The sequence below is a fragment of the Bubalus bubalis genome, chromosome 21, assembly GCF_019923935.1.
Source record: "Bubalus bubalis isolate 160015118507 breed Murrah chromosome 21, NDDB_SH_1, whole genome shotgun sequence".
NCBI classification, from domain to species: domain Eukaryota; kingdom Metazoa; phylum Chordata; class Mammalia; order Artiodactyla; family Bovidae; genus Bubalus; species Bubalus bubalis.
Window position 1 is genome coordinate 31,188,469 of NC_059177.1, and position 288,358 is coordinate 31,476,826.

At 38.6% G+C, this 288,358-nt stretch overlaps 1 protein-coding gene, 2 long non-coding RNA genes and 1 pseudogene across 3 annotated transcripts; 2 read left to right on the forward strand and 2 right to left on the reverse strand.

Annotated features, from left to right (window-relative positions):
* Positions 1-28,956: 28,956 nt before the first annotated feature.
* Positions 28,957-141,663, forward strand: MDFIC2 (MyoD family inhibitor domain containing 2). Its single transcript, XM_044933713.2, has 5 exons — positions 28,957-29,446; positions 30,022-30,109; positions 97,298-97,336; positions 130,023-130,244; positions 138,955-141,663. The coding sequence occupies exons 1-5, from the start codon at positions 29,366-29,368 to the stop codon at positions 139,212-139,214; spliced, it is 690 nt and encodes a 229-aa protein (XP_044789648.1). The 5' UTR covers positions 28,957-29,365; the 3' UTR covers positions 139,215-141,663.
* A 38,169-nt stretch (positions 141,664-179,832) lies between these two features.
* Positions 179,833-183,789, reverse strand: LOC123331034. Its single transcript, XR_006547472.2, has 2 exons — positions 183,477-183,789; positions 179,833-179,993 (listed from the first exon to the last, which is right to left on the reverse strand). It is a non-coding gene; the product is annotated as an uncharacterized LOC123331034 (long non-coding RNA).
* A 53,873-nt stretch (positions 183,790-237,662) lies between these two features.
* On the forward strand, positions 237,663-242,650 carry LOC123465268 (annotated as a pseudogene).
* Positions 242,651-272,172: 29,522 nt separating this feature from the next.
* Positions 272,173-279,156, reverse strand: LOC123465260. The gene is made up of 3 exons (XR_006640438.1): positions 278,756-279,156; positions 277,026-277,098; positions 272,173-275,378 (listed from the first exon to the last, which is right to left on the reverse strand). It is a non-coding gene; the product is annotated as an uncharacterized LOC123465260 (long non-coding RNA).
* Positions 279,157-288,358: the final 9,202 nt, after the last annotated feature.

The window sequence follows — 288,358 nt, forward strand, 5'->3', positions numbered from 1 at the left end:
ACTCTGTGCCTCAGTACCATGGACATCTGTACTGTCCAATAAAGGGAAAGTCTGTCGTCCCACATGGAGGAAGAAAAGTTTGCATAATAATAATAGCCACCAACATTTATACAGTATTTACCATGTTCTAGTTCAATAATTATTGAATCCCACCATGACATTATGAGATTGCCATTGTTTTTAACCCCCACTTAAAAGATGAGGAAAGTGCAAAACAGAGTTGTTGAATAACTTAGCCCAAAGTAAGAAAACTAGTAAGTGGCAAAGCCTCATCATTGGTGCTATATTAAGAATCCTTACTAATTCGCAAATGTTTCACTCTGAGAGCAGACAAAAAACACAGCATGGCAGAAAAAAAAACAACAGAAGATATGAAAGGTAAGGAGGCAGGAAGGGAAAGGAGAAGATGAAAAAGAAGAAAGAGGGAGGGAAGAGAGACAGCATATATTCAAAATAAAATTAGAAATTCACAAAATTCAGAAATGTTCTGTGATTGGACTGATTCCAATAATATCAGGGTCAAGCTGAAATCCTATCAATTTTTTTAGCATATGGAGAAAGGTATATTAGGAAAGCAAGAGTGAAAAGGTGATATACAAAACCAATTTGTTATAATCTCCCGGATTGTAAATAGGTGAGGGAAAACAATTCAACAAAAAGGAAAGATATCCACTGAATATACAGATCTTGTAGTTGTTTCGTCACTCGGTCATGTCCGACTCTTTGCAACCCTATGATTGCATGGACTGCAGCACGCCATGTTTCCCTTCCCTGTCCTTCACCATCTCCGGAAGCTTGCTCAAACTCATGTCCATTGAGTCAGTGATGCCATCCAACCATCTTGTCCTCTGTCATCCCCTTCTCCTCCTACCTTCATTCTTTCCCAGAATCAGGGTCTTTTCTAATGAGTCAGATCTTGGCATCAAGTGGCCAAAGTACTGGAGCTTCAGCTTCAGCATCAGTCTTTCCACTGAATATTTAGAGTTGATTTCCTTTAGGATTGACTGGCTTGATCCCCTTGCAGTCTGAGCTACTCTTAAGAGTCTTCTCCAACACCACACTTCAAAAGCATCAATTCTTTGGCACTCAGCTAGTAAACCAAAGTGATTTATCTCATCTTTTTGGTCTATCCAGGCCACGAAAAGGAAGCAACAGTAGCCTGGTCTCTGTGGAGATAGGAGCTGAAAGCTAGGGTAGATGGTTATGTGTTCTTGACAGATCTGTAGTTATTTTTGTTAAAGTTAAGTACTCACTACTGATTTCTTCATTCACTGATCTACTTCCTCCTAAAGAGTCTCACTACTCAAATTATGGTTTGTAGAACAGCAGCATATTCATTGTTCAGGACCTTGCTAGAAATACAGACTCTCAGGTCTGTTCCAGACCTCCTGAATTAAAAATTACGTTTCACCAGGATGCCCAGGTGATTCTGTAGGCATAAGAAACATCAGGGCCTGAGGAGGAACAGGTCACAAGACAGGCAAGGTTTTTTTCCACCCTTTTAAACACTATATTCCCAGAGTTTAGTTCAGGTCTACACATAATAAATGCTCATCACACTTTTTGAAAATGCATACACCATGGCTACTATTAATAACACCTCATGTCTGAAAACTAATTGTGACTTCCTCCTAGACTACCTATCTCAGTGAGATAACTACTACACTATGGAAGTGCCATTACCTCAGCTCTTAGTGAGCTCTTCCTTGCTAAAATCCTACAGTTATTGAATGTACATCTCAGCTGGCACTAATTAATATCATGCCATGTTTTGTTGGCTACATTTCCATATGCATATGCCACTCTCCGTGTGACATCCCTCCAACTAGAGCAAAACCTCCCTGATTATTTATACTTAGTCTGTTAAATAGCTGGTTATATTCAAAACTATCTAGAACATAGATATTTATGTAGGACAGCCTATAAAGCAAACTAAAAAGACTTGTATACTGTAGGGTATAGACATAAAGTATGAGCCTAGATACTAAGTGGACCTGAGGTCAGCTCTGTTCCTCAGCATTACTTCCACTGCTCCTCAGCATTACATATTTAAGCCTTCTGAGCTTCAGGTTTTTATCTTGAGAATGGAGATACTGGCACATTTCTGAAGGCAGTGCTTGCTTACATACATACAGCTGCTGCTATAACTCATCAGCTACCCCTACTCTTATACTTGTGGAGCCCTTATTTCAAGATATACAACAATACAGAATGGTTACAACACCATTAACCAAGCCAGAACATGAAATATTTTTGGTTTGGTCATGTGTAGACAAGAAGGAAAAATCAGAAACTGCTATATTGTCTGATTACCTATTTTTCCTAGAGGGTTTAAGTTAGTAGTTCAGACAAAACTTCCTTTACTTGGACAGAGACATGATTTACAAACTAATGTACCTACCCATTCTCTCTAAGTACTGAATATTTGCTTTTATAAACATGCATTTACAAAAATTAAAGGTTGACATCATGCAGGTGCAATGTTAGCCACTCACATATGATTTCTTGGAAGGGAAGTATCATGCATAGAAGGAGAGAGAGTAGAATGTGAAATGAGCAAACTGCAAAGGAAAGAAGTATCTCAAAATTTATCTCCATAGAATAAGACTGCAATACTACTCTAATAAAATATTTTAATATATTTTTCCCTCTAACAGCCTCAATTAGTTAGAGACTCTTTGGAGTTGATTATTTCCTCTTTTGAAATGTAAATGAACACTTGAAAGTTCAGCCCTATTCAATCTTCCTGCAGTAACTTTTATCAGATCCACACCTAGTTGAGATACACACATACTGAAAACACTGGAATAGAAAAGGAAATAGACTCAGACAGAGTTCTTTCCGTGTATCTTAACATAGAGGAAACTCATTTTGGGGAGGTCGTTTCTTTATTGTGTGGGATTCTCCTTCCACAACAGGATGTTCAATATCCTAACTCCTGTCCTTGATATGCCAGTGATGTTCCCCAGTCATTATGGCCGCCCAAAGAACTCCTTTTGAGAGCCACTGCTTGCTTCACCAAGAGAAACAAGTGCCATCAAAAATTAACCTTTTCTATTTTACAGTGTTGCCTTGCTGAATTTGCAGCAACTTGTGTCCCACAGAAACATCTCCTCTACACGTAAACAGTTGAATTAAGATATAAATGAAGTGTATGATTAGCTCTGAGCCTGACTTTCCTCCATTTCACTCAAGGCTAACCTGGTTTCAGCTTTCAACATCTTATGCCTTCTGTTCATTATCTCAAGCCTTTTTTGCATTCACATATTCATCTTCTAACTCAGCACCAAAAGGAAAATAGAATGGAGAGAGGAGGAGAAACAGTCCCTCCACAACCTCTTTTCTTTGTCATGGTGCCATGCACTGTGCTTTTCCTATGCCAGCATGCATCTTCTGCCACCAGCCTTTCTCTAGTGATTCAAGATCTCCTGAAAAGGGCTGGAAGGAGTTACACTGCAAATCAGCAAATCAGCAAGGAGTTACACTTCTTCATTGCTTTCTTATGATCACACTCCCTGTATGCATTTAATCTTGACTGTCTAAATGGGACTTTAAGTTACGTTAGCACTTAGAAATGTTGAGAGTCAACGGTTAAATAACTGAGCTTATCAGAATGGATTCCACCATTTCTCAAAGTGTGTTTCATAACCACTGGTTGCAGGGCTATGTTAAGAGAAGCTACTCAGAAAATGAGTCTATGGTCATATAAGTTTGGAGAAGGATGGACTGAATGAATTATTTCATTATATGGATTTATAGAGCCTTTACTGTGTGAAGTGGTAGGATCTTAGTACACTGGTGAGGAATAAGTTTGGTGTTTTCCAAATGTACTTGGCTACAAAGTCGATTTTCCTACCTATTTGTTCAGTTGCTAAGTTGTATCCAGCTCTTTGTGATCCTGTGGACTGCAGCATACCAGGCTTCCCTGTCCTTCACTATCTCCCAGAGTTTTCTCAAATTCATTCCCATTGAGTTGGTGATACTATCTAACCATCTCACCATCTGCCACCTTCTTCTCCTTTGCCTTCCATCTTTCCTAGCATCAGGGTCTTTTTAAATGAGTTGGTTCTTTGCATTAGGTGGCCAAAGTATCAGTCCTTCCAATGAATATCCAGGGTTGATTTCCTTTAGGATTGACTGGTTTGATCTCCTTGCAGTCCAGGGGACTTTCAAGAGTCTTCTCCAGGACCACAATTCAAAAGCATCAATTCTCCAGCACTCAGCTTTCTTTATGGTCCAACTCTCACATCCATTCATGACCATTGGAGAAATTATAGCTTTGACTATACAGACCTTTGTTGGCACAGTGAGGTCTCTGCATTTTAAAAAGCCGTTTAGGTATGCCGTGGCTTTCTTTCCAAGGAGCAAGTATCTTTTCCTACCTATTACTGAAGCAATAAACAAAAACTAGTAATTCCAGTCTTCAAGCCACTTAAGCTATGGGAATACAGACTTTCAGGGCTGCTGATCCAGCCCTCAGTTAATGCACTGCAGGACTGCAAGTGCACGGTTTCGTTTATGTGGTGAATGGGAATGGAGCACTTAATCAGAGTTCAATCAGAGAAGCAGAACCACTGAGAGGCTTATATAGTTAACGTATGTGTTACAGGGGTTTGACCTTAAATAATTTGTGGTGTTGATTAGTCTCTATAAAGCTGTTGTTTTGCTTCTGATGCTGGAGTTTCAAGTTGGCAGAGCAGGTTATCAGGAAGACAAAAAGGTATGTAAAGAAGAGGATTAAAAAGGATAAACTGATATCCTTGAGTTTGTGCTGGAACCCATGAGTTTGGATTGGAAACTGTGTTGGTCTTCACTATCTCCAACCCTAAAGAAGCAGATATCCTGCAGGAGAAGTTGGTGTCCTTCATCATGGTGTTAAATACACCATCAACCCAGGAGAAACTGGAGGAGGATTAGGGGAAGATGTAAAGTTGTGGACTGGCTGTTCCCCACATCAAGAAAGTGAACCAGCAGATAAGTAACAATACACAGAACTACAAAACTGGTTACCTGAACCTTCTTAAGTTAAAAACAATACAGCTGCTGCTTTACTTATGTCTTTCAAAATCTACAACAAAAATTTTTTTTGTAGCTCACCATAATTGGAAATATACATGGAAAAGAATTCTGGGAAACACAGTTCAGACTAGCTAAGTTGACATATCATGCACCTTGAAATCTTATAGTGTACAATCTTCACAACCACAGTCTAGCCTGATGGCATTAACCAAGCAACCGTAGTAACTTGCCTACTGTGATACGGGCTGCAGAGAGGATGTACATGGCGATGTAGGTGAATACCCCAGGTGACATCATACAATCACATCAGAGTAATGGGCAGTTGAAAGAAATAAGCTGGCGGTGTTGAAAACTTCCCTTTCTATGATATTAATTTAAGACCAATAAAGCCTGCATGGAAATCCCAATTCTGCCACTTATTATTGTCAAAGGAAAAATTCATAATGCTTTTGCTTCTTTCCATCTTTTATAATAACAAAAATCTTTGGGATTTTCTTAAAATATTTTTCTTGACTTCAACCAAGATTTATGAGAGAAAAGATAGTTTTCCTGTTTCTTTTTCTTGTGTCCTATGGATCTTAGAGGAGATTTATAATTCACAAAAAAAAAAAAAAACCTGCTAATTTTTTTAATTTATTACAAAAAAAGAAAATTATATTTTCAATCCAATTTGTGGAAGGAGAATTTTTCCTTTTATCATCTATACCTTATTCCTTTCCTATATTCAACCATTACTTTTTAAATCTCTGTCCACTAAAATTTTCTCATCTCTTCTCCAAGAAATTCATTTTTCCCCTTAGAATTTGTACAACGTTAACAATTGTATTCTTAGCTCACTGTGGCTTACCTATGTAGATCCTGTGTGGTTTTAACTTTATTAAGTTCATAATTTAGGAATATACTGATATTCTTTTCCAATTAGTCTCTACAGCTCTTCAAAGAATTATTTTATCTCAGAAACATCAAATAAAACAGCTTACAATTTTTTATTTGCTTTATAGTTCTTTAAAGGATACAAAGACATCATTTGTGAATAGTTGATCAAATGTTAGAATTTCTCTTTGAATCCAAAAAGTCCTATTAAACTGAAATTGTATTTGAAGTTCAATTTATTTAAATGTCCTGCTTTAAGACTGACCCATGAGAGGTGGTCTGGAGAAAAGACTGATCAAGATAACATATATTTTTTTCCTTTCTCTCCAAGGAGCAAAAAGAAAAAAAAAAAAAAAAAGCATTCCTCACTGATGTAGGTAGAAAACCAGGTACTGTATGAAAGAAATCACAGTTGTCCATCCTACTTGGCTACGTAGATCTCAGAACTAAAAAAGCCAAGACAAAGTCAAGAAGATGACAAAGAACTTGATAATGAGCAGACTCAAATAGGAGCAAATGACTGCATATAGTCAAAAAATGCCTCTCATCCAAAAGAGAAAGATATTTCCAGATATTAACATTTTACAGTAGATTTTATTGTACTGATTGAAGACAACTTTGTTTTAGCATTGCCATACCTCCATCAATTATATCTATTAGTTTACAGAATTATTTAAAGTAAATATTAAGAATTTACCAAAAGGTACTATAATGTAAGAATCCAATAAATCAATCCCTTCACATTAATAAATAATTCTAAAGTAATTTATAATACAAACTCAGTAAGCAACATTCTATATGGCTGAAATAACTATCATTCAAATATTTCAAAATGTTGAGGTTTCTAGTGAGAAAACAAAGTTGCCATTTCTGTAATTTATTTTTAAAATAAATTGTACCAAATGTTCTAACTGTATGAAAAGTTCAATTACCTTTTTAAAGCATAATAGCGCACATTTCTGAGAAGGTATTATGCCTCTTCATTTCTACAATACAATTTTGAGAGGTTAAGGGACAGCATCTGGTCTTCTTGTCTTGAATTTTATAAGCCATCTTTTTTCTCTTTAGAGGATTTTCCAACAGATATTAATTAAGCAAAAATCTCATAGTAATCAAATATAAAGACAGGCATTGTTAACTCCATTTGGATGTGAACTAGTCCCTTACAGGTAAAGTTTTATATTCCAGGATGAAATTAATTTGCAAGCTAACGAATACTATTTTTAAAACTGTATTTTCTCATCACAGTTTTATTTAGAGTTTTTCTCTCCCCCTCCCCTTTGTTCTAATTCGACACATACTAACCAAACACAAAGTAAGATCAGAGTTGTGTATAAGGGTTTACAACAACTTTATTTGTAATCGTTGAAATGGGACAGTACTCAAACACCCATCAACAGGTGAATGGATAAACAAACCGTGGCGTGTCCATACAATGAAATGCAATAACGTGCACCAGGGACACAACAATATGGATGAATCTTAAGATCATTGTGCTGAACTTAGAAATTTAGCAAAAGAAACAAAAACTACATACTGCATGATTCCATTCAGATTTAATTCCAGGAAATGCAAATTAAGCTATAGAGAATACAAAAAAAAGGGTTAATGCTTGTCTGATAATGAGGGTGGAGAGCAGGCTGGTTTACAAAGGGATGAGAAAACTTTCTCTAAAACTAAATGGGGATGTTTGTTATCTTGAGTGTATGATTATTTAATGGGTACACACACACACACACACATATAAACTGCTCAAAGCATGTCTTAAATATGTGTCTCTATGTCAACTATACCTCAATAAAGTTGAAAAACAAATCATCCATAATAAACATGATTTCTACATCTTCATTTGAGTGTTAACTATATGTTCAGGCACTTTTCTAAATTCTTTACATTCATTAATATGTGTGTGTATGTGTGTGTATGTATGTGTGTGTATGCTAAGTTGCTTCAGTCATGTCCTACTCTTTGCAACTCCACGGACTGTCGCCCACCAGGCTCCTGTGTCCATGGGATTCTCCAGGCCAGAATACTGGAGTGAGTTGCCATGCCCTCCTCCAGGGGATCTTCTCGCTCCAGGGATTGAACCCATGTCTCTTATGTCTCCTGCATTTGGCCAGTTCTTTTACCACTAGTGCCACCCGTACATTATTAACATGTAACCATCCTCAAATAACTCCAAAGTGGGTACCATAATTACTATTTCCATTTTAAAGATGAAGAAACTGTAAAAAATAAGTTGCCCACTTTGCTGTCTCCAACTGCCCAATTTCTCTACATTCTTACAATGCAAACAAGCCACTCTAGCTGACTTAAGATACTTAACCCTAATGACTGGAATTCACTTTCAAATTTTGGGAGAGAATATTGGATTTCTCAGCTTGAATCACCTATTTCTGATATTATCTATTATGGTCAATGAATAGAGTGTGGCATCCACCTCTGTGAATGACGGTAGTCATTCTCTAAGAAGAAAGCAATTCTAAATAGACTTATAAATACCACTTCTAGATGTTGACTGTATTGGTGAATTTGTCTTTAGAGATCTCAGGAGAGTAGAGGAGATGGAAGTACGTATAAGGCAAGGATATGTGTTCAGATCAACAAAACATATGGTGATTTTACTTCTCCATATCTGATATTAACTTAGCATTTGTGACTACATTCTACTGCTGGTGGAAAACAAACTTACCATTTCTTTTTTTTTTTTTTTAATTTTATTTTATTTTTAAACTTTACAATATTGTATTAGCTCCGCCAAACATCGAAATGAATCCGCCACAGGTACACCCGTGCTCCCCATCCTGAACCCCCCTCCCTCCCCCCTCCCCACACCCTCCCCCTGGGTCCTCCCAGTGCACCAGCCCCAACCATTTCAAGTTAATTCAGTCTCTTCCAGCTTCAAAGAGAGGCTTTCAGGCTGTTGACAATCCCTCCTTGATTTCACCCTGGATAGCAAATCTAATACATGATATTCCTCCATCATTGCTGGTCTTCACTTTGAGAGAACACTTCCTGATGGCCTTTGGGAATCATCTGTTTCCCCACTATTTCTTCTCCCAAATTCAATAGCCCCTCCATTGCCTCTAGTTTGGATCGTCTACTATGCAGCAACCACTAATGGCATCTCTTACTGGAACAAAGAGCCTTATTTCTGTTCAATGGCCCTCAGCATTTCTCTGAAATTTGGAGGAAGTTTGGAATTCTCCTCATGTGTTTTCAGAATATACTGTATTATGGAAATACTCAAATATTTTCATCAAGTCTTTTTGTCTGCTCTTGATAATTAGATGTCATGTTGGATGCAGAGATTTTTCTCTAGGTCTTGAAACCTATCAAGGTACTTCTAGGAATGGGGGCAAAGATCTATTCTGCCTTAGTAGTCTCCAGATTATCCAGGGATCCTATTGTTCCAATCTCTCAAAATTATCTAAAACAATGCACCAAGTTCCTATTTAATGAACATCCAGCATCTAAACCATAGTCACACATCTTCAAATTCCCTTCCTACTCACTTGTCAAAATTTAATTTGGTGGGGTGATTAGCTCAAACATTACTTTTAAGCAATTTTATAGTCTTACCTAACATGATTTATGGTTTAAATGTGATCTCAGTTCTTTGGTACTCATCATAAAAAGGACCTGCTTTCAAAACAACTGATTCTTCTATGAGCTGAAAATATAAGGAAATTTGAGGAAATGCAAATCTCAGAAAGGAACCATCCTTTTTTCTTTGCTCATCTGCCCTGCACTCAGTCAGTCAGTCAGTCAGTTCAGTCGCTCAGCCATGTCTGACTCTTTGCGACCCCAAGAATCGCAGCATGCCAGGCCTCCCTGTCCATCACCAACTCCCGGAGTTCACTCAGACTCACGTCCATCGAGTCAGTGATGCCATCCAGCCATCTCATCCTCTGTCGTCCCCTTCTCCTCCTGCCCCCAATCCCTCCCAGCATCAGAGTCTTTTCCAATGAGTCAACTCTTCGCATGAGGTGGCCAAAGTACTGGAGTTTCAGCTTTAGCATCAGTCCTTCCAAAGAACACCCAGGACTGATCTTCTTTAGAATGGACTAGTTGGATCTTCTTGCAGTCCAAGGGACTCTCAAGAGTCTTCTCCAACACCACAGTTCAAAAGCATCAATTCTTCAGCACTCAGCCTTCTTCACAGTCCAATTCTCACATCCATACATGACCACAGGAAAAACCATAGCCTTGACTAAACGGACCTTTGTTGGCAAAGTAATGTCTCTGCTTTGGAATATGCTATCTAGCTTGGTCATAACTTTTCTTCCAAAGAGTAAGCATCTTTTAATTTCATGGCTGCAGTCACCAACTGCAGTGATTTTGGAGCCCCAAAAAATAAAGTCTGAAACTGTTTCCCCATCTATTTGCCATGAAGTGATGGGACCAGATGCCACGATCTTCGTTTTCTGAATGCTGAGCTTTAAGCCAACTTTTTCACTCTCCACTTTCATTTTCATCAAGAAGCTTTTTAGTTCCTCTTCACTTTCTGCCATAAGGGTGGCGTCATCTGCATATCTGAGGTTATAAGACTCTATTTTTAAAGCAAATTTCATATATTTTAAAAATAATTTTTGTGATTTTTTTTTTTAATATTGTATTTTTAAGAGTCTAACCTCTACTCCAGGTTTTTAATCTTTGCTTTTTGGTATTTGTTATCAATTTTGTACCTTTAAGAATCCAACCTTCAGTACCCATTTTTACTTAGAAGTGTGATTACTGGCTTGATTGCCCTCTGCCCCTTTTGACTCTCCTTTTTTTCTCCTAGGTCACCTCTATCTCCTCCCTCCCCCTTCTCTTCTCTACCCAACTCTGTGAACCTCTTTGGGTATTCCAAGCTGTGGAGAACACTTAGGGAACTGATTACTGGCTAGATCTGTCTCTCTCCTTTTGACCACCCCCCTCTTTTCCTCCTGGTCACCTCTATCTCCTTCCTCCCTCTCCTCTTCTCTATATAACTCCATGAACCTCTCTGAGTGTTCCAGTCTGTGGAGAGCAAATAGGAATTTGATTACTGGCTAGAGTGCTCTCTCCCCTTTTGATCCCCCTTCTCCTCCTCCTGGTCACCTTTATCTCCCTCCTCCCTCTTCTCTTCTCCATGTAACTCAGCGAACCTTTCTGGGTGTTCCTCAATGTGGAGAATCTTTTCTCCATTAACCTAGATGTTTTATCATCAGTGCTGTATGGATGGAGAAGTCGTGAGGCTACTCTAAGAATAAGACTGAAAACCAGAGGCAGGAGGCTTAAATCCAAAATCTGAGAACACCAGTGAACTCCTGACTCCAGGGAACATTAATCGATAACAGCTCATCCAAAAGCCTCCATACATACACTGAAACCAAGCTCCACCCAAGAACCAACAAGTTCCAGAGCAAGACATACCATGCAAACTCTCCAGCAACACAAGAACATAGCCCTGAGCTTTAATATACAGGCTGTCCAAAGCCACACCAAACCCATAAAAATCTCAAAACTCACTACTGCACACTTCATTGCACTCCAGAGAGAAGAAATCCAGCTCCACCCACCAGAACACCAACACAAGCTTCCCTAACCAGAAAACCTTGACAAGCCACTCGTCCAACCCCACCCACAGGAAGGAACCTCCACAATAAAGAGGAACCACAGACTGCCAGAATACAGAAAGGCAATCTAAACAAGATGAAAAGGCAGAGAAATACTCAGCAGATAAAGGAACATGATAAATGCCCACCAAACCAAACAAAAGAGGAGGAGATAGGGAATCTACCTGAAAAAGAAATCAGAATAATGATTGTAAAAAGGATCCAAAATCTTGAAAACAAAATGGAGTTACAGATAAATAGCCTGGAGACAAGAATTGAGAAGATGCAAGAAATGTTTAACAAGGACCTAGAAGAAATAAAAAAGAATCAATCAATAATGAATAAGGCAATAAATGAGATCAAAAACATTCTGGAGGGAACCAACAGTAGAATAACTGAGGCAGAAGAGAGGATAAGTGAGATGGAATATAAAATGGTGGAAATAAATGACACAGAGGGGGAAAAAAATTAAAAAGAAATGAGGACAACCTCAGAGAACTCTGGGACAATGTCAAATGCCCCAACATTTAAATCATAGGAGTCCCAGAAGAAGACAAAAAGAAAGGCCATAAGAAAATACTTGAGGAGATAATAGTTGAAAACTTCCCTAAAATGGGGAAGGAAATAATCACCCAAGTCCAAGAAACCCAGAGAGTCCCAAACAGGATAAACCCAAGGTGAAACAGCCCAAGACACATATTAATCAAATTAACAAAGATCAAACACAAAGTACAAATATTAAAAGCAGCAAGGGAAAAACAACAAATAACACACAAGGGGATTCCCATAAGGATAACAGCTGATCTTTCAATAGAAATTCTTCAAGCCAGAAGGGAATGACAGGACATACTTAAAGTGATGAAAGAGAAAAACCTACAACCCAGATTACTGTACCCAGCAAGGATCTCATTCAAATATGAAGGAGAAATCAAGAGCTTTACAGACAAGCAAAAGTTCAGAGAATTCAGCACCACCAAGCCAGCTCTTCAACAAATGCTAAATGATCTTCTCTAAACAGGAAACACAGAAAAGGTATATAAACTCCAACCCAAAACAACAAAGTAAATGGCAATGGGATCATACTTATCAATAATTACCTTAAATGTAAATGGGTTGAATGCCCCAACCAAAAGACAAAGACTGGCTGAATGGATACAAAAACAAGACCCTTATATATGCTGTCTACAAGAGACCCACCTCAAAACAAGGGACACATACAGACTGAAAGTGAAGGGCTGTAAAAGATATTTCACCCAAATGGAGACCAAAAGAAAGCAGGAGTAGCAATACTCATATCAGATAAAATAGACTTTGAAATAAAGGCTGTGAAAAGAGACAAAGAAGGACACTGCTTAATGATCAAAAGATCAATCAAGTGGAAGATATAACTATTATAAATATATATGCACCCAACATAGGAGCACCACAATATGTAAGGCAAATGCTAACAAGTATGAAAGGGGAAATGAATAATAACACAATAATAGTGGGAGACTTTAATACCCCACTCACACCTATGGATAGATTAGCTAAACAGAAAATTAGCAAGGAAACACAAACGTTAAATGATACAATAGACCAATTATACCTAATTGATACCTATAGGACATTTCACCCCAAAACAATGAATTTCACCTTTTTCTCAAGTGCACACGGAACCTTCTCCAGGATAGAACACATCCTGGGTCATAAATCCAGCCTTGGTAAATTTTAAAAATTGAAATCATCTAAGCATCTTTTCTGATCACAATGTAGTAAGATTATATATCAACTACAGGAAAAAAAAAAACCTATTAAAAATTCCAACATATGGAGGCTAAACAACACACTTCTGAATAACCAACAAACTACAGAAGAAATAAAAAAAGAAATCAAAATCTGCATAGAAACAAATGAAAATGAAAACACAACAACTCAAAACCTATGGGACTCAGTAAAAGCAGAGCTAAGGGGAAGGTTCATAGCAATACAAGCTTACCTCAAGAAACAAGAAAAAAGCCAAATAAATAACCTAACCCTACACCTAAAGCAACTAGAAAAGGAAGAAATAAAGGACCCCAGGGTTAGTAGAAGGAAAGAAATCATAAAATTTAGGGCAAAAATAAATGCAAAAGAAACAAAAGAGACGATAGCAAAAATCAATAAAGCCAAACACTGGTTCTTTGAGAAGATCAATAAAATTGACAAACTATTAGCCAGACTCATCAAGAAACAAAGGGAGAAGAATCAAATCAACAAAATTAGAAACGAAAATGGAGAAATCACAAAAGACAACACAGAAATACAAAGGATCATAAGAGACTACTATTAGCAACTATATGCCAATAAAATGGACAACTTGGAAGAAATGGACAAATTCTTAGAAAAGTTTAACTTTCCAAAACTGAACCAGGAAGAAATAGAAACTCTTAACAGACCCATCACAAGCATGGAAATCAAAACTGTAATCAGAAATCTTCCAGCAAACAAAAGCCCAGAACCAGATGGCTTCACAGCTGAATTCTACCAAAATTTTACAGAAGAGCTCTAAATTGAGTAGGATATCCTATTATCCTACTCAAACTCTTCCATAAAACTGCAGAGGAAAGAAAACTTCCAAACTCATTCTATGAGGCCACCATCACCCTAATATCAAAACCTGACAAAGATGCCACAAAAAAAGAAAACTACAGGCTAATATCACTGATGAACATAGATGCAAAAATCCTTAACAAAATCCTAGCAAACAGAATCCAACAACATATTAAAAAGATCATCCATCATGACCAAGTGGGCTTTATCCCAGGGATGCAAGGATTCTTTAATATCTGGAAATCAATCAATGTAATATACCACATTAACAAATTGAAAAATAAAAACCATATGATTATCTCAACAGATGCAGAGAAAGCCTTTGATAAAATTCAACATCTGTTTATGATAAAAACCCTCCAGAAAGTAGGCATAGAAGGACCATACCTCAACATAATAAAAGCTATATATGACAAACCCACAGCAAACATTATCCTCTATAGTGAAAAATTGACAGCATTTCCCCTAAAGTCAGGAACAAGACAAGGGTGCCCACTCTCACCACTACTATTAAATACAGTTTTGGAAGTTTTAGCCACAGCAATCAGAGAAGAAAAAGAAATAAAAGAAATCCAGATTGGAAAAGAAGTAAAACTCTCACTGTTTGCAGATGACATGATCCTCTACATAGAAGACCCTAAAGACTCCACCAGAAAATTACTAGAGTTAATCAACGAATATAGTAAAGTTGTAGGATATAAAATTAACACACAGAAATCCCTTGCATTCCTATACACTAACAATGAGAAAACAGAGAAATTAAGGAAACAATTCCATTCACCATTGCAACGAAAAAAATAAAATACTTAGGAATAAATCTACCTAAAGAAACAAAAGACCTATATGTAGAAAACTATAAAACACTGATGAAAAAATAAAAGATGACACAAATAGATGGAGAAATATACCATGTTCATGGATTAGAAGACTCAATATAGTGAAAATGAGTAAACTACCCAAAGCAATCTATAGAGTCAATGCAATCCCTATCAAGCTACCAATGGTATTTTTCACAGAACTAGAACAAATAATTTCACAATTTGTATGGAAATACAAAAAACTTCAAACAGCCAAAGAAATCTTGAGAAAGAAGAATAGACCTGGAGGAATCAACCTGCCTGACTTCAGGCTATCCTACAAAGCCACAGTCATCAAGACATGGTACTGGCACATCAAGTATGGTACCGGCACAAAGACAGAAATATAGATCAATGGAACAAACTAGAAAGCCCAGATATCAATCCACGCACCTATGAACACCTTATCTTCGACAAAGGAGGCAAGAATATACAATGAAGAAAAGACAATCCTTTTAACAAGTGGTGCTGGGAAAACTGATCAACCACTTGTAAAGAAAGAAATTAGAACACTTTCTAACACCATACACAAAAACACTCTCTGACATAAATCACAGCAAGATCATCTATGACCCACCTCCCAGAGTAATGGAATCGAAGCAAAAATAAACAAATGGGACCTAATTAAACTTAAAAGATTTTGCACAACGAAGAGAACTATAAGCAAGGTGAAAAGACAGCCTTCAGAATGGGAGAAAATAACAGCAAATGAAGCAACTGACAAAGAATTAATCTCAAAAATATACAAGCAGCTCCTGAAGCTCAATTCCAGAAAAATAAATGACCCAATCAAAATAATGGGCCAAAGAACTAAACAGACCTTTCTCCAAAGAAGACATATAGATGGCTAACAAACACATGAAAAGATGCTCAACATCACTCATTATCAGAGAAATGCAAATTAAAACCACAATGAGGTACCATCTCATACCATCTCAGAATGGCTGCTATCAATAAATGCTGGAGAGGGTGTGGAGAAAAGGGAACCCTCTTGCACTGTTGGTGGGAGTGCAAACTAGTACAGCCACTATGGAGAACAGTGTGGAGATTCCTTTAAAAACTGTATATAGAACTGCCATATGACCCAGCAATCCCACTTCTGGGGGCACACACTGAGGAAACAAGAACTGAAAGAGGCACATGTACCCCAATGTTCATCGCAGCACTGTTTACAATAGCCAGGACATGGAAGCAACCTAGATGTCCATCGGCAGATGAATGGATAAGAAAGCGGTGGTACATATACACAATGAAATATTACTCAGCCATTAAAAAAAATACATTTGAATCAGTTCTAATGAGGTAGAATAAACTGGAGCTTATTATACAGAGTGAAGTAAGTCAAAAAGGAAAACACCAATAGAGTATACTAATGCATATATATGGAATCTAGAAAGATGGTAACAATGACCGTATACGCAAGACAGCAAAAGAGACACAGATGTATAGAATAGTCTTTTGGCGTCTTTAAGAGAAGGCGAGGGTGGGATGATTTGAGAGAATAGCATTGAAATATGTATATTATCATATGCGAAACAGATCGCCAGTCCAGGTTCGACTAGGGGGGTTCAGGATGAGGAACACATGTACACCCATGGTTGATTTATGTCAATGTATGGCAAAAACCACCACAATATTGTGAAATAATTTAGTTCAGTTCAGTTCAGTCGCTCAGTCGTGTCCGACTCTTTGTGACCCCATGAATCGCAGCATCCCTGTCCATCACCAACTCCCAGAGTTCACCCAGACTCACATCCATAGAGTCAGTGATGCCATCCAGCCATCTCATCCTCTGTCGTCCCCTTCTCCTCTTGCCCCCAATCCCTCCCAGCATCAGAGTCTTTTCCAATAAGTCAACTCTTCGCATGTAGCCTTCAATTAAAATAAATAAATTTTTAAAAACAAGAAACAAATGATCATGAAGACAAAAAAATAAATAAATAAAATAAAATAAATTCATAAAAAAAAGAAAGAATGGCCCCAAATGTTCCAAACTTGGTAGTACATGTGTGTGTGTGTGTGTGTGTGTGTGTATTTGTGTGTGTGCAAGCACTTGCAAAATCCAGAATCTCGGCAAAATTTAAGCAGAGCAGAAAAAAAACTTTTTAAAAAACTATGCCTAAACACATCATAGACAAGATGCTGAAAAAAAAAAAAAAAAGAAATTAAAGGGATTGGAGAGACGGAAAGGGTATGATAGATATAGGGGAACAATAATAGGAAGAATATCAAAATTAAAATAAAGGCATGAAGGAAGGGAGAGATAGGTGGAGGGAAGGAGTGGGGAAGGAAGAAAGGAAACGAGCAAACAAGAACTATATACTCAAGATAAATATCCTTCACACGGGAGAGGGAACTCAAGACATTTTCAGATAACCAAAAACTCAGAATTTGTCACCAGCAGACTCAAACATCAATAAGTAGTTTTAAAAAAATTCTTTAGGCTGAAGAAGAATGAAATCAAATGAAAATTCAAGTTTACTAGAAGGAGTTGAAGAAAACCAGAAATGGCAACTATATGGGTAAACATTTTAAAAAATATCTTTTTTTCTCCTTCTAATTTATTTCAAAGACAGTTGACTATTTAAATATACACATGCACACATACACATACACGTGAACACTGCCTGTCAGAGTATAACATTTGTAGATGCACAGGATATTAAAAAAAAAGTGCAAAAGTGAGAGTGTATTAATGGAATTATATAGTTATAATGTCAAGGCTGTATATCATCACCCTGCTTATTTAACTTAATATGTAGAGAACATCATGAGAAACACTGGGCTGGAAGAAGCACAAGCTGGAATCAAGATTGCCGGGAGAAATATCAATTACCTCAGATATGCAGATGACACCACCCTTATGGCAGAAAGTGAAGAGGAACTAAAAAGCCTGTTGATGAAAGTGAAAGAGACGGAAAAACTTGGTTTAAAGCTCATCATTCAGAAAACTAAGATCACGGCATCTGGTCTCATCACTTCATGGGAAATAGATGGGGAAAGAGTGGAAACAGTGTCAGACTTTATTTTGGGGGGCTCCAAAATCACTGCAGATGGTGATTGCAGCCATGAAATTAAAAGATGCTTACTCCTTGGAAGGAAGGTTATGACCAACCTAGACAGCTGGGAGGGATTGTGGGCAAGAGGAGAAGGGGACGACAGAGGATGAGATGGCTGGATGGCATCACTGACTCGATGGACGTGAGTTTGAGTGAACTCTGGGAGTTGGTGATGGACAGGGAGGCCTGGCGTGCTGCGATTCATGGGGTCACAAAGAGTCGGACACGACTGAACGACTCATCTGATCTGATCTGAGACAGCATATTGAAAAGCAGAGACATTACTTTGCCAACAAAGGTCTGTCTAGTCAAGGCTATGGTTTTTCCAGTAGTCATGTATGGATGTGAGAGTTGGACTGTGAAGAAAGCTGAGCGCCGAAGAATTGATGCTTTTGAACTGTGGTGTTGGAGAAGATTCTTGAGAGTCCCTTGGACTGCAAGGAGATGCAACCAGTCCATCCTAAAGGAGATCAGTCCTGGGTGTTCATTGGAAGGAACAATGCTAAAGCTGAAACTCCAGTACTTTGGCCACCTGATGCGAAGAGTTGACTCGTTGGAAAAGACTCTGATGCTGGGAGGGATTGAGGGCAGGAGGAGAAGGGGGCGACAGAGGATGAGATGGCTGGATGGCATCACTAACTCGATGGACGTGAGTTTGAGTGAACTCTGGGAGTTGGTGATGGACAGGGAGGCCTGGCGTGCTGCGATTCATGGGGTCACGAAGAGTTGGACACGACTGAATGACTGAACTAAACTGAACTGAAAGTTACTACATTTGATGTGAAGTGGAACAATATTTACATTAACTGGACAGTAGTAAGTTAAAGGATATATACCATAATCCCAAGGAGATAAAAATCTTCATAACCTACTAGCAAGTGTCATTCACATGTTTTTTCTTACATGTTTTCTCAGTCCCAATCAAGGTCTATGTAAGTAAAAGAAACTCTATAAGGTATAAAAATAATTAAGTCAAGGTAAAAAGCTTTTTTTTTTTTAATGGTTTGGCATGAAACATAAATAAAACTTAATGCATTTTATATCCCAAGTGTCATTTCCTAAACCTAAACTTTTCATAAGATCTAACATCTAATAAATCCTTGAATTGGTATGTCTTGTGGTATTAACTGTAACTTTCAACTGAGAAAGATTGTGTTACAAATAGGGATATTCTTCTTGTTTTATTTGCCTTTGCCTTTGATACTTTGGACCAATGTTTATTTATTCCACATGTATTTTTGTTCCAACACCACAGAATCTCAAAGAGAATTTTAAAATGTAAAATGTGATGGCATATAATGGTCATTAGAATGGCTACTACAAATGTTAATTAACTGTTCTAAATAATATAGAGATTCCACTCTACAGCAGAAAACATACTTTCAAAGGAGTAGTACACATCCTATACCATTTTCATTTTCACCAATCTTTCAGAAAGATGTACTCTACAAGAGCCCTTAAATTCAATAATCTAAGCTGGTGACTTCTCTACACATTGATTAATATCAAATCGTGCACTATACATATAATACCACTGTTATAAAAGCAATGGCAAGAGACAGTGTAATGATTTTGTAGACAACCACAAAAGACTAATATGACAGCATATAATTATTTGTTTGTTAAACAAGGCTCTAGCTTCACACACTCAATTTTATTTTAAAAGAAAAAAGCAGATGAAACGCATGATTATCTGGCAGATATTTGTTTGTCAAAGATCCATATGCTGGATACTCTGCCCTTAAAGATTCTATCTCTGGATCAGATTTTGACTGGGAACTAGAAATTATGCTGCATGAGTCAAAATAAAAGGAAAGGAATAACAAAATAAAAGTACATTCGAACTATATCCTTTTAGAAAAGAAAACCAAAAAAGAATTTAACAAGAAAACATGAGCCTGGAGACTGCATTCCTGGGTCTGAATTGTTTAGTTCATTATTTGAAATGAGCACAAGAAACACAATTTGGACAGGGGATTCTTTCAAAAACGTGCTTATTCTTCTTGGAGCTTTGTCAGACCAGTCTGACTTTAGATGCTGGCCAGTCATGTCTGAGCATCCTTTTGGACCATCTATTCCAAGTCTGCTCTACCTGGAATCCACTAGACTTAACTCTTTTTTACTTCCTATCATTAACTGTGGTTTATCTTATTCATCCTAAGGCCCGGTCTAGCTCAAAAGACTAAACCCAGTCCAAACTAGACTCCATCATCCAGATGGAGAATTATGTGGGCCAAGTACTTCTCTAGGTGGGTGAATGAATGATTTAGAGATTGCCATCAATATGGAATGCCTGTAAGTTCCATTCAATGAGGACACTCATGGCTTATAGTTGATTCAGGATAAAGTTATCATACAATTGCGTTCATTTCACATGCTAGTAAGGTTATGCTCAAAATCTTTCAAGCTAGGCTTCAGCAGTAATGAACTGAGAACTTTCAGATGCAAAATTTGGGTTAAGAAGATGCAGAGGAACCAGAAATCAAATTGTCAGCCTTGACTGGATCATAAAGAAAGCAAGGGAATTCCAGAAAAACATCTACTTCTGTTTCATTGACCATGTGAATGCCTTTGACTGTGTGGATCACAAAAAACTATGAAAAATTCTTAAAGAGATTGAAATATCAGACCACCTTATCTGTCTCCTGAGAAACTTACATGTGGGTCAAGAAGCAAAGGTTATTAATATAACTGGACATGGAACAACTGACTGGTTCAAACCTGGGAAAGGAGTATGACAAGGCTGTATATTGACATCCTGTTTATTTAACTTATATGCAGAGCACATCATGCGAAATGCCAGGCGAGGTGAATCACAAGCTGGAATTAAGATTGCTGGGAGAAATATCAACAACCTTAGATATGCAAATGATATCACTTTAATGGCAGAAAGTAAAGAGGAACTAAAGAGCTTCCTGATGAGAATTAGAGAGAATGAATAGCTGGCTTAAAACTCAGCATTTAAAAAACTAAGATCATGGCATCTGGTGTCATCACTTCATGGCAAATAGAAGGGGAAAAAGTGGAAACAGTAAGATTTTCTTTTCATGGGCTCCAAAATCATTGCAGACAGTGACTGCAGCCATGAAATCAAAAGACGCTTGCTCCTTGGAAGAAAAGGTGTGACAAACTTAAACAGCATATTAAAAAGCAGAAGCATCATATTGCCAACAAAGGTCCACATAGTCAAAACTATGGTTTCTCCAGTAGTCATGTACCAATGTGAGAATTGGACCATTAAGAAGGCTGAAAGAAAAGAAAGAAAGTGAAGCCGTTCAGTTATGTCCGACTCTTTGTGACCCCATGGACTATATCCTGCCAGGCTCCTCTGTCCATGAAATTCTCTAGGCAAGAGTACTGGAGTGGGTTGCCATTTGTTTCTCCAGGGTATCTTCCCAACCCAGGGATCGAACCCACGTCTCATGCATTGCAGGCAGACTCTTTACCATCTGAGCCACCAGGGAAGCCTTTAGGAAGGCTGAATGCCCAAGAATTGATGCTTTCAAATTGTGGGCTGGAGAAGACTCTTGAGAGTCCCTTGGACTTCAAGGAGATTAAAACCAGTCAATCCTAAAGGAAATCAACCCTGGATATTCATTGGAAGGACTGATACTTAGGCCACCTAATGCAAAGAACCAACTCATTTGAAAAGACCCTAATGTTGGGAAAGATAGAAGGCAAAAGGAGAAGGTGGCAGATAGTGAGATGGTTAGATAGCATCACCAACTCCATGGACATGAATTTGAGCAAACTCTGGGAGACAGTGAAGGACAGAGAAGGCTGGCATGCTGCAGTCCATGGGGTTGCAAAGGGTCAGACATGACTTGGCTGAACAACAACAACAGGATAAAGTACTTGATGCTTACTTTTATCGTCTTTTCTGATGAAATAGGTGGAAAAAATCAAATATCATGTTTATTAATGTCTATATTGTTGTTTGTTGTGGTTTAGTTGCTAGGTTGTGTCCAGCTCTTTTGTGACCCCATGGACTGTAGCTTGCCAAATTCCTCTATCCATGGGACAGAGACAAGAATTTTGGAATGGGTTGCCATTTCCTTCCTCAGAATATCTTCCTGACTCATGGATCAAACCTGCATCTCCTGCATTGGTAGGTGGATTCTTTACAACTGAGCCACTAGGGAAGTCCATTAATGTCTCTATAGTTTGCATTAAAAATTATTGCTAATACAAAGACAAGAAAAAAATGAGTTGTCTGGTTTCAAAATATGGTACTATTCAAAGTAAAAAAAAAAAAATCCCATATAGAAAATTTAAGTAATGTCATCCAGTCTTCAAAAAAAAAAAAAGCCAAATTCAAAGAGCAAAAGTGAAGTTAGAGGGTGGCAAAAGGCTAAGGAGAGAAAAATAATGAAATGGAACGAGAGAAACATTTTAACTGTTAGGACATGATTAAAATATATCAGTCAAAATTGGATAGTATTTCCAAATGAGAAATGAATTTTAGCTTGTTAATAATTCCCTCCTCAGAACTATTTATACAAAGGAGTTTAAAGTTTGCAACTCACTTAACAAATACAAATAACTATATCACAGTAACTGCAAAAGTAAAACAAGAGGAAAATATGTATAAATCAAGAATAATCCAAGAATAAATCACAATCAGGAATAATCCATGGGTTTCCCTGGTGTCTCAGCTGGTAAAGAATCTGCCTGCAATGTGGGAGACCTGGATTCAATCTCTGAGTTGGGAAAATCCCCTGGAGAAGGGAACGGCTACCCACTCCAGTATTGTGGCCTGGAGAATTCCATATACCATATAGTCCATGGGGTCACAAAGAGCTGGACATAACTGAGTGACTTTCACTTTTACTTCAGGAATAATCCATAAACTCTAAAGTAAAAATGTGGGCAAAGATTTGAATTAAGTGTCTCTCTAGGGATAGATGATTGGAAACTAGGATAGTTGAACATAAAATATATAAAAACAATCACAGAATGTGAAGTAAGGGTTCATCATGACACACAAGTAGGAGTAGGGTCTCTCAGAAACTGCACAGAAGAAGAGGTTATGTGATTTGTAAACTCACAGAGATCTAAAGCCACGGTGCATCTTAAAAATGGTTTCCATTGAGAAGTAACATGAATAATCACAGAGTCTAATATTAAAATACAACTGAAAACAAACTAGGACGAATAATATGATCAGCAGTGTTTGGGGTTCAACCAGTCTCTCCTGATTATTTCGTCTCATCTGGACAGCATTTGCACCTTGATTTCTTTAGCTCAGATGATGTCTCTGTTCACTGTTTTAAGATCACTGTCACTGCTATTTACCAAATATCTTTCTGACCCCACTAATAGCTAAAACTTAGATAATTTGCTTTTCCAAAGGTCAATGCCAAAATATTAAGGGCATTAGATTTGGTCTCCAAATTTATGATGAAGAGACATAAAACATTTTAACTAGGGAAAAGAGACAACCAAAGGAACTTTTAATAAGGTCCGCTTTGGGACAAGGAAAACACCCTTGTTTTTTGATATCGTGGTTTTGTTTATCCAACCATTATTTATCTGTAGGTGATCTGGGAAATAGACTCCTGGAGGGCACAAACAGAACCTTGTGCACCAGGACCTAGGAGAAAGGAGCAGTGACCCCACAAGAGACTGACCCAGACTTGCCTGTGAGTGTCCAGGAACTCCAGCAGAGGCGTGGGTCGGTGGTGGCCTCCTGCAGGGTTGGGGGCACTGAGTGTAGCAGTACATGCTACTTTTTGAAAGAGGTCGCCATTATCTTCATTACTTCCACCATAGTTTGGCCGCAGGTAAATAGCAGGGTTAGAACAGGACAGGGAACAACTGACTGGTTCCAAATAGGAATAGGAGTTCGTCAAGGCTGTATATTGTCACCCTGCTTATTTAACTTATATGCAGAGTACATCATGAGAAACGCTGGGCTAGAAGAAACACAAGCTGGAATCAAGATTGCTGGGAGAAATATCAATAACCTCAGACATGCAGATGACACCACCCTTTTGGCAGAAAGTGAAGAGGAACTAAAAAGCCTCTTGATGAAAGTGAAAGAGGAGAGTAAAAAAATTGGCTTAAAGCTCAACATTCAGAAAACTAAGATCATGGCATCGGGTCCCATCACTTCATGGCAAATAGGTGGGGAAACAGTGGAAACAGTGGCTGACTTTATTTTGGGAGGCTCCAAAATCACTGCAGATGGTGACTGCAGCCATGAAATTAAAAGGCGCTTACTCCTTGGAAGAAAAGTTATGACCAAACTAGGTAGCATATTCAAAAGCAGAGACATTACTTTGCCAATAAAGGTGTGTCTAGTCAAGGCTATGGTTTTTCCAGTGCTCATATATGGATGTGAGAGTTGGACTGTGAAGAAAGCTGAGCGCCGAAGAATTGATGCTTTTGAACTGTGGTGTTGGAGAAGACTCTTGAGAGTCCTTTGGACTGCAAAGAGATGCAACCAGTCCATCCTAAAGGAGATCATGGGTGTTCATTGGAAGGACTGAATATGAAGCTGAAACTCCAATACTTTGGCCGCCTCATGTGAAGAGTTGACTCATTGGAAAAGACTCTGATGCTGGGAGGGATTGGGGGCAGGAGGAGAAGGGGACGACAGAGGATGAGATGGCTGGATGGCATCACCGACTCGGTGAACAGGAGTATGGGTGGTAAACTCCAGGAGTTGTTGATGGACAGGAAGGCCTGGCGTGCTGCAATTCATGGGGTCGCAAAGAGTTGGACACGACTGAGCGACTGAACTGAACTGAACTGAAGTAGCAGGGAGGGAACACAGCTCCACCCATCAACAGAAAATTGGATTAAAGATTTACTGAGCATGGCCCTGCCCATCAGAACAAAACCCTTTCCCCCTCTGTCAGTCTCTCCCATCAGGAAGATTCCATAAGCCTCTGATCCTTCTCCATCAGAGGGTAGACAGACTGAAAACCACAATCACAGAAAACCAACCAATCTAATTCTAGTAATGGAAACCAGAATTACAGAAAACTAACCGATCTGATCACATGGACCACAGCCTTGTCTATCTAGTGAAACTATGAGCCATGCCATGTAGAGCCACCCAAGACAGATGAGTCATAGTGGAGAGTTCTGACAAAATGTGGTCCACTGGAGAAAGGAATGGCAAACCACTTCAGTATTCTTGCCTTGAGAATCCGGTGAACAGTATGAAAAGGCAAAAACATAGGACACTGAAAGAGGAACTAACCAGGTCAGTAGGTGCCCAATATGCTACTGGAGATCAGTGGAGAAATAGCTCCAGAAAGAATGAAGGGATGGAGCCAAAGCAAAAACAACACCCAGCTGTGGATGTGACTGGTGATGGAAGTAAAGTCTGATGCTGTAAAGAGCAATACTGCATAGGAACCAGGAATGTTAGGTCCATGAATCAAGGCAAATTGGAAGTGGTCAAACAGGAGATGGCAAGAGTCAATGTTGACATTTTAGGAATCAGCAAACTAAAATGGACTGGAATAGGTGACTTTAACTCAGGTTACCATTTATCTACTATGGTGGGAAACAATCCCTTAGAAGAAATGGAGTAGCCATCATAGTCAACAAAAAAGTCTGAAATGAAGTACTTGGATGCAATCTCAAAAACAACAGAATGATCTCTGTTAATTCCCAAGGCAAACCATTCAATATCACAGTAATCCAAGTCTACACCCCAACCAGTAATGCTGAAAAAGCTGATGTTGAATGGTCCTATGAAAACCTACAAGACCTTCTAGAACTAACACCCCCAAAAGATGTCCTTTCCATTATAGGGGACTGCAATGTAAAACTAGGAAGTCAAGAAACACCTGGAGTAACAGGAAAGTTTGGCCTTGGAGTGTAGAATGAAGCAGGGCAAAGGCTAATAGAGTTTTGCCAAGAGAATGTACTGGTCATAGCAAAGACCCTCTTCCAACAACACAAGAGAAGACTCTCCACATGAACATCACCAGATGGTCAACACTGAAATCAGACTGATTATATTCTTTGCAGCCAAAGATGGAGAAGCTCTACAGTCAGCAAAAACGAGACCAGGAGCTGACTGGGGCTCAGATCATGAACTCCTTATTGCCAAATTCAGACTGAAATTGAAGAAAGTGGGGAAAACAACTAGACCATTCAGGTATGACCTAAATCAAATCCCTTATGATTATACAGTGGAAGTGAGAAATAGATTTAAGGGACTAGATCTGATAGAAAGAGTGCCTGATAAACTATGGACGGAGATTCATGACATTGTACAGGAGACAGGGATCAAGACCATTCCCAAGAAAAAGAAATGCAAAAAACCAAAATGGTTGTCTGAGGAAGCCTAAAAAATACCTGTGAAAAGAAGAGAAGTGAAAAACAAAGGAGAAAAGGAAAGATATACCCATTTGAATGCAGAGTTCCAAAGAATAGCCAGGAGAGATAAGAAAGCCTTCCTCAGTGATCAATGCAAAGAATGAGAGGAAAACAATAGAATGGGAAAGACTAGAGATCTCTTCATGAAAATTAGAGATTCCAAGGGAAAATTTCACTCAAAGATGGGCTCAATAAAGGACAGAAATGGTACGGACCTAACAGAAGCAGAAGATATTAAGAAGAGGTGGCAAGAATACACAGAAGAACTGTACAAAAAAGATCTTCATGACCCAGATAATCACAATGATGTGATCACTGACCTAGAGCCAGACATCCTGGAATGTGAAGTCAAGTGGGCCTTAGAAAGCATCACTACGAACAAAGCTAGTGGAGGTGATGGAATTCCAGTGGAGCTATTTCAAATCCTGAAAGATGATGCTGTGAAAGTGCTGCACTCAACATGCCAGCAAATTTGGAAAACTCAGCAGTGGCCACAGGACTGGAAAAGGCCAGTTTTTATTCCAATCCCAAAGAAAGGCAATGCCAAAGAATGCTCAAACTACCGCACAATTGCACTCATCTCACACGTTAGTAAAGTAATGCTCAAAATTCTCCAAGCCAGACTTCAACAATGTCTTAACCATGAACTTCCTGATGTTCAAGCTGGTTTTAGAAAAGGCAGAGGAACCAGAGATCAAATTGCCAACATCCATCCACTGGATCATCAAAAATGCTAGAGAGTTCCAGAAAAACATCTGTTTCTGCTTTATTGACTATGCCAAAGCCTTTGACTGTGTGGATCACAACAAAATGTGGAAAATTCTGAAAGAGATGGGAATACCAGACCACCTGACCTTCCTCTCAAGAAATCTGTACACAGGTCAGGAAGCAGCAGTTAGAACTGGACATGGAACAACAGACTGTTTCCAAACTGGAAAAGGAATATGTCAAGGCTGTATACTATTACCTTGCTTATTTAACTTCTATGCAGAGTACATCATGTGAAATGCTGGGCTTGTTGAAGCACAAGCTGGAATCAAGATTGCTGGGAGAAATATCAGTAACCTCAGATATGCAGATAAAACCACGCTTGTAGCAGAAAGTGAAGAACTAAAGAGCCACTTGATGAAAGTGAAAGAGGAGAGTGAAAAAGTTGGCTTAAAACTCAACATTCAGAAAACTAAGATCATGGCATCTGGTCCCATCACTTCATGGGAAATAGACGGGGAAACAGTGGAAACAGTGGCAGACTTTATTTTTCTGGGCTCCAAAATCACTGCAGATGGTGACTGAAGCCATGAAATTAAAAGATGCTTACTCCTTGGAAGACAAGTTATGACCAATCTAGACAGCAGAGACATTACTTTGCCAACAAAGGTCCATCTAGTCAAGGCTATGGTTTTTCCAGTAATCATGTATGGATGTGAGAGTTGGACTATAAAGAAAGCTGAGTGCCGAAGAATTGATGCTTTTGAACTGTGGTGTTGGAAAAGACTATTAAGAGCCCCTTGGACTCCAAGGAGATCCAACCAGTCAATCCTTAAGGAAATCAGTCCTGAATATTCATTGGAAGGACAGATGTTGAAGCTGAAACTGCAATACTTTGGCCACCTGATGTGAAGAACTGGCTCATTGGAAAAGGCCCTGATGCTGAGAAAAATTGAAGGTGGGAGGAGAAGGGGACAACAGAGGATGAGATGGCTGGATGACATTGCCAACTCAATGAACATGAGTTTGAGTAAACCCTGGGAGTTGGTGATGGACAGGGAGGCCTGGCATGCTGCAGTCCATGGGGTTGCAAAGAGTTGGGCAGGAGTGAACTGAACTGAACTGATCATGTCAGAAGTGGGGGTATGGTGAGGGGGGAAGTATTATGGGTTATAATCTTATCAGGAAAATAAAGCTAGTTTACCTAAGACCACAATGGATATGTGTATGCCAGAAGTCCCAAGAGAAGGGAATGATCATTTCTAGATGAGTGAGATTAAGAAGACTTCAATGTGGAGGTGAAGATGGGACTCCGAGGCAACATTCTGAAATGTTAGTAACAGAAGCAGGTAAGTTCAAGGAACCGCAGCACTACCATTAGGTTAAAGTGGAAAGAAGGTTAGGCACCCTGGGGAAATCTTAAAACTTGAAGCCATAGGGTGAGAATAATGTTATAGATTCTGACCAGTCAAGGTTTTTATTGGCTGTTACAGGAATCTGAAGTTTATCTTTGCTCCCAGTTTTATTGTTTTTAAAAACTATGTTGATCAGTCCATTTTCATATGAAATTGAGAGCAAAATAGAAGAAATGAAGTTGGGGAAAACAGGTGAAATGGACACAAGACAATCAGATAACAGTTTCCAGGTTAAAGACACTGGAGGAAGCAAACCACTTAGGGTCAAAAAAGAATGATTTTTTTTTTTCATAATGGAAAAAAAAGCATTTAGGAATGTTGGATGATTTATTATCATTCATACCTAAGTGTTATGCTTTTTGTTGTTCAACTTCTGTTGAAAACAGTATCTTTGCCTAAGAATCTAATGACAAATCCTCTTTGGAATGTGATTTCAAATTCTTTTTGGATTATCTGCAGACTCTCAAAAGAACTTGAAATGTTTTCTTGTTACCTATAAAATGTTAGAAACACTTGCCTTTCAAAACAGCAGCTGCAGGGTGAACATCTAGAAAATAAACCCAGAGAGGCTTCTCTTCTTCGTTCTGTAACCCAAATAGTCTACATATATTTTTCAATCTCTTTTTTCCTACACCTTTTAATATTAATCATAAGTTATGAATGGCGGGTGTGGAAGGAAGGGGACTGGAGAAACCCCATCCATTTGAAAAGAGTTCATTCTTTTTACCCTATTTTGCAGAGTGTCATTTTAAATAAGTGCTAGCCAGGAGAAGGTTTTTATTGTTTTGAACCACAGGCTTTATATTACCTTAAAAAAAAAACCTCTCAGCCGCAAGTTGGATGCTTCTGGCAGCAATACAAATCTAGCACCACCCAGGGAGGGAGCGTATTTCCTTCTTCGCTCACTTCTGGCAGGGCAGAGGAATGCTGGACACCGAGAGATGACAAGAGAGGCTGTCCAGAGCATTGCCACGCTGCTTCCCCATCCCTCGCCTTGGGCCTCCTCCCCTGGGAACACACAGGTAAGGACATAGAGGTGCTGATGCAAGTGGAGCATCCTAGCTCACTGTGACCAAGGCTGGGAGGAAGTCGAGTGCAATGGACTGAGGATGCCTACTGGGTCTCAATACCTCGGGAAGCTCAATGTGGCCTGGCGGAGGTCATAAGGTTCTCATTTCATCCACCACACTGCTGAAAAGGTCCTTCTGTGTTTCTTAGCCTTTCTATCTTTGTGTATTTCTCTGAAGCATGCTTTTCTCTAGACTATTAAGAAAAACATTGAAACAGCACTGAATGTTTGGATTTTGACAAATTGGAGGCTAGTTGTTCATCTGTTTTTCTTTTGTATTCAGAAATCAGAGCTTACAGCAATCTTGACTGCTGACAGTGAAATATCTTCTGAAGTTTCATTTTCCATGTAGTGTTGTAAAATACTACACGTGGATAAAATATAAAATTTAACATCAGACAGGGAGCTGAAAAACTACAGAGATAAAATGTTCCTATAATATGGCAGTCGTCTCTAAATATAAGGTTCCATGTTATAAATTTGGGTTCTTAATGAATTTTTTATATCATCAATTCTGTTTCCACTTAGATGTCAGAAACTGAGCTGGAAAAGATAAAAGTCAGAACAGCTAAGCATTTTGAAAATGACAAAAATAACATTTCTTGGTTGAAAGAAGGTAAGTTCTCTTACTGTTGATTTTCTATCAATGTGAAAATTGTGCTTTTGTTTATAAGCAAAAAAGAGTGGGCAGAATGGGGAAAACTGCCCTGCAGTTCAAATGATATTAATACTTCTGATTTTCTGTTTCTTTTTTTTTTTTTTTTTTTGGCCTAAGTGGTAGATTGAGGGTGTTTAGTATTGAAATGCCTTTTGTATTTCTTAGGCTGCAGGACACTCATGATTTTATGGGTAGGGGAATATACACTTCCAATTCAGATACACGTTAACTATATGGTTCTTGTTGTGCTAAAGAATTTTCTTCTTTGTACCCAGGAAGATGAAATCATTTGAGGACAAGTATTTTTTAAATAATAATCACAGAAAGGAGTGCAGGCTATAGGAAGTCATGTCTACAAATAGAATTGTCATTCACTGCAATTACAGAGCCACCTTCCCAGGGGAGAGTGCTGTCGGCCACAAGCACTATGTGCGTAAGACGCCTGCTTGAAATACACACACAAATCGATAAGTCCTCCTAGGAGGAGTACAAATTTGTGCACTTTCAAAAACACGTATAAACTCATGATTATTTACTAGAAGGCTTTATTTCATAATCTTTTCTTTTTATGAATACCTTTAATGTTTCTTAAAGGAAACTGATTTTATATTTTATTTAAATAGATAGGTTGTCTCTTTTACACCATTTCCTGAATCTATTCAATTGTAAAAAGATGGCTCTTAAGTAGTTGCCATTCCTCAAAACTGTTTTCTAAGGTCACAGGAGACTTTAATATATATGTCAAGTAAGTTCTATAACATCAAACATCATCATCATTATTACATCAAACTCAATGACAACGTGCATTAGTGATTATGCTGAATCATCAAAACAACCTTATAAAGCACTAATTACTCCTAACATTCAGGTGAGAAAACAGAATCTCAAAGAGTTTAAGTAAATTACCTAAAATTACAAAATTAGGAAGTGACAGAGCTGGGATTTGATCCCAGACCGTGTGACTCCACAGCATATAAATTTAACTACCACCTTTCACTGTGTTTCAAAGAAAAGATGTTTAAGTCACTTGTCAGGACATGATTTGTGCTCAAAAACTTTCCTAAAGTGTTTAAATCAACACCTTCACTTTCACATATACATCTTCCATCCACTCTTGTTCTTAATTGCTCTTTAGCACTGCTGTCATTTTTCAACTGTTCACTTTTTTTAAAAAGATTATCCTCCTGCCCCAGGGCCCCATAATCAAATTTAATAGCTGGGACTCATCTCTAGTGAAGACTTCATTTCAGGATAAAAGTGGGTACAGACATGAAGTATTTTCAGAATCATTTCCTTCCAAAAGCCACAGAGCTAAGAAATCCTTTTTTTTTTTTTTTAATTAAACAATCTTTTAAATGCAAACTTTAAAAAAAAAAAAACAGAAGTAAAAAAACAAAAAGTGAACTCAGGCTAAAGATTCCTCCGTGTTTTTGTTGGGAAGATCAAACCAACCAAGACAGAGGAGTTCTTTACTGCTACTTATAGGGAAGTTTATCTTGTTTTGCTTCAGCTGCTCCATGCTATAGATGTATCATAGAGAAATAATGACAAAATTGATAGAGCAGTCAATTGCTTCCTGAAAATTTTTGTTTTTAAAAAACTGTCTCCATTAAGTACAATGTAAGATTGAATTATTGTATTCTACAAAATCTAATTTCCCAGGTGACCTGTTTTATCCCATTTGGACACAATTTAAGCTACACTCAAATTATGTTTACTGTATTTCATTAATTGTGAATTATCAGGAGGAGTTAGTTTTTGAACATAAATGTCTTTTCATTTATTGTTAAGAAAAAGTTTATATGTTGGCTTATTAAAAAAGAAATAGACTGGTGCGGTGGCAATAGTAGAGGATTTGAAGTCAGGCAGGTGAAGTTTTAAATTTTCTGCTCAGTTGTTTGCTAGCTGGTCACTATACTCTTATTTAACCTCTCTGAGCTTCGGATTCCTTAGCCAAGGAGTATAATATCTACCTTGTGAAATTATGGGGAAGATAGGCCATTATTTTGTGTCTTTTATCCCCTCTTTAAAGCATGGTTCAAAATCAGATAATTATTTTTTGAGATTCTGGTTTGTAGTTTGAACGATGAGCACCACGATAAGTGCTATATGTTTTTATAGTAATGTCAACAGAAAGGACCTCTATAAAGAGGCGACAAGGCAGTTTATCTGGGATCTTAGAATTGCAGTTTGGGGGATCACAGATTTGGGAGGAAACCAGAATAGTGTCTGATCGGAGAAAATGGGCAGAGGGGTTATGGGGAAGAGAGGAAGATCGTGCAGGCTACACAAGCTGGTGACTGAAGATCTGGACAGGAGAGTAAATCTGTTCCACACATGACTTGGCTATCGAGCTTACTTATCCTTTACTGGGGGCAGGTGGGATTTCCTTAGTCCAGAAAAAAACCAGTTCTCAGCATTATTCTTTCCTTCTGGCAACTCAGCCAACTATTCAGTTGCTTTATTTTTCCATGTTCAAAGTTCAGCATGGGCAGCAAACATGGAGTTCCTTCTTGCATGCCTCAGTCATTCCTGCCATTGATTCTCTCACAGCATTTCATGTAAATTCCTTCCTTTTGTCCCTGTAACCATTTGGTGTGCTGTAGTTTTGGTCCATTTTCCAGATTAAAAGACAGAGGCTCAGAGAAACTAGATCTTTTTTTTTCGTCACACAAAAAAATGTTTTTATTTATTTAGCTTCTTAACAGACTCACATAACAGAAACTGAAAAATTCGTGTTAATGTTTAGTCTCTAAGTCATGTCCAACTCTTTGGCAACCCCATGGACTGTAGCCCACCAGGCTCCTCAGTCCATGGGATTTCCCAGGCAAGAATACTGGAGTGGGTAGCCATTTCCTAGTCTTTCCCATTCTATTGTTTTCCTCTATTTCTTTGAATTGATCACTGAGGAAGGCTTTCTTATCTCTCCTTGCTATTCTTTGGAAATCTGCATTCAGATGCTTATATCTTTCCTTTTCACCTTTGCTTTTTGCTTCTCTTCTTTTTACAGCTGTTTGTAAGGACTCCTCAGACAAGCATTTTGTCCTTTTACATTTTTTTTTCCTCGGGGATGGTCTTGATTCCTCCCTCCTGTACAGTGGCACGAACCTCCATCCAGAGTTCTTCAGACACTCTGTCTATCAGATCTAATCCCTTGAATCTATTTCTCATTTCCACTGTATAAATCAAATCATAAGGGATTTGATTTAGGTCATAACTGAATGATCTAGTGGTTTTCCCCACTTTCTTCAATTTCAGTCTGAATTTGGCAATAAGGATGATCTGAGCCCCAGTCAGCTCCTGGTCTTGTTTTTGCTGACTGTATAGAGCTTCTCCATCTTTGGCTGCAAAGAATATAATCAATCTGATTTTGGTCATTGACCATCTGGTGATGTCCATGCGTAGAGTCTTCTCTTGTGTTGTTGGAAGAGGGTGTTTGTTATGACCAGTGCGTTCTCTTGGTAAAACTCTATTAGCCATTGCCCTGCTTCATTCTATACTCCAAGGCCAAATTTGCCTGTTACTCCAGGTACTTCTTGACTTCCTACTTTTGCATTCCAGTCCCCTATAATGAAGAGGACATCTTTTTTGGATGTTAGTTCTAGAAGGTCTTATAGGTCTTCATAGGACCATTCAACATCAGCTTCTTCAGCATTACTGGTTGGAACATAGACCTGGATTACTGTGATATTGAATGGTTTGCCTTGGAAACCAGAAGAGATCATTCTGTCTTTTTTGAGATTGCACCCAAGTTCTGCACTTTGGACTCTTTTGTTGACTATCATGGCTACTCCATTTTTTCTAAGGGATTGTTTCCCACTGTAGTAGATAAATGGTCACCTGAGTTAAATTCACCCATTCCAGTCCATTTTAGTTCACTGATCCGTAAAATGTGAATGTTCACTCTTGCCGTCTCCTGTTTGACCACTTCCAATTTTCCTCGATTCATGGACCTAACATTTCAGGTTCCTATGCAGTATTGTTCTTTACAGCATCAGACTTTACTTCCATCACCAGCACATCCACAGCTGGGCATTGTTTTCATTTTGGCTCAGCCTCTTCACTCTTTCTGGAGCTATTTCTCCACTGATCTCCAGTGGCATATTGGGCACCTACCAACCTGGGGAGTTCATCTTTCAGTGTCATATCTATTTGCTTTTTCAAACTGTTCATGAGGTTCTCAAGGCAAAGATACTAAAGTGGTTTGCCATTCCCTTCTCCAGGGGACCACGTTTTGTCAGAACTCTCCACCTTGACATGTCTGTCTTGGGTGGCCCTACACGACATGGCTCATAGTTTCATTGAGTTAGACAAGGCTGTGATCCAAATGATCAGTTTGGATGGTTTTCTGTAATTGTGGTTTCCATTCTATCTGCCCTCTGATGGCTCCTTAGATGGCTCCTTAGAGGCTTGTGGAAGCTTCCCGATAGGAGGGACTGGCTGTGGGGGACTCTGGGCCTTGCTCTGATGGGCAGGGCCAAACTCAGTAAATATTTAATCCAATTTTCTGTTGTTGGGTGGGGCTGTGTTCCCTCCCTGTAGTTTGACCAGAGGCCAAACTATGCTAGTGGTAATGCTGGTAACGGTGACCTCCTTCAAAAGGACTTAGGCCAAGACTGTTGTGCTCAGTGGCCCTGACCCCACGGAAGGCACTGTTGACCCACACCTCTGCCGGAGACTCCTGGACGCCCATAGGCACGTCTGGCTCAGTCTCTTATGGGGTCACTGCTCCTTTCTCCTGGGTCCTGGCACACACAAGATTTTGTTTGTGTCCTCCAAGAGTCTGCTTCCCTAGTCCTATGTAAGTTCTGTAATCAAATCCCACTGGCCTTCAAAGTCAAATTCCCTGGGGGTTCTCAGTCCCTTTGCTGGTTCCCCAGGTTGGGAAATCTGTTGTGGGTCCTAGAACTTTAAGAACAGTGCGAGAACTTCTTTGGTATAATTATTCTCCAGTTTGTAGTATGTCTGCTTGGTGGCTCTGTTCACACACTGCACCTTCCAGGTCTGCTGCAGCCTGAGTGCCTGTCCCCATGGCAGGCCACTGCTAACTCATGCCTCTACAGGAGACACTCAAACACTCAAAGGCAGGTTTGGCTCAGTCTCTTGTGAGGTCCCTGGGTCCTCATGTGCACAAGTTTTTGTTTGAGCTCTCCCCATCTCTGCTGGGTATAGGGTTTGATTCTAAACATGATTTTGCCCCTCCTACCATCTACTGGGACTTCTCTTTTGTCCTTGGATGTGGGTATCTTTTTTGGTGGAACCTAACATTCTCCTGTTGATGGTTGTTCAGCGGTTACTTGCAATTTTGGGGTTTTCACAGGAAAAGATGAGCACACGTCCTTCTACTCTGCCATATTTTAGGGCCATTTGTAATTTATCAAAACCCCCTCCCCCTTAAAAAAGAAAAATAAATAAAGTAATCCTTCAGTATCCACCAGGGGATTGGATCCAGTACCCCCTGTGGATACCAACTCCAAAGATGTTCAAGTCTCATATCAGATGGTGTGGGGGTCAGCCCTCTGTATCTGCAGATTCAGAACCCATGGATAGGGAGGGATGACTGTAGAGATCTGAAAGTTGTTCAAAACCTTCTTTATGAATAACAAATTAATTGCTTCTCCTATCACAGTGTCTCTTGCCTCCCTCTGCAACTCCAGCTGAATACTCTCCATGGCTAAAATATAGGGAATCACAGCACTGCCTGATTAGGGTTGGAGCAAATGCTCACTGGGTTTATCTACATAAACCAGTTACCACAGCACCTGACCTTGGAGTGAGCGTGGAACCAAGAAGAGTCAGCATCATCACTTCCAACCTAAGTACTGATACTCTAACTTTTCATCTTCAAATACTCATTCGGTGTATCCAATTTGATTTACGTTTATTAAGGCATAAGCATAATAGTGCACATTTTAATTAAAAAAAAAAAAAAAAAAAGAAAGGAGGAAAGAAAGAAACACAGTCCTGCACTCAAGAATTTTACCTAATTGTCCTGCTTCGGCCTGAAAGGTGAAAAAGTTCTTTGGTTTCTACTTATCTCAAAGGGTTGGTTGAAGCAACATCCAGAGCTTTTTACTAACAACTAGGGTAAATAGTGTTTAAGAAACACATCAATAAACCTGAAAATGTATTCAGAGTAAAACTAACTGAATCTAGTTTCATGTTCTATCAAACTACCAGGCAATCTTGTATCATTACTGCCTTTGAACTCCTAAATCCTCAAATTTTAGATTGATCAAATTTCTGACTCCCAACTTAAGGAATTCAGCCGGATATAGATGGTGAGAGGATATAAATGTTTAAGAGCAAGTAACATGAAGTAACACACTCAAGGATCATACTCGAAGAAAACCTGTTTTAAGACAACCAGAAAAACAAAATATGATTGTGAAATATGCACCCAGGCAAGATGAGCTGTGCTGTGTAACTGTGGGCCAAGATGGTCTTGAAAGCCAGTTTTGAAGATGGCCATGAGCTATTTGCACAGGGGGAGAGAAGGAGTTAATGCCGGGAGCAAAAGCATCAGAGGCTGCATGATGCGATGCCCGCTTTGGTGCCAGGGAAATGGGCATGTTGGCTAGTTATCTGTGTATGGGTTAACACAAGAAAGGGAGGACAAAAAGACTGAGTGCCAAGTATAAGTAGTTGGAGATGGCTTTTTAAGTTGTCAGTGCAGGCAGGTCTGAGGTCAGGGACCAATATACTGAACTGTGATTTGGGCATATACGTCTGTAACTAGAGTGCAAACTGGCATGGGACAGGCAGAGGAAAGTTGAAGGCAAGATGGATGATGATGGCTAAGACAGCCATGCACTCAACAGCCTAGACAAGAGGGCCATACGACTGGCATAAAAGTCATAACAAGGAGAAGAAGAAAATAGGCCCAAATGTGAAAAATGTTATGAAGGAAAAATTGATATAACATAGAAATTGGCGGTGGGGGGGAGGGGAATTACAGGTGGAATAAGATGGCATGTAATACCCCATTAAGCCAGGGAGCATTCTGGGTAACCATTTCAGTGCTTGCTCCTTACATCATTTGATACGGAAGAGAAACAGCGAAATGAAGGGATGGGAGCCTTTAAATTGTTGCCATTTGCAGTTTAAAATCACAGCATCGCCAGTGTTTGAACTGCACACAATTTCCTAGAGTGGATCCTGATTTTTCAGGAGAAACTGGATTTCTATATGACATTGCCTGAATTCTAAAGGTTAACTAATAACAATGAACAGCAATAGTTGCAAGAAAATACCATGCAGGACAAATAAACCAGATTCTGTGAGTCTAGCTCAGCTCAAGGGCTACCAGTTTGTAACTTCTGTCCTAAAAGCTTGTCTCTCTCAACAAAATCTATTACAATTTCCTGAAAACTGGTTTTCCATAAATATTAGTCTCTCTATATATGTATATATATATACATACACACACACACACACACACACACACACACACACATATACACACACACAAAGTCAAAACAAAGCTTTGACCCAAAAATGTAAAATTAAGAACATTGAAATAAAGCTGTTTGTCTTTCAGAAGACTAGCTCTCCGTGATTGGTTTAGTGAAGCAGTCTCTTTATGGGTGTAATAAATAGAAGAATAAAATTATCCCAAGTTACAAATGTGTCCTCAACATACAAGGCAGAGTTTTATACTTCTGACCTGATGCTGACTCAGTCCCACAGCTGCTACACCGGGTGGTGCCACACAGGGAAAGTTCATATTACAGAAAATACTTGATTTTTTTTTTTTTTAATGGCAAGGGTGGAGGAGGAGGGCAATGAATAAGTTTGGCTTTCACTTTCCAAAAATGCCAGGAAGAAAAGATATGAAAGTTCTGTAGTCATTCTGAACAAACTATAGACCCTTTTCTATAAGCAATCACATAGTGACTATAATCTTTGATGATTTCAAAATAATTATTTAGATATATTTTCAAGAAAATGTCCCTAAACTTTAGTATCAATGTAGAGAAGTCAGGTCACCAAAGAGCTGGCAACTTGAATACAGGGTTTATCATTTAATCAGAGTTCATGAACATTAGAGACCAATAATTCTAGTTATTGGAAAATATCCAAGAAATTAAAAAAGCCATGTTCCACAAATTCCCTTCTCAATATATCCAAAACCTGAAGTCCATAACACAAGAATCCCATCTCATTTCTGTTAAGGTCTGTTTGCAAATGAGATGGAGAAAGTACAAGTCTTACATGTACTGACATTCATAAATTCACTAAACTTCCCTTAACTCTAAGTGAAGACAATTCACTTCATTTGCTCAAAAATAATTTCAGATCATGAGCATTAAGACAATTCCAAAATGCATTTTTACACAATTCAGCAAGCATTTGAAGAGGCTCCTCTTGAACTTGCAGATAATATATTAGGCAAAGAAACAAAGATGTCAAAAAATGAAAATGCCACAGGTTCTGCCCTCAAGGAATTCATGTTGTTTTTGAACTGTGGTGTTGGAGAAGACTCTTGAGAGTCCCTTGGACTGCAAGGAGATTCAACCAGTCCATTCTAAAGGATATCAGCCCTGGGTGTTCTTTGGAAGGAATGATCCAAAAGCTGAAACTCCAGTACTTTGGCCACTTGATGCGAAGAGTTGACTCACTGGAAAAGACTCTGATGCTGGGAGGGATTGGGGGCAGGAGGAGAAGGGGACGACAGAGGATGAGATGGCTGGATGGCATCACTGACTCGATGGACGTGAGTCTGAGTGAACTCCGGGAGTTGGTGATGGACAGGGAGGCCTGGCGTGCTGTGATTCATGGGGTTGCAAAGAGTCGGACACGACTGAGAGACTGAACTGAACTGAACTGAATGTCTATTTTACATTGTTAATGTGCACCAATAGTGTATCTTGATTTCCTTTTATTATGCGCACACAGGAAATAGAATCATTAGCTCTTATTTCGGTAGTCTCCATGGACTTGTGAACATGTGTTACCTAATAACCAAAACACAAGTAAGGAGAAGGTAACAATCAAAGAGAATGTTGTTTTGTTTTTAACCAGAGGTGAAAGGAGAAATTAGATGTGAAAATATGCCCTTAAAGAAGTAAACAAGCACAAGATCATTTCACAGGGTAATTATTTTGAAGTGTTAAAACAAGATGATATGAGAGAGACTGGTGTGGGGAACTATCTTTCAGAAGCAGCTGTCAGAGAAGTTTTGAATGAAAGATTATTGACCTGAAATTTAAATAACAAGAAGAAGCCAGCTGCCCAAAAGTCTGGGAAGAGCATTCCAACAGGGAAAAGAGCCTGTGTAATGAATGACAGTATGGTTCAGAATGACTGGATGAGAAGGAAGAAAGGGAAGGAAGAATAAAGGAAATAAGGGAGGGAGGGAGTAAGGAAGGGAAGGGAAGTGGGGGGAAACATGTTCAAGTCATAAATAATGTTGAACATTTGCTGGCCATAGGCAGGAATTTAGATGTTTTTCCCTAATCTGTATTAGGAGTCACTGGAGATTCTAAGTAGGGGATAAAAGCAACTATTTATACTGGATGTGGTAAAGAATATATGCAGAAATAAAACAGAAGACCCTGCAATTGACCAAGCAAAAGATGATAAATGGGACAGGCGAAAACTGTGAAGGTGAAAGAGGTAGAATAGTATTCAGGACCTATTTTGGAGATAGAACTAATGAACTGGCTGGTGCTCTGGTGTGAGGCAACAGAAAGGAGGCAAAATTAACTCCTGGCTTGAGACACTGCATGATGATAATGATGCATGAAGATTACGAGAAAAAGTGGCTGGAGATGGAGGAATCAGAAGATTTGGGTGGGTCCCATTAAATGTGAAATGGTGACATCCCATGAAGATTATAAATTGGGCAATAGGATACATGAGATCAGCTGTCTACTTTAAGTAACGCTGACAGGGAAGTTGGCTAGAGATTTTGCTTTAAGCCTGAAGATTGAGAAAGCATCTGCTGGTGGCAGAATACAGGAAATGAAATATCATTTCAAGTAGAAGGGCTAAGGTGGGAAAGAACGTGTCATATTCCAAAAAGTGAATGAAAATAAGAGGGGCTAAAGCATCTTGACCCAAAGGAAGGTTGGCATTTGATGAGCATGGGGAGTTTGCCCAGGAATGGAGCCTTGAAGCTTGTGTAGACCTTGGTCAGCATCTTGGATTCCAATAAACTGTCTACCCTGGAAATGCCTACTAGAGACATATTTTAACTTGTATTAAAATATATCCCACTGCATTTTATCCTCAAATGAAAGTTATGTAAAGGACTATCAAAAAGGGAGAAGCGGGTGCAGAGGATGAGGTGGTTAGATGGCATCACCAACTCAATGGACATGAATGTGAGCGAATTCCAGGACAGAGGAGCCTGGCATGCTACAGACCATGGAGGTCACAAAGAGTTAGACATGACTTAGCTGAAAAACAACAACAAACCAAAGGATAATGTACTACTTTCAAAATATCACAACTATAAAATGAGGCTGTCATAGTTTGTATTAATCAGGGTTCTCCAGAGAATCAGAACCAATAGGAAATAAAAATAAGATGGGCAGATGGAACATAGATCAGTGGATAGATAGGTAGAACATGGATGGACGGATGGGTAGACAGATAATAGAGGATTTATTGTGGGGGACTGGCTTACACACTTATGGAGGCTGGGTCATCCCATGGTCTGCTCAGGAGGCTCAAGCAGTAGTGTAGCTCCAGGCCAAAGCCCCAACTTCTGAAAGCCAGTGGTATAAACCCTGGTGCAAGTAACAAGTTCTGAGAACCAGAAGAGCTGATATCCAAGGGCAGGAAATGGATGTCCTAGCTCCAATGCAGACAGCAAATCTGCTTTCCCTCTTTATTTTCATTCTATTTAGCCCTTAACTCACTCTGGAAAGATATTCTCTTTAATCAGACTATCAGTTCAAGTGCTAATCTAGTCCCTCAAACAACCACATGGACATGCCCAGAAATAGCATTTTACCAGCTCCCTGGGTATTCCTTAGCCCCTCCAAGTTGGCACATAAAATTAATCATCACATAGTTTTTGAGAGGAAAGTAACAGATACTTTTTCTAGCTAAATTAATGAAAAGAGGAATTTATTGGAAGTCTGAGAGTTGCTCTGCAGTCTACAAGGAAAATTCAGGTCAGGGTGGGCAGGGAGTAATCTAACTCTGGTGACGCAGATGGCAAGATTTAACTCCTAAAACATAAGCTTCACACACTTTTCCTGCCCTTTCCTCCCTCCATATTCAAGACTTCAAATCTCAAGGCAGAAAGCTCAAGAGATTTGGCTGTGAGTCCCCATCCTGGCGAGGCAAGGAAGGGTACTTTGACTGACAGCACCACAAGGCTACACATGATGGGGGAGAGATGCTTCTTCAGAGGAAATTCAGGGCTCTGACACCAGAATGGAAGAAGGACAAATGCTATGTGGCTTCCAAATAAAGTGCACTCTAAGGGTTGGTACCCACTATCAAATTTTCAGTGCTTTGCTCCATAAGGGATAATATTTTTTTAAGAGCCTGACATGGGCTGTTGTTGCAACACTGAACATTTCAGGAAGAACAGTACTTACTTTAAATGTATTGGCCTTCTACTTAAAGTTCAAATGTCAGAATCATTTTGATTCTCTGATAACCTTATTTTATGTGGAGAATGTTCAGTAAAAGATGAGATCTTCTGTGTTCTCATAGGTCAACAAATTAAATTCCCGTGGCATATCCTACAGCTGACGGTTGAAATTTCTCTCCAACTAAGCCTATAAAGTAGTAAGTTCATTTCTTATAAAATGATGATGTTGATCCCAATGGAATGGAAGGCCTGGAAGATGCCATGTCAGCCATGAGACTATAACCAGATGAATTAATCAGTGCAAAGTCCCTATAAGTTGTTAAACAGCAGATTTAAAGACTCCTTTTCAATGATGATAGAACAGTACATCAAATCCAGAATGATCTTAGCTCACCATTATTAATTGCAGTTTTATGAACTAGGAGTGAAGCCATCTGTAGAGACTGGGAACCAATCTTTCCTGTCTCAACAGGAAAAGAAAATTGTAGCTAACTAGAAACTTCAAGAGATTTACTCCTTTCAACTGAGATTTTCAGGACACTCATTCATTTTCCTCTCTGTCACAACAGCTGTTGGTGTGACTCACTTAATCAACATTAGTATAAAGAGCAATCTCACAGAGAGAGAGGAAATAAAAAAAAAAAGGACCCTTATGTTCTATGGCTCACGAATAAGGACATTCCATTTCTTGTAAATTCCACAAAGAGATACTTTATTTTTATACGATTATGGCCCATTTCTTTCAGCTTAGGAACAGCATTTAGAGGGAATATACTCTCTAATAAAATGCACCTGCGCTAGGTGTGCACCAGACCATTAGTAAAAAAAAAAAAAAAAAAAAAATCGGAATGTGAAGCGAGCAAATGAAGACATCAGTCTACAGGCATAAATCACTTCGACCATTTTAGCCATTATGTAAGCCTGTCAAAAAGTAAATGTGAAGCAAAGGCAAAAAGCAAGGGCCATGACAGTAGTTCTGCCAGTGTATAACTTCAGAAAAGACAGACCAACTCCTAGAGGCATAGGATTAAATAAGACATCAGGCAGTTTCTCCCTTTGAGCCGAACTTCCACACGAGTCTAGATCTGAAAAGAAAGAGCTACATTGCAGAAGCTAAGAAAGGTACTTGATGATGTCTCATCCCAAAGAATAGACAAAAGGAGAGGAAAATCTGCACTTTAGCTCTTTCATTTGTCATTTGTTTCTTTCTTATATTTAGAATATTCAGCATTATAGACAGGAAACCAAATTTCTCTAACAGTTACTGAAAGATCTATGTAAATACTAAAACATTCTGAACTGAAATTTCACTAAAATATATAAAGTTTCTACAAATAAACTGTTCTGAATAATAAAAAATAATTTATCAAAAATTATATTCTATCCACCTTCAAATAAACAAGATTCCACTCTATGTATTTGTCTTCAAACTAATTTCTTAGACCACTACATGAAAATGCAGACTGATAAGACAAAATGATTCATACCATAAAAGAGGCATTTGTTTTACAAAATAATATACAATTAAGTAAGCCAAATCAACAAATGTTTTGATTTCCTGTAAGGCACAAACTTGTGCAAATAATATACCAGGACTTCTGTGCCCAAGGAACTTAAAATTCAGTTGGGGAAATAAAATATCAACATATCCCATTTGCCATTAGGATTCAGACCAGACAAAAGCAAGCTTTTCAGCTGTATTTGACACATAGTGTAATGTGCATAACCAATTTGGAGGCAGTTTTTCAGTATCAGATCCCTCATACAGCAAACCAAACGGGTACATAGAATTCCTTAAACAGATACAGATTTCTCTTAAAATTAAAAAAGAGCTGTTTGGTTTCCTTTATTTTTAATGTATATAGCAGATTTGGTCTAAAACAACTGTACTAAAAATCCCCTTGAAAACAGAAAGATTCATTTGAAAATATTAACTTCTTACCTATGTCCCTTAAAAGAAAAGACCTTTTGTGTAAATATTCCTTAATGTATTAGCCAGCCTTTTTTCTTCAAAAAAAGGGGCGAGGAAAGAAAAAGAAAACAACTGATAGCCTTATTTTAAAAAGAGCAAAACGATAACATGAAAAGACACAGATACTTAATAGTAGTAAGGAACTTCACTTAAGTCTCCAAGGGAAATTCTAACATGAATGATTAGTGAAGAGGGAAAACTGCACTACGGACTTAAAAAAAATAATAACAACTGGAAGGTATAGCATATTCATAGGTCATGAACATACTGGTGTTTCCAATATACTGCTATTAAAACTCTAAATTCTGTAAGCTAACAACCATTCATTAAGAACCTACTCTCAGGTCTCCAGATTCTAGGGCAAATTACCAAGTCTGAGTTCTAAACTCAATTCATCATTTGCTCTCTAGTAGTAGAATGTAGGTTTTGCTTCAGTTTCTTAAGGACATCAGTCTCATCTTGAAGTCCCCTAGCAACTAGGAGAAATAACTTGTTTTCGTCACTCCACAGGTTAACAATGCTAATTAGAGATCAAATTTCATTTGGGACTGGTGCACTGGGACGACCCAGAGGGATGGTATGGGGAGGGAGGAGGGAGGAGGGTTCAGGATGGGGAGCACATGTATACCTGTGGCAGATTCGTTTTGATGTTTGGCAAAACTAATACAGTGTTTCAGGTTTAAAAATAAAATTAAAAAAAAATGCAAAAAAAAAAAAAAGATAACTCTGAAGGGGGAAAAGTGACATGGTTAAAAATAAATAATTATATATTACATATATAATATATGTTCATATATCTAACATATCTATATATTTATGAAACAAAATATTTTATTCCATTCTCTCTGCCTTTCTAACACAATACACTTCTTGACTATCTTCTCTAAGACTGTAACAGAGTATTTTATTATGAGACATAAATAACACTCCACGTATTTACAATCAATGTATATTTGATATACCAGTGTGTGTGTGTGTGTGTGTGTGTGTGTGTGTATGATAAGGGAGAGGTGGTAGAAAAGGAAACTATCATAAGTAAACAGATAAAGCAAAAATGTTAAGTATTAGATTGTTAATTGCTCAAGGACAAAGGTGTATTACTTCTTACTTCTATAACTGGGAATCCAGATAGCCCCTAAAACATAGCAGATGCTCAAAAAATGATATGAATAAATGAATGAATAGATAAATATATTCCAAAGATGATATGATATTCATAAGTAGGAAAGAACATATCTAGAATTCAGAGAAACTGGGGATGTGGCTGGGTTATGCATCATAAGTAAAGTTTTAATAGGAAGTAGCATTACAAGCTGATGGAATATGATGGTCCAAAGTGGAGTCAGAGAAGTCTGAGTTGTTCAGAGAACAGTAGCTAAGTTTGGCTGGGTCAAGGGTATGTGTGTGACAGGAAGAAATAAGCACTGGCTCTATCATGAAAGACTTTGAATGCTAGACTGAAGAGCATAAACAGAAAGTTCTGGGGCAAAAAGAAGCTATCAAATACATCTGGGATAGGGGTTGGGAAAGGGGACAGGATTTAAAGATGGGAGAAAACTCTGTGCTTTAGAAATATTTGTGATTTGAGGACATTAATGTAAATAGACTGAAGGGTAGAAAGAGAGGTGAAGGGTGGAATAGAGAGACTAGTTAGAAGCTTGTTGCAACCGCAGATGAGAAAGAATGATTTCTAAATTGAGTTACTGGTTGCCAGAACAATGGAAACAGAGACTGACGAGGAAGAGAGTGGTAGACCCAACACTTTCGCTATGGACTAGATGTTAGAGCATAAGAGACAGAGTGGTTGTCAGAGATACTAGAAATCCTCAGGATTTAAACTGAAATGTGCATGTGTGTGTGTGTCTGTGTCCTTATGTAAGTAATCTGTTTGTTTCAGAAAAATTAGAAAACACAAATGGCAAAAAATTACTCCAAATCTTAACATCCAGAGGTAGCCACTGTACATCTTTATTTTTCTCTTTTATATGTGCACCACACAATATTTGATAAATATAATGAAATCTGATTATGTAATATAGTTAATACTGTATTTTCTTATTCATAAATGAACATCAATACCTTTCCAGGTTGATAAATATACATTTACAGCATCGTGCCAATGGCTGTATGTATTGTATGCTGTGCTGTGCTACGCTCACTTCGTCATGTCCAGCTCTCTGTGACCCCATAGACTGTAGCCCGCCAGGCTCCTCGGTCCATGAGATTCTTCAGGCAAAAATAGTAGAGTGGGCTGCCATTTCCTCTTCCAAGGGATCTTCCTGACCCAAGGATTGAACCCATGCCTTTTGCATCTTTTGAATTAGCAGGTGGATTATTTATCACTGAGCCACCTGGGAAGCCTGGCTATACACACAGTGCTCCATTATTGAAGTAATAATATATACATCAACATTTCCTTGCTTTCAGATATTTAGGTTATTTCCTCTTTTTTTGTTTTTTTTGCTTTGAAATCTCAAAAGAATACAATATCTATTGGGATTTCCTTTTACATGGACTAACCAGAAGCACCTTGTATAGTCCTCAAACCTTACCTTTGGCTGTCAGGGAACACTATATAATATACTGCATATCAGTGCTTCACTTTATGTTCATAACAGCCATGCACAGAAGAGTGTAAAGGTCAGAGAAGTTTTTAAAATGTTCACAGATAACAGTCCCAGATCTCAAGCTTAACATGCTGATCCCTATTCCAGTGCTTTTTCCATCACAGACTCTGCTGTCAAATACACTTGAAGGTAGATAATCAATAATCCCTCACCATCACTCATTAAAAGGACAATTAAAACTAAAGGAAACTGAAAAGTTTGGGGAAGTCTTGTGGGTAATGTATCTTTAAACCTCTAATTCATTTAGTTGGATTCTCTACATACCTGTCTTCAGCACAGACATGGTGATTTAAGTGGGAAAGAGGACTTAGTTATGACTTTAGACAAAGATTCAGAAGCCGACTTATCTACAGATTGCAATGATTAAATAGTTCAGAATGAAGCACAACACTGTAATATTGCCACATTCACATTTAAGAGATAAAAGTTGGGAGTTCAGCTCACATAATATCCAGCCATTTAAGACACAAGAGAGTTAATCATTTTAATATCTTCCCATTGATGTTGGCTAACCAAATAAAAAACATTGCTGATGGAGGAGGGAAGTGGAAATCTCACTTTGTTTGCTGATCCTTGTGAAACAAACACTTGAAAAATAAAACATATCATATCAAAGTTGGGGGGGAGGGAATAACTCCAGTTGCAGAATCAACCATGATCAGATTAAGAAATAGCAATATATTTTTGCATGGCTAATAAACAGATCAAAAACCTGCAAAACTAAGGATGTTTGGATTCCAAATCTAACTCTAATTTTCAAATATCCCTATCTGGTCTTACCATCTCTCCAGCAAGAAAATTACATTAAACATAGCCCTGCTTTCTCATATTCAGCAAGTAGCATTCCACTGTCAATCTTAGATGTGACCTTAATTTTTCTTCTTGTAGTTAGAATTTTTCAAAAATTGTCCCCTTATATCTTTATATAGTAGTAAATGATTTTAGCAAAAATAAAAGACACCATTCTGTACTAAAAGCCTGAAGCCAGAAACAAACATAATGTATTTCAGATAGATATTATGGATACTTCATCCATTGTCTTTTTCATTTGCAAATTCAATTTGATTATACTTTGGTGATCAGAAGCCTGCTAGTTTACAATAATAATATTTTTTAGTTAAAATAATAAAGCTAACTTTTTAGGTAATCAAACAGCACTTGACAAACTACCTGAATTCCTACCATCTGTCCCACAAAAAGAAAACAACAACAATAACAAAATGCTTAAGGAACAATTTTAATTTCTCACTTCACATAGTAAAGGAAACTAGGAAGTTTCATGCAACTCAAAGAATTCTGATTATATAAATACACTTCCTGCTCCACAAGGCACCTAGACATAAGAAATGAAAACCATTCTTGTTTCTGTCTAACCAATTGAAACTATGGCAATTATATGAAATTGGCATTAGTAATAAGAGAAGCTAATTGAATAACTTGGGGTTAAGCAGAAGTAGAGTCTAATTACAGCCCTCTAGTGGCTCAGATACCTTAACTGTTAATTTTCACCAAGTCATCTAGTCTTTGTGATCTGAGGCGATTTTCATACAACCTCTATCTAAACCTTGTAGGCTCTTTGGTTCTTTTGCTTTGTTTTTGTAAGGACTTATTTTACAATAACCAACTACTCAGAGGGAAACAAAATATCTGCACAATTATTAAGACTGTACAATATTAAATTCAACAAGGAGAGAATTGCACTTAAATGTAAATTTAGTTTGTTCTCTTTTTTAAACCTAAGCAGAGATCAGGGCGGAGAAGGCAATGGCACCCCACTCCAGGACTCTTGCCTGGAAAATCCCATGGACAGAGGAGCCTGGTAGGCTGCAGTCCATGGGGTCGCGAAGAGTCAGACACGACTGAGCGACTTCACTTTCACTTTTCACTTTCATGCATTGGAGAAGGAAATGGCAACCCACTCCAGTGTTCTTGCCTGGAGAATCCCAGGGGCGGGGGAGCCTGCTGGGCTGCCATCTATGGGGTTGCACAGAGTCGGACACGACTGAAGCAACTTAGCAGTAGCAGAGATCAGGGGAAAATAGCCTTGTATCATTTCAGATTTTCATAAGGAATAATATATATACTAATTAGTCAATCAGAAATCACTGGCACAACCATGATATACTGGGGGTGGGGGTAGGGGGGTATCTAATCAAAGCCTGGCAATAGGCTGGACCAGAGAAGCAGATCATAGTATACTTATTACCTATGTGAAAGAAGTTACTTAAAGGGTAATGAGAAAATATTAAATGGCCTTTAACACAGAAATACAATTATTAGATTTGCTTTTTTTTTTTTTAAGACCACTATGGTGTTTTGTTTTGTTTTTTAATTGGAAGATAATTGGTTTACAATGTTGTGCTGGTTTCTGCCATACAGCAATGCAAATCAGGTATAGGTATACATATATGCCCTCCCTCTTGAACCTCCCTCCCACCCTATCCCCCATTCCAGCCGCCAAGGTTGTCACAGAGCTCCCTGGGTTACACAGCAGCTTCCTACTAGCTATCTATTTTACACACACTGGTATGTATAAGTCATTGGTACTCTGGCAGCAGTGTGGATGTGAGAGGCTTCATAGTAGCTCACGTAGAGATGTTTTAAATGATATTATGAATGAGAAAATAAATTTTGATAATTTGCTGAAAATTACAATTGTCGGGACTTCCTGGTAACTTGGTCCTGCATATGAAGGAGAGAAAGGTCAAGGACAGTATCCAAGTTGCTGGGTCAATTACCAAGGTCCTTGCTCAGTTGGAAACACAGGAACTGTGGTGTGTATTTCACTTGGTGTGAGTTACATAACTAAATGTTTTTCTTTTTAAAATTACCTTATTTGGAGAAGTATGTCCACCAATGTCAGGGTGTTAGAAGTGTTGGGTTCTATTAATAGAAATGGAAGTTGAGTATTTCTTAGACTGCAGACACTAAAATGGAGTGCATCACATTTTCAAGTAGTTTCTGGATGCTAAAGTTAATAGGGAGGAAGCAGTATATTTAGAGTTCTTTCAGTTACTAAGTTGGAGAGATAACAAGTGGAAGATCTGGAGAAGGAAAAGAAGCACAGGGTTTAAATGAAGCTCCTTGGATTCATATATTTTAAACTTCAAGTTTATAGGCATTGGAAGAGGAATCTAAGGTTGTGCTGTGCTTAGTCACTCAGTCATGTCTGACTCTTTGCAACCCCATGGACTGTAGCCCACCAGGCTCCTCTGTCCATGGGATTCTCCAAGCAAGAATATTGGAGTGGGTTGCCATGCCCTCCTCCAGGAGATCTTCCCAACCCAGGGATTGAATTCAGTTCTCCCACATTGCAGGCGGATTCTTTACTATCTGAACCACAAGGGAAGCCCAATCTAAGGTTAGTAATGGGTATACAAAATTTATTTATTTTCTCTTCACGTTAATACAAAGTAAAGAAAGTATCTTGATAAGTAAAGCTTTCACCCTTTCCCCATCAGTAAAAATGCTGCTACTCAGAATGAATGATAAGATGTAAAAGAGATCTAGAATTCTGTTGATGTATTCAACAAGTTGACTCACACATTAGACATAGTCATACTGGGGTAAATAGAGGTTATGAGGTTTGCAAATCAAGCCTGTGTCTATTTTTACACCTAATTTAACTTTGTTATTTCCATCAAGATGAAAGAATATAATGAGCAAGTATGGGAAGCAAAGAGGAAATAAATGTGGGGCAAGTGTTTTTACCAAATCATACTTAGTTTCATTAATTAAAGCCTGTATCAACAGCAAAGACACAACACTTTCGCCTCAGATAGTCAATATGAATCAAAGGACGCCATGATCAAAAATACAGAACTTTAAAAACATTTCCATTGCATAATTTATACCTTTGGGGATGATGCCATCAACAGTAAAGTCTTTGGAACCACAGTGACCTGTATTTAAAATCAGGTTCTACTCCTAATTAAATGGTGAATTTAGGCAAATCAGTTAACATCACTGAGTTTCAGTTACCAAAGCTATAAATCAAAAATAATAAAGGCTGTTGCAGCAGATACAGTAGATGGCCTGCCCAATATCCATTTTACATCTCCTCTTAAGGAACCTCAATTTTGTTCAGAACCAACCTATTTCAGCTTGTTTCTAGCTTGAGCTTCATCCAACCCAGCATTCCGCATGATGTTCTCTGTATATAAGTTAAATAAGCAGGGTGACAATATACAGCATTGACATACAAGCTGAAATCAAGATTACAAGGGAAATATCAACCTCAGATATGCAGATGATACTACTCTAATGGCAGAAAGTAAAGAGGGACTAAATAGCCTCTTGATGAGGATGAAAGAAGAAAGTGAAAAAGCTGGCTTAAAACTTGACATTCAAAAAACTAAGATCATGGCATCCAGTCCCATCACTTCAAGGGTAATAGATGGGAAAAAGGGGAAACTGGCAGATTTTATTTTCCTGGGCTCCAAAATCACTGCTGATGGTTACTGCAGCCATGAAATGAAAAGACGCTTGCTCTTTGGAAGAAAAGCTATTTGCCAACAAAGGTCCATATGGTCAAAACTATGGTTTTTCCAGTAGTCATGTATGGATATGAGACTTGGACCATAAAAAAGGTTGAGTGGCAAAGAACTGATGCTTTTAAATTGTGATGCTGGAGAAGACTCTTGAGAGTCCCTTGGACAGCAAGGAGATCAAACCAGTCAATCCTAAAGGAAATCAGTCCTAACTATTCACTGGAAGGACTGATGCTGAGACTGAAATTCTAATATTTTAGCCACTCTATGCAAAAAGCTGACTCATTGGAGAAGACTCTCATGCTAAGAAAGATCAAAGGCAAAAGCAGAAGAGGGTGACAGAGGATGAGATGGTTGGATGGCATCACCGACTCGATGGACATGAGTTAAAGCAAACTCCGGGAAATAGTGAAGGGCAGGGAAGCCTAGCGTGCTGCAGTCCATGGGGTCTCAAAAGAGCTGGAGACCACTTAGCAACTGAATAACACCACCACCTGTTTCAGCACAGCCATGCATTTCCAGGGAGGCTAGCTCTGTCAACAGTCCCTGAAGTGAAATGAATTCTGACTGGTTTAACTCTAACACTAACACTAACCAATCATGGTGATCCTGTTTTCCCTTGCCAGGAACAGTTTTAGACAATAGTGTGTGAACTAATTCAGGACAATGAGACATTAATCTGCTGGAGACTTCTGGTATAGGTTTTTGTCTTGTTTTATTTTGTGTAAGGAAAACTGAGTTGATTGCTTTGTTTATTTATTCATTTTTATTTAGATTTATTTGGATCCTAAGAAATCTTACGAGAAAAATTCTTCTTCCTTTTGGATTCCGTCAAGTCTTTATGTGATGCGTGAAAGTGGGAAGCCACCTCATAATCATAAAGGAAAGTCAGACTAATTATAAAGCTGCACATCCGACCTAAATTAACACAGGGGGAAAAAAAGGAAACAAAAATCTGTGTTCTTATGTGGGTTGTCTGAGCCACTGATTTAATCAACCCTTGAGCCAGTCTATTTCTAAAACTGACATATAAGAAATAAATTATCTTAGATTTTAGGCAAGTTTGAGTTGGAATTGTCTGTTACTTTCAGCTTATGGCTACTTTGCAGAATGAATAATAAATGAAAGTACTGAATACCCAATAATAACTACTATTACGCTTTAAACTTTTTTCTCGTAATCACCTTTTAAGCCTCTTTCTCTCTTTTCCTAACCCTTTTGAAAGCAACAGGGAATGTGTGGTTTCTTAGTCCTTCCTATATTCCCCAACATGCCTACAACAGTGTTTGTCAACAAAAAGGGCTTATAAATATTGTGAAATAGAATAGAATCAAATGAAATGGAATTGAATCAAAGCATTTTCATTCATTGTACTACAAAGGTCTATTAACCAACTAGAGCGGACAGATTTTGTTAGCAAAAAAGGGTATGTTTTATAAAGACTAGTATGAGGAAAATCAGTGTACATTTTATTCTAAAGAATGATATCTTTTTCACTCTAAAGAGAAATATAAATTTCCATGAACCAAGTTTTAAATGCTAGAACAATACCTGTTCTGAACCAGTGACATTTCTAAAGCACTGAAAAAGAAACTCAGATGAGAAAACTTAGAACATGAAAATGTCTTTATGAAAGCAAGCTGTACTTGCTTTCAGTTATCAGTTGATTAACTTACCAATTTTAATACAAATTGATAAATATTAAAAATCCATTCAACCGTTGCCCAAAGTACCATCCTTGATCTTATATTCATATTCCTGAGTGACAGCTTATGCTTTTAATGTTTCTCTACACCGTCTTTCATCAGACAACTCCACTTTTTTTTCTGGCTCTAAGAGTCTCTTTAGGCCTCAATGTGTAACACAAAAATTAAGTAATAAAATAAAAAACAGTACAGTTAATTGTACCAATTAGCAAATATAAGCAGGTTCATAAGCAGGCCTTTTTCCTCCCCCTCTCTTTTCAGTAAGAGTCAGATATTCATTCATCTTTTTTTTCTTTCTTAAGCCTGTCTGGATGAAATTAGTATCATGAAAACTGTTATTTCTAGTAGAATCAAGTATTGCATTGAAAAGAGAAAATAGGAAGAAAAGGAAGAGGCCTATCAGGAAAATCTTATTTGGGGACAAATACCAAGCTAACATCATTTTATATCACTGTAACACCCAACTAAACTTTTCACTAACTCTAACAAAACTTTAGAGTTCCTTTTAATCATAAATAAAGGTGATATCATAATAATTTGTATTGGCAACAACTGTGACTATAAGAAAAACAGAAATCATGGATAGTTTCACACCTTAAAGTTGTTACCAATATTTCAAAATGTTATTTTTATTTCATCATTAGTTATCCAATTTCTGGATCTTCTTGAGTTTATTGGGCTTCCCAGGCGGCATTAGTGGTCACGAATCCTTCTGCCAAAGCAGGAGACATAAAAGATGCAGGTTCAATCCCTGGATTGGGAAGATCTCCTGAAGGACGAAATGGCATCCAACTCTAGTATTCTTGCCAGGAAAATCTCACGGTCAGAGGAGCCTGGTGGGCTACAGTCCATAGGGTTGCAAAGAGTCAGACACAACTGAGCATCTGAGCACAGCACATTGAGTTTATTTGATGAAGAGGCACATATATTACTTAATCAACAATTTTAAAATATTTTGATAACTATATGTAGCTGGTTTCCTCATAACCCCATGGATTTTATTTTATGCATTTAAAACATGATTCTGGAAAATAGTTATTAGCCTTCACCAAGCTTCCATGGCTTCAAAAAACAATATTAAGGACACCTGAACTAAGGAAATGCAAATAAGCAGAACATGTTCAGAAATCTAAAAAGTAAGGAGAGAGGCAGAGTCTAAGTCAGCTAAGACTGAACCTCTGCCCCTCCCATTATACAATATGCTATATCTTTCTTAACAACGAAAATCAAAGTCGACTACACTTCCTACAAACAGCTTTTACTTCTGCAAAAAAGATAAATTCTTAAGTTTTCATAAATCAATTATCCATATATTTCTCCTGTTGGATAATTTTAAGCCAAAAATATTCTAAGCTTATTTTGGAAAAGTTGATTATATTCAACTTATACCCACCAGAGTAGTTCTACCATCAAAAGAAAATTTTGCATACAATTTCTACCTTTTAATTGCAATTCCAGTGTGTGACTATGAAATGGAAAATAATTATTTTTTATCTATAATTTATCTGCAAATTATAGATAACACATGTATATATATATATATATATACACACACAGATATAGATGCCATATACACATCATCAAATATGTGGTTTTTGATGTCTACACATCATTAAAGAGAACATTTCATAAGCTAAAGTACTGAAAATGAATTTTGATTTTATTAATATCAAATTTTAAGGTGGTATAAAAGTGCTGTTGCTCAAAGAGAAGACAATCCATCCCAATACAAGAATCCATATATTAAAAAAATATGTAAAAATACATAACAATGTGAAACCCTCCTACACATAAAAGAAATCACAAGTCTATGAACTTGCTTTACTCAATGTCTCTCAAATTAAAGGAGCCAGACAAATAGAGCTAGAATTTCATCTATGCAATTGCTTCCAGATTCTCCTTTATAATTGTTAAGTGATTAACAGTAAAATAATAGCAATTGCATTTACTAGGTGTTGGGCACACTGATTGAAGCTATAGCTATAAAAGAAACAGGGCAAGCCCGATAACTACACTCAGAGATTCTGGTCTGGTAAAGCAGGTATTATATAACATAAATAATCAGGTAAACATAATCGCTAATATTATGAAGGAAAATTGTAGGGTGTATTCTCTCACTTAATTCTTAACAACAACGATGTGAGATAGGTCATATTTTAATTTCATGAAAAGAAGCTTAAATTCAGAGACATGGAATAATATCCCATGTCGTAAGGGGGCCACAGAGGTACGAGTATAACAGAAGTAGAAACATACAAACTTAATTGTAGAGTATTAGCCGACTCTTTGGAAAAGACCCTGATGCTGGGAGAGATTGAAAACAAAAGGAGTAGAGGGAGACAGAGGATGAGATGGTTAGATAGTATCACTAACTCGCTAGACATGACTTTGAATAAGCTCCTGGAGATGGTGAAGGACAGGGAAGCCTGGAGTGCTGCAGTCCATGGGGTCAGAGAGAGACTTGGCACCTAAACAACAACAGCAATGTTTAACTTCCTGAGGGAAGAGAATGATTATTTATTCAGCTCTGAAACCATCACGCCTTGTATATGATAGATAAAACTTAACAAATGAATGATGAAAAATAAATCATTGAACAAAACTTAAGTAAGAGATAGAGAATGGGAGAATACAAACTTATATTTCTATGTTATGCCAAGAAGCCAAAGACAAGATCTGTAGACTATATGTTTTGGAAGAAGGCTAAGTTCACCTTTCGTTAAAACAAAAAGGTACTATTCTAATGAGTGATGTTTGTAATGGAGGAAGTCATGAATGCCTGGGGACAGAGGTATACAAGAAATCTCTGCAACTCCCTCTTATTTTTGTTTTACCTAAAAACACTCTAAAATATTGTCTTAACACAGACATAGAGAACAAACCTATGGACACCAAGAGGGTGGGGGGGCAGGATGAAATAGGAGATTCATCAAAAGGTGAATGGATAAAGAAGCTGTAGTACATGTTTACAAAGGAATGTTATTCAGCCATAAAAAGGAACTCATTTAAGTCAGTCCTAGTGAGGAGGATGAAACTAGACACTGTTATACAGAGTACAGTAAGTCAGAAGGAGAAAAACAAATGTGCATATTAATGCATATATATGGAATCCAGAAAATGGTACTCATGAACCTATTTGCAGGGCAGGAGTACAGACACGGATATATACAGAGAATGGACTTTGGACACAGTGGGGAGGTAGAGGGTGGGATGAATTGAGAGAGTAGCATTGAAACATTCTAGGCAAGAGTACTGGAGTGGGTTGCCATTTCCTTCTCCAGGGAATCTTCCCGACCCAGGGATCGAACCCAGGTCTCCCGCATTGTGGATAGACGCTTTACCATCTGAGCCACCAGGGAAGTCCAATATATACATTATCGAATGTAAAATAAATCCCTAATGGGAATCATCTATACATAACACAGGGAGCTCAACCCAGTGCTCCGTGACAACCTAGAGGGGTAGGGGATGGCGGGGACAGGGTAGGGGTATTGTTGCTTGGCAGAAATCAACACAATATAGTAAAACAATTATCATTCAATTAAAAATAAATTTTAAAAATGAGTAACTAGGCAAGGGAAATAGTATGTATCATTTAACACCTGATGGAGAAGGCAATGGCACCCTACTCCAGTACTCTTGCCTGGAAAATCCCATGTATGGAGAAGCCTGGTAGGCTGCAGTCCATGGGGTCGCTAACAGTCGGACACGACTGAGCGACTTCACTTTCACTTTTCACTTTCATGCATTGGAGAAGGAAATGGCAACCCACTCCAGTGTTCTTGCCTGGAGAATCCCAGGGACGGGGGAGCCTGGTGGGCTGCCGTCTCTGGGGTCGCACAGAGTCGGACACGACTGAAGCGACTTAGGAGCAGCAGCAGCAGCAGAGCATCTATTATAAAGGTAAAAATACACTGATCTTGAGCTCTTTGGTTTCTAACTGGTTGTCAGTGACTCCTAGGAAGGCTGTGCTGAAGAGGATTCTGAATGAGGTAATGGTAGCAGCTAAGTACCAGAGGGGAGAATGAAAGGATGTTTGCCAAAGATTTGCCATTCTTGGCTACTGATGTTGCAATACCATGCTAAGGGAACTGTCCTTCCTCAGGAGAATCTCAGAGTGTAGTGGGAGATAAGGTTAAGGAACAATAAAAAGGGCTTCCCTGGTGGCCCAGTGGTTAAGAACCTGCCTGTCAATGCAGGAGACACAGGTTCCATCCCTGCTCCTGGAAGATCTCACATGCCATGTGGCAATTAAGCTTATGTACAATGACTGAGCCTGCAGCCTAGAGTCTGTGAGCCCAACTGAGCCCGTGCACCCTAGATTCCATGCTCTGCAACAAGAATAACCACCACAATGAGAAGCCCAAGTACCTCAACCAAGAGTATCCCCCGTTAGCAACAACTAGAGAAAGCCCATGCATAGCAACAAAGGCCCCGTGCAGGCAAAAATAAATTTAAAAAGAGATTTAAGACAGAGAGAGAGGGAGATAAAGCACAGAACACTGTGGTAAGTGCAGGAACAGATCTGTGTTTAAGATGTTAGGTCACTCCAGAGAAGGGACACAGGCGTTCTGTTTGGAGTTACTAGTGAACCTGATTGATTGGTGATAATAACAGTAACAGTGGGGTACGTGGCAAGCTTACAATTTGTCCAGCACTGAATACTTACAGGTCGTAATTTACCAAATTCTCTCAAAGTTCATATAAGAGAGCTGTTATTACTATCCATACACACATACAAAAAAGAGAAACAGTTAAGAAAACTGAGGTGGACAATGTTAATTACATTAATTGGCCCCAGATTAACACACGATAGGTGGGAAAGCAGAGTGCAAACCTTAGATAGTTCAGAACCCAAGATGTTACCCATTAAAGTATGTGATAAACACTTTTCTTAAAAAACACTGGGTGTGTTTTCTCCAGAGAGAAGTAAAATTACTTAAAGAATGTTCTTTTCCTTAGTAAGGAACAAGGTTCCTTACTTTGGAACCACAGTGGTTTAAGTTTAACCTACAGAACACAGTCAGTGAAACTCCAAACACATGAATCAGCTATACCAAACCATTCACTCCTGATATTTGTTGCTGTTCAAAGAAGTATCTTTCTGTTTTTGCTTTTGCTTTCAGATAGGTTAATAGAGTTTTGTGAGAAATATATGAAGAGTAAAATATCAGTTTTGATAGTTTACCATTTGGAATCAAGTTAATCTCAACTCGATAAAATTGTAGGGCAGGACTATGGAAATAAACCACAGGGATTAACAAATACAATATCTTGGCTTCTTCACTTTTCCTGGTGGTTAATGTTTATTAAGTCTGTCTACTGAGATTAAAAAACTATAAATTAAACACATGACCATAGCTTTCGTGGAACTTTAACTAGAATGAGGTAACAGTTTTAAGAGTCACACTCATGAAAACCAGTCTAATTGGCCTTTAAATCCAAGCTTTATTCAGGATTTTAAAAAGTTACTAGCCAGTATCTCTGTCACCCAAAGACAGTAAAGCCCTTTGTATGAGCGTGGGAAGACTACAGATCAGGGATCAGAAGCAGAGTTAATTATCTTGTAATAATGGTGCAAGATTATTAACAGCATGTATATTAAGTACTTGATTTTTGACATTTTACACATTCTTTTAAAAAAGATATTATTTACTCACCACCCAGATTGAACAGATGTTAACATTTGGCTATCTTTGCCTCAGATTCATTTTCTTAAAAAAGAAAAAAAAAAAAAAAAAAAAAAGAGTGCCCCATACTTTTTATTCTCTCTTATTTTATATGAAATCAGGATTCTAACTTGAATTTCCTCTGTAAATGTGACATTCAATTCCTTTTGTTAGGGTCACAGGTATGGAAGGTCGAACACAAGCATCTATCCCTTTCATCTGTGCAAACACCGCGGAGATGGGACAGACGATCATGCCCACTGTCCAGAGGAGGCAGCCAGCTCTAGGAGAGGCTGAGACTGGCCAACTAGTGAGGGCACTTGAACTGAGCTCTGCCTGTGCAGTCAGCAAAAAAAGACCAGGAGCCGACTGTGGCTCAGATCATGAACTCCTTATTGCCAAATTCAGACTGAAATTGAAGAAAGTAGGGAAAACCATTAGACCATTCATGTATGACCTAAATTAAATCCCTTATGATTATACAGTGAAAGTGAGAAATAGATTTAAGGGACTAGATCTGATAGAGTGTCTGATGAACTATGGACACAGGTTCGTGACACTGTACAGGAGACAGCAATCAAGACCATCCCCATGGAAAAGAAATGCAAAAAAGCAAAATGGCTGTCTGGGGAGGCCTTACAAATAGCTGGGAAAAGAAGAGAAGTGAAAAGCAAAGGAGAAAAGGAAAGATATAAGCATCTGAATGCAGAGTTCCAAAGAATAACAAGGAGAGATAAGAAAGCCTTCCTCAGCGATCAATGCAAAAAAAATAGAGGAAAACAACAGAATGGGAAAGACTAGAGATCTCTTCAAGAAAATTAGAGATACTGAGGGAACATTTCATGCAAAGATGGGCTCGATAGAGGACAGAAATGGTATGGACCTAACAGAAGCAGAAGATATTAAGAAGAGGTGGCAAGAATACACAGAACTGTACAAAAAAGATCTTCACGACCCAGAAAATCACGATGGTGTGATCACTGACCTAGAGCCAGACATCCTGGAATGTGAAGTCAAGTGGGCCTTAGAAAGCATCACTATGAACAAAGCTAGTGGAGGTGATGGAATTCCAGCGGAGCTATTTCAAATCTTGGAAGATGATGCTGTGAAAGTGCTGCACTCAATATGTCAGCAAATTTGGAAAACTCAGCAGTGGCCACAGGACTGGAAAAGGTCAGTTTTCATTCCAATCCCAAAGAAAGGCAATGCCAAAGAATGCCCAAACTACCGCACAATTGCATTCATCTCACATCTTAGTAAAGTAATGCTCAAAATTCTCCAAGCCAGGCTTCAGCAATATGTGAACCATGAACTTCCAGATGTTCAAGCTGGTTTTAGAAAAGGCAGAGGAACCAGAGATCAAATTGCCAACATCTGCTGGATCATGGAAAAAGCAAGAGAGTTCCAGAAAAACATCTGTTTCTGCTTTTTTGACTATGCCAAAGCCTTTGACTGTGTGGATCATAATAAACTGTGGAAAATTCTGAAAGAGATGGGAATACCAGACCACCTGACCTGCCTCTTGAGAAACCTATATGCAGGTCAGGAAGCAACAGTTAGAACTGGACATGGAACAACAGACTGGTTCCAAATAGGAAAAGGAGTATGTCAAGGCTGTATATTGTCACCCTGCTTATTTAACTTCTATGCAGAGTACATCATGAGAAACGCTGGGCTGGAAGAAACACAAGCTGGAATCAAGATTGCCGGGAGAAAGATCAATAACCTCAGATATGCAGATGACACCACCCTTATGGCAGAAAGTGAAGAGGAACTAAAAGGCCTCTTGATGAAAGTGAAAGAGGAGAGTGAAAAAGTTGGCTTAAAGCTCAACATTCAGAAAACGAAGATCATGGCATCTGGCCCCATCACTTCATGGCAAATAGATGGGGAAACAATGGAAACAGTGTCAGACTTTAGTTTTGGGGGCTCCAAAATCACTGCAGATGATGATTGCAGCCATGAAATTAAAAGATGCTTACTCCTTGGAAGGAAAGTTATGATCAACTTAGGTAGCATATTAAAAAGCAGAGACATTACTTGGCCAACAAAGGTCCGTCTAGTCAAGGCTATGGTTTTTCCAGTGGTCATGTATGGATGTGAGAGTTGGACTGTGAAGAAAGCTGAGCACCGAAGAACTGATGCTTTTGAACTGTGGTGTTGGAGAAGATTCTTGAGAGTCCCTTGGACTGCAAGGAGATCCAACCAGTCCATTCTAAAGGAGATAAGCCCTGGGATTTCTTTGGAAGGACTGCTGCTAAAGCTGAAACTCCAGTACTTTGGCCACCACATGCCAATAGTTGACCCATTGGAAAAGACTCTGATGCTGGGAGGGATTGGGGGCAGGAGGAGAAGGGGACGAAAGAGGATGAGATGGCTGGATGGCATCACCAACCTGATTGACATGAGTTTGAGTAAACTCCTGGAGTTGGTGATGGACAGGGAGTCCTGGCATGCTGCGATTCATGGGGTCGCAAAGAGTCGGACATGACTGAGTGACTAAACGAACTGAACTGAACTGCCTGTCTTCAAAGTTTCTATTCTTTGTGTATATCTATAGCCCCCAGTGGGCTTCCCAGTGGCTCAGCAGTAAAGAATCTGCCTACAATGTGGGAGCTGCAGGAGACATGAGTTTGATCCCTGCATCAGGAAGATCCCCTGGAAGAGGACACAGCAATACACTCCAGTATTCTTGCCTGGAGAATCCCATGGACAGAGGAGCCTGGCAGGTGGTGGTCTATTGGGTCACCAAGAGACAGACACAACTGAAGCGACTTTGTACAGCACATAGCCCCCAGGGATAATAATGACATCCATCAGTCATCAGATGGAATGGAAGTAACCATTCCATCCCTGCTACTGCTAAGTCACTTCAGTCATGTCCGACTCTGTGCGACCCCACAGATGGCAGCCCACCAGGCTCCCCCATCCCTGGGATTCCCCAGGCAAGAACACTGGAGTAGGTTGCCATTTCCTTCTCCAATGCTTCTGCGAACTGCAGGCCTATTTATACTGCCATTATTGAGCATTTACTATGCACCAAGAACAGTGCATTAAAGATGCAGACCAACCAAAAAGGAATCAGAGTACTGCTGATGTTACAAGACTTTCTCAAACCTATTCCAGTGTCTTCCTTAGTAGTAAAGCTGGGATCACAGGCACCTCCTGCCATAAGACCACTTATGATCCCAACCATCTAGTGCTCTTCTCTTTGCCCAGAGAAATGGATTCTATTGCTTGATTGTTAATCACTCAAAATAACACTGGTAGAGAGAATTCTACTGAGGTTCCCAAACCATGAGCCTCAAAAGCTTTGATGATCAGGATATATTCAACTGGTTCTTCCATCTCTTGCTCCATTCTGTCTGGTTACCAGAATTCAGTCTTGTCAACAAGCCTGTCTTGAACACCCAATTGTTACAAGTCTCATTTTCTAATTCCACTCTCCTTCTCTATTTCATATTGGTGAGATAATGTTGGCAGATTCATTTATTTTACAAATATTTACTGAACACTTCCATTTCCCAGACACTATTCTAGGCACTGTGGAAAGAACAAACAAAATAGTCACGATATTTGCATTTTAGTGGAGAATGGCAGACAACAAGCAAACAAGTACATGGTATTTCTGGTGACAAAAGGGCTAAGGAGTAGAAGTAGATAGGGTATAAACAGGGTAGTCGGTGAAGGTCTCTCTGATTAGGGAACATCCCAGCAGGGATGTATAGGGAAAGAACTTTCATCATGGTGAAGAACAAGTGCAAAGGCCCTGAATCAAGAGAATTCTTGACGTGTTCAAGGCCAATGAAGTAGGATAAGCCAGGCTGAGTGCTAAAATCTAAGGTCAGAGAGGAACAGAGATCAGATAACGGAAACCTTTAAATTTTGTAATCATTAGTATGCATAAGTAACATGACCTGATTTACAAAATTTGGGGGGTTGGGAGTGGACATGTGGACATTTCGGAATTTGGTGGGAAGACATAACAGATCGTATGGGGTTGGACACATCTTCTTGAATGCTGTTTCTATCCAAAAGGGCTTCTGCCCAAGCAGCGACTTGCCATGGGTGATACATAGGACGTTCAAGCAGATCAAGGAGCCACACACAGTGAAATCACCCCAAGTGCTTTATAAAACTTGAGTCCATGAGCCCAATTCAGACATGATGAACCAGAATTTGTCTGACCAGGGCTAAAGCAACTGCCTTTCAAACAAGGTACCCTAGTGACTTACACTTGCAACAATTTTGGAAAGCTACTGAGTCAGGGAAAGCTTTGCAAAGAAGATGATTCTTCAAATGAGTTCCAAAGACAAGACAGGAATAACTTGAGAGGGAGGGGCAGAGAGCAATGGTGGCAAGGATTCTTCAGGAAGAGGAAAATTATGGACAAGTACCTAGAGACATAAAATGTTACCTGACATTTAGAGCCCTATATGCAATTTGACATAATCAAAGCAATCTTTTTTAACTTTTACCCTGTGCCAGGCATATATGTGACCTCATTTTATGAACCCAATCACCGTGAAAGGGACTTTAAGGAAAATGAGAACTAGAAAAACTAAGGGATCTATTCAAGATTACTTAACTAGTAAATGGTAAAGGCAGAACTGAAGGAAATGAAGTTTAACTCTGAAGCATGTGATCTTAGCCATTAAAACTGGAGAGGGTCAAACAAAGTGTGAGATGTAACTGAACAGATCAGGAGGTCCTTGAGTGCCTTTGTATAAGCCAAAGGGTTTGAAGGTTGACACAAAATCTATGTGGGGCTGCCTTGAAGAAGTTCATGTATGGGAATGATGTGATCAGATATATAAGTTTTGGCATGTGACTTCTGGCAGCAAGAACATAGGCAAGAAGTAGTGATGGCTGGAATCAAGTTAACAGCAAAGGTAGCGCCTCCACTCTACTGCTCTAGAAAGTAGAGCTTAAGGCAAGGGTACAATTTTGATGGCTCATCTGAGAGGCACATACCTATGGTGCTGAAGGTAAGTAAATAAGGCAAGTGTAGCAGAATGAATAATGACCACCCAAAGACACCAGATCTTTGTCCCTGTAAACTGTAAATATTACCCTTTAAGGAAAAAAGACCATGTGCAAATGTCATTAAGGATAATGACAGTGAAGCCTGGCGTGCTGCAGTCCATGGGGTCTCAAAGAGTCAGACAACTGAGCGACTGAACAACAATGATTGGCCATTAGAGATTATTGTGGATTACCTGAGTGGGCCCTAAACTCAATTGTAAGTGTCTTTATAAGAGACAGGCAGAGGGAGGGGTGACACACACAGAAGACAATAGATGATACAACCTTGGAGACAGAGATGGGAGTGAAGCAGTCACAAGTTAAGGGAAACTGTCATTCATTAGATGCTGAAAGAGGCCCTAAAGCCTCCCAGAGAGAGGCGAGCCCTGCTGACCTAACTGTGTTCGAGTGAAACTGATTTCAGATTTCTGGCCTCAAGAACTCGGAAATAATAAATGTCTGTTGTTTTAAGCCATGAAGGTTTTGATTTGTTATAGCAGCTCTAAGAAATTAATCCAGAAAGCAAGGAAAGAAAGGATATGCAAAGCACTGTGACACAATGTATGATGCCTTACTATGCTGGTTAGCACTTCAGAAGAGGTGGGTTGGCTTGAAACCCAAGGGACTTCTGGAGAAATATACAAGGAGAAACAATACTTCAGAGCAGCCAATGAAGGACAAAGAGTAAGGGATTTATCTGCCTGAATGCATAATCCAGCCCTTAGCAACTATTCAAAAAATCCCAATCCACATCCTATGGTGTGGAAAAAAGAAGAAAAAGAGCTGGTTATGTAAATAGGACCCAGCATGTGGTGCAAGAGACCCATGCAAATTTGAGCCTTCAACTCTGATTCATTTGAATTGGGAGCTCACCAGGGGTGCCAGTAAAGTTGATGGTAGGTTACATGTTTGGCAAGAAGAACATTGTTAAAGGAACTTAGAAGGTGTACAAAATTTGCAGGTAATAGGGAGGTAAAGATGAAATTATATATTCAGGGATGTGTTGGAGATTGTCAAGAGGACCTTTTGACTAGTTCACTGTATTGAATTGTAGTTAATCAAATGAGCATCGGAGTCAAAGAGACCTAGTTTTAAATCTTAGTTCCACCACCTACTCTATGTGTGATCAAGGATAATTTGATCTCTCAAATTCTCAGTTTCTTCCCATCTGTAAGATGGAGAGAAACCTATCACTTTGCAAGGTTCTAGTGAAGCAACATGTGTAAAGCATTCATTACAGTGTTTGGCAGATAGCACTTGGTAAATAAAAAACCAGAATGGTACTCATTTCTGTCATTATTACATAGGGTGAGTGAGACAGAGGAAAGACTGTAGGAAGACATTCAGGAGTCTGGCTTGGGCAACAGAATATTTGGGAGGAAAGAAATCTTGAGAACGTAGAAAATGAGAGGCTGATAGGCAGCTACATAGAGATGGATCTTTCTGGAGCAGCTTCACTGTTTTATGTGACCACCCAGACCACTAAGAAGAGAGGAAAGGAACTATTCATTGAGTCCCAGCTATGTGCCAGGCACTATTTCACTTCTTTACATGTTATTTCACTTGTCTTCAGGACAATCTTTTGATTTAAGGTGTTTTGCTATACTCACCGAGAGAGAAATCTGAGGCATAGAAATCTGAGGCATAGGGAACATGAGTTATTTTACCCAGGCCATTCATTTATAAAAAAAAGTAGAGACAGAGATGTCAACCTAAATTCCTCTGATCCCAAAACTGGTGTTCTCACCACCTCCCCATGGCCCATGGTAGTCTCTTGCACATGTTCAAGTGTACTTAGAAAACATATTCCCAAGCCAAGTATATTTTTTCTTGAATTTCTTACACATGTAGCATATAAAGGCACTCATATTTATTAAAACAGTATTGCAACTGATGATATCAGCTGTTGACAACAACACAGAGCAGCTAGCATTCTCATACACTATTAAAGGATGTCCAAACTGCAGCCAGTCAGGAAAACTGCTAAGCTATATTTACCTAAAGCCAAAAATGTGCCCATTCTACAATATAGCCCATTCTACAAGATAGGAATTCTATTACCAAGTTTATTTATACTCAATAGAACTGAGTAGGGTTTATGCCCACCAAAATAATGTATGAGAGTGTTCAGAGCAACTTTATTCAAAAGAGCCAGTCGGAATAGCCAAGTCACCCAACCATAATATGGGTAAATAAATTGTGGTGTAGTCCTACGATGGAATACTACACAGCTGTAAAAAGGAGGAACTGCTGTTGTTACACATAAAAATGTGAATGAATTGGTGGTACACATTTCATCTTTCCAGAAATAATGGTTAACAAATAAAGTTAGGTATGAAGAACATACATCAAGTAATCCTATTTATAGGTAAAACAAACAAAAGCAATCTATGGTGATAGAAGCCCAAATGAGTACTCACTCTTGGGGCAAAGGTCTGAATTAGAGTGGGTCATGAGGGAGATGTCTAGGGTGCTAACAGTGTTCTTTATCTTGATGGACAGTGGTCACATGACTGTACATTAAAAAACTAAAACCATCTGTATACTTAAGATTTGTCAACTTCATTCTATGTAAGTTATATCTCAATAAAATTTTAAAATCCTGTTGCTGTTGTGGTTCAGTTGCTAAATCATGTCCAACGCTTTGCAAACCCGTGAACTGCAGCACACCAGGCTTCCGTGTCCTTCAGCATCTCCCAGAGTTCGCTCAAATTCACATCCTTTACAGTCAGTGATGCCAGCTCATGCTCTGCCATCTCCTCCTCCTTTGCCTTCAATTCTTCCCAGCATCAGGGTCTTTTCCAATGAGTCACCTCTTTGCATCAGATGGTCAAAGTATTGGAGCTTCAGCATCAGCACTTCCAATGAGTATTCAGGGTTGATTTCCTTTAGGATGGACTGCTTTGAACTCCTTGCAGTCCAAGGCACTCTTAAGAGTCTTCTCCAGCACACAGTTTGAAAGCATCCACTCTTCAGCACTTAGCCTTCTTTATGATCCAACTCTCATGCCTGTATCTGATACTGGAAGGACCACATCTTTGACTATACAGAACTTTGTCAGCAAAGTGATGTCTTTGCTTTTTTAGGAAGCCAGTGAAATCTAGCTGGCAGGCCTTCAATCATCAACCCCTGATCAAAACCAGTTCCATCTTAGTCAAGTCTATGCTAACCTTTCATCCCTACACCTGGCACACAGTAGCATTCAACAAGCATTTATGTAATAAGTGAGCACATGCCTAGGATATTAAGCAAGTTCCCACCCACCCTTAAGTACATCCCTCTCTGTTCCTCAAGTAACCACAGACTATGGTGGCATCAGACTCCATAGCTCAGAAGGTGGAGGAACCATCCCCATACCTGGTCATACTTTCTTAAGAAGAAATAAACCATAAAACCAAGCAGCAGTTTTGCAGTATGACACAGCAGTATTGCTTGCATTAGGCCAATTTTCCACTTATGACAGCCGTAATAGCACTAAAAGCCAATAAAAGCGGTCTGTTCGTTCAGAGATCAGCTTTATGGCTTACTCTAAATATTATCAAGTGACTCAAGAGGCGTCATTATAGTGTCTAAAAAGCCTTCGTACCTTGTAAGCAAACAGTGTGACTCTGACAAATAATCATTAGCGTGCCTGTGTGAGGCCAGAACTGAGGGAAAAAAATCAAATAACTGATATTTCCATTTACATAAGTCATTAGGATAATTTTGGTTAGTTTCAGAATAAACAAAATGGATTGCGTATGTAAAATGATATACTATTGCTTTCAACAATCCCAGTTATTTTTTAAAATCTTATTTCCAGGCAGCTGAAGACACAGGCTTCTTAGATTGTTGAAGCCTTCTCAGGCCTTATAAGTAGAGAACTAAAGTTTGAAACAACTACTGAGGGCTCAGTCAATTACACAGACTTCGCCAATATTTCTTATGTCTCAATTAAAGTACATCTCAATATCTCTGATTGCATTAAATTTCAGATTTAATAATTACTCATGCTTGCTTGTTTATAAAGACAAGGACAAAATTTTTCTTATTTTCTTAAGTAAAAATAAATAAATCCAGTATCCTCTTCTGAAACTCACTTTACTTACCTGGCTTTCATATATCATACATATACATATATAATAAATGTATATATACATAATATATGCATATATACATACATTATATATATATATATATATATATATATATATATATATATATGATGGGCTTCCCTGGTAGTTTAGCTGGTAAAGAATCCAACTGCAATGCAGGTGACTCTGGTTGATTCCTGGGTTGGGAAGATCCGCTGGAGAAGGGATAGGCTACCCACTGCAGTATTCTTGGGCTTCTCTGGTGGCTCGGCTGGTAAAGAATCCGCCTGCAAGGTGGGAGATCTGTGTTCGATTCCTGGGTTGGGAAGATCCCCAGGAGAAGGGAATGACCACCCACTCCAGTATTCTGGCCTGGAGAATTCCATGTGTATCAGATCAGATCAGATCAGTCGCTCAGTCGTGTCCGACTTTTTGCGACCCCATGAATCGCAGCACGCCAGGCCTCCCTGTCCATCACCAACTCCCGGAGTTCACTCAGACTCACGTCCATCAAGTCAGTGATGCCATCCAGCCATCTCATCCTCTGTCGTCCCCTTCTCCTCTTGCCCCCAATCCCTCCCAGCATCAGAGTCTTTTCCAATGAGTCAACTCTTTGCATGAGGTGGCCAAAGTACTGGAGTTTCAGCTTTAGCAGCAGTCCTTCTAAAAAAATCCCAGGGCTGATCTCCTTTAGAACGGACTGGTTGGATCTCCTTGCAGTCCAAGGGACTCTCAAGAGTCTTTTCCAACACCACAGTTCAAAAGCATCAATTCTTCGGCGCTCAGCCTTCTTCACAGTCCAACTCTCACATCCATACATGACCACAGGAAAAACCATAGCCTTGACTAGACGAACCTTTGTTGGCAAAGTAGTCTCTGCCTTTGAATATGCTATCTAGGTTGGTCGTAAATATGCATATATATAGCATATAAAATACACACATGCATACACATCTGCATATCTTATGCTAAAGACTGCTCTAAGTACTTCACAAATATAAACTGATTTCATCCTTGTAACAACCCTATGAGGTAATCTCTGACTGACAGATGAGGATACTGAGGTATGGGAGGTGGGACAAGGGACTTGCCCAAGGTCACAAAGCTAACCAAATGCAAGGCCAGGGTTTAAACACAGGCTGTACCATTCTGCAGCTTTTATTTTTAATAATTATGAATACTATCAATATTTGGAAATGTAATATATAAAATAGGGAATAATTCTTTAAAATCAACTTTTTCTGTAAGTTAAAATTTCTAACACTGATAAAATTATAAGATCAGTGAGAATGATGTGGAGGCGTGTCTGATAACTATAGGAATTTTTGTTTGGAAGTTATGAGTGACAGCCACAGACTTATATCACCCTGAAGAGAGAGTTTATTTTTGCAATTTGCTTTGGAAGACAAAGCACTAAGAATCTTTATTATAAGACAAATGATAATAGCTTTTATTCTCCCTTTTTATGTAATTTATATTTCAAAACTGGCAAAAGTCTTCAACAAAACTAATCCAGAGCTTATAGAAGGAATAGTAAAAAAAAAAAAAAAAGATTGGGTTTTAAAGTTAAATCACTAGCAAAATCTAATAATTATTATAACGTTTCTTAATGCATATTGAATTTGAAGGTTCCTAAGTCCTGTACTCAGTTTAACATTATTTCCAGAAATTACTTTGTAAATGTATCTTATAATACCAAGTTGATGAACAATGTCATTGAAAAATTATATATATCAGTGCTCACTTCTGTCAGATACTCACTCTATTTTTCAAAAGTTTATTTTGTTGAATCTGATGACTCTAAACCTTGTTTCATTTTCATCAATCATAATTTACCTGCAATCAAAAGCACCAAAATATTATAATCTGAATCACCTAATTGAACTCCCTGAGATGAAAATAACCAGCTCTCTCTCTCTCTCAGTACACACACACACACACACACACACACAGCTATTTCTTCATTTTAATTATAATATGTATACCAAAACCTCTTGCTCTGAAAAGGTCAATGAATTTTGGTATCAAAAAGCAAATTCTAGACCTCTGTACATCTGATTACTAAGCAACTATAAAAAAAGCTATTCTTTAAAAAAACTATGATCAATTTGTAATGCCCACCACTGGCACAACACAAGGAGAATGGCAACATATGTGTACTAAGTATTCCTGAGCCTCGCCTTTTTCCCCTCTGACACTAGCAAAATACTATTACTACCAAAAATAAGACCTCTTCCTCCTTTTGTAGAAAAAAAAGATCCTCATAACACAGACTTTACACAAGAATTGACTTTTTCCCAATTATATGATATTGTTGTATTATCTGGAGTTTACTGTTTTAGAGAGGATTTTTCTGGAGCATCTCCCAGGTGATAGCAATCATCCTAAAAATACTCCTGCAGAGAAACAATTCTGTGATCTCATCCTGAAGCTTTTAAGACTTCCCTTCGGATTAAAGGTTTTAGCATCTCATTTTTTTAAGGAGAAAAAAGAGGTGATGAGTACTATATAAACACATATTTTCTTGAGAGTAATCTTCAGAGGAATTGTGGAGTCAAGTAAGTTTTAATGAACTCGCTGGGCTTAGCATGCTTGTTATTCTACCTCTGGGACACGCATTCACATCTGCATGAAACCTCATGCATACCTTTCATGTCTCACTGATCACTGGGGTAAATCTCAGATTTGGCAGTCCCCTTAGGATCTTATTCATCTTCCTTTTACAGATAACCTTTCTCAGACAAAACTTAGGTCTCTGGCTGGACTTTCTTTGGCAACAGGTAGTCAGGAGTGTGAGAGAGAATATATGAAGCTAGAAAGAGGAGCGAGAATGTTATGTGATCGGGACTGACGTTTTAGGGCAACAGTTAAAAGGCACAAGGCCAGGAAGTGTCTTGGGGGAGTCTGTGCAGAATGTTACCTGCTGGCTGTCTCCTTACTCGTTTACTTCAGTGACCTCCTCTGATCTCTTTTCCATTTCCTTTCCTTCCCAAAATCTTGCTGAAAGAACATTCTAACCCAGTGACCCAGGAAACATTTTCATTGAGAACTTGACTGAAAGATGGAAGAATTTAGAGGAAGGATAAATAGGGTTTTGGTATTTCAGCATTTTCAGTCAGTAAAGAATCTGCCGGCAATGCAGGAGAACCAGGTTAGATTCCTGGGTCGGGAAGTTCCCCTGGTGAAGGGAATGGCAATCAGTACTCTTGCCTTGAAAATTCCATGGACAGAGGAGTTTGGCAGGCTACAGTTGATGGGGTCACAGAACAGACATGACTGAGTGACTAACACTATCAGTATCACTATATAAACTCACAATGTGCCAGGAAGCATTTTTACATATGTTACATGTTGAACATATACATGCCATACAACCCAGCAATTCCACCCCTAGATATTTAACCAAGAGAAGAAATGAAGACCGACGCCCACGGAAAGGCCTGCATGTGAGGGTTCATAGTAACTTTCTTCATATTAGCTCTAAACAGGAAATATCCAAGCATCAATCAGAGGAGGATAAAAGAATTATGGTTTATTCATATTAATATGATGAACTATACACCTTAGCATTACAAATGAATGACCTCAGCAAAGTGGATGAATCTCAGAAACATTATGCTGAGCAAAAGAAAACAGACACAAAAGAGTACACACTGCATGGCTCCACTTACACGAAATCTGAGGAAAGGCAAATTTAATCTACAGGAACAGAGAACAGATTAGTGCATGGCTGGTAGGTGCCATGGTAACTGAAAAGGGAGAGAAGGAAATTTAGGGGGATGATAGGCACTTCCCACGGAGAAGGCGATGGCACCCCACTCCAGTACTCTTGCCTGAAAATCCTGTAGACAGAGGAGCCTGGTGGGCTGCAGGCCATGGGGTCACAAAGAGTCAGACACAACTGAGCGACTTCACTTTCACTTTTCACTTTCACGCATTGGAGAAGGGAATGGCAACCCACTCCAGTGTTCTTGCCTGGAGAATCCCAGGGACGGGGGAGCCTGGAGGGCTGCCGTCTCTGGGGTCACACAGAGTTGGACACGACTGAAGCGACTTAGTAGCAGCAGCAGCAGGGGCTTCCCAGGTGGCACAGCAGTAAAGAATTTGCCTGCCAATGCAGGAGATGTAGTTTGATCCCTGGGTTGGGACAATCCCCTGGAGTAGGAAATGGCAACCTACTCTAATATTCTTGACTGAAAAATTGCATCAGAGGATCCTGGCGAGCTATCGTCCATGGGGTCGCAGAGAGTTGGACACAACTAAGCGACCAAGCATGTGCACATATGCGGGCATGCACACACACACACACACACACACACACACACACACGCATGCACAGAAACGTTCTGCATCCTGATCATGGTGATGATTTCATTTGCCAAGACCCCACCGTATACTCAGGTGCATTGTATGTAAATTACACTTCCATAAAGTTGACCAAAATAAATGTGCTGAACAGCCCTTTGTTTGTGATGTAGACTGTCCTTATTCCTTAAAAAAAAAAAGTGAACCATCACAATTTTAACTATTAATCATTCAGGACTAGCATGCCATTCCTTTGTGCCTTTTGATAGGATCTTCACTGCAACTCAGCCTTGGCAAGTGTGATTCAAGAGGCTGAGATTCCAGGGGCACCCTTGCCCGCAACTTTCTCTGTGAGGCCTTCCTGGATGGATCAGTTACTTACACAGGTTTCAGTTTTCCCATCTGTAATATGAAGGTAATAGACCAGGCCAGAACTTGCAAAATGGTGGCCTGTGGATGGGTAACATTCGGGCAAATTTGCAAGTCTCAGTCTATTGTAATTCATGCAGTGTGATTCTTATGAAATATTTGAATTAAGTAGCAATACTGAAAAAATCTGAAAATTTTTCATAGAAATTTCAAATTTCTAGCATCTTTGAAAAGCAAAAATCTGATAACACAATCTGCATCTCAAATGGCACCAATTAGCTGGAAATGATAAATCACAACTCCGTTTAGCCATGCATAATACTCTCCAGTTGCCCTTGCCTTCTCCCAGGCCTTTTTTAGTTTACATACCTGCCTGTCTCCTGGTCATGTTGAGTTTGGAAATTCTAAACTAGATTAATGATGAATAAGTGGGAACCTTGAGATGTAAAGAACTTTCCAGCTCTTTAGGAATAAAATCTTAACATATTTAAAAATCAGTCCTGCAAAGCCACTCACTCAGATATGCACAAAGAGAAAACATTCGTAAGTTGTGAAGTTCCAGGCAGCCTTTTGCAAACACTGGAGTAGGACTAAGGAAGCAGCCATATATGTAATAGAGAGAGTTCCAATAATTAAAATAGTCCAGGACCTAGACTACAATAATCAGCCACTAATCTACCAGGGAATGAAACATTTAGCCCTGAAACAGATGCTGCATTTATATGGGATTGCTCTGAGTTTTTCTTTTTTGTTTTTTCAACTTATAATTTGGGGTTCAGAATTATATATTCTTTGTAAAATTATGTTGAAAGCTGTTCTTATTTAACTTCTCTGCTTTTAAATATTTTACAAAGTTCTGGAAATAATTGTATCTTAGAAATTGGAAAGGAATCATCTGTAAAATCAACTGATAGTTGAGACTTCAACCACTTTTTCCAAAGTTCTTAGTCTATTCTGCTTGTCTGTGTATTCCAAATTTTAAAGTAATCTAAAATTTCTAATTTATTTGCATAACTGTATGGTTTGCATTACAATATTTCTCAGAACTTTGTGTTCTCAGTGTCTTTCCCTCTCTGGAGGAAAAATAAACTCTGATTTATTTATCTTTGCATTCTCATCCAATTTTTATTTTTCATTCAATGTGTTTTCCTTTTCTTCTCTTTTAATGACTTAGGATCATTTTCTTTTTAAATTTTCTTGAGTTGAATACTTATTTCAGTAACTGTCACTTAAAAATAGTAATTTTCCTTAAGTTTATATTTGACTTATGCTTTAAATTTGGATATTTAGTATCATAGCCTTTGTTTTTGAAACACAATATAATTGTGCTTTGATTTCTTTTCTGATCTAATAAAAGTTTGGAGAATAATGTTTAAATTTCCTATTACCTAGACAGTTCTTTATAATTGCTGTTCTTTAAATTTCTAATTTTAGGTAACCATAGTAAAAAACAATCTGTACATTCTTACAGGTCATATTTTATTATAGTGATCTAAAAGAAAGGCGATGACAAGGAATGTTCAAACTACTATACAACCGTGCTCATTTCACATGCTAGCAAAGTAATGCTCAAAATCTTTCAGGCTAGGCTTTAGCAGTACATAAACCAAAAATTTCCAGATGTACAAGCTGGGTTTAAAAAAGGCAGAGGAACCAGAGATCAAATTGGCAACATTTGTAGGGCCATAGAGAAAGGAAAGGAATTCCAGAAAAATATCTATTTCTGCTTCATTGACTATGCTAAAGCCTTTGACTGTGTGGATCATAACAAACTGGAAAATTCTTAAAGAGATGGGAATACCAGACCACCTTACCCTGTCTCCTGAGAAACCTTTTTGTGGGACAAGAAGCAACAGTTATTAATAGAACAGAACATGGAGCAACTGACTGGTTCAAAATTGGAAAAGGAGTATGACAAGGCTGTATACTGTCACCCTGCTTATTTAATTTATATGCAGAGTACATCATGTGAAATGCTGGACCAGATGAATCACAAGCTGGAATCAACATTGCCGGGAGAAATCCACTCTAAAGGCAGAAAGTGAAGAGGAACTAAAGAGCCTCTTGAGAATGAAAGGGGAGAGTGAAAAAGCTGGCCTAAAACTCAACATCATGGCATCTGGTCCCATCACTTCATGGCAAAAAGAAGGGGAAAAAGTGGAAGCAGTGACAGAATTTTTTTTTTTTCCTGGGCTTCAAAATCACTTCAGACAGTGACTATAGCCATGAAGTTAAAAGATGCTGGCTCCTTGGAAGAAAACCTGTGACCAACCTCAGTTCAGTTCAGTTCAGTTCAGTCGCTCAGTCGTGTCCGACTCTTTGCAACCCCATGAATCGCAGCACGCCAGGCCTCCCTGTCCATCACCAACTCCCGGAGTTCACTGAGACTCACGTCCATCACGTCAGTGATGCCATCCAGCCATCTCATCCTCTGTCGTCCCCTTCTCCTCCTGCCCCCAATCCCTCCCAGCATCAGAGTCTTTTCCAATGAGTCAACTCTTCACATGAGGTGGCCAAATTACTGGAGTTTCAGCTTTAGCATCATTCCTTCCAAAGAAATCCCAGGGCTGATTTCCTTCAGAATGGACTGGTTGGATCTCCTTGCAGTCCAAGGGACTCTCAAGAGTCTTCTCCAACACCACAGTTCAAAAGCATCAATTCTTCGGTGCTCAGCTTTCTTCACAGTCCAACTCTCACATCCATACATGACCACTGGAAAAACCATAGCCTTGACTAGATGGACCTTTGTTGGCAAAGTAATGTCTCTGCTTTTCTAGACAGCATATTAAAAAGGAGAGACATCACTTTGCCCACAAAGGTCCATATAGTCAAAGCTATGGTTTTTCCCGTAGTCATGTATGGATGTAAGTTGAACCATAGGAAGGCTAAGCACCAAAGAACTGATGCTTTTGAATTGTGGTGTTGGAGAAGTCTCTTGAGAGTCCCTTGGACAGCAACAAGATCAAACTAGTCAATCCTAAAGTAAATCAACCCTGAATATTAAGGACTGAAATATGGAAGGACTGAAAGCTCCAATACTTTGGCCACCTGATGCAAAAGCTGACTCATTGGAAAATACCCTGATTTGGGGTAAGACTGAAGGCAAAAGGAGGAGGAGGAGGGGTCAGAGAATGCAATAGTAAGATAGCATCACCAACTCAATGGACGTGAATCTGAGCAAACTCTGGGAGGTAGTGAAGGACATGGGAGCCTGGCATGCTGCAGTCTACAGAGTGTCAAAGAGTCAGACACAACTTATGGACTGAACAACAACAAACATTTTTTGCTTCAGGGAATTTATTGGTATTTTCTTATGACCCAGCATATGACAGGGAACCAATTTTTAATTTTTGTAAATATTGAATGTCAATTTTCAAATAAATATTCCACAAATATTTTAAAAGAATATGTATTTTCTGCTATAATTTCACCTTGTAAGCCAAGAAATCCCAAATATTACTAATTACTTAGAAGCTAGGAAGAAGCAAGGAAGGAGCCCTACTACAGAGTCCAGAGGGAGCACAGCTCTGCCAACACCTTCCATAACTGTAAGACAATCGATTTCTATTATTTTGTGCCATCTAATTTATGGTACTTTGTGATGGCAGCAACAAGACACTAATACAGGGGAGACTACTGGTGCAGTCTATACACTTCAGACTTGCAGCGTCCAAAACGATTGGAAAAAAGTTGAAAGTGAATCTGGAGGAATAATTAGATACTTACACATCTACAGCAGAAGAGTAATCTAGAAAGCCCTGCTCAGTGCTTACTTCTGAGATGCCCATGAATGGAGCAGTTGTGTCCCTGCTCTTCAAGTGCTTCTAAGCTTGTTCAACACAATTTAGGCTCAAGTGCAAGACCTGGCTGATTACTTTCTCTAGACTGAATAAGACCAGTTTTCTTGACAGATTATGTGAAATGCTAACCCTTACTCTCTCTAGTCTGCTTCTAGCATTGACTATGAATAGAGAGTATTCTGGGAAATGGCTAGAACCAGGGCCATAGAGCAGAAGGACAAAGGGTAAATGATAAAGAATCTTGTCTTCTATCCTGAGACATCTGGAATATAAAATAAGAACCACTGGGAGACACTGGATAAAGTAGGGCCTGACCTGATAGGTACATTATTTTGATTTAGTTAATTAACACTAACATCAAGATTTTTCTCTTTTATATCTCTGGTACCTTCCTTTACCTTTTTAGTTGTTTCTAAACTTTACACTTAAATTTTAAAAACAGGTTCACTGTTAGCATATGTTCAAAAAAATTTTAAGAAAAAAAATCAGCCACACCCCTCACACACTGTCAGCATTTTTGCATGCTTCCTTCCAGTTTTATATTTTATTGGATAAATAACATTTTATTGTCTGGTTCTATGTCCCTATTGACAGCTATTTATATAATTTTAAAGTTTTCATTATTTAAAACATGCTTCAATGCACACTCATACATAAAGCTTTGACTGTGTAGTTTCTTTTCAGGTTTTATGAATTTCCAGTAGTGTGAGAGCTATGTTAGAGCATATGAATATTTTAAAAGATTGTGCCAATCAGAACTCCCCATGTGCAAATGGCAGACATTCAGAGCATACTAACTTAAAAGTGAGACTCAACTGCTCTTAAGACTGAATAGTCTAGAGACTGATCTACAGTTATGACTGCAACCAGAGTCTATGAGCATCTGTGTATGTGCGTGTTCTCAAATGAAGTTCTTTTCAAATAAATATACTGCAATTATTTTCTCCATATGTAATCTGCCTTTTAAATTGCTTACAGTGTCTATCAAAGAGCAGATAATTTTAATTTTGATAAGCCCAATTTATTCATTTTTTATGGTTCGTGCTTTTGAGATCCTAGGAAATCTATCCTAACATTCAAGTTGCAAAAACTTTCTCTTATGACGAATTCTAGAAAATGACAGTTTTTGCATTTACATTTAGATCTATAATCCATTTCAAGTTAATTTTTTTGTGTATGAGGTGAGGTGAAATTTGGGATTTGTCTCTATGAATACCCAGATGTTCTACTAACAATTAGTTGAAAAGACTACTTCCCCTATTGAATTACCCAGTCTCCTTTGTCAAAAATTTATTGGCTTGTAGATTTCAGTATACAGGCTGTATGCATACATCCTTAAATTTACTACTCCAGTATTCCATGGTTTTTGATGCTATTGTAAGTGGGATTTTCTTCAAATTCCTTTTCCAGTTCCTAAACCTAATTCCTTAAAGCTCATGGTCCCAAAGGAGATTTTTCCCTGTTGACTCTTTTCAAGAAATTCCCCAAGAAGTCTACTCTTAACTGCCCTGAGTGACCAAATGCAACAGGTTTTAAGAGATAAGGAAGATTTTGCCAAGGAAAGTCCTTTCCAATACTGAGTGGGGGTGGAGGGAAAAGGGAGGGGCATTAGGAAGACAAAAAGCGTAATTAACCAAGTCCTATACAATAATCACACCTATATTATCAAATTACCTTCTAGAAAAGTTGTGCTGGTTGACCCGTCCATAAACACTGTATGCTCTAACATTGATTTTCACCATCATATCTCTGAATTTTATAATACTGACCAGATATTCTTCCCATCGCTGGCTGTGTGCTCCTCTAATTTGCTTAGTCACAAAGTCTGGCTTTTCCGTGGGCTTCACAGTGGGGACAAATTTTAATCCATTTCCCAAGGAACTGAAAGCATCTGCTAAATGCCAAGTATGTATCTAGAGAAGTTCATCTAAGTCTCTAGTTGCCTATGAACATAGGGAAAATAGCCTCTATCTACTTTGAATTGTAGTATTAGTGTGTTAAAACATGTTTAGAAGCTCTCAACTTGGAAGTAATGATTAGTAGGGGAAAATCTCTTAGAATAAACTAGAGGACAAATAATAATCATTTGACCCTTTCCATTGCTTCCCCTTACTCTGCAAAAGGAGAGACATATCTCATAACTTTAGACTCTACTGAATAATGCATTATTTATTTTACTGATGGAACAGAAAGTGGCATAGGTTTTCCAATGTTATATTAATTTCATTAAAGTCAATAGGATTCCAGCACTAAGAAGAGTTAATTAAACAATGGGGTCCTGAGACCCGCAAGGAGCTAGCATACCACCCTAAATTAGAACTGGGATTACAAGCTTTTAATAGTTACAGTTTACGGTCAGCATTCTATTTTAAAGAAACTTTAGAGATTTGTTTATACACTGGATCATCATAGGGAAGGTTGATAAGAAGGCCAAACCATGTCTCTCAAGTAATGAGCACATTTCTGTGTGACTCAGAGAACTTGTGACAGAGATACTTGTTATCTTGATTTCCAGAAAGCAGCTTTAATTTGCCAGCAACAAACAGCTTATATGTAATTGTTTTAACATTTCCATCTTAATTACAAGGACCCACTTCAAACAGTTTTTAGGAAACATGGGGAAACTACTAGATAAAATTCTTTTACCTTGTTGGGTCTCACCTCATCACCTAGAACTCTGAACTTTCATTTTTATTTGTACTGTAAAAGATTTCCAGGTGGTATTATTACCTGTGTTTGGTTAAATTTTATGAGGAGAGAAGGGGGAGAGAAGGTTCTGATTTTAACTCACATATTTAAAATGATCAATTCTCCATGTAAGTAAGACTTTTTTCCCCCCCCTCAAAATGTTCAGGATCCACAATTTGCACATAACCAAGGAGCTAAAGCATTTCCCAAAGTGACAGAGGCTTCTGTCAACTGGTGTATGTTTTCTCCCCAGTTCTCAGTGTTCAGAGAGTACCTAAGGCATAGTTGAAGAACGGGCAGTGTATTTACTCCTGAGTCACAGAAGCAACACATTCCATATTCGCTTGTTATGAACCAAGTGTCAAGGATGGTTAAGAATCATCTATGATTCTTTTATTTGCGTGCCTATGATGCCCATAAAGTCACAAAGTACTTTTCATAGTTTTGTTATACACACACAAAAAATGCATCATACATTAGTACAATTCTGTTCTTTATTCTATAGCTTACTAACATTTTTGTTTGTTTGTTTGTTTTTACTTGTTTGGTAATGCTATGCCTCAAAATAACTTCCCTGATATCAAAGAAGCAGCATGGTTACATCAGTTTACTCTTTTGTTAATTGAACTATTTACTTTTAATTGCTCCATAACTTTCACTTGCACTTCTTCTCAATTTGCTTCCCCGTTCATTCCAAAAATTATTACAGTCCTGCCGGACTTCCACAGGGGATTGATTTCACAACCCCTGCAGATACCAAAGTTTGCCAATGCTAAGTGAAAAGTGTTAGTCACTCAGTCGTGTCTGACTCTTCATGAACCCATAGACTGTAGCCCGCCAGGCTCCTCTTATCTATGGAATTCTCCAGGCAAGAATACCCGGGTGGAGGGCCATTCCCTTCTCCCAGGGATCTTCCTGACCCAGGGATCAAACTCAGGTCTCCTGCATTGTAGGTGGATTTTTTTTTTTCCCCCAACCTGAGCTTTTATTGAGCTTATGCAATATGGCATAGCATTTCCATACAACCTATGTGCATCCTCTCATATACTTTAAACCATGTCTATATTACCAGTAACACCTAATACAATGTAAACACTATATGAATAGCTGCTAATGCAGTATAAATGCTATATAACTCAAGTTTGGCTTTTTGGAACTTTCTGGAATTTTTTTTCCCCAAATAGTTCCAACTCATGGTTGTTTGAAGCCGAAAATGTAAAGCTCATAAAATCAGAGGTCTGTTTTACAAAAGTATAGGAAACAAGCTAAATGCCATAGTTCTATTACTAGTCAAATACAGGGGAATACTATAAAATTATTAAAGAACATGTTAAAGTAGCAAAAGGGAAAAATAAACATCACTGTATATAATAAGCTTTTATTTTTAAAATAAAAATGGGAAGTGCAATATATGCATAACTCATGTACACAGAAACATAAGAAACTGCCCACAGTTTAACTACCATGCACAGGGAGGTGACTGGATATCGCCACTGATAGAGTGATTAAGTGATGAAAGGACTTCTAATTTCATTTTATAATTGCAAGGAAAAGACTACCTTTTCTATCCCAGTGATAAACTTAAGTAATGAACTTCTTGGAAATTACTGATTTCATAGAAGAAAATTGCTTTCCACATTTTGGTTTGTAAGTGCAACTACCTTTGCCAGCTCACCATTGGGGAAAATAGACTTGTATTTAGTGTTCCAAAGCTGTAGTCCAATGTTTATTGGAAGGAAATCCCCAAGGGAGTTTATTTTTGTTTTATATCTTTTGTATCTAATGTGGATTATATTATTTCAGATCATACTCACATCTGTTTATAATAATGTAAAAAAAAACTTGTATAAAACAAAATAATAATTGCAGATAGAATAAAAATAAGCAATTTCAGAGTGTTTAGAGCTGAGATTTTTTTTTTAAAGATTCTTTTAAGTAGTCTTAAAATATGACTTTAATTTATCCATTAAATTCAACAGAAGTCGAAAACAGACATTACAGCTGTTAAAATTATGCAATTGACCCTAATGTTTTTTCATTATTATTTAACATACAATATTTTATGTGTCATTGGAACTAGGTTTTATTATGTACAATTACCAAAAAAATTAATGTTCTGAAAAAAATATTAAAAATATAAACATGCCTACTAAATTCCTGCTGCTGCTGCTGCTAAGTCGCTTCAGTCGTGTCTGACTCTGTGTGATCCCATAGATGGCAGCCCACCAGGCTCCCCCGTCCCTGGGATTCTCCAGGCAAGAACACTGGAGTGGGTTGCCATTTCCTTCTCCAATGCATCAAAATGAAAGTGAAGTCACTCAGTCGTGTCCGACTCTTAGTGATCACATGGACTGCAGCCCACCAGGCTCCTCCGTCCATGGGATTTTCCAGGCAAGAGTACTGGAGTGGGGTGCCATTGCCTTCTCCGAAATTCCTGCTATACAGATTCAAACTATATAGATTCATAATTAATCTTACATCTGCATTTCTTAACCTTTCTCTTAACTGGACTAACTCAGTTTTACCAATGAGCAAAACAGAAAAGTTCTTGGATTTTGTTTTGCTTTTAGATGTGACTGCACATTTTAATATATTTAAATATTTTTATTTCATGGAGTAGAATATTTCCTTTTAGGTTTATTCAAAGCAAAAATTTCAAACTTCTCTAAAATAGGTTATGCCACAGTTTTGTTGGCTGTTTTGTGTTACCTTGTTTTTCTGCTATTTTTTTTCCCTCTTTACCACCTAACACCACCTAAATTTTTTTTTTTCACTTAATTTTTTATGGTCTGTTTAATGACCAGAATATCAATGCCATGAAGATTTCTGTTTGTTTTGTTTACTATTGTATCTGTAGGATCTAGAATAGTTTTTGGAACATAGTAGGTGGTCAAAGACAGTGCAGTGCCCTGCATGACAAAATTAGAGCCAAATACCCACTAAAAAGAGCCTCTTGATGAAAGTGAAAGATGAAAGTGAAAAAGTTGGCTTAAAACTCAACATTCAGAAAACTAAGGTCATGGCATCTGGTCCCATCACTTCATGGCAAATAGATGGGGAAACAGTGGAAACAGTAAAATAAAGGATGACTTTATTTTTCTGGGCTCCAAGATTGCTGCAGATGGTGACTGCAACCATGAAATTAAAAGACGCTTACTCCTTGGAAGGAAAGTTATGACTAGCCTAGACAGCATATTAAAAAGCAGAGACATTACTTTGCCAACAAAGGTCCGTCTAGTCAAGGCTATGGTTTTTCCAGTAGTCAGGTATGGATGTGAGAGTTGGATTATAAAGAAAGCTGAGAGCCAAAGAATTGAGGCTTTTGAACTGTGGTATTGGAGAAGACTCTTGAGAGTCCCTTGTACTGCAAGGAGATCCAACCAGTCCATCCTAAAGGAGATCAGTCCTGGGTGTTCATTGGAAGGACTGATGGTGAAGCTGAAACTCCAATATTTTGGCCACCTGATGCAAAGAGTTGACTTATTTGAAAAGACTGTGATGCTGGGAGGGATTGGGGGCAGGAGGAGAAGGGGACGACAGAGGATGAGGTGGTTGGATGGCATCACTGACTCGATGAATATGAGTCTGAGTGAACTCCGGGAGATGGTGATAGACAGGGAGGCCTGGCGTGCTGCAATTCATGGGGTCGCAAAGAGTCGGACACGACTGAGCGACTGAACTGAACTGAACCCGCCTCCTATAAATAGGGTACATGTTATCCACTTTGCCAAGCATGTCCCATTTCTATCATCTGGCCCACTTAACTGATTTATGTTTTTCGCCTGGTTTTACTTAACTTTTGAGATTATAACTCTAGAATCATGCTTCTAACCTATTAATCTCTAATCTACTTTAATCCATTTGACAGCTATTACTACAACAATTTATACCCTCAGTTAAGGCTCATTCTTCCTCTATCACTCATTTTAAAAAAGGTCATTAAAAAAAAGTGAATATGTTAGTCGCTCAGTCATGTCCAACTCTTTGCAATCCCATAGACTATAGCCTGCCAGGCTCCTCTGTCATGGACTTCTCCAGGCAAGAATACTACACTGATGCAAATGAAGCAGTCCTTGTGAAAGGTTTATGAACCACTAGTAAGCGCCACCATACTCCAGTGGAAGTTACAGCATATACTGCTTAAATTTAAACTAAGACTTTACATACATTTAAACCTACATGGTATGTTGGGTAAGAATTACACTCAGAGTCTGTGTAGCTCCATTTCAAAAACTATTTCAAGTTTTCAAAAATCTCCCATTTTATTCTCTTTCACTAAGAAATCAGTTTGGGCACTGATCAATTACACATGACTCATAAATGTATTGAAATGTTTCAATCTGTACAGAGCCTGAAGTCAGCTTCAAAAGTGGCATAGAACCAAAAAAGAACAGAGTAGATGTTTTCCTGTACATCAGCACCTGACACCTCTGCAGATGCTGTTTTGAAGACTCTGGTTAAGGAACTATAACCAGGCAGAGTGGCTCAGTCAGACAATGCTATAATAATGTTATATAACAATGCCAGTGAGCATTTATTTCTTGCTTGCATATCTGTGCAACAACTACAGTTTGGCTAATGTGGGCTGGGTACAGGAGGGCTTAGCTCAAAGCTGGGTCCAGATCTACCCACATGTTCTCATTTGTCTTGGAAAATCAACTATTTAGTCATGTTAATCTCAAAGTAAAAGGCATGAGTTCACATTTGCAATCACAGTGCTCATATTCCATCCCTTATATTGGTCAAGTCAACTCACAGTACTAGACTCTCCATAAAGAAGGAGTCTGTAAACTCCATCACCCATCATGAGCCAGAGCAAGGGTGTACAGGTAAAATGCTGTTTTAGGGAAGTGAAAATTTCAGACCAATAAACCACTCTAATATACACCCACTATTACATGAAAGTAGACAGTGACAGTTTATCTATAATCTTAGACCTTTGTATAAACAGTTAGGTAAAATAAAATTTCAGATGGTGCCTTTATTATGGCAAAGATGAACTACCAACATAGAATATTAAGGCTCAAGACTGTGATAAATGACTTTACCTTCTGGACATTAAGTTCTAAGAACTCAGATGTTAGAATTGAAACTACAAAGGACTGGCATCTCAAAATCCTGAGACAGCAATAACCACAGAGGTTATTGTGGTGACCACTGAGGAGTCACTTTGTCTCCAAAGATGTGGGCAGAAACCACCTTTCTGCAATTTCTCTAATGGCATTACAATTAACCACAGGCTTGTTGTGGAATAAGGGTCCACTGGGTATTAGAAGTAAGCTTAATGAATACAATTCAATAGTGTACAGCACGTTCTCTCGGTCTCTCTGAAAAGGTATTTAAATGGTGATTTCACACAATATCACTTTTAATCAAATCACATTGAGACATGTCATTATTTTATAGTTTATCTTTCTCTAAACAGATTAAATTCTACTGAAGATCACTTTTTCAGCCAAACAAGCTATGTATCTTTGGTGAATCCTTATTATTTGACAATATGCCCATTAAACCTGGCTTCCCCTGAAAAGAATTGTGTGCTGAAGAGGAAATACATATGTTCTTGTCTATAAATCCAAAGGGAACACAGTATTTTCTTGGTTCCATATTGCAAGATGCTTCCAGGACAAACGAAGGATTGCCAGTGGAAACTCTGGATATGAGTTTGTGAAGTGTCCTGGGGAAGCTGGAAATTTTTATAAAATAAAAACATACAGTAATTTGAAATTACACACATACACAGAATAAACCTGGCCAAACTGGCTGCTCGAAGACTGTTTTTCCACCCAAATAGTTTAATGGTTTTTCTTTTAAGTATTAGTTGAAAATATTTACCTATGAGCTCAAAGGAATGTCCTAGAATTGACTGAATTTGGATGGAAAACATTCTGAGTTTTTAAAACAATCATTCATTATGAAGAAAAATACAGAATGCTTTTTGGTCAATAACAATTAAATCTGAAACACAGAACGTGGCATCTTCTCAATTACCTAAAAGAATGTCATTGAAAACAATAAAACCACAAGTAATTGAAAAATTATGTACTAAGAATAAAATAAATACAATGAGAGATTTAGGGCATCAGATACACGAGATGAGAAGAATTAAGGGGACCAACTCAAGAAGTTACGAGAAAATGTTAAAACTCCAAATCCCTCAAAATATTTATGGAACAGAGAAGAATAACTAGCAACAGATTGAAAAAGAAATCCCTTGGCTTTAACCACTAAATAGAAAAAGGGACACAAAATTTGCACAACCTGACCATTTCTTTGTTTAAAAACAATACTTTAACAAACAACTCAAAGGCAGAAGTTCTTTCTTGATTTTTGACCAAAATAGCTCAACATCAGTTGGACTAGTGGATCTAATTATGTGCTAAAACTTAGACCACTTTGCTCACTGCTCACTTTTTTTGCCAGAAAATTCCCTCGCCCCTTCAAGAATGTTTTTTTATTAGCATTAGCAAATAAAGGAATTTTAGTTCTTTATTTTATGACCACTGGCATCGGCAGTTAACAATTTGAAATCACTACCGTATCTTAGCAACTTTAATCTTAACAAAATAAATACAGTAAGGAGCAAACAGGCTTCATGCCACATGAGAGTCTCATCACCATCCAGAAAAGGCAAAAGAGGAAATCAACAAAAGATGACTCTCAACGTGCTGGTCCTCTGGAATTGGCAGCTCTCCAGTGGCCCAAAACACTATATTTTTTCCCCTTTTCATAGCAGGGGCACATACAAGGCTGTATCTTAGGGAAAAATTCACTGTGATCTAATGGGGGCAGTCATGAAAGAGGGAAGGGAAAAAGATGATTCATCTGAAAAGAAGGATATGAAGGGAAAATTTGAAATTCAATTATTTTCTGTTCCTTTTTCTCCTGGGACTTGGGGATCACAGCAATGGTTGCATTTCCCAAATTGGATCCAGGCCAACACTTACACTAGTATAGCATAAGCTCCTTTCATTAGACACGAATGCTCCAAATTATGGCTGAAAATAAGAAAGAGGGCACTTACTAGGTATTGAATGAATGAATGAATCAATACATTTCTGAACTTTCAAGCCAGTTAGAAAATATTAAAGACACAAAACTCTTGAAACTACTTCATACTCCTGCAGAGATTACTTGAAGTATCTCTGACATACAATTAAATCCTTGTTCAACTTGGTCCAAACACAAGCATCCCTCTGAAGTCAATCCTAGGCTGTGCAATTTAAAGGAGAGATCAGAGACCTTGTGGTTAGACAGACTTAAGTGGGGACCTCCACACCATCACTTTCTAGCTCTGTGAATTTACAATATTACATTTAACACCTCTGAGTTTTAGGGTAATCTTCAGCCAAATGGGATAAAATTCCATAGGGGGGAAAAGATGGTTGTGAAATTGTCAACTGGAATACTGAAACTAAAGCTGCCTAATCCATTTCCTTTTAACATGATTTACCATCAGTAAATTTGACTCACTTTCCTTCTCTTGATATCCTTTCCTTTGAGTTATAGAGGCCACCATCAGCAAACACATCACATATGGCAGCCTCCTCATTGCAATCCTGTTTGATGTTAACCAGGTTTATCACCACTCTTCAGAATGTGCACCTCTTGAGTTCTTTGGCTTATTAAGTTCTGAATTACAAATGGACATCTTGGTTAAGCCTTGACTATCTCTTATCTGAAGAGATTCCCAAGTGGCTCAGTAGTAAAGAATCTGTTTTCAATGCAGAAGACATGGGTTCACTTCCTGTGTCAGGAAGATCCTCTGGAGAAAGAAATGACAATTTACTTCAATATACATCCCGAGGAAATACCCTGGACAGAGGGACCTGACGGGCTACTGTCCACAGGGTCACAAAAGAGTCGGACACAACTTAGTGACTAAACAACAAGAAATCTCTTACCTGAACTAATAATTGGAAGAGCCCAAACCGTGCTCTAACCTTGTCTCTTCCAATCTACTGCGAGCATTCTCTTTCGAAATTTGACCATATTTTTGCTCCTTCAAATTCTCTTTTCCATGATATTATGGGGCCTCCAACTTCTGAGTTATGTCTATTTCTCAAGTCCCATTTCCTGGAATTCCTGCTATGCTCTAGTCAAACCAGTCTGCTTCTAATGCTACTTCAGACTCAATATGATTGTTGAGATTGTTGCACTCCCTACATAAAATGTCTTTTCCATTTTTTTTGGCCAGTTGATAATTGCATCAGAATCCAACTCAACCATTATCTCCCCAGTGAAGACATTCCTGCAGTTGCTTTACAAGGGCAATAACATTCTACGTTGGACCATGTCTGTACAATACACTCTGTCTTTATAGCACTTAATTATAGTGCATAGTAATTATTCACTTTCTATCTCTCTCATTAGATCATGAGTCAAAGTGTCCTGAGGTCAGAGATTCTGGTTTAGCATTGGCACAGTGCCTACATGGAGCAGATAGTAAATGTTAGTTTAGGTCCTCTACCACTCTCTTCCTTATCCTTCAAATAATATAAAAATGGATTAAATTGATCTGTTTGGACTTTTATTTTGATGAAGTTAACTGAAAATTCTACCTTATTTGTTAAGGTAATGTCTAACCTAATCTAAAAGAAGAGTAAGCATCTCTTTTTCACAGAAAATAAATAGAAACTTAATTTAAGAAACAAAAAGGTGGTATTATCTTTGTCCTTGATGAACTTCCAGCTTCTGGTTTCTTGATGACCATAATCCTGTTTTGTATGGTTGTTACCTTGAATCTTTTTTAAGGCCCTAGCTTACTCTGCTTCTTGCTCGTCTCCCCTACATCTCTCTCATGTTATACCTCCTTGGCAAATGATCACAGCATGTTTACAAGAGGAACAAAATCAATGACAATGATGATGGGAATAAAAAGATTTACCTTTTGCTATTAAAGAGTCATTAAATTCTGAGTTTTGAAACAGATATAATGTTATATATCAAAATTCTAATGCAATGTAGTTGCTGCTTGGTTCTGTGGTTCAGTGAAAGGTTAGTACAATGCCTAAGATAAAAATTCTATAAAGTCCTCTAAGAAAATTCTTAACTCACTTGTATAATAGATCTCTCTCTCTCTCTCTCTCTCTCTCTCTCTCTCTCTTTAGTTGCTAAATCATGTCTGACTCTTGCGACCCCATGGACTGTAGCCTGCCAGGCTCCTCTGTCCTTGGGATTCTCAGGCAAGAATACTGGAGTGGGTTGCCATTTCCTTCTCCAGGTGTATAACAGATAATATACATTAAATAATAAAGACTACACATGAAGTGCTCAAGAATATAGTTGAATAGCTGAAGTTAAATATTTCTACAACTTACTTGGTGGCCTTAAAAAATAACTTCACTAATTCTCCCCATCACCAGGAAAGTTACCCCCAATCATCCAGACCTAATCTAGTTCTATCCTTATAAGAAATATTTTCTATACCCTACTGCTAAGATGGTATGACACACCACCCTGTGCATGCTGAAGAATATCTCAAAATGGAAATTCAGCTATAGAGGGAATATTATCAACATGTCTGAAAATGGAGGGAAATGACAAAAAGTTGGAAGGAAAGAGAAAATCAATTCAATGGTGAGGGAATAAATTCATTCAAGCAGCATAGCTTAGACTCCTACCATTTCCCTGTATCTGGTACCCAAACAATACATTTTTAAAAAACTATCTATCCTTCATGGCAGCCATGGAGACAGACACCAACTATGATATGACCTGAGCCTTATATTGTTAAATACTCTGTGCAGGACTTATAATCATAAAATTTTGAGCAGAGAGTCATGTCTAAACATAATATTATATATTGCTATTCTTTGAGGAGAAAAGAGACTTAAAAATTTTAAGATGGTAAGGCTGTTGTAAGGATAACAAAAAGTTAAAGTTCTATTGGTTTTTCTCTAAAACTTTCTTTACCCCAATTATAATCTATTTTCTAAACAGTACACAAAGTCTTGCTTTTATGGTGAAGACTGCCAGATTAAATACAGTTAAATTTAAACTTCAGCTAAATGATGCATATTTTTTTAGTATTAAGTATGTTCCACATATTGCATGGGACCTACTTCTCCTAAAACTTATGCATCATTTATCAGAAATGCAAATGTCACTAAGCATCCTGTATTTTTATTTGGTATTTTTAAACTTAATATGGTGGTGGTGGTGCAGTTTCCTAGGTGGTGCAGTTGGTAAAAGAATCTGGTAAAGAATCTGCCTGTCAGTGCAGGAGACATGAGAGATGTGGGTTTGACCCCTGGGTGGAGAAGATCCCCTGAAGGAGGAAATGGCAACCCACTCCAGTATTCTTGCCTGGAGAATTCCATAGACAGAGGAGCTAGCGGGCTATAGTCCATGGGATTACAAAGAGTTGGGCATGACTAAGCGCACGTACATACAACCCTGTTTATAGGAGTGCCTATCCAATCATCAGCCTCCCCACTTTGAGTTCACTTTATGTGGTTTTAATGAATGCAATGGATCAAACACTGACTGATACAAAGCAGTCTATTCAGCCTCATGTTTACCACAACACTGTTTGTCAAGGCCTGTAGACTTGGACAGCTAAGTTCCCAGCTCACTTTTCTAAACTACTTTGGTTAACAAAATGTGACCTTTCTATCCTCCTCTTCTCCTGAAGAAAACAGAAATTTTCTAAAGGGATAAAAATATCCAAAATTAAAAATGACTATGAACTATTCCAGAATCTTGAGGCTGTCAATACTTGATGCTTTTAAATAGTTGTCATGGTTCACCCTAGACGCATCTGCATATTTCTGTGGTTTTTTTCATGGTGTGTAGTGAACTTTGATATCTTTGGGGAATAAAAGAACTCTCTATCTGTCTATCTACACATATATATTTAACAATGCAAGTTACTGTTATATAAATGTAGGCTGTTGTCAATTTCAGTTCCCTGCCATATCAAAAGAACAAAGCAGGCAGGAAGAGCAAGAGGATGATCTAATATGCCTACGCTAATAACAAACTCAGTGTCCTAAATTGGCGATGGCAGCCCTCTTCTGCGGAGATTGTTTTTAACACCATCAGTAGACATTTTAAAAAATTGGATGGTGACAGGAAGAGTACATTTTAAATTGTCAACCTTCATGATGTCCTTTTGAAGAATAGCAATTACATAACTCAGGGAGCTTTATTTTGCATTTGAAAAAAATACATATATCTAAAGGAGTCTGCAGAGTTGTGCAAGACTCCATATCCTGAATTCTTTGTAGAAAATAAAGCTCCTTATTTTTTCCTATAATCTCTCTCTCTTTTTTTTTTTTACTCACTTCCTAGTTAAGGTGGGTATCAATATTAAGTAAGCAGTATAGAATTAAAACTGCTTTGGATTTAAATTATTAACAAATTCATTTAAAAAGACTTTTACCATATGCTACTTCTTAACCATATTTAAAGTCCAGTTTTAAATTTTCTAAGGGTGGCATACTTTTTTTTCCATCTCTATGGCATTAAAAAGTTTACTTATAGTATTCTAGTATTTTGTTAAAGTTTTAAATTGTTTCCTCTCGGGCAATGAGAGAAGGAAATGTTATAAAAGAATAAGTTTTTATCACACAGAAGTCATTTGGTCTTTTTCTGCTAATTCTCATCTTTTAAAAAAAATAATTTTAGAAAAAAAACTCTTTAAAAAATGCAGACAATGCCAAGAGAAATGCATTTCAAGTACCCTAAATAGTTAATGTATTTTCTAAATGAATGATTTAAAATAGCTATTAAAGGAGAGGAAATGAGCTTAGGTTTCTAGTAATGACTTCTCCTCTTCAAAATGAAATCTGTAAATCCCTGATTGCAATTCCAAATCCCCAAAGGACCAGCAGTTCTGGGACCAGGGCTCACTGGCTTTATGTCTAATAGCACCAGATAAGTAGTATGATTTTTATATATGTAATTTGGGAGAATTTTCAGAATTTATAGTCCTGGAGACAATTTATGAATGAATTTCCTTTTTAAAGTACATTATTCTAAAAATCAACTTTTCCATCCCGATTGTAAGCAGAGCACATAGGAATGTGGGAGGCATGGATATATACACAGAGAGACATATATATATATATTTATATATGCATGCACACACATGCATGAAATATAAGTACCATTTTATTCATAAGAGCATAATGATTCGGCCTGTGATTGTTAATAAAAATGCATTTCTAACCATCAAATTTGAGTCTATTATTCTAAGTTAATTGCATTTGCCCTAAAGAGACTTACAGCTGGCTGTCAGCCTGTTTGTGTCAGTTTCATTTTATTCATCAGTCAATCTTATCTCCTCTTCTTTTTATATTCCATATATTGATCAAACAGATTTGTTAGCATCCCTCCACAGCTTTCACATCATCAAAAAATTAAAAAATAACCTTGATTTTATCATCAAATACATTTGATGACTTCATTCATTTGTGGGCTATCTTCACTGCTATTTCAGCAGCAAATAGATACCCTGTGGACAGGCCCATAAGACTGCCATTAAATATAACAGATCTAACCCACTCAAAGAGGCACTGAGAAAAAGTCAAACAGGAGAAAGTTTACACGGTAGTGGTCTGCGGCACCTCCGCTTTTCTGTTGGAATAGAGATACACATCGCCGTAAACATTAGTTCTTTACTGGAGTGTACTATGCAGTAAAAAGCATCTTGTTAAAATTCATCCTCAGAGTAGAATGTACTATGAGGTGGTGAAGTGGATTAAAGAAATAAATGGGCACCATGTTCCCAATGGAGCCAAAGAAAACCAGTGGGTGAAACAGAAGAGCAGGGAGGTTAGAGTAGAAACGTAGTTAAGGTGAAAATCTGTGAAGAATTAGAATTTTACTTATGTGAGTCAAGTTGCTTAGAGGGGAGATAAAAGGCATCACAGGGTGAGGAGATAATTAGCTGATCAGAAGCAAAGCAGTTTAAAAGGTGACCCTTACCTCCTCTGTTACTCAGTCTAAGAAACTATAGACAATTATTACAGTATTTTCTCCAGGGATGTGTGATACAGTTTCTCCACGTATCCTCTAAGACACAAAGCTCTCTCAGCATTGTCATTGCGTTGCCTGAGTTCAGTGCTTTTTATGGAAATTCCTTACATCACGCCAGCCTTGTCTTTCAACCTTGCTTTAGATCAGTGATTCTCAAATGGGGTGATTTCACGCCCCCCAGGGGACATCAGGAATAAATACCTGCGGATGCTGGGGGAAGGTGTTACTAACATCTGGTGAGTAGAGGCCAGTGATGCTGCTATACACCCCGCAATGGACAAGACAGCACCCACCACAAAGAACTATCCAGCCCCAGAGGACAACAGTGCCAAAGTTAAGAAACCCGGCTTCAGATGGCGGACTGAAATACAGTTAAAGCTACAGAACAAATACTACATCACAGTTCAGCAGCAGGGCAGTGAGGAGGATTTAGCAACTAACTCTGAGAAGCAGAGAGCAGTCCAGCTATTGCACACAGAATTTCACACTCACCTATTAAATAATACAATTCATTACCCAGACCCCATGAACGGTGGAGCAAAATACAACCCCGATGTTAAGGAGAACAAAGAAAAATGAAAATCATTGCTTGATAGAAGATATTTCAAAGACTTCCAAGACAAACCAACTGAAAAATCCCCAATAAAAAGACTCAGCAAGAAAACTGTGTCACAGCCCCTAATCCTCAACAGACCTTAACAAGATGTTCAGGAGCCAAAGACTCATGTCTGCAGAAGACAAAAGACAGAGGAGACAATATAGTCTAGAGAAGGATTATCGTTAAGAGGCAGGAGAAAGATAAAATGGATTCCTCCACCTTACAGTTAGAACTCCTAAAGAGAATAAACAGAAATGGACTCAAAACCATGTTACAGTAACTGTTAAGTCTTTCTGCTCTTGGGAAATTAATATTTAGGTTAGACTCGGGGCAATATTTTTAAAACGTTTTTTTGATGAGTGCTTTTACCCCACCTGACTAGACACCCCTGCCTGGCACAGATGGCCAAGACATTTGCTTTTTTAAATACTCCATATTTCCACAGCCACCCACCAGACAAAAATTAGATTACCAATGCTTGTGTAAACTTTCCAAGCTCTGACACAATAAGATTCCAGGAAATGTACATGCACAGCTAAAAGAAGCATTATACATAATGCACTGTAATTCCAACAGACAAGTTGCTATCTTCGATAGATATACACATTTTCCATGCCAAACACATGAACGTCAATACATTTTTCTCAAGTTAAAATGGAAACCATTTAACAGATATAATGGGCACAATGAATTTCATTTTGCATTACTAATGCAGCAGAGGAGGAGGGAAGCTTTGGCAAGGACTGCAGTAAGACCAAGAAAAACAGGAAACAACTTAGAAGCTAACATGGCTGTACAAGCTATTGCCCCAAAATGCAGTCATGGAACCCAAGGGCAACTGAGACTTCATAGTCTCAAAACTCTTAAGTTCATGTAAACACATTTTCGACTTATGGGGAAAAAAGTAAAAAATGGACAAAAGAGTGGTTGCATTTTTGGAAAAAGGTCAAGAGAGTGTTACCATGTTTGTTTGTTTTTTAACCACCATTCCTGAAGAGATGTTATCACGACCAACTTGAATTTAGGGGAGATAAATTGGAAGTGAAGCAATTAAATGATGTGTTGTGTCAAAGGGAGTTAGAAAAGTAATCCAGGAGCCTAAATCCCTAACTTCTGCTTTTACCACTGGAAATACGTATCCCCCATGACTCCTGGTCATCATTGTTAAAAAAAAATGCAACACCAAAAACAGCATTTATTTCATTGGCCCTTACCTTTAAGTCTTTTGGCACCTAACATAGTTTATTTCGGTCACTGCACACCAAAGAATTTTTTTGGTGCCACCTACTAGATTTAAATAGTAAATTCTGAAGCTTTAGACAAATGCTATTATTTAGACAAATGCTATTTAGACAAAGCCATTTAAAATAAAGGTTTTGAGCACAGGGTTACTGCAGTCAGGCAGCCCTCACTTCCAACCTTGTGTCGCCAACACAATTTCATGGCTGAGTGAATTTGAGAAAATTGTTACCAGAGTTTCAGTTTCTCTATCTGTAAAATGGGTGTATAATAGGCCTTATATGAATATTTTTTGGGGGGTGTCAGACAGTGAAAGTCACTCAGTCGTGTCCGATTCTTTGTGACTCCAAATTCTCCAGGCCAGAATACTGGAGTGGATAGCCTATCCCTTCTCCAGCGGATCTTTCCGGCCCAGGAATCAAACCGGGGTCCCCTGCATTGCAGGCAGGTTCTTTACCAACTGAGCTTCCGCCTACGGTAATGGACAGGGAAGCCTGGCCTGCCGCAGTCCATGGGGTCACAGAGAGTCGGACATGACTGAGCGACTGAACTGAACCAATGCAGGAGATGCAGGTTCAATCCGTGGGTTGGGAAGATATCCTGGAGAAAGAAATGGCAAGCTACTCCAGTATTCTTGCCTGGGAAATCCCATGGACAGATGAGCTTGGTGGGCTACAGTCCATGGGGTTGCAAAAGAGTCAGACACAATTTAGGGACTAAACAACAACAAAGTCTAGCAGCAGGAGGGATGCTTTCCAGGCTTCAAGTCTATGCTGCCACAGCTTCCAGGCTCTGTGAACTAGGATATAATCTTAGTTCAATCCCCTCTAAAATGAGGATAATAAGAGTAATATCTAAAATAATAATATATATAATTATATAATAATACCAATAATATCTAGGATTGTTACAAGGATGAAAATGAGATAAAAATAGTAGACTTAACAATTTCTAATCTAAAGCACATTGCATTTTATCCACACATGTTTCCATCATATTTACAAAGAGGATTTAACATCTTTAGTATTAGGCTCCAAAATAGTTGATGAAAGTGTCTCAGAATATAAATGGAAAGAAACCAATTGGAGAAAAAAACATAAGACATTCTTCATTATGTTTATCATGAGTTCCATCAAGGACTTGCATTTCTTTGATTTTCTTTTTCTCTTAGAAAATAAAAAGCACATCTCAACGCAGTGAAGCTTTAAAAGTGGATATATGACAATATTTGAAAAGATTTGACCTAGCAATTCTTTAGAAAAGCTCCTACTTCCAGAAATTGATGACTTTTTTGGCTAATGTGCGGATGTGGTACTTCATGTAATGACAGAAGCCGGTACCACCACCGTCAGTCCCGTGGCTGAAAACGATGTGCCAGCAAATTGGTTACGAGGTGTAAAAAATGGTGGACACAAAAAGTGAAGAATATCTTTGACTGTGAAAGGTCAAGATGACTTAGTAAGCTATTAACTTGGCTCATTTTTCAAATGATGAATCAACTTTTATGAGAAATATTCAGTGTTTTCAAACTGCTTATCAAGATCCTAATTCTGTCATCATAAAGACCTATATAACTCAAAATTTTAGAATACCACTTAATATGTTAATTGTTAAATTACAGTGATGTGAACTGGAATATGAAGATAACTCAAACTTTCAACTTGTTTCTGTCTTCTGATACAGAATAAACTTTTCCAAATAAGGGGCTTCTAAGGTGCACAATGTTTAGCCAGATAAAAAATAAAACAGATTGGTATGATAGTCAGCAATAGAAAGAGAAACAAATTAAGTACTTATAATTAAAGCTTGAGGAATGAAAGAATTCACACTTTCTCAGAGCTATTATTTCAGACAGTCTGGTGTCAGAATTAAAAGCCAACCAGTGCATCTGTTTATATTGCCAAGGATTTTCACAGTAAGAAGGGCTAGGAAACACATATTTTTTAATTAGGGTCCAAATCCCAAAGAACACCAAAAAAATAGTATGTCAAAAATAAATGTTCTTGTGATTTGTATTGTCCAATGTCCAAACAAAGACAAAAAATTATGTTTCTTACTTCTCCTTCACAAACACAAGTGAAAGAAAAAAAAAAGTAATTCTGTTGCTTTGGCCACAGACTCCTTTTTTTTGTTGTTATTCTGCTTGCTTCTGGCTTAGCTACTGCTTTTCTTTCCCAGGATGCAATAATATAGGAAAAGCTGATTAAGGAAGGTTTCATTCACAGGAAGGTTCACCAAGATGGCTCAGTTACCAAGCCTTAAAAGCTGAATTACAGTGACATCCTAAAATGACCATTTTACACTTTAAAGTACATCTCCTATCTGAAAACTGTGAGTTAACTCTTTGCTTATCTTGAGCTCTGAATTAAAGGAAAGTCCTCTTTAAAATACACACTGATGGACTGAGCACCATAGTACTCAAATCTTCCATTAGCTTAGTTTTACTTCTCACCAGCAAAATTTCAGGTTATTTCCTGCAATTTCAAAGATCACTCTTTGGTCGGTAGAAAAAAATATATTAAAAAGTAGTATTCTAGATACAAAAGTGAACAGACTTCTTTCCCTCATCTATTTATTCAACAGATAGTAACTGACCATCTATTATTTGTCATATGCTGGGTTCGTTGTTGGGAAAGACATCAGTGCATATAGCATATAATCACAACACAGGGCGTTACGATCTCTAATAGGAGTAGTATAGAGTTCTGAGAAGTGTGTACCAGCAGAAGTAGACTAGGATAGATTTGAAAGGTGATCGGCCCTCATATCTTTTATTTGACAGAGGAGGAAGCCTAAGATCTAGAAAGACCGAACTTCGTAACCACAGAGCTTTCCAGTGGAAAATATATATATCATGGAACTAGAATTAATGTCTCCAAATTCAAATCTCAAATTCCCTATAGGCAATATACTTCTCTCCAGAACATAATTTCCCCCCAAACAATAATGCCAAACCATGAATGTCAAAGCAGTTGACTAAAAGCTAGAAATGTGCTTTGAGACCTAAGAGTCAACATTCTTCCTAACTGTATGACATTCCAGATGGCGGACAGGGAGGGCTCAGAGGTCAGACCCAATTGGATCCTAAGCTTAAATCGACCACATCTAACCAGCCAATGGCCTTCAGCAAAGCACCTAATCTAAAAATCACCTTGATTTTTTAAAAATCTTCTAAGTCAGGATCAGAGTATTTACATGAAATGTAAATGAAATGTCATGAAAGGGTTGAATTGAATAGAAACTCAATATACATACATTTTTGTCCCCTCTTCTCACTCAAGTAAATTGAATAAAACTGATGAAATACCAGGTCACCAAAAACCACATCTCAGTTTATTTCTTACCAGACACTTCAGCACAAAACCCGGCCTCCAATTTCTACTCTGTGAATGTTTTAGGAGTTAGAAAGCAGAGACTAAATAAGTGAATTTACAGAATTTCATCAGCACACATCCTGTAAAAAAGAGATGGGAAGGAAACAGAATCAGATAAATATTTAAAGTTATTTAAACCTCCTACATAATGTTGCGAGCCTCTTTCCATTATGGAAACCCAAGTAGCATAGGTAAAGGGAACTTATAGATTCTCATATCTAGGATCTCCAAAATTAGATGAGTTTCAGGAGTAAGTGAATCCAGGCACTCAAATGACAAAGTCAATGCCCAGCTTTGATGGTTATTTGGCTCCCTGTTTTAGTTTTATTCTCAGATTTTTATACAAGGCAAGAAAGATAACTTTTTTCAGTTATCTTCAACCTCACAAAAGAGGAGAGAACTCTCACTTTCAGGGAACAACCTGACTGGTACTACCTGATTCTTAGAGCTATCCCACAAAACACCACCATGGCTGGGTTTTACAGGATGTGGGTTACCATGTCTCTGCACGGAAGAGGGATGGACAAGACCATTCCACTCAAACTATGGGGAACAGGTCTTCTTTTGGAAAGTGGGGTTCTCTTCCCTGAAAAAAAAAAGGTAAACGGATCCCGGAAAGACAAAAGAATTGGATATTCATGCAAATAATTATTTTTAATTTCCTTTCTTTTAGGATTATCCAGTTCAATTCAAAGTCCTCTGGAAGACCCTGGTAGGTTCATTTGATTTCTTTGTAATAGCTTCCTGTACTAGATAACGGGCACTTTGGGTGTAATGTGTTAAGGGAAGGACTCCATCTTTGTCAGTGTCCACAGTATAGTGGCCACAGCACTGGCATACACAGCATCACACACCTGCATTATTCAACGTACACCACAATCATTTTTTTTTCCTTGAAGGTGCTTATAAGCCTATCTCTACATACATGTTATATAACAAAAGTTGAAAAATCATGTTCTCATTTATACATTACGCTGATTCAGAGTCTTCCTATTTAAGACCCTGTGTTTAGCTTTAAGAGATGAAAAAAAGCTCAGTCTCTGTCCTTGAAGGATTGAGCAACTTCTCTAAGAAATCACTTTAAGCTAGAATTAGCCAAGAGGACCCCATGTATAACTAACATTTGAGCTGGGTTTGGGGGGATAAGTAGAAGTTTCACTGTTAGACATGTACAAAGAAGCCAAGACAGAAAATGTGAAATGTGATTTCTCATTTAGTTAAAAGATGACACAGATAAATGGGGAATAAATAGCAAGGGGGCTTTTAAACATTCAGCAATGAAAGTCTGCCTAATATGTCATGGTGCTCCTGTAGGAGGCTATACTGGGCCACAGTCCTCTAGGAAGAGGTTGGGCTAAATGAACAAGACATATTAATGAGGGAAGAAAAAGCCAGCATCACATTAACAAATGCAGTATGGCCCATTTACATTAAGTAAGCATCAGACATGTATATGTTCATCAATTTAGATGAAAAATCTAGAAAAGAGTTATCCCCAACCGAAAATAGGAACCACCTCCATAAAGAGTAGTAAGAATGAAGCAGCAGGGGTGAAGTGAGAATTTTGCTTTTCTTTTACACTTCCATATCACTTGAGCTCTTTTTTTTCCACAATAAAATTGTAACTATGTGTTGCTTGCTTAAAGTATAAATATTATTTATATAAAAGGGAGTTTTGATTAAAATAAGGGTCAAAAAAAAAACACTGGCAGGATAAGAAGTGTGGACTTGAAAGAATTACAGTTCTTGTTAGTTTTGGTTGTCATTAGGGCAGGTAGCTAAAAACCCGAGCTATACATTAGGAAGAATAACATTTGGTAGATGGGAATATCATTAAGCCAATCAACAGATAGGCAGGTAGAACTCTTTGGAAGTCATTACATAGATAAACACATATTTTTTGTAAATGCATATATAAATTAAACAAATATATATACTTTATACTTGAAATATACACATATTTATATACTTGAAACATATACATATTTATATACTTTGAATATATATATTATATATTTGAATATATATATATTATATATATATATATTTGGGGGGCGTGTATAGCACACACTATGCAGGATCTTACTTTCTCGGCCAGGGATTGAACTCATGTTCCTTGCATTGGAAGTGTGAAGTCTTAACTACCAAACCACCAGTGAAATCCCACAAATATATTTTATATAGCAGGCTCTTCCAAATATATATAATGAATATATTAAAATGAATAATGAGGGTTAGGGAGAGAGAAGACAGACTAGTTCTTTTCTGAATATAGTGATTTTAAGATATGCAAGAAATGCCTTTTGGGATGCTTGCTTGGGAAATGTCTTAAAGACAACATATCTGGATATGGAGGGCACAACAAGAAGAGTCTGATTTCAGTTTAGATGTGGCAGTTATCTACATGAAGAAGAGAGGTGGAGTAATAAATGATATGAAAGGTCATCAGGAAATAAATGAGGTCAGCAAGGAAAAGAGTGAATACAGCCTAAAGCAAGGCTTTGAGAAAGATCATCCATTAAGAGAAACAATGTACTGGCTCATTCATTCACCCTTTTTTTCAAGGATCCTGAGCCTAACACTGTAAGTTTCAAGTATGGAATACAGTGGTGGAAAAATGGCCTAGTGACTGCCCACAGGCAGCTTCTATCCACTGCAATGCAAACACCCACTAACATTAACTGAGCACTTAATGACTTCGCAATGGCACTGAAGTATCATATCAATCTTTAGAGCAGTGTTGTCTTATCTCCATTCTATGGATGAAGAAATGAGGCTTGGTGAGGTGGCCAATTTGTACTAAGTCATGCAACTATGAAGTGGCAGGGACTTGATTTGATGACCAATTGGTCTGCTTCCACAACCCATACACCTGTGTAACACTGTGAAGTGGCCAGCCAAGGGGTCGTAGAAGAAATATCAGAATGGCGGGGTGGGGGGGTGGGCGGGGGACAACAGCAGCATTCTCTGCTAAAAAAGACAGGGTCAGAGTCATGGGACTGACTAGCCATGTTATCAAGAAGGGAGGAAACTGATGAAAGATCATTAATTTGATTATTATAAAGTCATGTATTCATTTATTTTTTCACTCAACCAATATGCATTAAGCAGCTAGCATGTATTACCATAAGAGCTTTGGAAGATCAGTTTTACTTGGTAGGCATAGAAGCCAATTGTGAAGGATCAAGGAATGAGTAGATAGTAAAATCGCTTGTGCTAAGGACGCCTCTGAGTAATTGGGTGATGGAAAAATTAGCTTAAGAAGGCTTTTCAGGCTATAGCGTACCTAAGTCAGCCTGCAGAGGCAGGACAGAGTCCGTAGAGAGACTGAAAATACAGGGAAAGGGGATCATGGTGAATAAAGATGCATCCTGTGGACAGCGGAAGATAAGGAGATGCAAACTCCTGATACAAAGGTCATGTTGAAAAGGAGAAGGACCCATTTTCCTCTCCTAGGGGAAAAAAGGAAATATAAAGTAAAGGATAAATGTTGCTGCAAAATGCAATAGTAGGACACTGTACCAATAAGATTTTATTTGCATATGTTTGGACAGCGGTTCTCAACCCTGGCTACATACTAGAATCATCTTGGCAGTTGTTACAAACTGTGATGTTTTAGACTGAACTCCAGACCAATTAAATCAGAAAAAAATGTGAGGTTTCTTCAGGCTGAGGATATCCAAGGCTGTAAAGAGGACTTGGCAAGGTGTGACTAGGTGGGCAGAGAGGGGAGGCATTACTTGAGCAAAATCTGAAAAGCTAGGAACCAATAAAGAAATTAATTTGCCAAAATAAAGTAAGGAAGAACTGCTGGGGTGGGGGCTGCAGAACAGAAACCCTGCTATGTGTGTAGATCACAAAGGATCCCTATAAATTTTCAAATTACTGCAAAGCAGACACATGCGCATCCCATTACATACAACCGTAACCTGTACTAAGCACAGGTCATACCAGTACTACTCTCTTTTGTATTTCCAATTTCCATCAAAGTCCCTAGCATGCAGTAGATACTCAACAAACATTAGGTAAATGAATGACTTAATAAACAAATGTGTAACTCAGATGGCAGCACAACCCTCTCTTCAAGTGTCTAGAGTCCTTGAGAAAAGCAAAATTGTCTCATATTCAATCCCAACTCGCTCACTGCAAATACCTTCCATGTCTCAGATCTACATGGGGTCTAATAGATTTTTACTAAAGTTTAAAGTAAGAAAACAAAGGGGAGAAGGGCTTTATCAGCAAAACTTACAAGCAATTTAAAATTTGCTATTTGTTGTTGTTCAGTCGCTCACTTGTGTCTGACTCTTTGCAACCCCATGGACTGCAGCACACCAGGCTTCCCTGTCCTTCACCATCTCCTGGAGTTTGTTCAAACTCATGTCCATAGAGTAAATGATGCTATCCAACCATCTCATCTTCTGTTGTCCCCTTCTCCTCCTGCCTTCAATCTTTCCCAGCATCAGGGTCTTTTCTAATGAGTTGGCTCTTCGCATCAGGTGGCCAAAGTACTGCAGCTTCAGCTTTCTGAAGATCAGTCCGTCCAATGAGTGTTCAGGACTGATTTCCTTTAGGATTGACTGGCTTGATCTCCTTGCAGTCCAAGGGCCTCTCAAGAGTTTTCTCCAACACCACAGTTCAAAAGCATCAATTCTTCAGCATTCAGCCTTCTTTATGGTCCAACTCTCACATCTATACATGACTACTGGAAAAACCTTAGCTTCAACTATACAAACAGCCATATTGTTAACTACGTCACTTGGCCATTCTCACTGGCCACTGTTCCATGGTGAGTCCTTACCTCCTGCCACCTTGCTGCACTTTTATTTCCTTCAAGCTTTACCAGTACCATCCAAATCACAAATTTAACCTGTTCTTATTTAGCACAGTTTAACTATGACTATCTCCTACACCACTTTGAGGGGAACTCACTTTTAATATCCAAACTTTCCTAGAATTTTTTTTTCACCAAACCAAATGGTAAATATTAACCCTATCCTTTTTAGGGCCCCAAAGTTTTATGGCCAATTATGATTTTAAATGGCCATTTCCTTCTTCTTTTCATATAAGAGAATGAATCATCTGGAGAAGACAAATGGAAAACCTCCAACCCAATAATGAATGAGGCCCAATGAGAGAATAAATGTTTGTTATTGGAAGTCCATAAAATATGTATATAATTACTGTTGAGAATAATCCTTACCGTCCTTACTGGCGAGTCTCAAAATCAATGTCTTTGTCTGTGAATGTCATCGCTGTACCCAGTCACATGAGCAGTGCTGTGAATACAGTGGGCACTCAACACACCAATCATGAGGATAAAGGGTGAAGATGAGATACTCTCTGAGATTTTATACCTTATAATAATAGTGGTAATAATAGCTACTTTCTATGTCCAAAGCCGTTTAAAAGCATTAACATTTCACATGGCCGCATATCCTCAGAAAGCAGATCAATATTTATTCTTCCAAGTGTGTCAAGTACACAATCGGAGCACCTCGAGGTGAAAGCATCACCCTGCCAGTGTCAGCCTCAGAACTTGGAAATCACATCCCCAGTTCATTATGTCAGAATAATAAAGTGACCCTGGCCGGTTGAATGTATTCATTAATGGCTGAGGAAGGAGAGGGGCAGCAGGAGCAGACAATAAAGCTTAGGGAACTCAGTGCTAACTAGCCAGCAAGGAAACACTATTATTTAGTATTGCACCAGTTCCAGAAGAGAAACGTACACATATACACGTACATCAGAGCAGGCCTGTTTAGTCCTTTTCAATGAGAATTTATTTTTTTAACTCCTAGTCCAAGTAATTTTACTACCAATGATTGGATGGGGTGAGGGATAGTAGGAAGAACTTTCTTCTGAGGTCTCTCTCTCTCTGTGTCTCTGTCCCCTTACTGTGTGTTTTGCTGATTAAGCAAATCAACCTTAAATAGTAACTAACCAGAAAAGAACTCCACAAGGTTTCCTTAAGCAGCATCAAAATGACCGTGGCCCATTCTCAGAGCCTATTAAGAGGGAATCAACCAGCACGACTAACAAGTCACTCAGCCCAGACTTTCAGAATTTGGCTCTTTTGTTCTGTCAGTTTGAAGAGTGCCCTGTGAGTGATGCAATTTAGAAGGGAGCTCTTTCAGAGCTTTCACTCAGGAAGGTGCTGGGAGCTCTGAGGGTAAAGCTTAGCTCAGGAAAAGGGAAAGAATGCAAGTCTGCATTGACAACTTGATCCCAGAGAGAAGCGGCAGGGCTGCTTGTCTGGCGGGTCCTCTGGGTGTGGATGAGGCAGGGGCAGGGAGGAGCCTTCATCTTAAGTGAACGTGTGACTCCAATATTAAAAGAACAATTACCTTCCTGCACACCGCTTGCTGTTTGCTACTGCTGTTTCCTTCAATAAAACCTCTTTTCACTTGCCAAAGGGGGCCTGTCAGGCAATAATATTTTTCAGGCATGATACACATACTAAAATGCCCTTGTGAGTTTTTAATACATTTACAGTTGATAACAATACGGCTGTTTTGTCAGGAAAGGTAAAAAAAAAAAAAGGATTTGTTAAAACTGCAGAGCAATAGCAAGACAGGATGGACCAGTGTTGCTGCACTTCATGCTGCTGGTCCCTCCTAAGGGTCAAGCCAGCCGCCTGCAAGCAGGGAAAAGGAGCAAAGTGTCACCAGGATGTGGCCTTTTTATTCAAACTGAAGTTCACCTTTTTAATAAAGACCTTTGTGTGTTCAGATCCTCTTCTCCCACCTGGGAGGAGGATGATAACACAAGTTAGGTGAGATGTATACACAGCATCCTTATATTTGAATATATATTCAGCTCATGGATTTATCAATGGAGCACTGTCTTTATAACTCAAGCAGGATGAAGGGATGGGATGAATTGTTCCCAAGGAGAAACCTCTACTTAAAAGAGATTTCCACCAAAAGACTAGAATCCTTGACTCATAAATTACAGTTTGCTGTGATCACAGCTCAAGTTTGTTTTATTAAATGAAACTAGACATTCAGCTCAGTTCAGTAGCTCAGTCGTGTCCGACTCTTTGCGACCCCATGAATCGCAGCACGCCAGGCCTCCCTGTCCATCACCAACTCCCAGAGTTTACTCAAACTCACGTCCATTGAGTCGGTGATGCCATCCAGCCATCTCATCCTCTGTCGTCCCCTTCTCCTCCTGCCCCCAATCCCTCCCAGCATCAGAGTCTTTTCCAATGAGTCAACTCTTCACATGAGGTGGCCAAAGTACTGGAGTTTCAGCTTTAGCATCATTCCTTCATTAAGGTATAATAAATAATATAAATAGATAACATCTATCAGTCAATTTCAAGATAGATTTCTATTGTTATTTTCAAACATCCATTTGGCTAGAGGTTTTAAAAAATGTGTGCGTGTATACATGGACTCATATGTATGAGCCATCAATTATGTGCATAATGCTAACAAGCTTGTACAGACTTTGAAAATCAAATAATAGTTCTAGTGGTCAAAAATAAACGTTTTGGTACTACCTCACAAATACATACATATTTTCATGAAAGGACATACTGGTGAAAAGAATTTCTCTTAAGGGTGAAATGGAGCTTCTACATAAACCTGCAGAATAAAGGGACTTGTCCTGACTGTTGTTAAAATAATCCATGGTATTGGTTGTTCAACATGGATTACAGGATCTACCAATGGGAGACCATATACAGTTAAGTGGATAGCTACCACGTGTGACAACATGGATGCAAATCCTGGCCACACTACTGTTAATTCTATGACCTTAAGTAAAATGTCTCCAACTCTCTGAGCCTCAATTTCTTAACCATTATAGTGCGATGACTTCTGTTGCTGCTGCTGCTGCTGCTAAGTCGCTTCAGTCGTGTCCGACTCTGAGCGACCCCACAGACGGCAGCCCACCAGGCTGCCCTGTCCCTGGGATTCTCCAGGCAAGAACACTGGAGTGGGTTGCCGTTTCCTTCTCCAATGCATGAAAGTGAAAAGTGAAAGGGAAGTCGCTCAGTCATGTCCGACTCTTCGAGATGACTTCTACTGTTATACAATTATATAATACTACAATTATAGTATCTACTAAGTACATTTCATATAGGGGAAAATCAGAAAATAAATATATTGTATTTTGTAGCAATCCTGGAACTCAATAAATAGTATTTTGATCATAATTACTCAATAATAATTACTTAAACATAGTTATTGATTAACTTACATATGAGTTGTATTCCAAATTAACATATTATTAACCAGATTGATAAACAGTACGTGCTGTAAAGTGCTCTTGCCTGGAAAATCCCATGGATGGAGGAGTCTGGTGGGCTGCAGTCCATGGGGTCGCTAAGAGTTGGACACAACTGAGTGATTTCACTTTCACTTTTCACTTTCATGCATTGGAGAAGGAAATGGCAACCCACTCCAGTATTCTTGCCTGGAGAATCCCAGGGACGGGGGAGCCTGGTGGGCTGCCGTCTATGGGGTCGCACAGAGTTGGACATGACTGAAGCGACTTAGCAGCAGCAGCAGCTGTAAATAATCCCCAAGTTTCTAGGGCCTAATTTAATAAATGATCTCTCTTGGCCACCCAAAGTTCCATGCAGATAAATATCTGAGTTGCCTTCCACCACACGGTGACTCAGGGATCCAAGTTTTTTTCATCCTGTGGCTCTGCCATCCCTATGCGGACCCTCAGAGTTTTCTACTGCATTCTATGCTTAAATCTGTCCAAGAAGTAAAAAAACAAACTGTGAAGAATCACAGGGCATATTTTAGGGGACAAACTAGAAGTGAGGCACTTCATTTCTGCCCACATCCCTTTTGCACAGAACCATGTACCTAATGCAAGGAGGCCAGAAAATGTACTCTGTGTGTCCAGAAAGAAGTAGATTGGGCTCAGCGGACATCCAGTCAGTCTCTGTCAGCAACATAAATCTGTATAAGCTAAAATCAGTATAATTGAGAGTATTTTCTTTAGCCATATTTGAAGCACTGGGGAAACCAATTTATGCAATAAGGAGCTTTCAGAATATACAATGTCCCTATTACATGCACTGGTGATGTTGACCGCTAAATTCTTTTATACACTCACCCACTCTCCTTGGCTGTCTCTGAATTTTTTTTTTTCTATCTGCTTCTACTGGCCTTACTCATCTTTGCTGGTTCTCCTTTTAACATGTGTACCAGAATGCTTGCAATTGAACTTTTTTTTCATAGAAAGTTTTACACTTTTTTCTTTTTTAACAAAAGAAAATGGGCATTCTTCCTATGCTTCCTCAGATTCAGCTCTTGACATCTTCTCTGGGAAGACCTCCACGATGGAGACAGAGCTGGGTACCACTCACCAGTATCCCTATAACCTAGGTCAGATCGTTTGTTACATGGAATTACCAGGGTCTCCTGAGTGGAGTCTGCTCTTTGACTGGAAGCAATTTGAAAACAGACTTACATCTTTTATCTGAGTTTCTCCTCACCGAGTACAGTATCGTAGCTGTCACAGAGCAGACACTCAACCCCATTTAAAAGAAGCAATTAAGGAACTTCGAGGTATAATTCAGCCTATACATCTCAGTCAATAAAGAAAACCAAAATACAAATAAAACTTCAATCCTATCAGAAGAAGTCATGTAAAAAAATTAATGAGAAGAATAGACATTTACTTCTATAAAAGTATACAAAACATTTTTTTTCAATTTTCAACATTTAACACCATATTTTTTAAAAAGTAAGCAATTTGAGTATTGCACCTGGTTCCAGTAAATTGACTTTGGAAATATTTTTCTTTCCTATGTGTATTCATATACTGTAACTTGAAGGCAGAGAAAAGACAACTCCAAACAAGCCTACCAGAGATCCTACTCCCAAAAGTTTTGTGCTATCTTAAAAAAAAAAAAAAAAGAGCCATCTCTGAATTTCTAGAAGTGAAACTTTTTTTTTTGAAGGCTAATATCAGTTATAAAACATGCAATTTCTTCCGAGATATTAAAAAAATGCTAAAGATAAGTGACTTTTTGAATTAAATTCTAATTAGATTTTTATCAAGATTTTTTTCATTCATTTACTGTGAAAATAATATAACATTTTCTTCAGTATATTTGCATTATTTTCCATTTGAGATAAGCATTTATCTCTAAAAAGTAACAAAACTCTTTATAACAAAACTTCTAAAACTTAAGGTTAGTATGTTAGTACCTTATTCAGTTCCAAATATATAAATACAAAATATTTCACATGAAATCCAAATAATTGTGGTGACCTATTCAAACAGATATCATTACAGTTTCTCCTTTGCATTGCTATAGGAGATCAGCCCTGGGATTTCTTTGGAAGGAATGATGCTAAAGCTGAAACTCCAGTACTTTGGCCACCTCATGCGAAGAGTTGACTCATTGGAAAAGACTCTGATGCTGGGAGGGATTGGGGGCAGGAGGAGAAGGGGACGACAGAGGATGAGATGGCTGGATGGTATCACTGACTCGATGGACGTGAGTCTGAGTGAACTCCGGGAGTTGGTGATGGACAGGGAGGCCTGGCGTGCTGCGATTCATGGGGTCGCAAAGAGTCGGACATGACTGAGCGACTGATCTGACCTGATCTGATCTGATTATGAATATTAATTATTATATGTACTATGAATATCATTATCAGCCTATTTAGTTTACTATATCACAGGCAGGGCACCATAACAATTAAAAGCTCATCTTCTTTTTTGGAAGATTTATACCCAGACTTCCTGAGTATAAATCCCAGCTTTGCCATTCACTCTTTGCAATTACCGTTCATGACTTATTTCACCTATCTGTGCCTCAGCCTCCCCATATGTAAAATGCAGATAGCTTAGCCTACAGAGCTGTGGTGAGGACAAAGCTTACTTTCCTTCCAGTTCATCCTCCATACTGGCATTTCTAAGACAAATACATGACCTTGTTTTATTTCTGCTTAAAATATTTATATATTTTAAAATATTAAAATTTTTTAATACAGACTATATCCATGTTTGGGGGTAAGGGGTTGGGAATCTATATTATATGTCTGTGTATGGTGCATTTCTCCAAAGAAAGGGTCCATATGTTTCCTTGGGATCCATTCCCCTTAAATCAATAACCACTACCCAACGGCCTCAGTCTAAAATCCATAGGTAAACATAAAAACTCCACCATAACTCCCCTAATCCTTCTTCTCACTTTTGCTTATTCCTCCCCCATGTTCTTACTATGCTCTGCTAAATACTAGTTTTCACACTTCTGTGTTTTACAAATTTTTTCTTCTTCCTTGAATATCAATGGCCACCTGGCAACTAAATACTAATTTTTTGAGATCCAGTGAAAACGTCATCTCTTTTAGATATCTATCTACGTTACACCAAGCATTATTAAAAATCCCTGAATTTGCATCTGCAGAACTGTGTGCATGCCCCTATCTATTATCCATTTGTCATATGCTACTGAAGTCAGCTGAATGCCTGACACTCCACTGAAGGGTAAACTCCGAAGACAGGCAACAGGTCTTATTCATCCTTGTGTATCTACCAACAATGAGTGTATTGCTAAGTACTATATAAATAACCCATAAATGTTTCTCAAATGAATGAGTGAATTACTGACTGTTGTCTTGCTTCAGATTCATCTGTTAGGTAGATATTACATGATATTTTCTGAAGGATCTTTTTTTTAAATCAATGTTGGTTAATCTACATGAATACCATATTTATGAATTCAGGCATAAGATGCTATATTTCACACTCTTTCTAAAGTGTTTTAAATCATGTACATACCATATAAAAAAATAATTTGATAGTTGGTGATGGAACAAAAATTCGATAGCATGATTTTACATCCTAGGAGGTCAACACTCTTTCTATTAGTAACATGTTTCTAAATGGGACACCTTGAAGCTATTTCAACAAAACCGCCACCACACATTGATATCTTGAACTGAGCACAGCAGTGCTGCAGCAAAAACCACATACACAGAGAAACAGGGAGAACTGATGCAGAGGCAAATGGCATGTTTAAAAGCCATAACAACGTCTAAAGTACTTTTCCTTTATATTAAGTGTATTTTCATTCCTCTGTTTCATCTTCATGGATTCAAAACACCAAACTTCTTTTGATCCAGAAGAGGAACAGAGTTTTCTTACAAACGTATGAAGAAGCTAGGATTAGGCATGCTTCTGGCATCTTCCCTTTTTCAGAAAACAGGATTTTGAAGCAAGAAGAGCATAAACAGAACACACTGACTCTTGACACACCATTGCATTCTTCAACTAGAATAATAAAAATTTGCAAATGAACAAAAGAGTGGGAGGCAGATATCTGATTTACAATGTTTTTGAGCTAAAGAACACTATATAAAAAAAAATCCATGTGAATAATAAAGCATTGTTAACCAAGTCGTGACATTTCTATTCTAGTGATGACTTGAACAGCAGAACTGCATGCAGGCGCCCTGTGCCATTTTCCAAGTGGGAGGAAGACATATAATTATAATTCTTACAGTAATGAGAATTCAAGAAAATCTGGGGAAAAGTTTATTCAAAAACATATTGACATATCAGTGTTATAAATTACTTTCTCTTATTAACCTGCCCCCCTCAAAATTCTTTTGTTGGCTAGCTCATCATGGCACAAAAAGGTATTTCAGGAAAAGACCTACCTTGAAAATCTTTTTATTGCACTGAAAACTATCTACCATATATTTATTCTGTAGCTTGCTCAACACGTGAGATATATGAGAGAAAGATGTTTTCAAAACAGTTTTAACCTCCATTGTCTTGAGCGCACGTATCAACTCTGTCACATCACTTATCGAAAATCCTCACGGAAACCTTGCATTTAGTCAAAACTAATGAATCTGTTTTAACACCCTTTGCGAAAGTCAAAGAGGATATAATATTATGTTTTCACTTAACATACATTTTTCTTCCATTTCCTTTCTTTGTTGGGTGGTTAAGAGCGGGGAAATACTGCAAAAATTACAGTGATGTTATCAACTGCAGTGTTTTAACAGAGAACAGAATTGGAAATGGCATTTTGCTGAGTGAACTTCTAAATGAATGGGGGAAGGGGGGAAACCCACAGATGGATGGATTTTCTCTTGGTGTTTATCTCCACTGAAGTCTCAGAGGGTAGACTCCCAAGTGTTGAAGGAAGCTCTCTAACTGACCCCATTACTGCCTTGGGCACTGGTGAAGGTGAAGAGGCAGTTGTAAAGTCAGCCTCTGAGTGAGCGCTGCGGAAATTATAGGGCTGTGTTAAATGCATCCTCTGCAGGGTGCTTCCCTATCTTCAGAGGACACACTCATTAAGTGCTGCCAATGAGAAAACTAAACATTTTTCTCTATAAAAAGTGCCCCTTTTTGTGGAACATCTGGAGCCTATCCAAAGGCCTTCCAGTCTAGGTGGAAGAACATAATAAAGCAAAACACCTCCATCATTGAGGCATCAGCCTGAAGGAGTGAGTCGTTGCTGCATATCCACCAGGGTCACTCACCCACCATCATCACATGCTCCCGAGACCGAGCAAGAAGGCAGGGTGCCGGATCCAAGTAGAATGTGACAGAAGGGACACTGAATCAGCATGCAAAAATGCTCACTTACAAACTTAGAAGAAAACATATATATGCTATTTCTTGCAGTTTACTAATCCCATTTCATCCACACTCAATTATTTTTTCCCTCTGCCTGTTAGTTATATAGATACACATGAAGATTTGGTTTCTACATAAATCTGGTGCTTTCTACAATGCCTCCTATGATAAAGAATAAAGATACATGGGAGAAATATATAAAGACTAGAGATATTGCACTCTTGTATTGGTGTATATTCAATATAGAGAGTGTATCAGCTTAGTCAAACAAGAAAGAAAACCACAAGGATGAGGGAAGAATGTACACAAGTCAGACGGAGTCCAAGACTGGGTCTCAAAAAGTGATAAAAGTAAATTATCACGGAGGGAGAAAAAAATTTCAAAGGAACCCAAAGAGGCCTCATGTTCATTTGCTCATTTTTATGTGAATTAAGTTGACTACATGTTACTATGTTGACCTGGTTCTGTCCGAAGATGCTCTTAAAACTGGGTAGTATGTTGGGAAAAGAAACATTTCAGAGTTAAGTTCTGGTGATGAATCTAGGACAGGGCTCCAGGCTTTAAGCCTCTTTATGACAGTATGAGAATTTAATAGATTTCTCATTTCCTAGGAGAGGAGAATTCTCATCTTTAGTAATTGAGTCACTGCAATTAGTTTCCTTGAAATCTAGAAAAGTAACTTTTTCTCGGAAAGGAAAAGAGAATCATTTCTAATTCTAACTCAAACATCTTCTTAAACATATGTGTGCCCAAAGTATTGGATGAAAGTCTTTATTATCAGTGCTCTGCACTTATCTCAGCTGATTTTAAGGAATCTGTGCAGAGATAGATGGTAACAAGAAAGAAAACTTCAGTTAGAACAAACTGGGTTTGAATCTTTGACAAGCTGCTTCACATCTCTGAATTTCAGTTGCCTTGTGACTCATAATAGGTACACACAAAGTTTGAGAACCACTCTCCTAGATATTATAAAATGAGGTATACACAGGCTCATGCCAACAAGATGTATAAATGAGGCAAAATTACCTTCTGGACTCAAGAAGCTGATCACCTGTAAAGATACTCCTCTCAGAGCAACCTTAACAAGAGCAAATATACTTCCTTTAAAACATCAGGACTATCTTCTGATGACTTATGGAGCTCTCTCAGAGAAAGAAAAAAAAAATCCTCTTTCCAGTCTGCCACAGTTATTGAACTGGAATCACTGGGTATATTTATACCTGTTTCAAACAAAGTATGGTTGGCTCATTTCCAGTTTAAATATTCCATTAGCTAAGTGGTAAAGAAACTCATGTAACCCAGGAGGCCCTATGGTTCCACCTTAAGTATTATTCCTTTAGAATTTCTGTTACTGCTTTCAACCCTTTGAGCTCTTGCAAATGTATCTGGCATTCAATTAAAGTGAGATTAATCCAAAGCAGATGCAGCAGTAGTAAAGAATTGCTTTGTTGAAAGCCTACCCATTTAACATACTAAATTGTAAGCACATAGACACAAACAAATCCATAAATATTAATTATTTAAAATTATTTAAAATGCATAGTTTTATATAACTCATTTGACAAAAATACAAATGCCAATGTACTCTTAACAAAGAGCTAAAATGACTAGTTTTATCTTTATGGCACTATAAAAGTATTTCAGAAGCTAAGAACCTAGAATCTCAAAGAGTCTTCATCTTCAATGACTAAGAACAAATTTTACCCAAACTTTCAACTCTTCATGGCTGTAACTGTTCTTCTATTTAAGTTCTTGGATTTCCAAAGTAGTGGTTCTTTGTTTTATAAACATTGGGGAGAATGTTTGGACCATATAAGCACCTACAGGAATTTAAAGCATAAAGAGTGGATGTGATTGTGGTTAATATTATTGTTATTTTCTAAGTGAGATAGAGAACTCATCTGAGAGACACAAAAGATTTCAGCCAGGCTCAGGGGTTCTTTTTCTATGACAATCTAATTGATAGAGGCTTTTATAGAGAATTAGGAGATTAATCTACCCAGCCGATGGAATGAGGACTAACACTCATCATCTAATATTGCAATGCCTATAAATATGAAAGACCTCCTTAACAATGATAGCCAGATAGAATCATATGCATCAGAGTCCCAGGGAGTGGGACAAGAGCCAAAGTGCCTTATCTTTCATCATACATTGTCTTTTCTGTCCCTTCATTTGAACCTTGGCCTCAGTAGGGATTTCTGACCAGCCATTAGTCATTAAGGGGAATTTCATTGGTACAAAATTCAGGTTACAGATGGCAGAGAAGGGATACCTGTGGGCAATCTGTCTGTTGACATGTTTGCCTCCTATAAATAGACCATAAAGACCCCAACGGCACAACCATGACACATTCATCTTTTTGCTCCTGTATCTTTGTTAAAGGAAAGGACAGCAGGTTTTATGCCTCAGTTCAAAATCTTACTCCAATCTTTTCTAGCTTAAAAACATACCAATGAATAAAGCACAGTGCCCTTCCTTCCCCTCTAAACTGCATTTTCCTTGCTAGTTAAACTGTACTTTCAATAACCTCCTCATTGGGTTACTACAGGAATTAAAGGAAAATTCATTTAAAGCCCTTAGCCAAAGCTTCTCACAATGTGGAGCAAATATTAGTTATCATTATAATCTTTATAATACTTTCATTATTATAGCAGATTGCTAAGTGAATGAATGGATGGACGAATTGGTGAGTGGAAGATGAAACTAACACCTATGGTTTATCCAACATCTGAAATTCTGTAATTGGATAAAGTTTCCAAAGAATTTCATATCTGAAAACGTACCTGAAAATATTTCACCATCCCTGGGTATTATTGTATCTGTTCTAGATGCAATATAATATAGAGGAAAGAGCACACAGCCAGAAGCCAGGAGAACCAGAATTTAAACATTGCATTGCTTATCATCAGTTAGCAAACACCTCTCAACATTCTTTCAACCTTTACGCCAAGTGCTATGTGAGCTCAGGAATACCAAGGGATGGACAGCCTTCGTCACAGTGGGAAAGATGCACTGATAACGGAAGGACAGACAGAAAGGACCTATTTCACAAGTCAAGAAAGGCTTCAGAGAAGTTGAAATGTCCATAAGGATGGGAAATGGAATTTGTTAATCTCCATAGTCCCTGTACCTGGCAGGTACAGGAGCAGATAACAGGTAGTTGTTAAATAAATAAAGTACCATTTCCTCTGGGTTTGAGGGATGAGGAGAAGTTGAGTAAGGTAGGGAAAGAAAACGGTAACTCGAAGCAGAGAGAACGGTACTTGTAAAGGGCATTCACAAAGTTGGGGGACGCGAATGTCTGTGGGTGTGGAAGGTGCTGTTGGGAGGAAAGGAACTGCAGATCAAAGAGACAGTGGCTCTGAAAACCCTGTGAATTGAAAGTGCTGTCTAGGACAGCTGTATTACTTACACTGCTGATCGCTGCCCTGATTTTCTGAGTTCTTCAGCATCCCATATGGTTCTGAGATGGGTTCCTCATCCAAACATTCACTGGCTCCAGGGTCTTCTTCAAAATGCCTGAAATCTCTCTTCCTCCTTTCTTTATGAAAATATTTTAGAGAATCACTGAAAGATAAAGATATAACAATACTTGCCTTCATCATTCTTTCATTAAACAAAGGAAACAGTTATAACACTTTTCAAGGAATAAAATTATCAATGCATGCATACTGACCACTCCAGACACTAATGTTTCCATTGACTACTTTGGATTCTAATCCACATCATCACATTAGGACATTATAACATTCATTTTAAAGAACCCCATTTTTAATTGGTCATTTTGAAAGGGAGTATTTTTTTCAATGAAGAAATGTATTTTTCTCAGCTTTTACAAAAGTATTTTGCATTAAAATGCTCATTTAAGAAAACTTGAAAGATTCAGAAAATTTGGAAAACTCATGCTCGTTACAAGCATTTGGAAAATTCAGACACTTTTGTGAGTGGAGGTTTTATCTGAGAATCTTTCTTATGTACAATTTCCAGGTAACTGCCATAATGAAGAATAAAAATTAATAATGCAAAAGTTGCTTTATAATTATACCCAGATACCATCCTATAAGGAGACCAAACACTTCTAAACACTTCCTGGTTTCTGGCTCTGTCACCTTCAATCAGAGTTAGTTTTGAATGACGATATTCGCTTCAATGCTTTCACTGGAATTTAAAACTTGTAACCATTGATCATTTCTCAAGACAACTATCATTCTTTCCTTGCCAGAGCACCTCAAAACCTGGGTTCCTAACTTTGTTCTTGCTTTCTTAGGAAGTGAAAATATAATTTTTTTTTTTTCAAAAAAAAAGTTTTGTTAGTTTTCTTTATAGTGTATCTTCTTCTGATGAAGTATTATAAGAACACCCTAGTATACTTTTTCACACAGAAAAGACAAACTGATTGAGGATAAAATGGTCAAGACCTAATCTCCCCTCAAATTAAAAAAAAAAAAAAGTTGTACCACTGTTTTATGGCACTTGACTTTGGACAAAGATGATTTGGGGACAACTTAAGAACAATTCTTTCTTATATGATCTAATTTTGCTTGCCTGGGTGCTTGAAAGAATATTTTTATTTTAAGTTAAAATACTTTGCAGGATTGTTGGTCTCTTTTTAGTAAATTTTAGACAGGTTTGCACTTGTAAATTGTTTCTGCTCAAGACATACATATCAAGATTATCTTTAAGCAAAGTCTGTATTTAAACTGTTTTGGTTTCTTTAGGAAACTATAGCTCTTAGGTGAGACTTATGTGCTCTGACCTCTATATGTAGTACCATTTTTTATCAACTTTAATCCTCTGTCCTTTACTTTTAAACTATGGGAGAGTTGTTCATATTTACTCTCTACATGACTACTGATACTTGCTGTAGGGTCAGTTCTGTGTTTTACTGCTCCTAAGGCAGATTTTAACTCTGTCATAATTTTGACATCTTCAGAATCTCTTGATTCACTGTGTCCCTATGGATCTATCCTGCAGGTTTTCCACCTCCGTTTCCTCCTTAAGATTTTCTTGTCTTTTCTTCACAGAGTTCTTCAGGTAATCTAATGAAAACCTCAAACAATGCTTGAAAATCTTCTGTTTATTGCAACAAATCATATCTGGATTGGTTAGAGTGGCAAAGAACTACAGCTCTCCAATCAGATCAAAAAGCACACCTCTTCAAAGGAGAGGGAAGACCAATTTTCCAGTTAATATAAAATATTCATTTCCGGACCATGACTGAGGGTGCTGATGGGGAGGAACAGACATGCTTCATTTCCCTCTCAGCAGACCTAGCCAAAGTGCCAGACTGATCGGATTCTTCCATTCAGTTCTAATGAGTTGATATGTTGCATCAATTTTTCCCAGAAAAATCAAACCCATAGTTTATGGACATAAGCATTTTTCCTTTTCTATCTTGTCTGAGGTGTTTGAGAAGAAAGCTAAGAGAAGTTGTACCAGGGATTGCTATAAAGACAATATTTTAAACTTGAAGCTATGACCACAGTGTCTGTTTGGCCTATGGAGATAATTTTTAAAACCTATTACGATTAATACATGGATTAAGTGGAGACTTTTTAAAATAAGACTTCTTTCCTTGAAATGGTCCAAACACTCCATAGAATTGTCCTATTATTTTTTTAAGACCTGGAAATGTAAACTGACTTTGTGCTAGTTTGTTCCAACTGTTCTAAAATATATTCCGAATAGGCTACCTTCACATGCTAGTACTGAATATGTTATGCTTGGACAAGGAGCAAACTATAGGTCTTGCGCCAAGCACCGTCAATGCACTTGAGTATGGGTTACCAAAAACGCTGGAGAATTTTTTTTTTTTTTCTATTTATTGTTATAGCTCAAATCCTTGTGTCTCTGGTAGGCTTTAAGTGACATAAATATGCATTTCCATCTGCACGTCCTTGTCAGGAATAGTTCTGCTGGGAGGTGTTATGCCACCCAAGTACTTCCAGAATAGAGTCTGTTAATCCTGTTACCACTATAGAAACTCAGAGGAAAAGTCTACTCAGGCCACTGCTGCAGCTGCTGTGGCTGCCCGAGCTCCAGCAGCCACACCCGCAGTACACACAGGAAGCCAAACCAGAGGGCTTTTCCTTCAGCTGGAGGGGCATGGAGAGGGCTGACCTCACTCTGTTACTTAGACCAGCAGTCTCTAAGTTTTTCTTGTAAACCACTATTATTAAAAAAAAAAAAAAAAGGTGGGGGGAATGAGCAAGCCCATCTTGGGCATACATATACACATACACACACACACACACACACACACACACGGGGGCACGTACAATAGAAATATAAGCTGCCATATTAATTACTATATACACTAAAAATATACCAAAATATCTATTATGTGAGCATTTCCTTTAAAAAATAAATATAAATAGCTGTTTTAACCTGCATTGGATAGACTTGTACTCTATTGCTAAGTTGCTTCAGTCCTGTCCGACTCTGTGCAACCCTATGGACTGCAGCCCATCAGCCTCCTCTGTCCCTGGGAATCTCCAGGCAAGAATACTGGAGTGGACGGCCATGCTCTCCTCCAGGGATCTTCCTGACCCAGGGTTCGAACCTGTGTCTCTTACATCTCCTGCATTGGCAGGTGGATTTTTACCACTAGTGCCACCTGGGAAGCCCTGTACTCTATTAGGTGTGTGTATATATATGGAGGGAGACCACTGAGCTAAACATCTACCCAATATACCACAAGGAGCAGATCGCAGACCCCACTTAGGCTTCTCAGATGCCACAATACCCTGGGCACACACAGTGGGCCAGAGGAGCTGGAAATGCGCATGTGCTTCGCTCCTCCACTATTCCCTCCTGTTACCTCTTGCCCTTCCACTAGTGTGGCTCGACTTCCAGCCTCCAGGCTCTCTGTACAGATGACATCCCTGTCCTACATTCATACAGGCATGTCATGGATGCGTACAAACCTGTCAAGACCTACAAGCCAACGGGCATCCTTCAAAGTCTGTCAACGCCATCTCACCTCGGAGGCCTCAGGATACAAAGGCAAGAACCAGCTAAATAAACCAAATCCAACCATCAGTCATCCAATAAATATTTTCCAACAAAAGTTTATGGATATATAAACCCCAAATGAATGTCTTTCACTGTCTAATTCCATATAATGCAGGAGAGCTCAGAATTACCCATGAATCTAGCTGTGGAACAAAAATTCTTCAGAAAGGCAGTGAATATGAAAAAAAAAAATCTCGCACTTCTCATGATAGTGAAAGACTGTCTTTTCAGATATAGAAAACCGAAGACTTGGCTCAAAGTTCCGCTCGAATTGATAAAAATAAATTATTTTATTGGTAAAACCTAGAGTCAGCCAGAAAAAAGTATGCAAACTTCCCCCAATCACTATCAGTGTGGGTATAAATTGACATGATCCTTTTGGAAGGCAATTAGTAAATTACATGAAAAGCTTTAGAAATTTCACCATTAATTCAGTAAGCCCCTACTTATGACTTCAACCTATATAAACAGATAGATATATGAAAAGATTCATGAAAATGTTTAAGAATATTTATAATAGCAAAAATTGTCAAGAATCTACATTTTTATTGAATGGTGGAACTGTTAAACGCTTTATGATATGTCACATAAGAAATGATATACATTATTTGATTTCCTATTTATTAAGTACCTATTATGTACCAGGCACCCTTTCAGGAGATTGCAATTAAATATAGACAAAGCTTTCATAAAGGTGATATTTCAGTCAAGGGTAGAAGAGACATACACTACAAAATCATGGAAAGAAGTACACATGCAAAATATTTTTAGAGTAATAGAAAGTAGTAGAGAGCTGAGAGCTGAAGAATTGATGGTTTTGAACTGTGGTGTTGGAGAAGACTCTTGAGAGTCCCTTGGACTTCAAGGAGATCAAACCAGTCCATCCTAAAGACCAGTCCTGGGTGTTCATTGGAAGGACTGAAGCTAAGGATGAAACTCCAGTACTTTTGGCCACCTGATGCGAAGAACTGAATCACTGGAAAAGACCTGATGATGGGTAAGATCGAAGGCAGGAAGAGAAGGGGACGACAGAGGATCAGATAGTTGGATGGCATCATCAACTCGATGGACATGATTTTGAGCAAGATCCAGGAGCTGGTGATGGACAGGGAAGCATGGCATGCTGCAGTCCCTGGGGTCACAAAGAATTGGACACAACTGAGCGACTAAGCTAAACTAAATAGAAAGTACTATGCAGATAATAAAATAGTGATATAATAGAAATTGCTGGTGGTGAAAGCTTGGGATTATTTTATACAAGGATTTCTCAACATCTGCACTATTGACATTGAAAACCATATTCTTTGTGCAGGCTTTTTTTGTTGGGGGAGGGCTATGATGGTTCCTGTGCATTGCAGGATGTTTATTTAGCAGTATCCCTGGCCGCTAGTCACTGAAAGCACTCATCCCAATCATGACAGTAAAACATGTCTCCAACCATTGCCAAATGTCCCCTCGGTGGCAAAATCTGACCCAACTGGGAATCACTCCTTTAGATTTAGTGTAAGTAAAGCTTCTTTGCGGAGAAGGCAAGGGCACCCCACTCCAGTACTCTTGCCTGGAAAATCCCATGGACGGAGGAGCCTGGAGGGCTGCAGTCCATGGGGTCGCTAAGAGTTGGACACGACTGAGTGACTTCCCTTTCACTTTTCACTTTCATGCACTGGAGAAGGAAATGGCAACCCACTCCAGTGCTCTTGCCTGGAGAATCCCAGGGATGGCGGAGCCTGGTGGGCTGCCATCTATGGGGTCGCACAGAGTCGGACACGACTGAAGTGACTTAGCAGCAGTAGCAGCAGCAAGGCTTCTTTGAGGAGGTAACATCTGAGATGAGATGTATGCTTTTAAATAATCTTCGGGATATAGAGAAATATTCATGATATAACAGTAACATATATAATATAGTCAATAAAATGTTGATGTTGATCAAGGTGGATGTTCTTTTTAAATCTCTATCTAGACAGAGAATACAGCATGATGGTAAGAAACATAGGTCTGTAGGCTTGGTGCCTTAATTTCAATCGCAGTTCCACTGTTTTTTATAGGTGGCCTTGGGTAAGTTACTTTATATCCTTGTGCTCTTTGGTCTTCATTCAAAGAGTGTGGATGATACTAGTAGGACTTAAATAAGTACTATTAAATGAGTGTTAAGTACTACTAGTATCATCCCCATGGTAACTCAGGGGGAAAGAATCTGCCTGCAATGCAGAAGACCAGATTCGATCCCTGGATTGGGAAGATCCCCTGGAGAAGGGAATGGCAACCCACTCCAGTATTCTTGCCTGGAGAATCCCATGGACAGAGGAGCCTGGTGGGCTACAATCCATGGGGCTGCAAAGAGTTGGACATGACTGAGCAACTAACACTACTACTACTACTTCTAGTATTAAACGAGTTAATACCAACAACAGTTCTAGAAGAGTGAGTGACACATCTTGGAAGCACTATATACAATATATACATACATATTATTATATATACAATATACATATATATAATATAATAATACATTAAAGTTACATTAATATATATTCTAAACTGAATACATACTACATAGTATAAATCTGATGCATATATAGACACATATGCTAAATATATATACCAGATATTTCTATTGTCTTTTGGTGAAGCAAATAAAATGTGTTAATAATGGTAGAATTACAGGGGATTTTATTTTGCTTGTCTTTTTGTATTCTTCACAGTTTTATAGACACAAATGTAAATGCTGAGTTCACATCAAAATAAAAATCAATATTATTTTAGCACAAAAGAGAGAATTTTTAGACTTTCACCAGGATCAACTGGCATATTGAGAGTGGGATAAGAAGGCCAAGAGAAGATGTGATCAGAAAAGCCTGTACCAGGGAAAATGAGTCAATTGTCAACTGAAAGTTGAGACACCCCACATTCAATCTGTCAGTCAATTCATCCTTCATCTGAAATTTAACACATGTTTTTTGCCAGACACTGTGCTAGGTGCTGGAAATCAAAGACAAATAGAGGTGCATTTTCTGCAAGGAACTCACAGCAGAAAGGGGAAGAGAAATACATCCAAAACTAACCACTGTACACAGAACTATAGGATATAATGAGGATAACTACCCAGGTCTCTGGAGGCTCCAAAAGGAAACAATTAGTTTCAGCTGGAGTAGGGGGTATTGTAGGAAACTTCACCTATGAGATGTCACTTGCATTTGTCTTTGAGGGATAAATTTGGAAAACGCAATCATTTGTAAGAATTCTGGTTTTAGGCAATCACATAGCATGCTTCCTAATCAAACACCAGCAAGATCACCTAGAGAGGGAAATCACAAAGGACAAAGGAGTTATACTTCAGATAAGTGTCTTGATCTCATATCAGAGTGCCTGGTTTCATAAAGCAATTTGTGAAAATAAAGTTTGACTGTCATAGGAATTAGAAGGCATAAGTTCAAGTACTAGCTCTGCCCCTTACCAGTCGGGTAATCTTGGGCAAACCATTAAAATCTCTGACCCTCTATCTACTTCATTCATATAATAGTGATAATAATACTTGACAATAGTGTTGTGAGCGTCAAATGAGATAATGCAAGTAAGAGACTTTCAGTGACATTCAAATAGTTGGGATGATAAACTGTGATGGCTTTAACATAATAGCAACAATTGTGAATAATTATTTAATTTTTAACATTTATAATTAAATACAAACAGTAAGAAACAAAATCAACTGTATATACAACACCAATTAGACATGAGTTTATAGCCTGATTGGCTCCATTTATTTTTTCAGAGCTCTTAACCTATTACTAATCCAAGTGCATCAAGCTATAAAAACTTTATACAATTCTTTCCCTAAGATAATATAATCTTTATTTCTTGAGACACTTTATACTAACATTAAACTGAAAGTAACTGGATAAAAATGAAATGGAGACTCATAATTGCAAACTGTTTTCATGTTGAAAGAAGATTCAACCACAGTCTAGGACTGAATTGCTCTTGCTACAGTTTAGGATCGAGCTATAAAAGTATATCACTTAGCCTATGTCTGCCTACCAGTGCGAAGTATTGTGGCCAACAGAAAACAGAGGTAATTACCCAGAAGCATTAGGCCAAAAATTCCATTTTGGCCCCCTAAGACTGAAGTTGCTTTGCAGGCAGCAGGGAAACCCAGGACGGGGCCATGGTCAATTTTCTCTTAAAACTGTCTTCCCCCTGAATCCTTTTCACCTTGAACAGTCAGCCCTATCACATTTGGAGAAATGATACTTGCTTGCTTTTTCTCTCTTTAAAAGAGCGATTTACTAAGGCTGATTGAAAAGGCTTAAGATGTCCTCTTGTCATGGCCCTTGATAAACATTTCATCTAATATTTTTTGAGACAGTTTTAGTTGAAGCGCTGCAGAAGACAAATCAAAACAATAATACATAAAACTGCTGCTTTACTTGAGTGTCTTAAAAAGACAAACAAACAAACAAAAAAACCCTGAATGTCTTTAAAGGACATCTAACCAGAATTGGCATCTGAAAAATTAAAGAAAACGAAGATCCCATATACTCAGTTCATTTATTTCTCCCCCATCAAAAAAAAAATTAAAAACTCCAGTACTTTGGCCACCTGATATGAAGAACTGACTCATTTAAGACTCTGATGCTGGAAAAGATTGAAGGCAGGAGGAGACGGGGACGACAGAGGATAAGATGGTTGGATGACATCACCGACTCAATGGACATGAGTTTGAGTAAACTCTGGGAGTTGGTGATGGACAGGGAGGCCTGGCATATTACAGTCCATGGGGTCAAAAAGAGTTGGACACAACTGAGTGACTGAACTGAACTGAAAAAAACAGAGGTAATGAACATAAGATTTTATGTGGTCCTATCTAACAGGATATAACAATGGCACATTCCATGAATTACTGACTGCCATTCATCTCAAAAGGTGAGATACTTAGGAAGCCTTCAACTCTCACCTTGAGTAAACTACCCCACTCAGCTTTGAAAAAAGAAAATGTGTGTTTTTAAAATACAACTTCTTTAAGTATCAGTTACCTTGTATTACACTTTTGTCACTACTAGGGAATCCTTATCGTCCTCATTTCGTTCTGTCGTTAACCATAGTATCAGATCTCAAACTTAACTCAGTTTAAGAAAAACAGTGCTCTATACATCAGGAAAATGATTCTAGCTCTTTCTAATAATTTTTCACCATGTGTGATCATGTATGCTTTTTTCTATTTTGTGTATTGTGTCATTACCCACCAAGCTGTGGAGAAGACAGTTCATATATTCTAACAACAAGATATCACTTCTGACATTTGTGTGAACTTTACAAACTTTACACACTATGGGAGAAACTTTTTTTCTTACCTGTACAGTGTCAGCTTAGCAATCATTTGTTAATGGCTTGGTAACTTATACTTACAAATGTCACTTCTCTGTTTTGATCAGATTTCAACTACAGATAATCACAGTACTAAATTCTAAGTTAGAGGACAATTTAAATCCAAAGGAAAATGTAATTTATCATCACAGCTTTAAAAAATAGTCCAAATATTTGAAATGCACACTCACCTTAAATTTTTGGTGCAGAATTAAAATGAAAATCATCCTTCCTTAAAGTCTTATCTAATAATTTTCATAGAGACTTCTGGAGTTTATTGCTCAGAAGGAAAACTTAAAAGCAAGCTACTTTTTTTCAAAAGGCTATTTGTCAATAGAACTGAGTTAAGCCATTGAGAATAAGAGAATGGGAAGGAAAGAGCTACTGACATTTTGTGTGTATGCATGATGTGTGTGTGCTTTGTTTTGCTTTTTTATGAGTAATATGATCAGGAGAACATTGCTCATAATATCATTTTTATCACAGTGTATAAGATGTCTTGGGAGAGCTGCTATTATGGTTGAGATCAATGGTACTGAAATATAGGCCAATCTTGTTTTGTTTTGCTTTGCTGTATAGTGCTTCCCAGATACTGCATTTTTTACAAATTGAAAAGTGTGTTAGCTGCTCAGTCGTGTCCAACTCTTTGCCATCCATGGACTGTGGCCCACCAGGATACTCCATCCATGGGATTCTCCGGGCAAGAATATTGAAATGGGTTGCCATTTCCTTCTCCAGGGGATCTTCCCAACCCAGGGATCAAACCTGGGTCTCCTGCATTGCAGGCAGATTCTTTACCATCTGAGCCACCAAGGAAGCAGGTCTATGGCAACTTTGCATCAAATAATTCTATCAGAGTCACTTCTTCCAACAGCAGTTTCTCACTTTAAGTCTCTGTGTCACATTTTAATAATCCTCAGTGCATGCTGTGCTAAGTTGCGCTAGGTTGCTTCAGTCATGTCCGACTCTATGTATTCATGGACTGTAACCCGCCAGGCTCCTCTGTCCATGGGATTCTCCAGGCAAGAATACTGGAGTGGGTTGCTGTGCCCTCCTCCAGGGGATCTTCCAACCCAGGGATTGAACCTGAGTCTCACATTTCCTGTAGTGGCAGGCAGGTTCTTTACCTGGGTATTCTCACAGTATTTCAAACTTTTTCATTTGTGCTGTATTTATTATGGTAATCTGTGATCAGTGATCTTTGAGGTGACTATGACAAAAAGATTACAACTCACTGATGCTTAGCATTTTTGAGCAATGAAGGATTTTTAAGTAAGGTATGTACCTTGTGTTTTTAGACAAAATGCTGTTACACACTTAACAGACTATAGTATAATGTAAACATAACTTTCAGATGCGCTGAGAAGGCAAGATTCACATGACCTGCTTTACTGCGATATTTGTTTCACTGTGGTCTTTTGCAACAGAACCAGCGAAACCTCTGAGGTGTGCCTTGGAATCCAGAATTAAGGGCACAGAAGATTAAACCTGACTGGTAGTTTGCAAATGAAAAAACAGAGATGGACTTGTGAGATATTTAGAAGGAAGAACAAATAAGAACTGGTAAATAATGTGATGGAAGGACGCACGTGTGTGTGTTTGGTGAGTGTGCTCAGTTGCTTAGTCATGTTCCACTCTTTGCAACCCCATGGACTGTAGCTCACCAGGTACCTCACTCTGGAATTTTTCAGGCAAGATTACTGGAGGGGTTGCCATTTCCTACTTCAGGGGATCATCCCAACACAGAGATCAAACCCGCATCTCTTGCACCTCCTATGTTGGCAGGCAGATTCTTTACTACTACACCAGGTGGAGGGATGGAACAAATCAAAGAATACTTTAAGTTTTAGAAATCAGCAAAAGGACAATACTTTAAAAAGAAAGTAAATTGTGAATTCTTCAGGGATCTTCAGAAATATCAAGTTCAGGGAGGAGAATGAAAGTCCAAGTAGAAAGAGACAAAACACTTGTAATAATTTGGCTGGAAATTCAAATAAAACATACAGTAGTCAGCTGCATGTCTGAGATTGCAATGTGTGATGACTGTGGGTCTCTTGAGGACCAAGACTATTTGCTCTTAGTCTCTGAAATCCCAAGCATATCTAGGCACACAGTTATGTGCCTGGCTGACTGACTGCATAGAGATTTGGTAACCAACTGCACAAAGAAAATGAGTTGTGAGTGTGAATTAAGACCAAGGAACAAAGCAAGGAACTAAAAGGACAAAGTTTGAGGAATATTGAAGGAATGGGAGGGGGAAAAAGAAACCAGTAACAGAGATACGAAAGGTCTGTCAAAGAGGTAAACCCAGAGAGAGAAAGGGGAGTGGAAGGGAAGAAAAAAACAAGAAGAGAATCAGAGGAGTGCCTGTGGGATAGGGTGGGCGTAATGCTACTTATTCATAATTTGAATAAGTAGTTCATAAGTATATTCATAATTTGAATATACATATGTATAGATATATGTATAAACTCTGAAGATGCACCAATGCAAAAATTCTAAAGTCACAATTAGCAAAAATGAAAATCATTAAAATGTTTCCTTAAAAACTTCAAATAAATAAATTAACATCTCCTCTCACATTGATTCATCCATTGCATGTGGGTACTCAATAAATGTTAATTGAACTAAATTAATAACATTTGCTCAGTGGTAATAAAAAATTAATTAACTGTCTGTCTTCTCTGTTACTCACATTTATTCCCACTGCTTCTGCAATTACTTCTAGCCCAAACAGAAATTTTCTATTTCCTTGACTTTTAGTATCCACTTTAATATTTTTCCCCAATACAGATGAACTTCTAATTTTTGTCCTAATTTTTGTGATCTTTTTCCTGTTGAAAAAAATTATTTTCTCTAAGTTAATGTCAAGAACTATGTATAACATCCCAAATATAGTTTCACAAATTCCTTATTTAATTCCAAAATAGTTTTCTCTGCAGAAGATGTGATACCACTTTTTATGTGTTTCTCCTTTTAGCTTATGTTACTTTGTAATACTTTGGGTACAAAGTCAAATAACACCACAAAAGAAGGAATCTGGGGAAATTATTGTTAGCACTCCGTCTACAAAAGACGGAAGATGTCAGTAACATTCACCCAAAATTGTGACTCATTTCAGATGTCAGAATTCTGGGTTGAACAGACTGGGTTCTGAAATGTGTGTTTGTCAGATGATTTTCTAATGAGTAACAGATAGTTCCCACTGGGGAGTGGAAAAAAATAAAAATATAAACAGATATAGAATTAAAATAACTTTATGAATGGCAGCTTAACTTCTCTATAAAATTCTCTCAGTACAAGCCCAGTGTCTCCAAATGGTTGCTTAATGTAGCACACCACTTAGATTCAAAATGCTATACTTAAAAGTGTCGAGAAATTAAAAAGAGAATCATATACCACTTGGCTGTATACTGTATTCTCCGCATGTTCTTACATTCCAGTAACCTCTATCCAACTTTTTTTGTTACTGAATTACTTTGTGCAAAAGCAATTTACATTACATGCTGCCTGACTACGTGTGATAATTTGCACTGATTGTTAATTAATTCTGTAAGTAAATAGCTGCTGTAATCTCTATACTCATCAAGGTTTCGTTATCTATCAGCTCTTCCTGAGGATAGAGCAGCTGTAACTAAACAGGCAGGATTCCCTAATGTGCGAGAAGGTAGTCCTGCTTTGTAAAGATTGCTGAGGGAGAGGTATGTCTATAAAGTGATGTTATTTGCAAGGCTTGATTTCCAGTAGGTGACACATCAAAGGATTTAGAGTGAAAAGGGTTTTGCTGATGTGCAGTCCCAGTGGTGAGGAAGGACAGAGAAAAGCTAAGAACAAATAGGACGAAATATTGAGTAATATAAAGAAACAGGGATAAGAGCAACGGTTTTGGAATCCAAACGGCCTGGGTTCAAATCCCAGCTCTATCATTTACTAACAAGGAAGCCTCAGGCAACTTATCTAAATAAACTTTCTAAGCCTTGGCTTTACTCATTCATCTGTTAACTTGGGGTACCAATTTATGCGTTTCCCATGTATTCTGGGAGGCTGACAATAACTGCCCCCTAGTGTCTTTGTGATGCTTAAATAAGGTACATAGTGGTAACACAGAATACTTGACATAAATGTATACAATTTTCTGTGTGTGTGTGTGTGTGTGTGTGTGTGCATGCGTGCGTGCACATGTGCATTTAAGGCAGTGGTTTGGTATTCAAAATGGATGATTTTAACCCTGGGAGGAAATCTGGCAACATCCACAGACATTTTTGTTTATTGTATCCCGGGGCAATTGGTGTTACTGGCATCACGTAGGGAGAGGACTGGGATGTTGCTAAACATTCTATAATTTCCCTGTGACAAAGAATTATCCGGCCCCAAATGTCAGTACTTCTCAGAGTACTGAAGGCATAATTTGAATGACTATTTGTGATCATAGGTGGTTAGTCGACACTTTGATATCCAAGTAAGAAAAATAAACTATTCTTTTTTATCATTATCATCATTATCTTAAATCCATGAATCTCTCCTGAGTTAGAATCCAAGAGTTTCTCAATCTGTTGAGCTAATTCTATCAATTCAATATTACATTGTTATTACTGTTATTCAGTTGCTAAGTTGTATCCAACTCTTTGCAACCCCATGCTGCTGCTGCTGCTGCTGCTAAGTCACTTCAGTCGTGTCCGACTCTGTGCGACCCCATAGATGGAAGCCCACCAGGCTCCCCCATCCCTGGGATTCTCCAGGCAAGAACACTGGAGTGGCTTGCCATTTCCTTCTCCAATGCATGAAAGTGAAAAGTGAAAGTGAAGTTGTGTCCGACTCTTAGCGCCATGGACTGCAGCAAACCAGGTTTCCCTGTCCTTCACTATTTCCCTGAGTTTGCTCAAACTCATGTCCATTGAGTCTGTGATGCTATCCAACTAACTCATTCTCCGTCACTTCTCCTCTTGCCATCAGTTTTTCCCAGCATGACAGTCTTTTACAGTGAGTCGGCTCTTTGCATTAGGTGCCTAAAGTATTGGAGCTTCAGTTTCAGTATCAATCCTTCCAATGTATATTCAGAGTTGATTTCTTTTAGGATTGACTGGTTTGATCTCCTAGCTGTCTAAGGGACTCTCAAGAGTCCTCTCTACCGCCACAGTTAGAAAGCATAAATTCTGCAATGCTTAGCCTTCTTTTATGGCCCAACTCTCACATCCATATATGATTACTAGAAAAACCATAGCTTTGACTATATGTACCTTTGTAGTCAAAATGATGTCTCTGGTTTTTGCTGCCTAGGTAGATATTACATTAAATGCTACCAACAATAGATGTTTTCCAGAACCTGTTTCTGCCAGTCCCTTTTAACGTGAATCAAACTGCATCTAAGAGATTTAAAGCCAAGAGCATAAGAGACAGAAAATAAAAATTAAGCACTGTTGAAAGTCAAGTCTATTTGGAGGCTCAGAAAGAAACAAAAAAGGCTGAAGACAACTGTGTGTGCAATAGTGTCAGCTCTCACACAAGTTAGGAGCCTTTGGAGAGCAACTGTTTCATAATTAGCTTCTGAAAATCACTGATGCACCTATCAGTAGGCTGTCCTCTCCTTTTTCCACTCTCAAAAGCAGAAGGTCACTATGGCAGTGGTTCCCAAACTTGTCAGCATGTTGGAATCTCCTGGGGAGCTTCCAAAATCTCTGAGGAACTGTAATCCAATCTGTTAAAGGGATAGAGGGGATGCCTGATCTTTAAAATATTTCCAAGTTTTAAAAGATTTCCAAGATGATTCTACTCTGTAGATAGGTCTAGGAACCCCCGTCCTAGCAGGTAGGATCAAGTAGAGATTTCCATCTGCTTCAAACCAAAAAGCAACTTCTGAAAGGACAATGACAATGGAGTTGGCAAGAAGATACTTCCTGCACTGAGCTGCCTAACCACAGTAAAATTAAACCAGGTTGCCAACTCTTTTATTGATTTCAGTCACTCAGTGAGCATTACTCAATCAGGGACTGGGCTAGTGATGGAAAAGGAAATCCTCCAGAAAGCATCTTCACTACCTCCCAATAGTGCTGCCAGATCCCCAGGACTGGTGCTTGTTGAGGTCTGGAGAAGTCCCTGGGAATCAGTCTGGAGGTATGTGTGTTTCACATCTGTTAACCCTTCTCTGCATCTCTGGATCACTTCACTGGTGCAGTTAAGCTATACATTAACTGCACCACTACCCTGTCTGGTCTCTTTCTCTAACCTGATTTTGTGGTATGCTTCTGTTGTACGCTCCTCAACATTTTACTGCATTGCTAATTTGTTCGACATTTCTAAAAGCCAGTGACCATACCTCTGTTGCGTTAGTCACTCAGTCATGTCTCACTCTCTGCGACCCCATGGACTGTAGCCCACCAGGCTTCTCTGTCCAGGGGATTCTCCAGGCAAGAATACTGGAATGGATTGCTATTCCCTTCTCCAGGGGATCTTCCTGACCCAGGGATTGACCCTGGGTCTCCTGCATTGCAGGAAGATTCTTTATTGTCTGAACCCCCAGGGCAGCCCCAGTTAGGCAGCACTGAATTCTGAGGGCCCAGCCCAGTGCTAACACCCTCAATTATTATGTGGGAATCAGTAAACAAACATGGGAGTTGTGAACCACATGAAGCATCTAGGTCTTCTCAGCCTCCCCTGTTTCTCTCCAAACCAGGATCTCAGTCAAAGAGCTTGCTAGACATTCCCTCCCACATTGTTACATGGAAATAAAAGCCTGTTCCCCAAGAAGTACACTCTCAAAGCCACGAAGAAAGACTATCACCTTTATAAGGACCTAACAAATGGCAAAGCAGAGAAAAGACTAGCAACCCAAGAGTCTTCAAGGCAGACATGGAAATGAGCTTATAGGCTGGTTATGTGTGATCCCTTTTCTTATACAGGGAAGGAAACTGAGGTCTGTAAAGACAAAGGAATGCAACAACTTGATTGAGATCATACACATTATTAAACAGTACTGTCCAGCGTTTAAAAATCCTTTTATTGGCCAAAAAGTTCATTTAGGTTTCTCCATGAGATGTTAGAGAATAACCCAAACCAACTTCTTGGCTAACCCAATACTACTTCTGAGATTCACAACACATTATGACAATAAGCTGACAACATTTTATGAGATTTTTGTTAATTCTAGTGAATGAACACCTTGCTTCTCCCACCCATTACTACAAAAACCACCATGGAAATTAGTGTTACCAATTACCATGAAATGTGAAAATTGCCATGTGTTTTAAATTGTATAATTATTACACGTTTATTCTTACATATATTTTCATTCAAAATAATCCTATTCAATAACGTTGCATACTTTCAAATAATATTTTAATCTTAGAAAAGTCTAGAATGGGGATTTGTCCGCAAACATCCATCTTTGGATCCCTAGGTCATGTCAACTACAGCGGGTGTCTATATGTGTGTTTTCTTTTTTCATCTAGATGTGCAACTCACAAATGAAAAGCAGGCAGACCAGAAAGCCATTAATGCTATCGTTATAAATTCAGTATCCGAATTCAATATCACAGATGGACCAGCCAAGGAAACCCCCAGTGAGAAAAAACTGTCAGAATCCAGCATATCACTGTCCTCCCTTGAAGAAAGCCAAACGAAATTTTCCTACCTCCAAACTGATACTTCAGTTCATCCGAGAGACACTGATGGTATGTTTCTCACAATCAACCCATCTCTAAATAAAGCTCCCCAACCCCCAGCCCCTGGAAAATCATCACATATGCTGTTAGGGGGAAAAAAAGTCTTTATGAATATTAAACAGGAAGACTTTGATTTGAAAACTCTGGTGAATGACACATGTCAAGGTCACCTTGCAATTACGAGGTGCTTGGCAGGTTGTTTGCTCTCCAAGGTAGGAGTCTGAGGCAAAGTGTTTTAAATAGCTTGAGTGAGGTATAATCATCCTGGCTATGGAGTTATTAAGTAAATTTCTTAAATGGCCAATTTTTTTCTCTTCTTGGATCTGGAACTATTCAACCTTTGAGTCTAGACTGAGAGGACTGAGAGGAGAAGAAGGCAGAGTGGAATAGTATCAAAAAGTTGAAAAAGTGTAAAAATAAACTTCTTTAACTATAAGGATGCTGACATCAGCAGCCTGTGGGAAAAGGTTGGTTCCTCTGGTAACACTACCTCCTAGACATTTGAATCAGTGCAAAGCTACAAAACCATCTCGATGTATGACATAAGAGGCATGTTTCATTTGCAAAACCAATTTCAAACTGAGCTGATGTTAAATGATCAGCATAGTCAAGTTCAAAGTAATGGACTTCAGACTAAGACATATGGAATTTTAGTCAGGCTAACTTTGCAGTGACCTTTACAGAAGATGCAAATCACTCAAGAGCTTTATAATATTCCATATTGATATTTGCATTTAACGAAAACTCGAAGTTTCTCAAAGGAAAACATAACAGGGTATAGTTTCTGGTCTATATTTAAATTCATATTTGCCTTTCAAAATAAGACAAAAAATGAAATGAACTCTGTATAACAGGAACTTTGAAATCACATCAGTTTAATTCCTGACTCAAATTTATTCACTGTATAAAACTGGATAAAGTTTTACCACCTATGAATCTCAGACTTTCAGTTATATAATGGTGCTAGTAACATGCCATACGGTGTTTTGAAGATCAAATGAAACAGCATGGGTAAAACATCCCAAAGTCTATCACATAATGGGTGTCTAATTTTTGCTTTTATTATGATTATGGTTTTAAAAAGTAAGGAAAAGATTTTTAATACATGTTATATATGATCTTGTGAAAATGTCATGGATGCTTGGACCAGAAGCTACAGACAGGATCTCCTGCAAATGCAGTTGCCAGATGATAATGTGAATAATGAAGCATGGAGATAAACAACAGGCATTGGTGACTATTATGGCAAGGTAAAGAGCACCGCCTCTACTCAGCTCCAACTAATTGTTGCCAGAAGGAAAAAGAGGTTCAGAGTTGCCAGACCTAGAATGTTACACGCAACCTCTCAATTTGTAAGTGTTGGCAACACTTATGATGTTGCCAGCTTCCTTTATGAAGCCCCAGATACTCACAACGAGACATGGATTTTGGCTAACTCTGGCCTGTAGACTGCCAGGTTATGACCTTGAGTCAAGATGATGTCCATATTTCTTGTTTTGTTAGAGCTTGGTGCTAATCAAGAAAACAGGCAATACAACAGCATTCTCAGCATTTTGACACTAAAAAATTCTGTCAAATCATGTCAGCGTTACACAGCTCTTGTAATGATTCCAGAATCAGGAATTCCCATTATATGTATCCACACACACACGTATAGCAGAAACACTCTGACCTGTCTTATCAGGTATCTTGGCAGAATGAGAAGGCCAATGCAGTCAGCATGTTGCCTGAACCCTTGTATTCTCAGGGAAGACTCAAATGACTATTCTGTTAAAATGGCAACCCTACTCTGGTGCCTCATGTAGGAAAAAAACTATTCACTCTGCAAAAGAGCAAAGGAGATTCATGAAGACCACTGAATTAGACTGTCTTGTTAAGGCCTGGACCAAGGATACTGTGGCCCAGGAAATTCCAATATTAAGCTAACAGCCTAGGTAATAGTTTACCCTTCATTTCCCTAGCTGTAAAAAAAAAAAAAACCTCCCTACCAAGCTAAGCACTTTTGGTATCTGGTTAAAAGACAGTAAAACATCCAGACAAGGGCCCACAAACAGTGTGAAGAAACTCTTATTATCCTGGACAGCAAACATCAAGGAACTAAAACAGTTAAATCAGATTCACTTCATTTTAGGAAATTTTGATAGTAATTAATTTAAGGATGCAGAAATTGAGAGCTGGGGTCATTGTTCATACTGAGATAAATACAGAAATATCTTTCAGGAACAGCAGGGGAAACAGAAGGGAAAAGAGAAGACTGCGTCCACTTTCATGTAGTTTGTGGTTAATTTATTTTCAAATATATAAATGAGTGCATAGGAATGGATGCTTAATTGCTAATATCTATTATTTATATACATTTCCCCACTTAAAACAAGGATGGAGAAGCCTCACACATGCAGATTTTGTAAAATGTGCTTCATCCATTAGCACAGTTCATGGTGTGTGCACTGATGGGAATTTAAGAAGGATCTTTACTGCGCATCACACACTATGTGCTGCGACATTATTATTAAATCATGGCTCATCTGTGTGGTCCCATTCCTGGAGAAAAGGGGAGAAGTCCAGAGCACTATCTGTGCTTCTGCTTCTATGATCTGACTGTACAAGCATCCCGGTGGATGATAAAACCAGGGATATACATACTATGAGAAAACAGGCTGCTTAAAAAGAATCCTGAGAATATACCTAATGGATGTATAATTTTGAATCTGAGGTGTCTCATCCAAGTGGAAGAGGAAAATCATAAATATAAGACACCTCAAAAGAATAGTCTTAATTACACCATGGACTACTGAATAAAATGATTACATTTTCTACACTGTAAATTTCATACAATTAAATGCAATAGTGTCACCTTATAAAATGTTTCAATTTTATAATTATTTCAGTTCATTTGCTCAGAAAAAAACATAAGCACAAATTTACTAAGTATCACCCAAATCTAGTCATTCTAGTTCTAAAGAACTAACTTGAATGTTAGTTGTGCTTGTCTGAACTTAAATAGATCTTGACATATTTAAGTAGTTATTAAAATTGATAAAATCAGGGATGATACCCCAGCTAGAGAAAGGCAGTCACACTTTATCTATTTCCATTCTGCATTACAGACTTTTTTGAAGAACTTAATGTTGGGGGAGTGGGAACCAATTTTTATACTTTTGAACCCAAAACTTCCAGTAACCAGTTGGAGCCACCATGTCATGAATCTTGTTATTAACGCCAAGTTCTCTCGGTGACAGAACACTAACCATAATGTACCAGAATACGCCGTTTGGATGAGGTTCATCTTGTCCTTTGCTTTGTTTTTGTTTTTAATTTTGTTTTGGGAGAAGAGGATAGGATTATTTTTTTAATCTGTATTTTTTAAAATCATGTTCTTGCCACTTTGGAAAATGATTCCCAAAGATGCCGGAGCTATGCTTCTGGAGTTGAGAAGTGTGACAGGGACCAGAGAGGGCAGCTACAGCCACCTCTGGTTCCGCCCTCCTCCTGATTCCAGACATGGTGGTGGCAAGAACAACAGCTAGAAGGGCAAACTCAGAGAGGACAGGATCGTGAGTGAGGGACTGACCTCAGGTACACTAGTGGAAATTCCTTTGCACTGTTACCGTCTCCTTTTTAACTAAATATGATCTTTTCTAATGAGGCAGATTCTGCCTCTCTTTTTCTCCCATATTTTTTTTTTTTATTTTTTGGCCATGTGGTACAGCATGTGGGATTCTAAGTTCCCTGACCAGGGATCAAACCTGTGTCCCCTGCATTGGAAGTGCAGAATCTTAACAACTGGACCATGAGGGGAGTTCCCTGCCTCTTTAAACGTGAAGTATGCTTGATTTCCAGGACTGTGTTAGCTTCAAGTATATAGCATAGTGACTCAGTATTTTTGCAGATTATACTCTACTATGCTGCTGCTGCTGCTAAGTCGCTTCAGTCGTGTCCGACTCTGTGCGACCCCATAGACGGCAGCCCACCAGGCTCCCCCGTCCCTGGGATTCTCCAGGCAAGAACACTGGAGCGGGTTACCATTTCCTTCTCCAATGCATGAAAGTGAAAAGTGAAAGTGAAGTCACCCAGTCGTGCTCGACTCCCAGCGACCCCATGGACTGCAGCCCACCAGGCTACTCCGTCCATGGGATTTTCCAGGCAACAGTACTGGAGTGGGGTGCCATTGCCTTCTCCGATACTCTACTATAGGTTATTATAAAATAACAGGTATGATTTCCTGTGCTGTACTGTACATCCTTGTTGCTTACCTATTTTATATACTGTAGTTTGTATCTGTGAAGCCCATACCCCTAATTTGCCCCCCTTTCTATCTCCACTTTAGCAACCACGTTAAGATATGGTGTACCTGTACAAGGGAATACTACTCAATCATAAAAAAGAATGAAATGCTGGCACTTGCAAGAACGTAGATGGAACTACAGAATATTATGCTTAGTGAAGTAAGTCAGGCAGAGAAAGACAAACTTGATATGTGGAACCAAAAGTAATACAAATGAATGCATATATAAAACAGAAACAGATTCTCCCCCTTAAACAGCCAATATTCTAATTACATTTGGAATGGTCCAGAGGCTGCAGTAGTCCTTCAGGATCATAAGAATATCACTTAGCACTTCACAGTCTTCACATCCTCCATGCACCCTAGGGGTGAAAGTAAAGAGGAAATGCTGCTGCTAAGTCACTTCAGTCGTGTCCGACTCTGTGCGACCCCATAGACGGCAGCCCACCAGGCTTCCCCGTCCCTGGGATTCTCCAGGCAAGAACACTGGAGTGGGTTGCCATTTCCTTCTTCGATGCATGAAGTGAAAAGTGAAAGTGAAGTCGTTCAGTCATGTCTGACCCTCAGCGACCCCATGGACTGCAGCCTTCCAGGCTCCTCCATCCATGGGATTTTCCAGGCAAGAGTACTGGAGTGGGGTGCCATTGCCTTCTCCAAAAGAGGAAATAAAAGCACCCTAAGAGGAAATAAAAGCACCCTAAGAGGGTTTTTGTCATGGCTTCTTGCTCAAAGGCAAATACCACATTCGGCTGAATGGCCTGCAGGTCTCAGATCTCCTTTAACTCAGGTTTAAGGAAGGAAGAAGTGAGAAATAAGATGGGTATCCTGACAGCAACATGCGGAGCCTACGCTGTGATGCCAGGTAGGTCAATAAAAGGAATTTAATACGTAAGGAATGTGCCGCAAAGGTATGAAGAGAGCTGAAAAGCCAAGTGAGGAAATTAGCAATAATAGGAAAGCTCTGCCACCTCTTCTTTTGGTCCCTCCTAGTTACCAGTAGATCATCAGTATGCACATTAGCTTCTCAGCCACTAGTAACTATTAGTAGACAAAACAGAAGTAAGTGGCACCAGCAGAAGCCACAGAGAGAAGGGCATTTGGAAAAAGATAAAACCAAAGAGAAGATTCAAAGCAGAGAGCTTTGTAGCCTGAGGTAAGGATTTAGGACCTACTTCTAAAGGGAGAGTGAGATGTTCTAATTTATGATTTTAAATATCACAAGGGCTAATGAATTTGAGGTGGGCTCATGTGGAAGCAGTGTCCTGGACAGGAGGCTGTTACCATGGACCTGATAGTGGCTACAGCTAAGATAGTGGACAGAGGCTGATGAATTTCAAATAGGACTCTGCAAGGAAATCAGTGAAACTCAGGAGAGAATTGGGTGGAGAGGGTATGATGAGGAAAAGAAAAATGAGAGGAATGAGGTTCAGCTTTGAGGCAATTCATATGTGCGTTCAGGAGCCATTCACAAGATAAAATTAGGGAAGAGACAGGTTTGTGGAATGTGGGAAAGAGGGAGCTCCATGATGCAAGGTGGCCTTGCTAAGTGAGAGATGTTCTGAACACAGTGCAGATGAGATGAGACGCAGGCGGCTGGATGGATGCTGGGCACGAGGTCATGATACTTTAGATTGGCCATGAGGAGTGCTAATGATAGGCTATGGAACATCAAGTTCATGCAACATTAAAGTCCTAAGGAATACTGCAGGCAAAGGAAAATATACCCATTCAGGAGAATGGAAAGTCCAATTCTCTTTTCAAACAGTTGAGATTTTCCCCTGAACTGCTTACGCTACTTTTGTGCAAACAAAAATGGACCATACGCAAAACAGTTTCCCCTGATCATGCAGAATTATTTAATACGTTTTTTAGGAACTGTGTGGAACACACTTGAAAGTGGGGGGAAAAATCTGTTTTCAATTCATTAATATTACTGTGTTTTTCTGGGCTAGAGGCTCTGCCTTTTATAACCAAATAAAAAGGACTGACTTATAAACAGAAAAAGAATAATGGGCTCTATTCTCAAGTGCAAGATAGAGATAAGGAAGGAAACAAATGCCGCTTGCCCAAAAGATTAGGTCAATATATATATATAGTACAATATATATATATATATACATATATATATATAATATTATACATAAAATCTATGGTGTACATCAGAAGCAGAGACCTCCAGGGTCTGACAACTTGAGGAGATGTTGGCAAGAGGATTCAAACCAGCTATATACCCACAGGAAATTACAAGGCCATTTCACAAACAGGTTTTCACACTCTGATAGGAAATACCAGCTCCCATCCCCAGAGGACACCCTGCACCCAACCTGACTTATTTCTAAACCAAACTTTGAGTCTTGTAATACTTACAAATGACAGGATCTGGTGGGTAAATTATTTTTATATGGTCACAGACCTGAGTAAGTCTCTGATTCTCCAGTCTAAGAGATCAGGGAGCATTTGCTTGGAATATTTTCTCCTGAGAGTCTCTTCTTTACCAGGGGCTGCTAGAGCAGCAGTCTTGGCATTAAAAAAAAAAAAAAAAGTGATGAGGCTTTATGCCCAAGATCTTTGACCACCAACACGCCCTCTTCAGAAATGCATACTGAGAATAGTCTATGAACGGCACTCACTCACTGATGAATTTTTGTGGGTGATTTGTAGTGACTTGTGACCTATGGGTGAGTTGGCCACATGCTAGAAGCTGGCTCTAAGGGAATAAAAATACACCCTGTCTGGCAGAGAGATGAGTACACACACCATAGACGTATTATGAAATAGGCCACCTAAACTATAAATACTGAGTAATGGCCACAGCACCTGCAACAATATATAGCAATTAAAGTGGTCATAAAAGTTATGGCCTGGTTCTTTACCACTCTGTCTTACTGGGAAGAAAGAATCAGAGGGTGAGAGGCTGGGGAGAGGGCAGGAGGGACTGAGGGATGAAGGAAGATTTTTGTTTATCTGTATGCAGAACTCATTTTAGACCTTTATATATAGATATTTTTAACTAAATTAGAATGAGTGTATTTAAAATATTTGTTCCCTTTCAGAGAATTTCCATGTTCTCCCTTCTCTTAAACACTAAGCAGTGTTGCGCAACAGAAGAGCAGTTCTGTTATGAATAACAGAAAAAAGTTTTCCGGAAGACATTCTTAAGAAGTCAATGGATGGGGACCTAAAAACACTTAGACAGCACTGGCAGATGATGCAGAAAGCAGAATTTGCAGGCTTGTGTAGTCAGTCAACTGAAGTCTGAAGACCAAAGATTACTAACATTCTTAATGGAGGAAAAATAGATTACAAAAGTGTAATAATGTTAATTGACTGATACGCCCATTAGGAGAGGGGAATTTTCCCCAGTTCACACTAAAATGTTACTTTCAACCATCAGCAGTCTTCAGTATACTGATTTTAATTAATTAGATGATATATCATATGAACACTTACCTACCCTTTTTAAAAACTCTTACATGTTTTTGAGACTTTCTTAACTTAAAAAAAAAAAAAGAAGGAGGGAGGAAGAATGAAGAAAGAAAAGGAAAGAAGTTATAATTTTAACAAAAGAACTACTTCATCTTCTAACTAATTTCCTTTATAGAAGCAAACAAACAAAAATAATCCATAACCCATCACAGCTGCTTGGCTAGAATTACCAATTACCTTCGATGCCTTAGAGATACTTTTCATATTTTTACAAGTCTGCATAGCAAATTTCTAAAACAGTTTTCTTACATAGGACTGATAAGATTTATACCATTTTAGGTGTATATGATGATGTATTTCATTTAACTATATAAAATCAAGGCTGATTCCTCGCTGATCTCCTGGAGGAAAAATGAGACAGGGCTTAAAAATAATATACTACCACAAACAACTACGATTATTTAAAAAGTAATTTATGTTAGGTTTTGAAATGTGCTTTTCACTGGCACTGAATATGGGTGTGGCAGATTTACTGGAATCCACATCAAACAAATAAAAAAGCCTTGTGACGAGAAGCCAGAAATGTGGATGGTCTCTCCTTGTCCCCAAATCTAATTGCTCCTGAAAGCTCCCAGCACTTGAGGAGGACTTGCTCTTTTCCAGACCACTGCAAGGTTTCAAGAGAGGTAGCTAATTGTGCAACTTCCCAGCACCTCTATACACAATGTAAATATAGGAGTTTAGAAAAGGGACAGCACTTTAAATAACCAGATTATGTGGAATCAATAGGAAATGCTCAGGAAGTTAATAAAGCAATTACTTAAGTAGAGTGAGTACTGGACAGGGGGTGGGAGCAGTTGAGAAAATAACGGTGTACATCACCTCCAATACAGATAAATAATTAAGAGTCGGCTATAAAGTTATCAAACACACCACTGCACATGCTTGCCCTGCATCTGCATCCCCAGATGAGCCACATTTAATTGTCTTTCTTTCTTCTTTCCACAGAGGACTGCGCCTCCCTTATCCTCACCTGTCTGTTCTGCCAGTTTCTGGACTGTCTCCTGATGCTCCCAGACACGTGTGAAACGGTGTGTATCAATGTTTGCTGCCCCTCTCTCAGGTACCATCACACCTCAGATGAAAGCCACTCCCGGAACGACTGCAACTGCAACTCTGACATTGACTGCAGCCTTTTTGAATCTTGTCACGAGACCAGCGACTGTCTGGAGCTGGCCATGGAGATTTCCGAAATTTGTTATCGTTAGCACAACAAAGGAACCGTGTTCAGGCAGACCTTTTGGCCCTCAGGGGAAACTTCATGACAATGAGCCTGTGATTTTCATGTGCTGAAATGTAAGGACTGTACACATTTCTTGGATGCTCTAGACCATTTTATTCTGCACCTGTCTGGGGAAAAGCTAGTATTGTCAACTCAGTGGTCTTGTTCCAAATTTCCCCACCGCATGGCTCGCTGAAAAATCAGATCTTGATCACATGTGATGAACAAATCTTACATACTTCTTAAATGCCATAGGTACAAGATGTTTCTTGACTGCAAAATAGCATGCAGAACCATTCTGTGTTATTGCACTCATTGGCTTGCATCATGGATTCAACTTCATTCACAAATTCAGGACAAATTAGTGCATTCTTTTAGAATTGACATACATTAGCTTGTCTTTCTAATGGACTCATGCATAAACATTATGCATTGTTGGTTATTATTAATAATGTATTGTATAACATCATTTTGTAATTAAAAATTTATTTATACAGTCTCTTAAAATTCACTTATATGTACAGTTTAGGTAGGAAAGGGAATTAAATGAATTAGAAACCGTGTTCCTGTAATTACAACAGATGTCTCTAAGACATACCCAGTGAATTTTGAATATGATGTACTTTGAGAGAGTACTGTAATTCTAGACCATATTATTATATGCTTATGACTATGTCATAACAGGTTATGCATATTCTTAATTTGTTACAGAAAATCTTTTCTTTATTCTAATAAGCAGAAATGGGAATTATGTGCAAGTTTCAAGAAAATGACCCCAGATCGTTAATTCTTCATTTTCCTCATTTCTGTTTGTCAGGTACAATAAGCAACAGGATATTAAAACAGAACCAGTTCATTTTACTAAATGATCAGTTGTGTAGGAACCCGAAAGAAATTCATGTACAGGTACTTATTCAGCACTGAGTTTCCTAATACAGAATGTGCTGCAGAAACCATATCTTTTTTTCTTTTTCTGAAAATTCAAGTGATTCATAATTATATTGAGCACTTTTTCATATTTATAAAAAATCTTTTAAGATGTGGTATAAACTTAGAAAGTGACTTTTGACTCCAACAAACTAAAACAAACAATCAAACAAATTAAAGCGATTTGTGGAGGCTGAAGTCACTTGAATTTTGTGCAGTCTCTGTAGGCATGGCGCTGCTCACAAATGTGTTCTTAAATATTCTAATGATGCTGTCTCACTACCTTCATCGAACGTAAAAAAAAAAAAAACACACTGTCAATAACCAAAGAACACAAAAGTGAAATGAGTCAACAGAATTTTTTATGATCAAGACAAACAACAACAACAACAAATCCCAAAATATCTATCTTTGCCTGACTTTGGCAATTTGGGACAAAAGGCATGTTTGGTTTGTGTGTGTAGCCAACTAGCACATTTTTCTACTATGCAATAACTTCCTCAAAACACTGAAAACTCTTAATCTTTTGAAAATATTTTAAACTGCCCATAGAAAGAACATTGAACTGCTCTTGTCTTGTTCCTGGTAACACAGTGCATCTACGGCTCCTGCAGGCTTCGTCCTTGTTCAATTATCGTGTTATCCACAAAGCGCAGAGCAAGACAGAGCCCAACCCTTATGAAACACTGTAGTCCCAATTCTTTCTAGAAGCTTAGAGACAACTGTATGCATAGAACTTGCAGCTCTTTAGGATGGAAAAATGTAAACTATTATGAAGGGGACCTAAAGTTGTTGTTACCCAATATTTTCAAAAGAGAAAACAGTCCCCCAAGTACTGACTGATCCTAGATCATACAGTGATTTAATGGCAGTGTCAGAAACTCAAAGTGGTGGTCTAAGTTTCTAATGGCCGTGCATTACCCCAGGATTCTCTACTTCTTAGTTCAGCTCTACACAGCTATATACCTGTTCCAGTTGCTCAAATATCAAAATACTACCAGACTGGCTCATAAACAGTTGTTGCTGTGAACCTCCTTAGGGCTTCTCCCATACCCCTAACCACCTAGGCCCTCTCCCAGCCCCTACCCACTTCCTCACAGCCCAGTCACTCAAGGAAGACCATCTGGACCTGTAGAGGGTCTTTGGGATCCTGTCCCAATAATACGGCATCTCATCCCATTCATCAGGCCATGTCATGTAAATGTTAAATATTTTGACTATCATCCCCTTATTCTTTCTAGTCTACATAACCCTCAAATTGGGCAAAGATGATCCATTTCAGAAGTGAACTGAATACTTGTCAATTAAAGACATAAAAATTGTCAGGTCTTATTTTATACTGTGGTCAGAATACTACAAGATCCTTCTGTGGCCTCTCTTTCCACGGCTTGTTAACTTATTCCTCACTTTCAGAATTTGCCATGCTCTAACAGAAAGGGTCGGTTATACAAAGTGTGAAATTTCTTTTCTTTATCACCAATAATAAAACATCATCCTTTTTGCAAACATGAATGGCTCTTTCAATTGAATTCTTACACAATAAAGCATACACAGCTGGGAAAATGCAATTGCAGAGGTAAGACAGATGAAAAAGGAACGTGGTTATTGATTAAATACAAATATCAGGGTCTGAGAAGGTTCATATTTTTTTTTTCTGCCATGATGAAAGCCTGTGATCACAAATAAAGATAATGTTGTTCTTTAAGGTGGGCTTCTTAGGGAAAAGAACATTCTGATTTAAGGAAGCACATTAGATAAGAGAGCTCTGAGAACATACAACCTTTATAGGGATTCCAGAAAGAGGTTTTTTTTCCTACACAATATAACCAGATAAGTACATTGTCTTTGCTCTGCTCAATGGATTTTTATAAAACCATTGCTTCTCTAAAAGCCTACAAAATATGGGAAGCCATGAAGAAACGAAGTTACATTTAACTTGCTAATGAAATTTTCCCACTACATAAGCTGATAGGCCTACAAAATTAATTATCAATGCTGGACAATCAAAGTTAATAAGGCAAAAGTCACCTCAGTTTTTTCTTTTTTTTCCCAAAGAAGTGAGACAACATATTCAGTCAGGGAACCTTCACAAATAGGAAATACCACATGAAGGCATATCAGCATTTTTTCAAGGATAAATGTGTAGGTGGAAATGTCTGAAGGGCAGAATTCATTATCCAATGCCTCTAAATTTCTCCTTTTACAGAACTGAACAAAAGAATAGTACATACACTTAATTAAGGCACTTTGACTCTAAGAATTTTGCCCATTAAATGTTAAGTTCACCCAGGTTACACAAACTGATGACCTGTGATAAAATTATAAAATTTAAGTACTTGGTTTAATATTTTGTTGGGTGTTCTTCAAAAAAGATATCTGAGTTAAAACCTGAAGAGGAGCCATATACAGGCTCATGTGAATTGTTCAGAAAGGTAGGGTGAGTAGAGCATGATTTTCTAGTGATTATAATCAACACTGGACCAAAACTGCATTATTGGTATTTTCTACATAGGTCTAGACAGCTCGTTACATTACCATGAAGGAGCCCAGAATGTGGGAAGGGATGAGGAATGGAGATAAGGACAGGATCTGCATCAGTACTAGATAAAAGTGCCACTTTCTTGGACTTTCCTGGTGGTCCAGTGGTTAAGACTCCATGCTTCCAATGCAGGGGGTGTGAGTTTGACCTGTGGTCGGGGAACTAAATCCCACATACCATGCGCTGTGGCCAAAAGAGTAGAAGAAAAAAAAAAAGTGCCACCTTCTGGTCTGCTATCCTGATATGCTTCATAGCCTGGCTTTTGCTACTGTCTCTAAAGCAGTGGTTCTCAGTTAGGGGTGATTTGGCACTCATTTGGCAATGTCTCGAGGCATATTAATATTTGGTTGTCACAATGGAAAGAGGAAAGATGCTATTGAGCTTTAGTGATTAAAAGCCAAGAATGTTACTAAACATCCTACAACACACAGGACAACCTCCCAAAGAGCTCTAAAAGCTTTTCTATCAGTCTCAATAAACCATTACCAAATAGACCTTAAAAAACTGTTAGAAACAAACTTGCCAGGTAAATTTAAACTTTAAATTTCCAATAAATAACAAATAATATTTTAGTATAAGCAATGTCCCAAATATTGGACATGACATATTAATACTTTTCCTATGAAACAATTCCTTGTTTATCTGAAATTCAATTTAAACTGCATGTCCTATATTTCTATTTGCTAAGTCTAGCAGCCCCAGTGCAACAGACTCCACACTTTGAGAAGGAATTTAGGAAAGTGATGATCCTTTAGCTTCCTCCCTGCTGTCATGAGAGGAAGGGTTGTTGATCTCTTTGGTCAGAAGCCAGGACATTCATTGGGCCACATTTTACAAAGTGGTGTAGTTTAGGTCAGGGAATCTGGTTTAAAGGTCAGCTCAAGAGCAGAACATTCTCATTTTCCCTGCTGTCTAAGGTTGCTGCAGGGCATACTTCCTTAGACTAAGCTGGTCATGTCACATCTCTGTTGGCAACTGAGGAACCACCTTAGCCAGGGCTATCCTGATTTAAGAAGTAGGATTGGGGGCAGGAGGAGAAGGGGACGACAGAGGATGAGATGGCTGGATGGCATCACTGACTCGATGGACGTGAGCCTGAGTGAACTCTGGGAGTTGGTGATGGACAGGGAGGCCTGGCGTGCTGCGATGGAGTCGCAAAGAGTTGGACACGACTGAGCGACTGAACTGAACTGAACTGAACTAAACAGAGATCTTCACTTAAACCTTGACATCTAAACTGTATTTTCTGATTCAGTCTTAGCTGGAAAGACCTGCCTTGATTAGTGCTTACATTGCTAGAAGAGAATCTGTTCCCCATCTAGCTATTTTTCCTATCCATATAGCTCCCTCTGCTGAACTCAACAGGGGGGGAAAGAGGTGAGTGGGAGGGTGAGACCAAGGCATTCTTAAACCTGGATTGCAATACCATCTACAAACTTCACCACACGCTCTCAGTACATAGTTAGGAGGAGACCAGAGAGCTTGACAGTGTTCCCTTTACTGCATTGTTCTTATTTTATAGATGGGAGAAATATTAAGTAGAAAATATAATATTTAAGTGCTTTATATACATTATCGCTATTCTCTAAACAGCCCTATGAAACAGATTCTACTAGCATCTTCATTTTCCTAGAGAAAACAGAGACTTAAAGAAATTAAGTAACTTGCCCAAGGTTCACACCAAACAAGCAATTGTTGCAAGGCTTGAACCACTTGTGTTCATGTCAAGGTTTTCACTTTTTTATCCCTAAGTCTAAAAGTTGTACATGTGAAAAATGATTGCATCAAAATAAAGCCCAAGTATCACTTCGAAAGCAAAAGCAATCAGAAAAATATGACACTATTCAAAGAAACCCACTCGCTGATAGTAAATGTTTTCTGCGTTGTTATCCTACGCAATGATGAGAATTTGAAACATCTTCAATATGCTTTTAAGATAGGTACTCTAATAAGTAATAAATGCATAAGTGAATGTATAGCAACTTAATCTTTATGTCAGGAGCTCTGCCCCATTCATTTCTGGTTACAAAGGCTTACATTTTAGTGCTCCATTTTAGCAAAGCAATTTTGATCTCTGCCTCCAGAGCTCATCCTGCACACAGGACCTGGACCAATCCCTCATCAGCATTCCATAAGAGCACGCATTGTTTTTAATCAGTCAACAACACTACGGTCAACCAAATGCATTCTGATACTGAGACCTTTTATCTCAAAAGCTATGCGGAAACCAAGGTCACAGTAACCTCTTTTATGGTTTATTGTTCCTCAAATGTACTTAGTGAATTTACAAAGCCACAACTTATTTTGTGGATTCAGAGCTTTCACTACGTTCAGCCCTCTCCTACATCATCTTTGTTCCCTCTTTCAGCACTTGCTGCCTAAGGGTCTTCATTGAACATCAAGTTCCCGTAAGTATTTTAAAAAATAAAACAAGAATATTGAACAAGATTCTCTCCGCAGCTAAGATAATCATCATTTGTAATTGAGGCTCTTCAGAAAACTGCAGGAATGTTTCTAATCACTGCTGTACAGGTGCAGGCAATGGAAGGGGAAGGCGAGAAGGTAGGACCTTGCCGGTGCTGTCACTCTGCCATTGTTACAATCAAACAACTGCTGATGTAGCCAAGGCAGGAAGCCTTGATCTAGCCCAGGGGGTGAGTGTGTGAAACTGCCCTTGCAAGGTGAGGTAGAGTTAGGGTTCTAAATGTTGTCGAAGTGTTTCAGCAGACCCACAAACCTCATGAGGTTACCCTCCTAGCTCACGTTTTTGATGACTTTCCTTTAAGCAATAATGTGGATAAATTCATGGTCTTGATCTACTAGTAGTATTTTTACAATAAAGTATTAATATGTGATTAGAGATAATTCTGAAAATAAAAAAGTGTCTGTGTACACAGAGAACAAATGAATGGACACCAAGTGGTGGGAGGAATTGGTAAACTGGGATTAATATATATATGCTCCTAATAGTACGCCTACATAGATAACTAATGAAAACCTACAGTATAGCTGGGAGAACTCTACTCAGTGTTCTGTGATGACCTAAATAGGAAGAAAATCCAAAAAAGAGGGGATATATAGATACGTAGAGCTGATTCACTTTGCTGTACAGCAGAAATTAACACAACATCGTAAAGAAACTATCCATCAATAAAAAATAATTTTTTAAAAATACTGTCTGTATAGCACCAAAAATCATCCTGCATGCTACCAATGGTACTGTAATCATAAACTAGGCAACAGCAGGTTTAATGAAAGAAACTATGTAACCAGTAGGGAGGTTATTGCCCAACTCTAGGAAAGACTTAGTAAAGGCCTGGAAGTGGTTAGGAAGTGAGTGACTGTGGGGAAGGAGGAAGGGGCAAGGTTCATATCTAGAAAGGCCTTTGAATGGTAGTTTGTGATTTACTTTGGAACAAATGAAACCCATTGAAAAATGGCATAGGATTACATGATTAAAGTGGGGGTGGGAGGAGGATGGGCCACGACACAGTGTGCAGGACAAATTAGAGCAAAGAGAGATTGGAGACTGACAAAGGAGCCACCGCAGTGAGGCATGGGGTGCTGAAGGCCTGAAATAGGACGGTGACAGGGAAAACAGGAGGAAAGAGATGGATGGGAAAGAAATTAGAAAAGGGCTATTAGTCCTTTCTCAAACTCTTCCTATTTTAAGACTCAAATATTCCCTACTGTCTATCATGTCTATGAGTCATGAAGCCATTATTTTCATTAGGGAAGGAACGGGTTAGGGAGGGGAGAGTTTTATTCCAAGTGGAAAGTCAAGGTATATTTTTAGCTACATTAAGCCAGCCTTCTGCTGCTCTGCACACTGATGTAATTCCAACATAAAACATAATCTATAATATTCCAGGGGAACAAATCCAATTCTTGGTCATATAAATTTTCATATAAGTCCATCACAATTCATTCCCAAAACATCTCATTCTCTTTGAAAGCTGGAACTGCAGCAAGTGATCAAAAAGAGTAGTTTAAAATTGCTCTGGAATTTCCAGAGATGCTAAATCTAACCTGCCGACGGCATAGGACCAATCCCCCAAACTTTAAATCAGAGGTAAAGCGTTTTATGTTTTAAAAGATATATTCCTCAAAGTTTATCACAGTGTATTAAAGTCAAATGTGAGTTATTACTTACCAAATCTGGAGCTGATGTCGCCTCTTGATTACCCTAGGTAGGCGAGAATAAGTATCTTCCAACCAACATATTTTTTACCTTTTCATCTGCCTCTTGCTATTTACAATAGAGTGAAAAATAATAGCCAAGGAGTGACTTTTCAGGGTTGGACGAAGTGCAAATCCCATCTGACTAGAGTCTAAATTGTATTCCAGGCCCCTGGCAAGTTCTGCCACATGGGGAAAAAATAATGGAAACTGACTTCTCAATAGCTGGATTGGTCCTGTAGGAATAATCAGTGAAAACTCATCTGATGAACTTTCAGCACATTTGCACTGGCTTAGAACCCATGTATTTATTGTTGGTCATGCTTGAAATGTACTCCTCTCTGCCCCTGCTGGAGTTTTCTGCATAAAGGTGAGCCACACCATGATCAAGATGCCTGATGGAACTGCAGAGTGAGCAGAAATTTTATAACAAATACCACTGATACAGAAATTCAAGATTCCTTCCAAGGGAGGAGGGAGTTGGAAGGGTGGAGGATATACTTTAGTTTAAAGTGATCTTAGATCCTTTTCTTTTTAGTGCCTAGAATATTACCTAGTCACTCAATTAGAGGAGCATCCCAAAGGTTCACCGTCCTAAAGGCCCCACTTCTGGTCTTGGGGTGTTTGCATTATCAGGACACTCCTCTTCTAGAATGCCCCCATTATAACACAAGTAAATTCTATGAAATGGCTTCAAGAAGCCATATAAGAGTAGATAAGAAGGTTGACGTCTACAGACAGACATGGGTACCAGTCCTTTCTCTGCTGCTTACTAGCTAAACAAACTCAGTTAGTAACTAAACCTATTTGAATCTAACATCATAAAATGTGTCTATTAACACCTACCCCATGGGTCACTGTTAAAAGTAGAAGAGATAATTCTATCAAAATCTTTTGTGTAGATTTAGTACATGTGTAGATTTACTACTTTCATTAAAATTTTCAGGGACTTCTCTAGTGGTCCAAAGGCTAAGATTCCACGCTCCCAATGCAGGGGCCTGGGTTCAGTCTCTCGTCAGGGAATTAGATCCCACATGCTGCAACCAAGAGTTCACATGCCGCAACTAAAGATCTCACATGTCACATATTTCGCAGGCTTTTAGAGAAGCAATGGTTTTATAAAAATTCATTGAGCAGAGCAAAGACAATGTACTTATCTGGTTGTATCGCTTAAAAAAAAAAAAAAAAAAAACCCTCTGTTCTAGAATCCCTATAAAGGTTATATGTTTTCAGATCTCTCTTATCTAGTGTGCTTCCTTAAATCAGAATGGTCTTTTCCCTAAGAAGGCCACATTAAAGACATCTGCCATGGAGGAAATTTTCACATAGCCCTTCCTTCTGTAGGAAAATCCAATTAAGACTTTCTTAGGAATGGAGGCAAATTCACATTTTGTAGGGTGTGGTGCTTAAAACAAGAAAGAATCATTTTAAGATTCAAGACTGCAAAAATACCTTAATTTTGCACTTTTATAAAACCACAGTCATGAGTTGAAAAGGGTACCTTTTTTTTTTTTTTTTTTTTTTTGCAATCTATGATGGAGATCTAGAGATCAACAGGACAAGCAACATCACACCTAATGGGAAAGGGTCTTAGCAGGGATTTGCATACACTAGCATCCTTTTTGGGTGTAGACAGTCCTTTCTCATAGGAAAAGGGCACAGCAAACTTTGCCCATCACACTTCAGATAAGCACACAATGCATTAGCCTCATCTGACAACTTGAGAAGTAAAATATACCATGCCAAGAGGCATTCTGGACTCCATTTCAGGATTCTTCCCAAGGATTCCCCATAAAGGCGGCACAAACGCACATAGTTATTCCAGCAAGGGCTTACAACTAAATTATTCAGTGAGAGCTGAGACTCCAAATTTCAGTTCTGACTTACCCTACTGTTTTCATTTCTTCTTTTACATCTTTAATTTATGGTTGTTGAAAAATCTAATTAGTTATTAATCCTTAGGAATTATGTGTTCCAAGCATGATAAGAAACCAAAAAGGACTAAAGAGAGGGAGAAAGGAGAAGAGTTAACTGTGAAAAACTCATTCACAATGAATGTCCAGGTAGGTGGGGGCTTAGCCTCAATTACTCTGAAAATGAAAACGTCAGACCCTTCTTCAGCTAAGCAACAATACCCCAGCATTTCCCTATCTGTTTGACTGCACAGTGGTTTCAAGTAGACGCTTTTGTGGAAGAAGCATTCTAAGATCAAGGGGTATAACATTACATCTTCTTGGAGACTCATAGGGAATATTAAAGACTCTGAGAAGTCCTGCAGTAAAAAATACCCTACACATATGTGTTGAACTCAGCATTTTCCAAACATATATTAGCCAAAGAATCATGTGTATAAATAAGGGCAAATAGATTTGAGACATTGGTTGAAGCCTTTATTTAATATTTTTAAAAGCATCATGGATGGTGCACTTCATGGGGTATCGTAATTCTTTTAGACGGCTGCACAAGATAGTTCAGAGGAAATCAAATGACCACCCCATCCTTGCAACCACACTGCTTCAAACAGGAATCTGTACCAACACGGAACATCCATCTGAGATTTGGGATTCTTTTCATCCAAATGAAGATTTTGATTCTGCCACAGGAAACTACTGACACACCCTCTCATCTTTCTCATTGTTTCATGGCATGTGATGTACTTGCTCCTTCTCTATCTCACTATCCCTCTAAATAGATATCTATGGTTCCATTATTTTTTCTTTTACTTGCTCTCACTTTGAGAACTGAGAAAATACTCATTTATTTATTGATGGAGTTCATAAGAATAGAGTCTCAAAATTGAGGGTCATGATTCACATTATGCCACGTATATGATGACCAACTTATTTCCAGAAGGGTATACTTTTTGTCACGGTTCTGGCACCCCAGGAGACGCTGGGTATGAGCTGGCTTTCAGAGAATGCTACTTCCAAAATAATAAGGAACCTGTAACATCCATATTAGGCAATTCAGGTATTCAGTTGCATATGCCATGATTTCTCTGTTTGAGAAAGGAAAGTCTCGACCTCTGAGAAACCTCCTCCTCCTGGAGCATCATGATTTTTAACTCCATTCCAGGGTAAGTAATTTTATATAAGCCACTGACAATAGTGAAGTGGATACAACAATATTTACTCTGGGAATATTTTGCTCTTCATGGTTTCTGAAAACTTTTTTAAAGGACCAAACAATAAATCCATAATGGACATTTATAATCATCTCTTTGGGCAAGTTACTTAAATTTCCTAAACCTCAGTTTCCTTACCTAGAATAGGGAGATCAGACTTAGATCTTACAGTTATACTGAAGAGAAAATGAAAAAGTACATCAGATGTCTTTAGGAGAGTGACTGGCATAGCAAGTATTCAATTTAAAAAAGTTATTTAAATCCAAAGGTCTGAGGAGGATATAAACGTCTGCTGCTGCTGCTGCTGCTGCTAAGTCACTTCAGTCATGTCCGACTCTGTGTGACCCCATAGACGGCAGCCCACCAGGCTCCCCCGTCCCTGCGTTTCTCCAGGCAAGAACACTGGAGTGGGTTGCCATTTCCTTCTCCAATGCATGAAAGTGAAAAGTGAAAGTGAAGTCGCTCAGTCGTGCCCGACTCCTCACGACCCCACAGACTGCAGCCTACCAGGCTCCTCCGTCCATGGGATTTTCCAGGCAAGAGTACTGGAGTGGGGTGCCATTACCTTCTCAAATGTCTGCTGCTGCTGCTAAGTCGCTTCAGTCGTGTCCGACTCTGTGCGACCCCATAGACGGCAGCCCACCAGGCTCCCCAGTCCCTGGGATTCTCCAGGCAAGAACATTGGAGTGGGTTGCCATTTCCTTCTCCAATGCATGAAAGTGAAAAGTGAAAGTGAAGTCTCTAAGTCATGTCCGACTCTTAGCAACCCCACGGACTGCAGCCTACCAGGCTCCTCCATCCATGGGATTTTCCAGGCAAGAGTACTGGAGTGGGATGCCATTGCCTTCTCCGTCTCAAATTGTCCCTAAATTGTTAACAGGGACATTTTACGTTCAAATTTCAATTTTGATTAACTCTCCTGTTGGGAGTTTTTTTCTTTTGCGCTGTTAATATATACTTACCAAAAAATCTAATTAGTCATTAAATCTTTGAAATTACAAGTCATAAGCATGATAAGCAGGCCAAAAAAAAAAAAGGATATAGAGAAGGTGAAAGACAAAACATTAACTATTAGATGTTCATTCATAATGAACTTGTATGCGGATGGAAGCAAAGGCACAGCTGCCCTAAATTAATGAAAAATTTATATCATTTAAGAATGATTCTGCCATCTCCATTACTTGGAACTATTAGATTTATGTTTGAGTAAAATTGAGCTAAATTGGGCTCAGGTTCCATTTGAGGCCCACCTTATACATTAACCCGTGATATCACTGAAATTGAGGTGAAATTTCCAAAAGCTTCATCTTCTCTGGGAAAATGAACAGACCAACAATTCCTTGGCGTTAGCTCCGCCCCACTCCAATCTGTTACTTTTACGTCCAACGTCAAAGGCAAGCTCTCCCCATTCCAACTGTACCCTGAACACTCTCCCCCATAAAATACGGTTTAAAGGCCAGCTGCAGTGTGGAGCCTTTTCTCGGAGCCTACAGTTTCAAACGAATGACTGGGCAGAAGCCAGGATCTATATGGGCTCACGAAGACTGTAAAACATTTGGTGCGGAGTGGAAAAAGACGCCTGAGAGCTCTGCCAGGCGTTTTCAGCTTTCTTGCACCTGTGCCAAGTGTTTTTCAGCTCCCCTACCCCTTTCTTTGGAAGGGGGGGCTGGTGGGATGGAGGCGGGGGTTGGGGAGATAAGCAAGCTTTCTGAGGGCATATGCCATGGGCATTGAAAAGCTTGCTACGACCATTAGACACTTGTTTCCTGCCCAGTCCCTTCTCTGAAGGCAAAATGAGGACCTCCAGCCAATCTTAGTATTGGAATTCTGAGCATTTGAGTCTACTTGACATTTATTTTATCCTATCGTGCATCACCATGGATTCCGAAGACCACTTCCTCCTCGGCCCCCTCCCTGAAAAGCTCCTCAGCTCCCTCCCTGAAAATCTCTCCCCTGAGCTCTCAGTTGAATCACCCCTGCCCATCACCGACACCAAATTGCCAATTATTTCAAGGAAATAATTTACACATTGAGACAGTTTGTAATATGCAAAAATGTGTGTGGAAGAAAGTATATGTTTCTTAAAGGAAGAACACCCAAAATGTTTTCAGATGAAAGTGTGAAAATGTCTAAACATAGATGACATGATACAGATCATGAGAAAGTCGATTTGAAATTATCCTGAAACGTTGTGATAATGTTTTCAAAAGAAGGAGAATTCAGGGGAAGGGAGGTGCTACTCGGACCCTGCACGGTGGTACTGAAGATAAAAAGTTCTACAATGGTGTATCGATTCCCATGCATTTTTTCAGTTAATTCAACAACCCTATGAATTACTTTCCCCATTTACAGTTAAGGAAACCAAGGGTTAAGAAGATTAAATCACCCATCACATTCCAAGGAAGCAGAGCTTGGACTTGATCCCTGATCTCTTTATCTCTGAGCTCTCTGTTAGGCAGGCCACATTCCTCTCCAAAAGAAGCCCTTTCAGCTCAATGACATATTGATGCAAAGAAAATCACATATAGAGATTCATTCCTTTGGCTGAAACTTGGATCACCCTTAAGATATGAGTGTTCTCTCAAGACCAACTATACACCTTTGTCAGCCACTTAACCTTATTAGGAGTGAGAAAACTGGGCCTTTTCTCTGGGCATCTCTTATTAGATAGAGAGGGCAGAAACCACTGGGCTGCTATAGATGGGAACAGAGCAATTGCTGGTAGGAAAATGGTAAAAAGAAGTCTCTTAAGGGACTTCCCGAGTGGTCCAGTGGTTAAAAGATAGCCCTTCCATTTCAGTGCACATGGGTTCAGACCCTCATCTAGGAACTAAAACCCTACATGCCACAAGGCATGGCCAAAAAATAGAAGAAAAAAAAGAAGTCTCTTACAAATGGAATGGGAACTAAAACTTGTCACTTCCTTGCTCCTTCAATGATTTCCCATTGTTTCCCAATGAATTCCAAACTCCCCACCATGACTTATGCCATGATCCTTGCACAAAACTTCCAGCCTTAGCAGAAAAAGTCAGTTCCCCCAACTTAAGGTGCTCCTGTCTGCCTCGGGCCATTAGTACGTGCTGTTCCTTCCTTTGACTAGTTTCAATTAACCCTTCAAGTCACAGATTTCCATTCCTTCCCTCTGAAACCTCAGTTTACATTAGGAGGCCTTTGTTTCACCATACCTTAGCACTTTGCTTTTCCTTCATGATACAGAATTAAATTTGTAACTCCAGAGCAAGAGAAGGAAGAATATATCTTGTATACGCTTTATACACCACTGTATACCCTGTGGGGCTTCCCAGGTGGCTCAGTGGGAAAGAATCTGCCTGCCTGTGCAGGAGACACGGGAGACACAGGTTTAATCCCTGGATCGGGCAGATCCCCTGGTGCAGAAAATGACAACCCACTCAAGTATTCTTGCCTGGAGAATTTCATGAACAGCAGGGTCTGTTGGGCTACAATCCATGGGGTTGCAAAGAGTCAGACACGACTGAGCACTTACACACACATGCACATATACCCAATAACTACTATTAATATATTCCCTGGTACATAGTTGGCACAGATTTAATATTTTGTGGAAGAATGAATGGATGCAGGGTAGTGCAATCTACCTTTGTACTCCATGATTGTTCAGTGAGGAACAGCACAGCTGAAAGTTCAGTCAAGGACTTGAATTGATTGGACAATGATGCAATTAGAGATTTTTTCCTAAGTAGGTATATAAAAGGTATACAAAAGAGACCCTGACTTTGTAAAAAAGTTTCAGGTCTTAGATATCTGTTTTCTAAGGCCTAAGTATCATATATATGTATATGGGCATTATCTATATACAACATGCATATATATTAGTATTTATATTACATATCATATACATATATTAGCATGTATATTAGCAATTATCAACATGATTATTATTTTTTCATTATAATTTTTTTTATTACTTTTGTTACTGGACTAGCTCACATTGGCCCAAGAATTTGCTACGTGGTAGGCACTGGACATGACTGAGCGACTTGACTTTCACTTTTCACTTTCATGCACTGGAGAAGGAAATGGCAACCCACTCCAGTGTTCTTGCCTGGAGAATCCCAGGGACGGTGGAGCCTGGTGGGCTGCCGTCTATGGGGTCGCACAGAGTCGGACACGACTGATGCGACTTAGCAGCAGCAGCAGCAGGCACTGGCCTAAGCAATTTATATATATTATTTAGTTCAAGCTTCATAAAAGAAGCCTATAAAAAGATATTATTAGCTTAATTTTACATATGAAGAAATATGGCTTATAAAAATTAAGACATCTGATATTCTTTTCTAGCTAAGATTAAAAGCTAAGTCTCTTCAAAGTCATTTATCTTCAAGGACAACTGATAACCAGTTCATAATTCCATCATTCAAAAATTCAAAGAAAATCAAAACTCTCTCCCCTTAATCCATCTTTCTCTTTTCAAACACACACACACACACACACACACACACACACACACACACTCCAAGCTTAAGTAAAACAACAAAAACCTATCCCATGATGAAACAAAAAAAGAAACACACCAAGAAAACGAAGGCCACAGACAGTTGAAATTGTCCATGAACAACTCACTCTCACATCCATCCCATCTACTCAACAAGGACATATACCTGTGTTGTACTTTTCCCTGAAGACTTCTGGACACAGCAAGCCTGACATAATAATCCAAGATCTCATGAAGAAGTGTACTGACTCCATTCAGCTAGAACAGGAGGTATCCTAACACCTAATAGGCAGTTAAGTGAACTCAAAAGTTTTCTTCCAAACTTTGGAAATGACACAGTCATTCTCACCAAGTAAAGACCTGCTTAGAGGCAAAGCTCAGAGCTTGTCGATAAAGATCCTAGTAATGCTGTGTGTGTGCTCAGTCTCATCTGACTCTTTGTGACCCCATGGACTGTAGCCTGCCAGTCTCCTCTGTCCACGCGATACTGGCCTTCAGCAAATAAGTCCCTTGGTAAAATGTGATACTGGACACCATTGGAGTCTACACGATATGGTGTTTTGAAGGGAGTCAATAAAGACAGGGTGGTGGCCAAGGAAAGCTGATTAGACAAGATGCCGGACTGCCCTTGCCCTGCAGTCCCTGTAACTCTTAGGTACTATCGTCCACATATGATTTCATTGACACTCATCTAACATTCATTCAACATACACCAAAAATGCACTCATAGAGCACTATGCTATAGGAAATCTTTAAATGGCTATAAATTTCACTTCTGAAAAGAAGAGGGGCAGGGGGTTTAGAAGGGAGGAGGAGAAAGAACAAGGGAAAAAGCACACTCATGAGTGCCTCTCTCATGAAGAGAGAGACGCACCCCAGCAGCCCTTCCAGCCTTGACTTTCTAAGGTAGACATGCAATCCACCTCATGTGCCTCAGTTTCCCCCCTCTTTAAAGTGGGGATAGTTACCCTGCCTCAGGCTTCATGAGATTGTTGTGCTGTTTAAAAAAAAATGTAAGATGAAACTGCTCTGTATCCATTGTAAAGGTCCTATTATTGCTCCAATGAGCAACACAGTTTTTTTTTCCCCCTCATGAGACATTCAATCATTTCTCATGACCCAATCGGGGAAATTCCAAGTGCCTCCCCAGTAGTATCTGCTGAGCTGGAAACTCCCCACAAATACTGGCTTCCCAGTACTGCACCCCAGTTACAAAACATTAGTGCTTTCTCAATTTAATGTATTTTCTTGCAGCAACTGGTCCACTAACAGGCAGAGGTGCATTAGTGGGAGATTTATGCTAATATCTCAGCAGTGGAAAATCATGAGCCTCACTATATTCTCATTTGGTCCGAGACAAGTAGCCAGGGTATGTCCTTTAACAGGATTTCCAGGAAGGATACTGCATCTTAAGAAATGCTGATTTGCTGGCATTTATATATTCCAGGAAGAGGGCTGTCTTAAGTGTATCAGAGCATCGAGCAGAGAATTATTTTAATGCCCCCTGCCTCCCTCCACACATCTCCAGCATAAGAGAAGAGCAGAAAATATCCACTGGCTACAGAAATGCTGGCACTGGAGAAGAGGCTGGAACCGTTCTGAAGAGCCCTCATAAGACAATAAGACAAACGTCCTGGAGAACGGGGTGCTATCCATCCCCAGCAACTGCTTCTACGATGGCCCTGCCAGCATGTGTAACGGCCAACTGGTTCATCTTGCTAACTATAACGCTCAGCATATGGGGCGGGAGTGTTTATAGATATATACATACACCATACATTTTTCACAGCAAGTACATATAGAGACCATCCAACTGTATATTTTGCAGACATACAAACACGCACATATATTGTCCATATGTTCAAACAATTTTTAAGCTATATCATGAACAAATAAAGATCTCTTTACACAAAAAGTTGCTAAAGGTACCATAGCGAACACTTCAGAGTGTGGATTTTAAAGATGCAAAAAGTGAACTTGAATCCAGCCTGACCTTTTCCAGGTATGTGACCTCTTCTATAAAATGAGAATAATACTGGAATCTTCCCTGAAGGATAACTTCAAGGATTACTCAGGATGATGCATGTAAAACACTTAGCACAGCATCCGGTGTAAGGTGAATTCTCAACAACTGTTGGCTTTGTTTCTTCTAGATACCATGTCAGGTGGTAATCACCAAGTTCTTTTAGAATTAAGAGAAGTCAAAACAAATGGCAAGATATTATACACTGCCCATCTAGGACCTCCATCAACAACTTGATGTCTCTTGTCTGTTTCTCACCATATCCCGAGCATGCATCTGCCACTGTACTTACCCTATGGCAGCTCTCTGCCTTCACTAGCCTATGACTGTCTTGAAATAAGGAACTGTGTGTTTTTCATCTTTGTTTTCTCAGCCTGTGGATCAGAGACCAGTTCATGGTAGGTGCTCAATAAATATTGACTGAACAAACTATTATTCATAGATGACATGTCCTATGCAGAAAGACCTGCAACTGGGACTTGTCAGATTTGGCCCAGCAGGGAGATGTACAAATGCAAATTATCACAGTAAAAGCTGATCTCTTTAACAAAGAAGTACAGATAAAGCAAAACAGTGATTTTTTTTAAAAAAGATCCTACTTTCTTTAGATATTTTCTTTCACTGAGAATATATGAATGTACATATTTTCTCTCATCTTCTTGGGTAACGCCAAAGGACAATTGGATGTTTGATAAAGACCTGAATTCTTTTTCTTGCATATACCACCTCCTTAATGCATAATGTAAAATTCCAGCCTCAGATCTTAAAGCAAAGATCATACAGACTCTTTTTAAAAACCTGTGTGAAGAACTCTTCCAAATTTTATATTTTGTCTCTCAGTGAATTTGGTGAATTTCTTACCTAAAGTGTGAATCCCTAGTGCAAGGAGATACTGTATGTATGGTAAATTTAAGTCTTGAAACATGGACAGAAATATCTATGGAAGAAATGTTTCTTGAATGGCAAACAATAAAAAAAATAATAATAAGTGTAATGACTATGTGGAAAGGCATTTTGGTGGCCCAGTGTAGCATCAACCATGAACTGTCAGGATACCCCAACTTCCCACTAGCTTTTTCTTAGGGGATCACAGGATCCAACTTTTCACCATCATCAAAGACAGTTTTATTGTAAGAGTTCCTTGCTCTAATGCAATAATCTTGAGAAGCCAACCAAGTGAAGTCATTCTAAGCCATTATCACCTCATCAGGAATTTATCATCCAGTCATTTGGCACAGTTTCTGGAGGATACTGCAGCAGGAATAGGTAAAAGAAAGAATAAATCCAACTCCTTGGATATTATCTATGAAGTCTCAACACATAACATCACTTTTTTTTTTCTAACCACAGTAAGTTTCTATACTGGGCTCAGCTCACACATATCCACTTCCTTAAGATGGACCTTAAGATGGACACTATGAGTTGTCTGCACCTTCTGTCTCTCATGTGACTCAGGGGACACAGGTAAAGCTTCAGGGGGAGAGCCTGATGAGAATAAATGAATCTGACTGGTGAGGATGGCCAAATGGCCTAAACTGACCCTATCTGATTCAAAGGAAGGACTTAAATATCAGGGTAAGGGGAGAGGTGTACTTTGTCATTTCATTTGGTATGAGCTAAAATGTCTTGCATAAGCTAACATTTCATGCTAAGATAGGCACAATAAAGGACAGAAACGGTAAGGACCTAACAGAAGCAGAAGAGATTAAGAAGAGGTGGCAAGAATATACAGAAGAACTAAAAATCTTAATGACCCAGATAACCACTATGGTATGGTCACTCACATAAAGCCAAACATCCTGGAATGTGAGATCAAGTGGGCCTTAAGAAGCATTACTATGAACAAGCTAGTGGATGTGATGGAATTCCAGCTGAGCTATTGCAAATTCTAAAAGATAATGCTGTTAAAATTCTGCACTCCATATGTCAGCAAATTTGGAACACTCAGCAGTGGTCACAGAACTGGAAAAGATTAATTTTCATTCCAATCCCAAAGAAGGGCAATGCCAAAGAATGTTCAAACTATCAAACAACTGCAATCGTCTCATATGCTCGCAAAGTGATGCTCAAAATCTTTCAGGGTAGGCTTCAAAAGTACATGAACCAAGAACTTCCAGATATAAAAGCTGGATTTAGAAAACACAGAGTAACAAGAGATCAAATTGCAAACCATGTTTGGATCCATTGGATCATAGAAAAAGCAATGAGAATTCCAGAAAAATATGTACTTCTACTCCACTGACTATGCTAAAGCCTTTGTGTGGATCACAACAGATTGTGGAAAATTCTTAAAGAGATAGGAATACCAGATCACCTTATCTGTCTCTTGAGAAACTTGTATGCAGGTCAAGAAGCAACAGTTAGAACTGGACATGGAACAGTGGACTGGTTCAAAATTGGGAAAGGAGTATGTCAAGACTGTATATTGTCACCCTGCTTATTTAACTTCTATGCAGAGTATATCATGCAAAATGCCAGGCTGAATGAATCACAAGGTGAAATCAAGACTGCTGGGAGAAATATCAATAACCTCAGATATACAGATGACAGCAAAGAGGAACTAAAGAGCCTCTTGATGAAAGTGAAAGAGAAGAGTGAAAAATCTGGCTTAAAATTCAACATTCAAAAAACTAAAATCATGGCATCCAGTCCCATCACTTCATGGAAAATACATGGGGAAACAATGGAAACAGTGACAGATTTTGTTTTCTTGGGCTCTAACTAATACAATTATGTAAAATTTAAAAATAAAATTAAATTAAAAATAAAAATAAAAATCACTGTTGATGGTGACTGTAGCCATGGAATCAAAAGATGCTTGTTCCTTGGGGGAAAAGCTATGGCAAACCTCGAAAAGAAAGTGAAAGCAAAGTCGTTCAGTCATGCCTGACTCTTTGTGACCCCATGGACTGTAGCTTACCAGGCTCCTCTGTCCATGTGATTTTCCAGGCAAGAGTATTAGGTTGCCATTTCCCTCTCCAGGGTATCTTCCTGATCCAGGGATGGAACCCTGGAGACAGTTTACCATCTGAGCCACCAGGGAAGTCCAAGAATACTGGAATGGGTTGCCATGCCCTTCCCCAGGGGATCTTCCCAACCCAAGGATCAAACCTGCATTTCTTACTTCTGCATGGTGGGTTCTTTACCACCACCTGGGAAGCCCTGGCAAAACTAGACAGTGTATTAAAAAGCAGAGACATCACTATGCCAACAAAGGTCCATATAGTCAAAGCTATGTTTTTACAGTAGTCATAAACGGATGTGAGAGTTGGACCATAAAGAAGGTTGAGTGCCAAAGAACTGATGCTTTTGAATTGTGGTGCTAGAGAAGACTCTTGAGAGTCCCTTGGACAGCAAGGAGATCAACCAGTCAACCCTAAAGTAAATCAACCCTGAAAGTTCATTGGAAGGACTGATGTTGAAGCTTAAACTCCAATACTTTGGCCACCTGAAGTGAACAGCCAACTCACTGGAAAAGATAGATTGAAGGCAAGAGGAGAAAGGGGCAACAAAAGATGAAATGGTTGGATGGCATCACCAAGTCAATGGACTTAAGTGTGAGCAAACTCCAGGAGAAAGTGAAGGACAGGGGAGTCTGGCATGCTGCAGTCTACGGGATCACAAAGAGTCAGACACGACTCAGTGACTGAACAACAAAAATGTCTTGGTTGCTATTGATGGCCAGCTGATGGCCATGATGAAATCAATGCCATATCTATATTCATAACACTAGCAGAGTAGAGATGAAAAGAACCAAGGTCTCTAATTTTGTTAAACAATCATATCAATTAAAAAGCAAATCTGTTCATCTCTGGACTTTCTAAGTGTGATAAATTTCCTTATACTTAAGCCACTTATATACCAGCTTTTGTGATATAAAAGAAAATCTACTGCATTAAATGTCCATATTGATTTTAAGATGTAGTTCAATTTGAAAACATTAAAATGTAGATGGGAAGGTAGGGGCAGTACTTATTAGAATTTGGGAAATAAGAGAAAAAATATATCTGAATTGGCTTGGTTCATGATTCTGAAATTAGAATGTCCACTTAGGATTTATGATCTATAATTAGAAGTGGTTCCAGGCCAGTGGCTGCTCCTTCATAGATAGCAGCCTACAAAATCTTAGACCTTGTTGATATTAATTGATTAGAAAACTGAAAGGACAGAAAATTAACCATTTCTAGATTTTTCATTGGTAGGCAGATGAATACAATAAAGCTAGATTCTATAAGAAAAATAGACTATTGAGAAGAGTTTAAAATTCCTTTTAGATATCATGAAGTACCTATAACTAACATATTTGTTCTTCTCATAATTAATGGCCATTTGCCTAAATGTAGAGTTAATAATATCTGTGACTGCTTCCAGGATCCTCTATCTCCACATTCATATTTTGCTTATGAGTTCCTTTCCTCTACATGCCATGTATATTCTACTTTGGCTGAATTCTGAGCCTGAGTTTCAGATTCAGCCACTTCATAAAGCAACTAACACTTTTCTTTCTCTATCCAGCCACTTAAGCTCTCTCCAACATACTTAAAAAGAGATCAAAACATGATCAATTTACTACTTAGATTTTTTTCCAAAAAGTAGCTTCCTAGCATAAACAATTTCTATTTATGGCATGCTCCAAACCATCTTATTAAATACTTGGGTGTAGAGGTGCTTGCTTTAAGTCTGAGAAAAAAGTATAAATCAATACAATCATCCAAAAAAAAAAAAAATAGGATGATCAGTCAAAAAAGAACACTTTATTCGTTACCTAGTTAAGATGTAAGACATTAAACTGGACTGGATCTTTCATAGAAAGTACACCCAAATAATTAAAGGGAGGGTATAATTTAGAAGTTCCCACACTGAGTCACTCTCCTAGGGAATTTGTATTTGTTTTGTATTTTTTGTCTTTTTAAAAAAATCAGCCATTCTAATTTCCAGCCATTCTGCATTCCCCAGATACAGAAATTTGAATCTTGGTAACATTCCCCTATAAATTTAAATGCATACAATTATTTTTAAACCAAAAATTAAGAAAATGTCACCTCCAGGAGAAAATTTTATGAGTATTAAGGAGAAAAACTAATTAAAGTACCTGTTAATATAAATAAACCTTTTGTTATCTTCAGAGAACAAAATTAAACAGAGACACAGGTTTTAGCCTGGCTAATGTGATTAACAAGATAGTGAAAACAAAGTAGGAAAATTTTTAAGTATCAAGTTTTATCATTTTGATGGATGAACACTGCAAGTAATCAACAATTCAGAGAAAAGTGTTTTTAAAAGTTTTTGCAAGAATCTTCTAATGTGAGCATACACAAATTCTATTAAAAGTACATATAACAGTAGTGGTGTGGGAAGAAGTGTCAAAGATAATATAACATCTAAACAAGTGACTTACAAGTTCAAACACATACTTATTTTCTTAGTAAAAGTAGATTTTGCCTTTTACTGCTGTGAAAAATTGGGGCAAATTATACAGCATTTTTGATATATTCAAGAGCCCTTTTTAAAAATGTGATTTTGGAAAACCACAGCAAAGAATATGCACTCAGTAAATGTTTTTAAGAATTAAACTGAAATGATTAATTCAGCACTACGCAGACCAGGTGACAAAGAACAGAGGCTATTTTAAAGGTAATTCATGCTGAAAAACAAATGGTTGAAGAAACAGGAGCTTGTATTACAATCTATTAAACCTCCAGTACATCAATATGATAGGGTAATAATATCTCTATCAGCATAAATTTAGGCCTCTTATATTTATCTGAGAAGAAAAATACAGTAGGCTGTTAGTGGCTAAGTATGTGAGCAATAATTCATAAGTACGCCTAATCCCTACATAGCACTGGATCATCTTAGGTGGATGGTTTCAACATCCTAGGTAGGAAAGGACCAATATTAAATTTATAAAGATGCTATGAGACAAGCTGAACTAAGGTAAAACATTCTTAGAGAAAAAAAAATTTTAATAAAGAGAAAATAATTTAGCTGTAATCTGCAGATTGGACCTGAACTGACGTTTATTAAAGATAAACAAATAATTATTATCTCCCTAATACTGTTCCCATTTTAAATCTCCCTAATATTGTTTCCATTTTAAATCAAGAACTCAGATTTTGTACCCAGCTAAAATCCTGAATTTCCCAGGCTCCCATCTGGTTCTAATGGACCATGAAAAAAAGTTCTGTGCAATGAGCTTTTAGGGAAAACGAGGTTATCTTTAAAAGGAATAGGAACTACCTTTGCCCTGAGCATCATGTTTAAGCCACACTTTTTTGAATTTTCTTACCTGCAGCCATAAGTCATCCCTAACCCGAACAGGGGTCTGACATCTTACAAGCAATTTATTGTTATAAAATAGGATGTCGTTTCAAATTACATGAAAATAAACCAGTACATATAAGCTAACTAGCATAATAAACTTTTAAAGCTGACAGTAGCAGTATCTTAATGGAGCAGAATTTCCAAGGACTACAAAATGAAGCTTTGTTTTCTCTTTCTCATGAATGCAGGTGTGACAATAAACTCTTTCTAGCCTGACTCAGCAGAAAAGGCAATGGCACCCCACTCCAGTACTTTTGCCTGGAAAATCCCATGGACAGAGGAGCCTGGTAGGCTGCAGTCCATGGGGTCGCTAGAGTCGGACACAACTGAGTGACTTCACTTTCACTTTTCACTTTCATGCATTGGAGAAGGAAATGGCAACCCACTCCAGTGTTCTTGCCTGGAGAATCCCAGGGACGGGGGAGCCTGGTGGGCTGCCGTCTCTGGGGTCGCACAGAGTCAGACACGACTGAAGCGACTTAGCAGCAGCAGCAGCAGCAGCAGCCTGACTCAGAGAACTTCCCTGGTCAAACTGAGGTGGTTACCTAAAAATAAATAAATAAATAAACTATTCATGAAACCAAGTAACAATTTGGGTGGGGTGGGGGAGGAATCTAGGTTTCAATATAACTAACCAGCTTGTAAGGAATATAAAAATATTTTACCTGGCCTGTGGTTACTTATTGAATAAAAGGCAAAATATGCTTTAAAAGGGCTTCCCAGGTGGTGCTAGTGGTAAAGAACCTGCCTGCCAACACAGGAAACATAAGAGATGTGGGTTCGATCCCTGGGTCAGGAAGATCCCCTGGAGGAGGATATGGCAACCCACTCCAGCATTCTTGCTTGGAGAATCCCATGGACAGAGTTAGCCTGGCGGGCTACAGTCCATGGGGTCACAAAGAGTCAAACACAACTGAAACGACTTAGACATATTTTTAAAATGAAACTTAATTGAACAAAGCTTAATAGAAAGTTTTCTTTGATAGAAAACTTTCTTTAATAAAAGCATATGTCTAATGGATTAGATCAGCTGACTAGATTAAGGCGCTGTGATTTAGACAGTATCTCCTTGTCAGGGTACTTTCCAGAGACAATATGACCAAGTCACTGCTTACTTTTCAAATCACTTATTGGCACAAACTGAATCACTTCTTGGCACAAATTAAACCACTTCCAACACAACCTTAAAACACTGAAACCTGCAACCTGAAGCTTCTTCAACGTAATTCTGTATCTCTCATTGTCTAGTCTGCCAGGTGTCTCCCTAAATCCATGGGGGAGGTTAGAGGATTTGTTCATTTTCAATATCCACTGATTCTTATTTTGATTTTTCTGGGATAATGATTATGTTCTTTGAAAAGAGTATAGAAGGTTTAAAGGACAACAGGACAAACTTCTAAACACACTACATGAGGTTATAACAGAAAAACATAAACATCTATCATGCTTTATTAAGTGAAGATCATTCATATTTTTGAGTTTTTACCTGGGAGTAAAACTCCTCCAAAAGATTGTACCTTTTAACCTACACCAGTGTCCAGTTTTGGGGTGCTTTTTCAAAATTATTTTAACCAAAAATAATATTCAGATTTTCCACTTTCCACAGGGCACATCCTGAAAAAGTATTTTTATTTATAGCATTATACATAAAACCTATAAATGTTCTGAACAGTATGGGTTTGATATGTCTGAAGGTTGTTTTTTTTTTTTTTAACTTATATTCACAAGATCTTCCAGGAGAAATATACGACAATGAAGTTAAACTTCAGCTAACCTTCTAGACATAACTCTCAGGTACTCCCAGATTTACTAGTGATCAATTCTCCACACTTGTGAAAAACGTAGAATAGTCTCTGACACTTTGATATACAAATTCCACTTTTAAAATTACGATGTTCACAGAGTTGCTGCAAAGAATAGACTTCTTCATTTGTGAGAAGTAGAGAATAGAGAAAAGGTAACAAGGGAATTTTTTAACATGTGTTTTCTGGACAGCAGGCAAGCAACCAGTTATTTCTGGAACTCTTTCATTGCATTAAAATATCACAGAGCCAAATTCTGCCCTCAAATGATTTTTCTTAAACTTATTTGAGTCCATATGTTTCTAAAAGCTGAATTTGCTTCAGTGCATTTCAAGGTCTAATCTTGCTGTTATTACACAGACAGAATCTCCATGAAATTGAATTTTTGTTTATGTAAGAACAGTGTATTTGAATATTTCCTGAAGCAAAATGTGGGCAAAGACTGTGAAGAATTAGGGTTAGTGGAAAATAAATTGCAGATCATCAAAACATCTCTGAACTGACTAATTTTTCTTACAAGATTTCTCCTTTACTTGGAGAATGCTTTTTTTCTTCTTTTACAGGAGGACATCTAAGAACACAGAAAGGAGTATCTAGAGGATTTTTATTTAAAGATATCTCTTAAAAAATTAACAATGTCCCTTACAATTTCTTTTAAAAATATTTTTATCTCCATTTAGTTAGTAAATAAAATACAAATTTCTATGTAAAGCATCATCAGTGCAAAATAAGGAAAAAGAAAATGTAGACTGTAAGTAATTCTGCTTAAAATTGTTATTTTTCAGAGTCTGGTTGCCAATTTAATACCATATGGCCATTAATTGTGCAGTATAAAGTAAAATATTATGTGCTTTTCTGTATAATTAATGAATCTTAAATTCAAGAATTTAAAAGAGGCAAAAATTATTCCACCAGATTCCAGACATTCAGGAACCTCTATATAATATCACAAATCTTCTTTTAAAGTTTCTGAACATTTGTCATTTTCCTGTAAAGCTATATTCATCTTCATACCAAAAGTACCTGTTTCATTTTTCAGATAATAAGGGGAAAAAAAAAAAAAAAAACCTCTCCTACATCTGCACAAAATATGTCTATCCTCATTAGATCCATTTTTTTCAATTAAATTCAAGTTTCTCTGTCCAAAAAGCATAAATCTGGGTATCGATTTAACTATAAACTCATGAAACTCCCGGTAGTCTTCTAAAACCATTTTACTTGGATGAGCATATAAGCTTTTAAAATATCAAGTTATTCCAGTATTTAATACACATAACTGCTTCCAGAGGACTAAAGGCAATAAGGCACAGCTGCCCATTCCATTTGAAGAACAACTAGACTGCGAGCCAGTGTCTCACCACTTTGTTTTTTTTTTTTTTTTAAAGCGTTTGCTTCTATTTTATTCAGTATGAGTTTGATACCTTCTGAACATGAACCATATCACCAGCAGCCAAAATCAATAACCTATCTAATCAAGGCCCTATAAACTAACAACAGACCCTCGGTGCTCTGTTCCTATAAAATGTAGTTCATTCGAAGTCTTTGCTTCCAAACCAGTCTAACTCTAAATTTATTATCCTCTTCTGACAAGGTTAGAGCATTGTCTACCCTAGACTTCTAGAAAGACCCTTTTGGGGAGAAAATCAATTACCTCTTGAAAAGAAAAAAAAAAAAAGATCTCTCTGAAATTTTTTACTTTGCTTCATTTTTTTTTTTTTTTTTTGAGAGCAAGGAATCTTCTCCATGTAACTTTCATATAGCAAGCAGCTACTTCTTTTCAAATAAAAATCATGTGTAAATATTTCACAGACATGTCGCTACTGTGAATTGCACAATATGAAAAGGAGATGTTAAAGAAATATTTCCCTAAATCAAACCAAATAAGAATATAAACATTTTCCTAAATCCATGAAGTTTTGAAGTCTAAGCCACAAATTCTCCTTGTATAAAACATCATATGTTTTTCTGATATCCTGTAAGCTGTGGCTGAATAGCCTTCTCTCAATGACTTCATAATGTATCTGATACTCATGTTTACTTTAAGCTTCTTCAAATGATATTTTCCATCTTAAAAACTGAGAAGGATTTTTGCCTTGAAAGATTATTCATAGGTAGCAATATAAGCAAAACCAAAAGTTTATCCAAATTTTCTTTTCTCCCCTAGATCTGTGACATTAAACACATGTGTGCAAAAACCCTTTAGATGATAGTGATTTTCCTTTTATATTTTAGGTATTTAATGACTCTTTCTCCTCACTTTCACTTTCTCCTCAGTTAGATACGCACAGCTACTGAACTGGATGGAGACCAGCAAACTCAGAATACAGCTGGAAAACTTGAATCAAATGTCAGCAAAGACACTGGTATGAATTCCACATGTTACCCATTGTTTCTTGATAAAATATAATCAACAACTCCCTTTAGAATAGTGTATGAAATTAAAATTCACTTTAAATATAACAAGAAAAAAGTGCTAATAAACTAATGGACAAGCAGAAATGATACTATTTATTGAGAATACTCTTTTAAGTAAGTCAAATGTTAGAAAAGAGAGGCCATAAATAAGTATTGATATGGAAATATTAATGCTGATGTTGGCTGCCAACACTAAGTCTAACTGTGTTCTTATCTGCGCTCATTGATCTTACCAGCTTGTGTTCTTTCAGGATCTACTGATGGCCCCATATATCAAAGAGCTAATCTCTTCTGTTGCTTTTGTTTACTGGCTTTGCATCTATTCTCAGCTTTAATGCCAAGACATGCTTTCAGCGAAAACTTACACAGTCCAGTTTATAAGCATCTGACTCCTCCTGATGGTATAATCTCTATGTGCTGCTTTTCTTTAAAAGATGCCGCATGCCACTTGTGACCCATGCTCCACAGGTTCTGAGTTGTTTTGACAATAGGAGTGATGGATGGTCCTTACCTACTACCACTGTCTCCCATAGTCCCCTTAGGACTAAGTACACACTCAACACAGCAGCTGGAGGAAGGAGAATGATCTGTAGCTGGGAAATATTGAAAATCACTAGCCTGTATGATGACTGAATCTGTGCCCTTGAACTTTTCAAGCCTTCTAACTAATACTCTAACCAAGATATCCAAAGATAAAACAGGGAAGCATGAGAATACTCTTTCCCCTCAGCTCAGAATACATGAGTCTTACATGGAGTGTTCCCAGGTGACTCAGTGGTAAAGTATTTCCCTGCCAATACAGGAGACCTGGGTCCGATTCCTAGGTCAGGAAGATCCCCTGGAGGAGGAAATGGCAACCCACTCTAGCATTATTGCCTGGAAAATTCCACGGACAGAGGAGTCTGGTGAGCTACAGTCTATAGGGTTGCAAAGAGTTGGACACAACTGAGTGACTGAGCACGCAGCTTTAAACACAGAAATGCTTTATTTTCCACGACTTAAAACTGCTTCAGTAAGGGTGGTGGTGTTCACTGGGAGTATGTCTCTCCAAGATTTGAAACCATCATCTTTTTCACATTCAGAAGGAGCTCAAAATCAATACTTTAGCCACTCTCATTACAAGTTGTGCAAGAGATCCTTGGAAATCAGCGATAAGATGACATTAGCACCACCTGCAATGACCACAGGCTTCTTCCAGCATGAAGCCTATCGCTGCAGCCATCTCCAGCACAGCCCATTACCATGAAAGATTTAGCAGCCAGAGTGTCATAATGCAGTCAGTGCTGATGTTCATCTGGATCTGTGATGCCCATTTGTTCCTTTAATGCTCTTTATGCTGGCAAGAAAGCTGATGCCATTTTGTTGACCAAATATCCAAGAGATATAGATCTCCAAGTAGGAGAAAATCCAGTTTCCTTTAGAGGAAATTGAAGGGAGAACACTGGCCATATTTTTCCCAGCTTAATCTCTTAGTCACCATGTTCTTATAGGCATTTTACTATATTTATATTGTTCAAAAGACAGTATATAACTCTCCATGTCCAAAGGCTGTGAAAATACAGACTCAAATGCATTTTGAAAATCTTGCATTAAGGCATGACCTTTATTTTCAGGTATAACATATCACAAGATTATTTGTCAATATTAGAAGATGCTAGCATTCTGCTCAAGTGTTATTTAAATACAAAAATTAACAACTACATATTCTATACCTATTACTGTGTAGTAAATAATCATGTTTCCACCAATATGCCTATTTAATATTTACTAGATAACTACAGTTTTATATGTAAGGATATAGAACTGTAATCTCCAACACAGTAGGCAATAGCCACCTGTAACTACAGAGCACTTGAAATGTGACTATTCCAAGTTGAGATATGTTGTAAGTATAAAATACACCTCAGGTTTCAAAGACTAAATACAAAAAAAAAAGAGAGAATGTTCATGTGGATGACATGTAGATTTGATAATATTTTGGATATGATGGGTTAAATAAAATATATTATTAAAACTAATTTTACCTGTATTTTTTTACATTTCTCATGGAACTACTAGAAAATTTTAGTTACATATATAGTTCACATTTAAGGCTTACCCTGTATTTCTGTTGGACAGGGATTATATAGAAGATAAGTCTAGTTCAGAGATCAACTAAAGCAAAATATATCCATAAAATACAACAATTTCTAGCCTTACTTATTTCCAGTATTCTCTTTCTCTGAAGGAAAAGGAAGAAAAGATCTGTTAAGACATTTATTGTACAAACTTTGAACCTTAATGATCTAGAATGTACTAATTTGCTCTAGGTAAAAATTTCATGTTAAAGATTAGAAAAGAAAATTGCCACTTTTTAAATTGCCACAGCCAATTTTGACAAGTTTGGAATAAAAGGGAACTTCCTTAACATGATAAAAGGCATCTATGAAAAACGTACAATGAATATCATGCCTAATTGTGAACGAATGAAGGAACTGTCCTAAGATTGGAAACAAGGTGTAATTGCTTTCTCATCACTTCTTTTCAGTGTTGTACTAGAAGTTCTGTGAAAGTCAAAGTCGCTCAGTCGTGTCTGACTCTTTGCGACCCCATGGACATGTAGCCTGCCAGGCTCCCCTGTCCATGGAATTCTCCAGGACAGAACTTGGAGTGGGCAGCCAATCCCTTCTCTGGGGGTTCTTCTCAACCTGGGGATGGAATCCAGGTCTCCCACATTGCAGGTGGATTCTCTACCATCTGAGCCACCAGAGAAGCCGAAGAATACTAGAGTGGATAGACTATCCCTTCTCCAGTGGATCTTCCTGACCCAGGAATTCAACCAGGGTCTCCTGTATTGCAGGTGGATTCTTTACCAGCTGAGCTACCAGGGAATTTCTTAACAATTCAGTTAAGAAAGAGAAATTAAAGTCTTCTATATTGGAAAGAAGTCGCTCAGTCGTGTCCGACTCTTTGCAATCCTGTGGACTGTACCTACCAGGCTTCTCTTGTCCATGGGATTCTCCAGGCAAGAATATTCAGACTTAAATCGAATAAAGTAGGGAAAACCACTAGACCATTCAGGTATGACCTAAATCAAATCCCTAATGATTATACAGTGGAAGTGAGAAATAGATTTAAGGGCCTAGAGCTGATAGATAGAGTGCCTGATAAACTATGGACTGAGGTTCGTGACATTGTACAGGAGACAGGGATCAAGACCATCCCCATTGAAAAGAAATGCAAAAAAGCAAAATGGCTGTCTGGGGAGGCCTTACAAATAGCTGTGAAAAGAAGAGAAGTGAAAAGCAAAGGAGAAAAGGAAAGATACAAGCATCTGAATGCAGAGTTCCAAAGAATAGCAAGGAGAGATAAGAAAGCCTTCCTCAGTGATCAATGCAAAGAAATAGAGGAAAACAACAGAATGGGAAAGACTAGAGATCTCTTCAAGAAAATTAGAGATACCAAGGGAACACTTCATGCAAAGATGGGCTCAATAAAGGACAGAAATGGTATGGACCTAACAGAAGCAGAAGATATTAAGAAGAGGTGGCAAGAATACACAGAAGAACTGTACAAAAAAGATCTTCATGACCCAGATAATCACGATGGTGTAATGACTGACCTAGAGCCAGACATCCTGGAATGTGAAGTCAAGTGGGCCTTAGAAAACATCACTACGAACAAAGCTAGTGGAGGTGATGGAATTCCAGTTGAGCTCTTTAAAATCCTGAAAGATGATGCTGTGAAAGTGCTGCACTCAATATGTCAGCAAATTTGGAAAACTCAGCAGTGGCCACAGGACTGGAAAAGGTCAGTTTTCATTCCAATCCCAAAGAAAGGCAATGCCAAAGAATGCTCAAACTACCACACAATTGCACTCATCTCACACGCTAGTAAAGTAATGCTCAAAATTCTCCAAGCCAGGCTTTAGCAATATGTGAACCGTGAACTTCCTGATGTTCAAGCTGGTTTTAGAAAAGGCAGAGGAACCAGAGATCAAATTGCCAACATCCGCTGGATCATGGAAAAAGCAAGAGAGTTCCAGAAAAACATCTATTTCTGCTTTATTGACTATGCCAAAGCCTTTGACTGTGTGGATCACAATAAACTGGAAAATTCTGAAGGAGATGGGAATACCAGACCACCTGACCTGCCTCTTGACAAATCTGTATGCAGGTCAGGAAGCAAAAGTTAGAACTGGACATGGAACAACAGACTGGTTCCAAATAGGAAAAGGAGTACGTCAAGGCTGTATATTGTCACCCTGCTTATTTAACTTCTATGCAGAGTACATCATGAGAAACGCTGGACTGGAAGAAACACAAGCTGGAATCAAGATTGCCGGGAGAAATATCAATAACTTCTGATATGCAGATGACACCACCCTTATGGCAGAAAGTGAAGAGGAACTAAAAAGCCTCTTGATGAAAGTGAAAGTGGAGAGTGAAAAAGTTGGCTTAAAGCTCAACATTCAGAAAACAAAGATCATGGCATCTGGTCCCATCACTTCATGGGCAAATAGATGGGGAAACAATGGAAACAGTGTCAGATTTAATTTTGGGGGGCTCCAAAATCACTGCAGATGGTGCTTGCATCCATGAAATTAAAAGGTGCTTACTCCTTGGAAGGAAAGTTATGACCAACATAGATAGCATATTCAAAAGCAGAGACATTACTTTGCCAACAAAGGTCCATCTAGTCAAGGCTATGGTTTTTCCTGTGGTCACGTATGGATGTGAGAGTTGGACTGTGAAGAAGGCTGAACGCCGAAGAATTGATGGCTTTGAACTGTGGTGTTGGAGAAGACTCTTGAGAGTCCCTTGGACTGCAAGGAGATCCAACCAGTGCATTCTGAAGGAGATCAGCCCTGGGATTTCTTTGGAAGGAATGATGCTAAAGCTGAAACTCCAGTACTTTGGCCACCTCATGCGAAGAGTTGACTCATTGGAAAAGACTCTGATGCTGGGAGGGATTGGGGGCAGGAGGAGAAGGGGACGACAGAGGATGAGATGGCTGGATGGCATCACTGACTCGACAGACGTGAATCTGGGTGAACTCCAGGAGTTGGTGATGGACAGGGAGGCCTGGTGTGCTGCGATTCATGGGATCACGAAGAGTCGGACACGACTAGGCGACTGAACTGAACTGAATAGAAAGAATCTGCCTGCAATGCTGGAGATCTGGGTTCAATCCTTGGGTTAGGAAGATCCCCTGGAGAAGGAAAAGGCTACCCACTCCAGTATTTTGGCCTGGAGAATTTCATGGACTATACATAAATTAGCAAATATCTTTATGAGACCCTGGTGGCTCAGAGGGTAAAGCATCTGCCTGCAATGCGGGAGGCCTGGATTTGATCCCTGGGTCGGGAAGATTCCCTGGAGAAGGAAATGGCAATCCAGTCCAGTATTCTTGCCTGGAGAATCCCATGGATGGAGCAGTCTGGGGGATAATAGAGTCCACGGGATTGCAGAGTCGGACACGACTGAGTGACTTCACTTCACTTTCACAATAGTATCAAAAATAACATGCTTGGGAATAAACTTAACAAAAATGTTCCGCAGCTATACACTGAAAATTACACAAGATTGGTGAGAGAAATAAAAGAAAACCTAAATAAATGGAAAGACATTTCATGTTCATGGACTAGGATACTCAATACTGTTAAGATGGCAATTATTCCCAAAGTGATCTGTGAATTCAGTGCAATCACTTTCAAATTTTCATCAGATTTCCAGAATCAACAAGCTGATGCTAAAATCTATAATGAAGTGAGAAAAATCTAGAACAGCCAAAGCAATTTTGAAAAAAAAAAAAACAAAACAATAAAGTCGGAAGACTTTCACTTCATAAGTTTGAAACGTCACTTTAACTTGATTACTACAGCTATCAAGATAGGGTGAAACTGACATAAGGATGGACATATGGGTCAAAGTAACAGAGTTGCATCCAAAAATGAATCCTTATATTTTCAGTTAGCATTCACCAAATTACCAAGCAAGTACACTGGAGAAATAATAGCCTTTTTAACAAATGGTGCTAATACAATAAACTACCCACCTATCAAAAAAAAAAAAAAAAAACAGAAACATAGCAGACCTTTATTTCATAACATATAAAAGAAAAAAACTTCAACACTTTGACTTAGGCAAAATATTCTTAGATATGACATCAGAAACATGTTCCATGTAAAAATAATGATAAATTGTACTTCCAAAATTCAAAATATTTGTGTTTCATGAGATTTCATCAAGAAAATGAAAAGACAAGCAACAGACTGAGATAAAATATTTGCAAAGCATTTATCTGACCAAGGACTTATATCGAGAACATACAAAGAACTCTTGCACTCAAACATAAGACAAACAACTCTATCAAAAATGGCCAAAAGATTTAAATAGACATTTTATCAAAGAAGATGGATAATAAGCATATTAAAAATGCTCAGCATTATTATTCATTAGGAAAGCACAAATAGAAATCATAATGTGATACTGTATTCACTAGAATTTTCTACACACTAGAATGGCCATAATAATAAAAAAAGACAATAATACTGGGGTAAATGTGGAGAAACTGGAACCTGCATACACTGCTGACATAAATGTAAAATGGTACAGTCACTATGGAAAACAGTTTAGAAGTTCCTCAAAATGGTAAACAGAGTTACCAAATAAGCCAGCAATTCCACTCCTAGGTATATATCCAAGGAAATGAAAATAATGTATATCCACACAAAAGCTTATACATGAAAGTTCTTAGCAGCATTATTCCTAATCACCAAAATTTGTAAATATATGTGTTCATCAACTGGTGGCTGATTCCATGAGTACAATGTGGCTTGCCCTTATGATGGACAATTAATCAGCAATAGAAAGGAATGAGCTATGGACACATTTCACAACATGGACAAAACAACAAAAAAATTATGCTCAATCAAGACAGTATGGTACTGGCACAAAGACAGAAATATAGATCAATGGAACAAAATAGAAAGCCCAGAGATAAATCCACACACATATGGACACCTTATCTTTGACAAAGGAAGCAAGAATATACAATGGATTAAAGACAATCTCTTTAACAAGTGGTGCTGGGAAATTTGGTCAACCACTTGTAAAAGAATGAAACTAGAACACTTTCTAACACCATACACAAAAATAAACTCAAAATGGATTAAAGATCTAAACGTAAGACTAGAAACTATAAAACTCCTAGAGGAGAACATAGGCAAAACACTCTCTGACATACATCACAGCAGGATCCTCTATGACCCACCTCCCAGAATATTGGAAATAAAGGCAAAAAAAAAACCCCAAATGGGACCTAATTAAACTTAAAAGCTTCTGCACAACAAAGGAAACTATTAGCAAGGTGAAAAGGCAGCCTTCGGAATGGGAGAAAATAATAGCAAATGAAGCAACTGACAAACAAATAATCTCAAAAATATACAAGCAACTCCTACAGCTCAATTCCAGAAAAATAAATGACCCAATCAAAAAATGGGCCAAAGAACTAAATAGACATTTCTCCAAAGAAGACATACAGAAGGCTAACAAACACATGAAAAGATGCTCAACATCACTCATTATCAGAGAAATGCAAATCAAAACCACTATGAGGTACCATTTCACGCCAGTCAGAATGGCTGCAATCCAAAAGTCTACAAGCAATAAATGCTGGAGAGGGTGTGGAGAAAAGGGAACCCTCTTACACTGTTGGTGGGAATGCAAACTAGTACAGCCGCTATGGAGAACAGTGTGGAGATTCCTTAAAAAACTGGAAATAGAACTGCCTTATGATCCAGCAATCCCACTGCTGGGCATACACACTGAGGAAACCAGAAGGGAAAGAGACACGTGTACCCCAATGTTCATCGCAGCACTGTTTCTAATAGCCAGGACATGGAAGCAACCTAGATGCCCATCAGCAGATGAATGGATAAGAAATCGGTGGTACATATACACAATGGAGTATTACTCAGCCATTAAAAAGAATACATGTGAATCAGTTCTAATGAGGTGGATGAAACTGGAGCCTATTATACAGAGTGAAGTAAGCCAGAAAGAAAAACACCAATACAGTATACTAACGCATATATATGGAATTTAGAAAGATGGTAACAACAACCCTGTGTACGAGACAGCAAAAAAGACACTGATGTACAGAACCGTCTTATGGACTCTGTGGGAGAGGGAGAGGGTGGGAAGATTTGGGAGAATGGCATTGAAACATGTATAATATCATGTATGAAACGAGTCACCAGTCCAGGTTCGATGCACGATACTGGATGCTTGGGGCTGGTGCACTGGGACGACCCAGAGGGATGGTATGGGGAGGGAGGAGGGAGGAGGGTTCGGGATGGGGAACGCATGTATACCTGTGGCGGATTCATTTCAATATTTGGCAAAACTAATACACTAATGTAAAGTTTAAAAATAAAATAAAATTAAAAACAAATAAATAAATTAAAAAGATTTGTTGGTCTTCCAAAAAAAAAAGTCTACAGATAATAAATGCTAGAGAGAGGGAGGAGAAAAAGGAACTCTCCTATGCATTGGTGGACATGTAAATTGGTAAAACCACTATGGAGAACAGTATGAAGGTTCTTTAAAAAACTGAAAATAGAGTTACTGTATGATCCAGCAATCCCACTCCTAGGCTATATTCAGAGAAAACTCTAATTAAAAAAGATACATGCACCACAATGTTCACACAAGCACTATTTACAATAGCCAAGACATGGAAGCAAATTAAATGACCATCAGCAGATGAATGGATAAAAAGGGTGTGGTATACACACACACACACACACACACACACACACACACAATGGAATACTACCCAACCATAAAAAAGAATGAAATAATGCCATTTGTAGCAACATGGGTAGAACTAGAGATTAAGTGAAATAAATCAGACAAAGATAAATATGGTATCACTTATATGTGGAATCTCAAAAAAAATGATACTAATGAACTCATTTACAAAACAGAAATAGACTCACAGACATAGAAAATAAATGTATGATTACCAAAGGGAAAAGGGTGGGGAGGGATAAATATGGAATTTGGGGTTAACAGATACACCCTGCTATATAAAATAGATAACCAACAAGGATCTACTGTGTAGCACAGGAAACTATGCTGTGCTGTGCTGTGTAGCACAGGAAACTACAAGATTATTCAATGTCTTGTAATGACCTATAAGAGAAAATATTCTGAAAAACAATATATTTGCATATATGTCTGTGTACATCTGTATTCATAAATCATTTTGCTGCATACCTGAAATATTGTAAATAAACTATATTTCAATTAAAAATTTTAAAAATTAAAAAAAAAAGAAATCTGCTACAAAAGGCCACACATTATGTGATTATATGATTAAATTACATGGTTCCACTTAAATGAAGTGCTCAGAAAAGACAAAACTATAAAAACAGAAAGCAGATTAGTGGTCTATAGGGATGAGAGGAGGAGCAGGGTGTGAGATAGATTAACAGTAGGGATGCTAAAAAATCTTCTAAACCTCATTTACAGTGATGGCTGCACAACTTGGTAAATTTGCTAAAAATCTTTGGACTAGTATCCTGGAAAACGGTGAAATACCTGAAATGTCAAATTTAAGAAAAATTAAATCTTATAATCTGTCACTTCAGTTCAGTTCAGTTGCTTAGTCGTGTCCGACTCTTTGCAACCCATGAATTGCAGCACGCCAGGCCTCCCTGTCCATCACCAACTCCTGGATTTCACTCAAACGCATGTCCATCGAGTCGGTGATGCCATCCAGCCATCTCATCCTCTGTTGTCCCCTTCTCCTCCTGCCCCCAATCCCTCCCAGCATCAGAGTCTTTTCCAATGAGTCAACTCTTCGCATGAGGTGGCCAAAGTATTGCAGTCTCAGCTTTAGCATCATTCCTTCCAAAGAACACCCAGGGCTGATCTCCTTTAGAATGGACTGGTTGGATCTCCTTGCAGTTCAAGGGACTCTCAAGAGTCTTCTCCAGCACCACACTTCAAAAGCATCAATTCTTCAGCACTCAGCTTTCTTCACAGTCCAACTCTCACATCCATACATGACCACTGGAAAAACCATAGCCTTGACTAGACGGACTTTTGTTGGCAAAGTAATGTCTCTGCTTTTGAATATGCTATCTAGGTTGGTCATAACTTTTCTTCCAAGGCGTAAGCGTCTTTTAATTTCATGGCTGCAATAATCATCTGCAGTGATTTTGGAGCCCCCAAAAATAAAGTCAGCCACTGTTTCCCCATCTATTTGCCATGAAGTGATGGGACCAGATGCCATGATCTTCGTTTTCTGAATGTTGAGCTTTAAGCCAACTTTTTCACTCTCCTCTTTCACTTTCATCAAGAGGCTTTTCAGTTCCTCTTCACTTTCTGCCATAAGGGTGTTGTCATCTGCATATCTGAGGTTATTGATATTTCTCCTGGCAATCTTGATTCCAGCTCGTGTTTCTTCCAGTCCCACGTTTCTCATGATGTGCTCTGCATAGAAGTTAAATAAGCAGGGTGACAGTATACAGCCTTGACGTACTCCTTTTCCTATTTGGAACCAGTCTGTTGTTCCATGTCTAGTTCTAACTGTTGCTTCCTGACCTGCATATAGGTTTCTCAAGAGGCAGGTCAGGTGGTCTGGTATTCCCATCTCCTTCAGAATTTTCCAGTTTATTGTGATCCACACAGTCAAAGGCTTTGGCATAGTCAATAAAGCAGAAATAGATATTTTTCTGGAACTCTCTTGCTTTTTCAATGATCCAGTGGATGTTGGCACTTTGATCTCTGGTTCCTCTGCCTTTTCTAAAGCCAGCTTGAACATCTGTCACTTAAAACACTACAAAGTCTGGCTTCATCCTACCCAGGACAATTGAAAAAAAAACAAACTTTGTTGGGTATGAGTGTGGACTCTAGAATCAAAGAGATTTGGCTTCAAATCTCACTCTACTACTTACTAGCTGTGCGACTTGAGTGATTTCACCTCTCTGAGACTTACACTTTTCATCTACAAAATAGAGTTAACGGTGTCTCCTTGCCAGATCATGGTGATAATTAGAGGCAAGGCATGCAAAGCGCTGAGCAAAATTAGGCACAAAGTGCTCACTGATTGGTAGCTAGAATTATTAGCTACATCTCCAAATTATTTCCATGCTCTTCCAAAATAAGCTCAGCTTTAGCTCCTTTGGTTAAGGAACTTCCCTTAGGCATTCCTAATTGTCATATTGTATTATTATAATTTTCTTCACTAAAGATTGCTACCCCTCCTGCCCCCTCAAAAGTACTTATTCTTCCAGCTCCACTAATTCCTATAGAGCATTCTGTCCCACTAGGGATACTGTTCTCCTAAACTCCTCTCTTTGTATATACAACTCCTTTGTCTATGTACAACTCCTGTGATTCAGAAGCATACAATCACACGATTGCCGCCTGTATTTTCTTGAATGTATAATCTGACTCCTGTGCTACCACACTCCCCTGCTGCCTGAAGCCGTGGACGATATCATGGGATTTTTGTCTGGCAAGTTGAGATGAAACTTCAATCTTTCTGTACCACACTTCCAGATAGCCACAGTGATATGTGGTTTGATACCATTATTCTCCTGCATTGTAATTCAGTTTTTATGAGAATACATTTACATGAAGAAGTGCTCAATGACTGTAGAATAAAAAAATAAGCTTAACAAAAGTAAAAGTTCCATAAAACAGATTCAAAAAAATTAACTAGATTGTTGTTCTATCTTCCTTGGCTGCTAGACAAAGACCCAAATCTACTGCTTATTACTCTGTTTTCAAAATGTTCACACCCACGAAATGGACTCAGTAAAAACAGATAAGCACAGGAGTTTAGGTGTATCATTTACCTAAATTATAAAGAAATGCCAATTCTCTATATATACTGCAAACACTCAGTAGTGTTTTTCTGAATAAAGCAATGCATGACATCACAATTAGTCTTCCTTGTTAACAACTTAGCAAGTTTCAATGTTTGAAAAACAGAATCAGACATTGTAGAAAAATTTCCCCTTATTTTACCTCCTATCGTTCTTTCAAACAAAAAAAAAATCAGACATTTTCCAAGAATTTAGACATCAAAATCTCAACCAAAAGACCTGTCTTTATCAAAAGAAATAACTGCTCTTGCTAAGATCTTCATTCTTCAGAAGATTTCTAAATTGCCCCCTTCCTTTTTAAAAAATACATTAGAATAGATAATGACCTACATCCTTCCACTTTTGTCACTTTTGATGGGATCTTCTCTTTTGGGCTTCATTCGTTACTCGTGTCTCTATCAAAATACCACTTCTTGAAATTTCTGACAAAATTTCTGGTGGCACTAGTTGGAGGCTGGGAGCAGCATTTTCCTGGCCTTGCATCAGTACTGACCCTGTGTGCAACCTGCGGTAAAAATCTCTCAAAAATACAGGGAGGTGGTCCAGTGGTTGGGAATCTGCCTTCCAAGGCAGGGGATTCAGGTTTGATCCCTGGTTGGGAAACTAAGATCCCGCAAACCACGTGGCCACTAAGCCTATGCACCACAGTGAAAACCCAGGGTGCTGCAACTAAGAGCCAGTGCAGCCATAGATAAATGCATGACACACATGGGTCAAAATGTCCAACCCACCTACTCAAAGGCGTGCTGAGAGATGAATGAGATCGCAAGCATGAAAACCCTTCAGTGATTGTGGATAAAATTCAACATCATCATGAGGATCATTAAATTTCTTCCTGGGCTCTGAAGGGGTGGAACCCACCAGAGACAAATCCCCACCTGACCCCTGAAATTCAAAGGAACCACTGGATTAGTAGATTCAATCTTTTCTTTTATTCATTAAATAGAGGAACAGCCATCACACATTAAACTTGGATCTTTCTGTTTGGAAGGAGGCAGAGATTTGGGGCAAAAGATTTATTTTGAATCTTGGCTCCAGTACTTGAAGCTTTGGCAGTCTGGCCAGTGTCCTCATCTGCAAAATGGGAGTGCATATCAAAGGTTATAAAACCCTTGAGTGCTACTCAGATGTAAATGCTTATCAAATATTTAGTAACTATGTTTCAAAAAAATTACATGTTCAATATTTGAAGAGCTCTAACGCCTATTAGCTCTGTTCTTTATTCCACTGTGTCACTCTAAATAAGTACTCTCCTGCATTCTATCCTGAGCAAGAAATGAATTTTCAAAACTGATTAGTTTTGCAGGAACATAGAGAGAGATTTACAAATACACCAAATTTGAAATGTGATTTCTTGAATAACTTGCCTGTCACTATAACAGAATATGGGATAAAGGAATAAAAAGAAAGCTTCATTACTGTCCAGACCAATTTGACTCTTACAAAGCTAATTAAACATGTCTTGAGTATATAAAATATATCATCCTCAGATAACAGCATACTGTTAAGTTTTTCATCTTATTAAGAGCTTGCATTAATGTTCCTTCAACATAAATTTTATACCCAGACAGGTACTATTTGAGAAACCTCACAATAGGAATGACCTAAATTAGGGTGACAGAGGCAAAAGATGGATCACCAGGGCCTGTCTCAACAAGAAGAGGAATGGGGATTCGATCTTACATTATTGTCCAATTCTAATGTGCTAACATTATCTTCTGAAAAAAGCTTCCTTCCTCAAGCCATCAACCCCTCTGGGGCTCAGCATCAAGGTAAGGAATTTCACAACCCAGAGGACTAAACCCCATACCTCAGAGTCATAAAGTCAATGCTGAAAGACCCTTAGAGGTCCTTGAAACTTTATCCTTTATAAATAAGGAAAAAGAGACCCAAAGAGGTGACATGTCGGAAGTTATAGATTCTGATATGTAGCACAGCATCTTTCTGAGAGAAAAGAAAGTTAATGTAAAATAGAATGTATCTGAGTACTAAAAATAAAGCTTTAAAGATTAACCAATGACTATGAGTCTGTTTCTGCTTTATAGATAGGTTCATTTTTCAGACTTGTGGTTGCCAAGGGGGCAGGGGGAAGGGAGAATGATAGACTGAGAGTTTGGGGTGATTACATGCAATTACATTTAGAATGGATAAATAACAAGGTCTCACTGTACAGCATAGGAACCACACTCAATATCCTGTGATAAACCATAATGGAAAAGACTATCAAAAAAGAATATATACAGTATGTGTATAAATGAGTCACTTTGATATACAGCAGAGATAGGCACAACACTGTAAATCAACTATACTTCAACAAAAATATTAATCAATGGATTTCATCAATTGATCTGATGAGTCCATGGCTCTTACTTTCTATTATCTCATGCCTGTCCTAAGGCACCATCCTGGCTCATGTGTGAGCCCTAACATTTGGATATAGTCTCTCCAACACATTGCTTCCTCCAGCCTATATTTGAACACCCTTTTTTTCTTTGGTGTGAATACCCCCATTTTGGGGTGCTCCCTCTCCAAGAACCAAAACTGAAGCCAAAGTTAATAATAGCAGCACGACTTACAATCAGAGGCTAAAACTGACATTTTACCACAATAAAAAATGTCACAAGATTTTTTTTAAAAAATCACAAGCATATAAATATACATTGTTTTCCCTGATAAGATTACCTTCAGGCTATTAAAAGCCTTTTTATGTTCTTTCTTCTCTTACATGTTCCCCAGATGTAGGCTATAGTACAATGGGAAATTGACCCAAACACAAGTCTTCCTCCGTAATCTCTGTTGCAGTGAATTGGAGCCATAGGAAATGCCCTAAGACCTGAAGTGCTTCCCCAAACAGAAACTCCTGAGCATTAATGGGTAAATTTTCAGTATCATGGTTAAAGTTTCTATAGAGCTGACATTTGATTGATGCTGTGACAGCTTTTTGTACCTTACATACTGTCAGTGAAACCATATTAGGGACCACTTTTGACTTTGTAAAGCCATTTTTAAAAAGTTGGGGGGGTGAGGATTAAAAAAACATACTTCACTGACATCCCAAGGGCATATATACAAACAGAATAATGACCCCCCCTTTTTCAGGATCATTCCCTTGGGAGGGGAAAAAAAAACGTGAGTGTACATGTACACATATATATGTACACACATGCACACACACACACACACACCTTCTAGGGATCTACAATTCCTTCAGATTCATTAAAAGGCCAATGGAATGGCGACTTTGCATACATTTATGGGCTTCCCTGGTGGCTCAGAGGTTAAAGCGTCTGCCTGCAATGCGGGAGACCTGGGTTCGATCCCTGGGTCGGGAAGATCCCCTGGAGAAGGAAATGGCAACCCACTCCAGTACTCTTGCCTGGAGAATCCCATGGAGGAGGAGCCTGGTAGGCTACAGTCCAAGGGGTGGCAAAGAGTTGGACACAACTGAGCAACTTCACTTTCACTTTCATGGTCTGTAAGAGTCACTTTTATTGAAATTCAATTGCAACTGTGAATGCTTCAGACCAGATACAATTTTAACATTTTCTGCTACTGGAGTGGGAAGACCAAATAGCTATTTCAAATTCACATTTCCCTTTTCCAATTGAACGTGTCACTCCCCCTGGAACGCCCGTATGCCACAATACCTCTAGCTTTCCAATTCATTTTCATTGGAAAAATCTAAACATGAAGCAATACCTTCTACTCTACCAGTCACCGAGGATCCCCTCAGGGTATTTTTGTGTTGAAGGAAGTCACTGAGTATCAGACTGATAGCTTTTTGTCTTCCGAAGCTCATTGACTAAGAAAATAATACACATAAAGACAGCCTATTCCAACAATATCCCAAGGGGAAAATAGTCCATTGCCACCCACTTTTAGTGATGGTTTAGAAAGGGTTAGAGACTTTTACCTTGGGGGTCTACAGAAGATAACATGCCAGTACTCTATGTTTTGAGGGAAAAAAAAGAAGAATAAAAAAAGAAAAAAAAAAAAAAAAAACACAGTGCCTCTTTAGGAAATGTAGAAGATATTCATTGTCACTTCTGATCAGAAGAGAGCTGGGGAAAAAAGATTCCTTGGTAACAGATATTTCACTGAATGTGTACAAGTGCTTTACTAAATGAAACTCCAAAAACCAAAGGGGCATCAAATAACACTTAGGTATTCAAAGAACACAACCCATCCACACTTGCAGGGATTGTCAGTTCTCAAAACCACACACTTGAAATGGTAACTTTAAAATCCTCCCTCGAATTGTTTGATGACATTTGTTTCTTAATGTTATTGCCAACCAAGTGCTCAATTTCAATGCAGAAATATAAAATATGAAGGATAAACATATTTCTGCATCAGGTGCCATAACCGTATCTTATTTTATAAATATTTTCACTTTCACCTGCTTAAAAGCAGTATAATTAGGAAAAAGGCTCAGGCAGCCTGGAATTATATTTCTGTTTACAATTTTATAAACACAGCTATATTTCCTTTCAGTGCTATGATCTGCAGCTGTAAAACATCCTTAACACTATTAGTTAATAATCTGATTTTACTTACAAATGCTTCCTTCTTCCTCCACATCTAGTTCTTTAAAAATGTATTTGTACCTGTTTCAAAGAAACAGAAAAACAGTTCACTTGTGTCCTGAAAGACAAAGTTTCCAGGCTTTGAGTTTAAAATGATGATAATACTAGGAAATATATAAAACAATGAGTATATGAGGAAAAATAAACTATTTAATTGATTATATGATGGGGGTATAAGCAATTTTGTCTTCAGTTCAGTTCAGTCGCTCAGTCGTGTCCGACTCTTCGCGACCCCATGAATCGCAGCACGCCAGGCCTCCCTGTCCATCACCAACTCCCAGGAGTTCACTCAGACTCAAGTCCATTGAGTCAGTGATGCCATCCAGCCATCTCATCCTTTGTCGTCCCCTTCTCTTCCTGCCCCCAATCCCTCCCAGCATCGGAGTCTTTTCCAATGAGTCAACTCTTCGCATGAGGTGGCCAAAGTACTGGAGTTTCAGCCTCAGTATCATTCCCTCCAAAGAAATCCCAGGGCTGATCTCCTTCAGAATGGACTGGTTGGATCTCCTTGCAGTCCAAGGGACTCTCAAGAGTCTTCTCCAACACCACAGTTCAAAAGCATCAATTCTTCGGCGCTCAGCCTTCTTCACAATCCAACTCTCACATCCATACGTGACCACAGGAAAAACCATAGCCTTGACTAGACAGACCTTTGTTGGCAAAGTAATGTCTCTGCTTTTGAATATGCTATCTAGGTTGGTCATAACTTTCCTTCCAAGGAGTAAGCGCCTTTTAATTTCATGGATGCAAGCACCATCTGCAGTGATTTTAGAGCCCCAAAAAATAAAATCTGACACTGTTTCCACTGTTTCCCCATCTATTTGCCATGAAGTGATGGGACCGGATGCCATGATCTTCGTTTTCTGAATGTTGAGCTTTAAGCCAACTTTTTCACTCTCCACTTTCACTTTCATCAAGAAGCTTTTTAGTTCCTCTTCACTTTCTGCCATAAGGGTGGTGTCATCTGCATATCTGAGGTTATTGATATTTCTCCTGGCAATCTTGGTTCCAGCTTGTGCTTCTTCCAGACCAGCGTTTCTCATGATGTGCTCTGCATAGAAGTTAAATAAGCAGGGTGACAGTATACAGCCTTGACGTACTCCTTTTCCTATTTGGAACCAGTCTGTTGTTCCATGTCCAGTTCTAACTGTTGTTTCCTGACCTGTATACAGATTTCTCAAGAAGCAGGTCAGGTGGTCTGGTATTCCCATCTCTTTCAGAATTTTCCACAGTTTATTGTGATCCACACAGTCAAAGGCTTTGGCATAGTCAATAAAGCAGAAATAGATGTTTTTCTGGAACTCACTTGCTTTTTCCATGATCCAGCAGATGTTGGCAATTTGATCTCTGGTTCCTCTGCCTTTTCTAAAACCAGCTTGAACATCAGGAAGTTCACAGTTCACATATTGCTGAAGCCTGGCTTGGAGAATTTTGAGCATTACTTTACTAGCATGTGAGATGAGTGCAATTGTGTGGTAGTTTGAGCATTCTTTGGCATTGCCTTTCTTTGGGATTGGAATGAAAACTGACCTTTTCCAGTCCTGTGGCCACTGCTGATTGGATGCAGTCTCAAAAATGACAGAATGATCTCTGTTCATTTCCAAGGCAAACCATTCAATATCACAGTAATCCAAGTCTATGCCCCAACCAGTAATGCTGAAGAAGCTGAAGTTGAATGGTTCTATGAAGACCTACAAGACCTTTTAGAATTGACACCCAAAAAAGATGTCCTTTTCATTACAGGGGACTGGAATGCAAAAGTAGGAAGTCAAGAAACACCTGGAGTAACAGGCAAATTTGGCCTTGGAATACGGAATGAAGCAGGGAAAGACTAATAGAGTTTTGCCAAGAAAATGCAGTGGTCATAGCAAACACCCTCTTCCAACAACACAAGAGAAGACTCTATACATGGACATCACCAGATGGTCAACACTGAAATCAGATTGATTATATTCTTTGCAGCAAAGATGGAGAAGCTCTATACAGTCAGCAAAAACAAGACCAGGAGCTGACTGTGGCTCAGATCATGAGCTCCTTATTACCAAATTCAGACTTAAATTGAAGAAAGTAGGGAAAACCACTAGACCATTCAGGTATGACCTAAATCAAATCCCTTATGATTATGCAGTGGAAGTGAGAAATAGATTTAAGGGCCTAGAGCTGATAGATAGAGTGCCTGATGAACTATGGACTGAGATTCGTGACATTGTACAGGAGACAGGGATCAAGATCATCCCCATGGAAAAGAAATGCAAAAAAGCAAAATGGCTGTCTGGGGAGGCCTTACAAATAGCTGTGAAAAGAAGAGAAGTGAAAAGCAAAGTAGAAAAGGAAAGATATAAGCATCTGAATAAAGAGTTCCAAAGAATAGCAAGAAGAGATAAGAAAGCCTTCCTCAGTGGTCAGTGCAAAGAAATAGAGGAAAACGACAGAATGGGAAAGACTAGAGATCTCTTCAAGAAAATTAGAGATACCAAGGGAACATTTCATGCAAAGATGTGCTCGATAAAGGACAAAAATGGTATGGACCTAACAGAAGCAGAAGATATTAAGAAGAGGTGGCAAGAATACACAGAAGAACTGTACAAAAAAGATCTTCACGAACCAGATAATCACGGTGGTGATCACTGACCTAGAGCCAGACATCCTGGAATGTGAAGTCAAGTGGGCCTTAGAAAGCATCACTACGAACAAAGCTAGTGGAGGTGATGGAATTCCAGTTGAGCTCTTTCAAATCCTGAAAGATGATGCTGTGAAAGTGCTGCACTCAATTTTGTCTTAGATTTCTTTTATTTCAATATCATATTTAAAGTAAAGTAAGACTTTTAAAGAACAATCACAATACCACGAATTTACGTGGTATCTGTTCACTGACTGGGCTTCCCAGGTGGTGTTACTGGTAAATAATCTGCCAGACAATACAGGAGACATAAGAGATGCGAGTACGACCCTTGGTTTGGGAAGACCACCTGGAGAAGGGCATAGCATCCCATTCTAGTACTCTTGTCTGGAGAATCCCCATGGACAAAGGAGCCTGGCAGGCCATTGTACATTGGGTCACAAAGAGTCAGACACTACTGAAGCGACTTAGCACACACACACGCTGATCACAGACCAAGTGTTTTAATATCTTTTTACGTTCCAAAGACACCATCAAGATGAGAAGAGTAAAGATTGTTGGCCCCATTTTATGGATGAGGACAATGAAGCTCTTAGAAACTGAACAATGAAGTTCAGGAAGGAGTTAACACATTCCTTTAACATGTCAATTCACAGGACAAATACCCATAAGTGGTTTCAATGGGAATTCCTATAACTCAGATGAACAGGGTTCTTCACCCTGATAGCGGCAATCATCTCCAGTACCCAGTTGCTTTCTGCACTCCTAGAACTAGCCTTATGGGACAGCACTCAGAGGTATCAACACCCCAAAGAATCCCATCCCTTTCAGCCCTCTTCAGTTCCAAAATCCCTCATCCAAGCTTCTGGATTTGAAAATCTCAACTTCCCTTTGTTCCTCCAGTCTGAGGGGTAACAGCTGCTTGCTGTACTTCCTTCTGAACCACCAGCCTTCCCATGCTGCTCTAGGAGTCCTCCCATACCTCCTCAACCAATTTCCTTTCTGAAATTCTCTGTTGCAATATAGAAAGTGGTTCTGCTTTCCTGACTGGACCCTGAGTAATACAGACAGGTTAACCACAAAATAAGAAGTACTGATTTATACATTTCTCTCTCCATCTAATAACACAGAAAGTCTTATTTTCAAGTCTAGCCTGACTCAGGAAAGTTAACATTTCATTCACATCATTTTATTATTTTGAGTGCTTGGAGATTTGCTATGTGCGGGCCTCAGTGGGACAGCACCTGGTTTCTTGTGATTCAAGTTCCAGTGCTAAATGGGCAGAAGGCTTTTCTCATGGACATTTTAGAGGAAGCCTCCCCACCACTGACATGAAAACACCAATACTGCACGTAGTTTACTTTCACCCATGTCCTTTATAATTACTTCCAAATGTGTGTATTGCACCCAGGGCCACAAGGCAGGCAGTCCTATTTTGCCGGGACAGTAAAAGGAATCTTGTAATCCATTACACCTTTAAACCACAGGCATTTGGGGCCAAGTTCAGAAACAAAGCCAAATATGGTTCAACTCTTCTAAGCCTCAGCTTCGTTTATATTTTGTTGTGTTTTAACTAACATCCTATTTCTAAGGATTTTAAGAGGTACGTGACACTTGGACAAGAAGTAGTTCCAGCAAAATAATATTCTGATGAGTTAAGTGTAAATGAATCAGAAACACGCAAACTATATTTCCCTTGAAACACACAGGGATTTAAAAGTTAATGGAAAAGTGCTGGCAACCCACATTTAGAGTTTTTATTGAAATCAGGATGTTTGAATAAACATTAGACATTCAAATAACTCAAACTGAAATGGGGTTCACCAATCCTTAATTAAACAGTGCTTTAAATGATGAAGAAGCATGTCACATTCACATTTCAGACTTAAAGCTTTACTTGGCAGTCATGCTTCTGGTTCAAGAAACCTCTGCCGTCATGTTATGGCAACCAATTGAGATATTAAAACAGACAGTGAAGTTTTAAACTCAGTTTGGCAAGCACCATGAGAAAATAACTACCAATTCGAACATTAAAAAAAAAAAAAAAAAAAAGAGTGTCAGGAGTGTAATAACGAAGTTTTGAAAGGAAGTTGGAGCCAAACACAGAATTTAGAAGGAATATGCCTTCTTAAATGGGCGAATAATGAGCTAATCATATAAGAAACTAGAGAGTGGTATGTGTCGAGGTTGCTCTTTTCTGTTTTCGATTGTAAGTTGAAGCTGCAAATCAAAATGGCTTGTAAGTTGGAAATGGACAGAAGTGTAATGGAATTTTAATTTCTCTGATGCCTAATGCTGGAATTAAGCTAGCAGTTGGCTAAGTGGACTTTCTCTGACCCACTGGTCAGCTTGTAACCACATAATATGAATTTCCAATGGATTAAAAATAACCCCTGGGGTTGTTCAGGGCCCCGTGTGAAATTAGTCAGAAGCAAAACTAATGATATCATAGATGCCAAACTTCAATATGTATCAGACAAACTTTAGTTTGCATCAGAATCATCTAGAAGGCATACTGGACCCTACCTAAGAGTTTATAATTGAGGAAGTCTGGGTGGAGACCTACAATCTGCATTTTTAACAGACTCCCAGGTGAGAAGCTGATTCTGCTGGACTGGGCCATTCTCAGAAAGCCTCCAAAGCATCCATGATGGCTCAGGACTGCTCTAAGCCCCTACTAACTGTGGAAGCAAGCACACTAGTGCTTTATATGAGGCTTTCCATTACCATCCTAGAAAAGTGCTTCAAGCCTCTCCCTCTACTTTTCCCCTAAAAATCCAGAGCTGCTTAAGGAATTTGCTGGAATATAAACAGATCAACCATTTTAAAACAAGATCATCATAAATGTTTTCAAATGAGATGTGCACACCTATAAAAAAGATGTCTAAAATAAACAGAGTAATTCTTTCCATCCCACTTGACCTTCTATTGGAGGCAAATTTTTCAGACATTCAGATTAGTCTGACAGATCAGCATCAGAACTATCAGACTGATTCATCTCTGAAATTATTGTGATCGTATCTGTTCTTTGTGAGAGACAAACTGATGCATAGTTTAGCCAATCTGCATTATTCCTCACCTTGCAACAATAGATGATTTGTCATCCTCTGGCTCCTGCTTATGTCACAGAATTGCAAATGAATTGACCACAGAAATCTAATGGAACATCTTACTTTCTGCAATAACCACTACAATAACCTCTGGGCAAGAGTTTTCATCCTTTACTTGGATGTCTTCAAGTACAGGAAACCAACCACTATTCACAGCAAAACACCTTTTCCTTTTCAGGGTGAAAGAACACAGTGGAGACCTAATAACAGACTCCTGCCTCAATAGGAACATGTAATTTTTACTCTCAACAAGGGCCTCTTTCTCATTCCTTGCATCAAGTGGGCCTCCAGGTCCTTTTGTTGGTTTAACTGCTTTAATATCCACTACTTTTGTATAGGGGCTTCCCAGGTGGCTCAGTGGGCCCAGTGGGTGAAGAATCTGTCTGCAAAGCAGGAGATGCAGGAGATTTGGATTTGATCCCTGGATTGGGAAGATTCCCTGGAGGAGGGCATGGCAACACACTTCAATATTCTTGCCTGGAGAATATCATGGACAAAGGAACCTGGCAGGCTATAGTCAATGGGGTCTCAAAGAGTCAGACACAATGGCAGCAACTGAGCACACACGCATGCACCTTTGTACATGTCTTGGATGTTGTCCCCGTCTCCATGCTAATTTGCTTAATTAATCTGCCGTAAAACTAACATTTTCAGTGTACACTAGTATGAATTTTAACACAAGTAGAGACTTATGTAACCACAACCACAATCAAGATACAGAACAGAGCCAAAGCCACAAGAACTTCCCTGTGCTTGTAATCACACCCCTTCCTCACCCTTAACTTCTAATCTCTTCTCCATCACTACAGCTTTGTCTGGTCAAGAATATTATAAACAAAACCATGGAGTAAATGACCTTTTAAGACAGACTTATTTCCCTTGGGATAACGCTATTGAGATTCATACAAATGGTTACACGCTGTCAATAGTCTGTACACTCTATGACTGAGGAGTATTCCAGTGTATGGTTTTACCACAGTTCATTTATCCATTCACCTACTGAACATCTGGATTCTTCCAATTTTGGATGATCATGCATAGATCTGTCATAAAAGCCCATGTATAGTTTTTTGTATAAGCCTTCTTCCATTTTATGGATTCTTTTTTGCTGTAATGTCTAAGAACTCCTTGACTAACCCCAGTTTAGAAAATTTTCTGCTGAAAGTTTTATAATTCTACACTTAAATCTATGATCCATTTTGAGTTAATATTTGTATAAGATGTGAAGTTAAGGTCAAGGTTTACATTTTTGCATACAGATGTTTTATTTTTCCAATACCTTTCGCTTAAAAGATTGTCCTTTCTCTAAAGAATTGCTTTTACACCTTTAAAAAAATCAGCTAGCATACTTGTATTGATTTCCTTCTGGACTCTATTTTATTTATCTATGTGTGATCCATGAGCCAATAACACACCATCTTGATTATTCCAACTCTCCAAAAAGTTCTAACGGGATACAGTGATTCTTCCAACCTTACTCTTTTTTTCAAAACTGTTTCTGTCTATTCTAGATCCTTTACTTTTTCATAAAAATTATAGAACAGCTTTTTATATTTACAAATAAATCATGACAGAATTTCAAGTGAAATTGTACTAAACCTATAGTTTACTTGGAAATGAACTAACATTTTACTATGGAGTGGAAAACTATTTTGATATGCTGTCTTTCAATCCCTGAAGAAGGTATGTATTTCCACTTATTTAATTCATTTATTTATTTCATCAGTGTTTTGTAATTTTCAGCATACAGATATTACAGGTGTTTTGTAAAATTCATACCCAACTATTTCATTTTGTGGCAGGATTATAGGTGGTAATTTTTAAGTTTTTATTTCCTACATTTTATCAATAGCATCTAGAAACACCACTGGTTATTATGTTGGCCTGGTACCCTATGTCTCTGATAAACTCACTTATTATGTCTGGGAATATGAAGATATTCGTCAGAATTTTCTACATAGATGATCATATCATATGTGAATTTCCAGCGTGAGGGTGAGGGAAGCAGACATTCCTGTTTTGTTTTCTGTCTTAAAGGGAAGTCACTCCTTTTTAAAATAAAGTGTTGTGGATGTTATGTGTAGGTTTTTTGTAGATTCTCTTCATCAGATTGAGAAAATTCCTTTCCATTACTAGTTTGCTGATAGATTTTCAGTATGAATTGTTAAGTCCCTTTTCTGTATCAACTGATATATTCATACAGTTTTTCCTATTTAAAGTATTAACATGGTAGACTGCAATGATTAATTTTTAAATATTGACTCAGCCTTGCAGTCCCAGAATAAACACTCCTTGGGCACAGCATATTAATTTTTATGTATTGTTGGATTTGATTAGCTAATGTTTTCTGAGGATTTTTGTATTTATGTTCATGAAAGACATTTGTCTGTAGTTTTGGTTCTACCTTTGACTTTTAATATTGGGGTAACTCTGGTGTTACAAAATGTATTTGGCAGTGTTTCCTGCTCTTCTCTTTTCTCGAAGAGACTGGATATAACTGACATTATTTCTTCTTTAAATGTTTGGTAGAATTAGCCAGTGAAATCACTTGAACTTAAAGATTTCTTTTTCAGAAGATTTTAAACTATGTATTTCCTTAATAGTATAATTCTATCAAGGTTACCTATCTCTTATTGGTAATATTAATAGTCTGTAGAGTTTTATTGACTTCCCTGGTGGCTCAGACAGTAAAGAGTCTGTCTACAATGTGGGAGATCTGCGTTTGATCCCTGGGTTGGGAAGTTCCCTGGAGAAGGAAATGGCAACCCACTCCAGTACTCTTGCCTAGAAAATCCCATGGACGGAGGAGCCTGGTGTCCATGGGGTCGCAAAGAGTTGGACACGATTGAGCAACTAAAATGGCTGGGTATTAAATGTTGTGGTATTCCAACTATTTGTAGTATTCCCTTATTATCCTTTTAATGTCTGTAGTGATATTCTCGTATTCCTGATAGTAAGAATTTTGTCTTTTTTCTTTGTCAGTTTTATTAAAAGGACTGTCAATTATACTGCTATTTTCAAGAACCAATTTTTCTTTAATTTCTTTATGATTTTTATTTTAAAGTTCACTAAGCTTCTCCTATCTTTATTACTTCCTTCTTCCTGGTTCTTTCTGGTTATTTTTACTCCTGTTTTTCTAGTTTCTTAAGGCAGAAACTTAAATTATTTGAGGTCTTTCTTCTTTTTAGCATAAGCATTTAATGTTATAAATTTTCAGGTCAGTACTACTTTAACTGCAACCCTCAAATTCTATTTACATAGGATTTTATTTTTTAAGTTCAAAATATTTTTCAGTTTCCCTTAATATTTCCCCTTTGACTCATGGATCGCTTCGAAGTATGTTGCTTAATTTATAACTATTTGGAGTTTTTTTGTCATCTTTCTCTTACTGGTTTCTAGTGTAATACATTACGATCAGAGAGAATATTTTATATGATTTTAATTATTTTAAAGGTGTTAAAAGTTTGTTTTATGATCCAGGATATGACCTCTCCTGGGTAAAACCCATGTACTCTTAAAACAAATAGCTCAGAAAAGAAAAGAAGCAAAAGGCAAAGGATAAGGGAAAGATATATCCAACTGAATACAGAGTTTCAAAGAATAGCAAGGAGAGATAAGAAAGTATTCTTAAAGAAAAATGCAAAGAAATGGAGGAAGACAATAGAATGAGAAAGACTAAAGATCTCTTCAAGAAAATTAGAGATACCAAGGGAACACTCCATGCAAAAATGGGCACAATAAAGGACAGAAATGCAAGGACCTAATGAAGCAGAAGAGATTAAGAAGAGTTGGCAACAAAAAAAGAAAACTACAGGCCAATATCACTGATGAACATGGATGCAAAAATCCTTAACAAAATTCTAGCAAACAGAATCCAACAACATATAAAAAGATCATACATCATGACCCAGTGGGCTTTATCCCAGGGATGCAAGGATTCTTCAATATTCACAAATCAATCAATGTGATATACCACATCAAAAAATTGAAAGATAAAAACCATATGATTATCTCAATAGATGCAGAGAAAGCCTTTGACAAAATTCAACATCCATTTATGATTAAAAACCCTCCAGAAAGCAGGCATAGAAGGAACATACTACAACATAATAAAAGCCATGTATGATAAACCCACAGCAAACATTATCCTCTATGGTGAAAAATTGAAAGCATTTCCCCTAAAGTCAGGAACAAGACAAGGGTGCCCACTCTAACCACTACTATTCAACACAGTTTTGGAAGTTTTAGCCATAGCAATCAGAGAAGAAAAAGAAATAAAAGGAATCCAGATTGGAAAAGAAGAAGTAAAACTCTCACTGTTTGTAGATGACATGATCCTCTACATAGAAAACCCTAAAGAACCACCAGAAATTATTAGAGCTAATCAATGAATATAAAGTAAAGTTGCAGGATATAAAATTAACACACAGAAATCCCTTGCATTCCTATACACTAACAATGAGAAAACAGAAAGAGAAATTAAGGAAACAATTCCATTCATCATTGCAATGAAAAGAATAAAATACTTAGGAATAAATCTACCTAAAGAAAGAAAAGACCTATATATAGAAAACTATAAAACACTGATGAAAGAAATCAAAGATGACACAGATAGAGAAATATACCATGTTCATGGATCAGAAGAATCAATATAGTGAAAATGATTATACTACCCAAAGCAATCTACAGATTCAATGCAATCCCTATCAAGTTACCAATGGTATTTTTCAGAGAACTAGAACAAATAATTTCACAATTTGTATGGAAATACAAAAAACCTCGAATAGCCAAAGCAATCTTGAGAAAGAAGAACGGAACTGGAGAAATCAACCTACCTGACTTCAGACTGTACCACAAAAGCTACAGTCATTAAGACAGTATGGTACTGGCACAAGGACAGAAATATAGATCAATGGAACAAAATAGAAAGTCCAGAGATAAATTCATGCACCTATGGACACCTTAACTTCGACAAAGGAGGCAAGAATATACAATGGAGAAAAGACAATCCTTTTAACAAGTGGTGCTGGGAAAACTGGTCAACCACTTGTAAAAGAATGAAACTAGAACACTTTCTAACACCATACACAAAAATAAACTCAAAATGGATTAAAGATCTAAACGTAAGACCAGAAACTATAAAACTCCTAGAGGAAAACATAGGCAGAACACTCTCTGACATAAATCACAGAAGGATCCTCTATGACCCACCTCCCAGAGTAATGGAAATAAAAGCAAAAATAAATAAATGGTACCTAATTAAACTTAAAAGCTTTTGCACAATGAAGGAAACTATAAGCAAGGTGAAAAGACAGCCTTCAGAATGGGAGAAAATAATAGCAACTGAAGCACCTGACAAAGAATTAATCTCAAAAATATATAAGCAGTTCATGCAGCTCAAATACAGAAAAATAAATGATGCAATCAAAAAATGGGCCAAGGAACTAAACAGACATTTCTCCAAAGAAGACATACAGATGGCTAACAAACATATGAAAAGATGCTCAACATCACTCATTATCAGAGAAACGCAAATCAAAACCACAATGAACTACCATCTCATGCTGGTCAGAATGGCTGCTATCAAAAAGTCTACAAACAATAAATGCTAGAGAGGGTGCGGAGTAAAGGGAACCCTCTTACACTGTTGGTGGGAATACAAACTAGTACAGCCACTATGAAGAACAGTGTGGAGATTCCTTAAAAAACTGGACATAGAACTGCCTTATGACCCAGCAATCCCACTATTGGGCATACACACTGAGGAAACCAGAATTGAAAGAGACACATGTACCCCAGTGTTCATCGCAGCACTGTTTACAATAGCTAGGGTATGGAAGCAACCTAGATGTCCATTGGCAGACAAATGGATAAGAAAGCTGTGGTACATATACACAATGGAATATTACTCAGCTATTAAAAAGAATGCATTTGAATCATTGAATCAAAGAATGCATTTGAATGCATTCTAATGAGGTGGATGAAACTGGAGCCTATTATACACAGTGAAGTAAGTCAGAAAGAAAAACACCAATACGGTGTTTTACGTATTGGTATCATGTATTACAGTGTTTACGGTATATTAACACATATATATGGAATTTAGAAAGATGGTAATGATGACCCTATATGTGAGGCAACAAAAAAGACACAGATGTAAAGAATAAACTTTTGGACTCTGTGGGAGAAGGCGAGGGTGGGATGATTTGAGAGAATAACATTGAAACAGGTATATTACCATATGTGAAACAGATCGCCAGCCAGTCCAGGTTCGATGCATGAGACACGGCTCTCAGGGCCAGTGCACTGGGATGACCCTGAGGGATGGGATGGGGAGGGAGGTGTGAGGGGGGTTCAGGATGGGGGACACATGTTCACCCATGGCCGATTCATGTCAATATATGGCAAAAACCACTACAATATTGTAAAGTAATTAGCCTCCAATTAAAATAAATTTTAAAAAAGAAGAGGTGGCAAGAATACACAGAGAAACTCTTACAAAAAGGGTCTTAATGAGCTGGTGTGGTCACTCACCTAGAACCAGACAACCTGAGTGTTTATTCAAGTGGGCCTGAGGAAGCATTATTATGAACAAAGTTACTGGAGGTGATGGGATTCCAGCTGAGCTATTTCAAAGGCTAAAAGATGATGCTGTTAAAGTGCTGCACTCAATATGCCAACAAATTTGGAAAACTCAACAGTGGCTACAGGACTGGAAAAGGTCAGTTTTCATTCCAATCCCAAAGAAGGGCAATGCCAAAGGATGTTCAAGCTATCATACAACTCCACTCATTTCACATGGTAACAAGGTAATGTTCAAAATCCTTAAAGCTAGACTTCAACAGTATGTGAACTGAAAGCTTCCAGATGCACAAGTTGGATTTAGAAAAGGCAGAGGAATCAGAGATCAAATTGCCAACATCCGCTGAATCAAAGAAAAAGCAAGGGAATTCCAGAGAAATATCTATTTCTGCTTCACTGACTACACTAAAGTCTTTGACTGTGTGGATCACAAAAAACTATGGAAAATTCTTAGAGAGATGGGAATATCAGATCATCATTCTGCTTCCTGAAAAATCTGTATACAGGTCAAGAAGCAAGAGTTAGACCATACAAGGAATGACAAACTGGTTCAAAATTGGGAAAGGAAAACTGTTAAGGCTGAATATTGTCACCTCGCTTATTTAACTTATATGTAGAGTACATCATGAGAAATGCTGGGCAGGATTAATTATAAGCTAGAATCTAGTTTGCTGGGAGAGATATCAATAATCTTAGGTATGGATATGATATCACCCTATCAGCTTCCCTGGTGGCTCAGAAGTTAAAGCGTCTGCCTGCAATGCGGGAGACCTGGATTCGATCCCTGGGTCAGGAAGATCCCCTGGAGAAGGAAATGGCAACCCACTACAGTATACTTGCCTGGAGAATCCCATGGACAGAGAAGCCTGGGGGCTACAGTCCACAGGGTGGCAAGAGTTGGACACGACTGAGCGACTTCACTTTCACTTTCACCCTAATAGCAGAAAGTGAAGAGAAACTAAAGAGCCTATTGGTGAAGGTGAAAGAGGAGAGTGAAAAAAACTGGCTTAAAACTCAATGTTCAAAAAACTAAGATCATGGCATTCGGTCCCATCACATCATGGCAAATAAATGGGGAGAAAGTGGAAACAGTGACAGACTTATTTTCTTGAGCTCCAAAATCACTGCAGACAGTGACTGCAGCCATGAAAGTAAAAGATGTTTGCTCCTTTGAAGAAAAGCTATGGTAAACCTAGACAGCATGTTAAAAAGCAGAGATACCATTTTGCCAATGAAGGTTCATATAGTCAAAGCTATGGTTTACCCAGTAATCATGTATGGATGTGAGAGTTGGACCATAAAGAAGGCTGAGGACTGAAGAACTGATGCTTCTGAACTGTGGTGTTGTAGAAGACTCTTGAGAGTCCTTTGGACAGCAAGCAGATCAAATTAGTCAATCCTAAAGGAAATTAGTCCTGAATATTCATTGGAAGGCCTGATGCTGAAGCTGAAGCTCCAATACTTTGGCCACCTGCTGCAAAGAGCTGACTCATTGTAAACTCTGATGCTGGGAAAAATTGAGGGCAGAAGGAGAAGGTGGTAACAGAGGATGAGATGGTTGGATGGCATCACCAACTTAATGGACATAAGTTTGAGCAAACTCTAGAAGACAGTGAAGGACAAAGAAGCCTGGCATGATGTGGTCCATAGGGTCGCAGACAGTCGGACACAACTGAGCGACTGAACAACAATAACTTAAAAAGAACATTATCTGCTGTTTTATTCTTTTAAAAGTATACATTTATTTTATTTTTTATTTCACTGGGCCTTCATTGCTGTGCACAGGCTTTCTCTAGCTGCAGTGAGCAGAGGCTACTTTTCCTTATAGTGCAAAGTCTTCTCATTGTGTTGGCTTCTCTTATTGCAGAGCACACAGCTTCAGTAGTTACGAAACACAGGCTCAGCAGTTGCAGCTCACAGGCTCTACAGTATGGGCTCAGTTGCTCTGCAGCATGTCAAATCTTCCCAGACCAGGGATCAAACTCATATCTCCTGCATTGGCAGGTGGGTTTTTTTCCCACTGTACCACCAGGGAAGTCCTATCTGTTATTTTTGGATAGAGCATTCTATAAATGCCAATTAGATTCCAAACAGTTAATGATGTTTATTCCTTCTGCATCCTTGCTGATTTCCTGTCTACTAGTTTTATCAACTACTAAGGAAATAGTGAAGTCTCCAACCATAACTGTGGATTCTTCTATTTTACTTTTCATTTCTGTCAGTTTTACTTCACATATTTTAAAGCTTTGTTGTTAGGTAGATCCAGTATGTGAAAGTACACAGAAGGGAATGATTTAACAGGGTTCTCAGGGACCAGGAGTCATGGCTACAGTGGTACTGACCTTGAACAACCAAAGGTTCCTTGAGAAAGAGAAGCTGAGCTGGAGGAATCAGGCTCTTTGACTTCAGACTATACGATAAAACTGCGGTCATCAAAACAGTCTAGTACTGGCACAAAAACAGATACACAGATCAATGGAACAGCAGAGAAAGCCCAGAAATAAAGATATCCACCTATGGTCAAATAATCTACAACAGAGGCAAGAATATACAATGGAGAAAACACAGTCTTTTCAGTAAATGGGTCTGGGTAAACTGGACAGTTACATGTAAAAGAGTAAAATCAAAACATTCTCTAACACTATACACAAAAATAAACTCAAAGCGAATTAAAGACATAAATGTAATGTCAAGTACTGTAAAGCCCTTAGAGGAAAATATATGCAGAACACTCTCTGACATAAATCACAGCAAGATATTTCTTGATCCATCTCCTAGAGTAATGGAAATAAAAAGGAAAATAAACAAATGAGACCTAAGTAAACTTAAAAGATTTTGCACAGCAAAGGAAACCATAAACAAAACCAAAAAAACAACCTACAGAAGGGGAGAAAATTTTTGCAAATGATGAAACAGACAGAAGATTAATCTCCAAAATATACAAACAGCTCATACAGCTCAATATCAAAAAACAATCCAATCAAAAAGTGGGCAGAAGACCTAAACAGAAATTTCTTCAAAGAAGATGTACTGATAGCCAAAGTGAAAGTCACTCAATCATGTCCAACTCTTTGTGACCCCATGGACTATACAGTCCATAGAATTCTCCAGGACAGAATACTGGAGTGGGTAGCCTTTCCCTTCTCCAGGAGATCTTCCCAACCCAGGGATCAAACCCAGGTCTCCAGCATTGCAGGAAGATTGTTTACCAGCTGAGCCACAAAGGAAGCCCAAGAATACAGGAGCAGGTAGCCTATCCCTTCTCCAGCAGATCTTCACAGCCCAGGAATCAAACCAGGGTCTCTTGCATTACAGGCAGATTCTTTACCAACTGAGCTATCAGGGAAGCCAAAAGGCACATGAAAAGATGCTCAAAACAGCTCATTATTAGAGAACTACAACTCAAAATTACAACGAGGTATTACCTCAAAGCAGTCAGCATGGCCATCATCAAAAATCCACAAACAACAAATGCTGGAGAGATGTGGAGTAAAAGGAACCCTCCTACACTATTGGTGGGAATGTAAACTGGTAAAGCCACCATGGAGAGATCTAGAGGGGTAAGATAGGGGAGGGAGGCTCCCAAGGGAGGGGATACATATATATATATATATATATATATATATATATATATATATATATATACACACACACACACATTAATTATGACTGAATGGCAACGTTGCATTTGGCAGAAATCAACACAACATTGTAAAGCAATTATTCTTCAATTTTAAAAAAAGACTAAAAATAGAATAACCTTATGATCCTGCAATCCCAATCCTGGGCATACATCCAGAGAAAACCATACATCAAAGTGATGCATGCACCCCAATGTTCACAGCAGCACTATTTATTATAGCCAAGGCATGGAAGCAATCAAAATGCCCATCAACGGATGAATGAATAAATGTGGTATGTGCATACATGCATGTATCTGTGTGTGTATACATAGAGAGGGAGAGAGAGGCCTCCCTAGTGGCTCGGAAGGTAAAGAATCTGCCTGCAATGGGGGAGACCTGGATTTGATACACACACACACACACACACACACACACACACACATATACAGTGGAATATTATATGCCCATAAAAAAGAATGAAATCATGCCATTTGCAGCAATGTGCATGGACCTAGACATTATCATACTAAGTGAAGTAAGCCAGACAAAGACAGCATTGCATAATATTGCTTAGATGAGGAATCTTAAAAAATGATACAAATGAACTTATATACAAAACAGAAATAGACTCACAGACATACAACAAATTCATGGTTAACAAATGGGAAAGGGGGGAAGGATAAATTAGGAGTTTGGATTAACATACACACACTGTGTGCCTGTATGCTGAGTCACTTAGTCATGTCTGACTCTTTGTGATTCCATGGACTGAAGCCTACCAGGCTCTTCTGCCCATGGACTGGAATGAGTTGCCATTTCCTACTCCAGGGGATCTTCCTGACCCAGGGATTGAACCTGCATTTGCTGCACCTTCTGCATTAGCAGGCAGATTCTTTACCACCGTGCCACCTGGGAACTATATATATATATATATATATATATATATATATATACACACACACACACACACACACACACACACATAATTATATATTTATAAATATGTGTGTTTGTACATACCTATGTAACTGAATCACTGTGCTGTAAAACTGAAACTAATGCAACATCGTAAATTAATTATATTTCAATTAAAAAGAATTTAAAGAAGGGAGAAGAGGGAGAAAAGCAAGAGGTAATAGGATAAAGGTGAGGAATAGATTACACATATATGGCAGTAAGAGGCAGTTGGTGGGCACTGGGGAGTAACTGAAGACAGTTAAGCAGAAAATAATATAATCAAATTGCTCTTTCATTAGTATAACTTGGAAAACACTATGGATAACGTACAGGGTTCCTTAGAGAGAAATGAAAATGCCAATTAAATAAATGAAAGTTAAATTCTAACTAACAGACTCAGGAATTCAAGACAGTAGGATTAGAAAGGATGTGATTTATTAAATTTAGGTCAGAAAATCTTTCAGAAGGAAACAGATCCTGTATATACACAACAGTCCTGAAGCCTACTATAGTTTTTTCAGTTACGGATAGAAAGCAGACAGACGATTATTTCATATATTGCAGTTTGGCATATTCATTATAAATTTAACATTAAAAGCTTAATGTAAAGGCCAATTTGCCAATTCACTGCCTGTCCCTGTGAGTGGCCTTATTAATAAATAATGCATATTGTTTAATGAGAAAAATGATGGGCAAGGTAAAAATGTAAAACATTTTAATGTGATGCCTTTACAAAAGGTCACTGCCCTTTCTAAATATTTTTTGATGATTTCTTCTACTCAGGAAAGCTGTATTTAAATGCACATACTTAAGAGCCTACAATTACTCCAGCAGCAAGAATATCTAAGTGTACCTGGGTAGGAATCCAAAGTTGTCTCCCAAATTGCTTAGCAAGAGGCTTAATTATGGTCCACTACTTATAAAAACTCTGAGTAAGAACACTAAAAAACTAGTTTTCATGAAAAAAAAAAAATATATATATATATATATAAGGCAATATCCTGGGGCAAGACAGCAAAAAAACACCATATCAAAGGAATGCTGGAAAGGACTTGGGGAAAAAATTGATTTACAAAGATGTGGGTAAGTGTCAGGGAAATTAACAAGGAATGGTGAGGCACAGCAGAGAGCTCACTCCGATCTGAAGGGTTAAAGGGAAGGAGTGATTTCCAAATATGTCCTCCAAGAATACCTACAGTTGGAGAAAATGACACCTTTTAATGCCTCCTGCACCACCTACCTAGCCAGGTGTTAATTTACTCTCCCAGCCCCTGCCCCTGCCACAGGCCAAGCCAAGAGAATGTGATTTGATTCATAAAGGTCAGTCCCCCAGGACCCAGAATTGGGTGGGGAAAAAAATGTAGAGAGTGAATTGGGGACTGGAGGGGGAGTAGGACAACTGAAAGCATTAATAGGCACATGAAATCTAAAAGAAATTTCTGTTGGGCAACTTACAATTGAAATAATTGCACCTCCACTACTAATTTTAGAGATACACATGCACACACACACATATCCTCATATGTACATTCCCTTACTGGTTCTACTCATTAAGAAGATATTTTTGGGTCTCACATGCATTATTTCTTTCACTAGGATTCAAAGCCTTTGATTCTCCTAGTTTCAGTTGAAAGATAGATGGTGCACATTAGAATTCCTAGTCCAGATGTTTCATCACACAGAGAAATTATGCTACTTTCCAACACAGTACAAGAACTATACTTGCATTCTGTCCATCAGCTTAACTGATTGGGCTTGGAGTTGGGACTGCAAATAGTCAAGCAACAAGTCTGAAGTTCCGTAAGTGCGTCAGATCATGCTGAAAGGAGCTAAATGTCTCAGTGATTTAAAGTGCTTGAGGCTTTAAGTGGTTCATTCAGAAGGCACACGGAGATAATTCTGAGTCCTTGTCTTTTTTTATCATCACTTGATCACAATCCCTCTAATGAGATGAAGGGCTTCCTCTCAGTGAAATAGGGACTCAAGCATGCTTAAAGCAATTGAATTATGTTTCTTTTGTAAAGGTGCTTCACAGATTTGCTACCTTATATATCCATCAGGCTTTGACTGGGCAGGAACCCACTGGTCCTTTTCATTACTGAACCCACTGATCTTTTTCATTACTAACCTCATATAGGGCTTGCTATATAATCAAAGTTCAGAGGATGTTTTTGAATAAATTAACAAATGAACTAAACAGGCAATATGGTACTAGGAAGAATAGTGAAATCTGATCCAGGACTTCCTAAGTCCTGGCTCTAACGTTTGTGTGGTGTTATCACGGAGGCCTTTTAACTTCTCTGAGTCTCAATCACATCAGCCATAAAATAGGGATAAAATCCATTCTATACGGAGTTGCCAAAGAACCATGGGAAATACTGTTTTTGAAACTATTTGGAAACTGCAAGACATTCTACAATATACACTATTTTTCTTACCGATACTGGTTAGCAAACAAAAAATTATGAGAATTTCAAACTAATACAGATTTAAAGTGCCAAAAAAATACTTTTTCTTCTCACAACACTGAGAAAAAACAACGCAAAACAAAAAGTTGTGATAATCTACAACCCACATGCTTATATGTTTGAACTGCACTCCAAAAACAAATTCTTGTATCTATTTAAATTACAGGTGTCCATGTCTTTGACTCAGCACCTTTACTTCTGGTACCCTGTATCCTATGGAAATGAGTATGTATAAGGACACCTATGTTTATAATGACAAAAAACAACCAGACACAATCTGAATATCAACAAGCGATACATATGTGAACTATACAACCACACTGTCCAATACAGCAGTCTCTATTAGCAACATGTGGCTAATAAGTCCTTGAACAGTGGCCAGTTCAAGTCAAGACACACTGTAAGTGCAAAATATACCCTGGGTATCAAACACTATGAAAAATAAGCATGTAAAATGTCACATACACAATTTCCATATTATTACAATGCTGAAATAATACCTTAGAGTGCTTAGTTAACTAAAATATTATTAAAAATTAAAATTTTTTTACTTTTTAAAAATATGTCCACTAGACCTTATTTATGGACACTAAAATTTAAATTTCATACATTTTTTTTACACATCAGGATATACTGTTCTTTATTGTTTTCCCAAACAGTCTTAAAATGTAAAAAAACATTCTTAACTCACAGGTGGCAGGACAAATGAGCCCAAAAGCCAGTTTGCCAACCCCTGCTTTAGACTACTAAGCAGTATTGAGAAGAATGGATTAGGTCAGTACAATATGTACTTTCTCTAAAACAACCTGCTGCAGAATAATATATAGAATGAGATTTCATATGTTGAGAAAAGAAAAAAAAATTATGTTTATATATTTACTTAATTTTAAATGATCAGAGGCCTATGGAAGGATGAATATACACCAATCTATTTACCTAATCTGTTACCACTGGACATAAGATTGGAAGCAAGAAGGAAGACATTGTCTGTGTCAAGTTTCCCAAATCAATGGAATCAATTATAACTGATAATTAAAATCCTGATAAAATGTAACTAAATTCAAAATAAACCCACAAAAGGTAAATCATTTATCCACAAAGACTTCATATAGAAATGTTGATCAGTTCAGTTCAGTCACTCAGTTGTGTCTGATTCTTTGCGACCCCATGGAATGCAACATGCCAGGCTTCCCTGTTCATCAATAACTCTCAGAGCCTGCTCAAACTCATAACCATCAAGTCAATGATTCCATCCAACCATCTCATCCTCTGTTGTCCCCTTCTCCTCCTCCCTTCAATCTTTCCCAACATCAGGGTCTTTTCCAATGAGTCAGTTCTTCCCAACAGGTGGCCAAAATACTGGCGCTTCGGCTTCAGCCTCAGTCTCTCCAATGAATATTCAGGACTGATTTCCTTTAGGATGCACTGGTTGGATCTCCTTGCAGTCCAAGAGACTGTCAAGAGTCTTCTCTAACACCACAGTTCAAAAACATCAATTCTTCAGCGCTCAACTTTCTTTATGGTCCAACTCCCATATCCATACACGACTACTAGAAAAATCATAGCTTTGACTAGATGGACCTTTGTCAGCAAAGTAATGTCTTTGCTTTTTAATATTCTGTCTAGGTTGGTCATAGCTTTTCTTCAAAGGAGCAAGCGTCTTTGAATTTCATGGCTGGGGTCACCATCTGCAGTGATTTTGGAGCCCAGGAAAATTAAGTCTGTCACTGCTTCCATTGTTTCCCCATCTATTTGCCATAAAGTGATGGGACTGGGTACTGTGATCTTAACTTTTCGAATGTTGAGTTTTCAGTCAGCTTTTTTACTCTCCTCTTTCACTTTCATCTAGAGGCACGTTAGTCCCTCTCCAGTTTATGCCATATGTGTGATGTCATCTGCATATTTGAGGTTAGTGATATTTCTCCCAGCAAACTTGATTCCAGCTTGTGCTTCATCTAGCCTGGCATTTCTCAAGATGTACTCTCTATATAAGTTAAATAAGCAAGGTGACAATAGACAGCCTTGATGTACTCCTTTCCCAATTTGGAACCAGTCCGCAGTTTGTTGTGATCCATACAGTGAAAGATGAACTCCCTGGAGATCAGTGGAGAAATAACTCCAGAAAGAATGAAGGGATGGAGCCAAAGCAAAAACAACGCCCAGATGTGGACGGGACTGGTGATAGAAGCAAGGTCCAATACCGTAAAGAGCATAGGAATCTGGAATGTTAGGTCCATGAATCAAGGCAAATTGGAAATGGTCAAACAGGAGATGGAAAGAGTGAACATCAACATTCTAGGAATCAGCGAACTAAGATGGACTGGAATGGGTGAATTTAACTCAGATGACCATTATATCTACTACTGTGGGCAGGAATCCCTCAGAAGAAATGGAGTAGCCATCATACTCAACAAAAGAATCCGAAATGCAGAACTTGGAGGCAATCTTAAAAAAACGACAGAATGATCTCTGTTCATTTCCAAGGCAAACCATTCAATATCATGGTAAGCCAAGTCTATGCTTCAACCAGTAATGCTGAAGAAGCTGAAGTTGAATGGGTCTATGAAGACCTACAAGAACTTTTAGAACTAACACCCAAAAAAGATGTCCTTTTCATTATAAGGGACTGGAGTGCAAAAGTAGGAAGTCAAGAAACACCTGGAGTAACAGGGAAATTTGGCTTTGGAGTACAGAATGAAGCAGGGCAAAGGCTAATAGAATTTTGCCAAGAGAACACACTGGTCATGGCAAACACCCTCTTTCAACAACACAAGAGAGACTCTACACATGGACATCATCAGATGGTCAACACCGAAATCAGATTGATTATATTCTTTGCAGCCAAAGATGGAGAAGCTCTATACAGTCAGCAAAAACAAGACGGGGAGCTGACTGTGGCTCAGCTCATCAACTCATTATTGCCAAATTCAGACTTAAATTGAACAAAGTGGGGAAAACCACTAGATTATTCAGGTATGACCTAAATCAAATCCCTTATGACTATATAGTGGAAGTGAGAAATAGATTTAAGGGACTAGATCTGATAGAGTGCCTGATGAACTATGGATGGAGATTCATGACATTGTACAGGAGACAGGAATCAAGACCATCCCCAAGAAAAAGAAATGCAAAAAAGCAAAATGGCTGTCTGGGGAGGCCTTACCAATAGCTGTGAAAAGAAGAGAAGTGAAAAGCAAATAGGAAAGGAAAGATATACCCATTTGAATGCACAGTTCCAAAGAATAGGAAGGAGAGATAAGAAAGCCTTCTTCAGCAATCAATGCAAAGAAATAGAGAAAAACAACAGAATGGGAAAGACTAGAGATCTCTTCAAGAAAATTAGAGATACCAAGGGAACATTTTATGCAAAGATGGGCTCAATAAAGGACAGAAATGGTATGGACATAACAGAAGGTGATGGAACTCCAGTTGAGCTATTTCAAATCCTAAAAGATGACGCTCTGAAAGTGCTGCACTCAATATGTCAGCAAATTTGGAAAACTCAGCAGTGGCCACAGGACTGGAAAAGGTCAGTTTTCATTCCAATCCCAAAGAAAGGCAATGCCAAAGAATGCTCAAACTACTGCACAATTGCACTCATCTCACACGCTAGTAAAGTAATGTTCAAAATTCTCCAAGCCAGGCTTCAGCAATACATGAACCATGAGCTTCCTGATGTTCAAGCTGGTTTTAGAAAAGGCAGAGGAACCAGAGATCAAATTGCCAACTCTGCTGGATCATCAAAAAAGCAAGAGAGTTCCAGAAAAACATCTATTTCTGCTTTACTGACTATGCCAAAATCTTTGACTGTGTGGATCACAATAAACTCTGGAAAATTCTGAAGGAGATGGAATACCAGACCACCTGACTTGCCTCTTGAGAAACCTGTATGTAGGTCAGGAAGCAATAGTTAGAACTGGACATGGAACTATAGACTGGTTCCAAATAGGAAAAGGAGTATATCAAGGCTGTATATTGTCCCCCTGCTTATTTAACTTATGTGCAGAGTACATCATGAGAAACACGGGGTTGGAGAAAGCACAGCTGGAATCAAGATTGCCGGGAGAAATATCAATAACCTCAGATATGCAGATGACACCACCCTTATGGCAGAAAGTGAAGAATAACTAAAAAGCCTCTTGATGAAAGTGAAAGAGGAGAGTGAAAAAGTTGGCTTAAAGCTCAACATTCAGAAAACAAAGATCACAGCATCTGGTCCCATCACTTCATGGGAAATAGATGGGGAAACAGTGTCAGACTTTGTTTTTTGGGGCTCCAAAATCACTGCAGATGGTGATTGCAGCCATGAAATTAAAAGACACTTACTCCTTGGAAGGAAAGTTATGACCAACCTAGATAGCATATTGAAAAGCAGAGACATTTCTTTGCCAACAAAGGTCCATCTAGTCAAGGCTATGGTTTTTCCAGTGATCATGTATGGATGTGAAAGTTGGCCTGTGAAGAAAGCTGAGCACCAAGGAATTGATGCTTTTGAACTGTGGTGTTGGAGAAGACTCTTGAGAGTACCTCCGACTGCAAGGAGATCCAACCAGTCCATCCTAAAGGAGATCAGCCCTGGGTGTTCTTTGGAAGGACTGATGCTGAAGCTGAAGCTCCAATATACACCAATCTATTTACCTAACCTGTTACCACTGGACATAAGATTGGAAGCAAAGAGGAAGACATTGTCTGTGTCAAGTTTCCCTAATCAATGGAATCAATTATGACTCATAATTAAAATCCTGATAAAACATAACTAAATTCAAAAGAAACCCACAAAAGGTAAATCATTTATCCACAAAGACTTCATATTGAAATGTTGATCAGTAACTGAACTGAATACAGTCAAAGGCTTTAGTGTACCCAATGAAGCAGAAGTAGATGTTTCTGCACTTCTCTTTCTTTTTCTATGATGCCACAGATGTTTGCAATTTGGTCTCTGGTTCCTCTGCCTTTTCTAAATCCAGCTTGAACATCTACAGTTCTCGGTTCACATACTGTTAAAGCCTGGCTTGGAGAATTTTAAGCATTATTTGCTAGCATGTGAGATGAGTGCAATTGTATGGTTGTTTGAACTTTCTTTGGCATTGTCTTTCTTTGAAATTGAATGGTTCTATGAAGAGCTATAGGAACTTCAAGAACTAACACTAAAAAAGATGTCCTTTTCATCATAGGGGACTGGAATGCAAAAGTAGTAGTAAAGAGATATCCGGAGTAACAGTCAAGTTGGCTTGGAGTACAAAATGAAGCAGGCCAAAGGCTGAGTTTTGCCAAGAGAACACACTGGTCATAGCAAATGCCCTCTTCCAACAACACAAGAGATGACCCTACACATGGACATCACCAGATGGTCAATACTGAAATCAGGTTGATTATATTCTTTGCAGCTGAGGATGGAGAAGCTCTATACAATCAGCAAAATAAGACTGGGAGCTGACTGTGGCTCAGATCATGAACTTCCCCGGAAGGGGTGTTACAAAAGAGCAAAGTGAAAGCGGTAATGCCTTTTCTGGCCTAGGCCCTGAAGTTGCAAAACCACAATTTCCTAAGGATATACAGGTCAGTCCCACTTAAAGGTAGGAGGATACTATACAGAACATGAATACCAAGAAGCAACAGTCACTGGACACCAACTTAGAAACTGGCTAACACAGAGATGTTCAAAAATATTTCTAGAGACAGTCAGGAGTATGGTTTAAATCTATTTTTAAATCTGATTTTAAAAGTATTTTAATTTTGTTGGTTGGAAAAAAATCTTTGTTATGTTAAAAGCACACAACTATAAATTGTCAAATACATGACAACCAACAAGTCCGTATTTTTAAAACAATTAGATAACACAGGGAATTGTTAATACAAGCATACTGTTGTTGTTTAGTTGCAAAGTTGTGTCCGATTCTCTGTGACCCCAAGGACTGTAGCCCCCCAGGCTCCTTTGTCAATGGGGTTTCCCAGACAAGAATACTGGAATGGGTTTCCATTTCCTTCGCCAGGGGATCTATAAGAGGGATCAGTGCAAAAACTTTATATTATAAAAATTGCCTGCTTTAGCTTATTATTTTCTTGGCAAACTGGTATAAAATTAAAAGTACAAAAAATAATTTGTTAAAAATTCAGGTTACTAAAAAAAAAATATTCAGGTTACTAACCAGTATATAGAATATATTTTTGAATAAAAATGTTTATGCATAGAAAAAAGACTGGAAGCATACAAATGACATTAAGAGTAGTCTCTGAGTGTTTGGATTGGACACGACTTTTTCCTTTCGGCTTTTGTGGGTTTATTTAGGACATCCGCAGAGAACATGAATCAATCACTTTTATAATGAGAAAAGACTCATGTAAAAATGCTTATAGTCTATTTTTCTGCCTGGCATTAAGATATTTCTGTTACCTAAATTGCCTTCTGAAGAATTTTATTTGAGATCCATCACTCTTTCTTACAAACCAAAAAAGGATAAATTACCTATTCTAACATTTATTCCTGAGGCTACTGGAAACTAATTGTGAATAAGTGAAATATGAAGCAAATTTCATTTGCATTATTTTACTTTTATGTTCAATAAGGTCAAAGGTAAAGGTTTTGTATCTTTCTGGTCCATAAAATATGGATTGCTGTTTTCAAAGTACATCAACAGTGGTAATAGCTACTCCCATTAGTCAGTCCTATAATCTTATGAAATATTGACATGATAAAACAATGTAACTGAGAAAAAAACCAATAGAGCACACGTTTTATTGACAAATAAATGCAGAGGCTTAAATTGTCTCTCACCAGCTTTATACTTCATTGACACATTATCAGAAAAATAAAGATTCAAGCTAGCCAAGATCAATGATTTCAAAATGATTCTTTAGTGCTCCATCAGATAAAAAAACAAATTCAATCCAATCATAATTCATATTTGGGTTCACGCCACCCTGACAGTTACATTTTATGGCAAAATGTACTTTAATTTTATATTCAAACCTTTTCCCAGATTTTCTTAGAGAATTCACTTTTTAATTTATGATACTTCCTTGCTCAATTCAAGCTTCATTCACTTTTAGATACTTTGGAAAGATAAATAACTGACATACTCTGCCATTCATGAGTAATGTACTGCCTGTAACTTAAGAAAATAAAATAGGTGGCCAAAGATATATATTTGTTTTAGAAATAAATATGTATCATATGTATAAGTAATAAAATAACAATAAATTATAAATATGTTATAAAGGTGCTTTCCTATTTTACTGGGTTTAAATTATATACTGTAATATATTGTTAGGTCATATACATTTTAAGAATGAAATACCTTAGCTGTGGCTTCTGCTGAATATATAAGTACATTTGACTGTAAAGCCTGCAAGTTTAGCCATATGTTTACATAGTATTACAGACTGCTGTTTCCAGTACATATCCATTAAGAAATATATTCTTTATTCTTTCTTTCTTTTGGTAAAATACTATGTGTCATCAGAACTCTAATTAACAAAAATCTTGAAAAGCAAGGATTTATCCAAGTAGCATTTTAAACTTTTCTCCATGTCCCAGGTTGTGACATAATGAATTCAGTTCAGTTCATTTGCTCAGTCATGTCCGACTCTTTGCGACCCCATGAATCACAGCACGCCAGGCCTCCCTGTCCATCAAAAACTCCCAGAGTTCACCCTGACTCATGTCCATCGAGTCAGTGATGCCATGCAGCCATCTCATCCTCTGTCGTCCCCTTCTCCTCCTGCCCCCAATCCCTCCCAGCATCAGAGTCTTTTCCAATGAGTCAACTCTTTGCATGAGGTGGCCACAGTACTGGAGTTTCAGCTTTAGCATCAGTCCTTCCAATGAACACCCAGGACTGATCTCCTATAGGATGGACGGGTTGGATCTCCTTGCAGTCCAAGGGACTCTCAAGAGCCTTCTTCAACACCACAGTTCAAAAGCATCAATTCTTCGGCGCTCAGCTTTCTTCACAGTCCAACTCTCATATCCATACATGACTACTGGAAAAACCATAGCCTTGACTAGATGGACCTTTGTTGGCAAAGTAATGTCTCTACTTTTTAATATGCTGTCTAGGTTGGTCATAACTTTCCTTCCAAGAAGTAAGTGTCTTTTAATTTCATGGCTGCAATCACCATCTGCAGTGATTTTGGAGCCCCAAAAAATAAAGTCAGGCACTGTTTCCACTGTTTCCCCATCTATTTCCCATGAGGTGATGGGACCAGATGCCATGATCTTCGTTTTCTGAATGTTGAGCTTTAAGCCAACTTTTTCACTCTCCTCTTTCATTTTCATCAAGAGGCTCTTTAGTTATTCTTCACTTTCTGCCATAAGGGTGGTGTCATCTGCATATCTGAGGTTATTGATATTTCTCCCGGCAATCTTGATTCCAGCTTGTGCTTCTTCCAGCTCAGCATTTCTCATGATGTACACTGCATATAAGTTAAATAAGCAGGGTGACAATATACAGCCTTGACGTACTCCTTTTCCTATTTGGAACCAGTCTGTTGTTCCATGTCCAGTTCTAACTGTTGCTTCCTGACCTGCATATAGGTTTCTCAAGAGGCAGGTCAGGTGGTTTGGTATTCCAATCTCTTTCAGAATTTTCCACATAATGAATAAGCTTTATAAAAACCAATAACAGTAATCATTTCTTGAGTGTTTTCTATGTGTAGGAACAATACACACACAATTATTACTTCATCTAATCTTGTAACCCCCTGTCAAGGTACAAAACATTATCTCCAGTTAACAGTTGATGAAACTCACATCCGTGTATACCTAAAGCCTGGATTCTGAACATCACTTCCTTAAATACGGACCCTTAAGCATATTCCTCTCCATCTTAAGAACTGTGAGCCAAAGAGGCAAGTTATCCGCGCTTGATACTTCCACCATCCAAAGGTGGGACAGACACAGAATAACTGCTAAAGATGGTCCTTTTTCGTAAGTATAGGACAGGGAGACTCACTGCCATCACTGCTCCACTGCAGGTCTAAAATTAATACATCCTTTGATTGGACGTTAGTCCTAGGAATTTTTATTAATACTACGACCTTTAGTTCCAGCCTTGGGGTCAGATTTCTTTTTCCATAAAATGGTGCACTGGGACGACCCAGAGGGATGGAATGGGGAGGGAGGAGGGTTCAGGATGGGGAACACATGTATACCTGTGGCGGATTCATTTTGATATTTGGCAAAACTAATACAGTTATGTAAAATTTAAAAATAAAATAAAATTTAAAAAAAATCAAAAAAATAAAAATAAAAATAAAAAATAAAATGGAGCCCATGTTAGCAAGAAGGAAGCCTGCTTCCCGCCTACAGAATCTAAAGCTCCCTTTTTCAATTTGTACTTACTGTGTCTGTCCCTTTCACTACAGACTGATTTAATTCTTTTAAAATTGTTGTTTATTTTTACAAATTAATTTATAATCCACTCTGTTAGACAAAAGTTGTCATACTTACATATCTCTCAAGATGACCCATTCTCTACACTTGGGTTTCTTATAAGGTTGTTATGAGATAACACCTTTAGGACCCTTAAAATTCCTACCATTTGAAGTGGTACTTCAAACATTTCTGAGGTCTTAATAAAAGGCTTCATAGTTACACTCTTGCTTGTATCTTTATACTTTTTTTACATTATCCTGTATTTGATTTCCACCATTTGATTAGGAAAACATCTTCTAATCTGAGAACTTTAGAGAGTATGGAATAAGAAACAGTTTAATGTCTAAACTTAGCAGTCTTATTCCTTAATGTTTCCCCTGAAATGTCTCTTGAAAACTCAACAAGCTCATTAGGTACATTTCCCATTTTGCACATGAATCCAGGTGTTGATACAGTTTCCACCACAATATAACAAGAGCTCTTCATTTTCAGCTTTAAGTGTCATTCTCTTCACTTTTTTAAAGACCTCACCAATAGCTTCTTCAAGGGTCCTAAGACTTCCACTATCCATATACCCTGTCAAAATCCTAGAGATCCCTCATGTTTGCACTAAGAGTGTCCTCACGGCCCTTCAAACTCCACCTGTTACTTAGTTTCAAAGCCACTTCCATACATTTCAGATTTTTTTTTTAACTTTACAATATTGTATTGGTTTTGCCATATATCAACATGAATCCGCCACAGGTATACACGTGTTCCCCATCCTGAACCCTCCTCCCTCCTCCCTCCCCATACCATCCCTCTGGGTCGTCCCAGTGCACCAGCCCCAAGCATCCAGTAACGTGCATCGAACCTGGACTGGCGACTCGTTTCATATATGATGTTATATGTGTTTCAATGTCATTCTCCCAAATCATCACACCCTCTCCCTCTCCCACAGAGTCCAAAAGACTGTTCTATAACAATAACCCTGTATACGAGACAGCAAAAGAGACACTGATGTATAGAACATTTCAGATTTTTGCCATGGGATCTCCTCACTACATTACAAAACATATTCCTATTATTACAGTTAAACACTTATTTACCCCAAACTTACTGGCATAAAATAACTGGTTATTGTGCTAACAGAAATACAATAGGACACAGCAGATATGGCCTGTCACTGCTCCATGATTTCTTGGACATCATAAGGAAGACCCCAAGGTTAGAGGACAAAATCACCTGAAGGTTCACAAGTCTTAACTATTTGCGAATTAATCCTGGGCTGTTACCAAGGATATCAACACATGGCTTTTCCACATATCTTGTGCTTCCTCATAACATGTTTCATGGATTCGAAAGCAAGAGTCTTGAGAAAGAGCAAAGCCGGTCAGAAGTCACATCCCTTTTAATGCAAGAGCCCTTTTACTGAATTAGACGGAATGTCATGTTCGCCATTATCTGTCGGTTGATTACAAAAGTCCACCCAGTTTAAAGACGAGAGAAGAAAGACATCACCCATGATGGAATGGCATCTGTCTCATACTGTAAAAATAGGCATACAGGATGAAATATATGGAGATATGGCCATTATGGAAAGTGCAATCTGCTAGAACAAGCTTGGAGATCTGTTTGATTAGGAACACTTTTATTTCTATACACTATAATTTATAAGCAGCCCAAAAATCACTGAATAAAAAGCATGGGGCAGATTAAAGACCTGTGTCTGCCTACAAGCTGGGTCATCCAGAAAAAGATTCTATTCCTCTGCAGGTCTCAGTATCATTACTTATTTAAAAACAGAAGTACTATTTATAAAAGATTTTAAACAGATGATTTCTAAAAGTTCTTCACATGTCAAATATTCTATAACTCATCTATTTTAAAAGATGGGTGAATGTTTTCCATCAGGTACTGTGTGATTCTTGTTCCTTGTGCTTCATGTCCAACTCTTTGCAACCCTATGGACTGTAGCCTGCCAGGCTCCTCTGTCCGTGGGATTCTCCAGGCAAGAATATTGAAATGCATTGCCATTTCCTCCTCCAAGGTATCTTCTCAACCCAGAGACCAAGTTTAAATACCAGAATCTTCACCTGTGAAATGACTATAACAATGTTTCCCTCTTAAGGTCATTATGAGAATAAGATAATATATGTAGAAAAGCTTAGAGTAAAACCTAAACTATAATAAGTACTCAATACATATTGCCTTTAATTTAATCGAATATAAAGTCACCATACTAGTTTGGGAAGCAAATGTTGTGAAAGAGGTGACTTTTATCAAAATGTTAACTTAGATGTGTACAAATTTAGTCTCAAATAAATGTGAATAGAAATTATTCTTTGCTATTTTTAATAGTAAATATTTATTGATATCAGGAGTGGTATTAAAGATTGACACACATTTGATGCTTACATAAACCTATAAGACAGTTTTTAGTATTAAAAATTGCTACTTCTCCCTACCCTATGAAATATTACCTTCTACATTGCTATATATTCTCCACATTTTTAATACTTTTTACTTTTCTGCATTACCAGATATACCAGGCAAGAATGGTTATGAGATACTGAGGGTTATTAATAGACATCATTAGTAATAAACTACAATGTTAATTTCATGCCCCAAATGCCTCTTATCTGCTCCTGATTGAAAAGAATTCCTTGTCTGGCCCTCTCAACCTCATGTCACCCCAGAGCATAGCCAAGGACTGGTTTCCTTTCTTAAAGAGTTAGACAATTTAAAGAATAGAAAAGGGCAACCTTTCCTTTTCAAATGAGGATTTCTAAAATTCGAGAAGTGAATACTAAAAGTAGAGGGACACAGAAAAATCTTGTCACATGATATCCTTATTTCAATCCTTGTTTCAATTACCAAGCTACGCTTTTCCCTTTAAAAAAAAAAGGAGGTAAAATTAGTATATAATGTTATATAAGTTTCAAGTTACAGCATTATAATTCAACATCTGTGTCGAATTACACTACAAAGTGATAACCACCAAAGGTATGTTACCATCCATCACTGTACATCTGACCCCCTTCAGCCACTGTGAAACACAGTACAGAGAACCACCAAGCTACTTTTCAAAAATACAAAAAGTTAAAAAAAAAATTAAACTAGTTTTATCACCATAGGACTTTTCAGAGTTAACATCTGAGAGTCTCCAAGGAGGGTTCATGAAGAATTTCACAGATATATTTAACCTTGAAATTCATCTCCTAAAGAAAATCAGTCCTGGGTGTTCATTGGAAGGACTAATGTTGAAGCTGAAACTCAACAATACTTTGGGCACCTAATGTGAAGAGCTGACTCATTGGAAAAACCCTGATGCTGGGAAAGATTGGGGGCAGGAGGAGAAGGGGATGACAGAGGATGAGACAGTTGGATGGTATCACTGACTCAATGGACATGGGTTTGGGTGAACTCTAGGAGTTGGTGATGGACAGGAAGGCCTGGCGTGCTGTGGTTCATGAGGTCGCAAAGAGTCGGACATGACTGAGCGACTGAACTGAACTGAAATTCATTTTTATTTTTCTTCCTAGACTAGTATTCATTGGAATACTAGTTTTCATTCACAGAGTGTTGGGGTGGATTTATCAAGAATTCACACAATGGTGTCAGATAAACAGATCTGGTAGAAATGGTAGTTTTGATTTGGAAAGACAGTAAAAGGCATGGAGGCATTTCTGCAGTAGACAGTCCTAGATTAGTTGGCAACTGGAAATACCCAGACATTGGTATCAACAGGAAGATAATAATGTCTGCAAAGTGGGAACAGGAAGAGGGAAGCTACCCCAGGTAAGTTTACTGTGCTTTACACTATTTTCTTTCATCCTGCAAACTTCTCCAGACTATTCAACTTATTTAACAAGTGAACTCTAAAAGTGCTCAATTGAGAGACTTCAGCCAACTAATCCTTTTATTCCAGAATACGAACTATCATCAAAAACCTGGGGCACAGACTAACTCAAGGTCAAGTAAGTTTTAATTTGTCACTGTTGATCAATCACAGGCACTTCCATCTCTTTTTATTAACAATACTTTTTTAAAGACAGTGAAACCTTCTATCTCATTTGTGACATGCTGGGAAGTAGAAGCACTGTCATACACTCACATCTGCCTTTGGTTCAGGTGGAGAAAGCGATAACATATGGCCTTCCTAGCTGCTATCCTGCACTCCAGTTCAGTCGCTCAGTCATGTCCGACTCTTTGCAACCCCATGGACCTCAGCACACCAGGCCTCCCTGTCCATTACCAACTCCCAGAGCTTGCTCAAACTCATGTGCATTGAGTTGGTGATGCCATCCAACCATCTCATCCTCTGTCGTCTCCTTCTCCTCCTGCCCTCAATCTTTCCCAATATCAGGGTCTTTTCAAATGAGTCAGCTGTTCGCATCAGGTGGCCAAAGTATTGGAGTGTCAGCTTCAGCATCAGTCCTTCCAATGAACACCCAGGACTGATCTCCTTTAGGATGAACTGGTTGGATCTCCTTGCAGTCCAAGGGACTCTCAAGAGTCTTCTCCAATACCACAGTTCAAAAGCATCAATTCTTTGGCGCTCAGCTTTCTTTATAATCCAACTCTCACATCCATACATGACCACTGGAAAAACCACAGCCTTGACTAGATGGACCTTTATCCTGCACTGCGGGTCCATTAAGTCTTGACTGTTTACAATGATGAGCCTAATAAATCCACAGACAGCTCTTCTCTGGATTCTGTCCCAAAGTCTCCCTTATAAGAAAGAATGTAATAAATGGAGTCTAAAAGTTAAAAATAATAATAGTGACAATAAAGCTTTGGCTATAAACACTTTATTCTTCCTTTTCAAATAAAAACAAATGACATATTACTTGCAAAATTTTGGATTAGATACCAAAATTCTTAGAGACATTGAAGCTCACTGTATTCAGAGGTATTTGTTGTTATTTTTGTCTAGTCACTCAGTCATCTCCAACTCTTTGAGACCCCGTGGACTTAGCCTGCCAGGCTCCTCTGTCCATGGAATTTCCCAAGCAAGAATACTGGAGTGGGTTTTCAGAATGCCACAGGGATTGAACCCATGTCTCCTGCATTGCAGGTGGACTCTACCACTGAGCCACCAGGGAGCCTGTATTCAGGGGGATAGTCTTGGTCATTCTTTAAAACACTCATTCACATAAGGATAACATACTCTGTCTATCTTTGACATTTTAAAATGTTCCACTTAATTATACTTGATTAAAATTGTCATTTTTTTTTCAGCCTTGCTCAGCTTTACATAGTTGATCTTGCCACATAAGGCTGTGAGTCCAAATAACTGAGAGGAGGAGAAAATTTTCAATCCAAAACAATTATATGAAACTTTCTTCTGATAGATAATTTTTACAGTAAAATGTACTTAACAAAATGTCTATTTCTAATATACTTGCTTTTAGGCAAATTTCATAGAGAAATGGACTTTCAAATTTGGCAGGTACAGTATTTTAATAGTCTAATCATGAAAGAGCTTATGTGTTAGATAAAAGTATTCTCAACTGACATTAGAAGACTTGGACTTTTATATGTATGTGTATATAAGACTGTGTGTGTGTGTGTGTGTGCGTGCGTGTATGGGATTCTCCAGCACTTACTGAATAAACTTTAATATATATATATACACACACACACACATATATATATATATGTTTCTTTCCCAAATGGTGAAATCTGTGCTTAGTCACACCTCTAACTTACAGGTCTATTCATTAATTCATTCAGCAAATATTTACAGAATTATCCATTCTAAGCCAACTACTTGGATATTGATTGGGATTGAATAGAAATTCATTCATTCATTCAACAAATTCTATGAGCTTGGCTCCATGCTACATGCTAGAAACAGAAGGGTGAGTAAGATAAGATAGAGTCTGGGGAGAGTCATGAACAAATAATCACAGTGATGAACCCAAGAAATGAAAAAAAGTCTAAGCAACCAAAACCAAGACAATTAGGGATTGGACCAGGGCATTAAGTTAGTTGGTGAACCAGCCCCCTACGCATACCTCCCAATCCTGTACAGAGGTAACAAAATTGATAATGTTTCCCACAGAGTTCCAGGTGCTGGCTGTGTGCCCATTTCACCCCTCAGATGATGATTCCACTTTACTCTGACAATGTCTCAAAACTCTTCTGAAAGAGAAATCTTCAGAGGCCATGCAGAGCCTCCAGGCTTTAACCTTTCTGTTCCTACCCTCCTCCCCTGCCCCCCAAACCTGGAGGCACCTTAATTTTTAACCCTGGTATGGATGTGAGAGTTGGACTGTGAAGAAAGCTGAGCACCGAAGAATTGATGCTTTTGAACTGTGGTGTTGGAGAAGACTCTTGAGAGTCCCTTGGACTGCAAGGAGATCCAACCAGTCCATTCTGAAGGAGATCAGCCCTGGGATTTCTTTGGAAGGAATGATGCTAAAGCTGAAACTCCAATACTTTGGCCACCTCATGCGAAGAGTTGACTCATTGGAAAAGACTCTGATGCTGGGAGGGATTGGGGGCAGGAGGAGAAGGGGACGACAGAGGATGAGATGGCTGGATGGCATCACTGACTCGATGGACGTGAGTCTGAGTGAACTCTGGGAGTTGGTGATGGACAGGGAGGCCTAGCTAGCGTGCTGCGATTCATGCGGTTGCAAGGAGTCAGACACAACTGAGCGACTGAACTGAACTGAAGGTCCCTGACCAGGTGACATGTGAGTAGTTAACATCCTAGGGAACTATCACCAGATCACTGGTTTCCAAGCCTGGCAGAACACCAAAATCACCTGGGGGTGGGGGATGGGGTAGTGCTTAAAAACAAAAATTTCCTAGAAATGCACAATCTAGCACAGAGATGATTAAAATATTGTCCTCAGTCCAGCAGTATCAGGACCATCTAAGAACTTATCAGAAATGCAGAACCTTGTCATTCAAAAAGGTACATGCACCCCTATGTTCACAGCAGCACTACTGACAATAGCCAAGACCCGGAAACAGCCTAAATGTACACTGACGGATAAGGAAGATGTGGCACACAAACAGAACGGAATACTATCCAGCCACCACAAAGAACGTGTAATGCCATTTGCAGCAACATGGACAGACGTAGAGATTATCATACGAAGTGAAGTAAGGAAAGAAGAGAAAGACAAATACACAGTATCACTTATACATGAAATCTGAAACATGACACAAATGAACCTACCTATGAGACAGAAACAGAATCACGGGCATAGAAACAGACTAGTCATTGCCAAGGCGGAGGGGGTTAGGAGAGGGATGGAGTGTGAGGTTGGGGCTAGCAGATATAAGGCCTTATATAAAGAATGGATAAATAAGTTCCTACTGCACAGCACAGAGATCTATATTCAATATCCTATAATAAACCATAATGAAAAGAATATCTTTAAAAATGTGTGTGTATAACAATCACTTTGCTGTACAACAGTAGTTAACACAACATTGTGAAGCAACTATCCTTCAATTAAGAGAAAGAAACATCCAAGAGAAGGAATCTTGGGCTGCACCCCAGATGCACTGGATCAGAAGATCTGTGGGTGCAGCCTAGGGATCTGTGCTCTAATAAGCACTCTAAATGCTTCTAAGGTACTAACCATTTGATCTTGAATTTATGGGGTAGGCGCTAGGAATTATTTTTTTAGCACCTCAGGTAACTTTGAAGACAAATGAGTTTGAGAACCAAAAGGAGAGTACTCCTTATGGCTCCAAATGCTATTTGGAATGCCTCAGAAAGGTGAGATAAACAATGTACAAGACAAAATAATGGAAAAAGCCTTGGAGAAGGAGAGAAATCTGCCAGAGAATTCACAAACTGAAGGGTATTGCTATCAATAGTAACACATTCAAAAGTTACACTATAAGATGTTTTTAAGAACACATTTATTTCACAAATTGAGCCTATTTTGACACCTACAAACCTAATCTTTTAAAGTTATCTATTCTAAAGCCATGATTTTTAAGATAAAACAATTTAAAGAATACATGCCTGAAATAGTAAAAAAAAAAAAAAAAAAAAGTTCTGTTAAATAAATGTCCTGATAAAAAGAGAGCTTTTTATCTTGGATAAATGTATGGCATTTTATTCTATTTACATTTAACACTAGCTTAAAGCATTAGTGTATTTTAAATGTTTATAATATGAGTATATCTCTGTTAATTAAGCTTATCTGTGCTTTACATTGTTTAATAACTGAAAATTAATAGGAAGGAGGTAAGAGCTAGAAAGACCATCACACTCTTGATTGTTGACTGCATATAGTACAGGTGAAAACAAAACCTTTAATGGTTATGACTTTTTACTGCTTGTTGACTGCAAACAGATATCCCACAGAAGCATGCTAATAAGCTACACTGTGGAACCCAACAGACGCTTGCTAAATCCCAGGTCTGTGGAGCCCTGTGTTAAGAACATGGTCCCTCCGAGTCTTTTACAAGTTTCATGCCTTGTGTCTGGACTGTGTCAAGTGCTTTTCATGCGTAATTCTCCACTCCCACCCCTACACACACACATACACACAAATCCACTGTGGAAAAAAAAAAATCCACTGTGAGTGCTGGATCATTAGAATCCCCACCTCAGGTAAGACAGCTGAATGTTAAAGAGGCTAAGCCACTTGGCTGCCTCAGCTGACCCTAGGCAGACTTTATCCAGCCCACATCTCTTCCCCTCCTTGAAGCCTAACACAGAACTAGGAACACAACAGGTACCAGGAATGCTCGGCAAATGCAGGGCTGTTTTGTTTGCTGTGCACATGGCTTTCTGTCTGGCCTGGTTTAAGACTTAAAGAGTCCCAAAGTACTGAAAAGATGACATATTTCTAGTTTTAAAACTATACTCAACTATAAACTAAGCCTACGAAAGTCCAACAAGATTTTTATTTTTCTCATGACTACTACTCTGAGGCTTTGTTAAAAGATCAAATGTAAAAAATCTTTAAAATAAATGTTTATTGTTTTGGCTTCACTTGGTACACTAAAAACATGCATACAACATGATCCAGGGCTGGCCTATTTCAACCTGATTCACTGAAGAGGGTGTTAGACTTTTCTCCGTATTTTTCCAACTCAGGGCTTCTCAGAAGTATGGCTGGGAAAGGGAGAAGGAAGTCTGTCTTTCTGTCGATCTTGGCTTTAATACATCCTTGACTAAGCTTCCACATATCACTAAAAATCTGCAAGAGGGAGCCAAGTGCTAGAGCCTTGTCTCCTAAGTGTGAATATTCTAAAACCAATCCAGGTTTAACTACCTTAGTCAAAAAGATCTTGGGAGTCTCAGCACCAGGACATTTGCTTAAGCATGGGAGCAAGCACTGTCCGTGTGTGTGTGTGTGTGTGTGTGTGTCTGTGTGTATCTGTATGTGTGTGTGAGTGTGAACTCCAGCTGGCACTGGTGCAAGATACAACTCCAAAGTTGTGAGCATAAAGCAGGCAACTACTGTCATCAAGATATGCCAAGTAGAAGAAATCAGGCTTTGACAATAAATTGAATGTAAAAGCCTGTCTGGTTCGGTTTTCTTGGGAAAACACAAATTCCTCACCGCAGCTTAGCACTCACTGATGTGGAGTCATTCAGCGCTTTGCCTGACCAACTCGCCTTCTAACACACCAATTCCTAAATGTTATACACACCCTGGTGCTCCATCATGAACTCCTCACCTTGTTCTGAAGTTTCCACGGGAGACGTCTTTTGTGACAAGGGTGGGGAAAATGTAGTGAAGAGTTAAAAGTGAATCTCTTACCTCTTTGAACTGTTTTCTTCGTACTTTGTGTACACAGATACACTTTTGATGTGTTAACTAGAAAATCTGACTAGAAAAGAACAAAGCAGCTGTCACTGGGAGGAAGACACTGACAAAAAAAAACTACACAGCCCTTTATTGAAGAACTGTCAAGCCCGTCCCACACTGCTGGGGTTGTCTGTGGCATTTATCAAAGACCTAGATCTGATGCAGGAAATTAAAAATAATAATAATAATAAATCTGTCCACTGGACATTTATTAAAGGAGTCTAAAATTATATTACATTTAAAATAACAAAAATTGATATTTTAACAATTCAGACACAATGTTGTTTTTATTAAATATATTTATATAGATATATACTTGTATATACATGTACATGCTTCTAACCACAAAAATACACAGGTATGCATAGAGAATTACAGTACACGTGTAAGGAACAGGTCTATATAAAAATTAAAAGCACATATATATTTTTCTCACTATGAAGGAATTCTTAATGAGTTTAAATGCTTTTTCTCAATGTTACTTTCATTTGAATATCATATAAAAAAATTGAATCTTTTCAATATCTGAAAAGATTAGAACTTAAACAAGGTCCTTAAAGGCAAATTGATGTCTTCATGTTGTTCTACTGACTTACAATTATTTTACTGAGCATCATTCCTGGCTTTAAATAATATACAGGCTTTGCTTGACTCCAGGTCTTTACATATTGATTATAAATTTGGGCTCAGTTCTAACTACAGTATTGCATGGAATTTAATAACCTTTTTCTAAGTAAATATACTGTATGTAATTAGTGTTTTGTTTTTTTTTTTTAAACAAAATCCCAATAGCATGGACATGAGGAAAAAAGAAATCCATTAAGGAGTGCACAAGAAAAAAACTGCTCAACGTAGAAACTATACATGTATTCAAATGAATGTAGCTCCTTATATTTTCAGATCACAGTGACAGATTTTGATAGAGCTTCAGGCTTCAGCCTTCAAATCTTACCTCTATATCACTGAACAGTTGCATGACCACAGGCAGGTTATTTAACTTCACTAAGTTCAGCTTCCTCCCATCTATTAAAAAAAAACAAACAAAAAACATTTACCTAACTAGGGTTGTTCAGACTTTTAAACGGCAGGGAGATGTTCTCATGGTTAAATAAGTGGAGAAGATGCAATACCAAACAATTCATTCTGCATCAAACAATGGTAAATAGATGGCAGGAAAGAATGCAGACCTTCCCAGAGCCTTCGAGAGGTTCAGGTATCTTTTTAATCTCGGGTACAGCTCAATGTTTAGAATGCCACAGAATTATTTAAACTGGAACATTTTTATGATGAGTATTTCTAGAGACTAGCATTTCCCAAAATACAGTTGGCAACATGGTGGTTCTAAGGGGCATCTTAGGTCAAGAGAAACCCTTTTATGGCATACTTCAACTTGCATATGTAGACCATGTCACAAGAACTGGGAGACTCTTTGCTAACCCTGGTCACTGTTGCTTCAGTTGCAAAATGATTTCCATGGCCCGAAATGACAAGTTTACTTTTCCTATATCCATTAAGAAGAAACTCTCTGGAGGATAAATTATTAAGTAAATACATTGTTCAGAATTGTTTTTAAACTAAGATTAGAGACTTCCCAGGGTGGGATTATGGGTGCAAAATAGGTGAAAGGGATTAAGAGGTACAAAACTCCAGTTGTAAAACAAATAAGTCGCAGAAATATAATATGCAGCTTAAGAAATATGGTCAGTAATATGGGGACACGTGGTTACTAGACTCATTGCGGTGATCATTTCATAATGTACATAAACGTCAAAGCATTATGCAGTACACTTGACACTAACAAAATAATGCATGCCAGCTATATTTCAACTGAAAAAAGAATTTGCGATGTTGTTGCAAGTGGTTTATATGCATTTATGTATCCAAACATTTATCAAGTTGGACTACAGACCAAGCAGGTATCTAAATTTAGGATAAGCACTGGGTAAGATGGCCAGTGAGATGAGTTTTACTATATTTCCCCCCAAAAAATAAAATAAAAAGAATATTTTCAGGCAGGTGTAGCTGAAGTCCATGATTTCTTGTTTATTTTTGATTCTCAAAAGCTAAAATATTGCATTGAACAGAGCTTTATCAATCTAATTTAACTTTTCGATCCTTTGAAGACAGAAAGAATTGATGATTAATTTCTCTCCTTTTTGAAAATTCTGTCCTCTGAAAATTCCAACATTTTCAAAGGATCTGATAAATAATACCAAGTTCATTGGCATTTCAAACAGACAAGACACGTCTATTTTAAACCATTATGAATGTCATATTTCCATTCAAACTTGAGAAGATCACATTTTCAGCTACCAACCAACTATGGAAAAATCTTTCAGACAACAATAACCCCTTAATTGAAGATTTCTCTTAAAATTATTTTTATAGAATAATGTGGGAGTTCTCCTTCTGAAAAACAAAATTACTTTTAATGAAGCGGTTCAAAATCAGGGCAGAGAAAGAGCAAAGAGTTTCCTTGAGGTTCTGGTGACAGTTTACATAAAAAGATGTTTTATTTTCTCTTTGCAGGGTGTACACCATCATTTTGTCTTATTATTCCTGACATTCAGTTCACCATATTAGCATCTTTGTGGGAAACAAGAAAGCAATTAAGGTTTTAGCTCTTTATTCTTTGGGAGACAGATTTGCTTTCCCTCAAAACTCTTAACGATGAGGCAGACCTGGTCAAACACCAAATGCAAGGATTTTTAATGCAATAAAGATGGAGCTTTAATAATTTTCAATTACAGTTATTCTGCAATAATGTTAGCAAATCTCATCTAAAAAGTAAATTATTCATTGAATAGGAAATGGGAAAGTCTTAGGATTGTATGACTTTCCCATTTAAAGTTTCACTAAGATTCTCCTTGATAAAGTCCTTTTAAAAGATTACATATTTTATACTTTGTTTCTATCCTTTTTCTTCATTCTTGATGCTGTTTCTACTTTTTAATATACTTTTCTAACAAAACACAGTAGTTATAGAGCAGCCATTCAGAGAGATCTATTCAGAACGAGTCCTCATTCACTTGCTGCCAGAAATACTGATAATATGATATTTTTTATTTAGTTTTAAGAATACATTTTTCATTTTAAGCAAATGAAACCTAGAACCAAATTAAAAAAAAATGTCATTGATTTTCATTAGAAAATTGGTAGTAAAAGGTCTTTCGTGTTTCCTTTGCATTAGCAAATCTTACTTTTCACATAAATAAATACATCATTTATTGGAAATTACATAGAACACAGCAAAACTATAGAAAATAATTTAAATCAAAACAAATATTTTAAAAAAGGCAACACAGTTTTCTTAAAATAAAAAAAAGCAATGCCTTTCTCATTGAACTTGAAAATAGTCACTTTCTATATTCCCTTTGCAATAATTTCCAATATTTGTGCTCAGATAAATGTTAGATTCTTTATAATCTACTTCCTCACTCTTTCTCTAGACAGGAATTTAGTTACATTTGTTTAATCTTCATGTCTCAAAACTGAAGGGGGAGTCACAAATTTAACTCGGTGACTAGCTTTGTACAATACTCTTTCAACGAAAACTCGTGACTGGAACACTTTGTGTTCCGAATTCTAGAACATATTATAATGCAAACTTTCAGAAGATTTACGGGAAGTGTTCTTGAGTTCAATAACACAGAAATCTGAACTTTTCCTCCAACGGATATCACCAATTTATCTCACAAACCAAAGCCAACATGTTTGGGATGGCAATGTTGTGGAAACTGTGAAGGCACAAGTCAAATTCAGTGTTTTCTGACAATTATTTTAAGTTCCTGGGTCTTCTATTTGGTTCAGATCGTGTTTAAGGAAAGAACTTGTTTCTCCACTATAATAGGAAACTAGATTAGGGCAAGAGTAAGTGAATTAATCCCAGTATCTGTGAACCCTGTTCCAGCTGGGATAAGAAACACCTTCTAACAGCCACATCTATTACCTTCAATCATGCCACTTTATAAAATGCTTCAGGTTTATTTCAATGACAGATACTTTAATGACAAAATAAAAGAAACGGAATCCACATTTTTTCTTAAGGAGCATCTTTCAGCACTGCCTCTCTAGATGAGATATGGATGCTTAAATCTTCATGAGTTTAATTTAATTTACATACTTAAGTATGTATCAATGCATGAATATTAGAGGAACAATCTTGTTCATGAAATTATTCAAGAAGAATTGTTGTAGTATTAACTTTTATTTTGGAAACCATTTTGAAAAGCCCTTCACTGCTGGAATTTAGGTAGAACTAATATAGCAATATAGCTATTATGGGCTTCCCCAGCTGCACTAGCGGCAAAGAACCCACCTGCCAGTGAGGAGATGTTAAGAGACGCGGGTTCAATCCTTGACTCAGGAAGATCCCCTGGGGGACGAAATGACAACCCACTCCATTATTCTTGCCTGGGAAATCCCATGGACAGAGGAGGCCTGGTGGGCTACAGTCCATTGGGTGGCTGAGTCAGACATGACTTAAGCGACTTAGCACGCACAATGTAGCAATTACATGCATGGTTCTTAGGGTCTAAGAGACATAGGTTCAAATTTGTGCTTGATCAATTACCAAAAAGTTTTAACTTCACATTTCTGGACTTCTATTTCTTTTTCTTGCAAGTGGAGATGACAATAGTAGCTATCTCATGAATTCTGAGCTGTCTAAGGCAATAAACATATCTGAAACTCTCAGACCAGCATCTGACACAGAGCAAGCACTTAAGAAAAGGAGCTAATGACTAGCAAATTGTTGTAACGAATAATCAGAAGTAAAAAGGCATCTTCTCCAATCCTGTCAAAGTTGACCTGCAACAACAGAAATTATGGTCTTATGTGAAATTTAGACTCTTTCAAATCCAGCACTGTATATTTGATTCCATAATTCTTAATGATTTGTACGGTTCTGTTCTTTATTGCTGTCTCTCCCTATCTCTCAGTTCAGTTCAGTCATTAGTCATGTCCAACTCTTTGAAACCCCATGAATTGCAGCACGCCAGGTCTCCCTGTCCATCACCAACTCCCAGAGTTCACTCAAACTCATGTCCATCAAATTGGTGATGGCCATCCAGCCATCTCATCCTCTGTCATCCCCTTCTCCTCCTGCCCCCAATCCCTCCCAGCATCAGAGTCTTTTCCAATGAGTCAACTCTTCGCATGAGGTGGCCACAGTATTGGAGTTTCAGCTTTAGCATCAGTCCTTTCAAAGAACACCCAGGGCTGATCTCCTTTAGAATGGACTGGTTGGATCTCCTTGCAGTCCAAGGGACTCTCAAGAGTCTTCTCCAACACCATAGTTCAAAAGCATCAATTTTTCAGCACTCAGCTTTCTTTATAGTCCAACTCTCACTGCCATACATAACCACTGGAAAAACCATAGCCTTGACTAGATGGACCTTTGTTGGCAAAGTAATGTCTCTGCTTTTGAATATGCTATCTAGGTTGGTCCTGTCTTTCCTTCCAAGGAGTAAGTGTCTTTTAATTTCATGGCTGCAATCACCATCTGCAATGATTTTGGAGCCCAGTAAAATAAAGTCTGACACTGTTTCCACTGTTTCCCCATCTATTTACCATGAAGTGATGGGACCAGATGCCATGATCTTCGTTTTCTGAATGTTGAGCTTTAAGCCAACTTTTTTCCTCTCCTCTTTCACTTTCATCAAGAGGCTTTTTAGTTCTTCTTCACTTTCTGTCATAAGGGTGGTATCATCTGCATATCTGAGGTTATTGATATTTCTCTCAGCAATCTTGATTCCAGCTTGTGCTTCTTCCAGCCCAGCGTTTCTCATGATGTACTCTGCATAGAAGTTAAATAAACAGGGTGACAATATACAGCTTTGACATACTCCCTATCCTATTTGGAACCAGTCTGTTGTTCCATGTCCAGTTCTCACTGTTGCTTCCTGACCTGCATATAGGTTTCTCAAGAGGCAGGTCAGGTGGTCTGGTATTCCCATCTCTTTCAGAATTTTCCCGTTTATTGTGATCCACACAGTCAAAGGCTTTGGCATAGTCAATAAAGCAGAAATAGATGTTTTTCTGGAACTCTCTTGCTTTTTCCATGATCCAGCAGATGTTAGCAATTTAAAACCAGCTTGAACATCTGGAAGTTCACGGTTCACGTATTACTGAAGCCTGGCTTGGAGAATTTTGAGCATTACTTTACTAGCGTGTGAGATGAGTGCAATTGTGCAGTAGTTTGAGCATTCTTTGGCATAGCCTTTCCTTGGGATTGGAATGAAAACTGACCTTTTCCAGCCCTGTGGCCACTGCTGATGTCTGGGGAGGCCTTACAAATAGCTGTGAAAAGAAGAGAAGCGAAAAGCAAAGGAGAAAAAGAAAGATATAAGCATCTGAATGCAGAGTTTCAAAGAATAGCAAGGAGAGATAAGAAAGCCTTCCTCAGCGATCAATGCAAAAAAATAGAGGAAAACAACAGAATGGGAAAGACTAGAGATCTCTTCAAGAAAATTAGAAATACCAAGGGAACATTTCATGCAAAGATGGGCTCGATAAAGGACAGAAATGGTATGGACCTAACAAAAGCAGAAGATACTAAAAAGAGGTGGCAAGAATACACAAAAGAACTATACAAAAAAGATCTTCACGACCCATATAATCACAATGGTGTGATCACTCACCTAGAGCCAGACATCCTGGAATGTGAAGTCAAGTGGGCCTTAAAAAGCATCACTACGAACAAAGCTAGAGGAGGTGATGGAATTCCAGTTGAGCTATTTCAAATTCTGAAAGATGATGCTGTGAAAGTGCTGCACTCAACATGCCAGCAAATTTGGAAAACTCCCTATCTCTAGAGAAATATTAACATAAGTTTCATTGATATGACAAGATTATCATTGGTGACTATGAAAGTGTTCAGCAAAAACATGAAAATAAAGCACTACCTGCAAACATTAAAAGGAAGAATCTCCTAAAGTAAGCCTACTTTTAAACCAAATTTGAATATTTAGTTAAAATCTCCACTTGCATAATTAACATCTTTACATATAGTGATACTTTGAACTCCATATTTTACTTGTATCACTATTTAAATTCTTTATTGCAGAGATTACTGTTCATCATTTCTACTTGGCTTTGTCAAAGATATTTTCTTAAAAATCTTTTCCCAATGTCTTGATTTCTAAAAAAAATTCTTCTTTTCCCTGACTTCATTTTTTGGCTAAGAGGTATGAATGAGAAAAACACTAAACAGAGGCACCCATGAGCACTGAAATGTATTTGTGGGCATTTTGTGAAACTAAATGACTTCTACCCACTTTAGCTTAAATGAGTGCCTTGACAAATACTCTAAATACAAAAGTTACTAAAAATGCCTTTGATTCATGTTTTTTGATGCCCATCTGCATAAACAACTTATGTTTGACTACTTCCCTTTCAATTTTTATTTATATTTTCTGTATTTACAAAGAGGTTTAGTTAGAGAAAGAAGATTACCCAATATTTCCTACCTGAGGTCAAAAGGAACATCCAGCTATGAAAAAAGGATATAGATGTCCCATCAATTCCTCTTGAGAGTCCAATAAGTTGAGAAACACAGGGTAACCTACTCATTGTAACACTCAACAAAATATAAGGTAAGATCTTGTTTTAAACATTCCCATCAGGAACACACACAACTAGACCAGCACATATCAGAGATTTAGATTCATGGAGTTCACAGGCTACTCAAGGTTCAATTCTTCTTCCCACAATCTCCTATGGTGGGTATAAAACTGAGATGCATGAATTGGTGCCTCCAATCTGATCTACCTGTTGATTCCAACCTCATCAGGGAGCCCTGTTGTCTCAGTCAGCTCAGGCTGCTAAAATAAAATACCCCAGACTAAGTTGCTAAAACAACAGACACTTATTTTTCACAGCTCTGGAGGATGGGGGTCCAAGATCAAGATGCTGACAGATTCAGTCCCTGGTGAAGATTCTCTTCCTGGCTTCCAACCATGGGTTCACAGGGCAAAGAAAGAGAAGCTCTGATCTCTCTTCCTCTTCTTCTAAGGATACAAATCCCATCATGGGAATTCCACTTTCATGACTTCATCTGAACACAATTATCTCCCAAAGACCCCCATCTCCAAATATCATACTAGGAGTTAGAGATTCAACATATGAATGGGGTCGGGGGGACAAACATTCAGTCTATAATAATGTGTCAGAGTACCACATCTCACTTCCAAAACTCACAGTAGGAGATAAACTCATATATATCATTTTTCATCTATGAGTGTGCTATATCAAATCCCTTGGGCCAGCTCTTCCTACATTAGTTGAATCAGTGGTCAAGTAAAATATAAATAATAATGTCTGGAGATAAAAACTTAGTGAGACTTGATAACCTGCTTTTTCAGCTCATCTAATTTTGCCTCTGTATATATATTGATTTTGGTAATTGTTTGTAAATTTGGCTGTGTGCAGTTACATGAATATAACCTGGCCTATTATTTACTCTAGCTTTTAAGAATTATGTACATGATCAAAATATCAGCAGCCTAATAACATGGGGAAGTTGATTTAGTGAAAACAAAAGAGTTATGTCATAACATAATCACAGATAATTAAAGTCTTCATGCCTTTTAAATTTCTGTTTTATCACTATGGTGCAGTAAAACTTCCTAATTAAAAGAACTCTACCATATGCTGTTATATGTGTCCATTTTGTTCTGAAAGGAGATGTATATGTCCCTTCATATGCTTTACTCTAAGCCATCTGTGAAAACTAATCCTGTGGCAAACACCAACCAGCAGTTCTTCAATTTGATATCATAAAACATTAAAATACTTGGAATCCTACATCCAGCCATGTTCAATTGCTATCATTTCTTGTTCATAGAAGGCACCCCAGAATATGGGTGTGTGTGAGTTTTGGCAACCCTTATTGTGAAAATGGAGTTTTAGTGACTTTCTTAAGATTCTCAAAGATTAAAAAGAGATCAAGTCCAACTGTGTTTGTATTCAACATCTTTCTTTTGAAAGAGTATATAACTGGAATTTTTTAAACCAACATAAATATCAGACCATCAACTGGCAAATTGATTCATTTACATGAACTGTGGTTATTAAAATATTTGTACTTCTTTCTCCCATTATAGCTTGCAAATTGTAAATATTTACCATGATTTCTATTTGTCCCTCCCAAATAAAGAAAATTCTTTGTTAAATTTTTACCATGCTATCTTAAAGCATGGAACATTTTTAGATATAGCCAACAATACTTAAATTCTACTCATTTTTGTTCTTTTGTGGAATATGGCAGCTTGATGCTGTTTTACACTCTTTATCATATTAGTCTTTGCCCTCAAATCAATATCCGTTTAGGTAACTCCCACCATTTCCCACATCTTACTTTACCATTGCTTCTTCTGTCCCACTATTTCCTTCCTCCTGAGGTTCCATTTTCCTCTTCCTGAAGCCCATCTTTTGGTTACTATTTGGCAAGCTTCTATGAGGGAAACATGCTTTATATTACCACTTTTACTTCTGAGTAACATATGACCTGAATTCATAACTGTAGGTTGATTATTCTTTCCCTCAGGACTTTGCAGGTATTTTAGTGGTTGGGTTTTTGTTATTGTTTTTTTGACACTTGTTACTACTGCTGAGAATTCTACTCTGAGTGAATGCACTGCTCCTTTGTAAGTAATCTATCTTTTCTCTCTACCTCTTTATAAGACTTTCACTTTATCTGTGGCGTTTCACAATTTACTTGTTTCTAGGTGTTGATTTACTTTTATTTACCTTGCTTAGGATTCACTGTAACTCTTCAATCAGGAGATCCATGTCTTTCATTTATACTTAAAATTATCAACCAAATATAATATAGTTTACCTCCCAATCACTATATTATTTCCTTCTAGAAAATCCAGTAAATTTCTTGGACTGTCTCATTTTCTCTGCCATGTATTTTAACATTTCTACCTTATTTTACAATTTTTTTTAATCCGTCAGGATAGCAACTGCTATAATGTCTTTAAGTCCCTCTTCTCTCTCTCTTCCTACCATTCACCTCCCATATATCTAATCTGCTTTTTTACTTTCTCACTGAGGTCTATTATAGAACTGTATTCCTCTTTTATCTAACTCCTGATTTTAAAATCAAAATTGCCTATTATTAAATTTATACAGTCCCTCCTCATTCATGAAGTCTTTAATCAACTTAAACTTACTTGTATAAAACCTTCTTATACCTCAGATTCATTTCAGTGTCAATCCTCCTGTTTGTAGAATCAGTTTATTCTATTAACAGTTCATTTCCTTGCATGATTTGTCTTTTTCCTTTTTTTTTTTTTTTTTTTTTTTTTTTTTACTGCAAACAGAGCTCCAGCTAAGATTATTTTTCCATGGGAGTTCTATGCACTATGTGTCATAAAAACAACTCCATGGTATAGTTTTGGGGTTTTGGCAGGTGGGGAGCCTAAACTAAGTTCCCCCATCAATGTTAAGAATCCAGCCTCTTGTCATCAAAGATTATATACAAACTGCTATCCTGCTAACTACACTGGATAGAGTTGCCTCTATAAATCCCTGGAACCTGGATATTTCCCCCATCTTTCTTTTTAATTCAGCTATAAAATGTTTTATCATTAATGTTATCCAGCCTATCCATATGTTCTCATGTGAGGTTAGAAAAACTCCTTCATTAACTCTGTTCCTTGTATTATAAGACCAAGAAGTCCACACACCACAGTGTTATATAAAGATCTCAGATCAATAGCACACTGTTTGGTGATTCATCAATGAGGTTAAACTAAGACACATGACTTTGATCAAATGAGGAGTAGAGGTCCCCAGGAAAGCCAAGGACATTATGAGCAAACGGCTTCAGAGGGTCTTAAACTTGATCAAAGAAGGTTTCTTCCTGTTTACTAATTTCTTATGCTCTGGTAGAGGTGTCCTGCCACACCCAAGGACATCCTTCCAACTCTACAGATAAGTAGCATTTCTTCAGGTGTCTGCCCAGAAAACAAGAATTTCCTCTTTCTCTGGGAACTGCCTTTCACCACCTCTTTCCTATCTCCACAAGAACAAGTCCTCAACAGACTTGTTTTCACTGATCCAAGCTGGGCCAAAAAGATATTCTCTATGGGAAAATTAGAACTGAAATGGAATGAAGCTAAGTTAGTCTTTACATGTGGCTGAATGTACAGTACCTAAACCTGGGAGGTATAAAGTGGCTGGATTCCATACTATGCAAAGAGAAGACACAGCAGTTCTATAAGAGAAATGGGAATGAACAACTGAGAATTCAGAGGGATTAATATTCTTCTTAAATTCTGTGTGTGTGTGTGTGTGTGTGTGTGTGTGTGTGTGTGTGTATTTGAGAAAGAGCTCTTAGTTAGAAGAGTCTATCACAACCAGCATGGGTAAACATTAAAATGTAAAAAATAAGAGATAAACACATTTAAATCTAAAATGATATTTCTGATTGATTTTAGACTATTGTTAATTACTGGTATAAAGGATAAATACAATTGTTTCTAAAATATTTTAAAAGACTTTAAATTACATACTGTAGGGTAAAATTATGATCAAATGAAACTGATGATCCACGAAGATGCCCCAGGTTTATTCTGTCCTTCTCATTTTACCAACATACTGTAGGATGCCATCAACTTAAGAGGCATAAATCCAAATAATTCCCAACTAAACTCCACATCTCTGGATTCTCCCTTCACTACGGTTTATGAGACAGAGTCACCCCTCAAAAGGTAGTGCATAGGATCCTTCTTTCCATCCATCAAATCCTGTTGATTCCTAGGACAAATCCCTTCCTTTCATAATCTCTTAATTTACAGACTATCAAAATAAATTTGAGTTGTTATTTCAAATTTGAGTTATCTCAAACTGATAATTTTTTAAAAAGAAAAAAAAATATTTGAGAACAATTAGAGCATCTATTTGCCTACACACACACACACAAACACACACACAATAGTTCAAATGAAAAAGACTAAAGAAGTTCTGAAAGGCAAATAAGAATAAGTGGCTTGGGTTAAAAAACAGCTCCCCAGTGACTACTAAAATTCAACCCAAACATCTTTCACTGGATTTTAAGGTCATTCCATTTGTAAACCCAACTTTCGTTTCCAAGGATACTGTCAACCATAATCCCTGCATGAAATCCGCATTTCAGCCAAAATGAAACTATTCCCAGTTTATGACACATATGCTACTTTTCCTACCATCTATTTTCTCAAGCTTTCTCTCCCTATAATATATTCTCACCTCAGTCCACACTTCACAGCCTCATTTCTACATACCCAATCTCATAATTCAAGTCCTAGTTCAAATGCTACCCTCTCCATAAGGATTCTTTTGGGCTCTACCATCAGAGGAGCTTTCTTTCTTTCCCTTGAATTCAATTAGCATTTAATTTGGGTCTTTATTACATCACCTTAAATAATCTCCATTTCATGCTAGTTTTCATGCATATACACTGTGTCTCCCTCACTCCACTTACAATGGAGTTTAAGCTTCTTGGTGGCAGATATGTGCCTTATTCAATGTTGTGATTCCATGCAGCCCTCAAGAGAATGCATGGCACAAAACAGGATCCAACACTTAGAGAGGTTGCTCTATCTGCAGCTCAGGCTACATATGTGAGTTGTGGATGTCACTCAGATTGTAGGTACTATTTGCAATTCAATGTGAGCTCTTAGGAAAATAGCTCTTATTAGGCAGGGATTTTTGTGAATCATTAACAGGCAGCAGCAGGACTAGGGATTAATTTTAAAAATATTTCTGTTATAAAATTCAAAGGCTTTCTTAACCAAAATATGTATATCCCAGACAAGTGCACCTGTTGATCATCACAGTGACCACAGCTGAATTTTAAAATTCATCCCTTAGTTAGAAAGATATGCGAAGCCTTGCCACTTCAAGTGTGAGCCAGAGACCAACAGCATGGTTCAACCCGGCAGCTTATTAGAAATGCAGAATATCAGTATACCCTTCAGACCCAGTGAATCAGATCTGCACTTTAACAAATATACACAATGGAAGTTTAGAAGCTCCAGTCCAAATGTTTAAATGGATATTTATTAAATTTTAAATATTCATTTGATTCCATTTATTTGGACATATATTTATGTCTGGATATATTATGTCCATCTATTTATTAAATGGGTACATAGTTTAGTATATTTAGTAGGATTGAAAACCTGAAAGTTAATTGAATGCAATATAAACATAAAATTAAGAAGGAATTTAAATAACATATCAAATCACTGTTTCTTACATTTTGCCTTCAGCTTTCCAAAAAGCAGCACAGAAAAACTGTTCAGGAATGGGGAACACCAGCTATCTAGTGGTTAATAAAATTTCTCTTCTCATGAAAAAATGAAGAAAAACACTAAATATGGACATGACAGGGTTGGAAGTTGAGTGGTGGCTTCCCAGGTGGGTTTCATGAAATCCAAACTGTTTGATTCAAGTCTTCAAGGGAAAGAGAAGCTTGTCTATAACCTCTGAGGAGAGATCCAGAAGACCCCTGAAAAGAGGAGAAATATGGTCTTCCTGCCACACTGACACCCTTAATTATGGCTTTTGAGCTTTTGATGTTCTGACACATAAATAGCTAAAAATTTGCTTTTTCATTTTGTGCACTTGTAAGTTGGAAATGTCATCAAGTTTCATCAAGATTGAAATGGGGTCCAATTTGCTAAAAATGCCTCATGCATAAGGAAGTTGTGTGCTCTCTTCCACATGGGAGTCAGCCCGCACAATACATTATGCACCTCGAGCTGGAAAGATCTCGATATGCCACTCAAATACTGAGGAGGGAGCAGTCACACGTCAGGGTCTTTGCCCTTTCAGGGGGAGGGGTGCTCTTATCCCTCAAATATTCAATCCCCCAATAAAACAGTTCTGTGTACTCTCTATACAAGTACTGTGTATAAATTATGCAGTACACAGACTGCTTCCTCTGATTCGTAATTTCTGAAACAAAGACCATTGTTCTGCCATAGCACACCCCCAAACAAAGGCAGGCAAGCCAGTGGCAAAAATAACTGCTGTTTTATATTCCTTTTACCTTTAACAAAGTATAAAAGCAATAACTTCTTTCTTAAACAGTGGGAAAGCAAAGCGAATTAGTCCAAGGAAAGACCACGTCCTTAGAATTTCACCTTATCTTTTTCACTGGGATTCCATTTCCCTTGATTCTGTCAAGAATCCCTCTGAGATTCTAGGTCTAGTAACAAACTTTGAGAAGCGTTTGGGTCACTCTCCTAGAGAAGTGTTAGTGACTCAGTCATGTCCAGTTGTTTGCAACCCAATGGACTGTAACCCATGAGGGTCCTCGGTACATGGAATTCTCCAGGCAAAAATACTGGAGTGGGTAACCATTCCCTTCTCTAGGGTATTTTCCCACTAAGGGATTGAACCCTAGTCTCCTGCACTGCAAGCAGATTCATTACCATCTGAGCCACCAGGGAAGCCCCACTCTCCTGGGCAGACAAATTTTTATTTACTTCTTCAATATTGATTCTTTTTCCTTCTGCTCTTTCTCTGAATCCACACATAATCACTATTTTATAAACTCATCATGTGATTCAGGATACTGAGAACCTACAGCAAAGAGTCTGCTGCCCAGTAATTCACATTGAAAGGAACAAGATCATAAAGTTGTCAGATTATTTCCCACTGGGACCCCATATCTGAAAAACAGGAACCTGGAAAGCAGGCTTTCCAACCCACCCACAGTCAGAGATATGCACCCAAGGTGTTGGCATATGGCTTGATGTACTACCAAAATTTCTGTGAAACTCTTGTTGCATCCAAAAACTCCTTACAATTCATTTTATTTCTCAATGTATCTGTTTATTTTAAAGATTTTCTAAAAATATTTTAAGCTCTGCGCCACAAAGTATAATTGGCACTTGTTAAAGGTTCCTCATGCTTCCAAATACAGCCTGACCCAGCTCTTCCTACCATGGGATTGCTCATACCCTCGTCTCCACACTGAAAATAAAAGGTCTGAGTGATCACAATAATTTTAAATGTTACATTTTACCCAGGGCTTTTATGTTGATCAGCATCATCAAAACATTAATAGCCAACATTAATTAAATACATACTGTATGTCAGGTATTATGGGAACTCTTTACACACACACACTCTCATTTAACAGTTAAAATATTCCTATAAGCCAGCATGGTTTACTTCTCAATGTACAGATATGGAAACTGAGGCTTAGAAAAGTTAAATAACTAGTACTTAGTTCCACAGCCAAGAAAATCAGGATTTTGATGATTCCTACAGTTGGTGAAATGAAATCCCTGTGCCTGACACACCATGAGGCCAAACAACACCAACACGTCAGAGCTGCGACCAGTTAAAGGTTTACTGAGGGCCCTGCAAGGAGATGGATGGCTCCTGCCTTAAAAACCCCAAACTCCCCAAAAGCTTTCAGGAAAGTCCTTTCATAGGAAAGGTGAGGGAGGGGTATGGTAAGTTCCTGCAAAGTTCTTGCTGTGAGAGCCTTTGTTCTTGAGGTGAGTCATGGTCAGGGCACAAATGATCCTGTAAATCTCCACCAAACAAAAGTTACTCTCTGTTCTGACAAGAAAGGGCAAGGATCTCAAGGCACAACTTTCAACCTCTGAGGCCCAGGTCCTGGCTGAGAGAATGCAGATCTCAGCTAGCAGCTCCCTCAGGGGTAGTCCTCAGGCCCCGCCACTGCTGAGGGAGTCAGGCAACCAGGACCTACCAGGCCCTCAGGTTACTCAGGCTGCCCACACAGTGGGGGCAAGTCCCACAGACCATGTTCCAAGCAGACAACTGCTGCCTCTAGGCCTCAGAGGTAAGGATGGGGGAGAGGTTCACCATGGCCTCAAGGTCTGGGCCTGGCTAGTGGGCGGACTTGGCAGGGGCTCTGGAACCCTGCAGGACACATCCCCCATCCCGTTCCCTGGGCCTTCAGCTCACCCACTGGCCAGGGGCCAGGGGAGCTAGAGAGCTAGGGAGAAGGCCAGGACCCATCTCTTACCTCACTCTCTACCTCAGGACCACAGCTCCACTGACTGTTGACAGACTAGCCCAGTAGGTACTTTTTTAACAGTTGGTCTCTTGGGGGAGGGGCCCCCTGCAGCACCAACCAGTGGCTGAGCGGGACCACTAACCTTCACTCTTTGACAGATGCTCACTTGGGGGAGGGGCCCATTACCAAGCCAACCAGTGGCTGAGTATGACCATTAATAGTCCCAGGGTAACCTTCCTGGCAACAGTACATGAACCGTGAACTTCCAGATGTTCAAGCTGAATTTAGAAGAGGCAGAAGAATCAGAGATCAAATTGCCAACATCTGTTGGATCATCAAAAAACCTAGAGAGTTCCAGAAAAACATCTATTTCTGCTTTATTGACTATGCCAAAGCCTTTGACTGTATGGATCACAATAAACTGTGGAAAATTCTGAAAGAGATGGGAATACCAGACCACCTGACCTGCCTCTTGAGAAACCTGTATGCAGGTCAGGAAGCAACAGTTAGAACTGGACATGGAACAATAGACTGGTTCCAAATCAGGAAAGGAATATGTCAAGACTGTACATTGTCACCCTGCTTATTTAACTTATATGCAGAGTACATTATGAGAAATGCTGGTCTGGATGAAGCATAAGCTGGAATCAAGATTGCCAGGAGAAATATCAATAACCTCAGATATGCAGATGACACCACCCTTATGGCAGAAAGTGAAGAAGAACTAAAGAACCTCTTGATGAAAGTGAAAGAGGAGAGTGAAAAAGTTGGCTTAAAGCTCAACAGTCAGAAAATGAAGATCATGGCATCCGGTCTCATCACTTCATGGCAAATAGATGGGGAAACAGTGGAAACAGTGACAGACTATTTTTGGGGGGGCTCCAAGATCACAGCAGATGGTGATTGCAGCCATGAAATTAAAAGAGGCTTGCTCCTTGGAAGAAAAGTTATGACCAACCTAGACAGCTTATTAAAAAGCAGAGATATTACTTTGCCAACAAAGGTCCATCTTGTCAAAGCTATTGTTTTTCCAGCAGTCGTGTGTGGATGTGAGATTTGGACTATAAAGAAAGCTGAGCACCAAAGAAGTGATGCTTTTGAACTATGGTGTTGGAAAAGACTCTTTAGAGTCTCTTGGACTGCAAGGAGATCCAACCAGTCCATCCTAAAGGAAATCAGTCCTGAATATTCATTGGAAGGACTGATGCTGAAGCTGAAACTCCAATACTTCGGCCACCTGATGCAAAGAACTGACTCATTTGAAAAGGCCCAGATGCTGGAAAAGATTGAAGGTGGGAGAAGAAGGGAACCACAGAGGATGAGATGGTTGGATGGCATCACTGACTCAATGGACATGAGTTTGAGTAAGTTCTGGGAGTTGGTGAAGGACAGGGAAGCCTGGTGTGCTGCAGTCCATGGGGTCGCAAAGAGTCAGGTGTGACTGGGTGACTGAACAACAGCGACAGCAAACCTTCACCTGGCAATGGGGCACCAAAGGCCGCATGCTACGGGCTATGCATGGCCACACTCTTGTTACACTATGACATACTGCCTGTTCATATTTGTTTTTCACACTACTTGCAGAGACTTTATCAGACTCGCACATTCAAAAGAGGAAACCAATACTTCCAGTTTCACATCATATACTGAATAAGCAGCAGAAGTATCAGCTCAATATCTTCTGACTTTAAGAGCTTCCATTCTACCGCAGCTGCTAGTATCATTTCCAGTTTCACATTTCTAGAAATCATGATAGAAAAAAGCTTAAATGAGTCAACGGAACACGAGGAAACTTGGAGTCCTTATTTTCATGTAAATCGTCTCCGAATGAAGGTCAAGACATAAAGATTCAATGACCTTAATTGTAAAAGAATTAGAAATTCCATTAGTAACTATCACAATTTAATAATGTTCATTTTTTCTAAGAATGGGTGATAGTTACAGGAAATTATAGCTACCTCTTAATTTCTAAGACTATTTTTTCAAGCGCATTTTCCTAGTTAAAGATTAGGTGACTTTTTCAGCTGCCAATAACAAAAAGGTTGAGAAAAAAAAAAAATTGCTATTAAGAAGTTTCCTAATCTTCAGACTGCTTCTAACAGGAATGCACAGTGGTAAGTTCCCTGTCCCTAGAGAAACAGGCAGAAACTAGACAAACTTGTCAAGGATGGGACAGAAGAGACTCACAATCTTTTAGGTTGACAGACTTTGAGACTGTCATAACATTGAGAATGTCATGGACATTTTCCCCACAAAAACACAGAGGTGTGCAAAATTCTGCATACACTGGGGTAAGAGGCTTTGCTCTGCCATGTCTATATGGCAGGAAATCACTTAGTTTGCGATGACTTCATAAGTGTAGGTATAGAAAACAATATGCTAACTGGGCAGGTTTTTCATGGGCTTTGGCTCATCTCCCTCCCTCCCTCAACCTGGTTTCCAAATACCTATGGAAAAAAGCAGTTGCAACATGGCATATTTTGTATGGCGTACCAGATGATTTATTTATTTTTTTATTTGTTCAACCAAGAGCTGTCACATAAAAAGATTTCTAGGTTCTGATGAATAAAATCAGAGGTTCAAGGTAACCATGGGCATTTCAAGAAAACGCCCATTTGCTGAAGCTGAGTGAAAACCAAACCACGCCTTTAGATGAGGCCGTGCCAGTTTGCCACAGCCCTTATCACCATCTACTGTCATCCTCAGCCTGATTTACTAATTTATGTTTCTTATTTCACTATGCATTTCAGCTTGTGATCCCTGAAAGAGAAACATCTTTTTTGGTCCAAAGTTTTCCAAACTGGCCCTCAAAGCAGCTGGCATGCTTCTGTTTAACCAGTGTCTCTCAAAAGAGATACACATAGTACTTAAGGGAGGGGAAAGAGTGAGCTTAGGGGCAAATCAAACATAGGAACAGATAAACCTTTGACAAAAGTCTAAGGAACAACCAAATAGACACATTAATTTTCAGTCCACATGCCCATTTTCTCCTGATGACCAGAAAGAGGTGATCACCTCCTGATGACCACTTAGCAAGCTTTTAGAGACCAGAGACAAGGTGCAGTTCTTTCAACCAGAAGCCTTCTCTCCAAGCCCACTGACTATGAGCTTGAACTTGGAGCTGTTCATATAGAAACAGGAAAAGATTCTCCCTCCTTTGCCCAATTCACCTTGTATAACAGAGCCCCCAGCTCACCGATCAAGGAAAGAGGAAGGATCTGGAAAAAAGGTAGGGACCTGAAAAGGAGATGCTTCTCCAGGGGTGTTTCCACTAAAATACAAATTGAGATTCCCAGAAAAACTCCAGGGGCACCTACAGAAATGATTACAAATAGTCCTCCAATTTCATAGAACTTTCATGTCAGTACATTAGACACTGACGATTTCAACAGAGTGTTTGGATGCCAGATTCAAGTGTTTTTACATCATGCGACGAGCCAACATCTGCGGCAGTTTCATGATGATTCAGTTACATTCTCTGGATAGCAGCACATGGCCATTGATTTAAGAGGCGTTACTGTTTCTTGGATCTTCCACATTGCAGGCAGACTCTTTACCATCTCTTTACCCTGAGCCATCAGGGAAGGCTGGTTCTTACCTTATCATTACTAAGAAGACAGAGGAGCAGAGAAAGATGAAATGCTAATGGCAGTAACAAAAATTGTAGATCTGATCACCTTAGTTATAGAATCACTAAACAGCATTTCACCTCAACTGAATGCTCACTGGTCTCAGCTGTATATTAACTCTGAAGGCAAAGACCTAATTTCAGAACATATAGGAAATACTGAAAATACATCAAAGAGAGAAACCAATGTCTGTAATTAGAAAACTGATCATTTATTTCTAATACTCTAGCATTGGAAAGCTGCCAGAACTTCATAATTTGTATTATAAATTCTCATGACTTGTAAGCAGTAGTCAACTTTTCCATCTTCTCCATTTTACCTACATTTGCAGGAAGGCATTAGACATCATAGAATTTTAATTTTAGTTTTGTTATTAATTGATTTTTCAGTTTAATTCAAGCTACATAACCATTTCTGGTCTGTTTTTTCCTCTGTCAAATGAGGCATTCTATCATCCCAGACATACTGGAAGGAAAAGATGCAATAGTGGATATCAAAATGTTTGGAAAAGGCAAAGTAAGATACTACTCAGATATAAAGTACTAGCAAGGAATGAGCATGTTATGTAGACAACGCTTGTTGTCTCACATAAAAACCTAACTAATGGGTTGCAGCTGCTCTCCCAGTTTCGCTATGCTGCCCAGGACAAGAAGAAGAAACATGCTGGAAACGTGGTAAAGAAAGACAAACCTCCGGTGAAAAAATCTGGGGGTAAGCCCAAAAAGAAGTAGTAGTCCAAAGGCAAAGTCTGGGACAAGCTCAATAACCTAGTCTTGTTTGACAAAGCAAATATGACAAAACTCTGTAAAGAAGTTCCCAACTATAAGTTTATAACTCCAGCTGTCATCTCTGAGAGACTGAAGATCCGTGGTTCCCTGGCCAGGGCAGCCTTTCAGGAACCCCTTAGTAAAGGACTTATTAAACTGGTTTCAAAGCACAGAGTTCAAATAACTTAGGCCAGAAACACCAAGGATGGAGATGCCCCAGCTGCTAGTGAAGATGCATGAACAGGGCCCACCAATGTTACATTTTGAAACAAAAGAAAAAGCTTTATTAAATAAAAAGATAACTCATAAAAAGTTACCTTTTGTCACAAAGACATTAAGACATATTTATTTTATTTTACTCTAAAATCTTCTTTTAAAACTCCTTAAGTTCTCTTTTCATTAAACAATCCCCCTAATAGTCTCCCAGGTAACACAATCAAGATGCAATTTAGAAAACAAGTGATTGTAAACACTTAATATTCATTTACTTCTTCCATCCTGTCATTTGTTATTGGAGCATTTATAGCTTTAAATATTAGTCCCATCTTATTTAGAACAACATTGGGAAGCGCTGCTCATTTATCTATTTAAGAAAGGCAATTTGGAGGAGGGGTAGCTAGAGCGATAGCAATTTGTCATTAACAGCAGTTCTAATTAAATAACCTCATCTACACACGACTGCACCATCTTGTGCATTTTCCCTAAGACTAAGTATCTTCTAAACCATAATAATCCACCAGATCAAAAATTCAGCTGCTTATGAAAGTGAGAAAATAGTGATTTACATGTTACACTTTAAAAGCTTCATCAAAGCTGTAATAATTTTGTTGGATAAACAATGTGATTCTTGAAATTAATAAGAATTTATAAATATGAACAATATGTACCCCGAGGAGAATATGATTCAACAAGGAACTGATAAATCCTGTTGGGCAAATAATCTGCATACTAAAATCTGTGTAATGGAGAAAGGAAATTAAATAGTGAAACATGTAAATAATACACAGTTTGGTGTATTGGGTCTTTTTCCTCCCCTTAGTTGGGTTAAATCCCAGCTTCACAATAACAGATGTCCCAGTGCAGGTCCTGGTCATTTATAAAAGAAAGAAAACAGAGTAAATTGACATGTATCCCAAATAAAGATTCACATTAGGTAGGAAATAGAAAGTTGTTTGATAAGCTCCATTTGGAATAGCTATTTGGTAAAGAATGGAGGAAAATAGCTGTGGAATTTTTTGTAGACTTCCATATCTGCATTTGGAGCTCTTTCCTCTCAATTGAATAAGTGTCTTTGAAAATTGGAATCAATGTTGCAGGTCCAAAAGACCAGGGTGATATGGAACTCACTGAAAATACTGCCAAGGCTAAATTAATTAGAATATTTATATAGGGCCTGAAATCTGTAGACAAGTGTTTTTGGTAGGCCATTCAGAAAGATGTTACCAGAACTAGGTGACTAGGTGGCAAAGTCATGAGACATTATTTTCTTCTTCATGATAATTATTTCTGGGAGGAGAAAACCTAAAAGTTCTTCCCCAGTCTGCACAGGGCAGGCATGGTGCAAGGACAGATGCAAGGCATGGTGCAAGAAGGCAAAAACTTTCTGAAAGATTGGGCTGTCAAGACTGATAGATGTCAGCCAAGCAAGGAACAGTTACATGCACTTTAAGCAGAGGAAACAGCATAAGCAAGAATCTGAAGGGACAAAGCTTATGTGCCAAAGCATAAATAAGAGGTGCAAAATGTTTGAAAATAAAACTTTAGGAGAAAAGGAGGCAAAATTACCTATGTTTGTATTTTCCATGCTAAGAATTTTAGAAAATTTTAACCTGAACGCATTGAAGAACAAGCTTAAAGAATATATGAGTAATATTGGCAAAATGTATAATTGACAAATGGTTGGTATCCTGAATATATAAAGAACACTTACCAATCAATAAAAAGAAATCCAGGTGAAACATGGACAAAAGCTACAGACAGGCAATTTCCAGAGTACAAAGCCTAAACGATTACAAAAAGACACTTACAAAGATGTTTTGTTTGGTAGTAATCAGAAAAACGGAAATTAAAACATAACAAGGTACCATTTTAAATCCATCAGACATAAAAATCTGACAATACCAAGTAAAATGAAATATGGAGCAGTCAGAACTCTCATACACTATTAATGTGCACACTGGTATAACATTCTACAGAAAAAGCAATAGTTACTAACAGTTTAAGGTATCAATATCATTTGATCCTACATTCCCTTCCTTGTAATATATCTTAGAAACGTCTCACATCATATATAAATATATGTAAGTACCATTATAGTAGCAGTATTTATATTAAAAAAATATAAATCACTTAAACATCAACAAAAATTTTTTAAAAGTGTGGCATAATCAGAGTGAAATATTAAACTGCAATGAAAATGAACCAGAGCCACATATATCAAGGGTGAAATCTCCTAAAATAAAATACTGAGAAAGAAAAGGAAAAACAAGTTGCAGAAAGATATATACCTTATGATGTCAGTAATATAAACTTTTAAAACATGTAACATAATAATCTATACTATCCAGAGATGCACATGTATGCAGGACAATATAAAGATAGACATGGGATGTGGGAATGATCATTGTCACACTTCACAGTAAGGTGTTTTACAAGGTAAGAGCAAAGACCCTGAGAGTTTCTGCTTTTTCTGGTAATATTTTATTTCTAAAGCACAGTGGCAGAGATATGAGAGCTCATTATACTATTTTCTGTACACATACATGGGATCTAAAATATGATATAAATGAACTTCCATGAAATAGAAACAGACTCCCAGACAAAAAGAAGAGACTTGTGGTTGCCAAGGGGGTGGGGGGTGCTGAGAGAGGGAAGGACTGGGAGTTTGGAATTAGCAGATGCAAACTATTACATAGAGAATGGATAAACAACCAAGGCCTACTGTATAGCACGAGGAAATATATTCAATATCCTATAATAAACCATAATGGAAAAGAACATGAAAAAAATATATAATATATATTTAAGCAATGACTCATAAGCCCTGCACTTTCCAAAGAGGATTCAGCAAGACACTAACTTGACCTGGACTTGAGTCTCAAGATTAACTCAAGAATTCTATATTCAAAAATATCCACAAATGGTTAAATTTGGCAAAAGAGACACAAACTTAGAGATGGAAAACAAAACAGACAACTCAATTAAAAAGTAATACTAAGTTCCCTATAGGGGCGGGGATGGGGACATAATTTAACCTTTCAACCCCTTGATCCATATTTATTATGTGGTGATAATAATACAGGGGACGTTGTGAGGATTAATAAATTCATTTCTCAAGCTTTGTAGATAAAACTGTGCTCCATAAGTACTTTATTTTAAGAACTATGAAATGGTTTGTTTATGCCAGTGTCCTATTCAGCCATTCCGTAAACCTTATCTCCCAGTTCTGGGTTTTGAGATGAATATGGGGTCTTTTAAATAATTGCTAGTAACCTTTGAGGATTATGCATTTTAAGCACTGGTTCACAATGAATATGTGACCGGATATATGTCACACAAGAGAAAGTCAAAAATATAATCCCTGAGAGGTTAATGACACAAATTGTATTTAGAGTTTCAATTTGCTACAGTAATTTCAAACACTTCAGTATAAGTGACTTTGGCCTTCATACCCAGTGCTTGCCAATACAAAGACATCCTGATTACGGCTCTATCAGAAGCAAGTTAGGGTTTGAACTAGAAGGCAGTAAGCAAAGTTGTAAAATTCAATGGAAATATATACACTATGCTCTTCATAAAGATAATTACAGAAGTTTTTGAGTAGTTTTCCTAGAAGCAGGCAATAAAGTGTTAGTCGCTGAGTCATGTCCAACTCTTTGCAACCCCATGGACTATAGCCCACCAGGCTCCTCTGTCCATGGAATTCTCCAGACAAGAATACTGGAGTGGGTTGCCATTTCCTCCTCCAGGGGATCCTCCCAACCTAGGGATCGAACCCAGGTCTTCTGCATCACAGGCAGATTCTTTACCATCTGAGCCACCAAGAAGCCCCTAGAAGCAGGTAATAGTTTATCCCAATTCATCTACACTTTCTTGCCTAGCCTCCTTCTGGAAAAAAAGAGCACAAAGTTGGAAAAAAGTTGGCCCACTTTCAATAAAATCAATTTTGAACCAAAAATACTGGCAATTTTATGATAATTTTAGATGTATTCATTCATCCCACAATTATGTACCAGAGGAATGCTTTTTATACTTGTCTTTTAGCAGCCATATTAATACCCGTGGTTAGGTACTTACTAGTATTCTAGGTACTTACTATATATATTCTCATTTAATCCTCACAACAACACCTAGGAACTATCACTGTCCACACGTTATAGGTGAGGAAACTGAGGGTAAGAGAAATTTAGGAAAATTAAGAAATTAGTGTGGCCCAAGATTCCACCACTAGTAACTGGCCTAAATGGGTGTTGAACCTCCTTTTTAACCATGATGCACATGGTTTTAACTTGATTCACAGCAACAAGTACAAAGTGTACACTGTGATGGGTTCTACAAACACAAGGTATGTGGTCTTAAGACAGATTAAATGAGATTTAAACCAACCTGGCAGTAGGAGACACTTGAGCTGAAATCCAAAAGATGACTTAGACTTTATTTGAGAGAGACAAGAATTCCAGGGAGCAAGAAGAAGAAATGACAAGGGCCCTGTGGCAGGAAGGTAGGACTAAAGGCAGAAAAGAGAAATGAGATCACTGGGGTAGAGATGAGACATTGAGGAGAGATTGAGAGAGAGCAGAGATGCCAGACAACACAGAGCATCCATACCATATGAAGGAGCTTTGTCTGTTAAGATCAGTAGGTGGAATAGCACTGGAGGTGTTTAACAAGGATGGGAGGGAGTAGGAGGCTCACATGAGCATATCCACTTTTTGAGATGATCTAGACTCTAGAATGGGTTTCCAAAGTGGCTCAGTGGTAAAGAATCCATCTGCCAATGCAGGAGATGTGGGTTTGATCCCTGGATCAGGAAGATCCCCTGGACGAGAAAATGGCAACCCACTCCAGATCCTTGCCTGGGAAAATTCCATGGACAGAGGAGCATGGTGGGCTATAGTCCATGGGGTTACAAAGCGTCAGACACAACTGAACACAAACACACACACATACACACAGAGAGAACAGACTGAAAGGAGTCCAGAAAAGATGTCTGAGGCTATTAGATAGGTTCAGTTCAGTTCAGTCGCTCAGTCATGTCTACCTCTTTGCGACCCCATGGACTGCAACACTTAGGCTTCCCTGTCCATCACCAACTCCCAGAGCTTGCTCAAACTCATGTCCAATGACTCGGTAATGCCATCCAACCACCTCATCCTCTGTTGTCCCCATCTCCTCCTGCCTTTGCTCTTTCCCAGCATCAAGGTCTCTTCAAATGAGTCAGTTCTTCACATCAGGTGGCCAAAGTATTGGAGTTTCAGCTTCAGCATCAGTGGTTCCAATGAATATTCAGGACTGATTTCCTTTAGGATGGACTGGTTGGATCTCCTTGCAGTCCAAGGGACTCTCATGAGTCTTCTCCAGCACCACAGTTCAAAAGCATCAATTCTTTGGCCCTCAGCTTTCTTTATTGTCCAACTCTTACATGCATATGTCACTATTGGAAAAACCACAGCTTTGACTAGACAGACCTTTGTTGGCAAAGTAGACTGGTTCAGGTGAGAGATAATGGTGGTGACGTCATCAAGGAGCTGCTGGTGGGGATGGCAGGGAACTGGCACAACTGAGACCTACTTAGGAGATGAAAAGCAACAGGGATTGGAAAAAGGGAAGAAAAGAGGAGACCAAGGACAAGCAACTCTTAGGTTTCATTCATGTACAGTCTGAATCTTATACAACGTGCACCAACTACGGGCTGATGGTTACATGATTCTCAAAGTAAAAAGCAGTGCCTCAGGAAAAGTTAGCCCCTAGAGTCAGGTTTGTGGTTTCCCCATATATCACAACATAAAACGTAAAAAAACTTACTAGAGAAGGTTAGGGGCTGCAAAACATCCCCCAAAGGCACCTAAGGGCTTTGACTGAGGACTTCAATCATTCATTTAAAAATCAAATAGCTTTGGTTTTAGAAAACAGATATTTTTCATGAATAGGGTAATCTGGTTTTGCTCCAGGCATCATTTCAAACATTCTCTAGAGAAGTACTTCTGAGTCTCAGTTTGCATCTTTAAAGAACCAATGAGATCTGTGCCCTCTCCACCCCACCACGTGGGCTGAATGGCATCTCACAGACCCAAATCCTTTCTTTCATGACTGTCCAGGACTCTTCTCTGGGCCTGATATCGAAAATGTTCACCCCGCACATAGTGGGCAGGACATTTCTGAATGTCACACTGACAGAAGCCCACAGTGTACTATCTAACCAAGAAACCAACTTAAAAATAGCTTCTTTCATTCAGAAAGTGGTTATAGTGCCAGTCTAATACAGAGGAGGCTATCTTGATTCCAAGCAACTAAGCCAAGTCCTGTCTTCAGGCACAAAGATATACAATTCAAGTCAGTGGCAATTAAGGCAGCACAATCCTCTAGAGTCTTATGGCTAGTCCAGAACATTTCTCTAGCTTCTATTTAGTTTTTGTTGCTTCAATTTCCTTATCTGCACAATGGGTATAATAACAGTCAATGAGAATTGAAAGACGTAATCAATGAATGATACACTGTCTCCAGAATATGTTCTTCATAAATGTTCATCATTATGATTATGCCCCATCTGGTGATATTCAGAAAATTACGTGAGAACACAGATGTCAGAGAAAAGATAGCCCTTAGCTACAGGCGTTTCAGGCTTCTCTGGTGGCTCAGTGGTCAAGAATCCTCCTGCAAAGCAGGAGACACAGGTTCAAGACATGGGTTCAAGACGTGGTCGAAGCCATGGGTCGGGAAGATCCCCTAGAGCAGGAAATGGCAACCCACACCAGTACTCGTGCCTGGGAAATCCCATGGACAGAGGAGCCTGGCGGGCTACAGTCATGGGAATGCAAAAGGTAGGACACGACTTAGTGACTAAACCACTACCCCCACCAAAGGAATGTCACATTCTAGTGAAAGAGACAGGGACCAAAGGAAGGCATCTAATGAGAAAAATCAGTGGAAAAGCCTTGCCAGGCCCCTAACCCTCTGTCCCCTTGCTCCTCACAGTTTTTTCACTATGCCAGTCCTAGGAGGGTCCTGGCACACATCTGCAGAAGAAAATTTGAAGAACACTGATCTTGTTTAAAAAAAAAAAAAAAAAATCTGGACAATGCATCCAGAGGCTCTTGCCTAAGAACCTGATGAGACAGATCACTAAACTTGGCTGTCTCATGCCACCATTCCACAAATGCCAGGGTCACAAATCTCACCTACACACAAAAGCACATTTGTATTTATTGTTGTTGTTCAGTCACTAAATCAGTGTCCAACCTTTTGCAAGCCCATGGATTGCAGCACACCAGGCTTCCCAGCCCCTCCCTATCTCCCAGAGTTTGCTCAAAGTCATGTCTGTTGAGTTGGTGATGTTATTTAACCATCTCATCTTCTGCTGCCCCCTTCTCTTTTTGCCCTCAATATTTCCCAGCATGAGGGTCTTTTCCAATGAGTCAGCTCATCACATCAGGTGGCCAAAGTATTGGAGCTTTACCTTCAGTATGAGTCCTTCCAATGAATAATCAGAGTTGATTTCCTTTAGGACTGACTGATTTGATCTCCTTGCTGACCAAGGGACATTTGCATTGAGGAAAGGATAAAATGAGATGTAAGTGAACAGCCATTGAAAAATAAAGCAATTAACCCAGTGTCCATCTAGTCAAAGCTATGGTTTTTCCAGTAGTCATGCATGGATATAAAAGTTGGACCATAAAGAAAGCTGAGTGACGAAGAATTGATGCTTTTGAACTGTGGTGTTGGTGAAGACTCTTCAGAGTCCCTTGGACTACCAGGAGATCCAACCAGTCCATTCTAAAGGAAATCAGTCCTGGGTGTTCATTGGAAAGACTGATGCTGAACCTCCAATACTTTTGCCACCTGATTCTGAGAAGTGACTCACTGGAAAAGACCCTGACGCTGGGAAAGAGCAAAGGCAGGAGGAGACGGGGACAACAGAGAATGAGATGGTTGGATGGCATCACCGACTCAATGGACATGAGTTTGAGCAAGCTCCGGAAGTTGGTGATGGACAGGGAAGCCTGGTGTGTTGCAGTCCATGGGGTCGCAAAGAGGCGGACACAACTGAGCGACTGAACTGATACTGAGCTGATATTAGGCTTCTCTGATGGCTCATCAGGTAAAGAATCTTCCTGCAAGGCAGGAGATGCAAATCAGTGTCACAAAGAGATGGACACAACTGAGCAACTAAGCACCTACTACATGCTCTGCAATGTGTAGATGAATGCAGAGCAGAATGAGTTTACATGAGGTCCCAGTTTAGGGGCAAAGAATGGTTTTTCTTTGGGTGGGACAAGGAATAGCAGTTTTCAAGCTTAACAATACAAGGCAAGATAAAATGATAAATGATGTAGTTGAGATGATCGTTTGATAGGATTTTAGAGCATTTAGAGAACACTAAGGATAATGCCGTCTGTCCTTTTAAAAGACAGAGTTGGGTCAAGAAAGATGATCCAATGGAAATTAGAGGCTGTTCCAGGGTGCAAATAATCTGAGTGATGAGCCAAAGGTGGAAACGAGGAAGGCAAATTTGCAGGAAACTGGAGTGCCTATTGTGAATCTTAAAAACTTACATATAGCTTTAAAGAAATTTAATTTTTGAAACCCTCACTTAATCATACTTTCATTTCATTGCTTATATTTCAGAGCAGGCATGACTGCATTCGGACAAACTGAGACCAAAAGTTCATTTCCAAAACTAAGCCAAGTAGCACAGTGGAAACAAAGGTCTAAAGCCTGGCTAGATATTCACTTTCTCATTTCTAATCTCCTCTTGGATATTATGTTCTCAGGTTCCATGAGGAAAACATGAAGAACTCTCTTTTATTTCTTCCAAGAACTAAAAGAAAGCAGTCAGGGGTCCCAAAATGTAGGCAATAGGAATTGAGCTAAAAATTTAGTCTCTCTTATGTTCCTGAGGAGGAGAGTGAAAGAGCCAGCTTAAAACTAAATATTAAAACAACTAAGATCATGGCAACCAGTCCCATTACTTCATGGCAAATAGAAGGGGAAAAGGGGAACTAGTGACAGATTTCCTCTTCTTAGGCTCTAAAAGCACTGCAGATGGTGACTGCAGCCATGGTATCAGAAGACGATTGCCTCTTAGCAGGAAAGCTATGACAAATCTAGACAGTATGTTGAAAAGCAGAGACATTACTCTGCCAACAAAGGTCCATATAGCCAAGGCTATGGTCTTCCCAATGGTCATATATGCTTGTGAGAACTGGACCATAAAGAAGGCAGAATGCCTAAGAATTGATGCCTTTGAAATGTGGTGTTGCAGAAGACCCTTGGACAGCAAGGAGATCAAACCACTCAATATTAAGGGAAATCAACCCTGAATACTCATTGGAAGGGCTGATGCTGAAGCTGAAGCTCCAATATTTCGGTCATCTGATTCAAAGAGCCGATTCATTGGAAAAGTCCCTGATGCTGGGAAAGATTGATGGCAGAAGGAGAAAAGGGCATCAGAGGATGAGATGGCTGGATGGCATCACCGATACAACAGACAAGAACTTGAGCAAACTTCAGGAGATAGTGAGGGACAGGGAGGCCTGGCCCACTGCAGTCCATGGGGTTGCAAAGAGTCAGACATGACTGGATGACTGAACAACAATGTTCCTGAAAGAATATTTTTCTCCTGATAACCAAGCATGTGCATTGTCATAGCTAACTTCAAGGTCACATCTTCTGACCTTGAGAAGAATACAGTTTGGTGTTGAAGTCTATTCCAGCATCTACTACATGCTTGCCCTCTGAGTCTTTAGTTTCCAATGACATCACCAAATATTTGCACACTGCCCCAAATGATGGTGTTGCCAGACCGTTCCACTCAATGACAGTCTCAGAAGGCCATTGTGCTTGTTAAGACTGTCCTTATATATTAGCTTCCCCAGTGGCTCAGACGGTAAAGAATCTGCCTGCAATGCAGGAGACCCAGATTCAATCCCTAGGTTGGGAATGTCCCCTGGAGATGGGAATGGCAACCCACTCCAGTTCTTGCCTGGAGAACCCTCGTGGACAGAGGAGACTGGTGGGCTGTAGTCCTTGGGGTCACAAAGAGTCAGACATCACTGAGCCACTTTCACTTTCATATATGAGCATCCTTCGATATTGAAAGTGCTTCCTTTCTAGACACTTTTTCAACGAATTTGAAAGGTAGTTGCTCAAGGTGACCAAGTGGAATTTCAGCAAGTCAGTGAACGACAGGAAGCCAATCCTTACTGATAAGGATCCACTTCAAATAAACCATATGCCACAAAAGTAGACAAGAATTGTTCTGGCTTTAGCTGGCAGATATGCTCAGGTGGTACTCAATCTCTGGTCAGGCCTGGCAAACCAAATGAATCCTGCCACCTGAAAATCACTGAAGGCTTGTTTTCATGGAAGGCTCTGTGACTGAGCAGAGATCCGGGAAATACAAATGCATTCCTGTGAAAAGCAGTGGTGACCTATGCCTGAGGGCCTCACACACACAATCAGTTAGGACCCTCATCTCCCAAGTGCCTTCAAATGGCTAGAAATTATGCAGGCTAGGCCATGTTGCAGCCTCATCAAAAATAGACTTGCACATTTTTCCCCCTGAGGTCACATGTTAGGTCACCCAACATAAGGAATAATGCACAAAGCCATCCAAAGCATCAATTCACCCCATTTGTATGTGGCCCATGATGGATGGATGAGGAGAGACTAAATGAGACCCCTTTCACAGAGGCTAACATAAGTTACAGTTCCACTTACACATGAAGCCTAAGTATAACACTAATATATACATGGATCTTGCATTTTTAGAAGAGGTGAGGGGGAAGGATTTCTAATAATATGCTACTGCATACAAAATTCATCTAAGTAAATAATTATTTTTAAACCTAAGATTTAGGCAGTTTTACTATTCCACATTATGCTAATGTTTGACAATTACTAAGTGTGGGTATCAGCCGGCTTTTTTTTTTTTTTTAAGTTTAATTTAAAGCAATTTGATACGGAAAGGTTATTACTTTAGTTGCCAATAAAAGCTGTACTTTTAACATAAGTGTACAGTAGGCCCTAGGGTATGTGACTATTATCTTTTCTGCAATTATGTGGTGTTCTACATAAATGTTAAAAAAAAAAACTTAGAAATATCAAAAGTACTAACTTAGATACAATATGAAAGTTCAATAGAAAGAGAACAGAAAATCCGATTATTTTAGATACAACATGGGTTGAGGTTTCCTCCTAGAGGTTATATTGGGATTAGCACCAGCTGGCTTTGAATAAATTAATTCAAAGTATATCTTAAAAACACACACTTAGCAACCAGAATATCGATTTTATGAACATTCTGTCTTGAGATGCAGTTGTTCAATTTCACAAGCTAAATGCCATTAACAGTAAGAGCAAGTCTCTGAACCAATTAACCTATTTTCTGGAGTTGCTGTGCCACCAAAATAAGAAGAACATTTCTCAGATGCTGTTTGCCATCCCAAGCTTTCATATGGCCCCGAGAAAAGAAAATAATTTATTGCCAGTAATTGGGTAATCTAAACCTTTTCTCCTCCCTTGATCTCTTAGCAAGATAGGACTTGAACAAAACAACACACTAATATTTTGTTCTTAAAAAGAAAGAAGGCAGCCCAATGCCAGCTCACCTCTTTTCACCTCTTTGCATTTATCTTTGAGGTGCTCAGATTTAACTAATGGGGGAAAGTCAAGGAAAAGAGGCTAGAAAAGAATTTAATCAATAGTGCCTGTCAATTTTTCATTATTACGGGATACTCCCTTCCTATAATAGGAAATCACTCAAGAAAAGTAAGGCCAGCAAAGACAGGGACATTCGCCCAGCCATCTGCTTAATAGGAATATTTAATCCATCAAAGGAGGCCCATGGGGCACCCCCAGAGAGAGAGAGATGGGGCTGGAGGAAGCCAAGTTGCACACTCTGGCTTTGAAGACTGACCCATGGGAGCAAAAGTTATGTGGACAAATATTTTTTTTTTAATCCTGTGTATATCTTGACTATTATTATTATTAACATAACATTTCTGGAGAACAGCCTTCTCTATAAGTGCTGACTAAACACTTTAAAAGCATTGCCTTATTATCCCTTAAATTAACCCAAAGGGGTAGGTGCTGTACTTAGACACGCATTTTCCCTATGATCACACCAAGGTTCCACTGATTCTAGTGGTCATACTGGAAGTCCAACCCCCATGTGTCTGCTTACAAAATTTCTGGCTTTAGGACAGTATTTCAGTCAGCATCAAGCCGAATAAGCTCATTGAAACTACTTCTGTGTGTGACTCAGTTTCCGTATCCATAAACCAGGGATAACTACAGTACCCATGTCATAAATTTGAGAGGATTGTATGTACTGACGCATACGAAACATTTAGAACCTGCTGCATAGTGGACATTCACTAAGAAATGCTACTTTAGTAGATAACTACTGACTTTCAGCACAACCTATCAGCCTTCTTCAGCAAACGTCTTCTGTGCTTCTCTCGGCACTTTGAAAGACACCCACCCCCAAATAAATGAGCCTTCCAGGCACAAGGGTGGAATAAAACTCAGATACTGATAGGCTATGCTTCCAAAAAATCCTCAGTAGTAAGCGGTTTGTTTTTTGAAGCATCATCTTTAATTGTCCCAATTCAGTGCAGAGATGTGGTGGTTTTTTTTGTTTTTTTTTTGTTTTTTTTTTTCATTTAGCAACTTCTATTTTGACTCTTTTTTTCAGTGACCCCAAGGAATCGTTTTTCCCCTTCCTGAGACAAGAATTCAGATCACATCAGAGGTTTGTGAGTGAAAAAAAAGTCACTTGCTAATGAAGGCATCTAGTTGCCTGCCCAGCATTCATCTCCCAGTTCACCATTATCGATATAAGTTCATCTCAGATCCAAAAGGATCACTTCTATTTCCTTATCATCTCCACTTCAACGTGAAGGGAGAATCATATGCCATGGAGAAGTAAGCAGATCTGTGAATAGAAGGGATGAGTATAATACCTTAGAATAGTTTGACTTCCATCCCATGAACATCCTTTTCATAGTCACACACACACACACACAAAAACCCTATTGTAGAGATATTATTACACACAGCTGCAAAAAAAAAAAAAAGAAGAAGCTGCTTAAGCTCAGTAATTCAACCACAGTAACTCACTGGTACCAAGTAAACTGCTGCCTTCCCTTCTCCACAAAGCATCCCAAACTTAACAGAGAAAGCCTGGCCAAGGTATACACAAGACTTTCTCTCATTTTGATCTGAACTGTAGACTTTGCTTTCCAACTCTAGTTCCTGCCTCACTTCTATTATGGATACACCATGGTTAGCATATGTTATATCTGCCTTCTTTCTCCCTTCTTGTAATACAAACCCAGTTTTCCTTCAAAACTATACCTCTTCCATCCTCAGCTCATGAGACTCGGTAGGACTACGTACTCCCAGCTCCAAGACTAGGCATGGGCCCCAGGTTTGGTCACTCAGAACACATAGATTCTGGCAGAAATGCCTGGTTCGGGGACTAGCGTGCAACCCAAGCCTGACTACAGTTCTAGGTCCACTGGAAGCATTAGCAGAGAGAGGTTGTCTTTACCCTAGAGTTACTCCAATCCTAAGTCTAAGACTCTAACTCTACAACATTTGAAGATCTTAAGTGAAAAGAACCTACCTGCAAATAAAGCCATCACAGAGGAAAGCAGACCCCAAATAGGAAGAAAGCAACTTTTCTATCAACATTTAAGTCCCTGGATTCAGCTATGCCTGAAGCAATGCTACTCCCTACACTCTTCAGTTATGTGAGCCAGTAAAACCCCATTTTAATTTACATCCGAATGGGATGAGTTTCCTGGCCTTCTCTCTAATGCACTCATCCACAAAGGCCTGCACCTATTAGCAGGTTGTCCTCCTTCTGAGTTGTGACCTGTCTCAGTGCATGTCTGATGCAGACCTGAGGATTTGGAGAAGTGACATGCCCTTGGTTCTCTTTCGATCATTCCTGATACCTCTCTCTGCATCCTCAGGCAGTTTGAATGGTAAATAACAAAGACGATGCATTGCCCAGACCACTCCATTTCTTAAATAGGAAAATCATCTTTCTCTTCTTTTCTGGGCTTGACTGAGTGGGGAATATAACTCAGGTGTTATCTCTGCTAAGGAGATCATGCTTCGTTGCTTTACTCGGATATCGGTGGGCTCCACGTGGAAGATAGCCTAGTCCACAAGACTACTCAGGCAATACAGCTGCTTCATTTCAAATGAGGAGTCTATTTCATGCCTATGTGTACATACAAAGAAAAGAGTTTGAGGCTGGATGCACAGGTTGGAAGGAATATGGTGCTTCTCCTATAACCATTTGGGGAAACTTTCTAATATCATTTTCTGTCAAATTAAATAAACTAACGTTTATTTGTAGACAGGATTATGGGCTGGGAACTGATCACCCTGGATGGCAACACATGGTCCAAAGCCAGGAAGCCAAGGTCAGAGGCTGGGAAGGTGGGCTTCATCAGCTTGCTGGGTCCTAGCTTTTCACTAGTGGCCACTGAAACATTTCTAAGAAACAGAACATCACAGAGATTCAGTCAAGAGGAGAACTTAAATGTAACAAACCCTAGGAGTCCTCTAGGAGAAAGGCCAGGGCCAGTTCAAGATGGCCTGAAACTCAGAGATGGAACCTTTCAGGCTCAGAGAAAGCAGCTCTGCATTGTACCAACTTCTCAGTCAGATCGCCATGGCTTGAATCTGGTCTGAGCCATGAGGTCTACAACCATGGGGAACTTACTTTATCCTTTCTACGCCTCCATTTTCCCCCTTAATGAACTAGGGTGCCTGGTGTGATCATCACAAGTGTTAAAGGAATGAGCTTCTGCTTGTGTGAAACACAGAGGACACGGCTGTGCATACAGAAAATGCTCAATAAACTTGAACTCTGCTATCAGAAATAATCACAGTCAACACAGGTAATTGGAAATACATGGGAAGACTTCACAAACAAGAACATCTGAAAGCATTCCAGAATGATATGGTACAGGACTTGGAGCCAGAATTTATTCACAAGTTTTTTCCAGAAAGGACAGGAAAATCTGACCAGAACTGGCAGAACTTCCAAGTCAAACCTACTATGGGTTGGAAGTCTGGGCTTCCTGTTCTAACATCTAACCCAGACAGGGATGAATGTGGCAAAAATAAAAAAGCCAGGGCAGAGTGCCTGATGAGCTTTACCAGGCAAGCCAATATGAAGCAAGACCTCAACTATGTTCGGACAAGATTCTGAACACGGCAAGCTTAGTTCTCTGTCTTTGTATTTATTTTCTTTCACTTTAGTTTCTGAGTAAGAGATCCTTTTGAAAACACTCAAATTTGCTTTGGCTGAAATGAGGAAAAAAATTGTTCAAACCTGAGACCTGACATAAAGGGAGTGGGGCACCCATAAAGGACAGCTATGAGTCCACAAGACAGAGGTGTCTAGTGTAACTATAACATCTGAAGATGTGAGAAGAGAGGGAAGGGGAGCTGTGGTCCTTGAACCAGCCTCCTGAAAGGATTTTCTTTGTCAGTACCAGAGTCTGCCTCCTTCCATGTTTTTCTTAGTGATAACTGAAATGACCAGCCACACCCCATAAGACTGTCTTGGAAAGTTTCTGGAAATAGTACAGCTGCCATTAAAAAAAATACATATATATATATATATATATATATATAGAAAAAAGATGATTTGAAGAACTGAAGAGTCAATTCTTAGACATTTGTAAGCAAACAAGAGCTCTTAATATTGTTTTCTTTCTTAAAGTCTAAACAGAAAGTCTGGAGTCATAGACTATGTTTGTGGTTTCACAAGGTAATTGGATTATGACTTCTTTAAAGGAATATTCCAGTCTAAAGAACTTGTCCAATTGCTGTGCCTCTCATGTTAGTCCTTCTCTTACTTGGGGGAACAAGACCATCAAATTACTAGTAACTGCACTATGACCTTGAAGGTTGGTGATATAATAGAACTCTTTGGGCTTAAGATGGACCCATTAACAATGGTTATGATGAGATTCTTGTTAAAATATCAACAATTATCACATCAGTCTTGAAAATTAGGATATGAAATTTACTTTAGAAAAATTAGGAGAGGTCGGATTCGGTAAAGGGAAGGTTGACCTCTTTCATTGTTATCAGGAAGAGATCCCCAAGAGTGAACTGAAGGTAAGCACTGTAGTAGAAAGTTCAGTCAAGGTAGGAAATCAATCTAAATCAAATTAGCACCACTGACCATACAAAGGGCTTCCCTGGTGGCTCAGTGGTAAAGAATCCACCTGCCAATGTAGGAGATGTGGGTTCCATCCCTGGGTTGGGAAGATCCCCTGGAGGAGGAAATGGCAATCCCCTCTAGCAGTCTTGCCTGGAGAATTCCATGGACAGAGGAGCCTGGTGAGTTACAGTCCATGGAGTCACAGAGTCAGACATGACTGAGCATGCACACATGGCTATGGCATAGCTATATGGACTATCCTAAAATGTAGGCAACATAATAAAAGCAGGATTTTGCCTTAAAACTTACAAATGCTCAACCTTCATTGGACTATTTCCTCTACATTTGTCCCATGTCCTGAGTGGCAATAAAATACCTTGGTTATCAATCAAGTCATTAAGAAAATGATGGAAAAGAAAGAATCCAAGAAGTCCTGCATGGTTTTTTAAGAAGTCTGAAAAAAAAAAAAAAAGAAGTCTGCCCATACCAACAAGAAGATCATTAAGCAGATAAACTATTAGTTGATCCTTGCTATCAAAACATTTTTAAACTAGGAAGTTTAGTGACAGAATGGTCATTTATTCTGAATGTAAGCGATTTCGGGTCAGCACATAGTTGAAAATGGTGCCCACTCCATGGTTTGGTGTGAGGGGCCTCTGAACATTTCTACCTACAAAATATAACTTCTTGACCTCTTTTTAAGATATGGTAAATAACCCTCTTCTCTGCCCCCCTCACTGACTTCTGTACAACATCACCCATCCCAACCCACCCCCATTTTTAAGGTAAGACATCATAATTATAAGAACATACTATTAAAATACACACATTTTGTCCTGGAGAGATTAATTTGTAACTCATTGCAACAGATTAATTTATCAGTTTGATTTTTTCACTAACTCTGCTGCTGCATCACTTCAGTCGTGTCCGACTCTGTGTGACCCCATAGATGGCAGCCCACCAGGCTCCCCCGTCCCCGGGATTCTCCAGGCAAGAACACTGGAGTGGGTTGCCATTTCCTTCCCCAATGCATGAAAGTGAAAAGTGAAAGTGAAGTCGCTCAGTCGTGTCCGACTCTTAGCGACCCCATGGACTGCAGCCTACCAGGCTCCTCCATCCATGGGATTTTCCAGGCAAGAGTACTGGAGTGGGGTGCCATTGCCTTCTCCTATGGTTCAATTTCTATCTGTAAATTAGGGAATAATAATGGTATTTATCTCACAGAATTGGCTACAAATTAAATAATTCACGCAATGTGTCTGGCATTCAGTAAGCGCTCAACAGATGTTGGCTCATTTTGCAACTGTTGCCACTGCTTGTAAGTGATCAGCTGTGAGTCTCATGGTTATGTCTATCAGCACTGAAAAATCTAGAAGTAAGAGGGAAGGCAAGTTCTGTCATGCAGGGAGCTGCCCAGTTAGACCACAGAGCACAGGAGATGGGGACTAGATGAAGTGTGGACTGGCATGAAGGCAGGGGTTCTACATCCTTTTTTGTTATTCTACTTCTGAGCAAGTGTATCTTCTCCAATCCTTATATATCCTCTGAGAATGCAGGAAGAAAAATAATCTCTTCAAATTTCATTAAATGGTTCAGAGGCCACTTTTTTTTCCCTTCTGAGGAGAACCAGGCTGCATGATTTAAACGCTCCTAATGAAAGATTTTCTCAGCTCTGTTAATTAGTGTCAATTGCAATGGTGGTTTCTGTTTCAAATCCATTCCTGTTCGCCACTTTACCCTTACATGATGCTACAAAAGGCTGCAGCAGGCAAGAGGTAAACCCTACTGAATAATCTCCAGTCAAAATGGTTGGGATGAATTCCTGAGGGCCTCAGTGAGGTATGTTTATTAATCCACATCATAGTGAAAAACAAGACAAAAAAGTGAGAGCAGGTATGTCATGTACAACCTGACGCGAAGCTGTCAGAGTGGAAGGGTGTGATGGGGAACAGAAATGTGTGGAAAGTACACATGCTGGTCTATCTCATAGCAAAGACCAATGTCTGTGGTTAGGATTCTAATTACACGTGGATGATTGAAAAGACTACCATTAGGAAAGATACCTATGTAAGCAGCATTCATCTCTACTCATTCATTCATTCAACCCACATTTATAGAGCTCCTACTTGGGATGCAGCTCACAATTTTACTGGAAAGACAGACATTCAAATGAATTATATAAATGAAGAGATGGATGGATTAATGGATAGATGGATGGATAATAGGTAGGTGGGTAGTTACAGTGAACAGTACTGGGTGACAAATATAAGAAGGTTAACTAAAGATGACAGCCACTATAAAGGAAAGGGAGGTTATGCTGTAAAATGTCATGCAGAACTCAGGCCTGAGAGGTAAGTAGCAGAGACCAAGGGAAAGGTTTGGCGGGAAAAGGCAGCAAGAGGAGTGTGAGTCTCCACTGCCGAGAAGCACATCTCCTCCTTCCTCCCCTCGAAGCCAAGAAGCAGGCAAGGAAACGCAGGAGCGGTAGGAGGACGGCTTATAAACAAAGGTCCTGGTCCCGTCTTTGGAGGTCAGGCATCCCAAGATTTGATGACTAAAAGGTGGCATGAGCAGAGGTAAGACCACTTCAGCCCTCCTCTCAGAGTCACGGCTGTGGGAGATACAAAATCTGTGGAAGAGAACAACTTTCTCGAGTTCTCGTTTTAGTTTAAACAAGAAGATAAATGGCCTGCAACACTTTCTGTAAAGACAGGGAGCTGACATGTAAACTTTAAGCTCCAGTGTAATGATATCCCTTCAAGAGTATTTATGTTACCGTCACATGTGGCTTCGGAATGAAAGCCAAATGGCACACTATAAAAGTCTTTCAAGACGACCAGTTCTGGCAAATCACTAGAATCCTGAGCTCCTTCATAACAGTGAATGCTGCTTCTTCCAGTTACTTATGTGCCCCTGAATGGTTCCACAGAACAACAAAGGCCTTCAGAGTCCAAAACTTCCCAATGGCCAAGGGGATGGCAATGAAGATTATCCGAGTTTCCCTAACTAGACACTCACTCAGCCAGCTGTTTTACAAAATCAAGAGTCAGTAACTAAACACACAGACCCGAGAGCCAGACTGTCTGGAGCTGAATTTCAGCTCCAACATTTGACAGCCAATGCGATCTTGAGCAAGTGACCCAACCTTTTCACCTCAGTTTCTGCCTCTGAGACGTGGAGACAGCAGCAGCAGCTACCTCACATGGATGTGATACACAACAAAATGAATACACGGGATACACTGGAGCAGAATCTGCCATCAGGAGGGTGACTAATGCTGATCCTCCCCACACCCAAGAGAGAAAGATGTTTAATCAATTAGGTTCAGAGAAAAGAAGAAAGATACCTGAAAATACACAGCTAAGCAAGGGGCAGGGCTAGGATGCAACACAAGTCTGAACTGCTCCATGTTTTTCCACTGACTGTACTATGTTCCCGGTAAGCACTGGCAAGTGAGTGTGCATGAAGGCAAGGAGAGGGCCAGAAACAACAGTGCTGCAAGCACCATTTTCTAGAGAAGACAGGTTGTGAATTTACCAATAAGGATTCCCCCACAAACCACCTTTCCCACCAACGTGTAGCCCAAGTCCTGTTTATCCTCAAACAGAAGTAACTAGCAAAGGAAGGATGCCTGGAAACTTACAAATGCTCAAGCCCCAGTGGACTGTTCTACTACATTTGTCTCATGTCCTGAGTGGCAATGAAGCTGCCGTTTTTGTTCCGTCACTAAGTCGTGTCCAACTCTTTGTGACCCCATGGACTGCCGCACACCAGGCTTCCTTGTCCTTCACTATCTCCTGGAGTTTGCTCAAACTCATATCCACTGAGTCGATGATGCCATCTAACCATCTCATCCTGTTGCCCCCTTCTCCTCTTGCCGTCAATCTTTCCCAGCATCAGGTCTTTACAATGGGTCGGCTCCTCACATTGGGTGACCAATGTATTGGACCTTCAGCATCAGCCCTTTCAATGAATATTCAGGGTTGATTTCCTTTAGGATTGATTGGTTTGATTTCCTTACTATCCAAGGGACTCTCAAGAATATCCTCCAGCACCACAATTTGAAAGCATCAGTGCTTCGGTGCTCAACCTTCTTTACAGTCCACCTCTTATATCCATACATGACTACTGGAAAAACCATAGCTTTGACCACATGCACCTTTGTCAGAGAAGTGTTGACAATAAAGTGTCTTGGTTATCAATCAAGTCATTAAGATGGAAAAGTAAGAACCCAAGAAGTCCTGCGTGGCTTTTTAAGAAGTCAGCACTTATCAACAAAGTCATTAAACAGGTAAACTATTAGCTGTTCTGTGCTATCCAAACATATTTGAATTATGAAGTTTAGTGAAAGTGTTGTCATTCATTCATTGTTTGAATGTACCCAGATAAAAGAATTTGTGGTGTAGTGCATGTAATCTTAATAAGTAAAGCAAAATCTAAATGTTCAATTTTAGATGCAGCATAGTTTCTATATTTTTTACACAAGAACTAATTTCAGGAAAAAGACCCATGAGTATACACTTGCACTTCACAGAAAAGCACTAGATTTATCCAGCTCAAATAGGAAAAGCTTCTGGCCTCATGAAAAACAGGCTGGTAAATTTCTTTAAGTGACTTCACTCATTCACTGATTCACTATAATAATACTTCAATTTTTCACTGAAGTCTAATTGACTTACAATATTATATTAGTTTCAGGTGTATAACATACTGATTCAATATTTTTATACATTAATGATACAATCACTATGATAAGTCCAGTTACGTGTCACATACAACGTTATTACAATATTACTGACTCTATTACCTATGCTGCATTTTACATTCCAGTGACTTATTTATTTTATAACTGAAGTTTGTACTTCTTAATCCCCATCACCGGTTTCATCCGGCTCCACACCCTAAAAATATTTCTTGAGCCTGTACTATGGCACTGTAGCCCTGGAAAGTCGACACTTATCTTTTGTGTCCCGCCAGCATGAAAGTCTTTTCAGTAAACAAATCAACTAGAAAATTGTAAGTAGTGATGAAACTACCTTGACCACCTGATGTGAAGAGCTGACTCATTGGGAAAGACCCTGATGCTGGGAAAGACTGAGGGCAAAAGGAGAAGGAGGCAGAGGAGGATGAGATGGTTAGATAGCATCTCAAGATGTGAGGTGAGGCGAGACAGGCAGACTAGCGGGGAAGCCTCTGCCTCTGCCTCCCTCAAGAATGTGGGCCATGAGAAGGTTGCCACGGAACTGCTGAGTTCAAAGAGACAGTGACACAGGTACGGTCCCGGGTCAGGGCCACCACCACTGCCACTCAACCCCCAGGAAGTCAGTGAACAGCACAAGGATATGTCTGCAAACAAACCCAACATCTTCAGGCTTGTGCCTGCCAGCAGCAGCTGGAGTCACAGGAAAGGTGTTCGCTTCTGTCTTCCGAACACCATCTTCATGCACTTGCAGGGGCCTATGTTCTTTCAGAACCCTAGCTGCAAGAGAGTCAGAGAGCTGTGGATTTTAGCTACCCAACTGATGATCCTAGAAGGAAGATGAAACCAACGCATTCACCATAGTAGGCATTCTGGGAAAGGCTTTATTTGATGAGAACTTAAGGCTGCCTGTCCAAAAGGTTTGAGACTTCACTGGGACATAGCCAGTTCCAATCCTAAGTCCCTATTGGTAAAGGAAACACCATTCATGGCCCCCAATACACACATACACACACACACAAACATAACTAGTGTATGATGGGACTGGTGATAGGGATCAGAAGTTTCTAGCTGAGGGACAGAGGAAAAGATACAAAAAGTTTAACATACAAAGGAAGATTTGCAAGGGGCATAAAGAGTTGGATCAAGGAATGCCAGGAGTGGTAGTGGTTAGTGGTTAGAAGTAGTAAAATTACGAGCTCTAAAGGACAAGAGAAGGCTGTCCATTGCTAAGGGGTGAATGCAAAGGGAAAGTTGAGAAAATGCTTTAGATAGGCCGTTCACCTTAAGGTAACCACTGCTTTGTGACCATCATATCTATTAGCAATGGAAGAAAAAATACTAGCATTTCTCCCTGAAGTCAGAGATGGGTAGAGCTAAGTAATACTAAGCATGTTACAAATATACTATGCTCTATAGACTGGACTTCATAATCATTTCCACACAAAAAAAGAGAATTTATAAGTCAATACAAATGCAGCTATTTCCTTTAAAAATGTTTTGTATTATGATATATGATATACACAAACATATGTTCCAAAGATGTGATTATGGATTAAAATAATGAAATACTCTCAAATCCACCATGTAACTTAAGAATTTTAGAGCTGAAGCTGCCTGTGTGTGTTTTCCCTCGTATTTCTAACTCATTCTCTTTTGTTATCCCAAAGTTTGTAATTTCTTTTTCTTGCTTTAAAAAATATATAGTTGATCCCATATATGTGCAGTCTGAAATCATTTCAAGTTTGCACACCACAAGTGATTTCCAGGTGATAGAAATTAATACTATTGCTAATGAACATTTGTCAAAACTTATCAGAATTAGAAAACGAACAGAAGTCTTGAATATTTCCAAAAAGGATGGAAAAAAGAAAGGCAGACATCTTCCATGAATGGTTAATTCACCTTGTAATTTGAGCACGTTCTCATTTAAAAAAAGAATAGTTTAATCATAAAATCCTTTCAGATGTGCCAGTCGGCTAAAACAGTGGCTAATTTCAACTGTTTTTCACAATGGTGAGCAAGTTGCAGAGGTAATGAAATTAAGCTTCCTTCATTTCTCTCAAATTCTCCCCACAAAGAAGAGCTGTAACATACAAAATGCAGCCTTTGGTGTGTGGCCGTGCTGGTTTTCAGGACTGGAGCCATCACTGATTTGTCACACGGCCTCTTAACAATGTATTTGTATTTTGCAAAATGTATAATTTTTTGTAGCCCCTGAACAAATATATTTACATAACTGTGTCTAACGAGAAATTACATTTAACTTCTCAGAAATGACAATAAGTAAAACCTGGACTGCCAATTCCACTTCATTAGCGTGGTAGAAATGCATTCCAAATGTTAATAAAAATTCCAACATGCTGATAAATTAGAGCTTCTAAGGAGCATGTGACACCTTGGTTAATATATTCAACCTCAATTATATTTCTCTTCAGCACCCTGTTATCTGGAACCTTTGCTGGCAATCAGAGGTGCTGTTTTTCAGCGGCCAATTTTCTAGATAATGTAGCTTATCAACACTGTGGGTAAACTTGCCAATGGAATCAGGCTGCACTGAACCACACACACGCTAATTGCATCCCTTTTTTATGCATATTTACAGACTGTCACTTCAAAGAAATCAGTGGCCCATTGAGGCACCCAGTTAGCTGGAAGAATTGCCTCTTGCAAATGAAAATTAGCAAACAAGCTAGTGATAAATATGAAATGAACAAAGTATAAAAATACTGTTTTGTTCAGAAACTTCCTTGTCATCCCAATTTATGCTCTCAAAGAAAAGGAGTTGGGAACCTGGGATGTGCCTTTTGTTTCAAACTAAGAAAGAATTCTTCCTTAAACCCGCTAACTAAGTAAAAGCCTATTAGCTTTTCCCTCTGCTCCCACGCCACCCCCACCCCAAATTTCTATTCACATAAACAGGTTATTAAATCCCGTATTAGATTTGCCTTGGAGTTTGAACAGACAAATGACATGTTAACACTTCAGAAACAATTAACCCTGGGAACTTAATTAAGTTCTTCTGACTTTAAGGAAGCACATTTCAAAATAATGTTTCTAAACTCTCTGAATTTGTTCAAGAATAGCAATGCTTTCCTTCTCTCAAGTATTCCTAAGTTCAACAGCAGAAAGCTTTGGCTGACTATATATGGATAAAGGTTACGGTGTCACGAGCCTGCTGTAATTTGACTAACTCAGAGTGAGTATTAAAAAAAAAAAGACAGGTACCAAAATATAACAATACTTAAAAAAATTTTTTTTTCCAAAAGCCCCAAACACTACCCATCTATAAAAGTGAAAATGATTTTATAACTATGTCCTGGGAACTGCATACAAACAAAAATATTGAGATATGGGCTGTCTTTTTGTCTGAAATCCCTTCCCTTGCTTTTTAGAATAACATTTTGAAATCTTTCACCATGAGGACAATGTTGTGAAGGTAACATTAGGTTTTTGGAAAACATGTCATTTTAATACAAGCAGGTCATTTTAATATAAGTTAAAATAAACCACATACCAATTAAACTATAAATACTTTCAAAGGTCTGGTGCCAGAGTGAGCAATTTAGAGTGGCAAAACTCAACAAATAAATGGCACTTAAAGTCTTAGCTTACGGCTCAGGTTCAATGATACTTTATTTGGATTGGAGAACTAAGTATCATGCCTGCTGTATTTCACAGTTTCAACAGATTCCTAAATTCCTCATCACTACCATTAGATATACAATGTCATTTGAGAGCTTTTTTTTTTTTTAAAGCACAAGCAATAATATAAATATTGATACAAACACTGGGGAAAACATTGCTATTTTAAGAAACACACTACACCTACATGCCTACTGCTCATTTCTTACATGAGAAAATACAGTTCTTTAGTAAATTAGTGCTCATCTGTGTGCACTAATTTAGACAATTATTTAATATCACTTTCTAAACTGACATACCATGGTATGTTTATATGTCTGTCTCCCTGCCCAGACTGTGAACTCCTTGAAGACAGATATCTAGTTGTGGAATAATGAATAAAACAGAGAGCCCACCACTGAGGAGTTGAAAGTGTATGAGGGGCAGGAAAGACACTTACTCAAAGTTATTACGTACCAGGGAGAGGAACAAAGCGGTACGAGACCCTAAGACAAGACTAGACGATGACTCTGCCCAGGGCTCCGGGAAAGAAATCACACAATTGCTGACACTGGAATCAGATCCTAAGAGATATCCAACACTTCAATCCAGCAGGAAAGGGCATTTCAGGCACACTGAACCACAAAGGCAAACCAGAAGGCTGGAAGGTACATCAACCAGTCATGGAAAAGAGTTTTGGTGATACGAAATCCTAGGCTGGGCGGGTACGTGTGGGAGTGGGGGTGGACGGGAGCATCCACAGTATAGACAGACAGAAAGATCTGAATTCTGTCTGACTCACCTTTACCTTTCCTATCTTTTTGCTCTGGGGAAGACCAAATGTGGGGGAGGCTATGTGAACACTTTTGAAATAGAAAAATTGTCATGAATATGGACCAGAAGACACCCTGATTTTTAAAAATGAGTAACAATTTTAATTTTTAAAGTTCACCTTCCATGCTATCAAGTTATATAAATACATATTCCCCCAGCACCCTCCTAGGGTTTGTCTCTAATACAGTAAGATTGATTTCACAAGACACAGATCTCCTTTTTCTCTATACAGACACACTGAAGAATATGTCTCAATCGCTCCTGAATCAAAGTAAATATTAACAAATTTCCCTGTCTCTTAAACAGGCTAACTGAAATTTGGCTTAATCTTTAGTCCTCAAAATGTCTGGAGGAAAAGACAGCAGTCGCATCTCATGGGGCAGAGTCTTGGTTTATCCAAAACACTTAGTTTATTGAAAACAGTTTTGAACTTTAACATTCAAAAAAAACCTGCTTTTTGTGAATGGGCAAAAAGAAAAAAAAACCATCAAAAGATAAGGTTATATAATATCAAAGCTAGGTAGTTGGTTTCAGAGAAAATTTGTGGATTGATTAATATATCATTCACTATTTCTTAGCTATTTTATAATACAGACACTGCTCCTAGAACATAAAAGGCAAAAGAATCATGGTAATAGTAACAGTAATATTTTAGCAGCTAACAATTTCAGCACACTATCTGTCAGGAACTCAGCCAGTGACTTACAGTATGCCATCTAATCTCTAGAACCTTCCTTTGAAGGCAGTATTCTCAGCCCTGGGTTTTATATAAGATCCTTTTCCATTCTGTTGGACAAGACTGTGAACCAGTTAATGGCAGAGCCAGGATTCCAATCTGAGTCACAGCCTTCCAAGCCTGGGGTGGTAACTACTGTAAGATGCTGCCTCTTCCTAAATAACGTGAGATTGTTTCTCTTTTTCAACTTGAGCTTGGCTGAATTCTGTTTCACTTTTTCCACTGGTCCACCTCTCTGATAGAGGATAAGCTCCATGAGGGCAGGAACTGTATCTGTCCTGGCCACCACAGTAATCCCTAAAACAAGCACAGAGCAGGCAAAGAGTAGACACTCACTATATGAATAAATAAAATACGTCTCTTTCCCTTTATGACTTGAATATTTCATTTGTCAACTAGCTGTTTTCTTGTTCTCGACAGCCTCAAAAACATATGCATCAATGCCTAAAACTACAAGGATTGAACAATTCCATTCTCTTGTACCCGTACATTTGCAACCACAAATGATTTACGTCCAAGAGCGCCACTCTGCTGCCACCGTCAGCGTGCCCTTCCTAAGTGGGAGTCCTGGGCTCCTATATGCTTTCCCAAGTTTGTATTCATCTGCGACTGGGCACTGGATGAATATAAATGTGAGTAGAGTCCCTCTCCCTTCTAACTTTTGAAAATGAAATCCCTATAAGGCAGTTGGAGGATAATTCCATAACCAGAAATTTCACTAGCCTCAACATTCCACAGAGGTCAAAGATCATTTTAATAATTTTTGTAGCCAAAAAATTGTACCCTTAAACCAATGGAAAATGAGGGCTATTACCCCACTTAATACTATCAATCATAAAAAACATAGGCTTCAATATATAAATGTATGTTCTACATTCAAATTTGGAGAAATACATATTTGCCTCATACATGAAAACAACGTAACAGCTAAAATACATGTCAAGGATGTGCCTTTATCTTGCTGAGTTTCTCGCTGTTTATTTTTTTCTTACTCTTCATCAGACACCTGTTTTGTATTGAATTCTTCATTAAAAGGTTTTACTGTTGTTGTTGTTTTTTTCCTTTTCTCTCTATTCTCAAGCCCTTTGCTTTTTGGATTAAAGCTGCAATGTTTATCTGTATTCTCAGACTCCCCTTTCACTGGTCCGGAGGAGAGTTTTCCTTTGTGTTAGAATTATTCACAGGGCCCATGGAATGAGGGCTGAGTACAAAATAAACTCCAGCTCAGGAAAGAAAAAAGTGTTGTTTGAAAAGGATGGCTGTGGAAAGTTCACTGAGCCCAGGACGAAATAAACAAATCTAGAACTAACTTGGGAGCAAGAATATTCTCAAAGCAAGCAGCCAAGCTGGGAGCCAGAGCAAAACAGAGCGTCCTGAACATCTGTTTTGTTTTCATTTCAGGAATGAAGAACACCTTAGTCTCACTGATTGTTTTGCTCTGAGAGTTCCTTTGGACTTCTGCTAAATCCAGAGAAAACCTGGGACAACTTGGATAAATGTGAACATGCAAAGCATTTACTTCATATTTAAAAGAAGGAAGAGAAAAAGAAAGTCAAAGAGAGAGAAAAGAGAGAGGTACCTTTGAAAGTTTCAAAACATCAGGTAATATACAATTTATTCTGAATATTTTTGACACAAATCACCCTATAATTGCCATTTCTGCAAGGTGTCTCAATTACAAGAATACGATGTGGTTGTTTAAATGCCTATACATTTGTCTGAAGAAGAGAAAAAGCCACAACATTGTCTATTAAATGTCAGAAAGCCTTTGCTTTCAGTATCGAGGGCTTGGACAGAACTCAGGAAATACTTCAACTGCAAAAGAAATGTTAAAAGCCACCCTTCAAGCTACTGGAAAACCTATTATCAAATGTTAAAACCTTTTAAAAAAGAAAATCTGTGACTATCCCAAGGTGGATCACAGATCTTTGTTTAGCAAAGGTTGGCCATCACGGATAACCAAAGACAGAGTAACAAAGGATGCAATCTACCTGCTCATTAGAAATTACGATGCTTCAATTAAGAAACTCAAGAACAGGGATCTGATGACGTGTGTTCTCTGGATGCAGGAACCACAGTTACTTACAGAAAATGCCGTCCGTGTTTCTCTTTATCACATCTCTAAGTCATCATGTCAGCACTTTGGACGCTGCGAGCTGTCACTGTGTGTAAGAACCCGGGGGGTGAGGGGGAACGGGAGGGGGAAATGAACATAACTTTCCTACAGAAGGAAAACAGTGTGGAAAAATATACATCGTGTACATGCAGAGGCAGACAACCTTTCACTTCTTTTTCTTGGTTCATAGGACCAAATGAGAATTAATTAGCACATTCCTAAATCATTTGCCCCCATTTCCTCTCTAATGTGTGTATCTATGCATAAGCAAAGATTTTGTAAAGAAAGGAGACAGAAACCAGAAAGCTGAGGTCAGAGGCAGGAGCACAGATGTACAGATGTACATATAAATGGATGTTCTGAGACTGTCTCTTTGTGATGCGGAATTACAAAGGATTTTAATTCAGCCCCTTTGATATGAGCGCTCCTTTTTTTTCTGTTCTAAATACAGTACCTACAAGCCCCCCAAATTCATCTCTTACAGACTTGGAAGATTTAAAAATTTCTCCAAAATGCCACATGTCAGTCAAAAAAGCAAATGATTGGCTTTTAAAATTATAATTTAAAGCACAATGACGAGAGGGTATATTTTCATTAAAATTTAACCCTTTTTTAAGCTCTTGAAGCTCTGATATCTGGGGCTTTGGGGAACACACTGAAAACTTGGGGGTTTTGCCTGCATATCCTTCTGAGTTAAAAAGAGCTACAAACAAAAAGCACAGAATTACAATGGACTGTGTAGCCCGTATTAACACAAGGTTATGTCCTTCAATATACAACTCAGTGCAGGAGATATACAGAAAAGTTAAGGGTCATTTCCATCTGTAAATATTTAGAAATTAAATCTAATAGGTAAGGTTTAAACCGTACATGTATGGGAACTTTATTTTTTTAATGGAGTCATTTTATACCCTCTGAGAGGAATCATTTTCTATCAAGTGTAACCTTTCTATACTATGATTAATCATTCTTGCATCATGGTAATAGTCAATTAAAATTAAAAGAATATTCTACTCTTTTAGGGACAGAGTAATCCCAAAACATAATTAAAAAAAAAAAAAAAAAAACAACTGAGGGTTCAAAACATTTTCTTTTCCTTTATGCCAGCATTATAAAGCATCACCTCTGGGCAGTTACACAAGTCTACACATGTGATAAAATTTCATAGAATTATACAAAATAGTTGTTCATATTGAAAAACTGACAGAATCACATAAGGAACTATAGCCTAGTTGACTATTTTGCATGTCAGTTTCTCACTTTTGATACATACTGTGGTTATGTAAAGTGTTACTATAAAGGAAAGCTGGGTTAAGGATATGTGGTACCTCTCTACTGTTTTTTTACAACTTCTTATATATCTACAATTATTTCAAAAGAAAAAAAAATCACCTCTATCCACGTTTTATAAGTCTGAATTCCCAGACATTATGTTGGAGTTTCACAATGCAAGGAAATCAAATAGCTTTTCACTAAAATTTAGATCTACAGAGCTTTCAAAGAAATTTCTGAAAGGTTCAAAAATGCATCCTCCAATTGACTCCAACTTGAGGGAAGTCAGATTAAGTCTTACCATCTTTCAAGTCCTGATCAAGGGCATGTCTCTCACTTTCTCTGATTGCCTTATACCTTTTCTGGTCCTAATACCTATCCACCTCCCCAAGCAGAAACAATCTCTCCCTTGATCTCACATCAGTCAAGTGTAGTGGTTAAGAATCTAGAGTCAGATTGTTTCTCGGATGCTATCTGCTCAACCTTAGTCAAGTTGCTTAACCTCTCAGAGCCTCAGTTTGCTAATCTATAAATGGGGGATAATAACAGTATCTAATGCATAGCATTACTGTGAGGTTTACATGAAGCAGTGGGTGCAAAAACCTGACATGTAACAACACACTACACAATTCAGCCATGACCTAGGGTACTGCTTTGTATATACACTTCTACTGTAGGAAGTGAGTAGAGGATAAAGAAGAGGAAACCCGAACCATACAGATCTTTAAATGCTGGTCCCTCCTCTTATTAACTACATGATCTACCCTACCTCCAAGCCACAGCTCCCTTGTCTGTAAGAGACTAATGATACCGGGCACTCAGTAAGCATCCAGCACCAGGCTTTTTTTGTTACTGTTGCATCTACCAGACCATAAATATTTCTCTTGATTCTGTTTTGCTGTGCTATGAAATCCTGATTTCATAGGTAAGTCAGAGTCAGCTGCTATTGCAGCTTCCTGTCTCCTGCCCAGCATCAGTACAAAAGAGATGTCTCGTGAATGTTTTTTTTTTTTAATTTTTAAAAAGCTAATGATTGAAAAATAAAATTTAAAAACCACTTGAACCACATCACTAAGGACCCAGAAGTGAAAAAGACATTTACGAAACCATTCTGGTTGCCAAAACCTTTTTCTTTTTACGAGGATGGTACCTCTTTTGAATTTCCAGAAATTGAATATGTGAAACTTAGCCTCAAGGAGAGCTGTTAGTTCTGGGTTCTGAAGCCGAGGAGGTGTCCACCAACAAAAACCCTGCTGTGAACACTCAGGTCCCAGAGTAACTAAGTGAAAGTTACATCTGCAGAAGAACACCAGCAATAATGGGAGGGTCTTACCTGTCTTTAGTAACATATGCCCACAGGCTGCTGGTTAAATAATATGCTTGAAAAGTTGAGAAATGCCCACAGTAATGGCCTGGGACGCTATCCTTCCCTGTAACCATGTTTATTCCTCTGCTCTCACCTCCTCATCACAAAGGGCTCTCACCATCACCCTGAAGTCACTTAAGTGAATGGAAAATCATCTTCATGAAGTAGCTGGTTTTCTGTCCTAAGTCCTTATTGACTGTGACTTGAGAAACCCTCCTACAGATAAATCTAACACCCCAATAATTCAATATTTTTCTTCAAAACAAAAACCATTAGCATTTTATTAGAAGAAATATTTCATCTCTCTCTCTCTCTATTTAAACACGCCACAGATGTAGCACTCTGTGTGGGTTGTTAGAAAGTCAAAGAATATAATTTCTTGATTAATTGCCATACACAGGATCCAAGTTATGCACAATTTTGGTAGTTAACCCCACAACCTCCCATAAGCAGTCTTGCTAAACCTTCCAAATAAGCACATTTCTGATAAATCACTTGCAGCTCTTTAAGTGGATCAGGCTTTAAGTTATTCCTTGGGATAGATCATGTCATTTTCAAAGTGCAAGAACTGCAGGAGAGAGATTCCATAGTAAACCTCTGCTGTGGTAGCTTTGTTTCACTTGCAGGCTTCAGGAGTCTTGGTCAATATTTCTTACTTTATTTTTAACTATGTTGTGGTCTACAAAATGGTTGGCGATTCAGAAATTACATCAAGAGTCTAAAGATAGACTTCAATAAATGCAGCAGTTCTTGAACAGGAAAAGAAAATGCCTGTTGGTTTTAAGAATGTTGGGAATCCAAGAGCTATTCTTCGTGGGCCAATTAGAGTCGATCCCTCCAAAAGCAAGTTACCATTTCTCTTTCAACCATCCACTTAACTGGGTGCATGAATATAAATCACAGGGATCCCTGGATATTGGAATAGTGCTCAATTCTGAGCTATAGATACCTTTTTATGGACTTTTTCCCCCAGCACAGGAGGAAAAACAAGTTTTGGGAAACAGTTCCCATATTAGCTATTTCACCAACAGAATAAGTGATGTGCCTGAGACAGCGGGGCTGACAGCAGCAGCAGCAGAGAAGGTCAGGTCTCAGGTGCACTGGTGGATGCTCTTTTATGCCACCCGACCTCAAGGAATACTATCCCACGTTTCCACCATTCAGGCGCCGGCATGAAAATTCTTTGCAGGTGATCCTATACCCCTCTTAAGCGCTTCTTTTTCCAGTACAAGCATAACTATAAAAAGCATCTCATCTTATCTCAAACAGAATTAGTCAACCGATATATAAATGGCAAGCAACTGGCCCATCTTGCCTTCAAGGCCAATTCAAACCCTTAGCCAACTCCCCCATTTCTCTGAAAATTTATCTTCTTTAACACCAGAGGTGTGTTTCCCTAAATGTGAAGTTATTTGGGATTCATCCAGACAACCTTTTCTTCTTTAGTTCAAAAAGTGTGGGGGTATACAAGAATTCTGGAATGGATGACAGTCAATTAATCGTGACTTTCTAGTAAAGGAAAAACACGCACTGGTACTCTCCTCTTGAATACCACATCTTTGTAAATCAGGGACAATATATGTTCATTAAAAATAAAAACTGCATTTATTTTTTAATATTCTCTTTAGTTTATATGATCTAAGTGTCCCATAGTAAGCATGTTCCACTTTTGCAAATAAAGATGATCTTTAAAATACATTAGACAAAATTTTATAAACATCAATACCGTGTCAAAAATACCGTAAGAATGTCTCCCTGAAGCTCATGCCAAGTTTTGTTCGCTTTGTTGTTGTTGTTGTTTAGTTTTGTTTTTGCTTTTTATGTTTCCCTAACCATCCCAGCTTACTTTATTATTAGACTACAAACCATTCAATAATTGACTCCTCAAAAGTATTTTACTGAATCTGTAAAATGAGAATGAAGGGGAAAAAAGGAAAGAAAAAAACATGAACAAAAATGTCCTCTAAGTTTTCCTACACATATCCTATAATTTTCCAGTTGGCTTAACCACTCAACATATTTAAATAACCAACCAACATATTTATTTAACATTCGGCAGATGGACATGATGGAAACATCATGATTTTCAGATGTACTTTCATAACTGCAAGGTTTTCCTCTTGCCAGGATCACAACAGGTTCTTAAGGTAAAGCTGCTTCTACCTGCTGTTTCTTTAATGTCAGAACAACGCTCAACCTCAACATGTCCACTCAGATTAATTTAAAGCCCTGACATTACAGCGGAAATCAAATCGTTCTCTTCCATCTATTTTTTACCCACAGCATAAAAGAGACTATTTTACATGTTAATAGTAATCTGATGTGGTTGTATAAATCTGACATAAATATGATACTCTGTTTGGAAATGATGCTAATTTAGTTTAAAATGGAGATTACATTTCAACTTGTAAAAAGAGCAGGATGGAATATTAGCATTCATGGCTGTTATATAATTTCCCTTTACACTACACAAGTGTTACTCAAAATCTTTTCTGAGCCTCTTTGTCCAAAGATTTCCCATTCTTCCTATAAGAAAAAGGACCTCTCTATTTAACTATAAGTTAAACAGGTGGTACAGACCCTTGAAAAAAGATTAACAACAACATTATAAATGCATTTTTGAAGAAACATTTAAAGTTACAGTGTAATAAACTGAACAGAATGTCATAAGAATGTCAAACTGGGCACAGTAAAAATAAATGTTATTCCCAAGGAAAATAAAAAGTCTGCATATTTATGTAACATTCAGCAGATGGACGTGATATTAATATAGGGTTTTCAGTTGTACTTTTATAGCTACTAGATTTTCTTGCCTAACTTGGCAACCCAAGGCACCATTTGAGTTTTGGATTTGGACAATACTGCAACAGATGTCCAGACCAATAAAATAAATTCCTTAAGGGCCCTGCTTAATTTGTGTAATTGATCAATTTTGGTTGCATAGGCCTCAGCTCACCAGCATGTAACTGCCTTCCACAAAAGCTCTGCAGCGGGAATTTCATTCCATATGTTCCGAGGGTTTATGGACGCTCTCTCTGACAATGCTGCAAATGGAACAGGGCCTGGGGTGACACCTGTTGGCAACCGGTGGTGAAACCAAGAATAGAGCGGATGGATGGTTCTGGGGCAGTGTTTGTAAAACTCAGCTCTGTGGACATTCTGGACCAATTCTTTGTCCCAGGCACTAATCCTGTGCGTTGTAGGATGTTCACCAGCACCCCTGGCCTCTCCCACTAGATGAACCAAAAATATCTCCAGATTGTGCCAAACATCCCCAGGGTGACATCACCACCCTGGGTGAGAACTCCAGCAGTACCATGGATGCTTCTGGAAGGGCTTAAGATATCTCACATAGTTTTGTAAAACAAAACACAAGACACTCTTCTTTTCCCTTACCTTGAAGTCTTTCAATCTAACCATAGTTTTACAGACAACTCACAAAAACTTTGGACTGATAGAAGGTAACCATAATATCACTTCATCACTGCACTCAGGCGGATGGTAATTAAGACATGGATTTTGAAACTGAACTCGAAGTGCTCATCACTCACCTATTAAACTTGCCAGAGTTGCTATGTTAATTATCTCCCTGTATCCTTGATTTAGCATAATACGGCCTCCAGCCTGTGACAGAAATTAAAGGAAAGACCAGTGACCTCTTTTGTGATTGTGCTAATAACTACATGATAATAAATTAGTTTTCAATTTTCAGAAGACTTTACATGGTAAAAAAAAAAAATGGAGCAAGTATGATACACAAACTTGATAGAAGATGCCTGATCAGCACCAACTTTGAGTCTTTTTAAACTTGTTTCCAATCGATGTAAACAGGAAATTGAATCAAACTGCAGGATTATTTACCTGGCTGGGTCCATTACTGAATAATAATAATGATGAGAAAATGATGTCAGTTTATATTTTATATTGGATATTACAGCAATAAAAGCCTACTCATCTGACATTTACCGAGGCGAGGAAAGCTTGACACATATACACAGCACACAAAGCACACATCCAAACACACAAAAGATTTTTGCAGTCAGACAGATTGATCTGAAAGAGTCATACTAATATCGGAATAAAAGTATGCAAAGCAGAATGACTTACTTAACAGTAAAGAAGTACCATGACTTCTTGGCATGTTTTATGCCTTTCTTACATCTGCTCCTGCCTCTAACAGCTTTCTTCCTTTGGCTGACAAAACACAAATAAGAATGTACAGGAAGCAGGGCCCCTCTCTGATGCACAATAATATTTAGCTAATTAGAAGAATCCTCCAGCTCATTATGCTAGGCAGTAGGAAGTAAGAAACGACATGAAAGCATGACACTTGCTAAGCCCCCGGACGGTGTCAGAGCTGAACTGGCATCACTTTCTTCTATTTCTTTATAGACTTGGTTGGGTTGCAAGTTTATTCCTTTAAAATCAGTTTTGACTTTCAGAAGGAAAGATCCCTTGAACACTGCACCATCTTCTGGCCAAACGATGAACTACAAGTTCTTAATTAAAGCATGAAAGTCCCAATTTTCTAAGCGAGTCTGCTGGATGAGTACTTGGTATATTTGATTATTCCTTCCTTCAGACAGTACAATAGATCAATGAGAAACAGGAAACATTTTCCTTCTAATTAAATGAAAAGGCGGCAGAACTCTGTTTTAAGACAGCTTTGTGCTTCGCAGTCTTAATTGTTTATCCCACAAATACTCATGAAAAGTCCTGGGTAAACTTGGCCTTTAGAATATGCTGACTGGGGCCAAAGGAGGTATACAACATGATTCTGGCCTTCTGAGAGCTCATAACCTCATCGTACAATGGGTGAATTCTGTAAGAACCCAGACAAGAAGGGCAGTCAGAATTAAGAGAGGGGAATCTGAGGACTGACCTTGGCGGAAAAAAATTTATTGTGGACAGGGGTCCTTGAATCATGATACAGAGTGATGGTGTTTCCGCTAACGAAGATCAAAATATGCCAGGCACTGAGGTAAGTCCTTACAAATATTACCTTAATTAATCATCAAAACAACCTCATCTTGCTGACGAGCCTGCCACCAGTGGAGTGGAAGGGGGTAAGACTGAAGCTGAGGTCCCAGAGCCCACGCTCTTCTGAACTACCTTGCTGTCCCAGCTCCCATGACAAGAATGAGATGCCCACAAAGGATGACAGAGACGTTTCTAGAAGAATGAGGAAGGGATGTACAGCTGCAGCTCTAGAATTTTCCACTAGAAGGTGACTTAGGATGGAAATCATTTTGAAGGAAAGGGATATAGCTCCGAGACTTACCCGTTTGAAGCTGTACGCTCAGAGGAGATACAGAGATCCCGCCTAGAGAAACGAAGACGAGAGGGAGGGAATTCTGGGAAGGGCTGACCTCCAGGACTTCCACAGCTGCTGCCACTGAGTTCATACTCAAAGAAGAGCAAAAAAACAAGTAGGGGGTAAATAGCTAAATGGTTCAGAAGGCAAACGGAGGAAAAAATGGATTAGAAAAACAGGTTGGGAAAAGAACAGGTTCGGAAAGTTAAGAATATCAGGGTTCCAAAAGAATGACGAGTAAGCAGCAGGTTCCGGAGAAGGCGATGGCACCCCACTCCAGTACTCTTGCCTGGAAAATCCCATGGACGGGGGAGCCTCGTAGGCTGCAGTCCATGGGGTCGCTAACAGTCAGACACGGCTGAGCAACTTCACTTTCATGCATTGGAGAAGGAAATGGCAACCCACTCCAGTGTTCTTGCCTGGAGAATCCCAGGGACGGGGGAGCCTGGTGTGCTGCCGTCCATGGGGTCGCACAGAGTCTGACACGACTGAGGCGACTTAGCAGCAGCAGCAAGCAGCAGGTTCATTCACTCGTGTAATTATTCATTCATTCACCAAAATGATTGGGTTCAAGGGCAAAAGATCATGGGAGGAGTCTAGAGAGAGTAATGGGAGATGCTGTAGAAACAAGACACCATTGAGGAAGTAAAGGGAGGAGGCATGTGGTTACTGGGCAGAGATTGAGGGCACCCATCTTCAGAAAGGTTCCTTTCAAAGGTATGTCAATAATTCAATCATACCCTGAACAGGGACTGCAAACTCAGTTTTGAGGCAGGGAGTTAACGAGCACGGTGTGCCGGCCAGGTGAAATTGATAGGGAGCGGTGGATGGAGGCAACCAGATGGCATGACCCGGCGAAAGGGGATGGCTAAGCCTCAGCTCAGGCTGCTGCCATGCCAAAACCAGAACCCAGAAGTGCCAGATGGGCTGATATTCCAAGACAAGCTGAAAAGATGGATTTCTATATGCAATCTCTCAATGTGTATGTTGTTAGAAATTTTAAAGATTTTTAAAACACTATGCGAGCCAAACAAAACACATCTGTAGTGCAGATGGGGCTTCAGGTTGCCAGTTGAGAACCTCTGGCTTAGAAGACAGACGTTAGCATGGTCCCCAGACCCAGTCATGGTTCTGAGCGCAGGACACACAGTTGCATTCACCAGGGAGGAGGCCCCCAAATGGAGGTTTTGCCAGCATCTCAACCTGAATACCCCCAAACCCAAATTCATTTCCTTTCCTCCAACCCCCTCTTCCTGCTGTGCCTATCTGTCCGGGACCCCATTGTCAAAGCACTCACCTTTGGAATGGCCTTTCCTTAACCTTCCACAAGCCACATACTCAGGTCCTGTCCTGTGCAACAACTGGACAGCCATCCTTCTTTCGGAGCTGCCTCTATCATCATCATCCCTAGTTGAAGCTCTCATGATTTCCAATCCAGACTTCTGATGTCATCTCCCACCTCCACTTGTTCCCTATGCCTCTCATGCTACTCTTATCACTGGACCCATCTTTCTTTTTTTGCCACCCACAAAAAAAGTTATACACAATAAACTTTTTTGCCTCAAGTTTTTGCCTCATCCCAGAAAGCCGAAATGACTTTCCTCACTCCTTATTAAAATAAGTACAAATGATTTCAGCTCACCTACATCCATTTCTCTTCATGATAAGGCATCATTATGCCATCAAAGTGGGCTGCCCTTGTGGCTCAGATGGTGAAGAATCCGCTTGCAATGCACAAGACGTGGGTTCGATCCCTGGGTTGGGAAGATTCCCTGGATAAGGGAACAGCTATCCACTCCAGTATTCTGGCCTGGAGAATTCTATGGACAGAGGAGCCTGGTGGGCCACAGTCATGGGCTCACAAAGAGTCAGACACAACTGAGTGACTTACACTTTCACTTTCATGCCATCTAAGTAGCCGAACATTTCTCTTCAAATGAAATGCCCTTCCAAATCTGTACATATCCTAAACTTTTGCCGGTTGAGAACTACTCAACCTTCCAAATGCAGCTTCAGATCAGATCAGATCAGTCGCTCAATGCAGCTTAAGTTTTCATATATGTAGATCAGAGTTTCTCAGAGTCAGAACTATTGATGTTTGGGGCCGGATAATTCTCTTTTGGCAAGTGAAGTGCCCTGTGTATTGTGAGGTGTTTAGCAGCATCCCTGGCCACTACAGACTAGATATTAGCAGCCCTGCTCCCGAGCTGTGACTACCGAATGATGTGATGGAAAAAATCCGAGCCGTCTATTTCTCTCAGGATAACCTTCATATTAAGTCGAACTCTAGAGCTTCACCAACAGGTAGCAGAAAAGTTTACTCAGAAACAGCCAGAGGGGCAGAAGAAGGCTGGCCACTGATTAAAAGTTATTGTGTATAAACAGTCAGCACATCTTCCTGATTTGTTCATCTCATCAAAGAAAAGAGTGCTTCCCCTCAGGAGGTTTTTGCCTCCCTGACTCCCACACAAGCAGATTTTTTGCCATTGAACCACCAGAGAAGCCCACCACTTCATGTAATTCTTAACAAATCCCAATATTCTTTCCTTTCAGACATAGCTCACAATAAATGATAGCCATGAAGACACCCTTGACTAATACCAACTGACTATGATCTCGCTTTTCCTGTAAATTCATACAGCATCTCATAGTGCTTCTTACTCATGGTTTTCCATATAGTAGATCCTTCTCACCAGTGAAAATCAAGATCTTCAAGAGAGTCTGTATCTTTGAGCTTTTTCACTATCATCTTTAACAATAAATATACAGGTGACAGTTCTAAATATTTGCAGGTGCAATGAGTAAAGGATTGTGTTATTCACTAAAACAGCTAAAAAGCCAGCCATCACCAAACTGACCCTGGAAACCAAAATTTGAATGTATGATCTCTGTCTAAAGTGCTTACCTAATGTTTTCTTCCCGTATTTTAAAATTAAATTTCTATTGACTCATATTCAATTATTATTTATTCATACCATAAACATGTCACTTTACAAATAATACTTACAAAAACCTTCTCACCAGCACACATTTTTCTCATCCCACAAGTCTGTGGTCTGGTAGAATAAGTTATTTATTAGAAAAAAAAAATAGAGAGCTGTGAATTCAAGCAGCTCAGTTAACCTTCCTGGTTTCCTCAACCTGTAAAAAGGGTATATTAATACCTACCTGCTGGCATGGGGAATGATAATTCCTGTAGGCGTAGGGTTTGGAGTCCTACAAACCAGATTCAAATCTGTATTCTGTCTGATGACAGCTGTGTGCTCTTAGTCAATTATTTAATCTCTCTTCCTTGGTTTCTTTAAATATAAAATGAGGTTAAAAATAAAATCTACCTATTGTGAGCCATCTATGATGATGTACATAGTTTTTGGTGAGTAGCAAGCACTCCGGAGAAGGCAATGGCAAGCCACTCCAGTACTCTTGCCCGGAGAATCCCATGGACGGCAGAGTCCAGAGCCCGGTAGGCTGCAGTCCATGGGGTTGCTAAGAGTTGAACACGACTGAGCGACTTCACTTTCACTTTTCACTTTCATGCACTGGAGAAGGAAATGGCAACCCACTCCAGTGTTCTTGCCTGGAGAATCCCAGGGATGGCGGAGCCTGGTGGGCTTCCATCTATGGGATCGCACAGAGTCGGACATGACTGAAGCGACTTAGCAGCAGCAGCAGAAGCAGGAAGCACTCAGTAAATGCAAGTCCTCTTTTACCAGAGAGAAACAAATGAGAGAATGTCAAGAGAAAAGAACTCTGGACAAGAATAGTTTCTAGGCATGACCCCTTTTCACGATTACTGGAAAGTTAAATGATAAGATCAGTTACCTAATATCCTAAGAATTTTAGACAAAATGCTTACTTCTCAGCCTTCACAGCCACAAAGTCAGCCCTGAGTTTTTATGGACCGAGACTCAATCTGGTTCCAGGACAAGCATTATACTTCAAAGTGTATAAATCCTGTCATTTTCTCGATTGGTCTTGTAATTTTAAGAGATTTACTTTTGTTGTTAAATCTGGTGATTCTATATGGCATATCCCAATCTTTCTGGGTTAGTTGGACTTCTACTGCTCCAAAACTGAGACAAAGCAGAACTGCAGGTGCAGAGCAAGTTGAGCAGAAAGGCAGCTTCATGGTATGGAGTGCAGCACCCACTCTGCTGCATAATGGTGAGACTGTGACATCCTGCCAGCTGGGCTGGGAAAACTGGGCTGCTTGTTATCTACCTCTCCCGCTATCCCTCTGCAGTGCCAGCCTCGACTGCCACCTTTAGGTCTGTAGGTCAGCCTTTCCTCGTCTCCTGTCTTGAGACTGAAGAAAATTCAACTAAATTCATGGGTTAGGCGGCATTTTTCTCAAAAGGAAAAAAACAAATGAGGGGATACTGTGACCATTCAGAACCCAAATCTCTTTCATATGGATATTTCATTCGCTCAACCAATACTTATCTTCAGCTTGAAATAGCATATAAATGTTTCAGATTTCCTTTTCACTGTGGCTCTGAGGACCTGGATCTTGTTTGACCTTGAACAAGATTTTACTCTCAAATATTCCATCAATAAAGTAGAGATAATGACAGTATTTGCCCACTGCATGGGGGAATTGTAAAACTTAATTAATTGAAATCTTGGATGACGTGTCCTAGCAACACCAACATTCTGCTTTACTTCCTGACCTGGATGTGAATGAGTGTTAATTTTAAAAGACAAATTCTCCAATTTCTAGCATGATTGTAGAGTGGAGTTCTACACACACACACACACACACACACACGTGCTCATCCATATACATATGTATATGCATATGTATAGCTTGGCATTTATACGAATGTGTGATTTCAGCAGCAAATCAGCCAAAGGAAAAATTAGCTACAGTTTTTTCCAAGGGAAATAATTTTCTGTTCATGTTCTGTTATTTTCAAAAGACTCTAATGCTGTTATTTCAAAACTGAATGTCCTCAAACAAGGCAAAGACAATTCTTCGTTGAATTATGCTTGCGGGTGCCAAAGTTTCAGTGTTGTGTTAAAGTCCTACAAGAATAATCCAAAATTTTTTAAATGTATGTGAAAACATTCTTTTAAAGTGAATTAAAAATATTCCACCCCTTTAGTATCAAATAACCTTAAAAAGAAGATAAATAAACATTCCCCAAGAGAGAGGGAAAGAAGGCATAAAGAAAGTGTCATCACTTCCCTCTCCCCAAGAAAAAGTTACAAATCGCCCACAAAATTTATTCTGCATTCCTGCCTGACTAAAGCTGGGCAGGGTCACTTTGTGACAAAAGAAGAGAAAGGAAGGGTTCTGATGTAATTGAGTAGGGGAATTAAGAAGCTAAGTCCTTTTCTCTTGGCACAGAGCTCTGGCTATCACATCCGTAAATTCCTGCCTGCCTTTTATGGGACACAAACAGATTAGTTATTTCTTACAGATAAATGTTTTCTCTGGATGCAGCTACTTTCAGAGCTGATTAGTTGACTAAAAGCCATAGTATTTTTAAACTAGTTCATTTATATAGATAAGGCTTTTTTTTCAAGATAGCACCAGCTAACTTTGGCATCCAGATACAGCCGCCTGTCATAGGAAAAGTACATGGAACTGAATCGAACATGGCCTAATATGCAAAGTGGGAAGAACAGATAGCTTAGGGCTGTTTATCCTCCACCATGAATGAGAATCTTTTGTTAATTTCAATAACATTCTGTCTTAACACCTAACGAAGTGTTAGATGTGATATATAAACATTTGTATTGATATGCTATGAATTTTAATATTATTTAACTGAATTTTATTAAATTATTTTCTACCTCGGCAGTATATATCCATTAACATTTTTAAGGAGGAGAGAAAGACACCATATGTAAAATATCAAGTGTGTCTTAAAAAGAAGAAAAGGATAAAGAGTTCTCTCTAAAAACACATACTCAAAAAGAAAATAAAAATAGAAAAATCTAAAAGGGATCATAACTCCTGATAAAGAACAGATACAGCTTTTAAGAAGCTACCAAATCCTTCTTTCCATTGTGGAAACCCAGTTTTTATTCATCTTCCTCATTCATCTAAGGCAAATACGTGTGTCTGTTTTGTTTACAACTAGATTCTAACAGTCTAGAACATGGCCTGACATATAGCAGGTGCTTGACAAATCTCTGCTGAATAACAGAACAAAAGAAGAGAGCTTGTCAAGGCAGGATATCAAATCTGAGATTGGGAAAAGGCAATAGGAATTCCAAGAAGCCCTTCATCTGTCACTTCAGGTGTGCTAAGAAGGAGAAGAAAGAAAAAGAAGATCAAAATCAACCAGTCAATGAGGCTCTGGATCAGTGCGTACAGAAGCCAAGAGTAAGAAAGCAAAGCACCCAAAGGATAATCGGAATATTACGCTCCTCGTTCAGAAGAGTAAGACCATCTCACTTTCAACAACAACGAAAAAGTAGAACTGAAGTAGCTAGAAGAAATAATATCTAAAAATTGCTACATAGTAAGAGGCTCAACAAATATCTCTGAATAAATGAAAGGCTGCCTACCCACACAGCCACTGACTCAGCACTGCAATGCCAAACCATTAATTGTCCTCAAGGAGCTCATAGACCAGAGGGGAAGGGATAAACAGGCAGATTCCAATTCCAATAGAAAAGAAAGAAAATGTAAGTAAGAAAGGTGACAAAACTTCAAGAGGTAGGGGACATATGTATACCTATGGCTGATTCATGTTGAGGTTTGACAAAAAACAAAATTCTGTAAAGCAATTATCATTCAGTCAAAAAATAAATTTATTAAATTTTTTTTAAAAAGGAAAACTGATCTTTTTTCCAACATATGACACATTTGGAATTTGTGCAAAAATCATATATTTCTTAGAAAAGACACAACCAAATCACAAGTTTTTAACTATTATGGAAACTTCAAACATATACAAACTTAAATATGCACATATCCAACCATTATCCAGGGTCAAAGTCGCTTCATTTATACCTCTGTTTCACTGATTCCCATATCACCACTCTAACCTCTGGATCATTTTGAAACAAATCTCCAACACTGTGTCATACATCTGCAAAGAGTTCAGTGAGTATTTCTAAAATATAAGAAGAGTTTAAAAAACATAACTATCATGCTAATAGCATGTCCAAAAAGCTAACACTAATTTCACCACATCGTCAAACATCCAGGCAAATTTCAAAATTCTCTGATATTCTCTGAAAATTCTCTGATAGCTACACAATAGCATTTTTTAAAATTAGAGATTAATTGTCACATTTGAAAACAGTATGGCACAGGGAACAATACTCGGTAGTGTATAATAACCTACAAGGGAAAAGAATCCAAAAAGTATATATTTATATGGGCTTCCCTGGTGGCTCAGACAATAAAGAATCCACCTGCAAGAGGAGACCTGGGTTCAATCCCTGGGTCCAGAAGACCCCCTGGAGAAGGGAATGGCTACCCACTCCAATATCCTTGCCTGGAGAAATCCATGGACAGAGGATCCTGGCGGGCTACAGTCCATGGGGTCACAAAGGGTCGGACACAACTGAGTGACTAACACTTTCATATATACATACACACACACACACACACACATATATATATATAATTGAATCACTATGCTGTACACCTAAAACTAACACGATACTGCTATAAATGAACTAACTACAAATTTTAAAAAGGGGAGGGGAAAAGGAAAGAAAACAGAAATATTTCAGCCAAGTCTAGATTTCTGACTTCTCTCTTAACAAAAATATCTGGCAACACTGAGGGCACACTGCGGAGCATTGAGCAGAAATGATGGAGCCACTTCCCCCTTTAGGCAGGTCTTGAATGCTCCAGTCACCACACTCCTCACCACCCCTACTGTCTTGCCCACTGCACACTCCACACACTTACATCACTGATCTGGCTTTTGGACACAACTGAGTCTACAATTCTAAATCTAAGCTAATGGAAATTTTGGATGATTGGAACCTCTCCTAGAGCTTTTGGGTAAATGATGTCTTAAGTGGTGGCCACAGCTATGATTTAGCTTTACAGACTTGAGTAAGTCACAGACAGAACAGAAAGGAACAACCCTGAAGACAAATGCTCACTTTTGAGGGTCAAACCAGGGACAGAACAGGGAAGATGCAAAATCAACAGACAAGGAAGCCAAGAGAGGGAACGGAGGAGTTATGAGGTACAGATTGATTTGATTAGTTCAAGAATTATTTGGAGAACCAAATTATGTGCTGGGCTTTCCTCTTTGCAAGGTATGCCAAGACCCAAAGATGGGTAATGTTGCTTTTAAAGGAGTTATGCCAAGTCCAACACTACATAAAGCCTTCCCACCTTCCATATTTGTCAGTTTTGAAATGTGAGAATGCAAGCCCGGTAGGTTAAATTAAAAGTGTAGTCACCGGGGCGACATATTAATGCTCTTAAAATTGAAACGAAAATTAAAATCTAAAATAAGATCTCTTGCACTCACCTATATCTATTAATATATGTTGACTCCTTCTTAGAGAGGCTGGAATGCTTGAGACTCAACGTAAGAAAATAAAATGGTGTGTGTTTCACAACCAGATACTATTCAAAATTAAAAGAGCTTAATTTTAAGAATGGTGCAAGAAAAGACATATAATTTGCTTGCTATGCACACAGTAGATTAAAAACTAAAAAAGCCAATGAGTGTGAAATATTAAATATTTACTTCTCAGGGTATTTTTGTGCACTCTGATATTAATGGGCAATAATAATTACTGTACCTTATCCAAAACACACCTAGACTGAGAAATTAAATTCCCAGCATATGGAGAGAAATATTGGTCGATGCACATGCTTAATTCCCATTATGTTAACAGAACCAGAGGAAATGCACCTATGGAAAAAAAGAGATCCCTTCAGAAACTTAATATAATGGGAAATCTGGAAATATCTTTTCCTCTGGAATAGATGAATTAATTCCATTAAAATTTCTCAAAATAAATATGCATCCAGACAGAAAAGTTGAGTATGTAAATGATTTCATAGAAAATAACTCACAAAATTGATACTTGTCAGTCTCCTTGAAGATTAAAAATGTGAAGATGGCTTGAGACCCTACGAGGAAGCTCAGTCAAGGAAATCAGTCATCCATCTGAGACCCCCACCATCACTCACATCTTTAATAGGAGATGTGTTGCCCTTCTGTTCCCTTTTCTATTTGCTAATTCTAATTCCCCATCAAAGAGTTTATCTGACCACAGGAATAGGAAGCCCAGTGGATATCAGAGCCACGTCTCTGTATGACACATGGAAAAGGTGATCAGCACTGGAGGAGTGGGTAAAGAAATTCACGATCAAGAGGCTGGAGCGCTGGTGCAAGTTCTACACTTGAGCCACTTGCATGACCTTGATCTTGACCTGAGTATTTAAACCCATAAAGAAGGATGGTAATAATCCCTTATCCACCTACTTCACAAAATTGAAAGTCTCCAAAAGAATATGTATATGTGAAGGTAACTGCAAATAAGAGAGCATTCTACAACTGCAAGTGCCTTAAGTAATTTAGGGCTGTAGGTTCTGTTTTTCAGAGCTCTGCTTCATTTATTATTATTTGTTTT

Coding starts and splice junctions, on each gene's coding strand:
- MDFIC2 (XM_044933713.2), top strand. CDS start 29,366: ATGACAAGAGAGGCTGTCCAGAGCATTGCCACGCTGCTTCCCCATCCC. Junction 29,447..30,021: donor CCTCCCCTGGGAACACACAG/GTAAGGACATAG, acceptor GTTTCCACTTAG/ATGTCAGAAACTGAGCTGGA. Junction 97,337..130,022: donor AAGTCCTCTGGAAGACCCTG/GTAGGTTCATTT, acceptor TTTTTCATCTAG/ATGTGCAACTCACAAATGAA.